General features: G+C 37.6%; 1 protein-coding gene across 3 annotated transcripts; it reads right to left on the bottom strand.

The window, feature by feature from the left end:
- Nucleotides 1-1,347: 1,347 nt before the first annotated feature.
- Nucleotides 1,348-239,405, bottom strand: LOC150076169 (protein lin-37 homolog). 3 transcript variants are annotated; one of them, XM_090387566.1, is made up of 9 exons: nt 239,178-239,405; nt 185,952-186,024; nt 159,098-159,154; nt 127,221-127,318; nt 72,837-73,060; nt 51,338-51,472; nt 36,225-36,298; nt 27,804-27,878; nt 1,348-1,562 (listed from the first exon to the last, which is right to left on the bottom strand). In XM_090387566.1, exons 1-9 carry the CDS (start codon nt 239,209-239,211, stop codon nt 1,499-1,501), a joined length of 834 nt encoding a protein of 277 aa, XP_090243692.1. In that variant the 5' UTR covers nt 239,212-239,405; the 3' UTR covers nt 1,348-1,498. The 3 variants fall into 3 exon arrangements, with proteins under 3 accessions (XP_090243692.1, XP_090243693.1, XP_090243694.1); XM_090387567.1 differs by having other exon boundaries at nt 1,348-1,550; XM_090387568.1 differs by having other exon boundaries at nt 1,350-1,562; nt 239,342-239,400.
- Between the last annotated feature and the right edge of the window lie 4,388 nt (nt 239,406-243,793).

Genomic DNA, 243,793 nt, shown 5'->3' with positions numbered 1-243,793 from the left:
TCACCCAATCACAGAATTTGATTGTACAATCAATCCCTTCTATGACAACACACACACTGCACGGAGAAAAGTGTTACCCAAATAATGGAGTTTAGCCTTTAAGTATTATTAAGATTATTATAATACTTTTGATATATGTTTGATTATAATTTTTATGATTTTTTTTTAATCAGTGATTTTGATATAATTAAATTGTGATTATATCATAATAATAATTAGAATATGGGATTTTAACGGGGATATTTTTACCAGAGATTTTATACCTGTTACCAGTGCCGCCAAAGATATTTTCACATAAAATAAAACATCTTTTGTGTGTACAGAGTACACACGCTGCTTTTTTTTTTTGTCTGTACAGAACCTGATGTAACTTCCTCAGTGTCACTATTTACCATCTGTTAAATCATTTTCAATAAAGCAGAATACATGATGCTAAGATTTTCTCACTATCATCTTTATCAGCCTGCTGCACATGTCGGAAATGGGGGGGGATGATGTCATCTGAATCTACTACTCGAGAAATCTTCAGATAATCTTTGGTCAGAGATTCTACTGACACTATATCACAGCAAAATGAATCTCTCCTACTCCTGGCAAAAAAGTGGAACAAAATAAAAAAAATTTATTTTTTATAACAATCTAGCAACTTTGGTGATTATAGGCATTTCTTTCATGTTTAACTCTTTAGTTAGTATGCCAAATTCAAATGCATCAGTAGGTGCTTATGAAATTAATAAACAATTTTTTTGGGGGGAATAAGCATGTAATAGTTTAAAATGTTATTCTTAATTCTGACATTATGATCAAAGAACATTATTAGAAAAAATCATCTTTCTATCAAAAAAAAAAAAAAATCCCTAACTACCTTTACAGCCAAATCTTGGGATAGTGAACTGGGCAAATAAAACTCACCAGAAAATTAACATAGATATAAGTGTTTTTGGCATCATAAAGAATTCTTTTTTTATGGCTATACTTTCCCAATTAAAAATAATTATGCAGATTGGAAGTAAATACCGCACACTACAGAAATACTAAAATTTGCACTGATGTAATTCAATAGACATTTAAATATTTAAGGTTATATGGATTATAGTATATATAATATACTATAATCCATAAGATACTTATATGGTTGTAAACGTAGTGTATGATTTCATTCATTCTGCTATTAAACTCAACAGTAATGCTATTAAAAATAACAGTACAACAAACAATGGATCAAATATTTTTATATCGAACAACTATATAAAGTACAATAATTTACAATACATGGCATGAGTCATGACATATTTACTAACATTACTAGTTAAAATGATAACAGATTCAAGAATTAACACCGAGCATAGATAAAACATGAAATATTACATACATACATACGTACATACATAGGTTCAGTTTTGTAACATGTATCCAAAACTGTAATCTTTATTTTATTTACACACATTCTATAATATTTGTGGAAAAAAATGACAAGATTCCAAATAAGATGAGTCCATCACGAAACACTACTCACTGTCTCCCATGGCTCAGGACCTGCACTGTCTTCTCTGCAAAATGTTCTAGTCATAAATAATAGCAGTAAACAAATATGAAAAAATATTTCCATATACTTTAAGTTTTAAAGATTCTAGGTGTGCTAAATTTTATCTAACGAACTGCAACAAAGAAACAAGTGCTGAGAAGTTTTACATAAGTTTTTATGTATAAAAAAAAACAAGTACTAATATACTCTCCAAGGTTTTCTTAATAAATTGGTCACTGTGTGCACTCACACACTCACATGGCCACAATTTATCAGGAACATTGTGGAGAATATTGCACAGGATTATCTCTAAAACAACAGATATTGACAGACTCCACGAATAATGGAGTCTATGTCAATCATCCATGATGACTGGATAGCTTCTCTTCATTTTGGGAAAGTGGATGGTTAGCTAGCTATTTAGAATAACTGCTACAGTAATTAAAGATATAGGATGTTGGTACATTGCATCTAATCTGTATGACTTCAAGGTCTGTTTGCATGTTTTATGGGGTGATAAATTAAAATTTCCAGGAGGGAAATACCATAAAATCCTCTGGGATTGTTTGTTCTCAAAGGATAGAAGAAATCAAAGGCCTGTGGCACCAGAAACGTATTATAAATTGTAATGTTGTAAACTATATTATATACAACAAATATTAAAATGCTCAATTCTATTCAGTTTATGAGAAAAACCATAGAGATAGAAGAAATTAAAGGCTGTGGAACCAGAAATGAATACCATGTTATCTTGATGCATGGTGACCAGAACTGAAAACTAGATTTAATTTATAATAAATAAATAAATAAATACAAAGAAAAATTAAAATCCAGAGTAAACAGTGATAAGATATCATGTAAACCAATAAAATGTATTTATGAAGATTAAAAAAATAAAATGACTAGCTGGAACTTTCAAATAAATTACCTTATTCTTCTTCACTGCTTATACACAAAAGATGCGAAACATGATTAAGCTGTTGCTGGTCGTGTTGGAGTCATTTTGATACTGTGTATTTTTTGCTATTTCTTCTTCTTCTTCTTCAAGAGGAGTGTTTCCATTTACAATGGATTTCCTCAGTCTACGAGTTATTTTTTGGTAGGAATTTTTTCTGGCCATAAAGTGCGGTACAAGGTGTCTAGGTCAGTTAAACCTCGGGCTATCATGCACTCCCGTACTCCATCCAATGATGTCCTCCTAGGTCTTCCTCTTCTCCTTTTTTCTGGAGGTATCCATTCCAGGATAGCCTTTGGATATCTGGTTTTTTTACATGTCCATACCATGTTAAATGCAGTTCTTTGATAGCATCAATAATATTCTTTTTCACTTCCATTTTCTCTCATGTCTTCATTCAGTTCTGTCTCTTCTAGAATTTCTTGCTGAGTATCTCCAAAAATCCATTTCTGTGGAGAGCAATTTGTTTTCCCCTTACCTATTCAACATCAAGGTTTCTGCTCCATACAATAAAAGACTTTGTACAATCATTTGAAATATAAGTTTCTTTGTTTTATTTAGAATATTTCTGCTCCACAGAACAGAATTTAACATGCCAATAGCCTTTCTGCCATCTGCAATTCTCTTATTGATCTATGCTTGAGATGATCCGTCATTTTGTAAGATTGATCCCAAATATTTGAATTTATCAACCTGTTTGATTTTGAAACCTTCAATATTTAGAAAGTGTTCTGTTCCTGAAGACAACATTTCAGACTTGCTAAAATTGATTTTAAACCCCATTGTTTATATTCCTCAAACAATTTACAACATGCATAGTCTGCATCTTGTAAGTCTTGTACTATCAACCACCTGATCATCTACAAAAAGTTCTTATTGATTGGCAATCCCATTTTATTGAATTTTTTGACCAGGATCGTAGGCATATGTTGATATAAATTTTGAAAAGTGTTAATAACATGCAACAGTCTTGTAATAAGCCTTTTGAAGTGTGGTGAATTCAGGTGACAAAGCTAATCCCACTTTAATTCTGCATCTACTATTCCTGTAAATTGTCTTAATAATGTTAATCAATTGTCCACCAATATTTGCCTCTTTCAGTGCTTCCCATAAGAGATTTCTTGGAACACTGTCATATGCCTTTTCAAGGTCAATGAAAATCATAAAGATTTCTTTTCCTTTCGATTGACATTGTTCAAGGATCTGTCATACTGTTGAGATATCTCAACAGTATCTCAACAGTATATACATGACCTCCCGGCTGAAAAACCACTTTGTTCTTCTGACACCTCGATTCGGGCTTCTAAATGGTTCCTGATCTGTTTTCCAAGAATTTTTAACAGTGGGTTCAGGACACACATTCCTCTGTAATTTGAACAGCTTTTCCAGCCACCCTTCTTATAAATTGATGTAATATATCCTGTTGTCATTTCTTTTAGTATTTCTTTTCTAAGTATACCATTTAACAGTTTTTGTATCAAAACAGCCATCCCTCTTCCTCCGTATTTCTGAAGTTACATATAAACTGTCATTCCTTCCCTCCTTTAGTAAGAGTTCCACTTCCCTAACAGAAACTTTTGAGCCCAAGTGTTCCACACCAAAATTCTCCACCATCTCGAATTCTTCCCAGTCTTCTTTTAAAAGTCCTTCATAGTACTTCATCCAATCTTTCAAAGGTATTAATTGCAAACCAGCACTGTGTTCATTCTGTTTTCTCAAGTCTTTAAGGACCTTCCACGATTCTGATGACCGCGTGAAGCCCAATTTGCTATTAATAGTAGTGCACTTCCTTTCCCATTCTTCATTTTTTGCTTCTACTACCAACCAATTAGTTATTTTCTTCTTTTCAATATAAATGTTCCTATATGCATCAATCCTTTTACCCAACTATTTCTGATATGCAAGTTTCTTTTCCTCTACAGCAACTCTTACTTTCTCTGTAATCCAGGTCTTTTTTGGTCCTTGGCCTTTCTTTTTTACCTAGGATTTCATGAGCTATTTTTTTAATTGCAGCATCCAATCTCTGGGCGAAGTTGTTTCTAATGCTGTCGTCCTGAAGTAGTTCAATGTTAAATTGATCCACTTGTAGCAATTTCTCCTTCCCTGCATAATTGGCTGTCCACTCTTATTTTCTTAATCCAGTTCCATCTCAGTGTTGTGTTGTTTTAACAAGAAAATGGTCAGATCCATATTCAGTTCCTCTGTAAACTCTGACATCTTTCAATACGTATGTCCCTGAATGTTTTGAAATAATGTAATATATAACTGATCTAATTTGTCATGTCTCCTGCAACCAAGTATATTTATGGATATCCATGTGTTGGAAAAATGTATCGTTTATTCTCAAGTCGAACTGTTCACAAAGACTGAATTGTCTATCTCTGTTGTCATTCCTCTCTTTCTCTCCGAATCTTCCAATAACTTTGCTATTTTGCTCAGTTCCTAGTACTCTTGCACTGAACTCCCCAATTAAAAATATCTCTTTGTTCTTAGAGATTTTTTTCTATTAGTTCTCTCGGATCCTCCCAAAATTCATCCTTTAAGGTATCAGTGGTGTCATTAGTCGGGGCATATATTCCCAAAATACATATTTCTCTCCCAAACATTGTCAAATCCAGTGAGATCATTCTTTCATTAATAAATTGCCAGTTATTGATGTTATGTCTCAATTTCTTTTTAACTGCAATAGAAACTCCCACTCTTGCTCTTTCAACTCCACTCCAAAAATGGTAGTATTCTCCCATTATTTCCTCTCCACATCCCTTTTTCTTTGTCTCCGATAACGCAGCGATGTCTAAATTGAATTTTTGCAGTTCATCCAGAAGAAACTTTCTTTTAGTTGAAAGACCTTGAATATTCCAGCATTCGAAAATCATTGTCCTTTTCCGTTTGTCTAGTCATTTCTGAAAGTGCAGTCTGTTTTCATTTCCACTTGTAGGTCATTTAGCTAGCAACCCCCAACTTGGAGGACCAGGGTATCTCTCTTAGTCTGGCCCCTACCCTTTGACCTGTCTGGCTTGGGAGGCCCTACCAGTAGCTAAGCTACTGCCGACTTAGCTCTCTGGGTCATTGGGACACGCAAGCCTCCCCCCACCGGGAAAAGGTGGAGTATACCATCACGGGAGCTCTTGTCTTATCTCCTGCGACCAAGCATATTTATGGATATCCCTGTGTTGGAAAAATGTGTTTATTCTCAAGTGAGTCTCAAGCAAATGAGGCTTATGCTATTTCACACTCAAAATAATTTTTTATCATTCAAGAGAGAGAAAGATTATAACTCAATGTTTTCCAAGATGATATTTTTTCCAACAGTTTCTCTGTTTTATAACAGAGAAACTATTCATATCATACTAACTGAACCATTTAAAGTAGACAGTTCCTTCTGAGGTTTCCTTCAGGATAACTGATGTGTGAGGGGAATCAGTGTATCTAGTAAAGCAAATGAGGCCTTTGAACTGAAAAAAACCTAAATCTGCTCCCAAACTTTATATGGGTGAGAAATGCAGCAAACGTGACCAAGCCCAAATGAAAGAATGAGAATGTCCGCTGAGCTATTTTTGGTGAGCAGAAAGTCTGGAGCTGTGGAATAAACCAAAAGCAACGTTATGGTGCCCAATGCAAGGTATTCGTGAAACCTCAATGAAGGGTATTATGATTATACTATGAAATCATGACATTATATATGATTTCCTATGACCACTTGTAGTTAAATATAGCAAAGTCAACTCATTCATCAGTATTGTCATGTCTTGCTTATAGGTAGTAATTATACAGAATCTTAAGAAATTTTAATGTGATTCTCAAGCAGTAAATGAATATGAATTCCCTCATTTCTATTACAGATATCCCCTTTTCTTTCCCAATGTCAATGCCTCGGGTCAAGTGTCTTTCCAACCAACTAACAGTGTTATCTACTAAGTAGGATCTTCAGGGTCAATATCTTAAGTCGCCCAGAAACTGACAGGCAACTCGCCTTATCTTTCAAATGCTGCAATAGCTCACCAATATAACAAATATATCACAGCAAACAAACACTACAGACCATTTCATTCTGCTTGTAGTTGAAATGGAGAGAGAAGGAGGTTCCTTCCCAACACTGTACAGAATTTTCTCCCACCCTAGCATCTTGTGACAGGTTTCAAAAAAACATTAAGGTTACTGGAGAAAATGAACACTGCAAAACTAAAAAATTCTATCAGTACATCCAGAACAGAACAAAAAGAAATATACCTGCATATACTTGTTTATAGGCATATATATATTTTATTTGTATTTATATTATTTTGCATCTACATTTACACGAGGAAAATTTTCTACATATGACATAGCTTGGCAACTACTAAAAGATAACTACCGTCAAGGGTAAAAGGAAGGGATTTTACTTTAAATTAAAACTGACTACAAGGTCTTCAGGCAGATTTTAAATTCTTAAACTGCAAATTCTAAATGAAGGAGGAATCACAGACGCCAACTAAAAGAGTGGGGTTTTTTTTTTTTTTTTTTTTTTTGGAATTCTCTATATAATGCAAGGAAGCTACAGGCTTTTGCTGCACTGGCAAAAAAAACAAGTAGATAAGAAAATACAAATTATGTGCATCCTTCCTCACATAAGTAACTATTGAGTTAACCTTTAAATTTATTCAAACTGTTAGCTTCAACTACCTGCAAAGGTAACTAATTCCAGCGATCAACAACTCGCTGGCTAAACCTCTTTTCCGCTGTAATTTGAATTTATGGCCCCCTAGTTCTAGAATTCTTTATAATAGTAAAAGTTCCACCTTTATTTATTTTACTTACCCCTCTCTGAGCCTTATAAACCTCGATCAGGTCACCTCTGAGGTATCTGGTTGCCAAGTTCTGTAGCCCGCATAATCAGATGGTTGAGTACCAGGACACGCAGTTGTTCTTAATGGATGCTGGTTTTTATGTTCTAGTGGTGTCTCTCAAGGTTAAGCTCTTTACTGAGTTAACTCCCAGATCCCTTTCTTCCTCTGCTTTTTTTTTTCTCTTTTGAAAACAGTAATAGTAATACTATTACTGTTTTCAAAAGAGAAAAAAAAAAAAAAGCAGAGGAAGAAAGAAATCTGGGAGTTATGATATGGGCAAATATCAAGTATTTTGAGCAGTGTAAACAGGCAGACAGGAAAGCCCATAGTGTCCTATTGATGGTTTATCCAACATTATCCTGCAAAAATGAGGAGTCATAATCCCACTCTATAAGATAATTATAAGAGACCATAATTGAAATACGGTGTTCAAATATGAAAATCCCATCTGAAAAAAAGACTGAGCTTTTTGAAAAGGTCCAAAGATGGGCAACTCACACAGTGAGATTGGCAGAAGAGCAACCATAAGAGGAAAGACTGAGAGTTCAAGGTTCAGACCTAAATGGATGTCAGATAAACTGATGACAATAGTGCAAAGAAGAAAAATGCTTGAGATTATTAAAAATTAGCAGGACACCCAGAAACCTACAGTAAATTTGAACTAGTTTGTAATCAAGTCACTAAATGGGCTGGGCAAGTTAAGACAGATGAGAAATCTGTGGATAAAAATGCAAAGAAAAGTAACAAAGAATTCTTTGCTGTTAACACTAGAAGAAAAAAGGTGAACCACATTGGTCTAGAAAGCTAAATGATTTTTCAACAATCGAAAGGAAAGTGGAAGATAAACTGCTGATGGAATCTGTTCAATTATATTAAAAGCATAGCAAAAGAGGTAAGTAAATCTTTAGCAAATAATTATGAGAGGATCCTTGAATTCAGGGGAATTTTCTACAGATGACATGAGCAAATGTCTCTCATTCAAAAAGGGAGGGGGGAGAGGGAGGGGGGGATCAAAAGATAATATGAGTACAGACCTGTTAGCTTGACCCCTTCTAGGAAAAATAATGGAGTCAATAGTAAAATAAATAATTCAGGACCATCAAGACAGGAACGTAAGCAATCACAGCATAGATTTGTTAAGGGGAGATGTATCTGACCAATCCGATTGGATACTATGGCTAAAGTTACAAAGGAACTGGATGCAAAAAATAATTTTGAAATCATATTCTTAGATTACAGAGACACGGTTCCACATGATAAGGTGCTGTACAAATTGGAACCAAGTGACATTAGGGAAAATGTTAACTACTATGGATAAAGGGATGGTTGAGTACCAGGACACAGAATTATTCTTAATAGACACTGGTCTTTATGTTCTAGTGGTATTAGTGAAGTCTCTAAGGGCTAAGCTCCTTATTGTTTTCAATATTTACTGATATTAAGACATATCAAGTTTAATATGTACGTTTGTTGATGTTAAAAAAGGTTGGCAGGATGATAAATGATAGGAATCAGGATACTGTTACAATTGTTAGAGAAAATAGACAGATGGGCTAAGAAGTGGTAAGTGAGGTTCAACATTTTGAAATGCAAGGTGCTCTATGGATGGCACAAAATGGATTTGAGCAAGAGTAGCTCCAGAGTGACATACCAAGTGGATGATAACACACTCAAGACAGTAGAGAAAGAAAGAGACCTAGTGGCAATTTTATAGTCATTCAGCTACTAGGAGAGCTGAATACCTAGGCAATGTTTGCAATGATGTGGTCACAAAGGAACTGGATGCAAAAAATAATTTTGATATCATACACTTGGATCTTAGAAAAGCTTTTGATACTGTTGCACATGGAAGACTACTGTACAAATTGGAGAAGTATGGCATTAAGGGCAAATTGCTGCTATGGAAAAAGGGATGGTTGGGTGGAAGAATACAGAGAGTGTAATCAGTGGACACCGTTCTTCGTGGGCTAATGTTATTAGTGGAGTCCCCCCAGGGTTCGGTGTTGGGCCCATTGTAGTTTTCTGTATTTATTAATGATATTGATGAAGGTATATCAGGCTTAACATCTAAGTTTGCAGACAATACGAAGGTCAGAAGGTTAATGACAATAACAGCGCACTACTGCAAAAGGATCTAGAAAAATTGAGCAGATGGGCTGAGAGGTGGCAATTGAAGTTTAACATTGACAAATGTAAAGTACTGTATATGGGTAGCAGTAACCTGAGAGTAATGTACCAACTAAGCGGTACTACACACATGGTAGTGGAGAATGAAGAAGACCTGGGGGTAATTGTGCAATCAGATATGAAGTTTTCTAAGCAGTGCAGACAATCTGCAAGAGTAGCTCATGGTCTCTTGTCAATGATAAGGAATTTTTCTAGCAGGAATAAGAAGGTGATTATCCCCTTGTATAAAGCAATGGTCAGGCCACACCTTGAGTACTGTATGCAGGTCTGGAGGCCTTATTTGAGGAAGGATGTAGTGCTGCTGGAATGAGTACAGAGAAGGGAAACAAGATTGGTGAATGGAACAAAGGGTTGCTCTTACAAAGAATGAGCTTAAGTTCTGCAAATTGCAGTGTCTGGAGACTAGGCTCCTGTGAGGTGACCTGATTGAAGTGTATAAGGCCTTGAATGGTTTGAGCAAGCTCAATGCTGATGGGATTCTTCCTCTTGCCCAGATTAGTTGCCTCAGGGGACACAAATTCAAATTGAGGAAAGACTGTTGTAGAACATATGTGCGGAAATTTGCTTTTAGCTAGTGGGTGGTTGATTGCCAGAACAAACTTCCATCTGTTGTTGTGGAAGTTGACAGTTTAAATAAATTCAAGGCAGAACTAGACAAACATTTGGAGAGAATGGATGGGTGAAATGAGAAGGTTTCCCCCCCCAGCTTATGCTGTATAAGCTTGCTTTTTTGCATTAATGCTAATGTTAAGAGAAGAAGTTCTTGTAGCATTCCTGACAGGCCTAGGACAGCTTATGGTATTCTATAAAATAATATACAGGAACTTTGCCAGCAAGGACAATGAGGTGATTATCCTGCTGTATAAGGCAGTGGTCTCCGAACTTTTTTGGTTGCACACCCTTATTTTACTTAAAAGGACTAGTGAGAACCCCAGGAAAAAAAAAAAAAAATTAAATATATAAGTTTAATATTTTTTTTATTTATAAATCATTTACATGAAAGGCATATCTAAAATCACATTTATAAAATCACATATAATTTTAAAAGATCACAAATAAAAAAACATGGAAAACAAAATTAAATTGAAGTTCAAGTACAAAATGATAAGAAATCATTAATGTAACAAGTGTAGGCTTTTTTTTTTTTTTTTATAAAAACCCCAAACACGAGAGGTATTAGAACCTATAGTACACCTAAACCTCTTTTTACGCGATAGATACGTTCCTAAAAATTACGCGTAAAAAGAACTACTGATTCCATAGAAAAAGTGAAGATTGGTTCCAAACCTGAAATATAAGCAAAATAATGAAAAAAACAAACATTAAATTTGTTAGGATCATAAGATTTTTATTTACATTTCATGGAGAACACACAGATATAATGAATTTTAATAACTTAAAAAAAAAAAAAAAAAACTCATTTCAGTTGTTTGCTAAGTTGTTGTTGTTGTTGTGGGGGTTTCATGGCGCATAAGCAACTTTGGCTATAATGCGCCTTTGTTTGCTAAGGATTCTATAAAAAAATTATCTTATTCGCTATCATATTTTGACAATAAACGTGAAAGCTTTCGTTTTCGTGAGACTCTAATATCACTTGAACTACTAGATATGGTATTATCGTCATCAACTTCCACCTCAACTTGTGGAATTCTTCTTGTCATGTCTTGAACAAAAGTACCACTGGTTATTTCAGTAGTTTTAGGGCATGAGCTCAGTTATTAATCGCTGTGTTGATGCTTTAGATAAGTTGTAATATAATTCTCTGCAGGAAGACATTAACAACTTAAGCTCACGTGAAAACTTAATTATAATTATGAGAGCATCCTTGGACTCGGGGGAGGTCCCCACGGACTGGAAATGTGCAAATGTATCCCCAATTCACAAAGGGTGACACGAGTAATTACAGACCAGTTAGTTTAACTTCTGTTCCAGGTAAAATAATGGAGTCACTGGTTAAAAATTCATTGCAGGATCATCTAGACAAGCCTACAGCAATAATTCAGACAGCATGGGTTTGTTAAGGGAAAGTCTTGTCTGACAAATTTGATAGGATATTATGATGTGGTTACAAAGGAACTGGATGCAAAAAATAATTTTGATATCATATATTTGGATTTCAGGAAAGCTTTTGACTGTTGCACATGGAAGACTATTATAAAAATTGGAGCAGAATAGTATTAAGGGTAAATTGCTACAATGGATAAAAGGATGGTTGAGTGGGAGAAGACAGAGGGTGGTAATTAATGGGTGCTGCTCTTCGTGGACTAATGTTATTAGTGGAGTCCCACAGCATTCGGTGTTGGGTCCTCTGTTGTTTTGTATATTTATCAATGACATTGATGAAGGTATATCAGGCTTAGTGTCGAAGTTTGCAGATAATACAAAGGTTGGCAGGATTGTTAATGACAGTAATGGGAGTGTGCTACTGCAACACGATCTAGATAATTTGAGCAGATGGGCTAAGAAGTGGCAAATGAAGTTTAACCTTGACAAATGCAAAGTACAGTAAACCCCCGCTATTCGCGGTATCTGTATTCGCAGTCGCTGATTTAATATAAAATGAAACCTAAAAAAATGTGAATTTTGAAGCGCTGTGAACATTTTCCGCCTGAAAAAACATTGGTGTGGCTAAAATTATCTTTCCAGGTCAAAACAGAGCTCAGTGGGGGTGGGGGTGGGGGGGTTGACAAAATCGTGAGCGTGGATGTTTCTCGCTAATCCTTGTTCAGTATGTGTTATGTGCTTGTCTTGAAAGGTTTCGTCATGTGCTTTTAATTTATATGTGCTTGTCTTGAAAGGTTTCGTCATGTGCTTTTAATTTATATGCTTATAAATTGAATAAATTTATCAATTTATAAATTGATATGCTTACAAAAGTGATAAATCTACTGTTTTGCAGTGTAAAACAGACTTTTTTGAGTGTGTTAACAGAAGAAAGTGACTTTATTGTGGACAAATTCTTTCTAACCCGTACAAAAATATGGCTACGAATAACAAGGGAAATGTGAAAAGATAAAAGAAGGTGATGACATTAGCGAATAAAATTGGGTTATTAGACAAAATTTCTAATGGTGAAAATGTCTCCTCAGTGGCAAAACATTATAAAATCAATGAGTCAACGGTACAATCAATCAAGAAATCAGAAGGAAAAAATCCACCATAGTGTCCGTGAAAACGCGCTAATTGCTTAAAAAATTTGCTCTGTAACTCGTGATGTTAAATTAGAAAAAATGGAAAAGCTTTAAATCTGTGGATAGAAGACTGAACTCAAAATAAAATTCCGTTAACCATATTCCCGTTCACTCATCATTCGCGAAAAGGCAAAACTCCTTTATCAACACTTTAGCGAAGCAGGTGATAGCACTGACGGGACAAGTTTTTTAGTTAGCAAAGGCACTGGTTCGAAAGACTTGTTTGAAATTTCTAATAAATATTACATTTAATATTAAATTGTTTCTTATTTTCGGTTTGATGCCATATGCTTCCATTTCACTATGTACTGTCTATGTACATAGTCATTATGAAGGTACATATAATACATACATAGACAAAATTTTAGACTAGTTTTTCTTATATATTTCATACTTTGGAACAGAATCCCTTTATTACTATGGGAGCCATAACTCAGTATTCACGGCATTTCTCAGGAATGTAACCCCCGCGAATAGTGGGGGGGTTTACTGTACTGCATATGAGTAGAAGTAACCCCAGAGAAACGTACCAACTGTGTGGTACTACACTTAAGGTGGTAGAAAATGAAAAATACCTGGGAGTAATTGTGCAGTCAGATATGAAGTTTTCTGAGCAATGCAGGCAGGCTGCCAGGGCAGGTCATGGGGTTTTGTCAATGATATATAGGAATTTTGCTAGCAGGGAAAAGGAGGTGATTGTCCCTCTGTATAAGGCAATGGTCAGGCCATGGCTTGAGTACTGCATACAGGTCTGAAGGCCTCATTTTAGGAAGGATGTAGATTTGCTTGAGCATGTACAGAGAAGGGCAATAAGATTGGTGAGGGGAATGAAGGGATCCTCTTACCAAGAGAGGCTTAAGTTCTGAAAATTGCAGTGGCTGGAGACTAGGCACCTGCGCAGTGATCTGAATGAGGTGTATGTATGCCTTGAATGGGTTGAGCAAGCTGAATTCTGATGGGATCCTTCCACTTGTTCAGATTACGAACCTAAGGAGGCATAAATTCAAATTAAGAAAAGAGAGATGTAGAATAGATGTGCGAAATTTACCTTTAGCCAGCGGGGGGTTAATTGCTGGAACAAACTTCCATCTGTCGTTGTGGAAGTTGATAAGTTAAATAAATTTAAAGAGGAACTGGACAGGCATTTGGAGGGAATGGTGTGATTTTTTTTTTTTTTTTTTTTTTTTGGCTGATGCTGCATAAGCTCATACACTTGCTTTCTTGCATCACATGCCACTACTACTACACATCACATGCCACTACTACTTCCCAGCACGTTCTTCATTTGGATCATGTCGGGCAAAATAATTGCCTAAATTACTGGCCAGTTTAAGACCTTCTTTAATTATAACAGCAGTAAAAGTAGGATTATCTTGATCATTATCATTAACTTCTTCACTTTCAGGAGTCTCAGAAACAATATCCACTATTTCGTCTTCGCTAAGAGGTTTATCAATTAACAATTCTTCGATATCTGCCGATGTAAGATCATCGAATCCTTCTCCGCCAATTTCGCATGCCAAACTTATTATATTGAGGAATTCTGCAGTATGATTGAAGGGAACAGGAGCATTCTCTTTAACACAATTCATAGTTTCTGGTCTCAAATCAGATAACAAAAATCGAACCTGATCAATACAATCCATAATTGAAAATTTTTTCCAAACATCCATAACTGACAATGTTTAATCATCATTTAGCTTGTTCAAAACAAACTGAAATGTTCATCTGACATAATGTTTTAAAAGTCGCAATTATACTCTGATGTAGAGGTTGTAGCAATTATGTGGTATTGGGCGGCAGAAAACAAAATTGCACATTTGGATGTTCTATGGCAGGATGACCAGGTGCATTATCAAGAATCAAAAGTACTTTAAATTCGAGATACTTGTCATTTAAATAGCGTCTAACTTCTGGCACAAAATGTTTGTGGAACCACTCAGTGAAAATATCAATGGTCACTCGAGCTTTTTTGTTGGCCATCCAATGAACTGGCAATTTTTGAAAATCTACGATCAATTTATGAGCAGTGGTTTTAACATCCAGTCTCCTAAAGTGTTCGAACAAAATAGAAGTGTTATGTGATCCTTTGCTGCTTTGAACCCACAAACAGTTTTTTGCATTTTTGACATGTAAGTTCTGTTTGGCATTTTTTTCCAGAAAAGGCCAGTTTCATCCATATTCCAAACTTGTTCACAAGTGTAACCTCATTCTTCAATTATTTTAGCAAGTTTTTGTGGAAATGCTGTAGCAGCTGTTTCATCAGCAGAAGCCATTTCACCTTTAATTTTTATATTATGAAGAGCATGTCTTTTAATAAACTTAGCCAGCCAACCATTGCTTGCATGAAATTCATATTTTTTCCTCAAATGAGATGAAGTATCTGGCTGCAGTTTTTTAATCTGTTCATAAAATCTCAATGCTGATTGCTTGATGGAATTTCCGTCAACTGGCATTCTTTTTTGTACATTATCTTCTATTCACATCACTAAAGCTTTTTCGGCCTTTTCTAGAACAACATCTCTTGTGTATGATGATAATTTCACCCTCGATTTTGTACCAGAACATACCGCTTTTCTAACAGCCTCTTCATTTTTCTTTATAGATCTAATAGTTGATTCACGGACTCCAAAATGCTTACCCACAGCTGTCGCACCTTCCCCAGTTTGAAGACTATCTAAAATTTGAATTTTTATATCCAAGGAAACGGCTTTCCTTATTTTTTTGGTTATCGGCAACATCATGTGAGGGCTGGATTAAAATATTTGGTTAATGAAATGAAATTTTGAAAATTACATACAATGTAGCTTACCATTTATTATTTCTTGGCAAAATTATTAATTTTATAACACGATTTTTATTTTGATTTCACTTAAAAAATGCAAATGCAAAAAATGCAGAACTGTGTTGTCTACTCAAACACCAAATTCAAACTGCTAAGAACTGCTTTTTTATGTGCAGTCAGTTATGTAATTCGGGGAATTCCCAATAAATGAAATTCGTAAAAATTTTCTAAGTTGATATGAGAAACCAAATTCAAACTGGAAACAACTGCTGTTTTTTTTTGTTTATGCGCAGTCAGTTATGTAATTCGGGAAATTTAGAATTTAGAATTTTCTTAATTGAAACGAGAATGCAATTCTACAAAATTCTCAGAATTTTCTTGAATTACAGATTTTTTCCTAAGACTTTAGGTTGGTCGCGTAAAAGTGAATAAAAATCGCATAAAAAAAATTATTTTTGATATCTGAATTAGTGTAACTCTGAATTCGCGTAAAAAAAAATTCGCATAAAAAGAGGTTTAGGTGTACTTGGTACCGTGCTTGGGTTGGAGGTTGAGAAGACGAAAGATATTTGTTGGCATTTAGTAAATGTAATGCAGTAGTAAATGTAATGCAATACTATTTGTTTTATTTATAAATAATTTACATGGTATGCATTATATCTAGATTTTATTATTTTATTATCTAGATATAATACATTATATCTAGATTATATATCAAGTGTGGAAAACAGCCCTCACGATTTTATTGAGGATTATCTCGTGCACCCCACTTTGGAGACTACTGGAATAAGGCAATAGTTAGGCCACATCTTGACTAATATCCGGAACAGGTCTGGAAGCCTTGTTTTAGTAAAAATGGGGATCTGTTGAAACATGTCAAGAGAGGAGAAACAAGATTATCCAAAGAAACAAAATGGTACTGTTACAATGAAAGACTTCATTTCTGCAAGTTACAGCATCTGAAAACTAGGCACCTGCAAGGAGACTTCATTAACATGTTGAAGGCTTTAAATGGATTGAGTAAAGAAATGATTGAGTAAAGTGATGAAATGATCTCTCTCAGACAATGCACATCTTATATGCTGTCTGAGAAAGGAGGCATAAATTTAAATTGAAAAAGGATAGTTGCTGGAAAGATGTGTCAGAAGCTGCTTACCAGTGAGTAATTTGAATAAATTTTAAGAAGGATTAGACAAATTATTAGAGAGGATGGACAAATATTATGGGTAGATCACTTCCAGCCAATGCTGTATAAACTTGCTTCCTTGCATCATATACCATTAATAATACTACTAATTCGAATTTTTGATTTCCCTGTGCAGACATTTTACTTATTTATGAAACCTTTGTATGTGCTCAATATGAGAGAGAATGACAACGAATGTATGCACCAGAGGGGGGAAAAATACTTTCACACTGGAGAAGCAAAAATTAAATTTCACTATTATTCTTAAGGAGTAATTTTCAATAAAGTATGCACAAGTTTTATAAACTTCCACAACACTTTGCTTTTAATTATGTACAACTTATCTTTTCTTTGTATTGGCTAAATATGTCTACCAATATAAAACTAAACAATTTGCATGTTAAAATTAAAAAAAACCAGCGCGTGTACTCTGTACGCACAAAAGATATTTTATTTTATGTGAAAACATGCTTGGCTCAGATGAGGTTAAAGGGTTGGGCCTTCACAGTCATTATGTCTGCAGTCGGAAATTCTAAGAGAAATAATGGATAACTTTCTGGAGTGCACAATTTTAGGTCATTTTCATACCATAATCAATCACAGATATCACAAACAGCTCCAAATGTATTTTTCATAAATTATCATTCTTTATAGGAGTTATGGTCATGTTCGATGTTCTTGTAAATGATTTCATGCTCAACTATTGTTGAAACTTGTGGAGGTTTTACAACAAGCAGTTGAGCTGAAATATGATTTTGTTTCTTTTTGGATGATGCTGGTTGTTGCCATATACTCTGTCTAGCAGGTTCAGAAATCAACTGAAAATCCTCAGGTAATTCATTTGAACTCAAATTTTCTGGATCAAAATCTTCAAGAAGTTCTTGAATGTAATTTCGTGATGTTGATGGTCCAGCTTCTTGATGAGAAGTCGATGTAGAAGGTTGATCTTGATCAAAATCTTGAGAAACAAATTTTATTTAATTCTGCATTTTTTTTTTCTTGTCCTCTATGTTTAGAACTCATTCTTTTGTCAACATGGGAGGCTTCTTCAGTGGCTTTGAAGCTTTTATTCTTGCATAATATTACTACCCACTACTTACTCTACCAAATCAACGTTAGTGCATGCCTCCGTAGCCAGGTGGGAAGGAGCAGCAGTGCGTAGCACACGCTTCTTGATTAGACCGGAGTTCGAGCCCGTCACCACCAAATACAGAGAATGCAGAAAGGTCAGGGAATGACCACCACATATCCCGGAGCAATACGGCCTTAGTTGCTAATGCTCCTAAAAAGCAAATAACAAACAAACATCAACGTTAGTGAGTGAGTTAGCATCGTTAGTACCATTTAGGAAGTGATGTCATTTCCATCTGAAAATTTCGCCGCCAATTCGTTTTGCTTCAGTCCAAAAATGTAGTAGGTGCTGCCAAAGAAAAAAAGTGGAGTACAACTCATGGGAAGCAGCCATCAAAAAAAAAAAAGATCGGAGTACAGAGAGGAGAGTCATGTGGTCGCGCAGAGCGTGGGAAGCAGATAGTGCCCCTGGTGGTGAAAAAAATGTCACAGTCCAGAGAGGAGGTCATGCAAGGTATCTTGCCTTACTTACTCTACTGAATCAACATTAGTGACTGAGTTAGCATCGTTAGTGCCATTTAGGAAGTGACCTCATTTGCATCAATTCCGTAAGAAAATTTTGTTAACAATTGGTTCTGCTTTGGTCTGAAAATGTAGTAGGTGCCACAAAAGATGTTTTCACATCAAAAATTATGGAACTTCTCTAGAGTATTAATACATATCCAATTTTATCTACTGTCAGAAGTGGCACCTTATCTGACAGACCCCTCAGCAAAATATCTTTGCACTTTAATTACTTGTTCAATATTAATGACTCTCTCTACTTTTCTAAGTATATATGGGTCATTCAAGGAGTCATGTACCTCAGCAACAAAGAAACATGCCTAATTTTTTTTTCTCAATATATATTCAGTACATGTAAAAAATGTTCAATATATGTAAAGAGTTCAAAAAGAGTTCAATACACTAATGTAAATTGAAGTAATCATTATCACTTGAATCGATGTCCTCACCGATTTCTTCAAAGGAGATAACCACTGTGGTCAGGTGTACAGACTGTAGGGCAGACGGTTTAATTTCTAGACTCTAAAATCTCTCAGAGCAGCAGTTGCTTTACAGGACTTATGTAAAGATAGACTGTACATAAGTTCGAATCTTGCAGCCATTGTTTTTGTATATAGTGGTAGGGAATTCAAATTTTTAATTGAGGTAGTTAGGTAGCTCTAACGTATAATTTATAGAGAAATACGCTTCATTGTTTCTATTAGATAGCATAGTATTGACATTTAATTAATTTAATTCATTGATTTTATTAATTTAAAGTATCATGCCCCAAACTAGAGCAGCAAAGCAGCGGGCACAAAGTGGCAGGAGTACTGTGACTCGGGGGAGAACTGAGGGGGCAATTCTCCAACGCATCACAGCCTAAAAAAATGTGCGACTTGTGAAATGTTTGCCGAACTCTCTGGAACGGAACATGACATTGCAATGGGGGATGTCTTTGTGTGTGCACGATGTAAGGAAATCAGGCAACAACTCAGCGTTGTTATGGGCCTATATGAGAGTTTGAAGGACAAGATGGATGCCCTCGAAAGATCTAAATTGAGGGGCCTATCAGGCTCTCAGCTGCCCACATCAACGCCAGAGCTTGCACTTGGTCATCACGCAACACATCGGCAACCCCCAAGACAGAATGCGCTGGTCCCACAGGGACTAGTAGTTGTTGGTGACTCTATTGTCAGGGAAACGGGAAACATGCTTTGTAAGAAGGATAGGCGGAACAGGACCAGGGTATGTCTGCCAGGGGCAAAGGTTGATGACATTGTAGAGCGGATATCATCTTTTAAGGGCACAAAAGGTGATATAGTTGTACACGTTGGCACTAATGATATTAGGAGTAGGAGACCGGCAGAATTACTTAACAAGTACAGGTCACTGTTGAACAAAAGCCGAGAATTAGGGTTGAATTTGAAAGTGTCTGCAATTCTGCCCAGACACGATAGAAGGGAGTATATGATGACAGCCTTGTCGATCAATGAATGTGCAGGAGAGACTGCTTCTATAGGGATGGGATACACTTAAATAGGAAGGGTGCAAGAATATTTGCTGATGCTATCGAGGCAGTGTTAGGTGGGTCGGAAAACTGATAGCTTGGGGGGATACAAGGACTAATAGTTTAACGGTAGCCGTAGGAAGAGGTGAAGGTGACTCTTGCATAACTTCTATTAGAATAAGTAGAGAACTGGAGCGTGGGGTGTTGGGGGTTTCAGGGACGGATGGCAGTCATCGTGAAATAGGTGGGTATATGGGATGTGTTAGGTAACTAAGAATAGGAGCAGGAGCATGTATGCTTGCATGTATACCAATGCTAGAAGTATAGTAAATAAATTTGATGAATTTGAAGTGTTGGTCAAGACATCAAAGGCGGATATTGTTGGGATAGCAGAGACGTGGTGTAACACAGATATAAGGAATGCTGAACTGGAATTTGGGGAGTACAATGTGTACAGAAAGGATAGACAGGATAGAAAGGGAGGAGGTGTTATGCTGTTAATTAAGAAAAACATAAAATCAAAAGAAGTGCATCCAGTTGATATAGATGAACAGTGCACTGTTGAGTCAGTTTGGTGTGACATAAGCACTGCGAAAGCAAAAATAAGAGTAGGAGTATGTTATAGGCCTAATGACTCGAATGAGTACAATGAACAATTGTACAGAGAAATAGAGTGGGCTAGTAAATCGGAATGTCTTATAATGGGGGATTTTAACTTCCCAGATATTGACTGGAACTTGTGGGTTGCTCACTCACACACTAGTCAGGCTTTTGTGGATTTATTGGATGATTGTTTTCTGCAGCAGCATGTTCGAGAGGCAACCAGAGAAAGTAATACTCTTGATCTGGTTATCAGCAGTGATCATTCGTGTATTAAGAATTTGCAGATAAAGGAACCACTAGGGGGCAGTGATCACAGTGTACTCATGTGGGATTTACTTAAAGATTTAATTATCATCAGGGGTAAAGGAAAGGGTTTTTGCTTCCGTAAAGCTGAGTACAGTGGTCTCTGACAGTTTTTAAATTCTGTACAGTGGGACCAACTGACGATGTTACCAACAGTAAATTCTAAGTGGGAAGCATTCAAGGAATTAATCGTGGAAGCTACTAAAAGTTTCATACCTATTAAGAAATATTGTTCAAGGTTTAGGCCTAAATGGTTATCTAATGAACTAATGAGACATGTAACAGAGAAGAAAAATGCATGGGATGCATATAAATTATCAAGCGACTCAGAAGCCCCTATGGCAAATATAAGCTAGTCTGTAATCAGGTGACAAGGGAGGTTAGGCAGGCGAAGGCAGATTACGAGAAATCCTTGGCAAAAGATGCTAAGAAAAACAGCAAGGATTTCTTTACTTATATAAACTGTAAAAGGAAGGGGATGAATCTGATTGGTCCACTTGACATCGATGGTTTGACTGTTGATGATCCTGCTCAGATAGCAAACAAACTGAATGAGTATTTTGCATCTACATTCACACATGAGGAATTATTAAGGTTTGAAAATGGCAGAAGGTTATCAAATTGTAGCAGGATACTTAATGATTTTGGAATAACTGAAAGCAAAGTGGAGGAGAAATTGTTGAAGTTAAACATAAGAGAAGTACCTGGGGTGGATGGGATCTATCCAGTTATATTAAAGGAGGCGGCAAAGCAACTAAGCAAACCCTTAGCCACAATTATGAGAGCGTCCTTGGACTCAGGAGAGGTTCCCACGGACTGGAGATGTGCAAATGTATCCCCAATTCACAAAGGGGGATCGAAGGGTGACACGAGTAATTACAGACCAGTTGGTTTAACTTCAGTTCTGGGTAAAATAATGGAGTCACTGGTTAAAGATGCATTGCAGGATCATCTAGACAAGACTGCAGCAATAATTCAGACACAGCATGGGTTTGTTAAGGGAAAGTCTTGTCTGACAAATTTGATAAGATATTATGATGTGGTTACAAACGAACTGGATGCAAAAAATAATTTTGATATCATATATTTGGATTTCAGGAAAGCTTTTGACACTGTTGTGCATGGAAGACTATTGTACAAATTGGAACAGAATGGTATTAAGGGTAAGTTGCTACAATGGATAAAAGGATGGTTAAGTGGGAGAAGATAGAGGGTGGTAATCAATGGGTGCTGCTCTTCTTGGACTAACATTATTAGTGGAGTCCCACAGGGTTCGGTGTTAGGTCCACTGTTGTTTTGTATATTTATCAATGATATTGATGAAGGTATATCAGGCTTAATATCGAAGTTTGCAGATGATACAAAGGTTGGCAGGGTTGTTAATGACAGTAATGGCAGTGTGCTAGTGCAACAGGATCTAGATAATTTGGGCAGATGGGCTAAGAAGTGGCAACTGAAGTTTAACCTTGACAAATGCAAAGTACTGCATATGGTTAAAAGTAACCCCAGAGAAACGTACCAACTGTGTGGTACTACACTTAAGGTGGTAGAAAATGAAAAAGACCTGGGAGTAATTGTCAATGATATATAGGAATTTTGCTAGCAGGGAAAAGGAGGTGATTATCCCTCTGTATAAGGCAATGGTCAGGCCACGCCTTGAGTACTGCGTACAGGTCTGGAGGCCTCATTTTAGGAAGAATGTAGATTTACTTGAGCGTGTACAGCGAAGGGCAACAAGATTGGTGAGGGGAATGAAGGGATCCTCTTACCAAGAGAGGCTTAAGTTCTGCAAATTGTAGTGGCTGGAGACTAGGCACCTGCGCTGTGATCTGAATGGGGTGTATAGGGCTTTGAATGGGTTGAGCATGCTGAATTCTGGTGGGATCCTTCCACTTGTTCAGATTACTAACCTAAGGGGGCATAAATTCAAATTAAGAAAAGACAGATGTAGAATAGATGTGCGGAAATTTGCCTTTAGCCAGCAGGTGGTTAATTGCTGGAACAAACTTCCATCTGTCGTTGTGGAAGTTGATAGGTTGAATAAATTTAAGGAGGAACTGGACAGGCATTTGGAGGGAATGGTGTGATTTTTTTTTTTTTTTTTTGGGCTGATGCTGCATAAGCTCATACACTTGCTTTCTTGCATCACATGCCACTACTACTACTGTAATGAAGAATCAAGACATCTTGGGTCAATTTCATCTTCTCTGTTCCTTTATGGCTACCTCTTAAATTTTTTAAACAGTAACCTAGGCATCTCTAGTGGTAGTTTTTAGCATGCAGTCCATCAAAAGTACAGTAAACTCCCGCTATTCGCGGGGGTTATGTTCCTGAGAAATGTCGCGAATACTGAGTTATGGTTCCCATAGTAATGAAGTGGTTCCATTCCAAAGTATGAAATATATAAGAAAAACTAGTCTAAAATTTTGTCTATGTATGTATTATATGTACCTTCATAATATGACTAAGTACATAGTGAAATGCAAGCATATGACATCGAAATGAAAACAAGAAACAATTTAATATTAAATGTAATATTTATTAGAAATTTCAAACAAATCTTTCAAACCAGCGCCTTTGCTAGCTACAAAACGTATCCCGCCAGTGCTATCACCAGTTTCGCTAAAGTGTTGATAAAGAAGTTTTGCCTTTTCACGAATAATGAGTGAACTTAACGGAATTTTATTTTGAGTTCGGTCTTCTATCCACAGATTTAAAGCCTTTTCCGTTTTTTCTAATTTAACATCACGAGTTACAGAGCAAATTTTTGAAGCAATTATCGCGTTTTCACGGAAACTACGGCGGATTTTTTCTTCCGATTTCTTGATTGATCGTACCGTTGACTCATTGATTTTATAATGTTTTGCCACTGAGGAGACACTTTCACCATTAGAAATTTTATCTAATAACTCAATTTTATTCGCTAATGTCATCACCTTCTTTGATATGTTCACATTTCTCTTGTTATTCGTAGCCATATTTTTGTAGGGGTTAGAAAGAACTTGTCCACAATAAAGTCCCTTTCTTCCGTTAAAACACTCGAAAAAGTCTGTTTTACACTGTAAAATGGTAGATTTATCATTTTATAAATTGATAAATTTATAAGCATATAAATTAAAAGCAAACGATGAAACCTTTCATGACAAGCGCATAACACATACTGAACAAGGATTAGCGAGAAACATCCACGCTCCCGATTTTGTCACCCCTCTCCCCCAACCCACTGAGCGCTGTTTTGACCGGGAAAGATAATTTTAGCCACACCCATGTTTTTTTATGGCGGAAAATATTCAAGGGGCTTTTAAATTCACATTTTTTTAGGTTTCATTTTATATTAAATCGGCAATCGTGAATACGTGAAACCGATAAGCGGGGGTTTACTGTATTTCCTTCCACATCCCAAAAAATGGTTGTGGCCATGATCATCCCAGCAGAAGATTGAATCCTGAATTTTTGATGTGAAAACATTTTGGCAGTACTGGAGTAAAACCTGTTGGTAACGAAATTTTACGGAAATGATGCAAATGACTTCATTTTATATTAGGTGACTGTTAGATTTTAAACGACACAAATGATGTCACTTCCTAAAGAACCCCAGTCACTGAACACTGATTCAGTAGAGTAAATAGCGAGCATGAGAATAAAACGTTGCATTTTTCACACTAAGATATGGAAATGATGTCACTTCCTAAATGACACTAACTCAGTCACAGTAACGTTGATTCAGTAGAGTAAGCAGCAGGTAGTAATATTATGCAAGAATAAAAGTTTCAAAGCCACTGAAGAAGCCTCTCATGTTGAAAAGGAACAAGTTCAAAAACATAGAGAATGAAAAAATGCGACTTTAATAAAATTTGCTTCTCGAGATTTTGATCTTCTAAGTAGCATAAGTAAGTTTTGATTAAACTGTTTACAAATTTAAATGGTTTTGATTCAAGAACGCAATAATAAAACAATCACTTCAACAAACAACAATCACTTACAAGAACGTTGTACATGACCGTAACTCCTATAAAAAATTTAAACAACAATTTCTGAAAAATACATTTGGAGCTTTTTGTGGTATCTGTGATCGATTATGGTATGAAAATTATGTAAAATTGTGCACTCCAGGAAGTTACCCATTACTTCTCCTAGAATTTCTAACTGCAGACTTAACGACTATGAAGGCTTGTAATACTTGCCAAGCATCTGTCAAAAATGATTTCATTCCAACATTTTTGAAGAGCAACAGTTTCATTTATCCTGTTATTCAACCTCATCTGCCTCGATTGGATTTAGTAACAGAGCAACTCTTTTTCTCCTCGTATACCATTCATGCAAATTAGAAGATTAAGACATGGTTTCAGCCAATAAGGAATTTTGGGCCAAATTATAAATGTTCCTGTAAATGTTAATTCAATGGACAATTTGCCTTGGAGAACAGATGACAATTATTGCATTAACATTCATATCAAATGTAAAAAATACACAAATCGAGTTATTTAATGGGCTTGGTTTGTAAAAAAGATTTAAGGGTTTGGTTAAAGTATCTACTTATGACTCCTTTGTATCGTCTGTATGATATCGGGATTGACGAAGCATTCTTCAATGAAGACATGGAACACGATGATGCTCCTGCACATGATGAAATGAGTGAAGCTATACCTACTGAAGAAGGTTTAATCGCTCAACAACAAACTCTTTTGTGGAGGGATGACAAATATTTACGAATAGCTCCTATTGAATGAAATGTTTCACAACATTTACTTTTTTGACAAACATGACAAAGAATTGTGCTTTCCTAGCATTTACCTTGGTCAGTATTGAGAGTTAAAGATAATTTAAAAGTTACACCATTTATGATGGCATCGAGTGAACTTCATCATTCAAATTGGCGTGAAGTGATGCCTTATCTTCTTTATATGACCACGAAAATAATGAGACTAAGAACTCAAGATTCATTAACAGTTGCTTTTAAATATGTCGGAAAATACACTACGTTCACCAAAGAAGAAATCCAATCTTGAAAATACACCAATAACTGCATTGAAAACAATTTAGTGTTTTTGAAATCGATTCCTAATTCAACTTATTACTGGACACAATGTAAAAGAGATCTGTTTACGATGATCAAACAATTGGGTAAACCTAAGTTCTTAACTTTGAGTGCAAAAGAAATCGGTTGGCCTAAAATGCCACTGAATACCAATGATACTTAGTGGAGATTTCAACATTGATTTTGAAGCTACTCAATCCTCTTTGACTGATTTTTAAGAAAATAAATTTGAACTAGTGTTAAATACTTCTAGATCTGTATCGACATGTAACTATGGAACTATAATTGATGGTGTGCTTCAAAGACATTTACTCTCTTTACAATCTCAAGTGTACATATAATATTTTAGTTATCACAAACCCATTGTAAGTAAATTACCTATTGAACATGTATTGCAACCTCAAATTCATGAAATTGTTGAAAAAAAATAAATGCTTTAAAATGTTAAAGGTGTTTGGATTCTTTCCATACTAAACCCCTTTAATCTTGTCCAAGCCAAGGATGTTTTCACATAAAATAAAACATCTTTTGTGTGCAAAGGGTACACACATGCTGCTTTTTTTTTTTTTTTTTTTTGAGTAAGTGACCATTTGGTCACCCACTCAAAGCATGGACTGTTTTGTTTCCAGACTTCAGTAATGAATCCACATTTCATTACCGGTTACAATTTTTGAAAGAAATCTTTGTGGATCTGCATCATGCTTGTGTAAATTTTCCTCACGAATTTGAATCCCACACTGATTTTTTTCTGAAGGGGTGTAAGCATCCTTGGCACCCACCAAGAACTTACCTTTAATGTAGAGCCAAACATTCACTGAGAGTGATCGGTACTGACCTCTCAGAAACATTACAACCTCTAGCGATCAAATACTTTAATGTCTATCCTCTGCATAGTCAGATCTTCTGTCATATTTCTGAAGGTGTCACTTCCATTCATTGTCCTGAGTGGAGGATCATCCACAGATTCTCAACCCCATTTAAGCTGCTTAGTAGATTAAAATGTTATCTGATATTTAAAAGGGGCAGTATCACCATATATATCTTTCATGTGTTCATGAATAACTTTTGGTCCTTCCCTTCTTTTGTGTAAAATCTGATGACAGCCAGATGCTCCATTGTATTGACATTGTTTTTCTTTGGGTTGGCTATTTTGAATCTCTTCTCTACTTCACTGAATTAGGCTATACCTGTGCAATAAAGGTTTAAAAAATTATTCATGTTTCTTCTAAATATGTTTTTTTTTATAAATACCAAGCATATTTACTCTCATGAATATGAATGATAATTTATTGAATGCATACTAGAGTAAAATAATAACTCTAGTAAAATAATAATTTTACTAGAGTTGTAATTATTTTACTAGAGAGTTGTTTCAGAAGTAAGAGGCTACCTATGTACTTGAAATTATTAATAAGATCTCATAGACCAGACGCCTCCATTTCTGCTCCTATTTTTGTTTTCAGCTTTGTGTAAACAAGTACATTTCTCATTGTTGAAGCTATTGTTAAAAAAAAGACGCTATTCATTTTATGTTTAAATTATTATAAAAAATGATTTCTTGTTTTGATTATTATTATTTATTTATTTGTTTGTTTGTTTGTTTGTTTGTTTGTATTTTTATTTATTTGGTATACTCCAAATAGAATTCTAAGTGGAAATATACACACATGTATAACATCGAATTTATAAATACTTATTTATAAACTTGCAAATGACATTTTTATCTTATTTGGATACTTCAAATCCAATCCCCACAGGATTAAAACTTCAAATATGTATTTTCTTTTTTTTTTTTGTTTCTAATTTAGCAATTTTAAACTAAGAATATAATCTCTTCAAGTAAGTAGACTGTGTATTTAGCGAAATGAATAGAGAATGGGTGGGTTACAATTAAGATTTGTTTCTAAGGCCATTAAAAAGATTTCCTATATCAAATTACCAAATTTTAATACTAATATAATCCTCACAGAAATTACAGACAATTCACAGTAGTTGGTATCTCTGCAGTCATACACAAATGGTTTTAATTCATTATACTTATAAAATAAGTCAATCTCATGGAGAATTTAAAATTTCTCACCTCTCAAAAATAGCCTTTAAAATTGCACCACTTTCTTTATATCTCTCTTCATTTGCCATTGCAGCATGTTTCCACCTAAAAATACAAAATTTAAATTTTATGAAATTTAATGTATTATTAGCGTGCGTGCACACGTGTGAGTGAGAGAGAGAGAGAAATGATGATGTTGAGCAGAAATCATATTCAGAAGATAATGCTCTCTCAACAGCACTTTAAAAGACCCAAGTAGAGATTTCTTCATTTTGATATAAACATATTCTTGGCATATCAATGTAAAAGGATAAAATAACTTAGCCAAAAAAAATCTCTCTTAGCCTAAAAATTTCTATTAAATAATAAAAAATCTGAATTCAACCTTACATCACTTACAGAATGAATCAATTATTCTTACTCTAAAAAGGATGTCTACTGAAAAAAAAAAAAAAAAATTTCTCAAAAGAATAGCAAAATTCAACATTCTCAAGTAATTAAAAAAAACTCAGCTTTATTTTGCAAATTTAAATGGGAAGACCAAGAAAATTTTGCACAACAGAACAACAGCATTCTACAGAAAATGGTATTCCTACAGTATAATGTCAATAATATAGTAGTAGTAATAGCAATGGCAAATTATGCAAGAAAGCAAGCTTATAAGCATCGGCAAAAAAAAAAAAAAAGCTTCACCCATCCGTACCCTCCAAGAATTTTAGTTCTCCCTTGAATTTATTCAATTCATCCATTTCCACATATCTATCCTGCAACCATCCTTCCCCAACTGGAATTTATACCCCCTCATGTGTGTAGTCTCAGCAAGTGGAAGAATACCATTAACATTCAGCTTACTTACAATCCAGTCAAGGCTTTAAATACCTCAATCAGATCTCTCCACAGGTGCCTGGTCTCAAGTTGCTACAATTCGCAGAACTGAAGCTTTCCAGGTAAGAGCACCCTTTTGTACCCCTCAACAATCTGGCTGCCCTACTCTGCATGCATTCTAAGCAGATCTAGATCTTCCCTAATATGAGTCATCCAGACAAGTATACAGTACTCAAGATGCAGCCTAACCATGGCCTTATACAAAGGAATAATCACCTCCTTATCCGTAATAGAAAAGTATCTGACAAAACTCCATGAACTGTCCTGGGGGTATGTCTGCACTGATCAGAGAATTTCCTGACTGACTGCACGATTACCCCAGGTCTTTTTCATTCACCACTACCACACAGTTGATAAGTTATTCTGGGGTTACTGCTGAGGTTACTGTTGAATTGACAAATACCCTGCATTTGTCAATTCAACTGCAATTTCTCAGCCCATCGACCCAATTTTTCCCAAATCTTGTTGCACTCAGAAATGAATTCTCTGAAAATTGGCCCAATGTGATTCAATCCTGTAATATAAGCACAGAAGTCTTTGCGCTGTTTTTCTTCAATGACTGTTGTTAATCACCCTGCCAACCTTTGTATCATCTGCAAACTTAGACATTAAGCCTGATATACCTTCATCAATATCATTGATAAATATTTAAAACAACAATGGATCAAGCACTGAATCCTGAGGATATCCACTAATAACATTAGTCCACGAAGAGCAGTGCCCATTGATAAATGCACTGTCTCTCCTTCCACTTAACCATCCCTTTATCCATAGCAGTAACTTGCCCTTAATGCCACATTGCTCCAGTTTGTACAGTAGACTTTTATGTGCAACAGTATCAAAAGCCTTCCCAAAATCTAAGTATATGAAGTCAGAATAATTTTTTGCATCCAGTTCCTCAGTTACTGCATGATAGTAACCTATTAGATTGGTTAGACAAGAATACCCCTTGACAAATCCATGCTGTGATTGCAGTATGCCTGCCCAAATGGTCCTGCATTACTTCTTAACCAGTGATTTTCCCTGGAAAAGAAGTTAAGCTAACAGATCCCCTTTGTGAATTGGAGATATGTTTGCACATCTCCAGTCCATGAGGACATCCCCTGGATCCAAAGATGCTGTCCTAATTGCTAAGAGTTTGCTTACCTCTTTTGCTTATCCAGATGAATAGATTCCATCCACCCCAGGTGCCTTTCTTACATTTAACTTTAGCAATTTCTCTTCCACTTTCCTCTCAGTTATTAAAAAATCATTCAGCTTCACAGTAGAGTTTGATAAACTTCTGGCATTCACTGCCCTAAGAATTCATCACATGCAAATGTAGATGCATATTACTTATTCAGCTTCTCAGCAACCTGAGCAGAATCATCAACAGTTGAACCATCGATATGAAGTGGACCTATGTGTTACCAAAGGTTTCTCATAATCTGGCTTAGCTTGCCTAACCTCCTTAGGGACTTGATTGCAGTCTGGTTTATATCTACCATAGGCTTCTGTATCACCTGATAAATTATATGCGTTCCATGCATTTTTTTTCTGCTACATATCTCAATAGTTCATGTGACATCCATTCAGCCTTGTATGGTATTGCTTAGTATGAAAAGCCTAGTAGCTTCTATGATTATTTCCTTGAATGTTTCCCACTTAGAATTTACTGATGGTAACATCATCAGTTGGTACCACTGCATAGAATTTAAAAACTGTGTAAGACCACTTCTTTTCCAGTTAATGCATTGCAGAGCAGTGCTTTTACTCGGACATTTGGCAAATACGTGACCACCAAGGGCACAATGGCCACTTGATACTGTTTCTTGAGAAAGTACTGTGCCGAGTGCCCATACCCTAAGCAACAAAAGCACTTATTTACGATTGTGAACTTTCGAAACCTATGCAAAGAATATCCTAAATAAATTCTATATGGTCAAATAAATTTTTCATCATCTTAACAGGGAACTCAGTTAGTATTGTTACTTCTTGACTTAGCGCTAAACCAAAAGTTAGTAGCATTCTTGACCTCATCAAGCGTATACCCATAATCTTTGAAATTCTTGTAGAATAGATCGTCAACAATATCATCTTTAGTGATATCATATATTAGTATTGTTGGATTATTCATCCTTTGCTGTTCTACTGAAATATCCTGTTTAGTTAATATCTCAGAGAGAAGCAACTTATCAAAGTCTTTTTTTAGAGTTTGTTTCCACCACAATACCCTTGTTTCTGATTGTACATAGCGATTTGACTTTGACAGACTTAAAGTCCTGTTTCAAGGTCTATGCAACAGCCTTTTTTAACTGCAGTACTTGTTTCCATTGTACCGTCAGTAGCTGCTCCTAAAATAAGGATGTGTTGACTAAGAACAGGTTGTGGATTGGTATTTTTCTCGAAAACCTACCTTGAACTTTCAAAACTATCAGTTATCTCAGGATGCACGAATCCTCTAACAGAGGCACAAACTTTCTGGATATTGGTTACCCCTAATAGTATGCGCATAAGGCCTCGCAGATTTGGAGATATGATCCAAAAGAATATTGACATAACGATTAGACACCTTGATTCTCTTGTGTAGCTCATCTGATCTAACTAAGTTTCTCATTTTCAATGAGAAGGGACACAGTGATTGTTTCCATCTCAGACCACTTCTCTAGCACAAAACTCATTGCAGCCTTCATTACCTCATGGGAATCCTGTGTGAGGTACATGATTAATTCTCGTTTCAAATTAGAGGCAATGTCATATATAGAAGAGAAATCTGAAAGATCTTCTGCAGGGATCTTTCCTGTAGAAGATTCCATGTGATGGAGAGATTCTCTGCAGGGATCTTCCCCAATTAAACTATTGCAGTCTTTTGGTAAAGAGCAACAGGGGGTTGCCTGAACTTGTATCTTGCCAGGTGGTTGCTTTCTTTTTCTATCCAGTGTAACAACCTTTTACAGAGATTCAAGAACATCATCCTTTTCCTCATCATCCCCTAGAAGCCTATTGGTCCATCCAGTAATCTTTTCTTCATGTTTGATCCTAGTACTGTGTCTCATTCGAAAGAAGGTCTCAGGTGTGTTGCTTTTAGAAGCAGCAGTAAGACTGTCTTCTTCTAAGTCATCTTCTAATGCTTTTAAGGCGACAACCTCAGACCAATCGGTGCAACTCCCATCAATAGACTCTGTGAGTAAGGGCAAGTGATCCTTGATAGGAGTTTGAACTTTACTGCCTCCGATTTTTTTCCTTTTCTTTTTCTGGGTTAGGCAATCAAATTCATCAGGTTCAGGGTTTCCCTTTCCAATATCCAAAGAGCTAGAACTATTAATTGTAGTCGCTTACATTCCATATCCAATTCAGTATTCACTGTAAGACGTAACAGGAGCTCCCCCAAATTGAATAGGGGGATTTCTTATGAATCATGTACTCACCTCCTTCCTTCATTTCCATCTACATTCATTGTTTATGTGCAATCGAGGAGAGAAGTCAGCCTTAAAGCCAAGTCAAATAGTAGATTATATGGTCTTGAAAGCTGAATAGCAACAAGTTAATTTAAAAGACAATAGCCTGATGGGAATCCCAAATTGTCTTAAATATTATAAATCCTGTATAATATATTATATCTTCGAATCATTACAAAAATAAATACTAGCAGTTACTATTTAAAGCACTAGTATGGCTTCCAAGCCTTATGTAAGGAAACTGAAATCTGTTTAAGAATTAAAATCAGACTATTCCTACCTGAATGTAGTCTATAAACACAATAAATGTCATCAGCATCACAACCCTTATATGGAGCACTATATCACCTTTTTGAAGAATCACACCAGTTCAAATTATGAAGAATCAATCCTATCCAACTCACTACTCATGCTCTAGCATAGGCAGCCACTACCAGTAAAACCTCCCACTGACAGAACTGTAAAGGATTACCAAGGTAGATGTTCAGTGTATTGTACAGACACAATGGTAGGTCACTGTGTGACAGATGACATCGCAATATAATAAGGGGAATACAAGAATATTCAAAATGACAACGTACCACACCCTTAGATGTATGGGATTCCGCAGCAGAAAATCCAAGAGACACCCTCTCCTCATTGCTGATCATTGTTGATGGTTAGACACTGGAGAACTGGAAATAAGTGTGCTAGTCTCATGAGTCCAAATACCTTGTGCAAGCAATACAAGTCCATAGACCACTATTGTGCATGGTGCTTATGTTCAGACAAGTGGCAGTGGTTGCTTAATGGGGCATGTTTTGCTGGCAAGAACTAGGACTTCTGGTGTATATGGATCAACATTTCACTGGTGAGCTCTACCAGCAGCTCTTAGGAGACCATGTGCACCCTGCCATATTGTATTTTTACCCAGACAGAAATGGGATCTTCCAAGATGATAATGTGCCATGTCAGGCCCACACTGTGCACAAACAGTTCAAGGAACTCAGTGAAGATAACATCCATCCTGATTGGCCTCCAAATTCTTCTGACCTCAAGCTGACTGAACACCTGTGGGATGTTTTAGAAAGGGAAGTGAGCCATATGGCCATGTGACCATTGTCTATTCCAATACTGTTGAAAGCCTTGCAAGCAGCATGGCTGCAAATCCCTACAGACATCTTCAGACATATAGTGGGGTCAATTCCTAGGCAAATAGTGGCTGTTATCTGTACGAACAGTGGCCCAACATGGTATTAGGTCATAATTCAATGTTCACTGAGTGTATAAGCACACATAAACAAAGCAATAAGTTCTTAACAGATTTTATTTATACACTGTAATATTTTTTATTAATTATAATGTAAAACTGAAAATGTGATGAAATTTTAACTTCTTTTTTGTCATAATAGCAAAATAAAACTTTGATTGCAGTCCTGGGTTAATGTATGTAACCCTTATTAAGTGTAGTATTGGTAAATCAACTGTATTAAGAATTTACAGTGAAATCAAGACATCTGGCAACAGATGGCCATACTAATTAAAGAAAATTATTTACCTATATTCTAAAAATAATGAACACTTGATTCCACGTTTTTAAGCAAGCTTTCATTTGTTGGATTTATATAAAACTGATTGTAGTCCTGGTTACACCCACAACAAATTCAAATTAAATTTTAAAAAATAAAAAAAAACTTGCTCATCTAATGATGTTTCAACTATCTTTTGGAATTTATTAATAAGTCTATAAGGAGAAGATAAGGAAAAAGAAAAAAAATTACATTGTTATTGCTATGATATAGCACATTAGCATTTAAGACTACAATGTGCATTCACAGGATAACTTACATGTTGTACAAGCTGAAAAATCCAGAATAACTTACAAGGAAAACTATACTCCCCTGCCTGAGATAGCAAACTACAGTCCTTACTGAAGAGTCATTTAAGTATTCCTCCAGTCTAGGGATTCAAAACCGAATGAATGATAAGTCACAAAACCACTATACTATCATGGAGAACTTTTTTTTTGCTGAAAGTATTTTTCCAAAAACAATTTCATTTCAAACTCAAGATGCTCTCTTGGAAGCAGGGAAACAAAACACTAGTGAAAAATCCTACCTCGCTTTAAAACAGTAAACATTCCATTGCATTTGCAGAGAGGAAAATATATGTTTAAATGCATTAGAGGAAAATATATGTTTAAATAGCTCCAACAATAGCATATACAACTTGTATGGCTCTCTGTAATGCTGTTTAAAGCCTTGATATATTAACTGCATTTTCCCCTCTAAATACAAACTCCTCTGTCCGAGCTGGTGGAACACAATCTGGTATGTGAATCAGTAGCTTCGGCATCATTTACTGGATCTAGATTTGCAAGTTGCGCAGGCTGAAAAAAAAAAAAAAAAGAATAAATCATGAAGAAAACCCCCACTCCTTCTACCTCAGACTGGTTAATCATTTTCCCAAATGAATAGATTTTTAAGAACTCCTCATAGTCGCTGATAGCCTTCAATCTTAACCTCTCCAAACAAGTATTGACACACACCACTATATGTAGAAATGGTCACTGGGTGTCATAACGAGAGATGCTATGTATATACAGCCAATGCCCATTTCCACATTATGCATTACCTTACTAGAGAATTCCAAAGGAAAATATAAACAAAAAATTTAAGACAACATTTCAAAATCATCTAGTAAAGAATTTTATTTAAAGCCTTTACTAATATAGTTTCTCTCACAAAATATACAGCAATGACAAAAAATAAAAGCACATCATAATATTAGTGGTGGCAAATGCAACAAGCTTATGCAAAAAAATAAAAAAATAAATATATACTATCCACCTCATCTTCTAACCATCCCCTCTACTAATTTGTCTAATTGCTCCTTAAATTTATTCAAACAACCTACTTCTACAACACCAGATGGAAGTTTGTTCCAATAATCGATTACTCTCTTATAATGCTCTTGAAATCCACACTCCGAGCAAATTTTCATATATCTATCACGCAGCCATATTTTTTCAATTTAAGTTTATCTCCTATAATGCATGTTGTCCAAAAAAAAGTAGTAAGGATGCTATCAGCATTTATTTAAATGCCTTAAACACTTAATTCAGGTCTTCTTGCAGATACCTAGTTGCAGACATTGCAACTAGGTATCTGCAAGAAGACTACCACCTGCACCTAGTTGCAGGCATTGCAGCTAGGTGCAGGTGGTAGGTGACATGTAGGTGGTAGATGACTTTCATCAACCGGTGAAATACCACCACTTTGCTTATTGGAGGCTTGAAGTGGTGAAATCCATGTTTAGTCTCTAGAGCAAAGTTTCCGGCATCCCCCTTCCCCCATACTTCTCCTTCAACCCATGCACGGTACTAAGTACTATAGGTTTTGATACCTTTTGCGTTTGGGGTTTCCATAAAAAAAAAAAAAAAAAAAAAAAAAAACACTTGCAGAATTAAAAGTTTTCCTTGGTAAGCATATCCTTTGGGGTCTCTAATTAATCTTGTTGCTCTTCTCTGCATCCATTCTAGCAGATCCACATCTTTCCTAAAATGAGGTTTCCAAACCAGTATGCAGTACTCAAGATACAACCTAACCATTGCCTTATATAACAATGGAATAATCACATTGTCCCTGCTGGAAAAATTTCTGTATATCACTGACAGAATCCTCTGAACTGCCCTAACAGCCTGGAACTGCTCACAGAACTTTATGTCAAACTGTACTGTAGAATTATCCCTAAGTCTCTTTCTTACTCCACCATCTTGAGTGTGTGGTACACCCAAATGGTATATTATTCTGGGATTAGTGCTATCCACATGCCATACCTTGCATTTATCAATGCTAAATTTAATTGCCACTTCTCAAGCTCATCTGGCTAATTTTTCTACATTTTGCTGCTGTAGTATGCCTTGATCCCTGTCATTATCCACCATGCCAACCTTTGTGTCATAATTAAAATGTATACATGACAGTGTGCTACAACTGCACACCTAGATTTTCTCCACTAGAAATGTTTTAAAATATATTAAAAATCATTGAAATGAAATTAAATGCACTAACAATAAACACTATCTACACAATAAATTTAAAACAATGAGATTTTATGAGTAGAAAGAAATTTTATGATAAATGCTTACTTTTGTCTCACTGCTCTCCATCTTTCCATATGTTTTGCCATTAACGATTCTTTGGAAGGTGCATGTTGTCCATTCTAAATGAAAGATAATTTTATAAATCTTTAATGATTTAGAAAAATGATTATATGAGTTACCTTTAGGGGTTGCACCTATCTAGAAATAACAAAAATAAATAAATAGAATAAAAAACTAAACACAATTTATGCCCTAACAATCACATTTCACTAGTATTGCATTACAAAACTTATGCCCACTTATTTTTATTTTTTTTTTTGTCACTTGCAATCCATGTGGAAACAAGTCCTGGTTGCTACTATATATATATATATGCTCGTATATAAATACAAAACATTATTTCTTGATGCCGTACTCAAAGCAAACCACTAACTCAGTATGATAAACTAACACTGGTGAGAAGAAATCTGTTGACAAGAGCTCCAGACTGAGAAATTTCTTGCTGTTTTAGTTAAAATTCATACTACAATAAAAGCACAAGTCTCGCATGTGATGGTCCAGAAAATTCAGTAATCTGAACAAAGCCACTTTTATTTCACAATATACATCACCTCTTTACCAGTCTACTATCTGCTGAAGTTATTTTGATAGGCCAGACTGCACTGTTGGAAAATATTTTGCAGCCCTAGCAAACGGTAAGTTCTTGATAAACTTTTACAGTTTTATTCACTTAATTGTCATATTAATTTATTTTCTAGAAGTACCTTTATAGTCCTAGTCAGATGCCTTAGTTTATTTTGAATTTAGATAGAGATTTTGTAGGATACTATTTAGTATCCATAAAATCTTGTACCATTCGAAACTTGCCGCATATTAGATAGTATATTAGATCAATATAGAATAGCGTAACATATCTCGAACTTGATAGTGTAAGGTATAATGTAAAACTAAATAACGTAATATGTATCACTGTATTAGGAATCTGTTAGCTTAGTTTAGTATTGTCAATTATTAATTAAATTTATTAATTTTATTAATTTTCATTGTTAATTAAATTGTATTTAAATGGAAATCATGTGCCCCAAACTAGAGCAGCAAAGCAACAAGCACAAAGTAGTGGAAGCGATGTGGCTTGGGGGAGAACAGAAGGGGGAAATTTTCCGAGTCACAGTCTAAAAAAAAAGGGTGCAAAATATGAAATGATTGTGGACTTTTCTGGAAGAGGACATGATCTAGCCAAGGAGGATGTCCTTGTGTGCTAGGTGCAGAGATTATGAAGAAATTAGATGCAATCTCAGCATTCTGATAGGAGTCTATGAGAGTTTGAGGTGTAGGCTAGATGCCCTCAAAGGAATTAAAATGGGGGACCCATCAAGCTCTCAGCTGCACAACTCAATGCCAGAGCTCACTCTTGTGAATCAGGCAACAAAGCAGCAATCTTCAGGGCAGAATGTGATGATCCACAGGAGCTAGTTATTGTTGGTGACTCAATTGACAGGGAAACGAGAAATATATTGTGAAAAAGTATAAGTGGAATAGGAACAGGGTAAGTCTGCAGAGGTATAAGTTCATGACATTGTAGAGCAGATATCTTTTAAGGACACAAAAGGTGATATTGTTATACACATTGGCATATATAGGCATATAGGTCAATGTTGAAAAAAAAGTCGTGAGTTAGGGTTAAATTTGAAAGTTTGTGCAATTCTGCTCAGACACTATAGAAGGGAGTATATGATGAGATCCTTGTGAGCAAATTTGGCACTGGAGAGATTGTGCAAGGCTCATGGGATAGACTTTTTCTCAGTGTGGTCTGCACTTGTTAACAGGAGACACACATCTACAGGGATGGGTTACACTTAAATAGAAAAGGTGCAAATATATTTGCAGATGCTATCGAGGCAATGTTAGGTGGGTGAGAAAACTGCTCGCTTGGAGTGATTCACAGACTAACAGATTAATAGTAGCCGCAGGCAGAGGCGAAAGTGATTCTTGCACTGCTTCTATAGGAATGTGCAACAGCTTGGAAAGTAAGTTGCTGGGGATTTCAAGAACTGCTGGAAGTCATCATGAAACAAGTAAATACATGAGCTGTGTTAGGGTAACTAAGAGTAAGAACAGTTGCATGTACACCAATGCTAGGAGTATAGTAAATAAATTTGATGAATTTGAAGTGCTAGTCAAGACATCAAAGGTGGATATTATTGGGATATCAGACACATGGTGTCATACAGATATAAGGAATGCCGAATTGGAATTTGAGGAGTAGAATGGGTACAGAAAGGATACACAGGATAGGAAGGGAGGAGAGGTTATGCTGTTAATTAAGAAACACATAAAATCTAAGGCAGTGCATCCAGTTGACATTGGTGGGCCGTGCAATGTCGAATCAGTTTTGTGCAAAATAAGCACTGGGAAAACAAAACTGAGGGTAGGAGTGTGTTATATGATTAATGATTCTGATGAGTACAATGAACAACTGTAAAGAGAAATAGAGTGGGCCAGTAAATCAGAATGTCTTATAATGGGGGATTTTAACTTCCCAGATATTGAATGGAACTTGTGGGTGACCAGCTGCACACTAGCAAGACATTTGTGGATTTACTGGATGACTGTTTTCTACAGCAGCATGTTCAAGAGGCAACCAGAGGGAGTAATACTCTTGATCTGATTATTAGCAGTGATTATTTATGCATTAAGAATTTGCAGATAAAGGAACCCCTAGATGGCTGTGATCATAGTGTACTGATGTGGGATTTCAAGTGATCATAGTGTACTGATGTGGGATTTACTTAAAGATGTAACTACCATCAGGGGTAAAGGGAAAGATTTTTGCTTTTGTAAAGGTGACTAAAATAGTCTCAGACAGTTTTTAAATTCTGTACAGTGGGACCAACTGATGATGTTACCAAAAGCAAATTCTAAATGGGAAGCATTCAAGGAATTAATTTTTGAAGCTACTAAGCTTTTCGTGCCAATTAAGAAATGCTGTTCATGGTTGAGGCCTAAATTAATGTCAGATGTACTAATGAGACTCGTGGCAGAGAAGAAAAATATATGGGATGCATATAAATTATCAAGCAATGCAGAAGCCTATAGTAAATATAAACTAGTCTGCAATCAAATAACAAAGGAGGTTAGACGAGCGAAGGCAGATTATGAGAAACCTTTGGCGTAGGATGCAAAAAACAGCAATAACTTCTTTATTTATATAAACTCTAGAAAGAAGAGGATGAATCAGTTGGGTCCACGGTATCGATCGTTCGAACGTTGATGATAGCTAACAAAATGAATACAGTCAGTCTTTGTATAGCACGATAGTTGTGTTCTTAGAAACCCTTGTGCAATATAAATAACAGGCCCTATGGGAAAAATAGGGTTAGGTGCCGATCACCCAAGATTGAACACATACATCTGTAACCAAAACATTACCAAACACAATAAATAATCATAATAAAAAGCTGTAATAAAATATTGCTAATGCTTTTGCTTCTATCATAAGCAAACTTGTTCTTTGTTTGATTTTCTATCCAAACAAATGACAACAATTCCATCTCTTTCAATTCTTTGTGTCTTGATCTAATGGATTTTATTACACTTTGAGTTGTCCCTGTTATGAAAGTTGTTTTTATTTTCTCTGCATTCTTTCTAATTCTTGGCATTGCCTCATTTAGGCCTGTAGCATGTGCAATATCACATGGCCTTTTATTTCACTCAAAGTGTTTCACAATTTCATATTTTGTCCCTATAGTATATATAACAGAGGCAGACTTACCATAAGTCTTACCGGGGAAACCCCTTTGGGCCAGAGGCCAGTGTGATTTTGGCCATAAACGCTAGTATGACGCCACTACAAATTTTCCCGGGTAAGAATTTTTGACCCAGTCCACCTCTGTCTATCAATATTGCTTTTCTTTTCTCTCTGAATGTGTGCTGTCTTCACCAGGATGCTTCCTTTTCACACCTTTTAAGTATTTTATTCATTTTTAGAGAATAAAGCACAATTACAAAATGAGGAGGCACGCTTGATACACATAAACAAAGCTGCACGCATGTAGCAACTAAATAAACAACACCGTAAAGGCAGAGACGCACTATTAACATCTCATAGCTCACATTTTACTAAAGCACATTTCTGGGGATTACTACCATAAAACAATAAAAACAATTTCCAGTTGCATTTCTGCTAGTGGAATCTGTTATAAACTGGTAGTATACTCAATCTAATTGCATTTGCGATAATCCTGATAGCTGGAATTGTGTGGGATTTTACGTTATTTTGGTGAAACATGTTTCCCCTTCACTGATATAAAAACATATATACATTTTCCAAATCTTCTCTTCATTCCTATCATGTTGTGTTCCGTTGGAGTGATTCCGCGTTAGACTGCCATTTCTTGTAAACACAGGCAAATCATACATAAACGAATTCGGTTTGTGTTATATACGATATTGTTCCCCTATTTATAAATAGTGTATGATCGAATTCGTGTAGTGTAAACACGTGTTATACAAGGACTGACTGTAAATATTTTGCATCTACAGTCACAAATGAGGTATTCTGTAGGGAAGTGGAGGACCGAAGCTTATTAAACTGTAACAGGAAGATAAATAATTTTGTAATAATTGAGAGCAAAGTGGAGGAGAAATTGTTGAAGTTAAACATAAGAAAAGCACCTGGGGTGGATGGGTTCTATCCAGTTATATTGAAAGAGGCAGCAAAGGAAGTGAGCAAACCCATAGCCATAATTATGAGAGCATCCTTGGACTCATGGTAGGTTCCCGTGGTCTGGAGATGTACAAATGTATCCCCAATTCAAAAAGCAGAATCGAAGGGTGACACGAGTAATTACAGACCAGAAATTTTGACCAAGTCAGATCACAAACCATTATATTTCATCCAAAATAGGAATAAACAATCAGATGATATTAAAATTGTGTCCAAGAATCTAGCATTCAAGTTGAATGCATGCCAGGAAAAGGAATGTGGTAGCTAGCCATCTTTCAAGAAGGTACACTGCATATGAAGATGGCATGCAATATGAGAATGTTATCCATACTTTTAGGCTGTCTGGAATTTTTTTACAGAACAGACACTTGCCGTATTGCATTTATTAGTGCTATGAATAATGATACTTTTTCATAGTAGTAATCTATACTATATGTCACAGAACTGTCCTATTAATTTTAGAAAAGAAAAGAGCTTGTCAATGTTAGAGTGGCCACCTATGATTCAATAGATCAGAGTGTAGTAGAGTCATGTGATACAAGAAAGCAAGCTTATGTAGCATCATCCAAAAAAAAAAAAAAAACAAAAAAACATTTCACATATCCATTCCCTCAAAGTTTGTCCAGTTCTTCCTTGAATTTATTTAAGCTATCAACTCCCACAACAATAGATGGAAGTTTGTTCCAGCAATCAACTGGCTAAAGACAAATTTCTGCACATCTGTTCTACAACTCTTTCCTCAATTTGAATTTATGCCCCCTCGGGTTCGTAATCTGAGCAAGAGGAAGGATCCCATTACAATTGAGCCTGCTCAACCATGTCGAAAACTTTTTCTATATCAAACCATATCATAATTATATGCTCATTCCCTAGAAGAGCATTTCAAAAATTTGTCTCTGTTTTACCATAAGGTCCAGAGAGGATATATTTTTACAAAAATATACTGATTTATGTTCAGCACATGCTAGGTTTCCAAGAACCAGGTTAGTTGATTATTCACCATTTTCATCTAGTTTTCCCTAGGCAGGTTGTTAGGATTGTGGGATGATAATTTGTCAGATTCACATGATCTTTTCCCAGTTTGGAGAAAACAATTACTTTAGAGTACAGAGTGCACTATAGAGTACAAAGAGTTACTATACAGTACAGCCATTGATTGGTATTAAAGTTTGAGTTATACTTTTCAGCTAGAGCTTTCATTTCTTGAAAGGTTTGTATGCTGATACATATGCAAAGGTAGACAGGGTAGTTGATTACAGAATAACATATCAACTGTGTGGTATCTCACTCAGGGTAGTGGATACAATGACAAGGATGAGGGGGGGGGATTGCAAAGATATGAAGATTGAGCAGTATAGATGGGCTGCTAGGACAGTTCAGAGGATTTCGTTAATGATATACAGTGGTACCTTGGATTGCAAGTAACTTGGTCTGCGAGTGTTTTGCAAGACGAGCAAAAATAAATTTTAACTTGATAAACGAGCGAGATCTTGCAATACAAATACAGTCAGTCCTCGTATAACACGTGTTTACACTACACAAATTCGATCATACACAATTTATAAATAGGGGAATTATATCTTATATAACACAAACCGAATTCGCTTATGCACGATTCGTCTTTGTGTTTACAAGAAATGGCAGTCAAATGCAGAATCACCCCAACCGAATGCAACACAATAGGAATGAAGAGAAGATTCTGAAAATGTATTTATGTTTTTTATATCAGTTAAGGGGAAACACATTTCACCATAATAACATAAAAACCAACACAATTCCAGCTATTGGTATTATCGCAAATGCAATTAGATCGAGTTTACTATCAGTTTATAACAGATTCCACTAGCAGGAACGCAACTGGAAATTGTTTTTATTGTTTTATGGTAGTAACCCCTAGAAATGTGCTTTAGTAAAATGTGAGGTGTTAATAGTGTATCTCTACCTTTACAGTGTTGCTTATTCAGTTGCTACACGCACGCAGCTTTGTTTATGTGTATCAAGCGTGCCTCCTCATTTTGTAATAGTGCGAGCGATGAATCTGTTTAACAACAATGCAATGTCATATTTCCGTGAAATCCTCAAAAGGAGGCAAAAGCAAGTATCATTGGATAGGTTCCTTGTTAAAGTCACAAAAAAGAAAAAGTCAACAGATAGCAGTGATTCCGTTAGTGACAGTGAAAGTAGGATGACTTATCCTACCCAATAATTAATACATTCGATTGCTTTATGTATATTAAATTTAAATATTAAAAATATAAAAACGTATGTAGGTATTTTGTATTAATCATTTTAACAGTATATGAATATTTTTGAGTTTTGGAACAAATCATCTGGGTTTTCATTATTTCTTATTGCTTTGATATACGAGTGCTTTGGATTATGAGCACGTTTCCGGAACGAATTATGCTCGCAAACCAAGGTACCACTGTACACGAATTTTGCCAGCAGGGATAAGAGAATGATTATCCTATTGTATAAGGCAATGGTTCGGCCACATCATGAATACTGCATAGAGCTCGGGAGATCTCAGTTCAGGAATAATATGGATCTGTTGGAATGGGTGCAAAGAAGAGCAAAGAGACCGATGAAAGGAAAGAGGGTGCCCTTATCAGGAGAGGCTTCAGTTCTGCAAACTGCAGTGTCTAGAAACTAGGCACCTGCAAGGAGATTGGATTGAGGCAATTATGGTTTTGAATGGATTGGGTAAGCTCGATGCTGATGGAATCCTTTCTCTTGCTCAGACTATGCACATGAGGAGATATAAATTCAAACTGGGGAAGGGTGGTTGCATGTTAGATGTGCAGAAATTTATCTTCACCTAGTGAGTGGTTGATTGCTGGAACAAGCTTCTATCTGATGTTGTAGAGGCAGATAGTTTGAATAAAATCAAGAAAGAACTAGACAAACTATTAAAAGGAATGGATAAGTGATTTGGGAAGTTCTTTTTTTTTTTTTTTTTTTGTGGGGTGGGGGGGCTGATTCTGTATAAATGCTTGCACCATTTACCACTATTAATATCAGCAACAGTGGAAAATAGTGTTCTGTAAAAATTCTGGCGTATAATAGTGGTAAAATACCTAGATATTTTTCACTACTAAGTTGCTGAAACACTGGAATTGTAATGGACAACATATCTTGTAGCATTCTTTCTCGACTTAACCAGAGGTTTTTTTTTTTTTTTTTTTTTTCAATTTTTTCTATTATAAAAAAAAGCACTGATTCGCAATTCCCTCACATTCAGCAATATTCTCTCAATTCTAGTTTATTAGTAGAATTTATTAGGATTCATTTATTAGGATTCGTTTACCACTATTAATATCAGCAACAGTGGAAAATAGTGTTCTGTAAAAATTCTAGCGTATAATAGTGGTAAAATACCTAGATATTTTTCACTACTAAGTTGCTGAAACACTGGAATTGTAATGGACAACATATCTTGTAGCATTCTTTCTCGACTTAACCAGAGTTTTTTTTTTTTTTTTTTTTTCTATTATAAAAAAAGCACTGATTCGCAATTCCCTCACATTCAGCAATATTCTCTCAATTCTAGTTTATTAGTAGAATTTATTACATATAATGACTATCTGCATTTCTACTGATCATGGAGCCAAAATACATTGTAATTCATTTCTACTTTTAAACAATATATTTGGCTTTATCTCTGGCTTTTTTCAAAAATTTATGAGTTTGCTGAGTAGTGCGAGATACTTCTAGAAGAGATTCCAAGCCTTAATTTTTTTCTTTTTTTGACAATATTGCATTCGTTCTTCCACCAGCTAGTGGCAGCTTATGCTATTTTCCAGGGAAATGAGACATTAAACTTTGGCTGTCATTAATACCTGATTTGTGATGTGAACTATACAATGTCTGCAGATTTAGTAGTGATTATTTATTCATCTATTATTGCAAGAGTACTATATTTTGTACAGTCGGTTTTATGGGATTTCCACCTTTTTTCCTATCGTAACGTATAACATCATTGTTAATATTTTGCAAACCACAGGAATGTAATCACTATAAGTAGATTATTTAAGATTGTCCATTCAATGAGTGAGTAAGAAAGAACTGGTGAATGTAGGGAAATGCCAATGACAGAGGCTGTTCCTGTGGATAAATGGATGCATATTTTAGCTCCAGTATTGAGAAATGAAAGATTTTGCTCATCCAATAATTTTTTAATCAATTTTTCTTGTTTGTCATGAAAGTGAGATCCCACACACAATGATGATAATGCCTATTTACATTTCCCATAATACAGACATGGAGTGGTAGCTGAGTCACTAATTCAAGATCTGCACACGCATACTGCTGATTTGGAAGCAGTTGCAGTGCATATTTCAATCTAGTGTTAACATAAACTGGATTGAGAGTCACACTTAAACTGCTTCCAAAGATGTTTTGCAAGTGATGCATTTAAACTGAGGATCCTGGAGTCAAAATAGCCACTCTGCCATGAGAACCAGTGGAGGGGAATCAATCCTGTCTATATACCGTAGTGGTTTACTGTTATATTTACTTGTGGAGAGTTAGATTTTTCTTGGTGATAGAAGCCTCTGGGATTACATTTATTGATGTGAAGTCATAAATGCCATTGATGTTACTGTGGTAATCTCAACAATTCCATTGTATTTGTAACTATCTGTTTCCAAGAAGAGTCTGCTTGTGTCATTCAGGTTTTTTCTCTTTTTTAGAGAAAATATGGACAACTGTCCATATATCCCTCAGCCTGCATCACTAGGAGTGGTTCATCCTGGTTTTTTTTCTCATGTATATCCAAGTGATGGAGAGATATTCTCTTGCCTTTTGTTTCTGGAGTGTTAGGTTATGATTGGTTGTGAAGTAGAAGACATGTCTGGCAGAATCGTGACTGGTGTATTGGCGGCTTGATTGGAAGTTGCCAGTGGAGACTTATGCTAAAGCTAGTATAAAAATCTCCACTCAGTTCAAACTAATGTTTTAGTTCCCATCAACAACTCCCAGAGATGTCAGATGGGAACTGAAACATTAGTTGAACTGCAGTAGAAGTTTTCTCTTTGTGTTATTGGATGGTTGCTGAATATCTGAATGATATTGTAATTGGTGATATTTCTATTAATAATTGGTGTAATTGGTAATTAGTGATATTGTATTTAGTTTCTCTGCTTCAGGTATGTATCTTTATTCTCAGTTGAGTTTTGTATTTCTGAATCTTTTTTCCTCTTTTCCATGATTCACAATCTTTGGAATAGTTGGAGAAATTACAGTTTGGACAAGATAAAGACTGTGCAGAACATCAATAGTATGAGTGCATTCCTTGGACCAACAGGAAGCACATATTACTGTCCTATTATATACTGCCTGTGATTACCTAGGATTCGGTATATATGATGGGACAAGACGGTTCATGTAACTTTTACAGAATTTGGTGGATTTGGCAGGTTAAACAATAATATGACATTTCTGATTGCAAATAATGAGCCATTTGTTTTAATGAGAATTACCTTGGCCTGAATGACATTTTTATCTGTGATTTCTTGCACAATTTCTTCAAAGACATGCAGAAAGACCTATGCTGTTATCACTACTTTCAAGGAGTTTGATGTGGCATGAAGGGACAGTTGTGTGAGTTCTTCCAAATGTTGTCAATTTAATAGTTCAGAGTGCCTGCCTATGTTGTATTGTTTCAACAAAGCAGATCACCTGATTTAAGTCAGCAAACCATTTTTGATGGGCCATCATTCTCTAATATTTCTAGATCAGAAAGGAAGAAAACTTGCTAACTAGTGAATTAGGAAATGAAGCTAGACACTCTAGTCTGTATCCTTTTGACGTAGGAGGAGTTATGATCTTGTTCTCTACAGTATGATGGGTCTATTGGCCCACAACATGAAGTGCTTGTGTAGTTCATATTTTCTCCATTAGCAGCCCTAAGAAGATTCACTTTACTGCCAAGGTTTCTAGTCCCACTACACGTGGAACATTGTTTTTGATGAATTCCTGGCACTCCACTTGGGTGATGTCAACGCACAATCTTTCATGGATGATCTCGTCCTAAAGGTGGCAAATGAGCTCTAGATCACAGTTAGAAGCCTGTGCGAACCACGCACTGTAAGTACTCCAGGACTGGGCAAACCTGCATACACTGGAGATTTCTCCAACCAAAACAAACTCAATTCTGCTGAGAGGAGCGCTCAACATCAGACGACCACCCCAGATAAAAGTAAGGGTAAGCACAATCAAACTCGCAAAACAGATGAAATACCTAGACATTATCCTCGATTCCAACCTGTCCTTTAAACAACACCTCTTATATCTGAAGGAGAAGCTGAGAAAATACACAGCGCAAGTGGTCAGAGTAACACACAGAGACTGGGGACCAAACAAAAGAACATTATCCCTCTACTATAAAGTAATTTTCATCCCAGCAATTACTTAGAGCCCCAATATGGTACTCCAAAGCAAGAACAGTGGTAAATAAAAGAATCCTTGAAACGATACAGCAAAACATACTCCTCACCACCACTAAGGTGTGTAATATGGTGAGTACCTGCACGCTGCAGGTCCTGGCAGGAACTCTCCCTCTGGACCTGGAGGTGGTGAAATGTGGGTTGATTGAACATTTAACACTTTTATACTGGACCGGAAAAACAGTAAATCACGGAACACCTGAAAGAAACTTGGCAGAGGAGATGGCAAGAGGCGACCAAGGGTGAAGTCACACGGAAATTTATACCCCACGTAGACAAGACCTATCCAAAGGCTCCCAAATGGTTCTACCCGGGATTGAACACTACCTTCCTCCTGATGGGCCATCGACCCTTTAACGCAAAACTGAATGCACTCGGATTGACCGAGGACCCAACTTGCACCTGTGGCAATATGGAGACCTGGCAACATATGCACAAATGTGAATACTATGAGGAACAAAGATCACTACTCATCACCAGAATAAAGTTTGTACCAAAAGACGTTGTCTTTTGGTACGAACCGTCTGGATTTGGAATATGAGTACACTGCGCCCAGGACAACTTTAATAGACGAAGAATGATGCAGAAACATCCGAATAGAAGAACTCCATTGAAACTAACCAAGGAGGAGACACTCAAGACTACAGCATTAAAAATGGACATACCGCATGGCTACAACCGATCAGAGGAAATGACCAACAAAAACACCTCTCCATCTATGACCTGGAGCAAAAGGCCAGTACTGATGCTCTCAACGAATACAACTACCTGAAATGACGTCAAAGTAGTACTACAAGCTGACCAGAGTCATTACTGACCACATGAGATGAACACTAAACTAGTGAGACACTCAACCAAGACTGTGACCTACCTGAAGTGACACTGAAATGGACATCCCCAAAAGCCACGACTGTTTCCACAGTAACCCACCTGAAACGACACTGAACTGGACAAACAAAAATGACCGTGACTGCAGCTACACTGCCACCTTGCCTTTTGGCGATCTGGGTTGGATACCTAGCCCACTGTCTCCCAATCCTGGTGGGGAAAGGGGATGGTCCTGTCCCTTCTCCTCCCCCCATGTTTACTTTTCCTGGTGACATTTGGGTTGTCTTCCCTATTGCCCCCATACTTCTGTATTCCCCCCAGACATCAGACTCTCTCTATACATCACACACAACAAAAACTTAAATAAACTTCCAAATTCTAACAGCCAAATCGCGCATCAATTCCGATGTTTAACCTCATTAGTGAACCACCCCTTAAAATCATATTTTATTTTTAGGTCCTAGCCACTGAAATCTCAGGAAATTAGGTGGCAGGGCCTGCCAGACTAAACAATATAATCTACTTGGTACTTGGTCTGCCGCCACAGGGCTGAGTGCGGGCAACGTTGCGCCCCAGCTGTGGTCTAGCAGCATAATGACCAGAGGAACAATGATACACAACACAATATTTCCAAACCCCATACATATATTTAAATCTCTAGTCTTAACAGTGATCTGTTACACCCACAAAGAAAACCACATGGATATGGGGAGAAACCTTGGTGCCGTTTGACAAGAATACACTTTACACTTTTACATGGAGGAACTTGTGCCACTGCTTTGGGATATGATATTCAATATCATGTATGATTAATGGACAACAAAACATGGGCAATTTTGAGAATGATCAGCAGACTGATACAAGAGAAATGTCTAAGCACATTGGTCCAAGGAGTAAAATCAGTGTGGAAGACCAACAGACAAAATCAACCTCAGGCTGAAACTGCAGTTCATATAAATCATGATAAATAATGCAACACCCATTCTTATTATGCTTTAAAAAAAACAAAAAAAAAGTGCCCATGTCAGCACTGACAAGAACTGAATTATAGTATTTATTTATTTTATTTTTGAGTAATTTTATTCTAGTAATTTTATTGTATAAGTGATGTATGTGCATAGTAGTTTTGTGTATATATATATAAAATCCAATACCAAAAATGTCAGTAAAAAAACCAACAAGGTTTTGGAAGTTATTGCAGTTTTATTCAATTATTGTACAATATCACTGGATATATCTGATTTATCTGTGACTTGATTTTTTTTAACACTAATAGCAACAAAAATTTACCTTTGAGAAGTGTAAGTCACACATGTCAGCAAACGTTCTAATACAGACAACATGTCACTTACACTTTTCAGGGTAAATATTTTCTGCTGTTTTAGAAGACTAGAGGATAGCCACTTTTATTTTCTCAAAAGGTAGTGTAATTAAACAGATTTTAAAGATTAAGAGATAATAAATCTTTAAAAAATGAATTTGTTTTTGAAACTGTCTTCTGTTTAATTCAAAAAGTGGTAGCTCATTGTAAAGGAGATGTTTTTATGTGCTAAAACATCTTTCTTTCATGATTTTGAGATTTAAGCTTTATGATATCAATATGGCTTTGCATTTGAACAGATCGATTGAGATTGGCACAAAGATTAAAAAATCTGTTAATTTGTTTAAAAAAAAAAAAAAAAAGCAAGAGATATAATTTTAATTGGAAAGCCTTTCTCTCAACAATGCATACATGCTTTTCCCTTGCAGGCTAAGTTATATAGAGTATGATACTTCATGCTTGTTTGTTGTTCTGCTAATTTACTTTCCTTTGAAAAATAACCTTACTTATAAAACTATTTGTCGTAAATAAATTTTATTTGTTTTATGAAAGTTAATTTCTTGATTTTGGGTTATACTAAAAATTACAGAATTCATTAATAAGTCAAACTTTAAATGAACCTGGTGATCTTAGGGAAATGTTTAAATCTAGAGATAATTAACATTATCATATGGTAGTATATACTAACAAAAGAATATATAATCTTTATCAAAACCAAATTATTTAAAATTGAAATTTCAGCTAAAATTCTCTGAAATCTCTGTTTTCCTTCTAAGATAATACACTATTTGGGAATCAAGAACATAAATAATTAAATTAAATAATTTTCTTATTTTCACTGAATTTTTGTTAGGAAATTTTGGAGCAAAAAAAATGCATGTTATAAAATAAGAATATATAAAAAACTTATTTTTATAACAAGTGATTTTTAACAGTTCTTTTTAGATGCAGATTGTTTTTGATTTTTTTTTTTTATAAAAATTAACTTGAGGAGTAAAGTTTGTGAATATCATGTTTTGCACATTCAATAAAAAATACCATAGATATTCAAGCATAAGCCAGGCATTAGCCAGCGGGTAGTTGATTGGTGGAACAGACTTCCATCTTTTGTTGTGGAAGTTGATAGTCTAAATAAATTTAAGGCTGAGCTGGACAGATATTTGGAACAAACAGAGGGGTGAAATGGGAGCAGTTTTTTTTTTTTGGCTGATGCATCATATGCCTCTACTAATGCTAATAAGTCAAGAAATTCTGCACATCTTCAAAATCAAAAAGGACAGAATCCCCTTATATACAGGTTACATCAAGTTCTCTATATGGAGAACAATTTATATTAATAACTTAAAATAATATTTAATATTACTGTGAAAAATTCAACTTGTTCTCCATTCTTTGTAGAGTGAGTACAATTACATACGATGCACAGATTATTCCATAACTAGTTGCTACAAATTTTTGCTGTGCAGCTTTCCAACCAGTCGTTTAATCACATTTTATATTAAGATCAATGATAACCAACATCTTTAATAAAATACATTAATATAAATATTCCATTTATTTACTATCACAAAAGGTTTTGGATCAAAGAGTTTTGCACACTTCACCTCTTTATGCAGAAATATAAAAGCTTGGGCAGCATGGGCTCCCTCAAAGCATATTTTCTAATATCGACACTTATACATGGGTCAATACATTTTCTGACTTCCCTAGGCCAAAACTATGGTGGTTAATTTATACTTGAAGTTCACTTGCACTTGAGTATCTGTGGTAAAAACCAGTCATTTTTAAAACCAAATGCAAAATATATTCACAGTACATTACTAATATGATCACTTACTGAACAAATACTGAATTCCTCTTGAGGATGAGGAACAGGTGATGGTATTCGAAGATCTTTGTGTTCGCCATTTGGATCAAGAGGTCGTGGCATTGGAGGAGGAAGGCAGTATACATGCTTCAGTTTTTGGTCCTCCTGTAAAGTATTCTTTTAATCACTCATAACATTTCTTTCAGAGATTAAAAAAATAATAATAATAACTGTTCAGCATTTTAATTGCATCATAAAACTAAACCAGTTACACTAAGAAAAGTACAACTACTAATAGTATTAACTATTTTATAATTTAAAAGTTCTAAACCATTTAAAACTCATGTCTATATGAGTTTGAATTCTGGAGCTTAAGAAAATTACTGAGATTTAAAAAACTCACTTGAAATATCGGTAACTAATAAAATAACAATGAATCTGATTTATCAACTTTTCTTTTTAAACCTGTGAAGTGCACTGTAATATTATATCAATGAAAAAGAAAAAATTAAAGTGATGCATGCTAAGGTGCTGTACCTATATTAATTTTTCAGAGAGTTTTGGCTTTGATTCTGCCTACTTCACAATTCCAGAATTGCATGTAGAAAAGTCAGGAATTTATTTTTTTGAATAAAAAGGCTACCAACACTAAACACATTTGTTCTTATTATGTAACAAAGCGTCAAAATTAAGGATAAAATTTTAAAGTGCACAATTTTAAACTACTTCTGGTCTTTCTGCCAAAAAGCTTATTGGTGACCAGTGTACAAAGTGTATGAGAGCATAACGTTTTCAATGTACCTGCTGGAGAATGAAACATAAGTACTGTCATTAGCATTTTCTGATAAAAGATTAACTAGTTATTTTTGGAAGATAAGCATGCTGAAAGTTAATATTAAAAGAAATCACCAGGTAAACTAATTTTAAATTAAAAATTAACTGGTTTATGCTGCATATTGCCATGCAGAAGGACATAACATTTTCAGTCTATTTAATTAGTATAGGGGGCTCTAATTAGCCTTAATCTGGTTCTCATCAAGGATCCAAATTGCATCAAAAATTACACAAGAAGCAATGACAGGTAGTGCCCACAATATCAAAAAAAAAATGGTGTCCAACGGAAAAAGTCTGGGCTTCAATTTAAGGTGGGGGGGAAGAGAGAGACTGTAGTGGTTTAAGGTGTTTATTTGGTTCTAACTAGAGAAACAACTATACTCTACTGGATGCAGGCTCATTATGAGAAGTATTTAAAGGATTTATTTTGAACGTCACAAACAAGTTTGTTTAAGTGAAGTTCCATAAAAGAAAGACACCAGAATGAATGACAAGAGGGGTTATAGATTTAAATGAGCGAAAGCAAAAAAGATAGCGCAGTTACAAACTATTGCAAGATACCAATTTATATAAGTATTCAAAAATAAAAAATAAATAAACACTGAATGGGGGTAAGGCAAGCAAAAGCTGACCATGAGAAATCACAAGCAAAGAGATCTAAGAATGGAAAGAAACGAGGAGTTCTACCTATATGTGAATAGAAAAAAAGAGTGAATCAGACAGGCCGCTTATCAAATTGAAACAGAAGAAAGCCCAACAGAAGGTTGATGAGTTCAATAGGCACCCTACAATACTATTTAGGGCTGAAAACCCATTAGAACCACAATGTAACAGTGACAAGAAGTCAAACTGCTGTAAAATAAGTGACGTAGTGATCTTTAGAAGAGTCTGCTTATTTTCCCTCAGCCTCAGAAAAACTATTGAGGCTTAGAGAAAATAAGGCTCCAGGAATAGAGAGTATACATCTTGATATACTAAAAAAAGCTGCATAAGAGTGCATCAGCCTATGGAGAATGTTAATGAGATCATTAGACTCCAGGACATCCCCCTGACACCAAAGTCTCTCCCAACATATGAAGGAGATGTGAAGATATAGACCGAGTTTGATTTCAAAGGTGGGTAAAATTATGTATTCTGTGGTTAATTAAGGATAGAATATAGGATCATCTTGACAGAAATGATATACTAAATGGATCACAGCATGGATTTGTGAAGGGGGGAGACATGCTTGACCAATCTGGTTAATTATTATATTTACAAAGTGATAAAACTGTAGTAAAATTTAATTTCCTAGGATTAGTTAAAGTATGTAAACTCTTTTTATGTATCACGTTTTTGCCTTAATGCTCATTGTCAAGATAATACAAATCAATGTTACAGCATAACTTTGGCATTTGGACATAGATATATTGTAATACTTATTACACTGGTTCATTGTTAATTATAAATATGTTGCCTGTTTGATTTCATCAAGCAAACTTCCAACCTGTTGTTGAGAAATACACTGTTGACCACCACAGCATTACCCTAACAGCAGCAAAAACATTATGATACTATCTGTTGCGTGGCACAATAGTCGGGAGAAGGGCTTTGTGTAACAGTGCTAAGTTTGAAGTATACAATCATTTTTAGTAGCTGAGAAATGGTTAAAGGTGTCTTAATGACTTCATTCTGGCTTATAACAAATAAGGATAGGCAAGAGGATCAAAGGTAAGTTGTAAGATAATTTGCCCAGTTTGAAATGATCTTTACTGATTTTGAAGCACTAATATTTTGAAACCATAATTTCCAGCAGATGAAAACTGTAACCAAAAGCAGATTTTAATAGCACCTAAATGTATTTATTAATGTTTTACAACAAATACCTGAATTTACAAAGTTTGATCTGTTAAAAGATAAAGCTAAACATGTTATTCTCTTTCCTTTCTTTAAACAAACAGTTTTCTACTGAAGTGGAGCCCATTAGATGAAGAAGGCATTTAATTTAGGATTACATGTTTAATTTGGACAGGAGCTGATAATTCAAGTAAATATTTATGTACTGTTTATAAGAGAAGATAACTAACAGAAAATGTTTTAGTTGTATGAAAAAAGAGTTGTTTGATTCGATACTTTTTGGAAATCAGCACATTTGTGAACTTAACAGTATAATATAAAAAAAAAAAGTAAATTGCAGCCATTATCAACCCACTGCAGGATGGAAGCCTCCTCAACAATTCATGCTGAGGGAAATGGACCATAATCTGCCACGCTGGTCCAGTGCGAGTTGGCAGATCGACCGTATTTAGCAGTCAGGGGTTGAACCCCGGTCTACTCAAAGAGCGTGTGCCACTGCACTCCTGCTCCTGACCACTTGGCTACGGAGGCCATTACTGAAAGATAACTGAGAAAAAAACTAGAACTTGATTATGACTGTACAGAGAATAACATATTTAGCTTTATCTTTTAAGAGATCAAACATATTAGTTTGATCTGTTAAAAGACAGAATTGGTGAAAAGATAGAAAAAGATAGATAAAAGGTTAAATATAAAGAACTGGTGAAGTTAGATTTTTCATTCATTTATTTATTTATTTATTTTTTTTTTTTTTGGGAACCAGGACACATTTAGTCTTTAACTTAACTTGAACATAAAAGATTAACAAAACAGTTGGATGTGATGCAAGAAATAACTGCAATATTACTTACTCGTATTTTCACTTCACTAAAACGTTTTTTAAACTTGGCTCCACATGAAAGCTTACTGTATCAAGTCAAGCAAACCTGGATTACCGGTAAGATCCTCTTGACCAAATAGAGAGGGTAGTCATAAATGGACATTCTTCAGAGAGTAGTGATCAGTGTAGCAAGTGAAGTTCCTTACAGATTAATTGGGCACCCTTCTTCGTTAAACCTCTAATAAATGTTCAAAAATCATAAATACAAGGGCGGTTCAATAAAGAATAGTCAATTTTTTTTTTTTTTTTCCCACAACATACCTTTATTAATCATCCTTATTTTGACGGACCTTTTCAAAGTAGTTCCCATTTGATGAAATGCACTTGAACTCCAATGTTTCTGCCATTCAAAAACATGATGGAGACCATTTTTTGACGTGTTTGAGAATCGCCTATGATGCCTTTACAACTTCTTCTGACAACTCGATATGTTTTCCTTAGAGCTCCTCCTTTAACTTTGGAAATAAAAATAAAAAACTGCAGGGGGCAAGGTCAAGACAAATGAAAAATACATTTGGCATTAATGCTGACTAAGTACTTGATGACAGTATGAGCAATATGTTGCATTATCGTGATGCAACATCCACCCAACCAAGTACAGATGTAGTCATTTGTGACAAATGTGATCCAGCAAAGTGTGCAGTACAGGTCTATAGTAAGGTCCAAAAATAGTCATGTGACATGGCACAATATACTGGTAAACCATTCCTTGAATGTCAACAAAGGAGATGGCTATAACCTTTTCCTGCAGAAGCCCGACTTTTGCTTTTTATAGCGTTAGCAACGACACAGACTTCCAAACAGAACTTTGTTGCTTACTCACTGAGTTAAAATGATAAGGTCATGTCTCATCTGCCATTATCATCTTGTGCAAACTTAACCATCCACTGCAGCTCCTGATATACCTCCATGCAAACTTGCTGCTGCTCGGGTGAGTAGTCTTGGAACCCCACGTGCACAAACGTGTCAAACACAAATGGTCATAGAGAATACCATGCATGCTTCCTAATATTATTCTCAACGTCTCTGCCAGTTGTCTTACTGTTAAACGACAACCTTCTCTCGTGATTACAGAAGCAGTGTTTATGATTTCTGTGGTGACAGCAGTGGTTAAAACTCCAGGACCACAGATTTTTGTGATTGAATCACAAAATCCATCTTTAAACATTCTAACCACCTATGAGCTGTGCTATATGGAGGTGTAGAATCACCATAAGCCTCTTTTAACATTACATACACTTCACTTGATGTTTTCTTGAGAGAAGCATACTGTTCCTCACATATGTCACATCCATTGTTACGTAGGAGAAATTGAACAGGCATAAACTTGATCAACAACAAAGTCACACTGTGTGCACGAGTCAATTGCACAATTGCTATGTGATGCAGCTTGGTTTGGTCTTAAATTCCGCATCACAGCTAGAAATATCAAGCAGTATGGTTGTTTGTAAAAAATTATAATCATTCTTTATTGAACAGCCCTCATAGTAGTTGCATAGTGCTTTTGCTTCACCAATAAGCTTTTGTGGGGAGGGGGGGCAAGAAATATACTGGTGTCCAAAACTTGAGGACCAACACTATTTCTAAAGGTTACAACCACAAAATCTTTACTTAAGATACTCTTTACTGATCAGCAGCAATTCTGGACATCAGCTAATCTGGCAAGAGGCTGGCACATGGTATCACCCTGCAAACATCACTGAAAGGTATCGATATGGCGGTTGAGGTGTTCTCGTCTGGGGAGGCATTATCTTGGATCGACGTACACAACTCCAGATACTGGAAGACGGTACTGTAACCAGTGCACCTTACTGTATCGAGGTAATCCTTCCCCATGTGCATCTGTTCCAAGGTGCCATTGGCTCTGAGTTCATGTTTATGGATGATAATGGTACATCCCATTGCACTGCAGCTGTTGATATGTTTTTTGAAAGTGAGAACATTGTTCATATGGATTGGCCTGCCTGTTCCGCTGATCTAAATCCCACCGAACACATGTGGGACGCTCTGGGGAGACGCCTAGCGGCATGTACACACCCACCAGAAAATATTCGCCAGCTGAAGACTGCGCCGACAGAGGAATGGATGATGTTAGGGCAAGAACTTAACAACAACGTTGTTCTAAGTATGGACAGGCAGTGCAAATCCTGCACTGACATTAGGGGTGGCCCTATCTCCTACTGAAGACCACCTCTTCCCTTTGTTCCATCTATGGCAGTGATGCATCTGTATCATGGCAGCCAGTGCTACGTTACCGTTTTTCAATAAAGTCCCTCTGTACTGTTTTGTTTCCATTGTTGTGTCGGTATTGTTTTCTTCATCATTTCTGTACCTCAAGAGGTTCCTCTGGTATGCTTTTCCCATATCCAGGCCACTCCTATGAGAAGCTACAGGTGAAAACCTGACTGGTCCTTAAATTTTGCACACCAGTGTAGTATAAGTCTGGGACACTTGCATAAGGCCTAAGAGATCCTGGTGGTTTTTAAGGAAGAAAAAATTATTAGAAGGAATGTTCAAAACACTGGATCAAATTTATACAATTTTTACCAAAAATACCAAAATTGTTTCTACCATGTCTCCAGTGAAAGATACACTGCCCTACCATTAATATCCAGATGCTTGCATATCTACAAAAACTACTTTACTTACAATAAAACTAATAAGTTGTACTGAAACCTTGAGCCTGTATAATAGCCCCTAGTCTCCACAGAACACTCCCCAACAATTTTTTTGTAAATGTTCTCTGTTATTCTCTGCCACTTACTTGAAAGTGGCAACCATTTCAGCTCGGCTTTGTTTCAAAACATCACCTTTGAAGGGTTTCTTCATTTGATGCCCAATGAAAATTCCTTCTTTCAGAGAGAGAGAGAGAGAGAGAGAGAGAGACAGAGTTGAATGAGAAGAGTTCAGCATTATTATTATTATAATTATTATTATTAATATTAGCTATATGGTGCAAGGAAGCCTAAGGCTTATGCTGCACCAGCCAAAAAAAAAAAAAAAAAAAAAAAATTCCTGAATTACCCTGAGAGAGAGAAAAATAGAAGGGAATCACCAAGAAAGAGAAGAATGATGATATCCAGCTCAGAACCCTGGGTGATTATTTTACAAGGCACATTCCAGAAGTATATGCTTTACTGTGGGTGGTATGCGACAGTGCATACACTGTGGAGAATCAATTCCAGAAGAAAAAGATGGGTTAGACTAGGATTACTTATCTATTTGTATAGATACAGGAGATCCATAATTGTGGTACAGATTTAAACTGAAAGAATTTATGTGTTTAACATATTAGAATCCATCGTTCTTTACATATTCTCTGCATATTGGATTTATAATCAGCAGATTGTACCAGAGAATTCGTTTGGCTAATGTTGGATGCACGTTTGGTAGCTGATTATAAAATAAAGAATGTGCATGTCGGCAAAATTTAGTTTGGACTACTCAATTACAGCTATAGTCATTTGAAATCATTTATTATATGAAGAAAAGGAAATTCAGGAAATACACCTAGAGCATTTGCTACCATTGATGGAGTAGAGAGTTCTGTCCATTCCAGTTAAGCAGTGGGGTTACTAATGGAAGAAATTTACCATTTAATTGCTTTATTTTTCTCCATGTTATTCTGGAGTGTTTTTATTGGTTAAGGAAGTAAATTTAATCCAAGAGTCTTTTTTGGCTTTTCTTCTGGTACTCTGGGCTTCTGCTTTAAGTCACTTAAAGTTTATAAGGTTGTAAGTGGTTGAATGTTTATGGAACAGGTTCCATGCTTTGTTTTTCTCTTTTTTAATGTCGTTACAATCTTCATTTCATCAATAATTTATGTAATTATGCCTTTTTTTTAGAAGATAATGTGGAATGGCAGCCATTGCAACTGTTAACATTTGTGATTGATCAGTAATGCTGTCACTAAGGCATGGATGAATGATATGGTCATCAAAAAAAAAGACAGGAGTACTACTTTTTATCCAGTCAGCCTTTGAAAATTTCCAATTTACTAAGCTTTTGTCACAAGGAGAAGGATGCTTGAATTCTACATATTCGTGGGTAACATTTGCTATTGAGAGGGTTATTAAGAAATGCCCAGTCTACACTTGGAAAAAGGATCAGGGAGCAAATAGAGAGGCCTATTGCAGAGGTAGATCATGTAGGGAAATGGATATAAGTAGGAGAAACAGCATTCAATAATGTTAGAGTCTGTCTATCTATTAGCATTTCCATGAACTGTCCTCACCTGTCTGAGAGAATCTCAATGGATGGTGTGCACTGAAGTCACCTAATACGCAAAATGGATATGGTACTTGCAGTAAAAAGCCTTAGAATTCCTGAATGATACATGGATGATTGGGTGGAAGATGGACTCAAGTGCAAAAGTAATAACAATTAATAGACATGTAGCAACGTTTGTAGTAATTAAATTGAATATGTATCAATTTGAATCCAAGCGTATAGGTACTCCTCCATGAGCACTATTATCAGATCTATCATGCCTAAAGAGAGTATAATTTTTAATTGAAGGTGAAACTTGGTGTCAAACTTGTTTCTTATAAGCAGATGCCAACAGGACTATAGTGGTGGATAGATGTCAACAATGTCATTGAAAAAGCTCTATAATTCCATTGAATGATGTTAGGCTGGTTTTAAACTGAGAAGCTGAAAGAGCTGAATCTGCTTGTGGTGATCAATTTTGACTGCATCTTTTTTTGAGATGGGCTGTGTATCCATGTCATCTATGTGGATCTTCAGAATAGTTTCATCAGCTAGAATTAACAGCGGTTCATAACAGAGATTTCAGTTATTTTCTGCTTTACATTATCTGTGCTTTCTATTTGGACTGATGTACAGAGGCTGCATGCACAGTAGGTGTTTTTTTTTTTTTTTTTATGTAAACCCCAAACACGAGAGGTATTAGAACTTAGTACCGTGCTTGGGTTGGAGTTTGAGACGATGAAAGAAGATATTTGTTGACATTGGACTTGAACTTCTGTAGACTGTGATTTACAGGAAATATGTATGAAGGAAGGTTGCTCCATAAAACGGCAGTTCAATGAATAAACGAGCAAGATGAAAAGATTTTTCTGTGAGTTTGGAGTTAGACAGTAAATGGATGTTGGCTGGTGGTGGCACATGTTCAGACTTTTAAAAGAGAGAGTGGGAATTATAGAAGTCATTTCAGAAGAACAGTGCCCGTGGAAATATCTGTAAAAGAGGCATGCAGCAGAAACAGTACGTCTATGAGACAGTGAGTGGAGAGACTCTGTTAGTGATGAATCAATAATTAACCTAACTGCCCTCTTCTAAACAGAATCAAGAAGCCTGAGAGAGGTTTTGGGGACAGCAGATGTGGGAACCAGATGAACCCCAGATGTGGGAACAGTATTCCATAGTAGGGTGGATTTGCGATTTGTAAAGAGTGAACAGCTGTTTGGAAGAAAAGTAACGCCTTGAAAAAAAGAGAAAACCAAGTTTTTTAGATACTGAGGAAGCAATATTTGTGATGTGCTTGTGCCATGAGATATTAGAAGTCAGGGTAATCCCTAAAAGAGATATATTTTTGCCGAGAAAGCGGAGTGTCACCAAAGATAAGCATAGGAGCAGAACAATCCTTTTTGCGAGAAATAAGACAAGACTGAGTTTTAGAAGTATTGAAATCAACTAAGTTGTCTTTGCCCCACTGGAGAATTAACTGGAGATCGGCATTTAAGGAATTGGTAGCAGATATTCGAGAAATTGACACTGATTGAGCAGGGCAACGTTTCTCAAAATGGAAAGTGGAATGCAATGTGCTATCATCGGCAAAACTATGGATAGGATTTCCAGACAATGGCAAAAGGTCATTAATATACAAGAGGAAAAGAGTGAGGGAAAGATCTGAACCTTGGGGAACACTGGCATTAGTGGAGAAGTTAGAAGAAAGACAGCCATCTACCATCACCTTCAGTGAGCGATCAGAGAGAAAACTGGATAACCAATTATAAAAAACAGTTGGCAGACCATAAGATGGAAGCTTGTTTAGAATACCTTTATGCCAAACACGATCGAAAGCCTTTGAGATGTCAAGAGCAACTGCATGTGTTTCTCCGAAATTTTCCATTAAATTAGTCCATAAATGGGTAACATCAGCCAGAATATTACGAGTGGATCGACACCGACGGAATCCATACTGGCGATCGTTGATCAGATGGAAAGTTTCTAGATAGTTTAAGAGTTAGCAGTTAATTGATTTCTCCATTACTTTAGAAAGAGTAGAAGTAATTGCAATGGGAGGGATTTGTCACTCTTGTTAGGAACTGGCTGGATATGAGCAAATTTCCAAGCAGAAGGAAAAACACCTTTGGAATAAGAAGTGAAAAAAGGCGGCAAAGAACAGGAGTAAGTTCAGGAGCACAGGTTTTGAGGACAAGTGGAGAAATGCCATCGGGACCAGGAGCAAGAAAAATTCATCAAAATCCTTCTGACATCCTTTTGACGGAAGACCACAGCAGGCATTGAATGGAGCGTGTTGGGAATGGTGGGAGGTGTTTTACCGAGATCAGTAATACGTGATTTGGAAGAAAAATGGAATACTAGCATGTCAGCTTTATCCTTGGCTGAAGTGACAACAGAACCATCTGGTTTGGACAGAGGTGGGAGCAGAGATGGGCAAAAGTTGCAGCCAATAGCTTTGGCAAGAGAACGGAATGCTCAGCTACTATTAGGGCAAGAAGCAAGTTTCTACTCTTAGCCTGTTCAAACTCTAGTTTGGACTGATTAATAAATGCTTTACAATTGTTGCGAGATTTGGTGTAGGCAGAAAATGAAACTGAAGAATTAGAAATAAGTCAATTACAATATGCGACATTCTTCTCTTGAACAGCCTTAGCACATTTATTGGATGGTTAGTTGCTTGGGTTTTATTGACGCAGTAGCAACATTTATTGGAAAACCAAGGTTTAGATAAAGGATGAGATTTTAAAGTGGAGTGTGGGACAAAGGATTCCATTCCTTCAAGAATGATTTCACTGACACGATCTGAGCAAACATCGACATCAGAAGTTTGAGAAACAGTAATCTGACCAAAGAAAAGAAAAAAAGAAATCTTACAGGTCATCCCATTTTGCATTCTGGTAATGCCAAACAATACGAGGTAGGGAATGGCCATGAGATAAAGACTCCATAGGAGAAGAGGCAATCACCAAGTTGTGATCTGAGGTGCCAAAAGGACCTCTCACTTCGACCGTGTACTTAGAAAAGTTGTTTGTGGGAAAAAGATAAAGCGTGTAGGCTGTATGGTTAGGATTGTCTGGTATTCTTGTAGGTAAATGAATAATCTGTGCAAGGTCATTAGTAATTGCAAAAGCCTCAGCATCTCAACCAGCTGGGTCGGTGTGACTAAAAAACAGAATCCAGTTGGAGTTGTGAACATTAAAATCTCCAAGTAAAATTACCTCACTGTTAGGAAAGTTGGACTGGAGAAAGTCAAGTTGCAAAGAGAGGAAGTAGTAGTAGTGGCATGTGATGCAAGAAAGCAAGTGTATGAGCTTATGCAGCATCAGACAAAACAAAAAATAAATAAATCACACCATTCCCTCCAAATGCCTGTCCAGTTCCTCTTTAAATTAATTTAACCTATCAATTTCTACAACAGATAGAAGTTTGTTCCAGCAATTAACCACCGGCCTGGCTAAAGGCAAATTTCCACACATCTATTCTACATCTGTCTTTTCTTAATTTGAATTTATGCCCCCTTAGGTTGGTAATCTTAAAAATTGGAAGGATCCCATCAGACTTCAGTGTGCTCAATCCATTCAAGCCCTTATACACCTCAATCAGATCACTGTGCAGGTGACTAGTCTCCAGCCACTGCAATTTGCAGAACTTAAACCTCTCTCGGTAAGAGGATTCCTTCATTCCCTTGACCAATCTCATTGCCATTCTCTGTACACGTTCAAGCAAATCTACATCCTTCCTAAAATGAGGCCTCCAGACCTGTACGCAGTACTTAAGGCGTGGCCTGACCATTGCCTTATACAGAGGGACATTCACCTCCTTTTCCCCTACTAGCAAAATTCCTATATCATTTGGTACGTTTCTCTGGGGTTACTTCGAGCCATATGCAGTACTTTGCCTTTGTCAAGGTTAAACTTCAATTGCCACTTCTTAGCCCATCTGCCCAAATTATCTAGATCCTGTTGCAGTAGCACACTGCCATTACTGTCATTAACAACCCTGTCATCCTTTGTATCATCTGCAAACTTCAATACTAAGCCTGATATACCTTCATCTATATCATTGATAAATACACAAAACAACAGAGGACCCAACACCGAACCCAGTGGGACTCCACTAATAACATTAGTCCAAGAAGAGCAGCACCCATTAATTACGACCCTCTGTCTTCTCCCACTCAACCATCCTTTTATCCATTGTAGCAACTTACCCTTAAAACCATTCTGCTCCAATTTGTACAATAGTCTTCCATGCACAACAGTGTCAAAAGCTTTCCTGAAATCCAAATATATGATATCAAAATTATTTTTTGCATCCAGTTCGTTTGTAACCACATCATAATATCTTATCAAATTTGTCAGACAAGACTTTCCCTTAACAAACCCATGCTGTGTCTGAATTATTGCTGCAGTCTTGTCTAGATGGTCCTACAATGCATCTTTAACCAGTGACTCCATTATTTTACCCAGAACAGAAGTTAAACTAACTGGTCTGTAATTACAAATGTAATTACTGTAATTACATTTGCACATCTCCAGTCTGTGGGGACCTCCCCTGAGTCCAAGGATGTTCTCATAATTATGGCTAAGGGTTTGCTTAGTTGCTTTGCCGCCTCGTTTAATATAACTGGATAGATCCCATCCACCCCAGATGTCTTTCTTGCGTTTAACTTCAACAATTTCTCCTCCACTTTGCTCTCAGTTATTACAAAATCATTAAGCACCCTGCTACAATTTGATAACCTGCCATTTTCCAACCTTAATAACTCCTCAATGCGTGAATGTAGATGCAAAATACTTATTCAGTTTGTTTGCTATCTGAGCAGGATCATCAACAGTCAAACCATCGATGTCAAGTGGACCAATCAGATTCATCCCCTTCCTTTTAGAGTTTATATAAGAAAAGAAATCCTTGCTGTTTTTCTTAGCATCTTTTGCCAAGGATTTCTCGTAATCTGCCTTCGCCTGCCTAACCTCCTTTGTGACCTGATTACAGACTAATTAATTTATATGCATCTGCATCCTGATTATCAGATGCATATGCATCCTGATTAATTTATATGCATCCCATGCATTTTTTTCTCTGTCATGAGTCTCATTAGTTCATTTAATAACCATTTAGGCCTAAACCTTGAACAATATTTCTTAATAGGTATGAAACTTTTAGTAACATCCACGCTTAATTCCTTGAATGCTTCCCACTTACGATGGGAAGCATTCAAGGCGATCAATTGACGATGTTAGTAACATCGTCAGTTGATCCCACTGTACAGAATTTAAAAACTGTCTGAGACAACTGTACTCACCTTTACGGAAGCAAAAACCCTTTCCTTTACCACTGATTGTAATTATATCTTTAAGTAAATCCCACATCAGTACAGTGTGATCACTGCCACCTAGTGGTTCCTTTATCTGCAAATTCTAAATTCACGAATGATCACTGCTGATAACCAGATCAAGAGTATTACCCTTTCTGGTTGCCTCTCGAACATGCTGCTGCAGAAAACAATCATCCAATAAATCCACAAAAGTCTTACTAGTGTGTGAGTGAGCAACCCACAAGTTCCAGTCAATATCTGGGAAGTTAAAATCCCTTATTATAAAGAGCTTGAAGTGATTAGTGTAGCTGGGAGAGTGGTAGAGACAACAGTGAATTTAACACAATGAGGTAGAGAGATTTTAAGCCAGAGAAAAAATCAAAAAGAGGAGATTCCAAATTACCAAGTCTCTGACAAGGAATATCGGAACAGATTACCCCAGGTGCTCGCATCTGGTGAGTATGGGCTTGGCACACCCAGGACCCTGGGTGTGCCAAGCCCATATTCACCTTTCAAATCTTCTGAAAGCTTCCTTCAGGAAGCTTTCAGAAGATTAGACTGGCCGCAGAAAGCAGTCAATGTGAATGGAGAGTACGTAAAGCATTTATGATTTGCAGATGACATTGTGGTCATAAGCCATAATCCCAGAGAATTAGAGGAAAATCTTAATCAGTTATGTAGAGTTAGTAAGGATTCTGGACTAAAGATGAATATGGCTAAAACAAAAGTAATGATGAACAAGTATGCCACAGAAAGGAATATAATGATTGAAGGAGGAGTAATTGAAAAGGTGAAGTCATATACTTATCTGGGACAAGTCATTAGCTGTAATAATGATAAATGGAACGAAGTCAAGAGAAGAATAAATTTTGTATGGATAGCATTCATGAAATAGTCACATACACTTGTTAACAGGTTGTTAACAGAAGAGACTACTTCTACAGGGATGGGATACACTTAAATAGAAAGGGTGCAAGAATATTTGCTGATGCTATCGAGGCAGTGTTAGGTGGGTCGGAAAACTGCTAGCTTGGGGGGAGACAAAGACTAATAGATTAACAGTAGCCACTGGCAGAGGTGAAATAGATTCTTGCACTGCTTCTATTGGAATGAGCAGAAGCCTGAAAAACAAGATGCAGGATATTTCAGAGACTGCTGGAAGTCATTGCGGTACAAGTAAACACATGGGTTGTGTTAGGGTAGCTAAGAATAGAAATAGGTGCATGTATACTTGCGTGTACACCAATGCTAGGAGTTTAGTAAATAAATTTGATGAATTTGAGGTATTGCTCAAAACATCAAAGGCAGATATTGTTGGGATATCAGAGACGTGGTGTCACACAGATATAAGGAATGCAGAACTGGAATTTGGGGAGTACAACGTCTACAGAAAGGATAGACAGGATAGGAAGGGAGGAGGGGTTATGCTATTAGTTAAAAAACACATAAAATCCAAGGAAGTGAAGCCAGTCGACATCGATGGACAGGGCAGTGTCGAGTCGGTTTGGTGTGACATAAGCATAGGTAAATCAAAATTGAGTGTAGGAGTGTGCTATAGGCCTAATGACTCTGATGAGTATAATAAGATACTGCACAGGGGAATAGAATGGGCCAGTAAATTAGAGAGTCTTATAACGGGGGATTTTAATTTCCCAGATATTGACTGGAATTTGTGGGTTGGTCACTCACACACTAGCAAGGCTTTTGTGGATTTATTGGATGACTGTTTTCTACACCAGCATGTTCGGGGGGCAACTAGAGGGAGTAATACTCTTGATCTGATTATCAGTAGTGATTATTCATGCATTAAGAATCTGCAGATAAAGGAACCACTAGGTAGCAGTGATCACAGTGTGCTGAAGTGGGATTTACTCAAGGAGGTAACTACCATCAGAGGTAAAGGGAAGGGTTTTTTGCTTTCGTAAAGGCAACTATGATGGTCTGAGACAGTATTTAAATTCTATACAGTGGGACCAACTGATGATGTTACCAACAGCAAATTCAAAATGGGAAGCATTCAAGGAACTAATCTTGGAAGCCACCAGGCTTTACATACCAACCAAGAAATATTATTCAAGGTTCAGGCCTAAATGGTTGTCAGATGAACTAATGAGACATATGGCAGAGAAGAAAAATGCATGGAATACATACAAATTAATTGGTGACATGGAAGCCTATGATAGATATAAGTTGGTCTGTAACCAAGTCACAAAGGAGATTAGGCAGGCAAAGGCAGATTATGAGAAATCCTTGGCAAAGGATGCAAAGAAAAACAGAAAAGAGTTCTTTACCTATTAAAACTCAAGAAGGAAAGGGATGAATCAGATTGGACCACTGGATGTTGATGGTTCAACAGTTGAGGATCCTGCTCAGGTGGCTAACAATCTAAACAAGTATTTTGCATCTACATTCACACATGAGGAGTTATTCAGGAAGGGGAATGTCGTAGGTGAAGAAAACATTGGCAGTGAGCTAGATGATTTTCTAATAACTGAGAGGAAAGTGGAGGAGAAATTGTTGAGGATAAACATAAAAAAGGCACCCGGGGTGGATGGGATCTATCCAGTTATATTAAAGGAGGCAGCAAAGGAAGTAAACAAACCCCTAGCCATAATTATGAGAGCTTCTTTGGACTCAGGGGAGGTACCCATAGACTGGAGATGTGCAAATGTAACCCCAATTCACAAAGGAGGATCAAAGGCTGACACAAGTAATTATAGACCTGTTAGTTTAACTTCTGTTCCAGGTAAATTAATGGAGGCACTGGTTAAAGAAGCACTGCAGGATCATCTGGACAAGAATTCAGTTATAGCTCAGACACAGCATGGTTTTGTTAAGGGCAGGTCTTGTCTGACCAATTTGATTGGATACTATGATGTAGTCACAAAAGAACTGGATGCAGGGAATAACTTTGATATTATATACTTGGATCTTAGAAAGGCTTTTGATACTGTTGCACATGGAAGACTGCTCCACAAATTGGAGCAGTGTGGCATTGGAGGCTTGTTTGTTATTTGTTATTTGGTTTTTAGGAGCATTAGCAACTAAGGCCATATTGCTCCGGGATATGCGGTGGTCATTCCCTGACCTTTCCGCATCCTCCGTATTTGGTGGTGACGGGTTCGAACCCCGGTCTAATCAAGAAGCCTGTGCTACGCACTGCTGCTCCTTCCCACCTGGCTACGGAGGCGCCGCATTGGAGGCAAACTGCTGCTATGGATAAAGGGGTGGTTGAGGGGGAGAAGACAGAGAGTGGTAATCAATGGACACTGCTCATCGTGGACTAATGTTATTAGTGGAGTCGCTCAGGGTTCAGTGTTGGGTCCATTATTGTTTTCTGTATTTATAAATAATATTGATGATGGTATATCAAGTTTAATGTCCAAGTTTGCAGACGATACAAAGGTTGGCATGGTTGTTAAGGAAGCCACTGAAGCTATGCTGCTGCAACAGGATCTGGAAAGGTTGAGCAGATGGGCTGAGATGTGGCAAATGAAGTTTAACATTGACAAACGTAAAGTACTACATATGGGAAACAGCAACCCCAGAGCAACATATCAACTCTGTGGTACTACACTGACAGTAGTAGAGAATGAAAAGGACCTGGGGGTAATTGTGCAGGCAGATATGAAGTTCTCTGAGCAGTGCAGACGGGCTGCAAGAGTAGCTCATGGTGTCCCATCAATGATATACAGGAATTTTTCTAGCAGGGATAGGGAGGTGATTATTCCCTTGTATAAGGCAATGGTCAGGCTGCACCTTTAGTACTGTATACAGGTCTGGAGGCCTCATTTCAAGAAGGATGTAGAGCTGCTGGAACGAGTACAGAGAAGGGCAACAAGGTTAGTGAACGGAACGAAGGGTTGCTCTTATGAAGAAAATCTTAAGTTTTGCAAATTAGTGTCTGGAGACTAATCACAAGCGAGGTGATCTGATAGAGGTGTACAAAGCCTTGAATGGTTTGGGCATGCTCAATGCTGATGGGATACTGCCTCTTGCTCAGAATAATCCACCTGAGAGGGCATAAATTCAAATTGAGGAAAGACAGATGTAGGATAGATGTGCAGAAATTTGCCTTTAGCCAGCGGGTAGTTGGTTGGTGGAACACACTTCCATCCCTTGTTGTGGATGTTGATAGCCTAAATAAATTTAAGGCTCAGCTGGACAGTTATTTTGAACAAACGGAGGGGTGAAGTGGAAGGGTTTTTTTTTTTTTTTTTTTGGCTGATGCTGCATAAGCTTGCTTTCTTGCATTGTATGCCTCTACTAATGCTAAACACTTCCTAGTTCATTTCACAAATATCATGGTCTCAATTCTAACCTCAACGATGTCCATTGCCAATTGCAGTCTGCCAAAGCCCATGTACATTATCTGACAGAATCTCAGTTATCAGTTGATTCAACTGTTGCTCATCTCAGTTGCCCAAATTAATCGTTGTACGATTCCTTTCACCTCAAAGGTGGTACTTGTGCATATATCCGTTACAATTTTCCCTGTCAGAGACTTGGTAATTCGGAATCTTCTTTTCGATCTTCTCTGGCTTAAAATCTCTCTACCTCATTCATCTGTTGTCTCTACCATTCTCCCAATTCCACTAATCACTTGGAACACTTTTAATTCCTCTCTTTGCAACTTGAGTTTCTCCAGTCCAACTTTCCTAACAGTGAGTTAATATTCCTTAGTGATTTTAATGTTCACAACTCCAGCTAGCTTCCATTTTCTAGTCACACCGACCCAGCCTGTCAAGAAGCTGAGGCGTTTGCAATTACTAATTTACCAAGAAGAATACTGGATAATCCTAACCATACAGCCAATACACTTGACCTTTTTCTCACAAACAACTCTTCTAAATACACAGTCAAAGTGAGTGGTCCTTTAGGTACCTCAGATCACAACTTGGTGATTGTCTCTTCTCTAATAGGGCCTTTATCTCATGCTATTTCCCAACCTCGTATTGTTTGGCATTACAAGAATGCAAAATGGGATGACCTCAAGATTTCTTTTCTCCTTTTCCTTGGTCGGATTACTGTTTCAAAACTTCTGATGTCAACGTCTGCTCAGATCATGTCAGTGAAATTATTCATGCAGGAATAGAATCCTTTGTCCCACACTCCACTTTAAAATCTTGTCCTTTACCTAAACCTTGGTTTTCCAATAAATGTGCTAAAGCTGTTCAAGAGAGGAACGTCGCATATCGTAATTGGCTTGTTTCCAATTCTTCAGTTTCGTTTTCTGCCTACACCAAAGCTCGCAACAATTGTAAAGCAGTTATTAATCAGTCGAAACTAGATTTTGAACAGGCTAAGAGTAGAAAACTTGCTTCTTGCCCTAATGGTAGCCGAGCATTCTGGTCTCTTGCCAAAGCTATTGGCCGCAACTTTTGCCCATCTCTGCTCCCACCTCTGTCAATACCAGATGGTTCTGTTGTCACTTCAGCCAAGGATAAAGCTGACCTGCTAACATCCCATTTTTCTTCCAACTCATATATTAATGAACTTGGTAAAACACCTCCAACCATTACGAACACGCTCCATTCAATGCCTCCTGTGGTCTTCCATCAAAAGGATGTCAGAAAAATTTTGACAAATCTTGATACTAAGAAAGCTCCATGTTCTGATGGTATTGATCCACTTGTTCTCAAAACCTGTGCTCCTGAACTTACTCCTGTCCTTTGCTGCCTTTTTTCACATTCTTATTCCAAAGGTTTTTTCCTTCTGCTTGGAAATTTGCTCATATCCAGCCAGTTACTAAAAAGGGTGTCAAATCCATTCCCATCCAATTATCTTCCCATTGAAATTACAAATCAATTAACCTCCAACTCTTAAACTACCTAGAAACCTTCCATCTGATCAAAGATCACCAGTATGGATTCCGTCAGTGTCGATCCACTGGTGATAATCTGACTTATGTTACCCATTTTTGTACAAATTGAATGGAAAAGTTTGGTGAAACACAAGCAGTTGCTCTCGATATCTCAAAGGCATTCGATCATGTTTGGCCTAAAGGTCTTCTAAACAAGCGTCCATCTTATGGTTTGCCAAAATTTTTTGTAATTGGTTATCCAGTTTTCTCTCTGATCGCTCACTGAGGGTGATGGTAGATGGCTCTCTGTCTTCTAGCTTCTCCACTACTGCTGGTGTTCCTCAAGGTTCAGTTCTTTCCTCCACTCTTTTCCTCTTGTATATTCTTCTTCCATTGACTGGAAATCCTATCCATAGTTTTGCCGATGATAGCACATTGCATTCCACTTTATATTTTGAGAAACCTTGCCCTGCTCAGTCAGCTTCAACTTCTCGAATATCCGCTACCAATTCTTTAAATGCCGATCTCCAGGTATTCCAGTGGGACAAAGACAACTTAGTTGATTTCAATCCTTCTAAAACTCAGTCTTGTCTTATATTTCACAAAAAAGGATTCTTCTGCTTCTATGCTTATCTTTGGTGACACTCCAATTTCTAGGCAAAATGATATATCTCTTTTGGGGATTACCCTGACTTCTAATCTATCTTGGCACAAGCACATTACAAATATTGCTTCCTCTGCATCTAAAAAAACTTGGTTTTCTCTTTCACTTGTGACGTTACTTTTCTTCCAAACAGCTGTTCACTCTGTACAAATCGCAAATCTGCCCTACCATAGAATACTGTTTCCACATCTGGGACTGTGCCCTCAAAACCTCTTTCACACTTCTAGATTAGGCTCAAAACCTCTCTCACGCTTCTAGTTAGGTTAATTAATGACTCCTCTCTAACAGAATGTTATTTGGTTTTTAGGAGCATTAGCAACTAAGGCCATATTGCTCCGGGATATGCGGTGGTCATTCCCTGACCTTTCCGCATTCTCCGTATTTGGTGGTGACGGACTCGAACGCCAGTTTAATCAAGAAGCGTGTGCTGCGCACTGCTGCTCCTTCCCACCTGGCTACGGAGGCGCCCCTCTCTAACAGAGTCTCGGCACTCGCTGTCTCATAGATGTACTGTTTCTGCTGCATGCCTTTTCTTCAGATACTTCAGATACTCGCTGTCTCATAGACGTACTGTTTCTGCTGCATGCCTTTTCTTCAGATACTTCCATGGGCACTCTTCTTCTGAATTGGTTTCTATAATTCCCGCTCTCTCTTTCAAAACAGTCCAAACACGTGCTGCCATCAGCCAAAATCCATTTACTGTCCAACTCCAAACTCACAGAACCAACTTTTCATCTTCCTCGTTTATTCATTCAACTGCCGTTTTCTGGAACAACCTTCCTTCATACATATTTCCTGAAAATTACAGTCTAGAGAAGTTCAAGTCTAATGTCAACAAATATCTTCTTTCGTCTCCTCAACCTCCAACCCAAACACGGTACTAAGTACTATACTAAGTTGAAGAAATAGGGCTGACAGGTTCTACTACCTCTTGTGTTCGGGTTTTCATAAAAAAAAATAATAAAAAATACAAAGGGTTTTCATAAAAAAAAAAAAAATAGCCCCTCCTCCCTTCCTGTCCTGTCTATCCTTTTTGTACATATTGTACTCCCCAAATTCTAATTCTGCCCTGCTTATATCTGTGTGACACCATGTCTCTGATATAGTGTCACACAGTTCACATGATTGGAAGCTTCATTTTAGAAAGGATGCAGATCTGTTGGGACACATGCAGAGAGGAGAATAAGATTGGTCAGGGGGCAAAAAAAGGTAATCTTAACCAGAAAGACTTCAGTTCTGTAAACTAGGCACCACTAAGGAGACCTGATAAAAATGTTTAAGGATTTAAATGTGTTGAGTAAACTAAATGCTAGTGCCATCCTCTCTCTCTCTCGCTCACGCATGCACGCACGAGGGAACAAATTTAAATTGGAAAACGTTTGCTTGAAAACGATGAGTGGAAAACAATTTGCTTTCAGCTACAGAACTCATTGTTAGAACAATCTTTTATCTGGTATTGTGGAAGAAGGGAAATTTGAATAAATTTAAAGTAGGATCAGACCAAAGTGTTTTCGTTTTTTGTTGTTGATGATGTATAAACATACTTCCTTGCATCATTTTGAAACCACTAATACAAGGTTGCTGGGAATTTGCTTGTTGCTCCTTTATATCATGTTGCTTCAATGGAATAATCATAATGTTAATTATTTCATCACATAACGTAATGGTCAGGCTATATCTTGAAAATTACATACAGGTTTTTGAAAAACCTTATTTTAGGTAAAAAATTAGGTCTTCCAATAATCTGACAAGTTTAGAGCTAGTCTGGTATATGATACTGCATTTTAATACCATTAATGATGAATCCTTTATTAAAGAAAGTACAGCATTTTCTATTCATTAGGATTATGTGAATTGAAAGTGTTTTCTATTCACATAATCCTCTTTATATCTTAACAAGCTATATTTAAAATAAGAAGCCTGACGTAGTGTGATTAATTACTTTTAAATATAAACAAGAATGTGGACGTGCCTTCGAGACTTTACCTTGTCATCTTGTATCTCTGCAGGAGTAGGAATAGGAGGTGGTGGCGGGGGAGGTGGTGGTGGTGGAGTTGAAGAAATAGGGCTAACAGGTTCCTCTCTCACTTGTATCTCACTTCCATGTGGCTGGTTATGGATCCATGCCCTACAGACAGGATATAGTGGGGTCTCTTCTGAGAACTGTGCCAGGTCAACACTCCGATCATATAATTTCATGATGTAAGAATCTGTAAGGTTTTTAAAACATTCAAAAATTTATAGGATAAAAAAAATTAGCTGCTTCATAAATTGTCAATTAAAATAATATATTTTAAAACTATATAAATTAATTAAAAAGTTATATACAAAGAATCTCTGGAGAAGCAATATTATCAAAAAAAAAGTGTCCATTGCTCATAGCAAATTTGGTCAAGATTTTCTGAATAACCAATATTATTGATTAATGTTTGTTTGTTTGTTATTTGGTTTTTAGGAGTATTAGCAACTAAGGCCATATTTCTCCAGGGATATGCGGTGGTCATTCCCTGACCTTTCCGCATCCTCCGTATTTGGTGGTGACGGGTTTAGAACCCCAGTCTAATCAAGAAGCGTGTCCTACGCACTGCTGTTGCTACCCACCTGGCTACGGAGGCACCGTCTGATAAATGCTTCAAGTTCTAATTGCTTCAGGACACATGGCCCTAGGGAAGAATGCCTATAAAATTCATTATCCATTATTAATAATTAATTCAAATCAAAAGGAGCTATGAAGTCCAATACATACTATTATTACAATAGTCTTAAATTATAGGTGAAAACCTCATACTTTTTTAGTAGGACTGTTAATCTCTCAACACTCAATCGCTAATGATTATAATATGAACTTACCCCCTTTGCATAGTCATAAATAAATCAAGTTAAAATAGCTATTAATTAAAATAATCATTCCTTCAATTCTCATATCACATCAAGGGAATCGGAAAGAATTATGAAAAGACGGCGGCCACCAACCTCTAAAGAACCAACCAACAATTGTCACAAAACCAACAATTGTCACAAAATTCTAACAATGATGAAACAAATAAATTAATTCACACATAAATTAAACTTTAAAACTGTTAAAAATGGTTTTAAAGTTTAATTTACGTGTGAATTAATTTATTTGTTTTGTCATTTTTAGAATTTTGCAACAATTGTTTAAAAGCGGTTTTAAATTAATTAACATATAAATTAAACTTTAAAACCATTAAAAATGCTTTTAAAGTTTAATTTATGTGTGAATTAATTTATTTGTTTCGTCGTTTTTATAATTTTGCAACAATTGTATTTCAGTTCTCATGATGGCTTGTGATGTTGGTTGGTGGCCGCAGTCTTTCCGTAATTCTTTGATTCCCTTGATGTGATATGAGAGTTGAAGGCATGATTATTTTAATTAATAGCTAATTTAACTTGATTTATTTATGACTATGCACAGGGGGTAAGTTCATATTATAATCATTCACAATTGAGTATTGAGAGATTAACAGTCCTACTAAAAAGGTACGAGGTTTCACCTATAATTTAAGATTATTAATTATATATTAAAATTCATGATAGATGGAACAGGACCAGGGTATGTCTGCCAGGGGCAAACGTTGATGATGTTGTAGAGCAGATATCATCTTTTAAGGGCACAAAACGTGATTTGTTGTATATGTTGGAACTAATGACATTAAGAGTAAAAGATCTACAGATTTACTCAACAAGTACAGGTTAAATTTTTAAAAAAAGTCACAAGTTAGGGTTGAATTTGAAAGTGTCTGCAATTCTGCCCAGCCACATTAGGAGGGAGTATATGATCAATTGTCGATCAATTCGGCCCTAGAGAGATTGTGCAAGGATCAAGGGGTAGAATTTTTCTCAGCCTGGTCTGTGCTTGTTAACAGGAGAGACTGCTTCTACAGGGATGGGATACACTTAAATAGAAAGGGTGCAAGAATATTGGCTGTTGCTATCGAGGCAGAGTTAAGTGAGAGGCAGAGTTTGGAAAACAGCGAGCTTGTGGGGGGGGATACACGGACTAATAGATTAAAAGTAGCCGCTGGGAGAGGTGAAAGTGATTCTTGCACCGACTGCTTCTATTTTAAATGCAATTGAGCAGCAGCCTGGAAAACAAGGCAATGGGGATTTCCAGGACTGCTGGGAATCATAGTGGAACAAATAAATACACAGGCTGTGTTAGGGCAACTAAGAATAGAAATAGGCACATATATACTTGCATGTACACCAATGCTAGGAGTATAGTTAATAAATTTGATGAGCTTGAAGTGCTAGTCAAGACATCAAAGGCATGGTGTCACACAGACATAAGCAGTGCAGAATTGGAATTTGGGGAGTACAATGTGTACAGAAAGGATAGCCAAAACTGAAAGGGAGAAGGGGGTTATGATATTAGATAAGAAACAAATAAAATCAAAGGAAGTGCATCCAATTAATGTTGGTGTAAAATGCAATGTTGAGTTCGTTTGGTGTAACATAAACACTGGGAAAGGAAAAATGAGAGTAGGTGTTTGTTATAGGCCTAATGAATCTGATGAATATAATGAGCAATTGTGCAGACAAATAGAGTGGGCCAGTAAATCAGAATGTCTTGTAATGGGGGATTTTAACTTTCCAGATATCGACTGGAACTTGTGGTTGGTCATTCGCACACTAGCAAGACTTTTGTGGATTTATTGGATGATTGTTTTTTTACAGCAACATGTTCAAGAGGCAACCAGAGGGAGTAATACTTGTGATCTGATTACAGCAGTGATTATTCATGCATTAAGAATTTGTAGATAAAGGAAACACTGATTGACAGTGATCACAATGTACTGATGTAGAAATTACTTAAAGATGTAACTACCATCAAGGCTAAAGGGAAGGGCTATTGCTTTCGTAAAGGTGACGACAAGGATCTCAGACAGTTTATAATTTCTGTACAGTGTTATCAACTGATGATGTTACCAACATTGAATTCTAAATGGGAAGCCTTCAGGGACTTCATTTTGGAGGCTACAAGGTTTTCATTCCAATAAGAAATACTGTTCAAGGTTTAGGCCTAAATGGATGTCAGATGAGACTCGTGGCAGAGAAGAAAAATGTATGGGAAGCCTATGGCAGATATAAACTATTCTGTAATCAAGTCACAAAGGAGGCTAGGCAGGTGAAGGCAGATTACGAGAAATCCTTGGCAAAGGATGCAAAGAAAAACAGCAAAGAGTTCTCTACTTATGAAAACTCTAGAAGGAAAGAGATTAATCAAATTGGACCACTTAAAACATAGTGTGTGTTGACTATTGATGATCATACTCAGGTAGCTCATAAACTGAATGAGTATTTTGCATCTACATTCACACACAAGGAGTTATTTAATGAGGGAAGTGCCAGAAGTTTATCTCAAACTCTAACAGGGAGCTAAGGGATTTTGTAATAACAGAGAGCAAAGTGAAGGAGAAATTGTTGAAGTTAAACATAAAAAAGGCACCTGGGGTGGATGGGGAGGTCCCCATGGACTGGAGGTGTGCAAATGTATCTCCAATTCACAAAGGGGGTTCAAAAGGTGACACAAGTAACTACAGACCTGTTAGTTTAACTTGTGATCCAGGGAAAATAATGGAATTACTGGTTAAAGAAGCATTGCAGGATCATCTAGAGAAGACTGCAGTAATAGTTAAGACACAGCAAGGGTTTGTTATAAAGGGAGGTCTTATCTAACGAATTTGATTGGATACTTTTTTTTTTTTTTTTTTTTATGAAAACCCCAAACACGAAAGGTATCAAAACTTATAGTACTTAGTACCGTGCATGGGTTGAAGGAGAAGTATGGGGGGAGGGGGATGCCGGAAACTTTGCTCTAGAGACTAAACATGGGTTTCACCACTTCAAGCCTCCAATAAGCAAAGTGGTGGTATTTCACTGGTTGATGAAAGTCATCTACCTACTATGATGTGGTCACAAAGGAACTGAATGCAAAAATAATTCTGATATCATATACTTGAATTTCAGGAAAGCTTTTGATACTGTTGCACATGGAAGATTGCTATACAAATTGGAGAGAGATGGCATTAAGGGTAAGTTGCTACAATGGATAAAGGGATTGTTGAGTGTAAGATGACAGAGAGTGGTAATCAATGGACACTGCTCTCCGTGGACAAATGTTATTAGTGGAGTTCCCCAGGGTTCGGTGTTGGGGCCCATTGTTGTTTTGTATATTTATCAATGATACTGATGAAGGTATATAAGATTTAATGTCCAAGTTTGCAGATGATACAAAAGTTGGCAGGGTTGTTAATGACAGTAAAGACAGTATGCTACTCCAACTGGATCTAGATAAGTTGGGCAAATGGGCTGAGAAGTGGCAAACGAAGTTTAACATTGACAAATGCAAAGTATTGCATATGGGTAGCAATAACCAAAGAGAAGTGTACCCACTGTGTGGTACTACATCAGGAAAGTAGAAAGTGAAAAAGACCTGGGGGTAATTGTGCAGTCGAATATGAAGTTCACTGAGCAGTGCAGACGGGCTACCAGGGCAGGTCATGGAATCTTGTCAATGATATATATAGGAATTTTGCTAGTAGGGACAGGGAGGTGATTATCCTGTTATATAGAAGGCAATGGTCAGGCCACACCTAGAGTACTGTGTACAGATCTGGAAGCCTCAATTTAGGAAGGATGTAGAGTTGCTAGAATGAATACAAAGGGGTGCTCTTACCAAGAAAGGCTTAAGTTCTGCAAATTGCTGTGCCTGGAGAGTAGGCACTGTGAGGTGATCTTATTAAGGTGTATAAGGCCTTGAATGGCTAGAGCCATTCAAGGCCTTATACACCTTAATCTTAATCTCAGCAAGAGGAAGAATCCCATCAGCTGAATGCTGATGGGATTCTTCCTCTTGCTGAGATTAAGAACCTGAGGGGACAAAGATTCAAATAGAGGAAAGACAGTTGGAGAATATATATGCAGAAATTTGCTTTTAGCCAGCAGGTAGTTGATTGGTGGAACAGACTGTCTTCTTTTGTTGTGGAAGTTGAATGCCTAAATAAATCTAAGGCTGAGCTGGACAGGCATTTGGAACAAATGGAGAGGTGAAATGGGAGTTTTTTTTTTTTTTTTGGCTGATGCTGCATAAGCTTGCTTTCTTACATCATATGCCTGATGCTAAAGCTAATAATAATCCTTTCCAAGCATATAAAACTCAGAAAACAATGTTAAAACAAAGTTTTTAGAGATTTCTTAACAGTCATACTCTCATTCCTGGATTGGATCCCCCTCTACCAACACATCTGGTTGGGAAGGGAAATAAAGACTAACAAACCTGCATAGAATAGCATAATGCACAGTAACTTATGGAGAAAAAATGTCTGCACTGATTCTCCATGTCAAAGACAATTGAGTGGACAACACTACCACTTGCATGAAAAGCAGTCACATCACTGAAACAATCAGTCACAAAATGTTTGCCCATGTTATAGAAAATTTTATTTGGAAAATTAAATGCACTAGGCATAATCCTTATGGGTTTTGATAATTAACTATATAATATCAGTGTAAATACACCATAGTTAACCCATAGATTTGAGCTACGATTGTAGCGTAGAAGGCATCGTTTTAATTGTATCTCATAATGTGGTTGCCTTCACAACAAGATAGCTACTATTGAATTACTTCAATTAAATAACGCTTCTCTAGTAGAGAAGCCTACTGTTATTTATTTTCAGCGTACCACCACCGAGACGATCGTTTGTGAAGGCAACCACATTATGAGATACAATTAAAACGATGCCTTCTACACTACAATCGTAGCTCAAATCTATGGGTTAACTATGGTGTATTTACACTGATATTATATAGTTAATTATCAAAACCCATAAGGATTATGCCTAGTGCATTTAATTTTCCAAATACATTACCACCACACCCTTCTGGCATCTCTCATAATGTGGATATAACTTCGCAACTGAGATGGCTTGTTGTATTACCTACCCGCCCACTGATGATGAAGCCAAAAAGCTTCGAAACGATTGTCTGGGTGGTGGTATGCTGAAAATAAATAACAGTAGTCTTCTCTACTAGAGAAGCGTTATTTATTTGAAGTAATTCAATAGTAGCTATCTTGTTGTGAAGGCAACCACATTATGAGATACAATTAAAACGATGCCTTCTATGCTACGATCGTAGCTCAAATCTATGGGTTAACTATGGTGTATTTACACTGATATTATATAGAAAATTTTATAAACGTTCTGCATATAACTGACTGTCTCTGTCATTTAGAGCCTGGATAATTCATAAAAGAAAAAAAATTCGTACCAACTTCTTTGCTTCAGGATGAAAATAGAGTAGCTTGAATTCTATAATAAGTTTCATAGATCACAGAAACTGATCACCATTTCTTACATAATCAATGGGGATAATCCAATGCATGCACAAGAATTTAAGATGAATTTGTTTAATCATCAGTGTATCTGAAGTGTCTGAGCCACAGAATACGAATTATAAATATCAAATCATGAAGTTTGAACTTTCTTTTCAGTTCTATATAAATCTGAAACAGAAGAAAAACTGACTGTGTAATAATGACAAATAAGATAATCAAGAGAAAACCAAACAATCAAAAATAAATGTAATTATATAGTCATGAAAATGAATAATTAAGTGTCTCTAATATTTTTAAAACTAAACAGTCAAATTTTGAGATGCATATTTTTAACAATTCATAACAAAATAAAAGTACCTTATTCCTCTGGAACTTTCATTAGACAATGATTATTGATTGAGTGAATCAGCAAAAATTCAATTTCATTCAATGAGTGAAAGCAGCAAAAATTACACTGCTCAGTGTAATTTTTAATTTGATGATATCATATGGATGACACTCAACTGAGTTTGAAAAATTATTACCTGAATTACTAGCATTACTTGGAAACACATAATAGATGGCAACTGAAAGATTAAAACATTTCATACATAGACATCTTATTTGATATAACCTTGAAATATACATAAGTACCATATAAGATCCACACATGAAAAGTATACATATACTGCTGAAAGGATTAAGGCCATGCCACATGTTCCTCCTTTTTAAAAGGTTTTTGAGCATCATATAGTCACTATCATAAAAGGATAGTCTTGAGTATATTTCATGTATTTTACAACCCAAATGATGTGTTCTCAACTTTGGAGAAGATAAAATGTGATTTCACATTCCACACCAGATCAAGGGCCATTGTTATCTATTTTGTTACACAAAATACTGGGTTAGAAAAACATCCCAAATGGCTTGGACAACACAAATCTTAGATTTTGTGTGGCATAAATCAACTCTACTGTTATTCAAAGGCCTCCTATATGGTGGATAAATCAACTTCAACTGGCATAGTGAATAGTTTGTGTTAGGTCATGCATTACACTGGAAATTGCCACTGTCTTCATAGATGTGCAGGGTTGCTCAATACATGGCACGCCAGTTGATTCAAATTCCACAAATATATATGAAGGTATATAAAGTTAAGAAACACAAATAAATAAAAACAAGTCAAAATAAAAAACAGCATTAAATGAAATCAACAAAATAATTTTAAAATAATTTTTAGAAAAATAAATGAACGAAGAAAAAGGGAGGAAGAATCTATTTTACACTTAGGAGTATTTTTTGAGTGTACTGGGTTCCAGCAAAACGTTGTTTCTGAATAATTTCAGTGACAGCAATTGATTACATTAAAATATTCTTGTAGGAAATGATGACAAGAGGAGTGAGCTGGTGCTAACAGTCAGAATAAATTATTGCAGAAAGTGATGACTGATGATATATTTCATTTAAAGTGAGTTGGATAGCATGTGGTTTTGCAGAAATTATGCAACATTCATTTGGGGCAGTGCCTGCTGGGGGAAACAGCTGCTGTATTCACATGTAAGCAGGACTTAGAACCATCTGTATGGATTATTGCCGACCGGGCTAGCCAGGTAGGTAAAGTGCATGCCTGGCAACCCAAAAGGTCTCGGGCTTGGATCACAGTAAAATGCAAAAACTTTGGGAGGTGCATTATAGCCATAGAAGCTGATGTGGCAACAACTAACAAGAAAAAAAAAAAAAAGTATGGTTTATCAGTGTTGCGGTATTTTCTGTAGCATGATTTGCATGTAGCATTTATACAAGGTGATGAAATGATACTTTTCGAAGACCAAGAAACTAAAGGTCAACTTCTAGCTTGTGTATATCCCAAGAAGTTATTATATACAGTAAACCCCCGCTATTCGCGGTTGCTGATTTAACATAAAATAAAACCTAAAAAAATGTGAATTTTAAAGCGCCGTGAACATTTTCTGCCATAAAAAAACATGGGTGTGGCTAAAATTATCTTTCCCGGTCAAAACAGCGCTCAGTGAGTGGCGGGGGAGAGAGGGGTGACAAAATCGCGAGCGTGGATGTTTCTTGCTAATCCTTGTTCAGTTGTGTTATGCGCTTGTCATGGAAGGTTTTGTCATTTGCTTTTAATTTATATGCTTATAAATTGAATAAATTTATCAATTTATAAATTGATATGCTTACAAAAGTGATAAATCTACCGTTTTGCAGTGTAAAACAGACTTTTCCGAGTGTGTTAACGGAAGAAAGTGACCTTATTTGGACAAGTTCTTTCTAATCCGTACAAAAATATGGTTACGAATAACAAGGGAAATGTGAAAAGATCAAAGGTGATGACATTAGCGTATAAAATTGAGTTATTAGATAAAATTTCTAATGGTGAAAGTGTCTCCTCAGTGGCAAAATATTATAAAATCAAGGAGTCAACGGTACGATCAATCAAGAAATCGGGAAAAAAAAAAAAAATCGCCGTAGTGTCCGTGAAAACGTGCTAATTGCTTCAAAAATTTGCTCTGTAACTCGTGATGTTAAATTTAAAAAAATGGAAAACGCTTTAAATCTGTGGATAGAAGACCGAACTCAAAATAAAATTCCATTAAGTTCACTCATTATTCGTGAAAAGGCAAAACACCTTTATCAACACTTTAGCGAAACTGGTGATACTGCCGGGATAAGTTTTTTTAGTTAGCAAAGACGCTGGTTTAAAATTTCTAATAAATATTACATTTAATATTAAATTGTTTCTTATTTTCATTTCGATGCCATATGCTTGCATTTCACTATGTACTGTCTATGTACATAGTCATATTATGAAGGTACATATAATACAAACATAGACAAAATTTTAGACTAGTAGTTTTTCTTATATATTTCATACTTTGGAACGGAACACCTTTATTACCATGGGAGCCATAACTCAGTATTCGCGTTTTCGGTATTCACGGCATTTCTCAGGAACGTAACCCCCGCGAATAGCGGGCATTTTACTGTATTCCCTTGAATTTTATTGAGGTCAAGGTTCCATTTACGTGCTATTTCTTGGTGGTGTATTCCAGCATAATTACATTTACTGGACTTAGCACTGTAAAGTACCATTCAAAGAGACTAGTTTGGATATTCCCAACAAGGGTGGCATGGAAGACTATATTTTGACAATGTATGGGAAGAGCAACATTTGCCTTTTTATTATACATTTTTACACATTAACTGGGCAGTAGTGGTGGATAACCTGAAAAGTGATAATCAAAAATAACATTCCCACATTAATCATTAATCAGTGATTAAAAATCTGAAATGTTTTCTACCTTCCTAAATATTGTCAAACTTCTAATGAAATATTTTCTGAAGTAATTTTTTTATGGTTTTCATACAGAAATTTCACATGAGAACCTGTCAGGTTACCCATCACCGTATTTGCAACTATTTGACATTTTGCTTGAAGAGTAGCTTGATAACAGACAAGTGCTGATGCAGTTTGTTTAAAGTTTCAGGTAACTTGTTTTTATAATCCCATTGGTCAATTTAAGATCTATGTTCTTATCCTAGTTGTTTTTCAAATATTTATTATTATTTTCACAGAGTAAAGACAATTATACAAATATTGTTATTTGTATAATTGTCTTTACTCTGTGAAACTGTGAATTTCACAAAGTGTAGTTTCACAGAGTTGTGAGTACTCTGTCAGTAATTGTCTTTACTCTTTTGGAGCTCTTTTGGAGCAGTGTGGCATTAAGGGCAAGTTGCTGCAATGGATGGTTGAGTGGGAGAAGACAGAGTGGTAATCAATGAACACTGCTCTTCATGGAGTAAAATTATTAGTGGTGTTCCCTAGGGATCCATATTGGGCCCATTGTTGTTTTCTGTATTTATCAATGATACTGATAAAGGTATCAGGCTTATTGTCCAAGTTTGCAGATGATATGAAGGTTGGTAGGTTGTTAACGACAGTAAGGACAGTATTTAAAACATCAATTGGATGCACTTCCTTAGATCTAATGTGTTTCTTAACTAACAACATAACCCCTCCTCCCTTCCTGTCCTGTCTATCCTTTCTGTACACACTGTACTCCCTAAATTCCAATTTTTTTTTTTTTTTTTTATGTGAACCCCAAACACGAGAGGTATTAGAACCTATAGTACTTAGTACCGTGCTGGGATTGGAGGTTGAGAAGACGAAAGAAGATATTTGTTGACATTGGACTTGAACTTCTGTAGATTGTAATTTTCAGGAAATACGTATGAAGGAAGGTTGTTCCAGAAAACGGCAGTTGAATGAATAAATGAGAAAGATGAAAAAGTTGGTTCTGTGGGTTTGAAGTTGGACAGTAAATATATGTTGACTGGTGGCGGCACATGTTCGGACTGTTTTGAAAGAGAGAGCGGGAATTATAGAAGCCAATTCAGAAGAACAGTGCCCATGGAAGTATCTGTAGAAGAGGCATGCAGCAGAAACAGTACGTCTATGAGAAAGCGAGTGGAGAGACTCTGTTAGAGATGAATCATTAATTAACCTAACTGCCCTCTTCTGAATGGAATCAAGAAGCCTGAGAGAAGTTTTGGGGGCACCACCCCAGATGTGGGAACAATATTCCATGACAGGGCGGATTTGCGATTTATACAGAGTGAGCAGCTGTTTGGAAGAAAAGTAACGCCGAGAGCAAAAGAGAAAACCAAGTTTTTTAGATGCAGAGGAGGCAATATTTGTAATGTGCTTGTGCCAAGAGAGATTAGAAATCAGGGTAATCCCCAAAAGAGATATATCATTTTGCCTAGAAATCGGAGTGTCACTAAAGATAAGCATAGGAGCAGAAGAATCCTTTTTGCCAGATATAAAACAAGACTGAGTTTTAGAAGGGTTGAAATCAACTAAGTTGTCTTTGCCCCACTGGAGAATTACCTGAAGATCGGCATTTAAGGAATTGGTAGCAGATTTTCGAGAAGTTGAAGCTGAGGTTTCTCAAAATGGAAAGTTGAATGCAATGTGCTATCATCGGCAAAACTATGGATAGGATTTCCAGTCAATGGAAGAAGGTCATTAATATACAAGAGGAAAAGAGTGGGGGGGGGGAAATAACTGAACCTTGGGGGACACCGGCATTAGTGGAGAAGTTAGAAGACAGAGAGCCATCTACCATCACCCTCAGTGAGCAATCAGAGAGAAAACTGGATAACCAATTACTAAAAACAGTTGGCAAACCATAAGATGGAAGCTTGTTTAGAAGACCTTTATGCCAAACACGATCAAAAGCCTTTGAGATGTCAAGAGCAACTACTTGTGTTTCACCGAACCTTTCCATTGAATTAGTCCATAAATGGGTAACATAAGCCAGAATATCACCAGTGGATCGACACTGACGGAATCCATACTGGCGATCGTTGATCAGATGGAAGGTTTCTAGGTAGTTTAAGAGTTGGCGGTTAATTGATTTCTCCATTACTTTAGAAAGAGTAGAAGTGATTGCAATGGGACGATAATTGGATGGGAGAGATTTGTCACCCTTTTTAAGAACCGGCTGGATATGAGCAAATTTCCAAGCAGAAGGAAAAATGCTTTTGGAATAAGAAAGTGAAAAAAGGCGGCAAAGAATAGGAGTAAGTTCAGGAGCACAGGTTTTGAGAACAAGTGGAGAAATACCATCAGGGCCTGGAGCTTTCTTAGCATCAAGATTCATCAAAATCCTGCTGATATCCATTTGACGGAAGACCACAGGAGGCATTGAATGGAGCGTGTTGGGAATGGTGGGAGGTGTTTTACCAAGATCATTAATACATGAGCTGGAAGAAAAATGGGATGCTAGCAGATCAGCTTTATCCTAGGCTGAAGTGACAACAGAACCATCTGGTTTGGACAGAGGTGGGAGCAGAGATGGGCAAAAGTTGCGGCCAATAGCTTTGGCAAATTGGTAATTTGGCAAGCCAATTACCAATTACAAAGCCGATTACGATATCCCAGAATAGCATACCAACTGTGCAGTACTACACTCAAGGTAGTGGAGAATGAAAAAGACCTGGGGGTAATTGTGCAGTCAGATATGAATGCCCACATTTTGCTTCTGTCTCAAAAAAACATCAGTTAAAGCATATGAAATGTTAAGAGGCTTATGGTGAATCTATGCTTCCATATAGCACAGCTTGCTTATGGTTTAAAATAGTGGTTCCCAAATGACAGCTCTACGGACCCTTTCAAAATTCAAAAAGTTTACAAACCCCTTCAAAAATCAAAAAATGTTTGCGGTCCCCTATACATAGCATATGCATATTTATATATGATGCGGGGGTCTGCAAACTTTATATATTAACAAATGCAAAGTACGGCACATGGGCACCACACACATATATATATATATATATATATATATATATACACACACACACACACACACACACACAGTCGACCACCGTTTCGTGAACTCCCTGGAATTGGTCCGCAAACCCCAGTTTGGGAAATGCTGGTTTAGAATGTTTAAAGATGTACATAGGGCTTACAATACCAAGAGTCTGATATCCTAAATACCGGTCATTTTTTTCGGTATTCAAATGCTGGTATTGATACAAAAATGTTTATCCAAAATAATTATCCATGATTTATTCTCATAAAGGTTATAAAATCGACAACAATAAATCATTAATACTGCTAAATTTTCAAATGAGGGATTATTATACACAGTACAAATGCAACGGAAACTTGAAAACGCCATGAAATTGTAAGACATAAAATTTTACGAATATATTTCTCTTGTAAGTATAGTGTGTGAGTGAAAGTAAAGCACTTAAGGAATAACAAAAACATCATTATGGAAATATTTCCATTAGTGGCAGTAGACCTGGTAGTGCAATTAAGGAATATGGTGAACAATGGTATGACAGGTGCGGAAGGGTTAAAATTAAAAGCTTCTGAACAATAGTTTAATCCCTCTATTACTTGAGGATGCAACATTTAGTGCATTTTGGGAAAGGGTGTCGGTATGGAGCAGTTCAAAGATATTGTGAACAGGTTACCCAGAGGTAAAAGATGAAAGCGTTTCATTGTATGGGGAAAATATTTTGTTTTTCCCACAAAAGGAAGAAGAGTGAGTTTAAAGAATAACACCGTAGTAGTGGCATGTGATGCAAGAAAGCAAGTGTATGAGCTTATGCAGCATCAGCCAAAAAAAAAAAAAAAAAAAAAAACCGTGATTGGGTCAGGTTTAAATTAGATAGGAGGAGATAAGTAAATGTGTGCAAACCGCTCTGGGGTTTGCACATAAGCTTACGTATAAAAAAGTAGTACAAGGGGTGATTGTAACTTGCAATCAATTCAATACATAAATAAATGAGAAGGAAATAAATAAGGTGCTCGCACCAAAAGGGTGGTTTGTGGTTGGTGTTTGGAGGGGTTGCAGACTTCCAGCGGTAGTTCTGGGTTCAGTTCGGGTCCAGTTCTGGGAGTGTCCAGCTATATAGTGAACGGTTCCACCGGGCATGTTCCTGTGCTAGAAGTTAAACCGGAAGTTGCATAACAAGCCAGTCAGATAGTGCCCTGGCTTCTACTACTGCTGTGGTAATTTCCTTCAGTATTAACAGAGAACTGTTCTCACAATCCCTGAATAAAACAGTACTGGAAGAGCAGAGATGCAGAGTTCAACTAAGAAGAGGCAGAGAGAGACATCACCATACTCTGTGGAAGGAACCCGCACAAAGGAATCCCACTGTGAAAGAGAAGGAAGGCAAGTCCTCCGAACTGTGTTGTTTTGGAAATGATACTTAGATAAAGTGGGAGATTATTTTAGAGTAAGGTTGAAGTTGAAGAAACATGAGAATTAAGGAAATGTTTAGTGTTGAGTTGGTTGAAGTTGTAAAGAAAATTGATATTGCTAAATTAAAAGAGAGATTACATGGAATTGTTAGCATTAAGTTAGCGACTTATGGGTTGTAAAGAGAATTGATATTGGTGATTAAGAGAAATATGAGGAAGTGATTAAGATTGAATTAGTTTAGTGTTTGAAGCTGTTGAGATTGTTAATTGAGAGAAATTTTATGGAAATGATAGCATGTATTAACAGATTAAATGAGAAAAATGAATAGATTAGATGTAAATGAACACCAGTTATATATTGTAAGTAGATTTTCATGATAAATGACTTGTTTTATATTTGTGTCATTGCTCTTAAAAAACTGACACCTCACATATAATATATATACTCGTGGGGGGAGGAATATCCCTCAGCTCGTGGAAATTCTCATTTTAACAGTCAGGTAGCTTGTGCTTGAGGGGAGCTGCTGTACGAAAATCATAACAATGGCCATTGACAGCAATACTAAGGTACAGGGAAATAAAAATTAATAAATAAATAACCCCCCCCCCCCACAACTTAGATTTGGTTTCTAACCAAGCTTAACCATCAGTCCCTTTCTTTCGTTAATACGGATATAGTGCCATAAAAAGTCAAAAAGGAAATTTTTTTTTTGATAAAAAGGAAATAAGATTTTTTGAAGATGAGGGAATAAGGGGGAGTGTTAAACTGCAACTCATCTACAACTATCTCAGTACAAAGAAGCACCAACCAGCACAGAATCCAAAAGGACATTTTCTGCCACTAATTAAATATGTACCAAAATTAGATTCAGTTTAAACGACAATGCTATTGAGTTTCCTAAGAGCTCAATTTAATCGGACCGGTAGTGTGGATGCTTATTTTTTGTTTTTAGAATAACTGTACGTTTAATAAATTTTTGCTAGAATATTTATTATTGTAATAAAAGTTTAATTTAAAACGTGAATTCATGTAATTACTTGTTTTTTTCCTTACTTTATTGCACCTAATTGTCATCATCAAAATTTATTGCAAAAATTTTTTTTTGTTGTAATACCGGTATTAATACCGATATCCTGGTTTCATAAATTAAAAATACCAAAATACTGGTATTAAGATTTTGACTGGTATTGTGAGCCCTAGATGTACATGATTCAATTACAAAAATCAGCAGTCCTGGATCTCCAATGACTGCTGTTACCACAGAAATCATAAACACTGCTTCTGTAAACATAAGGGAAGGCCGTCGTATAACAGTAAGACAACTGGCAAAGATGTTGAGAATATCAGTAGGAAGCACACATGCTATTGTCCATGATCATTTGCATATGACACGTTTCTGCATTGGTTCCAAGATTACTCACAACCTGAGCAACTAAGTTTGCATGGTGATTTGTCAGGAGCAATTGTCATTTATCAGGAGTATTTGTCTGTAGTGGATGGTTAGGTTCTGCAGAAGGTGATAACAACAAATGACACATGACCTCATCATTTCGACTCAGAGAGTAAGCAACAAAGCTTTGTTTGGAAGTTATGTTAATAGCCAAAAAACACAAAAGTTGTGGCTTGTGGAGGAAATGCTATGTTCATCTTTTTTTTTTTTTTGACATTCAAGGAATGGTTCACGAGCAAGGTGTATCACACCCTACAACTGTTACGGGGTCTTACTATAGACCCATACTGCACACTTTGCAGGATTACATTCACTGCAAATGACCACAGATGCATCATGATAACGTAAGACCTCACATTGCTCATACTGTCATCGAGTACCTAGCCAGCATTAATGTCAAATGTGTTCCTCATCCACCATACAGCACTGACCTTGCACCCTGTGATTTTTTTTTCCCCTAAGGTTACAGAAAGAGCTAAAAGAAAATGCATAAGTTGTAAAGACACTAGATCAGATTCTCAAATGCATGTTAAAAAAAAAAATTGCTTCCACCATGTTTTCGAAGAATGCCATAAATGAGTAAGTGCATTTCATAATAATATATATACATAAAAGGACCATCAAAATATGGATAATTAATAAAGGTTGTGAGAAGAAAAAAATTCTTTTTTTTTTTTTTTTTTTTATTGAACAGCCCTCATATACAGGGTGATTCACTACCAGTGCGACAAACTTGCAGGAGGTGTAGGGGGCACAAAGACGAATCGGAATCACATAGCATTGCAGGGTCCGAAATGCCTTCGTCATGCGGGAGGTCGCGTGAGCAAAGAAAAAGAACAGGAACAGAAACAGCAACTCGTTAGTGTAACAGAAATCATTTTAATGACAAGTTTTACACTGGCAAAAGGACATGCTACAGAAGGTGTTCGAAAGTTCGACCAGAAGCAGTCACACAGGCTTCACAGCGCCGCCGCATGGAATCCCTAACGTTCTGGAAGATTCCTGGTGTGTCTTGAATCTCCCCAGAAGCTACAGAGATGTGAGCGACAAGGTCTTCAACTGAATCAACAGGGGTCTAGTACACCAATGTCTTCATTTGACCCCAGCAGAAGAAGTCCAGGCATGATAGGTCCGGCGACCTAGCAGGCCAATGAACCAGACCACCACGACCTATCCAATGCTGTCCAAATGTAATGTTTAGGTGTTGGCGGACGTCACTGGTGTAATGTGGGGGAGCCCCATCATGCTAGAACCACATTGAGCGGCGCAACGACTGAGGAACATGTGCTTCTTCAATAAGTTCGGGCAGGACTTGCTGTAGAAAGATCAAGTATGCCCTACCGTCCAGACGAGGGGGCAGAAGGTACGGTCCAATGAGGTGGTCTCCAACAATGCCGGCCCAAACATTGACAGGGAAACGGCGTTGAGTTGCACGTGTTCGCGTACCAAGGGGGTTCTCCAAAGCCCACAAATGGGCGTTATGTTGATTGAAGGTTCCCTCTCTTGTGAAACTTGCCTCATTCGTGAACAATACGGACACGGCAAATGCGCTGTCTGCCGCACTCTGTTGAAGAAACCAAGTAGCAAAAGTCCTCCGGAGTGGATAATCCGCAGGCTCCAATGATTGGACGTGTTGCAGATGGTATGAATTCATTTGGTTTGTTGACAGTATCCTCCATACAGTGGATTGGGAAATATCCAATCATTGGCCTATCGCTCGAGTACTCGTACTGCCTTCTGCAAGACGTAGGACATTCTCCTCATTGTCTGGCATCCTCGTCGTTCGCTCTCGATTCGTGGTACCTCTCGTGAAACAACCAGTGCATATCAAAATCGTATGGAGCACGCCTGTACGGGAAACGTTCCTGGTACAAGCGCAGAGCGGTGCGCCCGTTACAGTCCGCAGCTCCATATGCGAGGTGCATGTCAGCCAGTTCAACGTTTGAATACTCATCCATCCTACTGCCTCGGGAACCGGTTCGCAAATGCTGACTTCCAGCGTGTTCACGCGACCTCCTGTTCAATGTCCTCTACCACATGATGAAGGCATTTGAGACCCTGGAATGCTATGTGATTCCGATTTGTCTTTGTGCCCCCTACACCTCCTGCAAGTTTGTCGCACTGGTAGTGAATCACACTGTATACTAAACTCTTATCAGCTGCTTTCACTGCTATCCATCTCATACAGTTAACTTTCTCTATATTTCTCTTTCTTTCTACTATATATAGAATGTTTCATAACATGTGGCCTGTACTTTCACAATAAATTCATGACCTGAAAGTAATGAAGAACATTCATATAAACATATGTCTGATTCTGATAAGTCATAGTGCTATGGCTTGTTTGAATTTTAAAAAATAATTGGGATTTTCAATAGTAGAAAATAAAAAATAAATAAGAATAAGCAAAGATGCACCTAGTGAATAAACATTTTACTAGGTGTGTTTGATTATTCTTCATTATTTGATTATTTCTAATCCTGAAAAACTCAAGTTTTTTTTTTTTTTAATTCAAACACAACTTCAAAATCATAATATTTATACATTTATTTAAACATAATATTTATCAGGCATAATATGCATTTTTTTATATATATAAAAAAAATTTTAATTTGATTATGGGCATAATCAAGTGATTAGTAATCAAGAGATTTCAATTGAAATAACTGAATGATCAGTAATTGCTAACTACTAATCATTCAATTATATCATCATTCAAACGAAATAATCAAATGATTTTCCACAGTCTAATCATTGGATATAATCAAAATAATCAATTATGCCTATCACTAGTTTATTTGCATAAAATATCTGTGTAAACATAAGGCATTAGTACTGTTACAACTATAGCACCAAATGAAGCAGGTCGGTCAAAAAAAAAAAGTCAGAATTAAGTGCTCCATAACATATATACATAATATAGGACAATTTACAATATAGGATAAATTTCTTCTTCTTCTTTAATGCTGCCGAATGGCGTTTGCGACTTCGTTTTGATATTGTTCTCTGTCTAGCGCTGCGTGTAGAATTTGTGCTGTTGTCATGTGAAGCCAGGTGTTGATGTTATCTAGCCATGCCATTTTCGGTTTGCCTGGGCGTTTCTTGCCTTCGATCTTTCCCTCCAGGATGAGTGGTAGTAGGTGATATTTTTGTTGGTTCCTAGCGATGTGACCTAGGTATTTACATTTCCTGCTGATGATGGTTTTGAGCAGGTCCCGTTCCGTGTGTATGTCCTGCAGGACCTGTACGTTGGTTATCTTGGCTGTCCACGGGATTTTCAGCATTCTTCGGTAGAGCCACATTTCGAAGGCCTGGAGCTTTTTTGTAGTGGCTGATGTTAGAGTCCAGGTTTCTGCACCGTAGAGCAGTATTGGCCAGATGTAGCATTTCAATGTGCGTAATTTGAGCATGATGTTCAAGCTTCTGTCGGTGAGGAGGGTTTTCCACTTGGTGAATGCCTGCCTGGCTTGTTCAATTCTGCTTTTGATTTCGGCCTCATGGTTCAGCTGGTCATCAATGAGTACTCCGAGATACTTGAAGCGGTGTATTTGCTCTAATTTTTCATTGTTTAGTTTGATCGTGATTTTGCTTGCAGTCCTGCTGACCATCATCACCTTTGTTTTCTTTTTGTTGATTCGTAGCCCCCATGCTTGGCTTTCTATGTCCACTTCGTTCAAGATGGTCTGTAAATCTTGTTCTGAATCCGCTATTAGTGCTGTGTCATCGGCATATCTTAAGTTATTGATGTAGTGTCCGTTAACTTTTATGCCGATGTTCTTGTCAGCCAGTGTTTGGTCGAAGATCATTTCCGAATAGATGTTAAAAAGAATGGGAGATAATGGGCAGCCTTGCCAGACACCTTTTTTTATTGGAATTGGGTCTGTCAGGTCGTTGTCATAGCGAAGCTGGGCTGTTTGATTCCAGTAGAGAGTTGTAATAAAGTTGATATCGTTGTTTTCAAGCCCAAGTTCTCTCAGTCGGTGAATTAGACGGTCGTGGTCTACTGAATCGAAGGCTTTCTCGTAATCAATAAAACATATATACACGTCTTTTTGATGTTCATAGCACCTTTGTAGCAATATTTGTAAACAGAAAATTGCTTCTCTGGTGCCTAGTCCCCTGCAGAATCCGAACTGTGTGTTTCCTAGTGCACTTTCGCACTTACATCTTATCCTTTGCTGAATCACCTTGAGGAAGACTTTTAGCACCTGGCTCATTAGACTGATCAGCCTGAAGTCTTCACATTTCCGGCTGGTAGCCTTTTTTGGTAGGGCCACGAAGATGGATTGGAGCCATTCGGATGGAATGTCGTTGTTGTTGTAGATTTGATTGAACCATTTAAGAATAGTAAAAATTAATAAAGTGAAACTAGACAGTTAAGTACCATATTTTATATACATAATATTACATAGTTTTCTAAAATGAAAAATATGGGATAACACAAAAGTCAGGACATACAGGTTCATTTAATTTAACAAATATTCAAAATAATTTTCTTTAAAATAAATGCAATTTCAATAAGCTTTAGAAATGAATGCTGGACTTAGCATTAGCATTAGTAGAGGCATATGATGCAAGAAAGCAAGCTTATTCAGCGTCAGCCAAAAAAAAAAAACAAAAAAAAAAACACACCACTCCCATTTCACCCCTCCGTTTGCTCGAAATACCTGTCCAGTTGAGCCTTAAATTTGTTTAGGCTATCAACTTCAACAACAAGTGATGGAAGTCGGTTCCACCAACCAACCACCCACTGGCCAAAGGCAAATTTCCGCACATCTATCCGACATCCGTCCTTCCTCAATTTGAATTTATGCCCTCTGAGCTGATTATTCTGAGCAAGATGAAGAATCCCATTGGCATTGAGCATGCTCAAACCATTCAAAGCCTTATACACCTCTATCAGATCACCTCGCCGGTGCCTAGTCTCCAGACTCTGTAATTTGCAAAACTTAAGCCTTTCTTCGTAAAAGCAACCCTTTGTTCCATTCACTAATCTTGTTGCCCTTCTCTGTACCCGTTCCAGCAGCTCTACATCCTTCTTGAAATGAGGCCTCCAGACCTGTATACAGTACTCAAGATGTGGCCTAACCATTGCCTTATACAAGGGAATAATCACCTCCTTATCCCTGCTAGAAAAATTCCTGTATATCATTGACAAGACACCATGAGCTACTCTTGCAGCTCGTCTGCACTGCTCAGAGAACTTCATATCTGCCTGCACAATTACCCCCAGGTCCTTTTCATTCTCCACCACTGTCAGTGTAGTACCGCAGAGTTGATACGTTGCTCTGGGGTTACTGTTTCCCATATGTAGTACTTTACATTTGTCAATGTTAAACTTCATTTGCCATCTCTCAGCCCATCTGTTCAACCTTTCCAGATCCTGTTGCAGCAGCATAGCGTCAGTGGCGTCCTTAACAACCCTGCCAACCTTTGTATCATCTGCAAATTTGGACATTAAACTTGATATCCCATCATCAATATCATTCATAAACACCGAAAACAACAATGGACCCAACACTGAACCCTGAGGAACTCCACTAGTAACATTAGTCCACGTTGAGCAGTGTCCATTGATTACCACTCTGTCTTCTGCCACTCAACCATCCCCTTATCCATAGCAGCAATTTGCCTCCAATGCCACACTGCTCCAATTTGTGCAGCAGTCTTCCATGTGCAACAGTATCAAAAGCCTTTCTAAGATCCAAATATATAATATCAAAGTTATTCCCTGCATCCAGTTCTTTTGTGACTACATCACAGTATCCAATCAAATTGGTCAGGCAAGACCTGCCCTTAACAAACCCATGCTGCGTCTGAGCTATAACTGAATTCTTGTCTAGATGATCCTGCAGTGCTTCTTTAACCAGTGCCTCCATTAATTTACCTGGAACAGAAGTTAAACTAACAGGTCTATAATTACTTGTGTCAGCCTTTGATCCTCCTTTGTGAATTGGGGTTACATTTGCACATCTCCAGTCTATGGGTACCTCCCCTGAGTCCAAAGAAGCTCTCATAATTATGGCTAGGGGTTTGCTTACCTCCTTTGCTGCCTCCTTTAATATAACTGGATAGATCCCATCCACCCCAAGTGCCTTTTTTTATGTTTATCCTCAACAATCTCTCCTCCACTTTCCTCTCAGTTATTACAAAATCATCCAGCTCACTGCCAATGTTTACTTTACCTACATCATTCTCCTTCCTGAATAACTCCTCATGCGTGAATTTTGATGCAAAACACTCGTTTAGATTGTTAGCCACCTGAGCAGGATCCTCAACTGTTGAACCATCAATATCCAGTGGACCAATCTGATTCATCCCTTTCCTTCTTGAGTTTAAATAGGTAAAGAACTCTTTTCTGTTTTTCTTTGCATCCTTTGCCAAGGATTTTTCGTAGTCTGCCTTTGCCTGCCTAATCTCCTTTGTGACTTGGTTACAGGCTTCCATGTCACCCATTAATTTGTATGTATCCCATGCATTTTTCTTCTCTGCCACATGTCTCATTAGTTCATCTGACAACCATTTAGGCCTAAACCTTGAACAATATTTCTTAGTTGGTATGTAAAGCCTGGTAGCCTCCAAGATTAGTTCCTTGAATGCTTCCCATTTTGAGTTTGCTGTTGGTAACATCATCAGTTGGTCCCACTGTATAGAATTTAAATACTGTCTCAGACCATCATAGTCACCTTTATGAAAACAAAAACCCTTCCCTTTACCTCTGATGGTAGTTACCTCCTTGAGTAAATCCCACTTCAATACACTGTGATCACTGCCACCTAGTGGTTCCTTTATCTGCAGATTCTTAATGCATGAATAATCACTACTGATAATCAGATCAAGAGTATTGCTCCCTCTTGTTGCCTCACGAACATGCTGATGTAGAAAACAATCATCCAATAAATCCACAAAAGCCTTGCTAGTGTGTGAGTGACCAAACCACAAATTCCAGTCAATATCTGGGAAATTAAAATCGCCCATTATAAGACTCTCTGATTTACTGGCCCACTCTATTTCCCTGTACAATATCTTATTATACTCATCAGAGTCATTAGGCCTATAGCACACTCCTACTCTCAATTTTTATTTCCCTATGCTTATGTCACACCAAACTGACTCGACACTGCCCTGTCCATCGATGTCGACTGGCTTCACTTCCTTGGACTTTATGTGTTTCTTAACTAATAGCATAACCCCTCCTGTCCTGTCTATCCTTTCTATACACATTGTATTCCCCAAATTCCAGTTCCGCATTCCTTATATCTGTGTGACACCACGTCTCTGATATCCCAACAATATCTGCCTTTGATGTTTTGAGCAATACCTCAAATTCATCAAATTTATTTACCACACTCCTAGCATTGGTGTACACATAGGTATACATGCACCTGTTTCTATTCTTGGCTACCCTAACACAACCCATGTGTTTACTTGTACCGCAATGACTCCCAGCAGTCTCTGAAATATCCTGCATCTTGTTTTTCAGGCTTCTGCTCATTTCAATAGAAGCAGTGCAAGAATCACTTCCACCTCTGCCAGTGGCTACTGTTAATCTATTAGTCCTTGTATCCCCACCGACTAGCAGTTTTCCGACCCACCTAACACTGCCTCGACAGCATCAGCAAAAATTCTTGCACCCTTTCTATTTAAGTGTATCCCATCCCTGTAGAAGCATCTCTCCTGTTAACAAGTACAGTCCAGGCTGAAAAAAATTTTACCCCTTGAGCCTTGCACAATCCCTCCAGGGCCGAATTGATCGACAAGGCTCTCATCATATACTCCCTCCTATCGTGTCTGGGCAGAATTGCAGACACTTTCAAATTCAAACCTAATTCACGGCTTTGTTTCAACAGTGACCTGTACTTGCTAAGTAATTCCGCCGGTCTCCTACTCTTAATATCATTAGTGCCAACGTGTACAACTATATCACCTTTCGTGCCCTTAAAAGATGATATCTGCTCTACAACATCATCAACCTTTGCCCCTGGCAGACATACCCTGGTCCTATTCCACCTATCCTTTTTGCAAAGCATGTTCCCCGCTTCCCTGACAATAGAGTCACCAACAACTACTAGTTCCTGTGGGACCAGCGCATTCTGCCTAGGGGGCTGCCTCTGTGTTGCCTGATGACCAAGTGCAAGCTCTGGCGTTGATGTGGGCGGCTGAGAGCTTGATGGGCCCCTCAATTTATTTCCTTCGAGGGCATCCACCCTCTCCTTCAAGCTCTCATAAAGGCCCATAACAACGCTGAGTTGTCGCCTGATTTCCTTGTACTCCTTACATCGTGCACACACAAAGACATCCCCCTTGGCAGTATCATGTCCCGTACCTGACTGCTCCGCAAACATCAAGCAAACAGTGCATTTTAAAAGACTGTGATTCAGAGGGCAACTGCCCCCCTCAGTTCTCCCCTGAACCACAGCACTCCCATTAGCTTGAGCCTTTTGCTTTGCTGCTCTGGTCTGAGTCATGATTCCGATTTAATTTAATAAAATTTCAAAACAAAATTAAATCCTTAAGTTATATCCCAAAACAGTTATATGTATTAATTATTTGTTACGATTAAGTCGTTATATATATATATATAGAGAGAGTTAAAAGTACAATTTAATTGTTTTAATTTAATTTACTTGTTTAAGGATGAACTACTCCACATTTTTAAAAAAATTCACTGACATTTTCTCAGAAAAATATCAGTGAATTTTTTAATCATTTTTTAATGCTGATTTCAAAAATGACCTCCATTTGTTTCCATCATGTCAGGTTTCTTCAAAAACCACAAAAGAAAATTAGGTTTTTCACAAATTTTTATTAATTTTAGCAGAATTTGTGCACTGAAATTATAAAGAAATAAATTATACTTTTACTAGACTTATATTTAAATACATGTAAATAACACTTTATTAAAAAGGCCAGTGTGTAAAAGTCCACTAAACATTCATCTCTCACTTTAAAAACTGTTCTATGATGGGTCAAATTTTCGTTTCTTTGATTTTCTTGCACTTTTCAATCCCTCTTCCGCATCCAGCAATAGTCAACCATTATGTTGACATTCAGCCTCTCCTTGTACTTCATTTTCATGTATTTAATGTCCTGATGAAACCTCTCAACCCTGTTCTTCACTAACACTTCCTAGATTTTTCGCGATGCAGTCGACGTGGGAGTGTAAAAAAATTTACCTTGACACTAATTGTCCAGCTTCTCGAATTTTGCAACATATTTTCAACTATATTCTTGTATTCTGGACCCTTTTTGTTCCCTATGTTTTCAACAACAGACCTGAAGCTAATCTATGCCTGTTTTTCTCTTTATTCATAGTTCCTTCAAAATCTTGGTCCCTCATCAGTTTGTGAATTTGAGATCCAACAAAAATACCTTGTTTTAGCATCTCTTGGATAATCGATGGAATTTAGTACAAAGGTAACTGAAGCAGAGACCTTCCTGAGGTTAAACTTTCACAAACTGTTTCATTAAACTAAGTTTGATGTGCAAGGTTTGTGGTCTAAGTTTGATGTGCAAGGTTTATGAACCACTGGTAGATCTATGATCCTGATTCTTTGATCCAGGCAACAGACTGTGGTTAAACTTCAGCAAGAGACCCTTACCCACGGATCTTTGCAACAGCAAATGGTAGCCAGATATAGTTCCACCCACTGCTTCATGCTGATTGGCTGCTAATTTGTAATGTTTAGTATGCACCATTTTTTTTGCTTGAATCCAGCCCAAATTAGTGGCATCTAACCTGATCAATTAAACTTCAGAAACTAAGAAAAATTAAACTAAGAAAGGTTAGGTTACATAACCAAAATCAGGATGGAATCTGTCCCTAATTTAGCGGCATAATCTAACCCGACCTTTTCTTACTAGTGGAAATGAAAACTACTACAAACGAAGGTAAGGTTTACTAGTCTGTCTATTGTATTCCTTCGTGCTCTACTCACTTACAGAATAGCATTTGCTCTAACTCAAAGTCATGGCAATTAGCTGCCAATCAACACAAAGCAGTGGGTGGAATTACATCTGGTCATCAATTGCTGTTGCAGCGATCCATGATGAGTCTCTTACTGAATTTTAACCCAAACTGCCCCTCTTTGGCCAGATCTTGACATCCCAGTGCTTACTTCTTGCCCAACTGTCCCACTCACACAAAAATCATTTTTGTGTAGCCAGACTGCTATCCAAGTTATATGCCTATTAATTTAAAGTCAGCACAGGCCAACTAACCATGTTCTTCATACTTAATATTTGTCAATAACTTCTTCGAAGTTCTTACATGTTTCTTTCAAATGCACAGAGTAGCTACTGGAATTGACCCATATTTATTTCCATTGTGGAGCAACACACCTTTGAGACTCCTCTTTTATGAGTCAATAAAAAGTCTCCACTGTGTAGGATTGTACCAAATTCTTAAATAGTTCATTAAGTCATTTATATTACTGCAAAAAAAAAAAAAAAAAAGAATCGTCCTTAGAAAAGTAGGGACTAGTTCTCATTCTCTATGCCTGTAGCATGATAAAAACATCCCATGTGCGAGAAAATTTTTTGAATTAAGTCTAGAACAGCAGATTCCTTTGGTAAATTTAATCTCTTACCAGATCATTGAGTTCAAGCTGTGAAAACAGTTGAGGGTTGGACTTGATGTCTTGTCTCCAGGCATATAGACTTCAGTTTCATCTTCAGAAGCTTTGCTTTCAGCACTCTCTACTCCTACATTCTCCAATATAAGTGGAGGACAAGGAATCAGCAGGTTATCTCCATGTGAGACTGGTCTAATGGCAGATGGAATATTAGGATACACAATACCCTTCTTACTCTTTGCACTGTATCCCTGTACATTAACTAAGCAAAAGTAACAGTCATCAGTGGTTTGTAGGGTCCCACCAAATCAAGGGAATTTTTCCAGGATCTCAATGCTTCATATCATCCAAGTTTCTTGCAATGACCGACTAACTGGTTAAAATAAATTTATTAAAATAAAAACGATATATATAAAAGATAAAACAGAAATAAAATAAAATAAAAGCGTTAAAATACAATAATATAAAAGTGTTAAAATATACCGTATTTCCCCATGCATAAAATGCACCTTTTTTCGAAAAATTTGGGGTCTAAAAACGGGGTGCGTCTTATACACTGGTTGTAGATTTTTTTTTTTTTTACTTGCATTTCCCGCTTTTTCGCGCTTATTGTCTTTGCGCTCATTGTTTCGCACTTGTTACCGGTATATTAGGTTACATTTTGCCACGTTCTGCCCAGAAATGGCTCAGAAAAGATTTTCGTACAGTGCTGAATTCAATTTAAAAGTGATCCAGTTTGCAAAAGTGAATGGAAATCGTGCTGCTGAACGTAAGTTTGGTCCTCCTCCAACTGAGAAAACAATCAGAGACTGACTACGGGAAGAAGAAACCCTACTGAAAATGCCACGACAGAAGAAGGCCATTAGAGGCAAGTCAGCAAAATGGCCTGGTTTAGAGAGGGAATTGAAGATATGGATTGAAGAGCAAAGAGCAATTGGAATTCCTGTGTCCACAAAGATGGTTCAGTATGAGGCAAGAAGAATTGCTGATGAAAAAGAAGTTACTGATTTCAAAGGAGGACACAATTTGTGCTTCAGGTTCATGAAACGAAATGGACTAAGCATGCGTACATGCACCAGACTTGCCCAAAAGATGCCTGAAAGCTATGAGCAGAAGGTCCTTGAATTTCATCGTTTTGTCATTCAATGTTGGAAGACACATCAGTTTGAGTTGGGCCAGATTGCAAATATGGACAAAGTCCCCCTTCAATTTGATGTCCCAAGTAACAGAACTGTTGATAAGAAGGGGGTGAAAACTGTAACTGTGAAGATAAGTGGACATGAGAGCCATTATACAGTTGTTCTAGCTTGTTGTGCCAACGGAACCAAGCTGCCTCCTATGCTGATTTTCAAACGCAAAACAATGCCAAAAGAAGACATTCCTCGAGGAGTGATTGTCCACGTTCATGACAAGGGTTGGATGGATCAGGATGGGATGAAGATCTGGTTTGAGAAAGTTTGGAGCAGGAGACCAGGTGGGCTCTTACACAAACCTGCCCTATTGGTGATTGATCAGTTCAGGGCACACATAACAAAAAATACAAAGAAGATTGCTGCAGAGCAAAAAACAAAACTTGCCGTCATACCTGGAGGCTTGACATCCCAGCTCCAACCACTTGATGTCAGCATTAAAAACCCTTCAAAGCTGCCATGAGAGACGAATGGAACCAATGGATGAAGTCTTCTGGGGACAATTTGACACCAGCAGGAAGAGTGAAGACACCAACTATAGGAGAAGTTTGTACCTGGATGAAAAGATCCTGAGATAATATCAAGATTGAGATCGTTGTCAAGTCATTTTAGAAGTGTGGCATTTCGAATGCCATAGATGGAACTGAGGACGAGGCAATATATGAAGACAGTGATTCGTCATCAGACACAGATGAGGACAAGCTAATGGATGGGAGTTTTGACAGTGATGAGTTGTATGAATTTTATGATGAATAAAACTTGAGTTCAATAACTTTATGTAATACATTTTTTTTCAAATTTCGGGCCCCAAAATTAAGGTACGTCTTATACATGGGAGCATCTTATACATGGGGAAATACGGTAATATAATAAAAACATTAAAATATATAGTAGCTTTCGAAGCGAAGTGCCTCTTCATCAGCTAATATGTGAATGGTGTACTTCAGTATATATTGATGGTTACAATAGCACAACTCAGCTGGGCATGATCACGTATCACGAGTCTGGTGTCGGTACAGCAGAATTACGTATGCGTGATGATCGCCAGCACTCATAGCACTGCAATATAGTACATTCTATAATAGGATGTAAGTGTACTCCCTTCGTGCAATTTATAATACTATTATTGGTGGCTAGCCATGAGTGCTGGTAGTAATCACGTGAATAGTCGACGATTTCAATATCCTGTTGGCGATCAAGATTGTGCTGCTCAACCCAATAATGCTCGGCGACTGCGGAGCGTTCAAAATTAGTGGTTCACAGAGCCACCTCATGTTCAGAAATCCTATCTTTCAATCTTCTACCAGACTCACCTACATAACACCCCCCACAATCTGGACACATAATATGGTATATGAAACCACTTTGTAGGAAGGGAGGAACATGTGTTTTCACCTTAGAAATAATAGATTGTAATTTCCTCCCCAGAAGTTGCACACATCATATATAATGGAAACACAAAATCCTAACAAGACATTCCGATATGCCTGGATAATAGGGGATGTAGGCAGTAGAGATAAATTTATTGACGCGAGGCGGATTAGATTTCATAACAAATTCATAAGCCTGAAGCTCACATCTATCTAGAACATGAGGTGGATAGCCGCAATTTAAAAGCTCTGCCCTAATTTTAGAAATGTCCAATTGCCTGAAACCAGTCGAACTAGAATGCGTCCAAGCGCGGGAGAATAAAGTACAAGCAGTGCTACGTAAATGACCAGGGGTGAGTGCAGAGCCATAATTGGTAAATTGGCCTACACACATTGGCTTCCTAAAAACAGAAGTTACTAAACGCGAATCCATGCCTCGGACTAACACATCCAAAAAAGAAGAGTATTATCAACCTCCAGTTCAATCGTAAACTGAATGACGGGCAACAGGGAATTGAGATATTGCAGCAGCCCAGATTCTGATCCCTGGGGTACAATTGCAAAAATATCATCAACATAACGACACCAGAGAGTGATAGGAATAGGTAAGTTCAAGAAAATCTGACTCTCAAGTTCCTCCATGGTGATATTGGCCATGATAGGACTAACAGAGAGTCAATGAACATGATCGCGCCCCCGTTAAACACAGATTGAGAGCGGTACAAATATCATCTGTAGAGAGCGAGGTTCTATCTCCCAATGTGGTATCCCTGCTCAAAAGACGTCTCGCACAGGCAATAGCCTGTTGTACAGGAACAGAAGTGAGCAAAAAAACCACATCAAAGGAGACCATAACCTTGCTCTCAGAAATAGTAAAATCTTTAATAATACACAGAAAATGCGTACTACTGAAAACAGTGTAAATAGTTTTCCCAACAAAGGATGCTAATAATTTGGCAACATGTTTAGAAAGTTCATATGTAGGTGTATAACAACAAGAAACAATGGGCCACAAAGGAATATCCAAAAACCTGATATTCATGATCACCAGTTGTAGGTAATTCTGCTCTACTGACACCAGACTTGTGATACATGATCATGCCCAGCTGACTTGTGCTATTATAACCATCATTATATACTGAAGTACACCATTCACAGACTAGCTGATGAAGAGGCACTTCGCTTCGAAAGTTACTATGTATTTTAACGCTTTTATTATATTATATTTTAACACTTATCTTATTGTATTTTAATGCTTTTATCTTATTTTATTTCTGTTTTATCTTATGTATATATCATTTTTATTTTTATTTTAATAAATTTATTTTAACCAGTTAGTCGGTTGTCGCAAGAAACTTGGATGTTATAATGCAACCCAATGCACAAGGCCTGTTTTCTAACTCAATGCTTCAAACACGGGTTTGGCAAACTTTATGTGGAGCCCATTGTTTATCTTGGTCACAGAGTTTCACTCCAAAATAAGCACAATACACATTTTTTACAAATTCTGTAATATCTTTTCTTTGCTTGAAGACTACATAATTTCCAAAAATATAACAAAATAAGTTTAGATTGTTCAAACACTTGCATGAAGACAATTTTACTCACTTTTCAGCAAAAGATTGACACGATAACCTCAAAAATAAAAACTGCACTCACACTGATAAATGCTGCTGAATGGAGATCTCAAAGTCAAGAAACAAATGACTGAAGGCAGTGTTGCCAACAAGAAGATTTAGTTTACAAATTTCCAGCATTTACTCCTAACTTAATATATTCAATAATACAACTCATGACATCAACTTAAGTGATTTGTGAAAAAAATGGTATTGATAGAAAAAAATGGATAACATTTCTGAAATCAGCATAAAAAAACTGAGTTAAAAACAGGTATTAGTTAACAAGTGTTGAAAATCATGCAGAATGGTGCAATTCATTTTGCTTCAAATCAAAGTGAAATCACAGTTGAGATCTGTGAACAATGGAGACAGTCCACTGAAAAACAACCCAAAGCAGTGAAATCCAGGTGCCTGAGACAACAGCAAATTAAATGAAATTTATAGTAATTTTTTAAAGCTGTTTATTTAAATTCATTTTGATAATTAAACATGCATTAACAATGCTTCAATAAATTTGAAAATTGTCTAACACGTGAGAAAGTTATTTATAAAGATAACCCTTTGCGGGAGCACTGAAGAGCATACAAGGTTCAGTTTTTTTTTTTTTTATGCTGAAGGAGTAAATCCTTCAGAACTCTACTGAAGAATGAAGCAATGTTATGGAAAAGCATGTACAGGCAGTTCTCATTTTACGAGTTCCCAGGTTACGAGTTTTTTTTCAAAGTATCAAGTGTCAACAAAATCGAAAATATGAACATTAATTGCAAAAAATTAATATTAAATACTGCATTTCAAATGACGTGCGTAGCTATACAATACAGTGTACCCCGCTTTATGATATTAATCCATTACCATCGTATCGGGAAAATATCGTAATGTGAACCCGATAACACTGTTTTTCATGTAATTCATTCCATGACCTCAGAAGTTCAAATTTTCACTATATAACTCCCTAAAAGGTCGTTTTTATAGTGTAAATTGTATTAGTTACCAATTCAAATCATTAAACGCACTACACGTTCAACGTTATCATATGTTATAAGAACCAATTTTGAATGCCTTTGTGACATTTTTCTAAAGCACATTTCTGGAGGTCACGACCATAAAACAATTTGCACTTTCCAGTTTATTGGGCTTTTCTGTTACTGCAATAAATTATAAACAGGTAATAAACTCGATGTTATTGCATTTGCAAAAATACCGATAGCTGGAATTGTGTGGTTTTTTGTGTTATTATGGTGAAATGTGTTTTTCCTTTACTGAAATCTTCAATCGTATAAAAAACATAAATAAATTTTCAGAATCTTCTCTTCATTCCTACTTTTTTTTTTTTTTTTGCTTCGTAAACTTGTGCAAATCATGTTAGTTGCAATTTGTGCATTCTGTTAAAAAATGCTTATGCATGTTATTGAAATTTATAAAGAAAAGAGAAGATTACCTTGGAAATAAATGATAAATGCCTCTTGAAGCATTTCTGAAGAAGACTACTCTTGTGCAACAAACCGACGAGTGCTGAGCCAATAATGAGTGATCAACGAGCGTGCATTTAGTCAATGAAGAATAAATAAACATTCTTAAACATTTGTAAGTCATAAATAATTTCTCTAGTATTATAATTTGCTTCATTTTACAGGCTACATTTCCATTTCTTTGGATAAATCAATCATTGTTTAAACAAACTAATTAGCTAACTAATTTCATTGTTGATAGCGTAACCCCTATTTTTAACATTATGTCTATCGGAAATAAATTCCCGCTTTACGAGTTTTCGCTTTACAAGTGCGAGTTAGGAACAAATTAACTTGCAAAGTCGAGAACTACCTGTACTGTTGAAAGTAAAATTTATTAGAATAAAGACATGGTACTGAATAAAGGAGTTTTGTTGCCAAATACAATGGTGGGTCAAATAGGTACCATAAAACTACTATGGCCACTGCAAATCTTAGATATGAAATATTAGAAAATTCCCCTTATACTCCAATGAGGAGTGGCCTTTAGTCAATACATTAATGTATTAGTCAATAAACATTCACTGTTCAACTCCAAAATTATAACTAACTTTTTCCTCCTCTTCATTTATCTACTCTATTTCTGTTCTTTGGGAAAACCTTCCTTCACTTGTATTTCTTGAAAAGTACAACCTACAGAAATTTCCTCCCCCCCCCTTTATTTCCTGTTCTTTGGAAAACCTTCCTTCACAAGTATTTCCTGAAAATTACAACCTACAAAAATCAAAATCCAGTGTCAACAAGCATCTTTTGCCATATGAACCTTCAATCCAAACGTCAGACTAAAGAACAAAAGGTTCTAATACCCTTCATATTTGGGGCACCATAAAAATAAAAATATCACTCTTGTAATTATATAATTAAAAAAATAAGATTAAAAACAGATCTTTAGGCATTAGAATGGCAAGCTTGAAAAATTTGACTCTGTATCCCCATATTTAGTTTCTCTAATGTTTTTACCTTGCAGTTAATGGTCACCTGACAATAAATCGGAATCAACCCGTAAAGTGTTCAGAATATTAAGAATAACATTTAGGAAGCACCTTTTGAATGAACTTGGTCTAATGAACTTTAAGCACAGAATTTGAAGCTTCTAACATTTCTTGCTAGTATTCTCCACACAACTGTATCCTAATTGTCCATTTAATGCTGAACTGCTCATATATGCCAAAAAAGGCTTTTATTTTATAGCTTGTATCTGTGGATTGCCCACATGCAATAAGACCATCTGTTTGTCCATTTTAACATCCAAAATTCAAGCCTCCCCAAAATTTAAAAGTGTAAATTCAAAAAGTCCCCGCAATTTTACCTATAAAAGTTTATCGAGTGAACAGCTGGGAGTACTAATCTAATCACCTTACTTCTCATTTTCTTAGATGTTATCCACTATAGCAGAACAATGACCTCAAATCCCCATTTCCAGTTTCAGAAAGAAGTCATATGGTGCAAGATTGGGAGAGGGTGCTGCATGGATTGTGACTTGTTTTGCAGCCAAGAACTGCTATCACTGTGTCACTGGGCGCATTGTCATGGTGCAATGATTTTCCCTTTACAAAACCATGCTGAGTATCCTTGAGAATTTCAATTCGATCCAAATGATCCTGAATTCCACCCTTGATCATTGCCTCCATGATTTTCCCTACTACTGAAGTCAGACTGACAGGTCGTTAATTTCCAACTTCACTTTTAGAGCCACCCTTATGTATGGGAGATACATTTGCACTTTTCCAATCCAAGGGAATCTCCCCAGAGTCTAGTGATGCTCGCATAATTAGCCTCAATGGTTCAATGCACTCGCTTGCCGCCTCTCTTAAGATTATAGGGTATATTCCATCAACTCCAGGAGCCTTACTGGTCTGTAGGCTTGAAAGTTTTTTCATTAAATGATCTTGCGAAATTTCAATATCATTAATTACATATTTTTTAACTTCACTCCCACAATTTCCCATTGCCACAAAAGGCTTTTCATTTGTAAATATCGATGCAAAATAACTGTTGAGTTCATCTGCAACGGCAGCTGGTGTATTTATTACTATCCCCTTTCCCTTACGTAAAGGTCCGATCTGGTTTGTCCTGCTCTTCTTGGCATTTACATACGTGAAGAATTCTTTATCCCCCCCCCTCTTTGCTCTGTTTGCTAGTGATTTCTCATAAACTGCCTTTGCCTGTCGAACCTTTTCTGTGGCTCTATTACACATCACCTTGTAGCTGTTATAGGCTTCAGTACTTTTTATTGTTCTGTAACCTTTCCATGCCACCTTTTTCTGCTCAAGTAATGTGGCAACTTCACTATTCATCCAACTTGGAACCCTTCTCGTGGAGTATTTTTTTAATGGTATATATGCATTCAAGGCATCTGTGATTAATGTTTTAAAAGCGTACCACAGTTCAATTGTATTCATTCTCTGCGCGATATCTACCCAGTTAATAGAGGCCATGTAGTACCTTAAAGCATCATAATTTCCCATTTCTGAAATTAAAACCCATTCCTTTGCCTTTTACTTCTGCTACCTCTCTCGTCATCATCCACCATAGAACTCCGTGATCACTTCCTGCTACTGGTTCCTCTACTGTCAGCCCTGTTATGTCATCTGATGATGAGGTCTAGGATATTCTTTTCTCTAGTACTTTCCCTGACATGTTGATACAAATAACAGTCATCTAGTTGATTTAAAAATTTTGTTCCCTATGTCGAGTTTCCTTCCCATTTACTCCAATCAATTAGAGGCAAATTGAAATCACCCATAATAAGGCACTGACGCTTACTTGCCCATTCCATTTGCATGTAGAGGCTTTTGTCATAATCTTCACAATCACCTGGTCTGTAGATTACTCCTACTTGCATTATACCTTTGTTTCCAACTATCTCACACCATACAGACTCTATACTAGCATGTGAAATGTCTGAATCCAGGAAAGCTATCGTCGCACTCAGGCTGCTTCTGATAAGAAGCATTACCCCACCACCACCCCCTCTATCTAACCTATCCTTCCTAAATACATTATACAAGCCGTACTGACACATCATCCCCAATTTCCGGGTGGCACCACGTCTCTGTAAGCCCTGTTATGTCCGCGTTACTTGTTTTAACCAGCAGTTTGAATTCGCTCATTTTATTGACGACAATTCTAACGTTACTGTATAAACAATTAAGATTTACTGTTCTTGTATATTTAACAACCCTAACACAACCCTTGAAGTTTTTTAGGCTCTCTTCCCTGATATTAGCTACCCGCTCACGTGAAACGTTTCTGCCCCAGAACATCTAGATAATATGTCCAGTTGGGGTAACAGATAAGAACTCTTAAAGTATGTGCAAGAGTTACTTTGACCAATATTATCAGATAAACGCATGTCAGTATTACCCACATCCCCCCCTAACTAGCAGTTTCCCTGAACCTTTAAGGTATCCTCAATAATACTTGCAAAAACTTTTGCACCACCTTTGTTTAAGTGTATCCAGTCTCTACAAAACGAATTCCTTCTACCTACAAGTGTGGGCCATGCTGATAGAAATTTCCCCCCTAAAGCCTTGCAGATTCCTTCAAGTCTTGAGTTAATCCACAAGGCTCTTAACGTATAATCCCTCCTATCGTGTCTGTGCAGAATTGCAGACACTTCAGTTACCTTTATGTTAAACTTCAGTTGCCATTATGGCCTAGCTCGCGACATTTCCTCAGCATGGTCCCGTATTTTTCCAACAAATTGTCAGGTCGTGTACGTTTAATATCATTAGTCCCCACATGAATAATAATATTCTCTTTACCCCCTTTAAAATCTGACAATCTGTTGGTGACATCATCAATAGTTGCTCCCGGCAGACATACCCTGGTTCTACTCCACCTATCCTTATTACAAAAAATATTCCCCGTTTCCCTGACAATGGAGTCTCCTAATAAAACAATGTCCTTTTTAACCAGAGTAGTTTGCACTTGGTTTTTCTGTTTTGAGGCTCGAATCGGGTGTGCATCACTTGGTAGATTGCTGGAGTCTTGAGTCCCTGATGAGCTCCCAGATGCATTATTCTCGAGGGCAAGCATCAGTGCACCAAATCGCAATTTAAGATCGGTGCACTCCTTACATCGATCACAAAGAAAAGAATCCCCAAGTGAGGTAGGATTAGTCACCAGGTCGACCTTGGAAAACATTCCACAGGTTTCACAACGGATTAAATCATTACTTGCCCGTAAATCGCCATCGGCTATTTCCGTGTGAGTCACGATACCCTGTGACGTGTTTAAGGCAGATCTCGTAACTACCATTATAAAATTAAATAAATATCAATGAAAGTTAACTTTACACAATTATATCTATAATATTATTAAAATCAAACTGTTACAGGAAAACCTATAACAAAATAACCGAACAATATCTAAATAAATCAAATATTTAAAAGCACTATCCAAAAGTAAAACTTAACCACTTAACTGAGGAGCCCTGACTAAGCGCGTCCACTCACCTCGAATGCCAACACTGAACCACAAAATTATGTTTTGTGGTTCAGTGTTGTTCACTCAAAAACATAATTTTTAATTATGTTTTTGAGTGAACAAATTGTGATCTTTTATAGACAAATTGGAGTCTAGATTATTATAAAGCCAAGAAATAAAACAGATCTGGTAAGTAAGTTCAATTTGTCTTCTGAAACATAAGGTTGCAGTTAGGTGGATGCTGATGTAGATCCAGAAATTTTCAGTGAGAAAGTGGACTTTGTTGGGTTGATAATAAGCCAAAAGAGCTCAGCATACTTATGAAAATCAGCATTAGTTGAGGCTTATGATCCAACAAAGCTTATACAGAATCGGCCATAAAAAAAAAAAAAACCCCTTTCCATTCCACCCATCCGGTCACTCCAAATGTTTGTCTAGTTCAGCCTTAAATTTATTTAAGTTATCAACTTCCACAATAACAGATGAAAGTCTCACATCTAGTGAGTATGGGCCTGACACACCCAGGATCCTCAGCTGGATATCATCATTCTTCTCTTTCTTGGCGATTCTCCCCCCCCCCCCCTCCTCTCTCTCTCTCTGGGTAACCATGATTTTTTTTTTTTTTTTTTTGGCTGGTGCAGCAAGAACCTGAGGGGGCACAGTTTCAAATTGAGGAAAGATAGTTGTAGAATAGATGTGCAGAAATTTGCCTTTAGCCAGCAGGTAGTTGATTGGTGGAAGAGGCTTCCATCTTTTGTTGTGGAAGCTATTAGCCTAAATAAATTTAAAGCTGAGCTCAACAGGCATTTGGAACAAATAGAGGATTTTTTTTTTTTTTTGGCTGATGCTGCATAAGCTTGCTTTCTTGCATCGTATGCCTCTACTAATGCTAATAAGCCTCAGGCTTCCTTGCACCACATAGCTAATGATAATAATAAGTCTGTTCCAGCAATCAACTACCTACTGGTTAGAGTTAAACTTCTGCACATCTATTCTACAACTGTATTTCCACAATTTGAATCTGCACCCCTCAAGTTCTTATTCTGAGCAAGCGGAAGTATCCTATAAGCATTGAGCCTGCTCAAACCATTCAAGATCTTATACACCTCAATCCGCAGATGCCTAGTGACCAAAAGTTGCAATTTGCAGAACTTAAAGTTTCTTAATAAGAGCACCGTTTGTTCCATTCACCAGTCTTGTTGCCCGTTGCCTGTACTCGTTCTAGCAACCCTACATCTTTCCTAAAATGAGGCTGTTATTGTTTGTTATTTGGTTTTTAGGAGCATTAGCAACTAAGGCCATATTGCTCCGGGGATATGCGGTGGTCATTCCCTGACCTTTCTGCATCCTCTGTATTTGGTGGTCATGGGTTCGAACCCTGGTCTAATCAAGAAGTGTGTGCTACGCACTGCCGCTCCTGCCTGCTCCTGTTTGAGCCTGCTCAAACCATTCAAGATCTTATACACCTCAATCCGCAGATGCCTAGTGACCAAAAGTTGCAATTTGCAGAACTTAAAGTTTCTTAATAAGAGCACCGTTTGTTCCATTCACCAGTCTTGTTGCCCGTTGCCTGTACTCGTTCTAGCAACCCTACATCTTTCCTAAAATGAGGCTGTTATTGTTTGTTATTTGGTTTTTAGGAGCATTAGCAACTAAGGCCATATTGCTCCGGGGATATGCGGTGGTCATTCCCTGACCTTTCTGCATCCTCTGTATTTGGTGGTCATGGGTTCGAACCCTGGTCTAATCAAGAAGTGTGTGCTACGCACTGCCGCTCCTGCCCACCTGCCTACAGAGATGCCCCCTAAAATGAGGCTTCCAGACCTGTATGCAGTACTCAAGGTGTGGCCTGACCATTGCCTTATACAAGAGGATAATCACCTCCTTATCCCTGCTTGCAAAATTCCAGTATATCACTGGCAAAACTCCATGACCTGCTCTGACAGCCCATCTGCACTGCTCGGAAAACTTCGTATCTGACTGAGCAATTGCCCCCAGGGTCTTTTTCATTCTACACCTCCATGAGTGTAGTACCACACAGTTGGTATGTTTCTCTTGGGTTACTGCTACCCATATGCAGTACTTTGCATTTGTCAATGTTAAACTTCAGTTGCCATTTCTCAGCCCATCTACCTAACTTTTCTAGATCCTGTTGCAGTAGCATACTGCAACAGAAAATAGAAAATACTGCAACAGGATCTGCCAATCTTTGTATCATCTGCAAACTTGGACATTAAGCCTGATATACCTTCATCAATATCATTGATAAATACACAAAACAACAATGGGCCCAGCACCAAACCCTAAGGAACTCCTAATAACATTAATCCACATATAGCATTGTCCATTTATTAGCACTCTCTGCTGTCTCCCACTCAACCATCCCTTTATCCATTGCAGCAACTTGCCCTTAATACCATATCGCCCCAATTTGTACAGCGGCCTTCCACGTGCAACAGTATCAAAAGCTTTCCTGAAATCCAAGTATACGACATCAAAATTATTTTGCATCCAGTTCCTTTGTGACTACATCATAGTATCCAGTCAAATTGATCAGATGTTGTTGTTATTTTGTTTTTAGGAGCATTAGCAACTAAGGCCATATTGCTCCAGGGATATGCCATATTGCCCCTGACCTTTCCACATCCGCCATATTTGGTGGTCACAGGCTTGAACCCCGGTCTAATCAGAAAGCGTGTGTTACGCACTGCCGCTCCTGCCCACCTGGTTATGGAGGTGCCAAATTGATCAGACAAGACTTCACCTTAACAAACCCATGCTCTCTGAACTATTACAGCAGCATTGTCTAGGTGATCCTGCATCACTTCTTTAAACAGTGACTCCATTATTTTTCCAGGAACAGAAGTTAAACTAACAGGTCTATAATTATTTGTGTCACCCTTTGAACCCCCCCCCCTTTGTAAATAGGGGATACATTTGCACATCTCCAGTCCATGGGGACCTCCTCTGAATCTAAGGATGCTTTCATAATATCATCATTCTTCTCTTTCTTGGTGATTCCCCTTCTACTTCTGACTCTTGTATTCTCTCTCTCAGGATAATTCAGAAATTTTTTTTTGGCTAGTGCAGCATAAGCCTCAGGCTTCCTTGCACAGTACAGCTAATAATAATGACTACGGGTTTGCTTACTTCCTTTGCTGCCTCCTTCAAATATAACTGGATAGATTCCACCTGCCCCAGGTGCCTTTTTTATGTTTAACTTCAACAATTTCTCCTCCACTTTGCTCTCTGTTATTAGAAAATCATTTAGCTTCCAATTAGAGTTTAGTAAACTTCTGTCCTCTCCTTCCTCACAGAATTCCTCGTGTGAATATAGATGCAAAATACTCATTCAGTTTGTCAGCTATCTGACCAGGACCATCAACAGTCGAACCACCAAAATCAAGTGAACCAATCTGATTCATCCCTTTCCTTCTAGAGTTTAGATAAGTAAAGAAGTTTTTGTTGTTTTTATTTGCATCCTTTGCCAAGAATATCTCGTAATCAGCTTTCGCTTGCCTAACCTCCTTTGTGGATTGATTACAGACTAGCTTATCTCTGCTTCTGTATCACCTGATAATTTGTATGCATCCCATGCATTTTTCTTGTCTGCCATGAGCCTCATTAGTTCATCAGATATCCATTTAGGTCTAAATCTTGAATAGTATTTCTTAGTTGGTACGAAAACCTAGTAGCTTTCAAGATTAAAAGCTTAAAAATTCCCATTTAGAATTCCTTAAAAGCTTCCCATTTAGAATTCGCTGTTTTTAACATCATCAGCTAATCCCACTGAACAGAATTTAAAAATTGTCTGAGACCACTGTAATCATCTTTAAGAAAAGAAAAACCTTTCCCTTTACCCTTGATGGTAGTTACATTTTTGAGTAAATCCCAAAATGACAAAACTCCATAAAACTACTCTGGCACCTGTCTGCACTGCTCAGAAAACTTCATATCTGACTGCACAATTACCCCCAGGTCTCTTTCATTCTCCACTAACCTGAGTGTAACACTACCCATTTGGTACATTTCTCTGGGGTTACTGCTACCCATATGCAGTACTTTGCATTTGTCAATGTTAAAGTTCAGTTACCACTTCTCAGCCCATCTCCCCAACTTTTCCAGATCCTGTTGCAGCAGTATACTGTTATTACTGTTTTTAGCAACCCTGCCAACCTTTGTATCATATGCAAACTTTGACATTAAGCTTGATATGCCTACATCGATATCATTGATAAATATACAAAACAACAATGGGTCCAACAACGAACCGTGGGGGACACCAATAATAACATTAGTCCACGTAGAGCAGTATCCACTGATTACCACTCTGTCTTCTCCCACTCAACCATCCTATTTCCATTGTAGCAACTTGCCCTTAATGCCATACTGTTCCAATTTGTACAGTAGTCTTCGATGTGGAACAGTATCAAAAGCTTTCCTGAAATCCAAGAATATGATATCAAAATTATTTTTTGCATTCAGTTTCTTTGTGACCACATTATAGCGTCCAATCAAATTGGTCAGACAAGGCTACCCCTTGACAAACCCATTAAGTGTCTAAATTACTACTGCTGTCTTGTCTAGATGATCCTGCAATGCTTCTTTAACCAGTGACTCCATTATTTTCTCTGGAACAGAAGTCAAACTGACAGGTCTGTAATTACTCTTGTCACCCTTTGTGAATTTGTGATACATTTGCACACCTCCAGTCTGTTGGGAATTCCCCTGAGTCCAAGGATGCTCTCATAATTATGGCTAAGGGTTTGCTTACTTCCTTTGCCACCTCTAATATAACTGGACAGATACCAACTACCCAAGGTGCCTTTCTTATGTTTAACTTCAACAGTTTCTCCTCCACTTTGCTCTCAGTTATTATAAAATCATTTAACTCCCTGTTAGAATTTGATAAACATCTAGCCCTCTCCTCCTTGAATAACTCCTCATATGTAGATGCAAAATACTCATTTAGTTTGGCAGCTATCTGAGAATGATCATCTACAGTCAAACCATTGATATCAAGTGGACCAATCTGATTCATCCCCTTCCTTTTAGAGTTTATATAAATAAAGAAGTCTTTGCTGTTTTTCTTTGCATCCTTTGTCAAAGATTTTTCATAATCTGCCTTCACTTGCCTAAACTGCTTTGTGACTTGATTATAGACTAGCTTGTAGACATGCTGGGTGAAAGTAAACGTCATGAGATCTGGCCTTCTCTTACTACTTAAAATTTTGTATTTGTGCCTCCTGGCTCATCTCCCTTCTACTAGTGAATACATACCTCCCTTGTTTGTTTTACTGATCCCTTCAGGGCCTTCCTTATGTGTATGTACACACCTCTATCAAGTCCCCTCCAAAATGTCTAACCGCCACACTTAACAATCCCCACCTTCTAAGTTATTCTTCATATGTGCACTGACTGGCACCCCTCACCAATCTGGTTGCCTTTCTTTGAACCCTTTCTTGAAGTTGTCTATTTTTTTTAACTGTGGCTTCCAGACTTGAACACAATATTGGTAGGTTTCAAAATTAAAAAAAAAAAAGGAATGGGGCACAAAAGCTTATTTTGCATACAGGGTGCCAAAGTATTTTTGCACCTGAGTGATAAAGTATGATAGGACAATGTCATCAGCGCAGGCTGTGAATCATGGAAGAGCATTTGGAGGGATAAATAATCACTGAATATGGAATCTGAAGCGAAGATCATTGAAACAGGCTCTCCTTGAGAAAAATTCAAACTCTTTCTGCCAATTCCAAGTCTCTAACTTCTATTGTTTAGTAACTCAGCTAGAAACCTAAAATATGATTCTGACATTCCAAAACAGCCTTTTTTTTTAAAATGCAGAGCAACAGTACAGTGCTATCTGCATAAAGTAAAACACCAATTTTAGATCAAGGAGAAAGCTTTTAAAAGGATACTCTTTCATTATGTTCAGTTCCTTGTTAAATGCCAGGTGATAGTCTGTCTAGTTATGGTCATCATCTGTCATGAGGGGCAACAACTGTCATAATTTATATATCTATTTTGATAAACAGTACCTCATTACTCAATAATAATGACGACTGACCAAATGTTTCCATTCAAAAGTTCACTGTCAGAATTCTAATCAGTTGTCACTGCCACCTGCAAAAATTCCACTGAGATGAATGCAACTTTGGAAGAATGAAATCAATCCTATTTCACTGTGCACTGGCAGGATTTTCTCAACATACTTGTTTCATCTGACAATTTTCTAATCATGTTCTAGCACCAAAACTGAATTTTCTTCACAAGTGCCACTTTAGTTTACCACTGCAAGTTTGGTGGCACACACATCTAGCAACTTTAAAATGATTGATCGCTTTTCTGGTGGTTAAAAATCCAATATTTCTGTCAAGGTTGAATAAATTAAATCCAGCAGCAACTGACTAGTATGTGCTGCTTTCCCTTATTATACATAAAAACTAATTGAACTTGCTCACCTATAGTCAATTTTCTTTCCATTTTTTTACCTTTCACCTGAAATAGAAAAAAATAACGGTAACAGATAAAATATTAGTAAAATAGAAACTAAAATGTTTTAATGCCTGAGATCAATAAATTTTATTAGTTTGTGTCCTGACCTTTGCAATATCTTTGGTAATATTTCGAAGAATTATACTTGGTTTGATTTAATTCTATTTATACTTTATGATTTGAATGTTTGATTATAGTATATTGTATGTGAACAATTTAACACAATAACAATAATCTGAATTTATTAGTGTGTTTCTTTCATGAGAAGGGGAAAAAAAATGCAGTTCTTTTAATGAACTAAAAGTACCAAGCAAAGTTCTTTCACTGGGTATTATCATTTCGATTTGCATAATTTCATTTTTGCCTTTCTCTTATCACAGACAGTTATATTTTGACTAATGTATATGTTTGACTATTGTATTTACTACATGTGAAGCTGGGGCTACATGTGAAGCATGATTATTAACAGGAGAGATTGCTTCTACAGGGATGGGATGCACTTAAATAGAAGGGTCCAAGGATATTTGCTGATGCTATCGAGGCAGTGTTAGGTTGGTTGGAAAACTACTAGATTTCACAGACTAAAAGATTAACAGTAGCCGCAGGTAGAGGTGAAAGTGATTCTTGCACTGCTTCTATTAGAATGAGTAGCAGCCTAGAGAACAAGTTGCTGGGGGCTTCAAGAATTGCTGGGAGTCATCATGGAACAAGTAAATACATGGGCTGTGTTAGGGTAACTAAGAGTAAGAACAGGTGCATGTATACTAATGCTAGAAGTACAGTAAATAAATTTGATGAATTTGAAGTGCTGATCAAGGCATCAAAGGCAGATATTATTGGTATAGCAGAGACATGGTGTCTCACAGATATAAGCAGTGCACAATTGGAATATGAAGAGTAAAATGTGTACAGAAAGGATAGAAAGGGAGGAGAGATTATGCCGTTAGTTAAGAAACACAAAATCTACGGAAGTGCATCCAGTTTATGGATCCTTCTGAAAGATTCTGCCTTTGGATAACCCTCCCCCCCAAAACAGACATAAAAATCACATGGGTTTAAATCAGATGACACTGAAGGCCAAGCAAGTCCTTTGCCAGATATCACAAGTAGAAACCACCTTGTTGTTAAAAATTTCATCCAGAAACTCCAAAACACCACCTGCAATGGGGCCTAACTCACCTTGTAATTACACTGAGGCAGACATCACTTATGCTTCACTGACAAACACCAGCCCAAAAATGCCAACACTGAGAATGTTGGCATAAAGGATTCACACAGTACCCTTTATGCATGTAATGGATTGTCAACAATATCATGTGGATTCTCCAGAGCCCAAAATTGTGCATTTTGCTTATTCACATACCAAGCTAAATGAAAGTTTCTTTTCAAACAACCAAACTTTGTTCTTTATGTCAAGTTCTCACTCTAAGGGCTGTACTAGACAAGTGCTTGAAGCGCGAGCATAAGCTGGCATTGCGAATGCCTCCAAAACAGCAAACAACACGTAGCACTCCTAATATCTGATTGTTTCAAACTAGATAGAGCACTCCTAATGTTTCATTGGATATCATCAGCAACTCACTTTTTCTATTGCCAGTTTCAATATGGATGTTATTCAAGTTGGATGCATTTATGTATAGTGTTGATTGCGAGTAGAAAGAGAAAACGACAATGGTGGCATCATTCAGAAAATTCATACCGACAGGACAACTCCCACTAATTGAAATATTTCTGAAATGTTTTCTTTGTTTGTAAAATTATTTTATTTCTACCCGCTATTCTTATTCGGAGATTAAGGTATTTGTAAGACTTGGTGTCTTACAGAATTACTTTTGGTAACATAAAGGGTAACTTCTTGTTTGATTTTACCACATGGGACTTCTCAGAATAAAACACCTCTCGTTATTGTCTTTCCATCACTCGACATTATTTCCAGATGGAATATTGACGAGTACTTTCCATCCTTTTGAAGCAAAAACATTTTCGACTACCTACACTGTAACGGAGTACTTTTTGTGCAATAAAGGATTAGTGTTGTTTAATTTAAGAATGTTCATGAGATACAGATACTTCCATGGGCACTGTTCTTCTGAATTGGCTTCTATAATTCCTGCTCTCTCTTTCAAAATGGTCCAAACATGTGCAGCCAACATTCATTTACTATCCAATTTAAAACTCACAGAATCAACTTTTCATCTTCCTGATTTATTCATTCAACTGCCATTTTCTGGAACAACCTTCCTTCATACGTATTTCTTGTAAATTACAGTCTACAGAAGTTCAAGTCTAATGTCAACAAATATCTTCTTTCATCTTCTCAACCTCCAACCCAAACACAATACTAAGTACTATAGATTCTAATACCTCTCGTGTTAGGGGTTTTCGTAAAAAAAAAAAAAAAAAAAAAAGAAGACACCAGTTTTCGAAGTTTGTAACGCAGCTATCAATAAAAATATTTTCTTGAAATTTTGTTATAACATCAAATATATATCCAGAAAAGGTGCTGTACCGATATTGATCGCTAAAAACAATTACAATAAAGCAAACTTTTTTTTTTTTTTATCAAATGCGCATTGCAGTGTTATCAGTTTTACACCAGTTTTTCTCGTTTCCGAAGTGGCTTGGCTTACAATGGATGAATTTCCTCGACTTTGTGTTGGTAGATGCAATACACATTGAAGGGAAGTACGACCTTTTCATTTTTCAAAAACAAAATTCTTTCAGACATGTTTTTTTATGCCAAGAAACAGTTGCGTGCATTATTTTTTTTCCCCCTGTATCCCACTGACAACGATTCTGTACTTTGCGGCTTACTGCGTGCTTTCATTGCTTTCACAATACTTTTCAAAAAAGAAAGACACCGAAATTATGTTTGAAATGAAAGGTTTTCAAAATTCGTTTCGGAAAAAGACAGAGACCACATGTGATTCTCATTTGTAAACACCGACATTAGTTGTACTGTTGAAGTGGATATTCCTCAGCAATTTTCCAATTACTGTTTTCATCTTATTTAATAAGGTTCTTTATTAACTTAAATTATATACATTCGTGATTCCATACACAGACAATCAGAGGAATCTACCAATAAATTGTCTCTGCATGTGAACAAACATTTATTTCATTAACTAATGAAGCAGTACTAAAATAGAAGTAATATTAACAATAAATATAAGGTTCAGAACTGAGCTTCTGATTCTGCTCATCATTACATAGTTCATCCCAGTTTGGAAACATTTGTTTTTCAATTTCAATACAACACTTTGCCTTTATTTCTTTACTGGAGTAGTCTTTTGTACAAGGGACGCCTCCTTCCCACCTCGCAAATAAACTCCTCTGCATCAAACGTAGTCTTCCCAAAAGTATAATATACAAACCAATTAAGGCCAAGCACTCCATGCACGAGGAGAATATCCCTCAGGCTATGCAAATGCTAAGGCGTACATGCTTGTAACACGTCAGCAGGCATTTTATGCTAGCTTACATCATCCTACGTGCCGTTCAAAGTGCCCGTATAGTTTGCATACCTTTACCCTCTTCTTCCTGTAAATCTGGGTGTTGGAAGGCATCACCTATGCTGCGCTTGTCTATCATAGCCCTAAGAGTACAATGAAGTCCACCAGAAACTGAACATACCATTCTTTTGCATTTGGTGTTAGTGTCTCCAAGGGCTAAATTTTTAAAGGATATACATACAAGTCACTTCAATAAATCACCTTTAATGTACTGAAAGACATCCTCACTTGTTGTGAGAGTTGAAGCAAATTCTTCCTTAGTCCTTGCACCAAGATTTACCAAGCTTCATCAACCCTCTCTGATGTCTTTAGTGATGGCTATCCTGCATGACTTTTCCTTTTTCCTAAAACATTGCCTGCTTTCTCTCAAATTCATCCATTAACCTCAATACTGTTTGGTTTTGAGCCGTCATGCACACGAAGTGTTGCCAGTATCCTCTTTTGCAAAGAAACAATTTAATTCTCACTTCTGTATCCTTAACAATAAACCCTCTTTGCTCAATGCTGCATGCAATCATTTTCTTCATATCAGGCAGAGAGAGTTTCAAGAAACAAGACTGCAAAGAAAAAAAAATAGCATGTTCTTGTTCTTCAGGTTGTGTTCAATTTGAACATCAAAAACCAATCTGTATATATGAATGTCTGTGTTTTAAAGAACATTTCAAATAAATGTCCATTAATGTATTGAAAATGTGGCTACACATGCTGCTATTTCTTATCAATTTTCCAACTAACAGCACATGCAGTTTTATTAAATGGAAGTAGTAGTAGTAGTACTGACTTGATGTTTGCCGACGATAGTGCTATCTTTGCGGAAACGACGCTGAAGCCACGGACATCCTCTACGACACTGCCCGCATTGCCCGGCCATACAGGTTGAAGATCAATGCTGATAAGACAAAGGCCCTGACAACAGATGGGTCGCAAGCCATCATCTATCTCGAAGGCATCCAGATCGAGCAAGTGCAGAACTTTAAATACCTTGGGTCGCTGGTCCAGGAGAAGAAAGTTGCATCCACCGTAGAGATCCACAGCAGAATTGGACAGGCGGCCACTGCGTTCGCCTCGCTCAAATGGTGTCTATGGAAGAGGACCAACATTTCCTCAAAGACTAAAATCCGACTGTTCCGGACTTTGATCCTGCTCATTCTCTATGGATCGGAAACATAGATTTGTCTCAAGCTAGATTTAAACAAACTTGAGGTATTCCAAATGCGATGCCTGCGGCAGATCCTGGGCATCTCACTTCGCGACCGCATCACTAATGATACCATCCACGCCAGATGCCAACAGCAACCAACCATCGCCGACCAAATCCAGAAGCAAAGGCTTAGATGGTTTGGCCACATATGTAGAATGGGTGCAAATAGAATACCATCCACACTCCTTTGGAAACGACCCATCCAATGGAGCATTCAACGGACCATGCCTAGGAAAACGTGGGCCAAGCAAGTGGAAAATGACCTGAAGAGCCGACATCTCGACCTTAATCAGGCCAAGAATGATGCCATGGATCGTAAAGCATGAAAGAACATTACAGAGCAAGTCCAAAACCCTGCGGCACCTACAGCAGCGTACTGGTTGCGTGGCCAACCGCTTCCTTCAGCCGCCAGCTAAGGACCAAAGAAGAAGAAGTAGTAGTAGTGCCATGTGATGCAAGAAAGTGTATGAGCTTATGCAGCATCAGCCAAAAAAAAATTAAAAAACAATCCCCTCTAATTGTTTGTCCAGTTCCTCCTTAAATTTATTTAACCACCCGCTGGCTAAAGTCAAATTTCCACACATCTATTCTACATCTGTCCTTCCTCAATTTATGCCCCCTTAGGTTCGTAATCTCAACAAGTGGAAGGATCTCAACAGAATTCAGCGTGCTCAACCCATTCAAGGCCTTATACACCTCAATCAGATCACCTCACAGGTGCCTAGTCTCAAGATGCTGCAATTTGCAGAACTTAAGCCTCTCCTGGTAAGAGGATCTCTTCGTTTCCCTCACCAATCTTGTTGCCCTTCTCTGTACATGCTCAAGCAAATCTACATCCTTCCTAAAATGAGGCCTCCAGACCTGCATGCAGTACTCAAGGCGTGACCTGACTATTGCCTTATACAGATGGATAATCACCTCCTTTTCCCTGCTAGCAAAATTCCTGTATATCATTGACAACACCCTGTGACCTGCCCTGGCAGCCTGTCAGCATTGCTCAGAAAACTTTATATCTGACTGCAAAATTACTCCCAGGTCTTTTTCATTTTCTACCACCTTAAGTGTAGTACCATACAGTTAGTATGTGTCTCTGGGGCTACTTCTATCCATATGCAGTATTTTGCATTTTTCAATGTAAAACTTCAGTTGCCACTTCTCAGCCCATCTGCCCAAATTTTCTAGATCCTGTTGCAGTCACTGCCATTACTGTCATTAACAACCCTGTCAACCTTTGTATCATCTGCAAACTTCAATACTAAGCCTGATATACCTTCATCAATATCACTGATAAATATAAAAAACAACAGTGCACCCAACACCGAACCCTGTGGAACTCCACTAATAACATTAACCCACGAAGAGCAGCACCCACTGATTGCCACCCTCTGTCTTCTCCCACACAACCACCCTTTTATTCATTGTAGCAGCTTACCCTTAAAACCATTCTACTCCAATTTGTACAGTAGTTTTCCATACGCAACAGTGTCAAAAGCTTTCCTAAAATCCAAATATATGATATCAAAATTATTTTTTGCATCCAGTTCCTTTGTATCCACATCATAATAACAAATCAAATTTGTCATACAAGACTTTCCCTTAACAAACCTATGCTGTGTCTGAATTATTAGTGCAGTCTTGTCTAGATGATCCTGCAAAGCATATTTAACCAGTGACTCCATTATTTTACACAGAACAGAAGTTAAACTAACTGGTCTGTAATTATTCGTGTCACCCCCTTCGATTCCCGTTTGTGAATTGGGGACACATTTGCACATCTCTATTTTCATACTTTGCACAAGTACGAAAATAGAGTAGAAAAATCAGAGAAGAAACCAAAGCCATTAGCATTAGTTGAGGCATATGATGCAAGAAAGCATGCTTATACAGCCACTAGCGTAGCTACCCTTTTTCGGGCCCGGAGGCAGAGAACATGTTTAGGCCCCTACTTAATTAATGAAAATTGCAAAAACAGGAAACAGACAAAGACACCAGGCCCCTAAAGGACCCAGGCCCAGAGGCAATTGCCTTGCCTGCCTACATGGCAGCTACGCCACTGTATACAGCATCAGCCAAAAAAAAAATAAATCTTCCCATTTCCCCCATCCGGTCACTCCAAACGTTTGTCTAGTTCAACCTTAAATTTATTTGTTATTTAAAGGCAAACTTCCGCACATCGATTCAACAACTGTCTTTCCTCAATTTGAATCTACACCCCCTCAGATCCTTGATCTAAGCAAGCGGAATTATCAAATCAGCATAGAGCCTGCTCAAACAATTCAAGGTCTTGTACACCTCAATCATATCACCTCGCAAATGCCTAGTCTCCAGATGCTGCAACTTGCAGAATTTTTAGCCTCTCTTGGTAAGAGAATCCCTTTGTTCCTCTCACCAATCTTGTTGCCCTTCTCTGTACTCATTCTAGCAACTCTACATCCTTCCTAAAATGAGGCCTCCGGACCTATATGCAGTACTCAAGGTGTGGCCTGAGCCTGAACATTGCCTTATACAAAAGGATAATCATTTCCTTGTCTCTGCTAGAAAAATTCTTATATATCATCGACAAAACTCCATGACCTCCTCTGGCAACTTCATATCCGACTGCACAATTACTACCAGGTCTTTTTCATTCTCCACCACCCCGAGTGCAGTACCACACAGTTGGTAAGTTTCTCTTGGGTTACTGCTACCCATATGCAATACTTTGCATTTGTCAATATTGAACTTAAGTTGCCACTTCTCAGGGCCTAAAAAAGTAAATTGCAGCCATTATCAACCCACTGCAGGATGGAAGCCTCCTCAACAATTCATGCTGAGGGAAATGGACCATAATCTGCCACACTGGTCTAATACGGGTTGGCAGATCGACCGTATTTAGAAGTCAGGGGCTTGAACCCCGGTCTACTCAAAGAGCATGTGCTGCTGAACTCCCGCTCCTGACCACTCGGCTACGGAGGCTCAGGGCCTACTGGGTAACATTTCTAGATCCTGTTGCAATAGAATACTGTCTTTACTGTCATTAACAGCCCTATCAACCTTTGTATCATGGTTGAGTGGGTGGTGACATAGAGCAGTATCCATTTATTACCACTCTCTGTCATCTCCCACTCAACCATCCTTTTATCCATCGCAGCAAGTTGTACTTCATGACATACAGCTGCAATTTGTACAGCAGTCTTTCTTGTGCAACAGTATCAAAAGCTTTCCTGAAATCCAAGTATATGATATCAAAATTATTTTTTGCATCCAGTTCCTCTGTGACCACATCACAACATCCAATCAAATTGGTCAGACAGAGTTTCCCCTTAGCAAAACCATGCTGTGCTGAACTATTACTGCAGTCTTGTCTAGGTGATCCTGCATCACTTCTTTAACCAGTGACTCCATTATTTTCCGCAGAACAGAAGTAAACTAACACATCTATAATTAATTGTGTCAACCGTTGAACCCCCTTTGTGAATTGGGGATATATTTGCACATCTCCAGCCCATGGGTACCTCCCCTGAATCTAAGGATGCTCTCATAATTATGGCTAAGGGTTGCTAACTTCTTTTGCTGCCTCCTTTAATATTACTAGATTGATTCCATCTGCCCCAACTGTCTTTATGTTTAACCTCAACAATTTCTCCTCCACTTTGCTATCCATTTTACAAAATCATTTAGCTCCCTGTTAGATTTCAGTAAACGTATGTCCTCCCCTCCTGCACAGAATTCCTCATGAGTGAATGTAGATGCAAAATACTCATTCAGTTTGTCAGCTATCTGAGCAGGATCATCAACAGTCAAACCACCAACATCAAGTGGACAAATCTGATTCAACCCCTTCTTTCTAAAGTTTACATATGTAAATAAGTCTTTGTTTTTCTTTGTATCCTTTGCCAAGGATTTCTTGTAATCAGCCTTTGCTTGCCTAACCTCCTTTGTGACTTGATTACAGACTAGCTTATATCTGCTATAGGCTTCTGTGTCACCTGATAATTTATATTCATCCCACGCATTTTTCTTCTCTGTCACAAGTCTGAAAATGGTCAAGCAACGACCAGACGGCAAAATTGCAAGGGTCAGTGAAAGGTTGATGATGTTAGAGTTGAGCGCCGAGTCCAACGACTCGTACAGGCACAGCACTGTTGAAGAGTTGACTACCCAATACAACATGGGCCAACCAGGAACAATATCTGGCATGAATATGAGTCGCATGTATGGGCTATACCAGCAGATGACCCCTACGGCATCCTCTCCTAACCAAGGTTCATCAGCGTAAAAGACTTGCCTGGTGCAAAGAGCATGCAAGTTGGATGTTAGAAGAATGGAAGGTGTGCTGGTCAGATGTGTCACATTATTTACTCCACACCATGGATGGTCGTTTACGGATTTGGCGTCAACAACATGAGGCTCTTGATCCATCATGCATGGTATCAAAAGTGCAGGCCAGGAGGCAGTTATATGGTGTGAGGCACGTTTCACTGGCAGGAACTTGGACCCCTGGTGCATGTGGAACAACATATCAGTGGTCTCTGCTATCATCAACTGCTTGCTGACTGTGTACACCCTGCTATACGTTTCTCCGAATGGTGATGTTTCTTCCAAGATGACAAAGCGCCGAGCCATCGGGCACTTGTTGTAGGAATGGTTTGAGGAATGCAGTTCCGACTTCCAGCATATCAATTGGCCTCCAAATCTCCCCCGATATCAATCACATAGAGCACTTGTGGAACACTATGGAAAGGCATATCAGGCATCTGGATACACCAATCACCTCCATACCTGCATTGCTGACCGCATTACACACAGCTTGGGTGGCCATACCTCCCGAACACTTCCAACATCTAGTTGAATTAATGCCACGTTGGATAGCTGCTGTAATGAGGGTTAAAGGAGGATCTACAAAGTATTAGGTAGGTAGTCATAATTCAGTGATCACTCAGTATACGGCCGCTGTAGCCAAGTGGTCAGGCACGCGGGTGCATAAGTACATGTGTCTTGAGTGACCAGGGTTAAAGCCCATGACTGCTAAATATGGTGCTGTTTCTTGTATTATCATTATCATTCATTCTTTATAATTATCATTCATTCTTTTCTTTCTTGTTGATTCCTTTCTACCTCTCTCTCTCTCTCTCAGGGTAACTTGGGAATTTTTTTTTTTGGCTAGTGCAGCATAAGCCTCAGGCTTCCTTGCACCATATGGCTAATAATAACAATAATTTAAACCCATGTCCCTACAACAAGAGGCGAAGGTTCATAGTGGTATAAACTATGGTTTATATTCTTTTTCATGTCAGGGAGGCAGTCTGAATATACATTCTTTTGTCTGAACTGTTCAGAATAGTTTATAGAGGGATCATGTGGAAGTTGCTATAAGCTTTAATCCACAGATCATGACACCAATGTCTGTTATCTAAAGTTTGCAAAAATGATGAATAAGGAATTCAGAATTCTAAGCCTAATATGATTATCCAGGTAATTTCCTAAGAAGTAGAGGTTTACTTATACTTTTACCATTAATAGTAAGAGTACATGTAAATTTTCATACTGGGTAATCCTAAATTATCCAGTATGAACATAATAATGGTACCATGTTAACGGTAGGGAACATTTTTGTTATAACTTCATTGGAAAATGGATGATATTTCAATATCTGTGCTTGAGAGATTTTGATTTGATTTGATTTGATTTTTTATGGCGCATTGGCAGCTAAAGCCATAATGCGCCAAGTCAATTGCTGGAGAGAGAAGGAGACTCATTCTACCAATGAACTAATGCTGTTAAAGATAATCCAATCATGATTGAGGTTTATAATATCAAGTGTTATAGTATTCCTGATAGTAGCATCAGTTTTATCCTGGTAGAATATGTGTGCAGTTAAGGCTTCCAATCATAAAATCACCTTTACGTTTCATCCATGACAATACAGTGGATTCACCACTTAACACTCCCCTGGAGAAGTTTGGGTTTGAATCCTGTTAAAGACTGGAGGAATTCTTAAGCCCCTCTTCAACAGGAACTGTAGTTAGCCGATCTCAAATGAAGGGATTAAGTTATTCTGGGGCTTTTTCAGCACGTACAACATGTAAACCAGCACACGAACTCACATTTTTACAGATGTAATATACACCATAAAGAGCACAGGTCAAATTATATAAATGTAAAATATTACAGGAAATCCCAAGAACAAGTTTTATGTTGCCTAATTTATAAAGAATAAGATGCCAGTGTTTTTCTTGTCTTGTTCTACTCATGCAAAGCAAATAACTCGATAATCAGCTGGGCATTGAATAATGCCATTATATCTGAATGTTTAGAGTTTTTTCCAGATATTTAGAGGTTTGTTTGGATTAACAACTACCAACGAGTGTAAGTGTAGCTGACTTCTGTTGAATTATATTACTATATTAGAAACCATATTTTAGTTATTTGCCAAAACAAATCAGTAAGAATCTCACACTCAGATTTTGAAGAGCCAGTTTAGGTGGAGCTCTGCATGTTTCGTGTTCATATATTTCATTATATTCTAAAAAAAAAATATCTTGCATATCTTTTATAGAATACAATTTTGTTTACATTTTAAATTGTGCCGTGTGAATTATTCAAAACTGAATAATGCCATTATTCAATTTTATGAATAATTCATTACATTTACATTACATAAAATTAAAGGTGCATCTTGGCCGTTTAAAGATATTTTGAGTTATGGCTGGTTGAAAAGAACAATTTTGGAAAGAAAAAGACCTAAACAATATGAGGGTAAAAATGAGCTATTGGTAAGGCATGTTAAGATTAAATGAATTGCAGTTCCTTAAGATTCACATATAAAGTTTTATACATGGATGAAATTATTCAGTAAGAAACAAAAGCTTTGTTCTGGTTCACAGAACCCCTTAATTCTCCTTTGCAGAGCTGTCTCTCTCTCAATGTTATACAACTGTATAACACTCACTTGCATTTCTAGTAGCTACATCATCTTTACGTCTCCTCTTTCTCTGAGTTCTTTGAGTCTGTTTCTTTGTTGGTGATGATATAGGAGATGGTTCTTCTCTGTAAATAAATAAGTGAAATTTTAAAGTTATTCCAATAGCAGTAATGTTTAATATAAATTTTTAAATTAAATCTATTTAAATGGAACAAAATATAGTGGATCATTCTTCAATATGAAAAAAATACAGAGAAATAGAAGTAAAGAGAAAAAATATTTCATTTAATACCATTAGGACTTAATTAGGATTTAATACCTTCTCAAGAAATGTACATTGAAACTGAGTCTTCTAAATGAACAGAAAACTCACTACACTATCATTATGGGGAACTTCAATGCTAAGGTTGGAAAGAGACAAAACAGCACGGAAAGGGGAACTATAGGAAATTTTGAAATTGGTGAAAGAAATGAAAGAGGTGAGACTTGTGGAATTTGCAGAATCTAGAGGAATGTCAGTAATGAACACTTTTTTCAAGAAAAGGGTGAACAGAAAGTGGACATGGAAGAGCCCAAATGGATTAACAACTAATGAAATCGACTTCATCCTCACTAACAGAAGATAAATCGTGGATGATGTTACTGTCCTGAACAAGGAAAATGTTGGAAGTGATCATAGAATGATAAGATGCACGCTTGATATAGATATACGAAAAGAAAGGAAAAAACTGACTCGAGTAAATAATACAAAGGTCTTTGAGATAACAGAAGAGGAGAAAAAGCAGTATGTACTGGAACTTAACAAGTTTGAGCTTCTGCAGATGGCTCAGGACCAAGATATCGACGAGGAATATTACAACTTTCTGAAAGCGATAAAGCCCAAGAAACCTATTGGTAAAAAGAAATCCAAAGAAGAAAAAAAAATCCGTCAAGAAACACTTCTCAAGATGAACCAAAGACGACAAATGAAGAGCAAGAAAAACACCCACAGGAAGAAAATTGAGTATACTGAGTTATGCAAAGCCATTAGAACAAGACTCAGAGAGGGCATAAGAAAATTTAATACAAGAAAAGTAGAACAAGCATTAAGGGAAAACAAAGGATTTAAATCAGCAGACATGAGAAGTAATACAGAAAGACAAATGATACTGAAACTGAAGAATAGCGATGGTGTACTTATAAATAGCAGAGAAGGCATAATTCAAATTAGTAACACATACAACATGTTTGTTTGTTTGTTTGTTTTTTGGTTTTTAGGAGCATTAGCAACTAAGGCCATATTGCTCCGGGATATGCTGTGGTCATTTCCTGACCTTTCTGCATCCTCCGTATTTGGTGGTGACGGGCTCGAACCCCGGTCTAATCAAGAAGCGTGTGCTACGCACTGCTGCTCCTTCCCACCTGGCTACGGAGGCGCCTAACACATACAACATACCTGATATCCTTCCTGATGAGGTAGAACATGTGTTGAAGAAAATGAAGAATCAGAAAGCTCCGGGGGAAGATGAAGTTACTGTAGAGTTGTTAAAATTGGGAGGAAGAGACATGACAAAAAAAAAACTGGCAAGACTCTTCACAAAATACATTAGAAAAGGTGTGGCACCTAAGGAGTGGAATAATGCAATCATAGTTTTGCTGCATAAAGAAAGGAGATAAGTCAGAAATTGGAAATTATAGACCAATTAGCTTGTTATCCCACATCTACAAGTTGTTCACAAGGGTCATTACTAACAGATTAGAAAGAATACTTGACGAGAATCAACCGAAAGAGAAGCTGGCTTTAGGACAGGATTCTCAACTATGGATCACCCTTCACGTAATGTCACAGCTAATGGAGAAGGCAAATGAATATAAAACTCCATTATGCCTGGCATTTGTGGATTATGAAAAGGCATTTGACTACATACACCATAAGGAAATGTTTTGGGCACTGGAAAGACAAGGCATAGATACCCCATATATTATGATTTTGAAGAAAATATATGAGAATGCTACTTCCTTTATTAGACTAGACAAAGACAGTAATAAATTTAAAATTGAGAAAGGAGTTCAACAAGGAAACACAATATCTCTGAAGTTTTTTACTGCTGCCCTTGAGGAAGCTTTCAGAAGATTAGACTGGTCGCAGAAAGGAGTCAATGTGAATGGAGAGTACCTAAACCATTTACGATTTGCAGATGACATTATGGTCATAAGCCACGATCACAAAGAATTCGAGGAAAATCTTAAGTTATGTAGAGTTAGTAAGGATTTTGGACTAAAGATGAATATGGCTAAAACAAAAGTAATGATGAACAAGTATAGATAATGATTGAAGGAGCAGTAATTGAAAATGTGGAGTCATATACTTATCTGGGACAAGTCATTAGCTGTAATAATGATAAATGGTAAAAAGTCAAGAGAAGAATAAATTTTGGATGGTAGCATTCAGGAAATATAGTCACATACTGAGGAGCAATATCCCAATTTGTCGGAAACGTAAAATAATGAACCAATGTATACTCACCACCATGACATGGAAGTGAAACTTGGGCACTCACCAAAAGAATGGAAGAGAAGCTGAGAACTACACAGCGAAGAATGGAACAAATTATATTGGTAATCAGACTGTTAGATAAGAAGAGAAACACATGGATTAGGCAGAAAACTCAAGTAAAGGACATTCTTATCAAAACTAAATCAAAACAAATCTTATCAAAACAAACTTTGCTGTCTGGTTTAGTAGTCAGTTCCAGTCAAGATATAAAGATTCGACCACCAACCGGCCTGCGCAACTTTTCTACATCCTGCTGCGGCAGCGTGCTGTCATTGTTGATGACACTAGTGACGGTGCACTGCTGCAGCAGGGTCTGGAGAAGTTAAGTAGATGGGCTGAGAGGTGGCAAATGAAGTTGAACATTGACAAATGTAAAGTATTACATATGGGAAGCAGTAATCCCTGAGTAACATATCAACTCTGTGGTACCACACTGACAGTGGTAGAAAATGAAAAGGACCTGGGGGTAATTGTACAGGCAGATATGAAGTTTTCTGAGCAGTACAGACGGTCTGCAAGAGTTTGTTTGTTTGTTATTTGGTTTTTTAGGAGCATTAGCAACTAAGGCCATATTGCTCCGGGAATATGCGGTGGTCATTCCCTGACCTTTCCGCATTCTCCGTATCTGGTGGTGACGGGATCGAACCCCGGTCTAATCAAGAAGCGTATGTTACGCACTGCTACTGCTCCTTCCCACCTGGCTACGGAGGCGCCCCTCTGCAAGAGTAGGTCATGGTGTCTTGTCAATGATATAGGTCTGGAGGCCTCACTTTAAGAAGTGATGTAGAGCTGTTGGAACGAGTACAGAGAAGGGCAACAAGATTAGTGAATGGAACAAAGAGTTGCACTTACAAAGAAAGGCTTAAGTTTTGCAAATTACAGTGTCTGGAGACTAGGCACCTGCGAGGTGATTTGATTGAGGTGTATAATGCCTTCAATGGTCCTCTTGCTCAGAATCAGAATAAGCGCCTGAGAGGGCATAAATTCAAATTGAGGAAAGATGGTTGTATGATAGTTTGCCTTTAGACAGCGGGTAGATGATTGCTGGAACAAACTTCCATCTATCATTGTAGAAGTTGATAGCTTAAATGGATTCAAGGCAGAACTTGACAAACATTTGGAGCGAGTGGATGGGTGAAATAAGGGTTTTTTTTTTTTTTTTTTTTTTTTTTGGCTGATGCTATATACGCTTGCTTTCTTGCATCATGTGCCTTTGCTAATGCTAAAGAAATAAAATGGTCTTGAGTAGGACACATAGCTCGAAGACATGATTACAGATGGACTAAGAAAATAACAGAATGGTACCCAGGAGGAGCTAAGAGAAAACCTGGAAGACAACAACGGAGATGGGCAGATGAAATTCGGGGGTTGGTGGGTAGTAAATGGATGGCCATTGCACAAAACAGAAGGAACTGGAAAGTTGCTGGAGAGGCCTTCATCCTGCAGTGGATTGAAAATGGCTGATGATGATGATGCGCTTCTCAAAGTTTCTTTATTAAACAATTTTATTTCCGAATAGCAGGTAAAGTCTTTGGCCAGGATTCTTAAATTTATAAAATTTATCTTATCCCCATATCAAATTTTTCTATGTTATCTTGTGTCAATATGATACAGGAAAAAATATGAATATATACACTGGTGTTCAAAGAAAGTGCATCACCCCTTAAAATTGTAATTGTCAACAGAATAACGTAAATATATGGCAATATTTCTTAGAGATTGCATCAGATAAGATTGACACAGTAGGTTATGACATAATATTGCATCAGCTGTTACTTTCAGCTATATAAGCACGCTCTGCAAGAGTTGCAGTCATTCCTTGCTTGTGTCAGGATGGCGAGTCATGTGCAGTTGACAGCACGAAGAAAGTGTGCTATTGTTGCTTTATGTGAAGAAGGATGTTCTTCTCGTCATATTGCTTATAGAGTGTCTTGTAATCAGTCGACAGTGAGTAGATTTCTTTCCAAACTGGTTCTGCTGATAGGAAAAAATGAACCAGATGCAAATGAGTCTACACCAAAACAGGACCCCATTTTGAAGTGCTTATGCCTTAAAAACCGTAAAGCTTCCTCATCAGTGAAAAGAGAATGGGAAGAACATACAGGAGTGGTAGCAAGTGAAGTAACAGTCAAAAGACACCTCTTCAAAAATGGAGTTGTAGCCCATCGTCCTAAGAAGAAGCCCCTCCTTGCACAAAAAATGAAAAAGGCCCAATTAATTTGGTGTAAGGAGCATGTCAAATGGACCCCCAAGCAGTGGAAGTGAAAAAGTGGATGAGAAGAAATTCAACCTGCATGGCTCTGATGGGAGACAAATGATTCGCCATAGACATGGTGAAGAATACCATCAAAACTGTATGATGTGGTGGTGGTGGTGTAGTAGAGGTTTTGCGGCACAAAGGCAACTGAGGCCAAAATGTGCCTATTCAAATATTTGGAAAGGTACCAGAGTTTGCCTTATTTGATATTAGATATATTCATAAAGTCTAATTTGTTTCAGATAAGCAAAAAGCTCATCCAGATTGGCATTGTTTCCCAATAGGTGGGTTAGTGATAAAGGTTCTTGCATTTGAGTCAGAGAGAGAAAGAGAGAGAGGAAGGTAGTATTTCTGATATGGGAATAATACAAACAGTCTAATAGAATACGTCGAACTGTAAGTTGTGATGAACAATGTGTGCATATATCACCCATGAGCAGGAACAAGTGGGTCAGGTGTGTGTGTGTGCCCTATGCACAGTCTTGCCAGTATTACTTCTTCATGCCTGTTTTTCCTCAAGCTGGAGCTCCATATTTGTGGTTCATGTTTAATTTCAAATAATTTATTGTTTGCATGTGTCTTCCAAATATTTAACCATTGGTCCCTACAGATACGTTGGATATGTTTTAGGAAATCTATATAGGATACTTGGTAATGTGGAGGTGCACTGCTCTTTGGGTGCTGGCCTGCCTAGTCTGCTGTTTCGTTACCTGTGATGCCTGCATGCCCTGGAATCCAACAGAAACTTACAGTATGATTCAGATTCCTCCTCAAATGATTTAGACGAGACCGGATTTCTTTTTCTATGGGATGTGGGGTTGAGAAATTGTTACTTATTGCGGAAAGCGCACTCATGGAGTCTGTATATATTAAACTATTAGTGTTTAGACAGATATTGTCTATAGCTAGATGAATTGTATACAGTTCTGCAGTATAACTGCTACATTCAGCCGGGAGAGATATAGATACTGCAAATGAGGGAAAGACTGCTGCGGCACCTACGGCAGCATCTGATTTCGAGCTATCAGTATATATTAAGCAGCTCTGTGCAGTTGCTTGATGTAACAGTTTTCCAGGGACTTTTTCCCCCCATTGTTGGAAATAGGTGTCAGAGTAAGGTGGGCTTGAGGACCAAGGAAGATTAGATGTTCTTTTGGTTTCTTTCAGCATGTTTTCAAAATGAACAATCCAGCAATGCATCAACTCTTGTAGTCTAATACCAGTTGGTCTATTTTCGGTGGATTTATTGTTATCCTTTCAGGATTGAAAAGTAGCGGTTGATTCAGATGACCTGGAAAGCTTTTAAGCCTGGCTGCATAGGTGAGGAGTAACGTTTTCCTTCTGAGGTGGAGTGGTGGTGGTGGTTCGTTTGCCGCTATATAGAGACTTTGGACCGGGGATGTTCGAAAAGCCCCAAGAGCAGTTTGTTATTGTTATTTGGTTTTTAGAAGCATTAGCAACTAAGGCCATATTGCTCCGGGATATGCGGTGGTCATTCCCTGACCCTTCCGCATCCTCCGTATTTGGTGGTGACGGGCTCGAACCCCAGTTTAATCAAGAAGCGTGTTCTATGCACTGCTGCTCCTTCCCACCTGGCTACGGAGGCGCCCCCCAAGAGCAGAGCGAAGAGCACTGTGCTGTATGGTATTCAGTCTTGTAAGTACAATTTTCCTAGCTGAGTTGTATACTATTGAACCATAATCTAGACGTGACCTGATTAGCGAACAATACAAATGCAGGAGAGTATCTATCTGCATCCCATGCCATGGCAGAGATGGCTCTGAGTATACTGAGATTTTTCAAGCAGAGAGTTCTGAGATAAGTTATGTGCATGGCAAAATTGAGTTTAGTATCTAATATTAAACCTAAAAAGCGGATATTGCTGGCAAGAAGGATTGGCTGGTTTTTTAATTTAAGTTCAGGCTCTGGATGTAGTAGTAGTGGCATGTGATGCAAGAAAGCAAGTGTATGAGCTTATGCAGCATCAGCCAAAAAAAAAAAAAAAAAAAAAAAAATATCACACCATTCCCCCCAAATGCCTGTCCAATTCCTTCTTAAATTTATTCAATCTATCAACTTCCACAATGACAGATGGAAGTTTGTTCCAGCAATTAACCACCCGCTGGCTAAAGGCAAATTTCCGCACATTTATTCTATATCTGTCTTTCCTCAATTTATGCCCCCTTAGGTTCGTAATCTGAACAAGTGGAAGGATCCCATCAGAATTCAGCGTGCTCAACCCATTCAAGGCCTTATACACCTCAATCAGATCACCTCACAGGTGCCTAGTCTCCAGCCACTGCAATTTGCAGAACTTAAGCCTCTCTTGGTAAGAGGATCCCCTCATTCCCCTCAACAATTTTGTTGCCCTTCTACGTACATGCTCAAGAAAATCTACATCCTTCCTAAAATGAGGCCTCCAGATCTGTACGCACTACTCAAGACATGACCTGTCCATTGCCTTATACAGAGGGATAATCACCTCCTTTTCCCTGCTAGCAAAATTCCTGTATATCATTGACAACACCTGCCCTGGCAGCCTGTCTGCATTGCTCAGAAAACTTCATATCTGACTGCACAATTACTCCCAGGTCTTTTTAATTTTCTACCACCTTAAGTGTAGTACCTTACAGTTGGTACATATCTCTGGGGTTACTTCTATCCATATGCAGTACTTTACATTTTTCAATGTTAAACTTCAATTGCCACGTCTCAGCCCATCTGCCCAAGTTTTCTAGATCCTGTTGCAGTAACACACACTGCCATTACTATCATTAACAACCCTGCCAACCTTTGTATCATCTGCAAACGTCAATACTAAGCCTGATATACCTTCATCAATATCACTGATAAATATAAAAAACAACAGTGCACCCAACACCGAACCCTGTGGAACTCCACTAATAACATTATCCCACGAAGAGCAGCACCCATTGATTACCACCCTCTGTCTTCTCCCACTTAACCATCCTTTTATCCATTGTAGCAACTTACAATTAATACCATTCTGCTCCAATTTGTACAATAGTCTTCCATGCGCAACAGTGTCAAAAGCTTTCCTGAAATCAAAATATATGATATCAAAATTATTTTTTGCATCCAAAATGTAATCTGCACTTTTTACAGAAATGAACTGCAACTGTCTTTTACTTTGACAGGCGATAACCATTTTGTACAGGCCATGTCTCTAACTTATTTATGGAAAGTTGTAACTGTCTCTCTATGCTGCTAATGGTTGGTGAATGGCATGATATAGCAAGATCGTCGGCATACATATATATTTCTATGGTTTTGGGAATATTCTGCATCATGGCATTTAGCCTAATTGCGAAGAGAATAGGACTAAGTAATGACCCTAGGGGCACCCCTTCTTCTTGAATAAAATATTGTGAAAGTACATTCTGGTAACGAACTTGAAAAGTTCTGCACTTAAAGTTCTGGATGAATTGATGTACGTGTCCTCTCAACCCTAGAGCATACAGCTCTCGAAGAATGCCATGCCTCCATGTGGTATTGAATGCCTTTTCAATATCTAGACTCACCATTACCAGATGTTCATTTTTAACATATGCATTGTGAATGTTAGTTTCGGCTCTTACCATAAGGTCCAAGCAGGATCTGTTTTGTGAGAAACCATATTGGTTGATATTTAGCAGCATTTTACTTTCTAGGATCCATTTTAATCTCCTATGCATCATTTTTTCTAGTTTTACTTAAACAGCTGGTTAGGGAAATTGGTCGGTAGTTTTGTGGAAGCAATCGATCCTTTCCTGGTTTTGGAAAGGCAAGAATTACGGAATGATGCCACGAGGAAGGATAAACACATTCAAGAAATATCCGGTTGTAGAAAATTCATAGTAATAATTAAAGCTGTATTATTTGGATGTTTAAGCATTATATAGTAAATTCCGTCCGGTTCTGCTGCCCTGTTTGTTGATCTGTTCAGAGCTTCTTGGAGTTCAGCTAGGATGAATGGCTAATTATAAGAAAGGGATTGGGTGGTGTTGAAATTTATTTATATTTTTCTGCAGAGGTTTTGATTTTCAGGAAAGAATTGTCATACGCAAATGATGCTGATATTTGACTGAAAGTCTCTCCAAGAAAATCGCCTATTTCCTTTGGGAAAGACCGTTCTCATCCATTCTTAATCAAGATTGGAGCAGAAAAAGGAATGCATTTATTATTTAATTGTTGGATTTTCTTCCATATTAGCTGACTGCTGGTGTCCTTCGTGATGGTACTGGCAAATCTTATCCAGGATTCTTTTTTGGCTTGTCTTCTGATTAGCTGTGCCCTTGCCTTTTGTTTTTTATATAAAATGAGGTTGGCTGTTGTAGGAAACCTACGAAATAGGTTCCAAACTTTATTTTTTTTTCTCATTTTGCACTGTTACAGTGTTCTACCAGTGTTTTGCATGTCTTTTTTTGTTTGCAGAGGATTGAGGAATTGCCTCAGAAGCTGCCGCCAAAATTTGTGTGGTAATGTACTTGGTGACTTCATCTATTGGTTTGATTTAATAAATTGATCATCAAAATAAACACAGACTGAATATTTTGTCCAATTTATTTTGTGAATTTCCATTTTACTCTGTAATCTGGACAGTGAGATTGTTCTGTTTGTATTTTACATATAATTGGAAAACGATCACTGTTGTGTGGATCATATAAGGTTGCCCACTCCATTGACAGATTGACAGATCAATTGCTGAAGTGGAGCCTGTGGGTAGATGGACATAAGTGTGATGGCCAGAATTTAGTAAGGTTAACTACTGTTGATTCAGTAATGTCTCAATCAGATGTCCTCTTTTATCCACGTGTGAAGATCTCCACAATGGGTGATGCCCATTGAAATCTCCAAAAAGACAGAAATGTGGTGGCAATTGTGCTATAAGATCTTCTAGTTCTTTTAGCATGAAAAGTCTATTTGGTGGGAGGAATAACACTAAACAAGAGTTAGTGTTATTCCAAGTGCAATATGCACAGCAACAGCTTCTAAGTCAGTCTGTAGAGAGATAGGTCGAGCTGGGATTTTAGAGTTAACTAGTATTGCTACTCCTCCACATGCGGATTTTGCAGTATTCCTGTCTTTTCTGTACATTGTGAAGTTTCTAATTCAGAGAGTTACCTGTGGTGTTAAATTAGTTTCTTGCAGACAAACACTCACTAGATTGTACCTATTGATCAGGTCATATATATCATCAGTATTGGCTCGTATGCTTCTGCAATTCCATTGAAGCATGTGCTGCATTACTTGGTTTTAGGAGTTATGTTTTGATCTGTCTGTTTTTTTGGAGCAGTTTGTTTGTAACGATCTGTTTAATTTCTGTCTTTTTTGGGGGAAACCGGTCTCTGCATCCATGTGTTCTTCTGCATGAAGTTCTAATATAGTTTCTTCTAGGTTATTTTTGTTGTCAACATCCATATGCAGTGCTTTTTTTTGGGACGGTACGCAACAGTATGGTGTACCGACACCTTTATTAACAGTGACGTGTGACATTTGGATACAGTACACTTCGAAATTTGTAATACAGGTGACCCCCGCTTAACGCTGATAATTCGTTCCGTAAAAACAGGGCGCTAAGTGAATCCGCGCTAAGCGAGCGCCGCATTCCCATAACGTAACATATGATTTTCGGTCGGTGCCATAGGATATTTCCTAATCAATAATAAATGGTAGTGAAAAGATGCACAAATGTCAGTCAGAATATTTAATATTCAAATATTTGTACATATAAAATATTCTGTATTACATAAGTATATAATTATGTGGTAACTACTTACGTATCAAAATTAAACTTACAATTCCAATTAAAATCATGAATTTAACTGATCTAAATTGATTTAATTTAAATTGATGAATTTAATCATGAAAACTGTGTCGATTTTGGGTTGAACTTTGGCCCTCTTCCAAATAAACTAAAAGGGATATTAATTTTAAATCCCCCGCAGCGTTACCACCCAACAATAAAGTCAACCGATCCTTTGCCGCTTTGAAACCTTACATGCTTTTTTCTTCTTTCAATATGAAACTTCTTTTAGGCATTCGTTTCCACAAAAGTCCTGCTTCATCTATGTTAAAAACTTGTTGAGAAGTATAACACATACTATCCCTCTTCAATAATTTTAACAAGCTCTTTTTTGAAAGTTTCGGATCCTTCTGCACTTCTCCCTGGATTTTAAATCTATTCAACCAGCCCTTACTAGTTTTAAATGGTTCCACATTTTTTTTTTTTTTTAGGTGAGTTTTCTTCAGATCATCATATTGGCTAATCTCTCTCTCTCTTTTTTTAATAATATTTAACTTAACTGAATTCTGCATTGGATATTATCTTCAATAAAATTAGTTAGTCTTTCCATTTCAATCCTAATAGCCGGCCTAGCCCTAGTTTGCTTGCAGTGGAACAGTTATCTTTCCCGCTGCTAAAATTAATTCTTTATTTTTTTTTATAATTGTTCTTACAGTTAAACTTGCAAGTCCTAAATTATGGCACACATCCGCTTGTCTTTGACCGGAATTGATTCTCTTCAAAATGTCTAATTTAATTTTAAAATTCAGTCTTTTTCTTACATTTATAGTCTTCGTACTGCACTCAGGCATTGTTGCTTTTTCATTCTTATCCGCCATTAACTCTTCGAAAATGTAACTGCGTTGGTTGCATTAATTATGATACAATGTTCAAGTAAGCTGTCCGTTTCGCACGATGTCTAATACGGTACTGAGTGATGACTAGACTTCGGATAAATGCATATAACACAAATATTACAAACTTGATCATTTTTTAAAATGTTGATCTTGGAACTACGTAACAAGTTACTGTACTGCAATTAATTTATCGTGCAAGAAAATTTCACTGAGCGTGGGAAAATTTCTTAAGTCAGCATGGGAAATGTTTTAATGCTGTTTTGCTATTCATTTTCAAGCTATCGACTCCATCAAATGAAACGATTTCGTTAAATATGCCAAAAATGCAATCTGTAAAAGAGCGTTATAGTGATCTGTGACAGCGTTATAGTCAGATATGGGTTATAATATAAGAAGTGTTATAGCGAATCAGCGTAAAGCGAACCGCGTTATAACGAGAGCCTGCTGTATTCTGTAAATTATTTTCACATGTTTACCTACTATTGAAATAAGCTTAAAATTATTTAACTAAATTTGCATTTTTTACTGTCTATTGTTAAGATATTTCTATATAAAACTGTATAACCATTTTTATAATTCTAAATTACTCAGTCGGACCTCTGTTTAACGAAGTCCTTTTATAGCGAATTACTTTGACTTCCCCTTGGAAGTTACATTTAAAATACTTTCCGCTGAGCGAAGAAAATTTTCATATAGCAAACGGATTAGGAGAGAATTTCTCAGTATGCACTGTAGCTTTTTTTTTTTTTTTTCTTGGTAGTTGTTGGCGCATCAGCTTCTGTGGCCACCTCCCAAGGTTTTTGCAGTACTTTGATCCAAGCCCGAGGCGGGATTCAAACCCGCAACCTTTGGGTTGCCAGGCAGGCACTTTACCCACCTGGCTAGCCCGGTCGGCATTAAGAGAGCTAACGCATTCTACAACTCAGTGGTACCTGGTAAAACCTATCCGACCACCTGTCCCACATACGGAGGAGTCTCACTAGTCAAGGGTGAGCAGATCAAGGTGTATTCCCAATGGGCTCTGGCCCATCTTCTACTGCAGTGATGTCCAACCTTTTCCCGTACAGGGGCCATATTCAAAAAAATTCAGAGTTATATTTCTTTCGCAGACTGCACTGAGTGATTAGAGAAAAAATAGTGTGCCACATTTTCCATATCTTGTTGCACGTAAAAGTAAAATTGAAAATATTTGAAAATTTTATTAAGTACAATACACAATTACATTTAGTGAACATTTACATTTACATTTAATGAGAATTTTTTTGATAATTAACAAAATTTAAAATGCTGTTTTAGTTCACTTTCCTCGCAGGCTGTAGGTTGGACACCTCTGTGAATCAACTGTAAGTGTCCCGTTCGAGAATTAGAAAAGTGATTTTCTTTTACCTCTGACAAATAATCATCTGTTGTTTCGCGGAAGTGCTTTATCCACTTTTTCAATAAATTTTCCCTATCTCTGTTAACTTGGTCACAGTACCTGAATATCCAAATGACACCGACATTTTGGACAGTTTCGAAAAAAGAAAAGAAAAAATTTAAATTTAAGAATTAGTGACAATACTGATGACGAGAGATGGAAAATGAGGACAATGAAGGTATTAATCCTTCTAAACATGAATTGTTGGCATTTGGTTAAAGCGAAGTTAGAAAATTGTCAATTTTACATTTAAAAGAAAGAGATGCAATTTGTGGATTTCAGGGATACCTATTTGATAAGGTTTCCAAAGAATTTAAGAACGCTCTGAGTACAATACCAATTTTACCGAGTGAATGTGAATGAGGATTTTTACAAATGAATCTGATCGCCAGCCCAACCAGCACTTCGTTGATAACTACATGTTTCTTAAAATTGTAGGCCCGCCACTGACCCGTTTTGATCCAGCAAAATATGTCGATTCATGGCTGCGTCGGAAACGTCATTCAGCAACCGACACACAAAAAGGAAGAAAAGAAGTCAGCATAGGACAGGGTCACCAACCTGCAGCTCTTTTAACACGTAACTGCGGTTCTTTAACTTTACAGCTCACATGAAGCACAATTTGAAACGGGGTTAGAGGACTTAAAAATCAAGTACATATGGAGTGCAAGACTAAAATGCCTTAAAACTGAAATTGAGGATTTGGAGAGGCAAAAGGCTGCCCTTTTTCTACACAAATGGACGGAGATAGATGAGTTTAAAATGCAGACTAAATTGTGTTTGATTCGTGGAGTAGCTTACCAGACTCATATATAAATTTGAAAATATTTGCGTTTGGACTTCAGTTTTTGGTTCGACATATTTCTGTGAGCAAATATTTTTGAACATGAACTATATTAAAAATAAATCAAGAAACCGTCGTCTGAACATTGCGAGCATGTTTAAAGCTCAGCATGTTTAATTACAACATATTCGCATGATGTTGATGCTCATGAAGTTCATCAAAAAAAGTCATTAATTTGTACCTAATTGGGGCGCCTCCATAGACAAGGTGGGCAGGAGCAGCAATGCGCAGCACACGCTTCTTGATTAGACTGGGGTTTGAGCCCGTGACCACCAAATACGGAGGATGTGGAAATGTCAGGGAATAACAGTTTTTTGAATATGCCGGATGGTTACCTTTGCAATTGGGACAGGTGAAGGAGGTTACAGTACAATCACAGCTTGCGTGTGTTATGTTGAACCACAGTTTGGGCAAATCATAGTACCACGGCATGCTACCTGGGAGTGTCCATATTTCTGGCATTTATAACACCTGATGGGATTCAGTATATATGAATGTATACAACAATTCAGATACCCTGCTTTAACCACTGTTGGTAAGTTTGGGGTATTAAAGGTCAGTATTATGTTCCGTGTTGGCTTTAATTCTCCATTTTTCCGGATTAATATTCTTTTTGCGTGTATTACTCTTTGATCTGTCAATTCTTGCACAATTTTATCCTCTGAGATGTTAATGAGGTCCAACTCTGCTATAACTCCTTTGGATGTATTCAGAGTGGCATGGGGCATTATTTTCATGGGAATTCCACCAAATGTAGTTAGTTTCAATAATATTTCTGTGTGTTTTGGCTTCATTGTCTCTACCAGCAGATCTCCAGACTGTAACCGCTTTACCATCTTCCGTGATCCTGCAGCATTTTCCAAGCATTTCTGGATTAGAAATGGGGATAATTTGCTCACAGGAAAATCTGATACAGAATGAATAAGGAGAAAGGCTGGGTGATCTTGTTGACATAGATCTGTTTTTTGTGTTTTATTTTGATAGGAGTCATGATTGGGTTGGTCTTTATCAGTAGGTGATCGCAATGATCAAGTATGGTTTCTTTGTTCATTTTGTACTCCTTTTGGCCCTGAGGGCTGGTTTTCCCACTCAGGTTACTGGCCCCACCACAGGGAGGCAAGAGTAATTCCATGAGTGGCCAAGAGGTTGTTATGTTAGTTGGGTTAGTAACTCTAATAAAAATAAAAGGAAAGGTGTCTTTTCTTTCCTAACCTAACTTACAACTTGTAAGATGAAGTCTACTGTGCTTTTTAAAAGAACTAAAGAGAAACTAATGGGAAATTTAAAGAGAAGAGTGATTCCTTTAAAGGAGAATGCTTTGAATCACTTTATAGAGCTCAGAAAATTGCTTGGCCACAAACGCTTGGCACCAGGGACCGCTGTATGATGTCTATAGTGAATTCCCTACCAGCCAAATGATATGGGGATGCATTTCATATTGTGGAGTAGATCACCTGCAGTTTATAAAAGGTTCCATAAAGGCCAATTGATACCTGGCTATATTGGAAGGTAAATTGCTGCCAACCATTAGAGACCATTTCAAACTGCCAAGTAACTGCATCTTTCAGGACAACTCTGCTCCTTGTCATCGGGCAAAAAGTGTAAGTAGGCACTTCTGTAATTACTTTAGCTTCATATCTGCATTAGAGGTTTGACAGTAATGTGTTTACATTTGTTACAGGTAAAACAAAATGTTGGAAGATTGGTCCATTACAACTCTTAGCTGGCCAGGAAACACAGCCCAGACCTGAATCCTATAGAGAACTCTTGGTATGTGTGGACTCTGCAGTTGCCAGAAAGAAACCAAAGACCCTTGGTGAACTTCAGGAAGCCATAATTCGTGATTGGAACCACGAACTATCAGTTGATTATCTCCAGAAATTGATCTTGTCAATGTCTCGATGGTGTGCTACTGTCATCAGGGTCAGAGGCAGTTCAACTAAATATTAGTTTGCACCTGGTGAACTTTTCATTTTGTTTTCCATTTAAAATGATAAACTGAAGCAAATTAAGGACTTCTGATAACATTTCAGCCATATTTGTCGTATTTACCAAAACTGTTGTATAAAGGTTGCAAATGCTCATTTTGGAATATTTTGAGAGCACCTGTCAAATATTACTTAGCTTTGCCTTAGCTATTAATAAATATCTTTTGTTTATATTTCTATTTGTGATGCTAGTCATTAATGTAACATACCATCACAAAAAAGGGTTAGAAAATGTGAAATTCCTAAGCGATTCACTTTCTTTGAGCATCAGTGTATGTACAGGGAAATTATAAAGTATTCCCCTGTACTTAAAACGTTTTTAACAAATTTATTTCTCACATGAAAGGAAAACAATGGACCCAAGGCCATAAAAAGAGTCAAGTTTGGTTTCCATCAATTTGTAATTATGTCTGTGGCCACCAGAGGCACTGCTTTAGGAAAAACAAGAATTCACTCATTTGGAGTGAAAAAAAGTGGCAAAAACCACTACACTATCACTAAGAACTCTTGTCTTACTTCATGATGTTAGCACTTACAAAGCTCAAACATCTAAAGCTATCTGACAGCCCTAAAGTTAATGTTTTTCCATAAGTTGAGTTCAAGAAAAGACAACTTGTTGCCACAAATCAACAATGATCCAGAAGGAAGGCTTAGCATTAGCATTAGTAGAGGCATATGATGCAAGAAAGCAAGCTTATTCAGCATCAGCCAAAAAAAAAAAAAAAAAAACTCCACTCCCATTTCACCCCTCCGTTCGTTCGAAATACCTGTCCAGTTGAGCTTTAAATTTGTTTAGGCTATCAACTTCAACAACAAGTGATGGAAGTCGGTTCCATCAACCAACCACCCGCTGGCCAAAGGCAAATTTCCGCACATCTATCCGACATCCGTCCTTCCTCAATTTGAATTTATGCCCACTGAGGTGATTATTCTGGGCAAGATGAAGAATCCCATTGGCACTGAGCATGCTCAAACCATTCAAAGCCTTATACACCTCTATCAGATCACCTCGCCGATGCCTAGTCTCCAGACTCTGCAATTTGCAAAACTTAAGCCTTTCTTCGTAAGAGCAACCCTTTGTTCCATTCACTAATCTTGTTGCCCTTCTCTGTACCCGTTCTCTCTACATCCTTCTTGAAATGAAGCCTCCAGACCTGTATACAGTACTCAAGATGTGGCCTAACCATTGCCTTGCTCATGGTGTCTTGTCAATGATATACAGGAATTTTTCTAGCAGGGATAAGGAGGTGATTATTCCCTTGTATAATTATTATTATTATTAATAATAATAATAATAATAATTATACAAGGGAATAATCACCTCCTTATCCCTGCTAGAAAAATTCCTGTATATCATTGACAAGACACCATGAGCTACTCTTGCAGCTCGTCTGCACTGCTCAGAGAACTTCATATCTGCCTGCACAATTACCTCCAGGTCCTTTTCATTCTCCACCACTGTCAGTGTAGTACCGCAGAGTTGATACGTTGCTCTGGGGTTACTGTTTCCCACATGTAGTACTTTACATTTGTCAATGTTAAACTTCATTTGCCACCTCTCAGCCCATCTGTTCAACCTTTCCAGATCCTGTTGCAGCAGCATAGCGTCAGTAGTGTCCTTAACGACCCTGCCAACCTTTGTATCATCTGCAAACTTGGACATTAAACTTGATATCCCATCATCAATATCATTCATAAACACCGAAAACAACAACGGACCCAACACTGAACCTTAAGGAACTCCACTAATAACATTAGTCCACGTTGAGCAGTGTCCATTGATTACCACTCTCTGTCTTCTGCCACTCAACCATCCCCTTATCCATAGCAGCAATTTGCCTCCAATGCCACACTGCTCCAATTTGTGCAGCAGTCTTCCATGTGCAACAGTATCAAAAGCCTTTCTAAGATCCAAATATATAATATCAAAGTTATTCCCTGCATCCAGTTCTTTTGTGACTACATCATAGTATCCAATCAAATTGGTCAGGCAAGACCTGCCCTTAACAAAACCATGCTGCGTCTGAGCTATAACTGAATTCTTGTCTAGATGTTCCTGCAGTGCTTCTTTAACCAGTGCCTCCATTAATTTACCTGGAACAGAAGTTAAACTAACAGGTCTATAATTACTTGTGTCAGCCTTTGATCCTCCTTTGTGAATTGGGGTTACATTTGCACATCTCCAGTCTATGGGTACCTCCCCTGAGTCCAAAGAAGCTCTCATAATTATGGCTAGGGGTTTGCATACTTCCTTTGCTGCCTCCTTTAATATAACTGGATAGATCCCATCCACCCCAGGTGCCTTTTTTATGTTTATCCTCAACAATCTCTCCTCCACTTTCCTCTCAGTTATTACAAAATCATCCAGCTCACTGCCAATGTTTACTTTACCTACATCATTCTCCTTCCTGAATAACTCCTCATGCGTGAATGTAGATGCAAAATACTCATTTAGATTGTTAGCCACCTGAGCAGGATCCTCAACTGTTTATCACACGTCTAAATCTAATTCCCAAGCCACTAAACTAGTTATGGAATTCCCTTAAGTGACCTCCTCTTAAGTGTATTACAACTGATATAAAATTGCATTAAAGGTATAATGCATTGAAGATGCAGTTTGTCACGATCCATTACAATGTTCTAACAATGAACTGAAATGATTATTATTGCTATCACCTAAGTAGTTCCTGATATGCCCCATAAAGTTGAGAGGAAACTGAATTTCTCTGAGATGTTTGTCACACCACCTAGCACCCATGGCAAACATCTGCAAAGTTACTTTGTCATTACCCCAACTTTATCCTGTTCTTCCTATTCCTGTTGTGTTTGCTATTCTTACATTGATTGTTTTATCTATCATTTATTTCTCATTCCATTATCCACTGTTTACCCAATAATGATTTCTTTAGATTCTCTTTAAGTGGCATGGTGTATGGGTATATTGGAAATCCAATTGAAGGAAGTGAAGCATTTCTCCCTGCATAAGTTAGAATCTAACTTTAGTGCTCAAAGAAAAAACTCAACAGATTGGTACATTCAGATATTTCATGATACACTTCTATATCACTTTATCCGTGACTATTTGCTGTATTGTTCTTACTGTCACAAAACTTACTGCTACATATGACTAAATCTTTGCCATACTGTTTAGAGCAGCAATTTCCAAAATTTACATAATAGCACCCAGGGGCGCACCCAGGGTGTTTGCTGCCTGGGTGCGAGAAATAATTTGCCACCCTTTAGGCATTTTACATCAACTGTTTTCTCGTCAGTCACTGAAAAGTTAATGAAGACAAGTTCGATTTGTATGTATATGTCTTATTTTTAAGGCTAAATGCACAAGTCATAATATGTTATGGGTTGAAATTAACTATATAATACTGGTGTAAATACATTATAGTTTACCCATAAGTTTAACTACATGTAGTAGTGTAAAGGCATCATTTGATTTTATCTGATATTGTGGCTACCTTCACAACGAGATATCAATGTTCTACCAAACTACAACAGAACATATAAATTTGTACAACTTAATTTTTGTTAGTAAAGTTTTATTTGGCAGAATTTCGAGTATTACTATCCCGAGATCGATCATTATACAAAGTAAATGCATCATATATTGCATCCAATTTGTACTTGAGTGCTTTTATTGCCTCAACCCTGCTTTCCCACCTGGTCTCACACGCCAGTTTAACTAATGTGGGGCACTCTTCCATTAAAATTTTCTACTGATATATATAGATGCCAAAAAGTAAATATATATTTCCTGAACAATGCCAAAAAAATTTTCAATTTCTAGAGAAACTTTTGCGGCATCATTTATTACTACATTTAAACTATGTGCTGTGCATGGCACATAAAATGCTCTCGGGTTGATATCTAAAATTCGTTTCTCAACACCACTATTTTTACTCTTCATGTTAGCCCTGTTGTCATAAGATTGGCCACGCATGTCATTAACATTGTTTTCTTGCTTTAAAAAAATAAGTACAAAATTAGTAAGACCCTCACCTGTTGTATCTGAAATTGAACAAAAGCCTAATAAATGTTCTTTTACTTCAATTTTTTTTGTTTCATTATTTAAGTTAACAAATCTTACAATTATCGTTATTTGTTCTTTGTGATTAGCATCTGGCGTACAATCTAATATAATCGAATAATATTTACTTTGTTTTAACATATCTAAAATAGTATTTTTCACTTTCTGACCAATGACAAATATTATATCATTCTGAATTTTATCCCCTAGATAATGAGGCATTTTTTTACTATCATTTTGAATGTGTGTTAAATGTTCTGAAATAATAATATCAAACTGTGCAAATGTTTCTATTAATTTTAGAAAATTTCCGTTTCTTACAATTTATTATTATGGCCTCTTAAAGCTAAATTTTGCGCTGCCCAAAATTGAACTGCGTAAATAATTCTTTCTATTACTGTTTTCCATCTCTGTTTTTCCAATTTTATAAAATTCTCACTGAATGCATCAATCGTGTTTTCATGTTTAATAGATTTTTTGAGATAAATTCACGATTTAAAACTGTCAGTGTGTGCTTTACTTTTTTTCGTGTTTATCTAAAGCTCTCGATAATTGTTGCCAATCAAAAAAACCAATATCATCTTTAAAACCTGTAGTTTTATTATGAAATAGTTTGCAACAAAGGCAGAATACAGAATTTTACTTTGAATATAATAACCAGCTTCTAAGTATTTTTTCCCCATTACTTAATTGTTTATAATAACATTCTGCAGAAAATGACCAATTCTTATCATCTAAAGGAAAGTTGTAACGTTGAACTTGTTCTAGATCGAGATCTACTAAAAACATTCTAATACTGTTCATTAACAATTTTGGCCATAACCCTGGATTGTGCATATCATTTTCGAAACATTTACTGGTCAAATCTGAAATATCACCAGTAGAGGTTCCTGTCATACATTCAACTTTTGATGAAATTTCTTCAATAGGCGGTTGATTTTCCAAAAAGCAATCTTCTACTGAATTTTGAGTGATGTTTTCTTCTTCACTGATTTTGTCATCATATAAAGTTTCTAACTGTGATTGCGATGATTCTTCAGTTTTTTTTTACGTTTTGAGATGTTGGTTCAAAAAAATCGTGAAATTGAAGGAGTAACTTTTTTTTATACTCTCCTCTTTTTCTAGTTTTCTTTTTTTGGTGGCTGCGCCAGAAAGTTTATTTTTCTGTCAGCCATCTAAAAAGAATGATTCAACAAACTGTTATTTAAATAAATAATATTTAACAAAAAAAAAAAAAAAAAAAAAGAGTAATTATAATTATAAATCATCAAAAATTATTTAATTTCATCCAAAATTATTAAAAATTTAATTTTAATTTTCCGCCCCATTACTTATAATTATTAAAATAATAATTAACAATTATTATTTAAAGTCGGGGCTTAGAGGGGAACAGGTATCCTGTGTGTTATCAGACACTCAGTCTAAAACACTGTCGATGGATCCAATATCTTTCTATTACAGAAGATTTAGGAGAAGTCCAGTTGGCCTACCACCCTAAAATCCACTCATGCATACCTTCTCGATGGTAAGCCCTGTTACATCACTTAGGTGGCAACAAACATGTAGAGTGGTTCTCTTCAAGACGCCTGGTCAGCGTGAAGAGGAAAAGACCAAACCCTCCAGCATATGACAGCATGACAAAACAAATGGCCCTCAGTTCCCAGCGGCTTTCACTCCCCCTCTTACGGCAACGAGAGGATCAGAGTGGAAGCAGAGGGTGCTAAGAATCTCTGGGTACGACCAGGCTGCCATGCACGGAAACTGAACTTGGCCTGTTACAATGTAAGATCACTCATCGGTGAAGACAGGATATTAGAACTGGAAAAGGAATTAGAAAATGTGAATTGGAATATCATCGGTTTGGCTGAAACAAGAAGTAATGAATCACTTATAAGTTTATCAAGTTTGTTATTGTTATTTGCGGCCATATTGCTCGGGATATGCGGTAGTCATTCCCTGACCTTCCCGCATCCTCCGTAATTGGTGGTGATGGGCTCGAACCCCGGTCTAATCAAGAAGCGTGTGCTACAGTTTATCAAGTGGAAATCTGCTGTACACCAATGGAAAGAGTGAAAGGAGTGAAGGTGGAGTTGGGTGGTTTCTGGTCCATAAAGATTTAAAAAACAACATTTTGGAATTCAAAAGTACATAACCACCAAGGGTGTCAAGACTAATACTCAAGATTTCTAAGAGGTACAAGCTATAAGCTTGTACCTCTTAGAAATAAGGCAATGTTTCGGGCACTGGAAAGACAAGGCATAGATACTCCACATATTATGATTTTGAAGAAAATATATGAGAATGCTACCTCCTTTATTAGACTAGACAAAGACAGCAGGAAATTTAAAATCGAGAAAGGAGTTCGACAAGGAGACACAATATCTCCGAAGCTGTTTACTTCTGCCCTTGAGGAAGCTTTCAGAAGATTAGACTGGTTGCAGAAAGGAGTCAATGTGAACGGAGAGTACCTAAACCATTTACGATTTGCAGATGTACATTGTGGTCATAAGCCACGATCCCAAAGAATTAGAGGAAAATCTTAATCAGTTATGCACAGTTAGTAAGGATTTTGGACTAAAGATGAATATGGCTAAAACAAAAGTAATGATGAACAAGTATGTCACAGAAAGATAAATAATGATTGAAGGAGCAGTAATTGAAAAGGTGGAGTCATATACTTATCTGGTATAAGTTATTAGCTGTAATAATGATAAATGGCTGGAAGTCAAGAGAAGAATAATTTTTGGATGGATAGCATTCAGGAAATATAGTCACATACTGAAGAGCAATATCCCAGTTTGTCTGAAACGTAAAATAATGAACCAATGTATACTCCCCACCATGACTTATGGAAGTGAAACTTGGGCACTCACCAAAAGAATGGAAGAGAAGCTGAAAACTACACAGCGAAGAATGGAACGAATTATATTGGCAATCAGACTGTTAGATAAGAAGAGATAACACGGATTAGGCAGCAAACTCAAGTAAAGGATATTCTTATCAAACCTAAAGAACTAAAATGGTCTTGGGCAGGACACATAGCTCGAAGACATGACGACAGATGGACTAAGAAAATAACAGAATGGTACCCAAGAGGAGCTAGAAGAAAACCTGGAAGAGAAAGGCGGTGATGGATAGGTGAAATTCATGAGTTTGTGGATAGTAAATGGTTGGCCAGTACTTAAAACAGAAGGAACTGGAAAGTTGCTGGAGAGGCCTTCATCCTGCAGTGGATTGAAAATGGCTGATGATGATGATTTTAAGTCACTTATTATTAATTTATTGTTGAGATTTGTAATATAAGAATTATATAATTTAATGGCCTTCAGCATCGGCACCCCTAAATATTCGACGCTCAGGTACAATGCACCCTTTGCACCCCTGGTCGGCACGCCCCTGATGGCACCCCATGTCAAGATTTTGCATAAACCCCTTGATTCTCACACAGCTCTCCTTAACTTTGTGATACTGTCATGATAAGCCTTTATTTCTTTCCACATGTTAATTAAACTTCTGGGTGCCTTCTTTGGCTGCTTTAAATAATAATGAGAGCAACCTTGTATTCAGAGAAAGTCCCTACATATGTCTCTCACATATTACAAGGCCAATTCAAAGGGTGAGGTAAATAATTACAAACCTGTAAGTATCGCTTATGTGCCAAGGAAAATAATGGAGACAGTATTTAATAAAGTAATGCAAAATCGTCTTGATAGGAATACACTTGGTCGTCGACTTACGACCGGCCACACTTACGACCACCAAAAAAATATATATAATAAATAATGAATAAATTAATAATAAATCAGGAAATCACTACTGAGGACACCCATAACCCAGGTGAGGAGGCACGTCGATAACGGGAGGCCTGAGGACAGCACCAGGCACATACACTCAGTCGCTCTCTCTCTCTCACATACACCCAGTCGCTATTAAGCATCTGTTGCGTGTGGTGTATTAATTGAAATTCCACTGAAATACGCATAATATGTTTAGTAAAAGGAAAATGTCTTCATCTACATATACGTCAGCTAAGAAGTCAAGGAAAACTATTGATTCAGAGTGTAAAACGAAAATTATCCAGCAGTATGAAAGCTTGTTTGTTTGTTTGTTTGTTTTGGTTTTTAGGAGCATTAGCAACTAAGGCCATATTGCTCCCAGAATATGCGGTGGTCATTCCCTGACCTTTTCCGCATCCTCCGTATTTGGTGGTGACGGGCTCGAACCCCGGTCTAATCAAGAAGCGTGTGCTATGCACTGCTGCTCCTTCCCACCTGGCTACGGAGGCGCCAGTATGAAAGCGGAAAGAAAGTGAATACGATAGCACGTGACTTGAAATTATCACATTCCATGGCATCGACGATACTGCACCTATTATGTCTACAATTTTAACCAAACAACGACAGGAACCCATTCATGAAATGGAGAAATTGTTGTTTATGTGGATGGAAGATTTAATACAAAAAAAATACACCCATGAGCCTTCACACAGTGCAAGCAAAGGCTAGAAGTTTGTTTTTCAGAGTTTAAAATCACGCCCCGGAGACGATTACGCTGAAGATTTTCAGGCTAGTACTGGGTGGTTTAAGCGTTTTAAAAAAAAGATTTGCTTTGCATAATGTCTCTATAAATAAATATCTCCTACCTCAACCCAAGAACATGACCCTGACGATGCACAACCCAGCACGAGCAAAGATTAAAAATTGATTTTGTAAATTTCATTTGTATTAATTTTTACATTAATTTTAGTGTTTACAGTACATTATGCACAGTATTATTTTTCACATTATGTACAATATAATTATAGATTGTAGTTTTTTTTTTTTTATAAACAGTACGAATAATAAACCAATTAAAATGTAGAGAACGTTTGAATTTAAGCTCATAGAGAGAGATACCTTCGTTTCTACGCCTAGTACAGTATCGCTAAGTAAAAGATAAAAACATTGCTGTATTTAAAATTAAAAATAAAAGATGATAAAAATTTAAAAGATTATAAAAATAATTTATAAAGATGATAAAAAGATCAGAAAGGTTAAAAAATACTGTTAATAAATATATGGCCGACATACGACCAGATCGACTTACGACCGGTCAGTCAGAACAGAAGTCGGTCGTAAGTCGACGACCAACTGTAGAACTACAAGGCAATCAAAGATTTGTTATAAGATAGCATGCCTGACCAGTTTGATTTGGTATTATGATACTTCATAAAGAATTATTTTGACATTGTATATTTATATTTCAGCAAACTTTCTGATATTGTTTCACATAAACAATTGTTGTATAAGTTGGAACAATGTGGTATCAAGACAAGTTGCTATCATAAATAAAGGAATGCTTAAGAAGGCTGAGACAGAGTGTGGTTATTAATGGCCACTGCTCTTCATGTAATGTTTTGAGTAAAGTCCCACAGGGTTTGGTGTTGAGCCCATTGCTGTTTTTAATTCTATAACAATATAAATAAGTATTACAAGTAATGTAAGCATTATAAGTGTAAGTATTTCAAGTTTAAATGTCAAAGTCTGCTGATGATACAAAGGTGGGCAAAGTGCTGACTGACATTAATCATGCATTTTTGCATGGTATGCAAAAAGAACTACGTAAATAAGGCATAATGGCTGAAAAATGTATTCATTTTGGTATTAATAATCCCAAAATAAATACCATTTGAGTGGTACCAAATTCAAGGCAGTGGAGAATGAAAAAAAATCAGGTTAACTGTACAGTCCAACATGAAGCTCTACACAGTGCAGACAGGCTGCTAGGACAGCTGCTCAGGATTAATGATATGTAGGAATTGTTTCAGCAGGAAAAAGCTCCTGTATCCTACTGAACAAAGCAATAGTCAGGCCACACCTTAAATAGTGCATACGAGTTTAGAAACCTACTTTTAGGAAGGATGCAGATCTGTTGGAATGGACATAAAGAAGAGCAACAAGATTAGTTGGAGAAACAATAGGATATTTTTGGAAAGTAAGAGTGGATTTCTAAAAATTGCAACATCTAGAGACTGGACATCTGCATGATTTTATAACTAAAGTGTTTAAAGCTATAAAAGGATTCAATACACTAAATGTTTTTGACATTATTTCTCCTTTTCAGATAGCACACACACAAGGAGACAAATTTAAGATTTTTTTTATTTTCAAGCTGAAAATTTTAAAGTTATTAAAAAACTTGAGTGTTGCAAACCATGCAAAAATCGTAAGAGATCTAGGATACAGTGAGTCTATCATATCAACTATCTTGAGCCATAAGGACAAATATAAAGAGAAAGGTGAAATTTCATCAACTTCTTTCATTTTACAAAATACCAGAAAAAGAACTCCAATAATGATTGAAATGGAAAGCTTTTTATCAATTTGGAAAGAATTTATCAATTTGGATAGATTGCAATCAAAAAAGAATTCCATTATCTAAGGAAAATATTCAGAGCAAAGCTATTAACATTTTTACTAAGTTCAAAGAAACAAAATATTAAGGGAAGACTGAAACGTTTGTTGCTAGTTCAGGGTGGTTTGAACGTTTCAAAAATCAAGCAGAACTGCATAATGTTAAAGTAACAGAGGAAGTTGCTAGTGCCGATGAAGATGCTGCAGCCAAATTTCCTGCAGAATTGCAAAAAATTATTCAGGATGGGTGAATACAATGACTGGCAAATATTTAATGTAGACGAAACGGGCTTATTTTGGAAAGGGATGCCAACTAAAACTTATTTGGCTGCAAATGAAGCATCACAACCTGGGTATAAAGTGTCAAAAGATCGACTAACACTTATTAGGAGGTAACTCTGAAGGCAATTTTAAATTGAAGCCTATGCTTGTGTACCATACACAAAATCCTAGGACTTTAAAAGGATACAGCCATCGAACTCTTCCAGTCATTCTGCGTTCAAATAAAAAAGCATGGATGACTAAAGCTCTATTCGAAGACTGGTTTATGTCTTATTTCTGTTCAATAGTTGAAGCCTATTGCAAGAAAAATAATCTTACTTTTAAAGCTCTGTTGCTTTTAGATAATGCACCTGGACATCTTTCTACACTTGGTGACTTAAATGAAAATGTGAAAGTTTTTTACCGGCTAATACGACTTTGTTATTGCAACCTATGGACCAAGGAATGATTGCAACTTTCAAGGCTTACTATCTCCACAGAACATTTGCACAGGCATTTGAAGCAACAACAGGAGACAATGCAATTTCTGTACCAGAATTTTTGAAAAAATATAACATATGAGTGGCCATTGAAAACATTCATGCAACATGAGAACAGTTTGGAAGCATCTTTTACCCCCCTCTTTTACCTTTTACATCTTTTACTGGCTTCAAAGATGCGGTTCAAAAAGTTATTGAACCATAACTAATATTGATAATGACCTTGGTTTCAAAGGCTTGGATATGGCTAACGTTCGAGAATCACTGAATTCGCATTCAGAACAGTGTGCGTATGAAGAAGCTGAAGAAAAAGAGTGCGAGCCAGATGAAAATGTTACCACAAAGGAGATAATGGTAAAAAAACTAGGTGAAATCTTTCGTATCACAAAGAACCTTAAACAAAAGGTAATGAATGTTGATCCTAACATCAAAAGAAGCATGTTATTTCGCCAGGGCCTAGAGAAGCTGGTTGTCAGCTATCGAAAATTGTATGATGAAAAAAAGAAAGCCAAAACTGTTCAAACGACTGTGTTCAAATATTTCCATAGCAAATAGTTAGTTCTTCATTAAGTATTTTATGCAATAAACATTTAATTCTATAATTATTTTAATTATCTTTTACATGGTATACAAAATTTTGGATGGATAGCATTCAGGAAATATAGTCACATACTGAAGAGCAATATCCCAGTTTGTCTGAAACGTAAAATAATGGACCAATGTATACTCCCCATCATGACATGGAAGTGAAACTTGGGCACTCACCAAAAGAATGGAAGAGAAGCTGAGAACTACACAGCGAAGAATGGAACGAATCATATTGGGAATAAGACTGTTAGATAAGAAGAGAAACACATGGATTAGGCAACAAACTCAAGTAAAGGACATTCTTATCAAAACTAAAGAACTAAAATGGTCTTGGGCAGGACACATAGCTCGAAGACATGACAGATGGACTAAGAAAATAACAGAATGGTATCCAAGAGGAGCTAGAAGAAAACCTGGAAGACAAAGGCGGAGATGGATAGATGAAATTCATGAGTTTGTGGGTAGTAAATGGATGTCCAGTGCTCAAAACAGAAGGAACTGGAAAGTTGCTGGAGAGGCCTTCATCCTGCAGTGGATTGAAAATGGCTGATGATGATGATGGTATACAATTAAAAAGTTTATTTAAAAGATATTTTTAAAATTCTTTATGGACATTCCTGAAGGTCATAGACCAATTATAATTTTTCCTATTGATTATTATATTCCATTAATGTGTTTCTATTTTGCGCAATGCGCTTGCAGGAAGAATTAATTGTGTTAATCGAGGCCAGCCTGTACCGAATATGGGTAAAAGTAACCCCAGAGAAACATACCAACTGTGTAGTACTACACTTAAGGTGGTAGAAAATGAAAAAGACCTGGTAGTAATTGTGCAGTCAGATATGAAGTTTTCTGAACAATGCAGACAGGCTGCAAGAGCAGGTCATGGGGTATTGTCAATGACATACAGGAATTTTGCTAGTAGGGAAAAGGAGGTGATTATCCCTTTTATATAAGGCAATGGTCGGGCCACACCTTGAGTACTGCGTACAAGTCTGGAGGCCTGATTTTAGGAAGGATGTAGAGTTGCTTGAGCATGTACAGAGAAGGGCAACAAGATTGGTGAGAGGAATGAAGGGGGGCTCCTCTTACCAAGAAATGCTTAAGTTCTGCAAATTGCAGTGGCTGGAGACTAGGCACCAGCAAGGTGATCTCACTGAGGTGTATAAGGCCTTGACTGGGTTGAGTACACTGAATTCTGATGGGATTCTTCTGCTTGCTCAGATTACGAACCTGGGGGGGGGGGCATAAATTCAAATTGGGGAAAGACAGTTGTAGAACAGATGTGTGGAAATTTGCCTTTAGCCAGCAGGTGGTTAATTGCTGGAACAAACTTCCATCTGTCATTGTGGGATAGCTTAAATAAATTCAAGGAGGAATTGGACAAACGTTTAGAGGGAATGGATGTGTGAAACTGTTTTTTTTTTTTGTTTTTTTTTTTTTTGCCGATGCTACATAAGCTCATATGCTTGCTTTCTTGCATCACATTCAGACAGGAGTTAAAAATTGGTAATAAATCTGAAACATACCAACTGTGGTATGTTTCTGGGCAAACTAACTGATACTATACAAAAATGAGTCTTATTCAGAATCAGCATACCCAAATTCATAAAGAAACACCAAGGAATGCAGGTAAAGAGAACTTTTTTTGAAAATTTTCTACAAAGTGTTATTAAATGTAATGGGCAGATGAAGTGGGTAAAACAATCTTTTTAAATGACACAGTACTCTGAGCTCACTGCACCATATGAGCTGAATTTATTGTCCTAAATACGTACAAGAAAGGCTGAACAGAAGCACAACATTAAATATAGTGCTTGGTGTAAAGGTAATTGGAGATGAATGATAATTATTAAAATAAATTTACAAAAGATTGACAAAGAGATAAATTTGGGGGTGGGGAAAAATAACTACTGTACATTATAGCCATCAAAAGTAGAGTTGATGTAGTTTAAAATTGAAAAAGAAAGGCAAGGATTGTAACAATTTACATAACCAAACTGATGTGGCAGTAGTGGCTTATTTGCAAGCACTGATTTGCCTCGGTTCTATATCCTGGACTTCACGGAGAGCTGTATGCTAAGAACATCCCAGTTCCGAATTGCTAGACACAAAAGGAAGCTGACAAAGACAATGGTTGTGGCCTGTATTTAGAACTTGTGCTGGGACTTTCCATACCAGTGGTAGAAGTGCTCATTTTAATGGACATCTGGCTGTTGCTTGCCTAATTAGTTTGCCTAGCTTTCTCATCCTTGAATTCACTATCTTCTCCTAGTGGGGGGAGATTTCTAGACATAGGAGGAATCCAAGAGAGGTGGTGGGACAGTAAATCTGATGTCTATTGACATTGGAGCCTAGGTTGCTTTAGACATCTGGTTGGCCCCTGTGTTCTACTAAGTGTGTGTGTGTGTGCCCAGTCTAAGGTATGGCTGCCCAATGCAATATTTACAACACTGGCAGTCAACCCTTTAAACCAGTGTCTCAAACTTTAGTGGCCCCTCTAGCTTGAAGAACTTTCACAAAATCCCTTAATTTTTTTTTTTACAAACTCCCACTCCATTTAGAACATAGAAAATTCTTTTTTCTATGCTCTAAATTTTTTCAGTTTTTAAATATCAATAAAAAATTTTGGACCCTTAAGTATCTCTATGGACCGCTGGAGGGGGGGCGTGATCTGGTGACCACCCTGAGAAATTCTGCTTTAGACTATCTTGAATCTCTATGTTGAGGAAGAGAAGGATATCCTTTACCTTCTCAAGCTTAGGAGCTACAATTATTCAAGGCCCTCAGGATCAGACCCATTATTGTCACTGCCTTAATGCTGGGAGAAGTGATTGAATGGGAAATCCAGAATGGAATGGTTGTCAGTGCATTTTCAATAAACCCCAAAGTGAAGTGAGGTATCATAACTCATAATGAGATTATCTAGAAAGGGTATGATGTTATGTTGTTCTGGTTACAGAGTAAAAGAAATATCAGTGTGATATTTGTTAATATGGGATAGGAATTATTAAGTTATCTCTGCTGTGGCTCCATAAAAAAACCATTGATGAACCTGGCCAATAGCTTAGGCATCTGAATGCCAGCAGAAATGGAAGTTTGGTTGAGGTCTGTCATGAACACCTAAACAAGTATGGGTAATGGGGAGGGGGAAACACAGACCCTTGATTTGGAGGAAGAACTCACCCTGAAGCAAACATGACCAACCATAAGGTCAATCAAACCTAAAATTCCATCTTTGGAAAGGGGCAAAGCGAAGGTCATATGTATCAAGACGAGGTATGACACTGAGACAGGCTTGGTGCCACACTTTTCTGAATGTGGACTCAACACTGGTGCCACACTCTGGTGGCACACTTGGTGCCACACTCGGTGCCATATTTGTGAATATAGACTCGACACTGGTGTTCACCAAAATATATGCTCTGAGTATAAAAGGGAACTTGCTGTTGTTTGGTTTTTAGGAGCATTAGCAATTAAGGCCATATTGCTCTGGGATACGCGGTGGTCATTCTCTGACCTTTCTGCATCCTCCGTATTTGGTGGTGATGGGCTCGAACCCCGGTCTAATCAAGAAGCTGCTGCTCCTTCCCACCTGGCTACGGAGGCGCCTGGGGGAACTTGCTGAAATCCCTGAAAGAGCCCTGAAGTTCTTAGGGGGGGAGAATTGCTACAAAGAGGATAGGAACTAGCCATTCCAACTTACACACTGCCAGAGATGATGAGGTAATTCAGAATTATTCAGGTTAAAGTACTTGAAGGTGAATTATCCAAGGATTTGGTGAGACCTGATTTAATTTTCTTGTAGAAGCTGAAGTCCTGTACGAGGTTTGAAATTTTCTGATGGTACACTTGTGTCAAAAATAACAACCCCCCCTACCTTTGTCTGCCTTGCTGACATGTATTGAGTTGTTTTTCCTTAGGAAATGAAGAGCTTTGGATTCTCTGGTGGTGAAGTTCAAACAGTTCTTGTTCAGAGGCTAGCAAGGGAACTGATCGGTTATGAAATGACTGAACGATAAAAAGGCACAAGTCATTTCAAAAGATGTTTTGTCCATAACTTTTGAAATTGTTTACAATTGTTACAATTTCTCAGGCTATTCACTGAATTAATAAATAATCATTAATTCAAAACAAGTTTGAATTAATGATTATTTTAACAATTTCATTACATTTTATATAAGATTAAACACCTAGAGAATTAAATTTTAGAGAATTAAGAAGAGAATTATAAAATGCAAATTGATTGCATTTTTTAATTCTCTTGTTACACTAATAAAATTTCATATCATTAATCAAAATGAATCATAATTAGATGCATAAAAAAATTTTCTCCAACAATATTTGTAATTAAAAAATAAATTTAGAACTTTATATATGCATACATTCATATATAAATTCAATAACATTATTAATTTATTAACATGCATATTAACTTACTTCTTAACTATAGTTTCAGGTGAAACTTTACAGTTTTCATCTTCTGAGGAACTTGGACTGCAAATAAATGAATTCAATGAATGAAATATCAATTTTCTAGAGACAAATTATTACTTAAATATATTTATTTAAGACTATTATTCTACTGTGTTGCTTTCATACCAAAACCCAAAGAGGAAGTACAGGACAAAGAGCAAGTTGTGCCAAATATGCTATGTTTCAATGGCACAAATAACTACTTGCCATACCATGAAAGAAGTTAAGAATTAAATGTTCATAAGGCATAAACTAACATCAACCTATATTAAATGAAATTTATGTTTTGCATTACATTAATAAAAATAAGATTTATTTTATTTTTTTCAAAAAGTATAATTATATTAAGACCAACATACCATGACAGATGCAAAACAATTTTTAAAGTAAACCAAAATCATATTTAGGTCTGTTAGCCCAACTAGATTCAATTTACATTAAAGAATATGCTATTTGTGATGCTACAGTAGATCTGCAATGTGTGAACTATAACATAAATGCTGTCACACAGCTAATGCTTAAAAAGACAGATGCTATCTAACGGCAATTAACATGTTAACCTGGTACAGGCCATGTTTCACTACAGTAATGTGAATCACTAACTAATAGGTAGCCAATGGAACAAGCACTGCTTGTTCAATCCATTACCCTGTGTAGATCACTACGTATTCAAAACAGGCAGGCCAGAGCCAGTCAGAATAATGTACCTTCTCTTGAGGCTGAGACAGAACTGCAGTCTGTCCAACCCTAGGGGCTCACATCTAGTGAGTATGGGCTTGGCATACCCAGGGTCCTTAGCTGGATGTCATCATTCTTCTCTTTCTTGGTGATTTCCCCCCCCCCCTCTCTCAGGGTAACTCAAACTTTTTTTTTTTTTTTTGGTTGGTGCAGCACAAGCCTCAGGCTTCCTTGTACTATGTGGCTAATAATAATAATAACTCCAGGAAACAAACTATTAAGCATATACAGCTACCACAAATGTCTGACATGGACTAGTCACAACCTTCCTCTACCATTGTCACCACTATCAATTCACTCTGTGGAGATGATTACATCCTGTGCAGTTTTGCCCCCAATTTAAAAAAAAACTACCAAAAGCCACTGTTGAAAACCAGGATTCAGAAATCAGCTAAAATGTACAGTAATCCCCCCCCCAAAAGCAAAAGGCTCAAGCTAATGGGAGTGCTGTGGCTCAGGGGAGAACTGGGGGGGGGGGGGCTGTTGCCCTCTGAATCACAGCCTATTAAATTGCACTACTTACTTGATGTTTGTGGAGCAGTCGGGTACGGGACACGATACTGCCATGGGGGATATCTTTGTGTGTGTGTGTGTGTGTGTGTGCGCGATGCAAGGAGTGTAAGGAAATCAGGAGACAACTCAGCGTTGTTATGGGCCTATATGAGAGCTTGAAGGACAGGGTGGATGCCCTCGAATGATTAAAAGTGAGGGGCCAATCAAGCTCTCAGCTGCCCACACCAATGACAGAGCTTGCACTTGGTCATCACGCAACACAGCGGCAGGCCCCAAGGCAGAATGCACTGGTCCCAAAGGAACTAGTAGTTGTTGGTGACTCTATTACAGGAAACATGCTTTGTAAAAAGGATAGGTGGAACAGGACCAGGGTATGTCTGCCAGGGGCTAAGGTTGATGACGTTGTACAGCGGATATCATCTTTTAAGAGCACAAAAGGTGATATAGTTGTACACGTTGGCACTAATGATATTAAGAGTAGGAGACCGGCGGAATTACTTAACAAGTACATGTCACTGTTGAAAAAAAGCTGTGAATTAGGGTTGAATTTGAAAGTGTCTGCAATTCTGCCCAGACACGATAGGAGGGAGTATATGATGAGAGCCCTGTTGATCAATTCGGCCCTGGAAAGATTGTGCAAGGCTCAAGGGGTAGAATTTTTTTCAGCCTGGTCTGTACTTGTTAACAGGAGAGACTGCTTCTACAGGGATGGCATACACTTAAATAGAAAGGGTGCAAGAATGTTTTCTGATGCTATCGAGGCAGTGTTAGGTGGGTTGGAAAACTGCTAGATTGGGGTGATACAAGCACTAATAGATTAACAGTAGCCACTGGCAGAGTTGAAAGTGATTCTTGCACTGCTTCTATTGGAATGAGCCGCAGCCCGGAAAATAAGATGCAGGATATTTCAGAGACTGCTGGGAATCATTGGGGTACAAATAAACACATGGGTTGTGTTAGTGTAGCTAAGAAAAAGAACAGGTGCATGTATACTTGCGTGTACACCAATGCTAGGAGTTTAGTAAATAAATTTGATGAATTTGAGGTATTGCTCAAAACATTAAAGGCAGATATTGTGGGGATTTCAGAGACGTGGTGTCACATAGATATAAGGAATGCAGAACTGGAATTTGGGGAGTACAATTATTTACAGAAAGGATAGACAGGATAGGAAGGGAGGAGGGGTTATGCTATTAGTTAAGAAATACATAAAATCCAAGGAAGTGAAGCCAGTCGACATTGCTGGACAGTCCAGTGTCGAGTCAGTCTGGTGTGACATAAGCATTGGGAGATCAAAATTGAGAGTAGGAGTGTGCTATAGGCCTAATGACTCTGATGAGTATAATAAGAAACTCTACAGGGAAATAGAGTGGGCAAGTAAATCAGAGTCTTATAATGGGGGATTTTAATTTCCCAGATATTGACTGGAATTTGGGGGCTGGTCACTCACACACTAGCAAGGCTTTTGTGGATTTATTGGATGATTGTTTTCTACATCAGCATGTTCGGGAGGCAACTAGAGGGAGTAATACTCTTGATTTGATTATCAGTACTGATTCTTCATGCATTAAGAATCTACAGGTAAATGAACCACTACGTGGCACTGATCACAGTGTGCTGAAGTGGGATTTACTCAAGGAGGTAACTACCATCAGGGGTAAAGGGAAGGGTTATTGCTTTCATAAAGGCGACTACGATGGACTGAGACAGTATTTAAAATCTATACAGTGGGACCAATTGATGATGTTACCAACAGCAAATTCAAAATGGGAAGCACTCAAAGAACTTATCTTGGAAGCTACTAGGCTTTACATACCAACTAAGAAATATTGTTCAAGGTTTAGGACTAAGTGGATGTCAGATGAACTAACGAGACATATGGCAGAGTAGAAAATTGCATGGGATACATACAAATTAACACATGACACAGAAGCCTATGATAGATACAAGTTGATCTGTAACCAAGTTACAAAGGAGGTTAGGCAGGCGAAGGCAGACTACAAGAAATCTTTGGCAAGGGATGCAAAGAAAAACAGCAAAGAGTTCTTTACTTATGTAAACTCTAGAAGGAAGGGGATGAATCAGATTGGTCCACTTGATATCGATGGGTCAACTATTGATGATCCTGCTCAGGTAGCTAACAAACTAAATGAATATTTTGTATCGACATTCACACATGAGGAGTTATTCAACGAGAGGAATGCCAGAAGTGTATTCAACTCTGGTAGTAAGCTAGATTTTTTTTTTTTTTTTTTTTTTGGTAGTTGTTGGTGCATCGGCTTCTGTGGCCATAATGCACCTCCCAAGGTTTTTGCATTACTTTGATCCAAGCCCGAGGCGGGATTCGAACCCACGACCTTTGGGTTGCCAGGCAGGCACTTTACCCACCTGACTAGCCCGGTCGGCGCAGTAAGCTAGAGAATCTTGTAATAACTGAGAGTAAAGTGGAGGAGAAATTGTTGAAGATAAATACAAGGAAGACACTTGGGGTGGATAGGATCTATCCAGTTATATTAAAGGAGGCAGCAAAGGAAGTAAGCAAACCCTTAGCCATAATTATGAGAGCTTCCTTGGACTCAGGGGAAGTACCCATGGACTGGAGATGTGCAAATGTGACCCCAATTCACAAAGGAGGATTAAAGGGCGATCCAAGTAATTATAGACCTGTTAGTTTAACTTCTGTTCGCAGAAAATTAATGGAGGCACTGGTTAAAGAAACACTGCAGGATCATCTAGACAAGACTTCAGTTATAGCTCAGACACAGCATGGTTTTGTTAAGGGGAAGTCTTGCCTGACCAATCTGATTGGATACTATGATGCAGTCACAAAAAAACTGGATGCAAGGAATAACTTTGATATTATATAATATCAAAGTTATTTGATATATAATATCAAATAACTTTGATATTATATACTTGGATCTTAGAAAGGCTTTTGATACTCTTGCACATGGAAGACTGCTCCACAAATTGGAGCAGTGTGGCATTGGAAGCAAATTGCTGCTATGGATAAAGGGGTGGTTGAGGGGGAGAAGACAGAGTGGCAATCAATGGACACTCCTCATTGTGGACTAATGTTATTAGTGGAATCCCTCAGGGTTCAGTATTGGGTCCATTATTGTTTCTGTATTTATAAATGATATTGATGATGGTATATCAAGCTTAATGTCCAAGTTTGCAAATGATACGAAGGTTGGCAGGGTTGTCAAGGACACTACTGACACTATGCTACTGCAACAGGATCTGGAAAGGTTGAGCAGATGGGCTGAGAGGTGGCAAATGAAGTTGAACATTGACAAATGTAAAGTACTACATATGGGAAACAACAACCCTAGAGCAACGTATCAATTCTGTGGTACTACACTGACAGTGGTAGAGAATGAAAGGGACCTGGGGGTGGTTGTGCAGGCAGATATGAAGTTTTCTGAGCAGTGCAGACGGGCTGCACAAGTAGCTCATGGTGTATTGTCGATGTTATATAGGAATTTTTCTAGCAGGGATAAGGAGGTGATTATTCCCTTGTATAAGGCGATGGTCAGGCCACACCTAGAGTACTGTATACAGGTCTGGAGGCCTCATTTCAAGAAGGATGTAGCGATGCTGGAACGAGTACAGAGAAGGGCAACAAGATTAGTGAATGGAACAAAGGGGTGCTCTTACGAAGAAAGGCTTAAGTTTTGAAAATTACAGTGTCTGGAGACTAGGCACCAGCGAGGTGATCTGATAGAGGTGTATAAAACCTTGAATGGTTTCAGCATGCTCAAAGCTGATGGGATTCTTCTCTTGCTCAGAATAATCACATGAGAGGGCATAAATTCAAATTGAGGAAGGACAGATGTAGGATAGACGTGAGGAAATTTGCCTTTAGCCAGCAGGTGGTTGGTTGGTGGAACAGACTTCCATCCCTTGTCGTGGAAGTTGATAGCCTAAATAAGTTTAAGGCTCAGCTGGACAGGTATTTCGAACGAACAGAGGGGTGAAGTGGAAGTGGTTATTTTTTATTTATTTATTTTATTTTTTTTTTTTTTTTTGGCTAATGCTGCATAAGCTTGCTTTCTTGCATCAAATCCCTCTACTAATGCTAATGTTCTAGCTTCCTTGTTCACCTATCAGTTCCCAAACCAAGGACTACTGTAAATAATTTTTTTTCTCACCTCTCATAATAACAACTGGTAGGCTTACACTGAAATTGACAGAACAGATACTACAAAATATCTGTCTTTATCCTCAATGATAGTGAGAAGTACTGGAAACTTTTTTTTTTAATTTATTCATTTTAATTTGGTTCAAGAACTTGTTCAATGTACAGGTCTATTAAATGACAAATTCTGACTATTTTTACAGGGATGCAATACACTTAAATGGAAGGGGAGTAAGAATATTTGCTGATGCTATCAAAACAGTGTCAGGTGGGGTAAAAAACTGCTAGCTTGGAAGGATACACAGAATAATGGACTAATAGCAGCTGCGGGCAGAGGTGTAAATTATTCTTGCACTGCTTCTATTGGGATGCATAGTAATTTCTATAAAGCAAAGTGTTTGTGATTACAAGGTCTACTAGGGTGGTTCTAGGGGAACAAGCATACACACGGCCTGTGTTATGGTTAATTAAAGTAAAAAGATGCATATATAGTGATGCCAGGATGACATTAGGAGGAGTTCAAATTCATCGACAAATCTGATGAATTTGAAATACTGGTTGGGTCATCAAACAAAGACATTGTAGGGATATTAGAAATATTCTGCTACTCAGACAGCTGCCCAGAAAGTAATGCAGAATAAGAATGCAGAGAACAATGCATACAGATGGGACAGAAGGGAGTGGAGGAGTTATGCATGGGTGGTCAGAACAATGTTTAATCAGTATGGAGAGACATAAGCACTGGAGGAAAACAAAAATGCAAGTAGGATTGTTTACAGGCCTAATGACTATGACAAGTACAATAAACAATTGTATAAGAAACAGAGTAGGCCAGTAAATCAGAATGTCTTATCATGGGGGATTTTAACTCTCCAAATATTGAATGGAACTTGTTGATTGGTCACTCACACAGTAGCAGGATTTTCGTGGATTTACTGGATGACTGTTTTCTTCACCAGCATCTTAAAAAGTCAACAATGGAAAGCAATGCTCTTCATTTCATTATCAGCAGTGACTTTTCATACATTAGGAATCCACAGATAAAGGAACCACTAGATAGTAGTGATAACAATGTGTTGATAGGGATTGACAGTGTCACTACTGTCAAGGGCAAAAACTTTTGATTTTGTAAAGGTGACTACAATGGTCTCAGATGGTTTTTAAACCATACTGGTAACATCATCAAGACCAACTGATGATGATACCAACAGAAAATTCTAAATGGGAAGCATTAAGGGTAGTAAATGTATAAGCTACTGGGCATTTTATACTAACAAAAAATACTGTTCAAGGTTTAGATCGAAATGGAATTTAGATGAAATAAGACTAGTGGCAGAGAAGAAAAATAAATAGGATAGTTATAAATTACCAGGAGATAAAGCCAACGGTGGGTATAAACTAGTCTGAAATCAAGTCACAAAATGGATAAGACAAGCTATAAGAGATTGTCAGAATCCATCAAATTACATGGAACTAAATGATTTTATAATAAACATGATGAAGATAGAAGAGAGGTTGCTGAAGATAAATGTGAATAAGGCACTTGGGTGGATGGGATCTATTCAGTTAGATTAAGAGAGACAAAAAATCTTCAGCCATAATTCTGAGAACATCCTTGAAGATTAGGCACCTGCGAGGTGATCTGATTGAGATGTATAAGGCCTTGAATGGTTTGAGCAGGTTTAACGCTGATGGGATTCTTCCTCAGCTTACAAACCTGAGAGGTTTGTAAGCTGAGGCTAAGCTTACAAACTCAAATTGAGGAAAGACAGTTGTAGACTAGATGTGCAAAAATTTGCCTTTATCCAACAAGTAGTTGATTGCTAGAACAAACTTCCATTGTCATTGTGGAATTAATAAATTCAAGGAAGAAGTGGACAAACTTTTTAAATGAATGGATGAGTGAAATGGGAAGGGTTTTTTTTTTTTTTTTTTGGCTGACGCTGTATAAACCTGCTTTCTTGCATCATATGCCTCTGCTAATGCTAATTTAAGGAAGGTCCGTATGGACTGCAGATGTGTGAATATGTCCAAATTCACAAAAGGGGCCAAATGGTGAAGTGAGTAATTACAGATCTGTAAGTATGGTTTCTTTTCCAGGGAAAATAATAAAGTCATCAGTTTAAGAAGTAATGCTGAACCATCTAGACGGGAATGCAGTTACAGGGCAGTCACAGCATGGATTTGTTGAGGCAACTGTCTGACTGATCTGAATGGATATCATTACACAGTAACAAATGAACTAGATGCAAAATAAAATTTTGACAACAAATACTTATATTTCAGAAAAGCTTTTAATACTATTCCACATTCACTGCTGTACAATTGAGATAGTGTGGCATTAAGGGAAAATTATGTATAAAGGGTGAGAGGTTCAGTCCTGGGCCCATTGTTATTTTTAATATTTATATTGATATTTTAATATTTAATGATATTGATGAAGGCTCAGGCTTAATCACTAAGTTTGCAGATGATAAAAATGTTGGCAGGGTGGTTAATAATGGTAATCAATGTACACTACTACAACAGTATCTCAAAAAATTAGGCAGATGAATTTAAATATTGAAAAATTGCTCTGAGCAGTGCAGACAGGCTGCAGAACAGCCCAAGCTCTTGTATGTCAATGACATACAAGAATTTTGGTAGCAGGGATATAGAAGTGTTTACCCTATTGTATAAAGCAACGGTTAGGCCACATCTTCGGCACTGCTTACATGATCTGGAAGCCTCATTTTAGGAAGGACTTGATCAGTTGGAACAAGTGGGGAAAAGGGCAACAAGATTGGTGAGAGGGAACAAAATAGGTGTTCTTACCAAAAAAGTTTCAGTTGTGCAAATTGCAATATCTGGAAACTAGGCACTTGTCAGGTGAACTGATTAAGGTGTTTAAGGCTTTGAATGGATTGAATAAGCTCAATGCTCATGGCACTCTTCCATTTGCTCAGACTACATACATAGGGGAGTATAAATTCAAACTGAGGAAGGATGGTTGCTGGAGAGATGTGTAGATGTTTGCATTCAGCCAGTGGTAGCTGATTGCTGGAACAAACTTCCAACTGTTGTGAATGTTGGTAGTTTGAAAACTAGACTTTGTTTTGTATAAGCTTGCTTTCTTGCATAATTTGCCACTACTAATATAAACAGAAGGCACTGCAATAAATAGAAGGTAGAAGTAATCTGAGAATAAAATATCAATTGTGTGGTACCACAGTCAATGCAGTGGAGAAAAGAAAAAAGACCTGGGGGGGGGGGGGAGGTGATATGAAGTTCTCTGACCAGGACAGACAGGATGCTAGGCCAGCTCACGAGTTTTGCCAAAGATATGGGAATTTTTTCCAGAACGGATAAGTACAGTGGATTCCGGTGATTTGGGCCACCGGTTAATCGGGGCAGCCATTTATTTGGGGAAAATCTTAAAAAACAGAAACCAATTGAGAAAATAGCCAGGGTTTACTTTGCTTAATTGGGACAAAATGCCGTTTAATCGGGGCAGGAGACCGCAGCACTGAAGATTACCCTACGATTGTCTCCGACCGTACCACGTACAGTAGTTCGGTCGGATTTCTGGAGGTCACAACCATAAAACACCATAAAGCAGTCACCTGTTTATTGGGCTTTTGTGTTAGTGAAATCTATCAGAAACTAATAGTAAACTCGATCTTACTGAATTTGCGATAATACCGACAGCTGGAATTCTGTAGGTTATTATGGTAAAATGTGTTTACACTTCTTTGGAATCTTCAATCATATAAAAAAATAATTTTCAGAAATCTTCTCTTCATTCCTATTTTTAAAGCTTCGTAATTTGTTACTCCGTTCTCACTTGCGCGTATTGTGTTACTTGCAATTTGTGTGTGTCGTGTTCTTTGTTATTGATTGCTTATCTTTGTACTGTTTTAAATTTTATACCCCACCCACAAATGACAGTGAACAGAAATGTCAACTAGTTTAGTTAGTATGCACATATTACAGTACGTATTAATTCTTCTGATTATCACGTATATTCTTCAAAATTTCATGTATCATTATATTTTTTAATTGGTAAGGTAATAAAGGGTAAATTTGTACTTAATATATCTTTACTTTTATAGCCTGTGGATAATATTCCTCCTATTTTCGATAATTAGAATCGCTGTTTAATTGAATTAAAATTCAATTCACAAACGTGATCACAATGACCGGCACTTATTACATATCGTACAGTGAACGGTACTTTACAATGGTGACTTCATCGTAACGTGATCTGATTGTACAGTGAACCAATTGTAAGGGGGGGGCATTGTATTTTTAACTATTTATGTGAAACTTCGGATAATTGGGGCAGCCGCTTAATCGGGCCAAAATGCACTAGTCCCGATGTGTCCCAAATAACCGGAATCGACTGTATTTGATTATCCCATTGTATAAGGCAATGGTTATACCATATCTTAAGTACTACATAGAGCTCTACAAGTCCCATTTTAGGAAGAATGTTCATAGGTTGGAATAGGTACAAAGAAGAGCAATGAGATTAGTGAGGGGAACAATGTCCTTGAGGCTGTCACAGACAGTCTCAGGTATGTCAAGCTAGGCTTACTACCTGGGAGTCTAGAACATTGACAGAACTAATATTTAGGTGACCCTTGAGTCAAGTGGAGCAAATTTTTGCAGTCTGGACATTCTGCAACAACCAAATCCTCTGCTTGCACCTTCATAATGGTGGGACTGTTAGTAACCACCCTGGGTATAACCACCATGTGAAAGTTGTGAAATACAGCATCTAGTATACTGGAGGCATCCAGGTTGAACAAACATAAGGGATCAAGGTGTGGCATAAATATTACACAGAGGAATGCTGCCCCTCTATGTTACTAGACAATAATAGAGGGTAAATGACTCTCAATAAGACTTGAAGTGGTGAAATCCACATTTAATCTCCACAGTAAAGCACTGACAACCTCCATCTCTTTCATCATGCAGTACAACTGATGTCTTTACGGTTATGATGGACATCATGGCAAGATCCAAGCTTCCCTATATGTCAAGCATATAGCTCTAAAACAGTCCACCAGACCAAGCCTACAGGTAACTCTCCAGGAGGCATCTGGATCAGCTAGAGCATAATCTTTAGAATTCAATGTTGGTACATCATCAGTTGATCCCACTGTAAAGAATTTAAAAACTGTCTGAGATCCCTGTAATCACCTTTACAAAAGCAAAAGCCCTTCTCTTTAGCCTTGATGGTAGTTACATCTTTAAGTAATTCCCACATCAGTACATTGTGATAGTGGAACATTCCATGGTGGAACAAGTAAATACATGGGCTGTGTTAGGGTGACTAAGAGTAGAAACAGGTGCATGTATATTTTCATGTGCACCAATGCTAGTAGTATAGTTAATAAATTTGATGAGCTTGAAGTGCTAGTCAAGATATTGTTGGGATATCAGAGACATAGTGTCACACGTATGCAGTGCAGAATTGGAATTTGGGGAGTAACAATGTGTACAGAAAAGATGGACAGGACAGGAAGGGAGGAGTGGTTATGCTCTTATTTAAGAAACACATAAAATCAAAGGAAGTTGTTGAAAAAGAAAACCAATGATGTTGGTGGACAATGCAATGTTGAGTCTGTTTGGTGTGACATAAGCACTGGGAAATGAAAAATGAGAGTAGGTGTGTGTTATAGGCCTAATGAATCTGATGAGTATAATGAGCAATTGTGCAGAGAAATAGAGTGGGCCAGTAAATCAGAATGTCATAATGGGGGATTTGAACTTTCCAAATATTGACTGGAACTTGTGGATTGGTCACTCACATGCTAGCAGGACTTTTGTGGATTTATTGGATGACTTTTCTACAGAAACATGTTAGAGAGGCAACCAGAGGGAGTAATACTCTTGATCTGATTATCAGCAGTGATTATTCATGCATTAAGAATTTACAGATAAAGGAACCACTGGGTGACAGTGATCACAATGTACTGATGTGGGAATTACTTAAAGATTTAACTACCATCAAGGCTAAAGGGAAGGGCTTTTGCTTTCGTAAAGGTGACTACAGGGGTCTCGGACAGTTTTTTTTAAGTTCTGTACAGTGGGATCAACTGATGACGTTACAACATTGAATTCTAAATGGGAAGCCTTCAGGGACTTAATTTTGGAGGCTAAGGCTTTTCATTCGAACTAAGAAATACTGTTCCAGGTTTAAGCCTAAATGGATGTCAGATGAATTAATCAGGTTCGTGGCAGAGAAGAAAAATGTATGGGATGCATATAAAGTATCAGGTGACACAGAAGCCTATGGCAGATATAAGGTAGTCTGTAATCAAGCCACAAAGGAGCTTAGGCAGATTACGAGAAATCTCTGGCAAAGGATGCAAAGAAAAACAGCAAAGAGTTCTTTACTTGTGTAAACTCTAGAAGGAAAGGGATGAATCAGATTGGACCACTTAACATAGATGGGTTGACTATTGATGATCATGCTCAGGTAGTTGATAAACTAAATAAGTATTTTGCATCTAAATTCACACATGAGGAGTTATTCAATGAGGAGAGTGCCAGACGTTTATCAAACTCTAACAGGGGGCTAAGTGATTTTGTAATAACTGAGAGAAAAATTGGAGGAGAAATTGTTGAAGTTAAACATAAAAAAGGTACCTGGGGTGGATGGTATCTATCCAGTTATATTAAAGGAGGCAGCAAAGGAAGTAAACAAACCCTTAGCCATAATTATGAGAGCTTCCTTGGATTCAGGGGAGGTCCCCATGGACTGAAGTTATGCAAATGTATCACCAATTCACAAAGGGTGGATGGGATCTATCCAGTTATATTAAAGGAGGCAGCAAAGGAAGTAAACAAACCCTTAGCCATAATTATGAGAGCTTCCTTGGATTCAGGGGAGGTCCCCATGGACTGAAGTTATGCAAATGTATCACCAATTCACAAAGGGGGGTTCAAAAGGTGACTGCTGTTTGGTTTTTAAGAGCATTAGCAACTAAGGCCATATTGCTCCAGGATATGCGGTGGTCATTCCTTAACCTTTCCGCATCCTCCGTATTTGGTGGTGACGGGCTCAAACCCCGGTCTAATCAAGAAGCGTGTGCTACGCACTGCTGCTCCTGCCCACCTGGCTACGGAGGCGCCTCAAAAGGTGACACAAGTAACTATAGACCTGTTAGTTTAACTTGTGTTCAGGGAAAATAATGGAATCACTGGTTAAAAAAGGCATTGCAGGATCATCTAGACAAGATTGCAGGATCATCTAGACAATACTGCAGTCTTGTCTAGATGATCCTGCAATGTCAGACAAGACTTGTCTAGATGATCAGACAAGTCTTGTCTGACCAATTTGATTGGATACTATGATGTGGTCACAAAGGAACTGAATGCCAAAAATAATTTCGATATCATATACTTGGATTTCAGGAAAACTTTTGATATTGTTGCACATGGAAGACTGCTATACAAATTGGTGAGGTATGGCATTAAGGGTAAGTTACTACAATGAATAAAAGGATAGTTGAGTGGGAACGATAGAGAGTGGTAATCAATGGACACTGCTCTTTGTGGTCAAATGTAATTAGTAGAGTTCCCCAGGGTTCAGTGTTGGACCCATTGTTGTTTAGTATATTTATGAATGATATTGATGAAGGTTATCAGGTTCAATGTCCAAGTTTGCAGATGATACAAAGGTTGGCAGGGTTGTTAATGACAGTAAAGACAGTATGCTACTGCAACAAGATCTAGAAATGTTATGCAGATGGGCCGTGAGAAGTGGCAACTTAAGTTTAATACTGACAAATGCAAAGTACTGCACATGGGTAGCAGTAACCCAAGAGAAACGTACCAACTGTGTGGTACTACACTCAGGGAAGTAGAAAGTGAAAAAGACCTGGGGATAATTGTGCAGTCAAATATGAAGGTCACTGAGCAGTGCAGATGGGCTGCCAAGGCTGCTATGATTTTCATGTCGGTTGCACAAAAATCCGACAAGACCAAAATACATTTCATCACCATTCCATATGTCGAGTACTGGTGCAATAAACTTAATCAAATATGCAAGGGAACCGACATGAAAATCATAGCAAAACCCATGAACAAATTATACACATTCTTCAGAAATCGACCTTCAAACACCACATTCCAATCACAGCATGACCTAGTATACAGCATCCCATACTAAAATTTCGACGCTGTTCGTGTAGGATCTACCATGGGAGTGGCACAGCTTCGAGCAAAACAACACCAAGCTTCGGTGCGGGCAGGTCGTTCAAATGCATCGGAACTTTCGTTCCACGCAATAAATGAACGACATTCATTCGGCTTTAATGAAACAAAAATTATAAATATTCAACACAACTACCACAAACCACTTATTGCAAAAACCTTAGAGATTAAACTACATGAAACTTCAATCAATATCCGTAGACCATTCCTATTGTCCAACAATTGGTCACTTATATGCATGCGTGAAGAACAAACACTACAACATAAGACAAAAATTTCGGATTAATTGTGAGTTGCTCTATTCCTGTGAACATGACGGGCCGAAAAGTTCTAGTCAGACTTAAGGAATGTAGAGAATAATCCCCCCCCCATATCCATTAAACTTTTTTTAGACCCCTAAATTTAACTCTAATGTCAAGCTACTGGACCGAAGAAAATAATCGGTCCATATTTATTAAGCGGTTTAGACCTTCAAAATTTAATTTTATGTCAATCCACGTAATGGTTTCCTTGCTGGTGTTTGAAGACAGAAGTCTTAAGCGCTCAAGGTTGAGATTGAGGGGTCTGAACACTACAGTTCTGACAGTGGGGAAGATGTCCCACATGTTTTGTAAAATTGATATTGCCTTCCCAAACAATTATTAGCGTGTTGGACCAGGAGAGTTGGTTGGAAAAGAAGCTTCCTATATCTAAAATAAATGTAATCCCTGTTGTTTCATAATAACAGGCAATGAAAGGAATATTAGGAAATCCAGAAACACTAGATGTTACCCCAACCTCTTCTGGTTCTATGATCATTTATAACAGCAAAACAATTATATTCTTTATGATGAGCCATTTATTACAATGTTATCCCCGCCTCCATTCCATACTCTAGTATTGGAGAAGGAAGAAATGTCATGGGATGAATTTTAGTACCTTTATTTCCATCAACCATTCTGTTGTATATATACGGATTTTAACCAGTGTTGATGTTAGATGAACTATCAATAATTTGGAATACCAAATTATTGCAAATATCAAAAAATTACTTTTTTTAAAATGCCTCTAAGTATGCTAGTTTGAAGAGAACTGTTTGAACCACAGTAACATTTTATGTTTGTTTGTGGGAAAACTCCATTACAGAGAAAGTTGTTTTACTTAACAGAAAATGAACAGTAACAACTGGATACCAAAACTGGGACTCAGTTCTGAAACTTGTCACTTAAAAAACAAAAATATAGGCAGATTTCTTAGAATAATTCCCCCCCCTCCTTTTTTTTAGAATACAGGCTGATAGCTATAGCAATTAATTGCAACATAGAAACTGGAACTGGATGATTCACACCTACGATGATTATCATCAGCAGTTTACGATCAGTGTTGCAATCGCTGCTTGCTATATTCAATCATAGATTACACGTGCAAAAAATGGAAAATTTGACAGAGAAACTTGAATGTGTCAAGAATTATCCAATTTTATATGATTTATCAAACTCTTAACAAACATTTAATTTCACAGAAACAAACAAATTTTAATTTACATTAACATTAAATCTCACAATTAAACTTTTTAATTTCATGTTTATGTTTCGGTGTTAAAATAATTTATAAAATAAGTTACTAGTGGTCAGCAATAATCAGAGCAATAAACCCAAAGCAATTCACCGGATACTGTAAAAAGACATAATTTGAGTTTAATGTAATTTAATTTTTAAGTTTATTAATCAAAATTAATTTTATTGATTTTTTACCAACTATGGTCTTAAATTCAAAAGCAGTTCTACACAATGAATGTATAAGACATTCCAATGGATGATTTAGATGTCAATAATAGCAACAATCCACATTATTTAAAAAAAGTTCAGCAAATCCATAGAGTACTCTCAAAAACATGTCCCTAACCTTGCAACCAGCTCCCCTTCCAGTTATAGCCATAGATTATAAGTTTTTTTTTTTAAAGTAACAATCGAAATAACTTAGAGAATTACTTATTCAAACCAATGTTCTAACCCCATAGATCTGAAGACTGCTTTCTCTATTCAATCACAGATTGTGTGTATACAAAATGGCAAATTTGAAAGAGAAATTGGGTGTGTCAAGAATTATCCGATTTTATATGATTTATCAAAATCTGAATACAAAAATATTAAAAAGAATGACAAAATTTGGGCAGAAATTGGAACACAATTAGGTAAACAAAAATATAATTTCATACAAACAAACTTTCATTAATATACATTAACTTTTAACTTTAGTTGAAAATCCGATGCGAGCTATTGCCAATGTTATGTAACAATTGGCAACAATTATAGAACAGAGATTACAGATCTTCCTACTATCACCAGTAGCTGTAAAAAAATGTTATAAAAATTAAATTACTCAGTTGTACATTTCACTATAAGCTCTACATTTTTTAATTACACCTTTTAATATTTCAGGTAATGTTTTAAAAAATAAATGAAAAAATCTGAGATTTTTTGTTGAAATCTGCAAAAACTGCATCCAATGTTACATATAGTGTCGGTGCACCATCTTCAAATTTGGATGACACAAATGAAATTTCAGACCATATGGAAACTGAAGAAAACCAAATGGAGAACAATGAACTTATTGAACTAAATGAAAATAACAAAAGTAAAAAAAAAAGTCGAAAAAGTTCCCAGGAGAAAAAAGGCCAAAAAAGGAAGTGCATGAGTAAACAGTTTTTGGTTTATGAAGTAATATCATACTTCCAAAATATTAGCAGCGATAAGAAAGTAATTACCCCTTTGTACAAGGCCATCATTAGACTGAGTACAGTACTGTATACAGGTCTGGAGGCTTCAATTTAGGGAGGATGTAGATCTGCTTGAATGGGTGCATAGAAGGTCAAACAGATTAGCGAAGGAAACAAAAAGGTGCTCTTACCCAGAAAGTCTTCAGTTCTGCAAATTGCAGCATCTGGAGACTAAGAACCTGCTGGCAGATATGATAGAGGTGCTTAAGGCCTTGAATGGATTGAGTAAGTTAAATGTTGATAGTATTCTTGCTCTTGCTGAGCCGACACACAAGTGGGCATATTTTCAAGTTGAAGAAGGATGATTGCAGGATAAATGTAAGTTTGTCTTCAGCCAGCAAGCAAACTTGATTGTCAGAACAAACTTCCATCCATTGTTGTGGAAGTGAATGGTTTAAATAAATTCAAGGAAGAACTAGATAAATTCTTGGTGGGTGGGTTTGTTTTTTTTGGTTGATGATTTATAAGCTTGCTTTCTTACATAATTTGCCACTACTAATACTAAGTTATTACTATTGCATTTGCAGCCAGTTATAATTATGGAGAAAGGACATCACATACACCTATAACTCCCAGTTCAGTTGAATCTTGTTCAAGTAATTTCAGTACCACTGTAGATTCAAACTTTCTACATGTTCATACGAAACAACCATTAACAGAGGAAAGCAATGCAGCAGCATCCCTGTATACACAATTTTCCAACACAAGAATTATAATTGTTCAAATTGATGTTTGTACTTTTTACAGTTATGTATACAATTTGCAATAATAAACCCTCTGTAAGTTTGAAAACTGTGTATAAATTACTGGAATAAGTTACCTACATGGTTGGTTGAGGCTGGCAGTTTGGTGAAATTCAAAGGTCAGCTGGATAGTTACCTATGGGAGGAGTGAATTGCACAGGTTGTGTATTTCCTTTTATTTGATTTAATTTTATTATTATTTTACTCATTGTTTTTTTTTTTTTTTTTTTTTTTTTGGCTGGTACAGCATAGGACTTAGGCTTCCTTTATTAATACTCTCCTTTAATTCCATGATCTACACTAATAACATTTGTTCATTTTTTTCTGGTTCTAAAAATCAATAAAGATTATTCAATTTATTATAAAAATAGGATAATCAAGACATTCAATTTATTATAAAAATAGGATAATCTACTTATAGTTCATAAATACAAAATAAACTATTTATCTTATCTAAATATGTACATATCTCTTTTCTTCATCTTTGCATAATGTCAATAATAAGAGTTTTTTCAAAAAGCAAAATTAAGGCATACTTCAAATTCACGCAACTAAACTACCATCCAAAAAGAAAACAAAAAAAAAAAAAGCCTGTGTGTACAACACAAAAGATATTTTATGTGAAAACATCTTTGACGAAAATGTGAAACTGAAATTACGTGAATTATGTCACTTCCTAAATGACGCCAATGCAGTCACACTACCATTGATTTGGCAGGGTAAGTAGAGGGCGTGAGCCCACTACTTACTGGTGGAAGGTCAAAGTTGTCATTACCAATTCAGGCCTGTTTGAACTTGTTCCTCATCATCCTTTTCTCAAATTTATCAAGCCGATTCTCTTTCCAAATGTGAGTAGAATCGTCACCCATGTTTTCTTGTTCCATTTTTTTCATTCAATTTTCAATTATACTGTCGCTCGATAGGCCACACGGTAGATATATAAGTTACAACAACTGAAATCTCAGACAACGGTTGATGAAGCAAATATCAAGCAGCCTCCTTACTAGTAATTTTGACAGAGTTGAGCATGTCAATGTTTAATTTCCTTGTAATTTCAATGATGTCAAACCCAGGATACTCGTTCATAATTTCGATAATTTTAAGTTGTAAACTGTTAATCCAGCAATTGGTCTTATTTATGTATTTGACAACATAGGCAGCACAAGAATATTCTTCTGTGATGAATTGAATGTCCATTAGACAGTAAAACACTAAACACAAAAGGATTGAAGGGGTTATGCTATTTTTGATGAGGTTCTCGATTCAGAAAGATTTTTGGCAGAGTAATACCAGCTCAAAGTAAATCAATATAATATGATTCCGAATGAATGCGATTTTCTTTAAAGAAGTAATCAATGCTAGCAATTTGTTGTGCTCTAGACTCTTCACACGATATCTTCTATTCGGCATAATATTTGACTCAAGTATCTGCTTTTGGCATGGGTATTAAAATCATTGTAATATGCGATGGCATAAATGAAGCTTCAAAACTCCAAACTCATAAACAAGTAAAACTATGTTTATGAGTTTGGAGTTAGCATTAGCAAAGGCATATGATGCAAGAAAGCAAGCTTATATAGCATCAACCAAAAAAAAAAAAATTTTTGGAATTCACCAATCCACTCGCTCCAAATGTTTGTCTAGTTCTGCCTTGAATCTATTTAAGCTATCAACTTCTACAACGACAGATGGAAGTTTGTTCAAGCAATCAACCACCCGCTGGTTAAAGGCAAACTTTTGCACATCTATCTCAGAACTGTCTTTCATCAATTTGAATTTATGCCCTCTCAGGCAATTATTCTGAGCAAGAGGAAGAATCCTATCAACATTGAGCATGCTCAAACTATTCAAGGCTTTATACACCTCAATCAGATCACCTCGCAGGTGCCTAGTCTCCAGACACTGTAATTTGCAAAACTGAAGCCTTTCTTTATAAAAGCAACACTTTGTTCCAATCACTAATCTTTTTGCCCTTCTCTGTACTCGTTCAAACAGCTCTATATCCTTCTTAAAATGAGGCCTCCAGACACCTGTATACAGTACTCAAGGTGTGGCCTGACCACTGCCTTATACAAGGGTATAATCACCTCCTTATCCTTACTAAAAAAATTCCTGTATATCAACAAGACACCATGAACTACTCTTGCAGACCATCTGCACTGCTCAGAAAACTTCATATCTGCCTGCACAATTACCCCCAGGTCCTTTTCACTCTCTACCACTGTTAGTGTAGTACCACACAGTTGATATGTTAGTCTGGGGTTACTGCTTCCCATATGCAGTACTTTACATTTGTCAATGTTAAACTTCAGTTGCCAACTCTCAGCCCATCTTCTCAACTTTCCTGGATCCTGTTACAGCAGCATACTGTCATTAGTTTCATTAAAAACCCTGCCGACCTTCGTATCGTCTGCAAACTTGGACATTAGGCCTGATATACTATCATCAATATCATTAATGAATAAAGAAAACAACAATGGCCCCAATACTGAACCTTGGGGGACTCCACTAATAACATTAGTCCATGAAAAGCAGTGTCCATTGATTACTACTCTCTGTCTTCTCCCACTCAACCATCCCTTTATCAATAGCAGCAATTTGCCTCCAATGCCACACTGTTCCAATTTCTGCAACAGTATCAAAAGCCTTTCTAAGATCCAAATATATAATATCAAAATTATTCTTTGCATCCAGTTCCTTTGTGACTATATCATAGTAACCAATGAAATTGGTAAGACAAAACTTCCCCTTAACAAACCCATGCTGTGTCCGAGATATAACTGAAGTCTTGTCTAGATGATCCTGCAATGCATCTTTAACCAGTGCCTCCATTAATTTCCTTGGAACAGAAGTTAAAAGAACAGGTCTGTAATTACCTGTCTCCCTTTGATCCTCCTTTGTGGATTGGGGTCACATTTGCACTTCTCCAGTCCATGGGTACCTCCCCTGAGTCCAAGGAAGCGGTCATAATTATGGCTAAGAGTTTGTTTACTTCCTTAGCTGCCTCCTTTAATATAACTGGATAGATCCCATCCACCCCGGGTGCCGTTCTTGTGTTTATCTTCAACAATTTCTCCTCCACTTTACTCTCAGTTATTACAAGATTATCTAGCTTACTGCCAGAGTTGAACGCACCTCTGGTATTCCCCTCCCTGAACAACTCCTCATGTGTGAATGTAGATGCAAAATATTCGTTTAGTTTGTTAGCTGCATGAGCAGGATCATCAACAGATGAACCATCAATATCAAGTGGACCAAACTGATTCATCCCCTTCCTTCTAGAGTTTACATAAGTAAAGAACTCTTTGCTGTTTTTCTTTGCATCCTTTGCCAAAGATTTCTCTTAATCTGCCTAACTTCTTTTGTGAATTGGTTACAGACCAGGTTATATCTATCATAGGCTTCTGTATCACCTGTTATTAGCATTAGCATTAGTAGAGGCATTTGATGCAAGAAAGCAAGCTTATGCAGCATCAGCAAAAAAAAAAAAAAAAAACCCACTTCCACTTCACCCCTCTGTTCGTTCAAAATACCTGTCCAGCTGAGCCTTAAACTTATTTAGGCTATCAACCTCCACCACAAGGGATGGCAGTCTGTTCCACCAACCAACCAACCACCCGCTGGCTAAAGGCAAATTTCCGCACGTCTATCCTACATCTGTCTTTCCTCAATTTGAATTTATGCCCTCTCAGGTGATTTTTCTGAGCTAGAGGAAGAATCCCATCAGCATTGAGCATGCTTAAACCATTCAAGGCTTTATACACCTCTATCAGATCACCTCGCTGGTGCCTAATCTCCAGACACTGTAATTTGCAAAACTTAAGCCTTTCTTCGTAAGAGCACCCCTTTGTTCCATTCACTAATCTTGTTGCCCTTCTCTGTACTCGTTCCAGCAACTCTACATCCTTCTTGAAATGAGGCCTCCAGACCTGTATACAGTACTCTAGGTGTGGCCTGACCATTGCCTTATACAATGGAATAATCACCTCCTTATCCCTGCTGGAAAAATTCCTGTATATCATTGACAATACTCCATGAGCTACTCTTGCAGCCCGTCTGCACTGCTCAGAGAACTTCATATCTGCCTGCACAATCACCCCCAAGTCCCTTTCATTCTCTACCACTGTCAGTGTAGTACCACAGAGTTGATACGTTGCTCTGAGGTTGCTGTTTCCCATGTGTAGTACTTTACATTTGTCAATGTTAAACTTCATTTGCCACCTCTCAGCCCATCTGCTCAACCTTTCCAGATCCTGTTGCAGCAGCATAGTGTCAGTAGTGTCCTTGACAACCCTGCCAACCTTTGTATCATCTGCAAACTTGGACATTAAGCTTGATATACCATCATCAATATCATTTATAAATACAGAAAACAACAATGGACCCAACACTGAGCCCTGAGGGACTCCACTAATAACATCAGTCCACGATGAGCAGTGTCCATTGATTACCACTCTCTGTCTTCTCCCCCTCAACCACCCCTTTATCCATAGCAGCAATTTGCCTCCAATGTCACACTGCTCCAATTTGTGTAGCAGTCTTCCATGTGCAACAGTATCAAAAGCCTTTCTAAGATCCAAGTATATAATATCAAAGTAATTCCCTGCATCCAGCTCTTTTGTGACTGCATCATAGTATCCAATCAAGTTGGTCAGGCAAGACTTCCCCTTAACAAAACCATGCTGTGTCTGAGCTATAACTGAAGTCTTGTCTAAATGATCCTGCAGTGCTTCTTTAACCAGTGCCTCCATTAATTTTCCTGGAACAGAAGTTAAGCTCACAGGTCTATAATTACTTGTTTCAGCCTTTGATCCTCCTTTGTGAATTGGGGTCACATTTGCACATTTCCAGTCCATGGGTACCTCCCCTGAGTCCAAGGAAGCTCTCATAACTATGGCTAAGGGTTTGCTTACTTCCTTTGCTGCCTCCTTTAATATAACTGGATAGATCCCATCCACCCCGGGTGCCTTTCTTGTGTTTATCTTCAACAGTTTCTCCTCCACTTTACTCCCAGTTATTTCAAGATTCTGTAGCTTACTGCTAGAGTTGAATACACCTCTGGCATTCCCCTTGCTGAATAACTCCTCATGTGTGAATGTCGATGCAAAATATTCATTTAGTTTGTTAGCTACCTGAGCAGGATCATCAACAGCTGACCCATCAATATCAAGTGGACCAATCTGATTCATCCCCTTCCTTCTAGAGTTTACATAAGTAAAGAACTCTTTGCTGTTTTTCTTTGCATCCCTTGCCAAGGATTTCTCGTAATCTGCCTTCGCCTGCCTAACCTCCTTTGTAACTTGGTTGCATATCAACTTGTATCTATCATAGGCTTCTGTGTCATGTGTTAATTTGTAAGTATCCCATGCATTTTTCTTCTCTGCCATATGCCTCATTAGTTCATCTGACATCCATTTTGGCCTAAACCTTGAACAATATTTCTTAGTTGGTATGTAAAGCCTAGTAGCTTCCAAGATAAGTTCTTTGAATGCTTCCCATTTTGAATTTGCTGTTGGTAACATCATCAGTTGGTCCCACTGTATAGAATTTAAATACTGTCTCAGTCCATCGTAGTCGCCTTTACGGAAGCAATAACCCTTCCCTTTACCCCTAATGGTAGTTACCTCTTTCAGTAAATCCCACTTCAGCACACTGTGATCACTGCCACCTAGTGGTTCATTTATCTGCAGATTCTTAATGCATAATGCATCTTATTTTATATGTATCCCATGCATTTTTCTTCTACATGTCTAATTAGTTCATCTGATACCCATTTAGCCCTAAATCTTGAACAATATTTCTTGGTTGGTATGAAAAGCCTACTAGCGTCCAAGATTATTTCTTTGAATGCTTCCCATTTTGAATTTGCTGTTGGTAACATGATCAGTTCGTCCCACCGTATAGAATTTAAATGCTGTCTCAGACCACCATTACTAAAGTCGCCTTTACTAAAGCAAAAACCTTTCCCTTTAGACCTTGATGGTAGTCACCTCTTTGAGTAAATCCCACTTCAGCACACTATCATCACTGTCACCTAGTGGTTCCTTTATCTGCAGATTCTTAATGCATGAATAATCACTATTAATAATCAAGATCAAGAGTATTACTCCCGAACATGCTGCTGTAGAAAACAATCATCCAATAAATCCACAAAAGCCTTGCTAGTGTGTGAGTGACCAACCCGCAAATTCCACTCAATCTCTAGGAAATTAAAATCCCCCATTATTAAACACTCTGATTTACTGGTCCCCTCTATTTCTCTGCACAACTGTTTATTATACTGATCAGCTTCTTTAGGCCTATAACACACACCCACTCTCATTTTTCCTTTCCCAGTGCTCATGTCACACCAAACAGACTCAACATTGCATTGTTCACCAACTTAAATTGGATGCACTTCCTTAAATTTTATGTGTTTCTTAACTAACAGCATAACCCCTCCTCCCTTCCTGTCCTTTCTAGCCTTACTGTACACATTGTACTCCCCAAATTCCAATTCTGCACTGTTTACGTCTGTGTGACACCACGTCTCTGATATCCCAACAATATCTACATTTGATGTCTTGACTAGCACTTCAAGCTCATCAAATTTATTAACTATACTCCTAGCATTGGTGTACATGCAAGCCTATATGCACCTGTTCCTACTCTTAGTTACCCTAACACAGCCCATGTATTTACTTGTTCTACTATGACTCCCAACAGTACTGGAAATCCCCATTGCCTTGCTTTCCAGACTGCTGCTCAATTGCATTAACAGAAGCAGTGCAAGAATCACTTTCACCTCTGCCAGCGGCTACTGTTAACCTATTAGTCCGTGTATTCCCCCCAAGCTAGCAGTTTTCCGACGCACCTAACTCTGCCTCGATAGCATCAGCAAATATTCTTGCACCCTTTCTATTTAAGTGTATCCCATCCCTGTAGAAGCAGTATCTCCTGTTAACAAGCACAGACCAGGCTGAGAAAAATTCTACCCCGTGAGCCTTGCACAATCTCTCCAGGGACAAATTGATATCAACAAGGCTCTCATCATATACTCCCTCCTATTGTCTGGTCAGAATTGCAGACACTTTCAAATTCAACCCTAACTCACAGCTTTTTTTTTCAGCATTGATCTGTACTTGTTAAGTAATTCCACCGGTCTCCTACTCTTTATATCATTAGTGCCAACATGTACAACAATATCCCCCTTTGTGCAGATGTTGTAGAGCAGATAAAAGATATCTGCTCTACAACATCATCAACCTTTGCCCTGGGCAGACAAAGACAGACAGACAGTTTGATATTACCAGAAGCTTTTGCAGTGGAAACGGATAAGAGCTGATTTATTTTAGGTATTGTTGTGTTCATATCATTTCCCATAGGTTCTTTAGGAGCATTATTAAGACACAAAAGAATATGAGCATGTGGACTGCTATGACGTTGAAATCTGATCTGTTGAAAATAATCGACGGCGTAATATTTTGTCGAAATGGACTGAAAAGCTTAGACTGAAGTAAAGTTAAAATACAATCCAAAAGTTTATTAAAATGAACTGCACACGTTACGGCATCTTTGTTAACTAGTGTCACCTTTTCCACAAAACGAAGAGCTTCTGCTTGCTCGTCAAGGATATCCAAACTGCTGTGTGTTAATTTGTATAAAATTCTTTAAGCCAACCAATTTCGTTTGCACTCCAAGTTAAGAATCTCGCGTTCTTAGTCTCATTATTTTCATGGCCATATAAAGAAGATATGGCATCACTCCACGACGATGTGAACGAAAAAAGTTCACTCGATGCCATCATAAACAGTAACTTTTAAATTATCTGTAAACTCTTGTTACTGACCAAGGTAAATGCTAGGAAAGGACAATTCTTCAGCATGTTCGTCAAAACGTAAACTTCGTGGAACATTTCATTCAATAGGAGCTATTCGTAAATATTTGTCATTGCTCCACAAAAGAGTTTGTTGTTGTTGAGCGACTAAACTTTCTTCAATAGGTATAGCTTCACACATTTCGTTACATGCTCTGCCAAGTGTATAAGTTATTTTGGAGTTACGGTTCCCCAGGTGCAATACTTTACACTTTGCTGAATTAAAGCATAGCTGCCATTTTTCTGACCATCTCTGAAGTCTATCTAGGTTTGTTTGTTTGTTTGTTATTTGGTTTTTAGGAGCATTAGCAACTAAGGCCACATTGCTCCGGGGATATGCGGTGGTCATTCCCTGACTTTTCCGCATCCTCTATATTTGGTGGTCACGGGCTCGAATCCCGGTTCTAATCAAGAAGCATGTGCTCCGCACTGCTGCTCCTGCCTACCTGGCTACGGAGGCGCCAGTTTTACTCTAGTGCCACCATATATTTTTTCACATCAATAGTAGCATCACTGTCATTGCAATTGCACTGGTATGAATGGACTAATCATAATCACTATCAAGATTGTGAATTAGCCTTAGAAGGCAGAATTGGCAGTTATAAATATATATCTATCTTTTCTTATAACCATGTGAAGATAGTCCCAAAAAAAAACAGTCACATGGGTAGGTGTGTAAGGCACTTTGCACACCATACTGGACTTTGTAATCTAATTTATTTTAACTCTATAAGGGGCACGCACAATATTTGTTTTTTAAATTGCAAAAATGTAACAGTGTGCCAAAAGTGGCAGCCACTTTTATTGCGTGCACTCCTGTATGCTGACAAAATTATTACTCAAGCAGACATATTTTGTAGGCCATTTTTTGAAATAATGATATCAGAAATAAAGGCAATTATACATTTTATAATGTCATTTATTATTTTAAAATTTTACTTTTTTAATAAAGGTAGGTGCCCTGAAAAGTTATGCAAACAGCATAACTTCTATACCCAATAGCAAGAAAATATTTTTTCCACCAATTCTCCAATCCTAAAAATCAGTTCTGTGTGGAAAAAAAAAGAAATAATTTTTGAAATCACTCTGAAAGTAAACGATGCTGCTGAGATTAGCTTGACCCCTTTAATGCATGTGCTTTCTTACTGCTGGATTTATGAACTAAAAGGCCAAACGATAAATATAAATTATTAAAATATACAATAGCATAAAGAAGAATTTCATCTGCTGAAATCCCATTTCATCAGAAACCACAGAGCACCACTATGTAAAATAACCATTGTTCATTCTGCCACTCCCACTTTAGGGAGGGTGCTATGTCAGGGAGATTACCAAAAAATAATTCTACCATGCTTCCTTTTTTTTTGTCATCTGACTCCATAGGGTAAGTACTTGTAAACACTTGCATAGCATAGGATCACAGCCTTTATCAGGTTTAGGGCTATTAAAATGCTATGTCCTTTGATTTTTTTCAGATGCCTTATGCTTCCTGATATGTGGGGAAGATCAAATAAATCCTTCTTTATTCTATCTTTTGGCCTTTTAACTCACAAATCCAGAAACACAAAAAAGCTTGTGCATCAAAGGAAACAAAGTCATCTCAGGCACTGTGTACTTTGCAGTTATTCCAAAATCATTTATTTCTATTTTGATGCAGAGCAGTGTTTCAGTGGATAGTTTGTAATTCCTCATTTCCATTGCTCACACACTTTTTAAAACACTAAAATTCATACTGACATAACATACAAATTTCTTTTAAATTAAATTTTTGTGGTATGATTTATACTCAAACACACCCACTCTGGGGTTCTTTAAAAAATAACACACACTAATATAAAATATTAAAATATTTATTACTTGCTTACCTTTCATCTGTTTTTTCCATTAAGTGTTGAAGAACTCCATCAAGTTTAGATCTAGCACCATCTAAATCACCAACTAAAACAAAATAAAATTAACAGAAACAATTTAATCTTTAAATAGGTTTGGCAACAGTCTGCACAATATTTTTGTAAATAATATACATTTTTTTTTTTTTTTTTTTTTTATGTGAACCCCAAACACGAGGGGTATTAGAACCTATAGTACTTAGTACCATGCTTGGGTTGGAGGTAGAGAACACGAAAGAAGATATTTGTTGACATTGGACTTGTGCTATGCATATTATGACTTTATCTTAAGAAAAATACATACAGTAATCACTTATTTCCTTCTTCCGGCTGATAATTTTGTTTTCAACATTTGTTTGGAGTGAAGAAACCATCGAAAGTCCTTCAGTATCTTCTTCAGCAGCAAAAAACATTTTTAAACGATTGATTTGTATGAGCGCTTCTTCTATTTTCATCTTCATCGGTGGTTCGTCGTTAATGTTCTTCGACAGAATGACCTACTTCCATTTCTTCATCCTCGCGAGGAACTTCTTGAAAAATATCGATGATAATGTCGTTGATATCTAGAGCCATCTTCTGTAGTGAGGTTCGAGTCTATATCTTTGTAGCCAGAGTCACTTGTAGCGGAAGTATCGTACATTATCAATAGATGTTGAAGTTCTTGTTCTTCTTGGTGCTCCACATTGCTGTTCACAACTTCAATTTTTTGCGTTTGAGAAGCCACACTTTACAATCGCATCTAGGATGCTGAGTTTCTTTGCAAGGTCACTCGCACATGTTACATCGTTCATGTTTGCAATGAGATGTTTTAAAACACATTTTCTGTAGTAAAGTTTAAAATTTTTTTATTATCCCTTGATCCAAGGGCTGACACTCTGCAGATGTGTTGGGTGGCAGAAAAACGATTTGAATGATACAATTCAATGTACGGGTGAGATGCAGCATTATCCATGAAAAGAATAATTTTTCTGTTTTGACGAATCATGTTTTCGTTAAAGTGACTTATCCATTCACTCATGATATCTCATGTCATCCACGCTTTTTTATTAGACTTCCAGTCAACGTTCAAAAGATTCAACTTTATGCCCTTGAAACAACAAGGATTTTGTGGTTTTCCTATAACAAGAGGTTGTTCAAAGTCTCCCAGCATATTTGTACACAATAGTACAGTCAAGCGTTCCTTAGAAATTTTTCCCCCCTGGTACTTTTCGTTTTTTAGAATCATTGTTTTTTCAGGAAGAGCTTTAAAAAACAACCCTGTTTCATCACAGTTGTAAATATCCTTAGCTTTAAAATCACAACATAAATCTAGCCAACTTGTCTAGCCATGCCACAGAAGCTTTGAACTCATTTACTCCCATAGATTTCGCAACCTCCAAAGCCTTTTCCCTAATAATAGGCCCATTAATGGGAATTTTTTTAGCACGTGCGCGACAAAACCACTCATACGTAATATTGTCAATTTGAAGTCCAACAGTTTTCGGGAATGATTTTGAACCTGATCATTTACGTGTTGCCAAAATTGTTTGAGCAGTTCATTTTTTTTTCTTTAGGATGTCGCTTACCTGCATCTTAACAATTTTGAATTTTGTAGCAAGATTGCGAACACTATTTTTTTGCCGATCATACGCATTAATGAGTTAGACTATCTTTTAAAGTTAAATGTTTACGAGACAGCATTGTGCACTTCACACGACACTGAACAAAACTGAAAACTGAAACTCAAAAGACGAAAGGCCAACTGATGATGTTACCAACAGCAAACTCAAAATGGGAAGCATTCAAAGAACTTATCTTGGAAGCTACTAGGCTTTACATACCAACTAAGAAATATTGTTCAAGGTTTAGACCTAAATGGATGTCATATGAACTAATGAGACATAAGGCAGAGAAGAAAAATGCATGGGATACATATAAATTAACATGTGACACAAAAGCCTATGATAGATATAAGTTGATCTGTAACCAAGTTACAAAGGAGGTTAGGCAGGTGAAGGCAGATTACGAGAAATCTTTGGCAAGGGATGCAAAGAAAAACAGCAAGGAGTTCTTTACTTCTGTAAACTCTAGAAGGAAGGGATTAATCAGATTGGTCCACTTGATATCGATGGTTCAACTGTTCATGATCCTGCTCAGGTAGCTAACAAACTAAATCAATATTTTGCATCTACATTCACACATGAGGAGTTATTCAGGAAGGGGAATGCCACAGATGAAGTAAACACTGGCAGTGAGCTAGATGATCTTGTAATAATTGAGAGTAAAGTGAAGGAGAAATTGTTGAAGATAAATACAAGAAAAGCACCTGGGGTGGGTGGTATCTATCCAGTTATATTAGAGGAGGCAGCAAAGGAAGTAAGCAACCCGTTAGCCATAATTATGAGAGTTTCCTTGGACTCAAGGGAGGTACCCACATAATGGAGATGTGCAAATGTAACCCCAAATCACAAAGGAAGATCAAAGGCTGACACAAGTAATTATAGACCTGTGAGTTTAACTTCTGTTCCAGGAATATTAATGGAATCACTGGTTAAAGAAGCACTGCAGGATCACCTTGACAAGAATTCAGTTATAGCTCAGACACAGCATGGTTTTGTTAACGGAAGGTCTTGCCTGACCAATTTGATTGGATGCTATGATGTAGTCACAAAAGAATTGGATTCAGGGAATAACTTTGATATTATATATTTGGATCTTAGAAAGGCTTTTGATACTGTTGCACATGGAAGACTGCTACACAAATTGGAGTAGTGTGGCATTGGTGGCAAATTGTTGCTATGGATAAAGGGATGGTTGAGTGGCAGAAGACAAAGTGGTAATTAATGGACACTGCTCATGTTATCAGTGGAGTCCCTCAGGGTTCAGTGTTGGATCCATTATTGTTTTCTGTATTTATAAATAATACTGATGATGGTATATCAAGCTTAATGTCCAAGTTTGCAGATGATACAAAGGTTGGCAGGGTTGTTAAGGACACTATGCTGCTGCAACAGGATCTGGAAAGGTTGAGCAGATGGGCTGAGAGGTGGCAAATGAAGTTTAACATTGACAAATGTAAAGTACTACATATGGGAAACAGCAACCCCAGAGCAACATATCAACTCTGCGGTACTACACTGACAGTGGTAGAGAATGAAAAGGACCTGGGGGTAATTGTGCAGGCAGATATGAAGTTCTCTGAGCAGTGCAGACGGGCTGCAAGAGTAGCTCATGGTGTCCTATCAATGATATACAGGAATTTTTCTAGCAGGGATAGGGAGGTGATTATTCCCTTGTATAAGGCAATGGTCAGGCCGCACCTTGAGTACTGTATACAGGTCTGGAGGCCTCATTTCAAGAAGGATGTAGAGCTGCTGGAACGAGTACAGAGAAGGGCAACAATATTAGTGAACGGAACGAAGGGTCGCTCTTATGAAGAAAGGCTTAAGTTTTGCAAATTACAGTGTCTGGAGACTAGGCACCAGCGAGGTGATCTGATAGAGGTGTAAAAAGCCTTGAATGGTTTGAGCATGCTCAATGCTGATGGGATACTGCCTCTCTCTCAGAATAATCACCTGAGAGGGCATAAATTCAAATTGAGGAAAGACAGATGTAGGATAGATGTGCGGAAATTTGCCTTTAGCCAGCGGGTAGTTGGTTGGTGGAACAGACTTCCATCCCTTGTTGTGGAAGTTGATAGCCTAAATAAATTTAAGGCTCAGCTGGACAGGTATTTCGAACGAATGGAGGGGTGAAGTGGAAGGGTTTTTTTTTTTTTTTTGGCTGATTCTGCATAAGCTTGCTTTCTTGCATCATATGCCTCTACTAATGCTAATATTGTATAGTATAGTAAATTAATCGATTAAATTTATTAACCTTATTAATTTTCATTGTTAATTAACTAAATCTTATTTAAAAGGAAATCATGCCTCAGACTAGAGCATCAAAGCAACATGAACAAAATAGCGGGAGTGCTTGGTTTGGGGGAGAACCGAAGCGGTGATTCTCCAAACATCACAGCCAAAAAAAATGTGCAATGTGTAAAAAATCACCCCAGGGGCTCACATCTGGTGAGTATGGGCATGGCACACCCAGGGTCCTGAGCTGGATATCATCATTCTTCTCTTTCTTGGTGATTTCCTTTTCTTTCTTTCTTTCTTTCTTTCTTTCTTCTCTCTCTCTCTCTCTCTCTCTCTCTCTCTCTCTCTCTCTCTCTCTCTCTCTCTCAGGGTGGCTCAGGAATTTTTTTTTTTTTTTTGGCTGGTGCAGTATAAGTCTCAGGCTTCCTTGCACCATATAGCTAATAATAATAATAAAAAAAAAAATTGTGGATCTTTCAGGAACAGGACATGATATTGCCAGGGGGATGCCTTTGCGTATGATCGATGTAAACAGTGTGAAGTTAGGTGCCAACTCAGTGTTGTTATGGGCCTTTATGAGAGCTTGAAGAACAGGGTAGATTCCCTCAAAGGACTTAAATTAGGGGACACATCAAGCTCTCAGCTGCCCACATCAGTGCGAGAGCTTGCACTTGATCATCAGGCAGCAGACCAACAACCATCAGGGCAGAATGCATTAGTCCCACAGGAGCTAGTTATTGTTGGTGACTCTACTGTCAGAGAGATGGGAAATATATTGTGCAAAAAGGATAGGTGGAATAGGACCAGGGTATGTCTGCCAGGGGCAAAAGTTGATGATATAGAGCAGATATCACTTTTTAAAGGCACAAAAGGTGATACTGTTGTACACATTGGCAATAATGACATTAAGTGTAGAAGATCTGTGGACTTACTTTTTAACAAGTACAGGTCAATGTTGAAAAAAAGTCGGCAGTTAGAGTTAAATTTGAAAGTGTCTGCAATTCTGTCCAGACACGATAGGAGGGAGTATATGGTGAGAGCCTTATCAATCATTTTGGCCCTGGATAGACTGTACAAGGATCATAGTTTAAAATTATTCACAGCATGGTCTGTGCTTGTTAACAGGAGAGATTGTTTCTACAGGGATAGGATACACTTAAATAGAAAGGGTGCAAGAATATTTGCTGATGCTATCAAGGCAGTGTTAGGTGGTTCGGAAAACTGCTAGCTTGGTGGGATTCACAGACTAATAGATTAACAAACTCTAACAGGGAATTAAATGATTTTGTAATAACTGAGAGCAAAGTGGAGGAGAAATTGTTGAAGTTAAACATAAGAAAGGCACCTGGGGTAGATGGGATCTATCCAGTTATATTAAAGGAGGTGGCAAAGGAAGTAAGCAAACCCTTAGCCATAATTATGAGAGCATCCTTGGACTTGGGGGAAGTCCCCACAGACTGGAGATGTGCAAATGTATCTCCAATTCACAAATGGGAATCAAAGGGTAACACAAGTAATTACAGACCTGTTAGTTTGACTTCTATTCCAGGGAAAATAATGGAGTCAGTGGTTAAAGAAGCATTGCAGGGTCATCTAGACAAGACAGCAGTAATAATTCGGACACAGCATGGGTTTGGCAAGCGGAAGCCTTGTCTAATCAGTCTGACTGGATACTATGATGTGGTCACAAGGGAACTAGAGGCAAAAAATAATTTTGATATCATATACCTGGATTTCAGGAAAGCTTTTGATACTGTTGCACTTTAGTATTAGTATTTAGTATTACTAATGCCCACATGTCGAAGGAGGCCGATTGCTCATGCTGTACCAGGCAAAAAGATAAATAAATAAATAATAATAAATAAAAAAAAATAAATAAATAAATAATAATAAAATAACAAAAAATAAAATAAAATAATAAGAATAAAAACAAATCAATAATAATAAGAAAATTTTAAAAAAATAATAATAACAATTAATAAGAGGGAAAAATATGGACAACCTATGCATTTCCCTCCTCCCTTAGGTAATTATCCAGCTGACCTTTGAATGTCCCCAGACTGTCAGACTATGTAGGTAACTTATAACTCGCTGGCTAAAATAAAACTTCCTGCAATCCAGTCTAAACAAATCCACCCCCCCCCCAGGTAACCTGAAATTATGAACCCTGGTTCTAGAATCATTTATAACTGTGAAAATTTCATCCTTATTCATTTTGCTTATACCTCTCAGATCCTTAATAAATACCTCAATCAAGTTTCCTCTAAAGTACCTAGTTTCCAAGCTCTGCAACCCACATATTTGAAGTCTTTCCTCATATGGACACCCTTTTGCCGATCTTACCGGGAAAGTTATCCGTCTTTGGACCCTTTCAAGAAGAACAATATCTTTCTTTAGGTGCAGTCTCCATACTTGAACACAGTATTCCAAGTGTGGTCTAACAATAGCCTTATATAATGGGATTGTGACATCCTTATTTCTACTAATGATCATTCGATAAATCATCGATAGGACACCATAAGCCCTCCTTGCAACCAGTCTACAATGCCCAGAGAACTTCATATCTGACCGTATAATAATACCCAAGTCCCTTTCCTCCACTACCGGCTTTAGTTGAACTCCACCAAGTGTATAAGTTATTTTGGAGTTACTGTTCCCCAGGTGCAATACTTTACATTTTGCCGAATGAAAGCATAGCTGCCATTTTTCTGACCATCTCTGAAGTCTATCTAGGTTTGTTTGTTTGTTTGTTATTTGGTTTTTAGGAGCATTAGCAACTAAGACCATATTACTCCGGGGATATGCGGTGGTCATTCCCTGACCTTTCCGCATCCTCCGTATTTGGTGGGCACGGGCTCGAACCCCGATCTATTCAAGAAGCGTGTGATACGCATTGCTGCTCCTGCCCACCTGGCTATGGAGGCGCCTGTCTATCTAGGTCATTATGAAAAAACTCTGCCTGGTGGCAATCATTAACTATTCTGCCAATCTTTTTTACATCATCTGCAAATTTAGACATCACGCCCTCTATCCCTTCATCGATGTCATTTATGAAAATCAAAAACAACAGTGGTACTAATACTGATCCTTGGGGAACCCCACTTCTTAATCAACCCAATCTGAGGAATAACCATTCATCACAACCCTCTGTCTCCTGCCCTGAAGCCATCCATCTAAGGACTTTCACTGCGATTCCAACCAGTTTCAGCTTATAAAGTAACTGCTCATGGGGGACTTATGGGGAAATCCAAATAAACAATGTCGAAATTATTGATTTTCCCTTTACAAAACAATGCAGAGTATCCTTCAGAATTCCATTTCTATCTAAGTGGTCCTGAATTCCACCTCTGATCATAGTCTCCGTGATTTTCCCTACTACTGAAGTTAGACTAACCAGCAAGTAATATCCCACTTCACTCTTAGAACTGCCCTTATGTGTTGGAGATACATTAACACTTTTCCAATCCAATGGAATCACTCCCAATTCCAGTTATGCTCTCATAATTAGCCTCATTGGTTCAATGCACTCACTTGTCACCTTCCTTAAGATTATAGGGTAAATGCCATCAACCCAGGAGCCTTATACTAGCCTGTAGGCTCGAAAGTTTTTTCATTAAATAAACATGTGAAATTTCAACATCATTAATTACATTTTTTTTCAACTTCACTCCCATAATTTCTCATTGACATGAAGAGTGTCTTCTGGGGAATTTAATACTATCCCACGTCCATCACATAAGGGTCCAATGGCTTTGTCCTTCCCTTCTTTATCCATATATGCAAAGAATTCCTTATCCCCACTCTTTGCTCTCTTTGCCAGAGATTTCTCATAATCTGCCTTTGCCAGCCTAATCCTTTCAGTGCCATTATTACATATCAATTTGTAGCTGTTATAGGCTTCAGTACTTTTTACTGCTCTATAACGTTTCCATGCCGTCTTTTTTTGATCAAGTATTTTGGCAACTTCATTATTCATCCAACTTGGAATCCTCCTCGTAGATTCCAAGTTTTTTTTTAAATGGTATATAAGCATTCAAGGCTTCTGCGTACCATAATTCAATTGTATTTGCTCTGTGAGATATCTACCCAGTTAATAGAGGCCATGTAGCACCTTAAGGCATCATAATTTCCTTTCCTGAAATTATAATCCATTCCTTTGCCTTTAACTACTGCTACCTCTCTTCATCATCCACTGTAGAGCTCCGTGATCAGTTCCTGCTACTGGTTCCTGTACTGTCAGCCCAATTATGTCATCCGGTTCATGGGTGATGATGAGGTCTAGAGTTACTTTCCCTAGTACTTTCCCTGACATGTTGATACAAATAGCAATCATCTAGTTGATGTTGATTTAAATATTTTGTTCCCCATGTGGAGTTTCCTTCCCATTTTCTCCAATCAATTAGAGGCAAATTGAAATCACCCATAATAAGACAGTCACACTTGCCCATTCCATTTGCATGTAGAGGCTCTCATCATAATCTTCACAATCACCTGGCCTGTAGATTACTCCCACTCCATTATACCTTTGCTTTCAACTATTTCACACCATACAGATTCTATACTAACATGTGAAACCAGGAAAGCTTTCACTGCGCTCAGGTAACTTTGATAAGAAGCATATTCCTTACATTTCAAGGGTACAGCTCTAAAACGGTGTTCGCAGGCCGGCCACTAGTTAGTACACTGGACCGAACCTATTGGTAACTCTCTAGGAGGCTTCAGGATCAGCTACTATATAATCTTGCTACCTCTACTCTGCCAGATAGTGACTGGAGGGAGTCCGAGTAGTGTGTATGCAGGGAGCACTGTCGATGCCACGTTATGTCAAGGATCTGGGTATATTCTTATCACGTGTACGCCATATCCAAAAATTTCATTACTTCATACAGCATGTCCCACCCACTTTTTCTTACTATTGAATACACCATGAATTGTCAAACTAATAGAGCAAGCTTATTTGCAAGAAGATCTAAACCTCCCAAGCACTTCCTAATTCATTTCACAAATATACATGGTCTCAATTCTAATCTCAACGATGTCCATTTCCACTTGCAGTCTGCCAAACCCCCATGTACTTTTTCTGACAGAATCTCAGTTATCGGTTGATTCAACTACTGCTCATCTCAGATGCCCAAATTATTCGCTGTATGATTCCTTTTGCCTCAAAGGTGGTACTTGTGCATACGTCCGTTCTGATATTCCCTGTCAGAGACTTGGCAATTTGGAATCTCCTCTCTTCAATCTTCACTGGCTTAAAATCTCTCCACCTCATTGTGTCAAATTCATCTGTTGTCTCTACCATTATCCCAACTCCACTAATCACTTGGAACTCTTTGACTTCCTCTCTTTGCAACTTGACTTTCTCCAGTCCAACTTTCCTAACAGTGAGGTAATTTTCCTTGGTGATTTTAATGTTCACAACTCCAGCTGGCTTCCGTTTTCTAGTCACACCGACCCAGCAGGTCAAGATGCTGAGGCTTTTGCAATTACCAATGACCTAGCACAGATTGTTCGTTTACCTACAAGAATACCGGACAATCCTAATCATACAGCCAATACGCTTGATCTTTTTCTCACAAACAACCCTTCTAAGTACACGGTCGAAGTGAGAGGTCCTTTAGGCACTTCAGATCACAACTTGGTGATTGCCTCTTCTCCAATGGAACCTTTATCTCATGGCTATTCCCAACCTCTTGTTGTTCGGCATTACAAGAATGCAAAATGGGATGACCTGCGAGACTTCTTTTCTTCTTTTCCTTGGTCGGATTACTGTTTCAAAACTTCTGATGTCAACGTTTGCTCAGATCATGTCAGTGAAATTATTCTGCAGGAATGGAATCCTTTATCCAACACTCCACTTTAAAATCTCGTCCTTTATCTAAACCTTGGTTTTCCAATAAATGTGCTAAAGCTGTTCAAGAGAAGAATGTTGAATATCATAATTGGCTTCTTTCTAATTCTTCAGTCTCATTTTCTGCCTACACCAAAGCTTGCAACAATTGTAAAGCAGTTATTAATCAGTCCCATCTTGAGTTTGAACAGGCTAAGAGTAGAAAACTTGCTTCTTGCCCTGATGGTAGACGAGCATTCTGGTCTCTTGCCAAAGCTATTGGCTGCAACTTTTGTCCATTTCTGCTCTCACCTCTGTCGAAACCAGATGGTTCTGTTGTCACTTCAGCCAAGGATAAAGCTGACCTGCTAGCATCCCATTTTTCTTCCGACTCATGTATTAATGATCTTTGTAAAACACCTCCCAACATTCCCAACACGCTCCATTCAATGCCTCCTGTAGTCTTCCGTCAAAAGGATATCAGAAGGATTTTGACGAATCTTGATGCTAAGAAAGCTCCAGGTCCTGATGGTATTTCTCCACTTGTTCTCAAAACCTGTGTTGTGAAATTACTCCTATTCTTTGCCGCTTTTTTCCCTTTCTTATTCCAAAGGTGTTTTTCCTTCTGCTTGGAAATTTGCTCATATCCAGCCAGTTCCTAAAAAGGGTGACAAATCCCTCCCATCCAATTATCGTCCCATTGCAATTACTTCTACTCTTTCTAAAGTAATAGAAAAATCAATTAACCGCCAACTCTTAAACTACCTAGAAACCTTCCATCTGATCAACAATCGCCAGTATGGATTCCGTCAGTGTCGATCCACTGGTGATATTCTGGCTTATGTTGCCCATCTATGCACTAATTCAATGGAAAGGTTTGGTGAAACACAAGTAGTTGCTCTTGACATCTCAAAGGCTTTTCATCGTGTTTGGCATAAAGGTCTTCTAAACAAGCTTCCATCTTATGGTTTGCCAACTGTTTTTAGTAATTGGTTATCCAGTTTTCTCTCTGATCGCTCACTGAGGGTGATGGTAGATCTCTCTGTCTGGAAGGCTCTCTGTCTTCTAACTTCTCCACTAATGCCGGTGTCCCCCAAGGTTCAGTTATTTCCCCCACTCTTTTCCTCTTGTATATTAATGACCTTCTTTCATTGACTGGAAATCCTATCCATAGTTTTGCCGATGATAGCACATTGCATTCCACTTTCCATTTTGAGAAACCTTGTCCTGCTCAATCAGCTTCAACTTCTCGAAAATCTGCTACCAATTGCTTAAATGCCGATCTTCAGGTAATTCTCCAGTGGGGCAAAGACAACTTAGTTGATTTCAACCCTTCTAAAACTCAGTCTTGTTTTATATCTAGCAAAAAGGATTCTTCTGCTCCTATGCTTATCTTTAGTGACACTCCGATTTCTAGGCAAAATGATACATCTCTTTTAGGAATTACTCTGACTTCTAATCTCTCTTGGCACAAGCACATTACAAATATTGCCTCCTCTGCATCTAAAAAACTTGATTTTCTCTTTTGTTCTCGGCGTTACTTTTCTTCCAAACATCTGCTCACTTTGTATAAATCGCAAAACCGCCCTGCCATGGAATATTGTTCCCACATCTGGGGTGGTGCCCCCAAAACCTCTCTCAGCCTTCTTGATTCCATTCAGAAGAGGGCAGTTACGTTAATTAATGATTCATCTCTAACAGAGTCTCTCCACTAGCTTTCTCATAGACGTACTGTTTCTGCTGCATGCCTCTTCTACAGATACTTCCATGGGCACTGTTCTTCTGAATTGGCTTCTATAATTCCCACTCTCTCTTTCAAAAGAGTCCGAACACGTGCTGCCACGAGCCAACATCCATTTACCGTCCAACTTGAAACCCACAGAACCAACTTTTCATCTTCCTTGTTTATTCATTCAACTGCCGTTTTCTGGAACAACCTTCCTTCATATGTATTTCCTGAAAATTACAATCTATAGAAGTTCAAGTCCAATGTCAACAAATATCTTCTTTCGTCTTCTCAACCGCCAACCTATAGTACTAAGTACTATAGGTTCTAATACCTCTCGTGTTTGGGGTTCACATAAAAAAAAAAAAAGACCCCACCACCCCTTCTATCTTCCCTGTCCTTCCTAAATACATTATACATACCATACTGAAACTCATCATCCCTTATCTCCGGGTGGCACCACATTTCTGTAAGCGCTATTATGTCAACCTTACTTGTCCTAACTAGCAGTTTGAATTCAATCATTTTATTGACGATGCTTCTGACATTACTCTATAAACAAATAAGACTTGTTCTTGTACATTTAACTACCTTGACACACCCCTTAAATTTATTTAAAATCGCTTTCCTGGCATTTGCTACCCACTCATTTGAAAGGCTTTTGCCCTCAGAACATCTTGCTACTATGTTCTGTTGCGGTAACAAACAAATACTCTTGAGGTGTGTACAAGAGTTAATTTGACCAATACTATCAGATAAACATGTATCTATATTACCCTTGTCACTCACCCAAACTAGCAGTTTCCCTGAACCTTTAAAGTATCCTCAATAATAGTGGCAAAAACGTTTGCACCACCTTTAAATGTACTCAGTCTCTACAAAACAGATGATTCCTTCTACCTAAAAGTGCGGGCCAAGCTAATAGAAATTGCTCCCCAAAAGCCTTGCAGATTCCTTCAAGTCTTGAGTTAATTCACAAGGCTTTCAAGCAAATAATCCCTCCTATCGTGCCTGGGCAGAATTGCTGACAGACATTTTGAACTAACTCGTGACATTTCTATAGCATGGTCCTATATTTGTCTAACAAATCATCAGATCGTGTATGCTTAATGTCATTAGTCCCCACATGAATATTAATATTCTCATTTCCCCCCCTTAAAATCTGACAGTCTGTTGGTGACATCATTAATAGTTGCTCCTGGCAGACAGGCTGCCGTAGCCTAGTGGTCAGGTGCACGGGTGCATAAGTACACGTGCCTTGAGTGACCGGAGTTCAAGCCCGTGACTACTGAATACGGTGCTGTTTCTTGTATTCTATCTATCTTGTGAACTCCTCTGACTGTTTGGTCGTCCCGGAGAATAAACAGAAAGTTTATTCATTTATTTATTTATACCCTGGTTCTAGTACACCTATCTTTATTACAAAAATATTTCCCGTTTCCCTGATAATGGAGTCTCCTAATAAGAAGTCTTCCACATGGAAGACTACTGTACAAACTGGAGCAGTATAGCATTAAGGGAAAGTTGCTACAACAAATAAAAGGATGGTTGAGTAGAAGAAGACAGAGTGGTAATCAATGGACGCGTTGCAGATGTCTGCAACGCGTCCAATCATTGGAGCCTGCGGATTATCCACTCCGGAGGACTTTTGCTACTTGGTTTTTTCAACAGAAACGGTTCGCAAATGCTGACTTCCAGCGGGATCGCTGTTCACGCAACCTCCCGTTCAACATCCTCTACCGCATGACGAAGGCATTTCAGACCCTGCAATGCTATGTGATTCTGATTCGTCTTTATGCCCCCTACACCTCCTGCAAGTTTTTCGCACTGGTAGTGAATCACCCTGTATATATATAAATATTTCCATAGTATTACGCCTGGCTTCATTTATTTACACCACGCGCACGCGCATTTTAAAAAATTCGAAATATGTGATAATATCGTATTTTACGTTATATACATATATATATATATACAGTGAAACTTCTCCTAACGGACACCTCTCATTAATGGACATCTCTCTACAACGGACATTTTCAAATTCCCCAACTCACCTCCATTGGTTTTAACGTGTTTGCAGCTTCTGTCTAGCGGACATTCTCTGTAACGGACGCGGACAGGCAATCTGCACTGTTTTGTTTAAATTAGCACTTAATTTGATCTCCCCGTAACGGACTGCGGGAGATCTCACGGCCCTTTTTCTAGGAACTTTTCTTCCACGTATTGCCTCAATCATGTGTTTATTTTCTATTTCCGATTCTCTGATTTTTTTATCAAGGTTTACGTCGCGGTTCTAAAACCTTTTTCAAGAATTTTAAGGCACGTGTAAAACTTCTGATGAATTTGGTGTGTGCAGGTGGGGGGGAATATGGTCGGCCTTTCGTCTTTTCAGTTTCAGTTTTGTTCAGTGTCGTGTGAAGTGCACAATGTCTTCTCGTAAACATTTAACTTTAAAAGATAAAGTCGAACTCATTAATGCGTATGATCGGCAAAAAAAGTGTTGGCACTCTCGCTGCAAAATTCAAAATCGGGAAGATGCAGGTAAGTGACATCCTAAAGAAAAAAAATGAACTGCTCAAACAATTTTGGCAACACGGAAATGATCACGTTCAAAAATCATTCCCGAAAACTGTTGGACTTCAAATTGACAATGTTACGTATGAGTGGTTTTGTCGCGAATGTGCTAAAAAAATTCCCATTAATGGCCCTATTATTAGGGAAAAGGCTTTGGAGGTTGCAAAATCTATGGGAGTAAATGAGTTCAAAGCTTCTGTGGGATGGCTAGACAAGTTCAAAACTCGGCATAAAATTTCTTGGAAAACCGTAAGTGGTGAAGGTGGATCTGTTGATACTGGGGTTGTAACAGAGTGGACCATCAAATTGGAAGATTTATGTCGTGATTTTGAAGCTAAGGATATTTACAACTGTGATGAAACAGGGTTATTTTTTAAAGCTCTTCCTGAAAAAACAATGAGTCGAAAAAACGAAAAGTGCCAGGGCGGAAAACTTTCTAAGGAACGCTTGACTGTACTATTGTGTACAAATATGCTGGGAGACTTTGAACAACCTCTTGTTATAGGAAAACCACAAAATCCTCATTGTTTCAAGGGCATAAAGTTGAATCTTTTGAATGTTGACTGGAAGTCTAATAAAAAAGTGTGGATGACACGAGATATCATGAGCGAATGGATAAGTCACTTTAACCAAAACATGATTCGTCAAAACAGAAAAATTATTCTTTTGTCATGGATAATGCTGCATCTCACCCGCACATTGAATTGTCCAACATTCAAATCGTTTTTCTGCCACCAAACACATCTGCAGAGTGTCAGCCCTTGGATCAAGGGATAATTAAAAAAATTTAAACTTCACTAAAGAAAACGTGTTTTAAGACATCTCATTGCAAACATGAACGATGTAACATGGCCTATTATTAGGGAAAAGGCTTTGGAGGTTGCGAAATCTATGGGAGTAAATGAGTTCAAAGCTTCTGTGGCATGGCTAGACAAGTTCAAAACTCGGCATAAAATTTCTTGGAAAACCGTAAGTGGTGAAGGTGGATCTGTTGATACTGGGGTTGTAACAGAGTGGACCGTCAAATTGGAAGATTTATGTCGTGATTTTGAAGCTAAGGATATTTACAACTGTGATGAAACAGGGTTGTTTTTTAAAGCTCTTCCTGAAAAAACGAGTCGAAAAAACGAAAAGTGCCAGGGCGGAAAACTTTCTAAGGAACGCTTGACTGTACTATTGTGTACAAATATGCTGGGAGACTTTGAACAACCTCTTGTTATAGGAAAACCACAAAATCCTCGTTGTTTCAAGGGCATAAAGTTGAATCTTTTGAATGTTGACTGGAAGTCTAATAAAAAAGTGTGGATGACACGAGATATCATGAGCGAATGGATAAGTCACTTTAACCAAAACATGATTTGTCAAAACAGAAAAATTATTCTTTTGTCATGGATAATGCTGCATCTCACCCGCACATTGAATTGTCCAACATTCAAATCGGTTTTCTGCCACCAAACACATCTGCAGAGTGTCAGCCCTTGGATCAAGGGATAATTAAAAAAATTTAAACTTCACTAAAGAAAACGTGTTTTAAGACATCTCATTGCAAACATGAACGATGTAACATGTGCGAGTGACCTTGCAAAGAAACTCAGCATCCTAGATGCGATTCAATGGATTTCCTCTTCAGTAAATGCAATTAGAAAACAAACTGTCGTGAACTGTTTTGTAAAGTGTGGCTTCTCAAACGCAAAAATTGAAGTTGTGAACAGCAATGTGGAGCACCAAGAAGAACAAGAACTTCAACATCTATTGATAATGTACGACACTTCAGCTATAAGTGACACTGGCTACAAAGATATAGACTCGAACCTCACTACAGAAGATGGTGCTCTAGATATCAACTACATTATCATCGATATTTTTCAAGAAGTTCCTCATGAGGATGAAGAAATGGAAGGAGATCATTCTGTCGAAGAACATATTAACAACGAACCACCGATGAAAATGGAAGAAGCGCTCATACAAATCCATCGTTTAAAAATGTTTTTGCCGTTGAAGAAGATACTGAAGGACTTTCGATGGTTTCTTCACTCCAAACAAATGTTGAAAACAAAATTATCAGCCGGAAGAAGGTGCAGAAGAAAATACGTGATTACTGTATGTATTTTTCTTAAGATAAAGTCATAATATGCATAGCACAATTGTATGTATATTATTTACAAAAATATTGTGCAAAATCTGTATATAATTTAATTTAATTTTACATTAAATGTTTAACGATTTTTCTTTCTTTCTTTTTTTTTTTTCTCCCTCAGACTTCTTGTTAGCAGACACTTCTCTCTAACGGACACATTTTCGTTTCCCATGGCTGTCCGTTAAAGGGAAGTTTCACTGTGTGTGTATATATATATATATATATATATATATATATAAATAAATACACACACATTTTTTTTTTTATGAAAACCCCAAACATGAGAGGTAGGAGAACCTATAGTACTTAGTACTGTGCATGGGTTGGAGGTTGAGAAGATGAAAGAAGATATTTGTTGACATTAGACTTGAACTTCTGTAGACTATAATTTTCAAGAAATATGTACGAAGGAAGGTTGTTCCATAAAACGGCAGTTGAATGAATAAACGAGGAAGATGAAAAGTTGATTCTGTGAGTTTGAAGTTGGACAGTAAACGGATGTTGGCTGCACGTGTTCAGACCATTTTGAAAGAGAGAGCAGGAATTATAGAAGCCAATTCTGAAGAACAGTACCTGTGGAAGTATCTATATAAAAGGCAGGCAGCAGAAACCAAATGTCTATGAGACAGTGGAGAGACTGTTAGAGATGAGTCATTAATTAATCCAACTGCCCTCTTCTGAACGGAATCTAGAAGCCTGAGAGAGGTTTTGGGGGCACTGCCCCAGATGTGTGGGAACAATTATTTCAAAGTAGGGCAGATTTGTTTTTTGTACAGAGTGAACAGCTGTTTAGAAGAAAAGTAATGCCAAGAGCAAAAGAGAAAATCAAGTTTTTCAGATGAAGAAGAAGCAACATTTGTAATGTGCTTGTACCAAGAGAGATTAGAAGTCAGGGTAATCTCCAAAAGAGATATATCATCTTGCCTAGAAATCAGAGTGTCACCAAAGATAAGTGGGAGCAGAAGAATCTTTTTTGCAAAATATAAGACAGCACTGAGTTTTAGAAAGATTGAAATCAACTAAGTTGTCTTTGCCCCACTGGAGAATTACCTGGAGATCGGCATTTAAGGAATTGGTAGTGGATATTCGAGAAGTTGAAGCTGATTGAGCAGGGCAAGGTTTCTCAAACTGGAAAGTGAAATGCAATGTGCGATTTTCAGCAAAACTATGGATAGGATTTCCAGTCAATGGAAGGAGGTCATTAACATATGAAAAAGAGTGGGGGAAAGAACTGAATCTTGGGGGACACCAGCATTAGTGAAGAAGTTAGAAGAGGGAGAGCCATCTACCATTACCCTCCGAGCGGTCAGAGAGAAAACTGGATAACCAATTACAAAAAAACAGTTGGCAAACCATAAGATGGAAGTTTGTTTAGAAGAAGACCTTTTATGCAAACACGATCGAAAGCCTTTGAGATGTCAAGAGCAAATGCTTGTGTTTCATGGAACCTTTCTACTGAACTTGTCGATAAATGGATAACATAAGCCAGAATGTCACCAGTGGAACGAAACTGAAAGAATCCATACTAGCAATCGTTGATCAGACAGAAGGTTTCTAGATAGTTTAAGAGTTGGCGATTAATTGATTTCTACATTACTTTAGAAAGAGTAGAAAAATTGCAATGGGACAATATAATTGGATGGAAGGGATTGTCACTCTTTTTAGGAACTAGCTAGATGTGAGCAAATTTCCAAGCGGAAGGAAAAACACCTTTGGAATAAGAAAGTGAAAAAAGACGGCAAAGACCAGGAGTAAGTTCAGGAACGCATGTTTGGAGAACAAGTCAAGAAATACCATCAGGGCCTGGAGATTTCTTAGTACCAAGATTGGTCAAAATCTTTCTGACGTCCTTTTGACGGGAGACCACAGGAGGCATTGAATGGTGGGAGGTGTTTTACCAAAATCCTTAATACATGAGCTGGAAGAAAAATGGGATGCTAGCAGGTCAGCTTTATGCTTGGCTGAAGTGACAATAGAACCATCTGGTTTTGATGGTGGAGGGAGCAGAGATGGGCAAAAGTTGTGGCCAATAGCTTTGGCAAGAGACCAAAATTCTCTGCCACCATTAGGGCAAGAAGCAAGTTTTCAACTCTTAGCCTGTTCAAAATCTAGTTTGGACTGATTAATACCCGTTTTACAATTGTTGCGAGCTTTGGTGTAGGCAGAAAATGAAACAGAAGAATTGGAAACAAGCCAATTACGATATGCAACATTCTTCTCTTGAATAGCCTTAGCACATTTATTGGAAACAACGGTTTAGATAAAGGACAAGATTGTAAAGGGGAGTGTGGAATAAAGGATTCCATTCCTACAAGAATAATTTCACTGACACGATCTGAGCAAATATTTACATAAGAAGTTTTGAAATAGTAATCCAACCAAGGAAAAGAAGAAAAGAAATAATGCAGGTCATCCTTGCATTCTTGTAATGCCAAACAACACAAGGTTGGGAATAGCCATGGGATAAAGGCCCCATTGGAGAAGAAACAATCACCAAATTATGATCTGAGGTGCCTACTTAGAAGGGTTGTTTGTGAGAAAAAGATCAAGTATGTTAGCTGTACGCTTAGGATTGTCCTGTATTCTGGTAGGTAAATGAACAATCTGTGCGAGGTCATTAGTAATCGCAAAAGCCTCAGCTTCTCGGCAAGCAGGGTCTGATTGACTAGAAAACAAAAGGCAGCTAGAGTTGTGAACATTAAAATTACCAAGGAAAATTACCTGACTGTTAGGAAAGTTGGACTGTAGAAAGTCAAGCTGAAAAGAGAGGAAGTCAAAGAGTTTCAAGTGATTAGTGGAGTTGGGAGAATGGTAAATACAACCGATGAATTTGACAGAATGAGGTAGAGAGATTTTAAGCCAGAGAAGATCGAAAAGAGGAAATTCCAAATTACCAAGTCTATAACAGGAAATATCAGATGGACATATGCACAAGTACCACCTTTGAGGAGAAAGGAATCATACAACAAATAAACTGAGATGAGCAGTGGTTGAATCAACCAATAACTGAGATTCTGTTAGAAAAAGTACATGGGGTTTGGCAGACTAAGTGGAAATAGACATCATTAAGATTAGAACTGACACGTATATTTGTGAAATGAAGTAGGAAGTGTTTGGGAGGTTTAGATCTTTTCGCAGATAAATTTGCTCTATTAGTTTGACATTTCATGGTGTATTCAAAGTAAGAAAAGGTTTTGGGGGGGGGGGACATGCTGTATGAAGTAATGAAAATTTTGGATATGCCATACACATGGTAAGAATATATCCAGATCCTTAACATGACGTGGCCTCAACAATTCTCCCGCATATATACTACTTCGACTCCATCCCGTCACCATCTGGCAGAGTAGAGGCAGCAAGATTACACACTAGCTGATTTGGAAGCCTCCTAGAGAGTTACTAATAGGTTCGATCTGGTGTACTAACTAGCGGCCAGCCTGCGAACACCGTTTTAGAGCTGTATCCTCGAAATGTAAGGAAGTTTGGATCCTGTCATGGTGTCGTAACCTCAAAAGACATCAATCATACTGCAAGATGGAAGAGATGGAGGAGGGTTGACCGGAACTTTGCTCTGGAGACTAAACATGTGTTCTACCACTTCAAGCCTCCAATAAGCAAAGCGGTGGTATTGTTGATGAGAGTCATCTACCACCTAGTATTGCCTGGTAACACAGAGGAGCAGCATTCTTCCATGTGGTGTTGGTGCCACACCTCAACCCCTGCTTACATTGGTTCACACCTAGGTGGTCACTCACAGTGTGCTTGTGCATGGGGGTTATACTCAGGATTACTGACTGTCCCACCATCATGAAGGTGCAAGCAGAGGATCTGGCTGTCACACCGTCCGGACTTCACTGAAATTAGGTCCACTTGACTTGAGTGTCACCCGAATATCAATTCCATCAGAGTTTTAGACATCCAGGTAGCAAGCACAGCTTGTCTGGCATATCTGAGAGAATGTGTGCGACAGCCTCAAGGACCATAGCAGCCTATATTTATCTTTCATAGGTATAAGCTAAATGGCAATGAAAGTTGCATCACCAGAGTAGTGACATTACAACTCACAGCAAGTACCAGATAGTTTTTCTCCAGGAATGAAAACAGGTCACATACGGATTGAACTTTTTTCCGTGGTAGAGAGTTGTGCACTATCACTTAACTATGTTATCATAATTAAGATCTCAATTTAATAGTAAATCTTTCAGATGGATGCTGGCGAATCAATTAATCTGTGGATGGACCTAGTATGTTTTCTCAATTTGAAAACAGGTGTAATTAGATGAGCTGGGGCAGATTCCACTATAGCTTAGACAACAGACTTCGTTGTCTAGGCTATAGTGGAGGTTCATGAGCTTCTGCATGTAGGCTTTGAACAAATGAAATGCAGAAAGTCCATAGTGCCGTATGCAGTGTGCAATACCACATGTGATCTAATTGTCTCACTGAATTTGGTTTCAATGAGCCAAAAATATGAGCTCCACAATCTAGCCAGAACCAAATTATTACTCAATAAAGTACAAGAGGTGTACATCAATCTTCTCCTGCTCATGTTATTTCAGAAAGAATTTTAAGTATAAATAGTAACAATACAGCATATCTAGTGACAAAATTGTTAATAACTAAGTATGGAGCTTGGCGGGTAAATGAACCCCTTCTTATTTGAATTCTAACCCCACATCTATATTTCGTTAGCATTTTGTATACATCTTTTGCTGAAGAAGGGATTCGTTTACCCAGAAAGCTCCATACTTAATTATGGAATCCAGTACCACAGGCCCATTTGCTTTCAACTTTAAGTATGTTCAATTTCTTGAGGTATGGAAGTTTGAGATGTTCAACATGTTCAACTTCTTATTTAACAAGGGACCTAAGGATCTTATGCTTTGTACTTTAAGGGTCATATGTCTATCAAGTTGCAGTGCAGGATTGTTATACATTTTATTATCTAAAAAAAATGTGTGTGTGTGTGTGTGTGTGTGTGTGTGTGTGTGTGTGTGTGTGTGTGTGTGTGTGTGTGTGTGTGTGTGTGTAAAGAACTGGAAACCATTTGTAGCCATTTCCTTACTTTGTTTATTGCTCCTCGTAGTTGTAATTATATAATTAAAATAATATGAGAAAGATAGGAAATACTGAGTCACTCAGACATTTAGCTACTATGACATCATTATCGATTCCTAAAAATTCATCAAGAACAATTTCTCCACTGATCAAACCTCTAGCTTGGAGTTCTTCCCAAGGTTGCTCAATGTCTTGTAGTAGTTCATCCCTCTCTCATCACTGTTAATTGGCATTTTAGCAAAACCTGCTTTTGCAAAACAATTCTTAATCACTGTTTCCATCACATCTTGATCAGCAAATCTATAACAGAATCTATAGATTGGTTGGTTTCTATTATCAGTATAATTTTTTTCGGTACGCACCTTTGGTTGTGCATTTTCAAATTCTTGTAATGGCTTGGGCCATTGGCTGCAATTTAGGTGAGCTTTTCGGAGGGAAGAAAACAAGCTTCACACTTGTAGTGTCAAGATTGCCAAGTGAAGGTAGGCCGGGCAGTTGTCGACAATGAACACAATTTTTCTGTTTTCTTTTGTCATCTTTCTATAGAAATTTAAAATCCACTGTTCAAAAATTTCACTTGTCATCCAAGCTTTTTTGTTGTAGTCCAACTCTAATGACTTTACTCCTCTGAAACATTGGGGTTATTAACTTTTGCCTATTACTAAAAGCTTCAGTTTTTCATTACCAGCCATATTTTCACCAACCAAGACTGTAAAAAATAGACCTGTTTCATCAACGTCAAATATGTCTTTGGGCTTGTAGTTCTCCATATTTTTTTTCAAAATTGTTTCTTTCCAATGGATACAGTATTCTTCGATTACAACCCTACTTTTATCTGAAATAACTTTTTCAAGTGAGCCATGGTGCTTTTTAAATTTGTCCAACCAACCAACCAACCAGAACTGGCTTAGAATGTTCTATGCCCCAGAAAAGATGCATACTCCATAGCCTTTTTTTTTGCTTTTGGTCTCGAATCAACTTCGCCTACTTAAAAATGGCTTCATCTACATCTTCATACAGGCACAATTCCACAAGCTTCTGACTGGGTCCTGTATTCTCAAACAGTTTGAGAATCGAAACATGTTTTTTTCAGAATGGTTGACACACTACTGGCAGGGATACCAAATTTTAATGCGATTTCTGTTTTTTTTTTTAAATGCTCCTATCTACACTATTAAACACTTCCACTTTTTCCACTAAACTCAAGGATTTCCTCTTAGACATTGTAAGGTTACTTGCACAGCAACAAAAACAAAACTTATTTAGGGAACAATTGTACATACCATGTAAACAGAGACATGAAATTTAGTGAAAGTGTGGATGACTCATTTTCTGCAAAACAGCAGCTGAATTTCTGGGATAAAAGATAATGACTCTCCTAATTCTCTAATAGGGTGCTTACAGTAGAAAACAGGTTGACCAGAGCCGTCTGCATTACGAATATGCCTTAATCTTTGCCAATGGCTCCGAACACATAGCTAGCAGTTAACAGTGCAAATTCTCAGTACAGTAGACGCAGTTGTACAGATCTTATTAAATTGTGGAATGTTTTAGCAGCTCTTAATTCATGCTTTCGACACCAACAGCTCTATTGCCTAAAGGCCAGAGGTGCGAACAATGCGTACCTAGGTCTCTCAAAATCAGTTCGTTATATAGTAATTTTCTTCATTATACGGAAACTATTTTCAATGTAATGACCAAGGGGAAATCAAAAAAATTCGCTATATCGTTAAAGAGAGGTCTGAACTGTGATTCAAAATTTTTCACTTTTTGATGACACCTTTACTTTCAATCTATTATGAACACAACTATGAGTAATCCGATATAGTTAGGGAAGGATGTTATATAGAAGATTATTACTAAATATAAATTAGTGTTTTATATTTAGGAATATAAATATTACTAAATATACAGACCTCTTGCATGTATGCACATCAGGTTTCTGGGAGCATCAGCAAGAGGAATCTGTCAGCAGGTAAGAATTTAATCTCTTTGTATTTACTTATTTTAATATCTGGTTCTATTGTAACAATAATCCATACTTAGAATTGTTTATTTGTAAATTGTAATTGTAATATTCATAATATTGGTAATTGTAATCACAATATTGGTAATTGTAATCATAATATTGATAATTGTATTCAAAATTGTAACCCTTTCTATTTTTGTTTCCCACAACAGTATGGTCTGATAATGGGTATCGGTAAGATACCTGAAACATTACCTTAACATACAGTAGTTTAGGCAAATAGCTTAATAAACTATATTAAAAAATGAATAGCAAATGCTTAGAAAAATAAACTATATTATTAATTTCACATGGTATAAGTGGTATTATATTTAGTAATAATCTTATGAGTAATCCATTTTCTACATTAAAACATTTTTAATTAATTTTTGAAAATAAAAACACCCGCTTTAGCCTTGATCACCTGTCTTTTTGAAATAGTTCTGAATATTATTTCCCTTATCTTGGCTTACAGCAGGCAAAATGTCAATTGTCAACTGAAAAATCCACATGCTTCAACAAATGGATGTTCTTCCATGAACAGAAGCAGAGTGTGACAATTAGACACTGCCATAAAATGTTAAGAGCACATACTTCAATAATTGGACATGAGTGACAGGAATCCTGAATTAGATGGATAGAAAGAAGTCCCGGAGTTCAGCAATGGAACAAGCTACTACCACGAAATGACAAATGCTACGTTCCTCCACATCCCACAAATGCTTGATGGGACTGATGATGGGTAAACTGCTGACCAGGGAATCATATAATATGCTTGGACATGATCCTTGAACCACTCCTGCATGATGCATGCCCTCGTAGCATGAGTCACTGTGTTGTTGAAAGAGTCCTGTGCCACATAGTACACAGTCACCATGTAGTACAAAACTTGTTTCGAAACAATGCAGAGATAGGATCTGGTGGTGAGGGAGTGTTCAATGGGGAAGAGGATGTCATGAAAACATTCCCCCAAACCATGATAGATACTATCACCGCCAGCCTGTTTTCATCCCTGGGCAGTATGGTTAGAGCTGTTCACTTGCTCGCTGTCTAATATGCACCAATCAATCAGCATGATGGAGCTGGAACCTTGATTCATCAGACCACCAATTTTAAACACACACACCAACCGTTTATGACTGATTGAATAATGAAATAAAATAAAATAAAATGATAAAAAAGACTGTAAAATAATATTTGCAAAAAACTTTTAATTATTTACAAAAAACTAAACTATAACAAAAGTAAAAAAGTTAAAATGCATTAAAATATAAATATAAAAGCGATAAAAAACACTACTAGAGCTTTCGGAGGTGTCTTCCTCCTTCCTCAGTAATAGTGAGACTTAAACGACACATCCTTAAATACCAGGTTCACGGCACACGTGGATGACCAGGCGCATACTCAGCATTCCTTTCACTTGTACCAGAACCGGAAGTGGTCTGGACACGTGGAAAATTAAAACGTTTATCTCTTGTCAAAACCACCGCCTCAAAAAGGGGGTGAAGCCTAACTCCCCTGTCTCTGTTTATACTATTGTTACCAGAGGATCCAATCCGCAGACTTTCCAGCCACTTGCGGTCCCAGAATCTATGCGCCCGGTCAATCTCCCCCGACAACGCTGTCATCCTTGACCGGGCGCATAGATTCTGGGACCGCAAGTGGCTGGAAAGTCTGTGGATTGGATCCTCTGGTAACAATAGTATAAACAGAGACAGGGGAGTTAGGCTTCACCCCCTTTTTGAGGCGGTGGTTTTGACAAGAGATAAACGTTTTAATTTTCCACGTGTCCAGACCACTTCCGGTTCTGGTACAAGTGAAAGGAATGCTGAGTATGCGCCTGGTCATCCACGTGTGCCGTGAACCTGGTATTTAAGGATGTGTCGTTTAAGTCTCACTATTACTGAGGAAGGAGGAAGACACCTCCGAAAGCTCTAGTAGTGTTTTTTTATCGCTTTTATATTTATATTTTAATGCATTTTAACTTTTTTACTTTTGTTATAGTTTAGTTTTTTGTAAATAATTAAGTTTTTTGCAAATATTATTTTACAGTCTTTTTTATCATTTTATTTTATTTTATTTCATTATTCAATCAGTCATAAACGGTTGGTGTGTGTGTTTAAAATTGGTGGTATGAATAATCCCAACCTCAGAGGCCTTATTGCAGATATTGATTCATCAGACCAGGCAACTCTTTCCCAGTTTTCTAATGTCCAGAAACAGTGCTCCCATGCCCACTGCAGGCAGAGGTATCGATGACAGGCACATGAACAAGTTGCCTACAGAGTAGGCAACTTGTTCGCGCGTGTGTGTTCATTATCAAAAGTGTTAGGAGCTCTGATGGGCTTATGTAAGAGTTTGAAGAACAGAGTTCATGCCAAGGAAATGAAATGAGGGACCAATCATGCATTTGGCTGCCTAGTTCAATGCTTGAGCCCACACTCAAGCATCAGAAAATATAATGAAATCCTCAAGAGTAGAATTCTGTGGTCTCACAAGATATCTCTATTGTTATCAACTCTAGTGTCGGGGAAATGGGAAATATAGGGGGTCCTTGTTATTCGAGGATAATTGGTTCCAGAAAATTCCACTTAAAATGAATCCATTTAAAACGGGGACCAAATTTTTGTAATGTGTATTGTGTACTTGTACATAGCAAAAAATGGATTGAAGAAACTGAAAAATGAGACCATTATTTTATTAGACAGACATTTTTTATTATATGTTTAAATATGTAAGGTTAAGTAAAGTTTATTGAAGTTACGCTATTTTTCAGTTTTACGAATAAAGAATGATCCAAAGTTGCTTGCTTTTTTTAGCTGTATGTTTTTCAGATAAAATTGTATCATAGCATTTATGTCTTTAACCTCAAGCTTAACTTTTATTGCATTAGCAAAGGCACATGATGCAAGAAATCAAGCTTATATAGAATCAGCCAAAAACACAAACCCCCTTCTCATTTCACCCATCCACTCACTCCAAATGTTTGTCTAGTTCTGCCTTGAATCTATTTAAGTTCTCAACTTCTACAATGACAGAAGGACATTTATCAACCACCCGCTGGCTAAAGGCAAAACTTCCGCACATCTGTCCTACAACTGTCTTAACTCAATTTGAATTGAGGCCCTCTCAGGCAATTATTCTGATCAAGAGGAAGAATCCCATTAGCATTGAGCATGCCCAAACCATTCAAGGATCACCTTGCAGGTGCCTAGTCTCCAGACACTGTAATTTGCAAAACCTAAGCGTTTTTTTGTAAGAGCAACCCTTTGTTCCATTCACTAATCTTGTTGCCCTTCTCTGTACTTGTTCCAGCAGCTCTACACCTTCCTTAAAATGAGGCCTCCAGATCTGTATCCAGTACTCAAGGTGTGGCCTGACCATTGCCTTATACAAGAGGATAATCACCTCCTTATCCCTGCTAGAAACGTTCCTGTATATCATTGGCAAGACACCATGAGCTACTCTTGCAGACCATCTGCGCTGCTCAGTAAACTTCACATCTGCCTGCACAATTACCCCCAGGTCCTTTTCATTCTCTACCACTGTCAGTGTATTACCACAGAGTTGATATGTTACTCTGGTGTTACTGTTTCCCATATGTAATACTTTAAATTTGTCAATATTAAACTTCAGTTGCCACCTCTCAGCCCATCTGCTCGACTTTTCTAGATCCTGTTGCAGTAGTGTACTGTCATGAGTGTCATTAACATTTCTGCCGACCTTCGTATCGTCTGCAAACTTGGATATTAAGTCTTATATACCATCATCAATATCATTAATAAATACAGAAAACAACAATGGACCCAACACTGAACCCTGGGGGACTCCACTAATAACATTAGTCCACAAAGAGTAGTGTCCATTGATTACCACTCTGTCTTCTGCCACTCAACAATCCCTTTATCCATAGCAGTAATTTGCCTCCAATGCCACACTGCTCCAATTTGTGCAGCAGTCTTCGATATGCAACAGTATCAAAAGACTTTCTAAGATCCAAATATATGATATCAAAATTATCCTTTGCATCCAGTTCCTTTGTGACCACATCATAGTATCCAAAGTCAGACAAGACTTCCCCTTAACAAACCCATGCTGTGTCCGAGCTATAACTGAAGTCTTGTCTAGATGATCCTGCAGTGCTTCTTTAACCAGTGCCTCCATTAATTTCCCTGGAACAGAAGTTAAACTAACAGGTCTGTAATTAGTTGTGTTGCCCTTTGATCCTCCTTTGTGAATTGGGGTCACATCTGCATATTTCCAGTTCATGGATATCTCCCCTGAGTCCAAGGAAGCTCTCATAATTGTGGCTAAGGGTTTGCTTATTTCCTTCGCTGCCTCCTTTAATATCACAGATAGATCCCATCCACCCCAGGTGCCTTTCTTATGTTTATCTCTAACAATTTCTCCTTGTTGAACTTGTTGAAAATAAACATCACTGAAGCTCCATTTGTATGTTCCATTTGTTTCAATAATCGATATATTCAGTAGACAAGATAAAAGCAGAAGGAGGGGGTATGTTATATGAAGTAATGAAATTTTTGGACTTTGAATTGATGTAGTAGGAATACTAGGGTTTTAATTGTGATAAATGAGTAACTCAAAGATTCTAATCACTTGTTGGACATATTTTTTTGTATTTGCTAAGGAATTTTTACTTTTTAGCAAAGATATAACTAATTTAACATTGCAATCGTTACAGAATAGTGTAACATATATCATGAACTTGATAGAGTGAGGTATAATATTGATAGCATAATACGTATCACTGCATTTAGGAATCTATCATATTACTTTAGTATCATTAATTAATCAAATTTATTAATCTTATTAATTTTCATTGTTAATCAGTTAAGTTGTATTTAAACGAAAATCATGCCCCAGACTAGAGCAGCAGCAGTAGTGCTGTGGCTCAGGGAAGAACTGAAGAGGATGATTCTCCTACACATCACAGCCTAAAATATGTGCAAATTGTGAAGTGTTTGCTGACCTTTCTAGAACAAAACATGATCCGGCCAAGGAGAATGTCTTTGTGTGTGTGTGTGGTGCAAAGAGAATGTGAAGAAATAAGGTGTCATCTTAGCATTTTGACAGGCATTTATGAGAGTTTGAAGAATAGGATACATGCCCTCAACAAAAATTAAAATTAGGTGGCCCATCATGCTCTCTGCTGCCCAACTCAAAGTCAGAGCTAACTCTTGTGCATCAGACAACACAGCAGCAACCTTCAAGGCAGAATGCACTCGTCCCACAGGAGCAAGTTATTGTCGGTGACTGTACTGTCAAGGATAGGGAAAATATATTGCGCAAGGATAGACGGAATAGGACCAAGCTGTGTCTGCCAGGAACAAAAGTAGATGACATTATAGAGCAGATATCATCTTTTAAGTGCACAAAACGTGATATTGTTCTACACACTAGCACTAATGATATTAAGAGTAAGAGAACTGAGGACTTATCAAGTACAGGGCAATGTTGGGAAAAAGTCACGAGTCAGGTTTGAATTTGAAAGTATCTGCAATACAGCCCAGACACGACAGGAGGGAGTATACATTTAGCTGCTACAAAAAGCTACTACTAAAAGCTACTACAAAAAAAAGCTACTAAAAGTTTCATATCTATTAAGAAATATGGTTCAAGGTTTAGGCCAAAATGGTTATCAAATGAACTAATGAGACTCGTAACACAGAAGAAAAATGCATGAAATGCATATAAATTATCAAGCGACTCAGAAGCCTATGGCAGATATAAGCTAGTCTGTAATCAGGTCACAAAGGAGGTTAGGCAGGCGAAGGCAGATTACGAGAAATCCTTGGCAAAAGATGCTAAGAAAAACAGCAAGGATTTCTTTACTTATATAAACTCTAAAAGAAAGGGGATGAATCTGATTGGTCCACTTGACATCGATGGTTCGACTGTTGATGATCCTGCTCAGATAGCAAACAAACTGAATGAGTATTTTGCATCTACATTCACGCATTGAGGAGTTATTAAGGTTTGAAAATGGCAGGTTATCAAATTATAGCAGGGTGCTTAATGATTTTGTAATAACTGAGAGCAAAGTGGAGGAGAAATTGTTGAAGTTAAACGCAAGAAAGGCATCTGGGGTGGCTGGGATCTATCCAGTTATATTAAACGAGGCGGCAAAGCAACTAAGCAAACCCTTAGCCATAATTATGAGAGCATCCTTGGACTCAGAGGAGGTCCCCATGGAATGGAGATGTGCAAATGTATCCCCAATTCACAAAGGGGGATCGAAGGGTGACACGAGTAATTACAGACCAGTTAGTTTAACTTCTGTTCTGGGTAAAATAATGGAGTCATTGGTTAAAGATGCATTGCAGGATCATCTAGACAAGACTGCAGCAATAATTCAGACACAGCATGGGTTTGTTAAGGGAAAGTCTTGTCTGACAAATTTGATAGGATATTATGATGTGGTTACAAAGGAACTGGATACAAAAAATAATTTTGATATCATATATTTGGATTTCAGGAAAGCTTTTGACACTGTTGCACATGGAAGACTATTGTACAAATTGGAGCAGAATGGTTTTAAGGGTAAGTTGCTACAATGGATAAAAGAATGGTTAAGTGGGAGAAGACAGAGGGTGGTAATCAATAGGTGCTGCTCTTCGTGGACTAATGTTATTAGTGGTGTCCCACAGAGTTCGGTGTTAGGTCCACTGTTGTTTTGTATATTTATTAATGATATTGATGAAGGTATATCAGGCTTAATGTCGAAGTTACCAGATGATACAAAGGTTGGCAGGGTTGTTAATGACAGTAATGGCAGTGTGCTACTGCAACAGGATCTAGATAATTTGGGCAGATGGGCTAAGAAGCGGCAACTGAAGTTTAACCTTGACAAATGCAAAGTACTGCATATGGGTAGAAGTAACCCCAGAGAAACGTACCAACTGTGTGGTACTACACTTAAGGTGGTAGAAAATGAAAAAGACCTGGGAGTAATTGTGCAGCCAGATATGAAGTGTTCTGAGCAATGCAGACAGGCTGCCAGTGCAGGTCATGGGGTTTTGTAAATGATATATAGGAATTTTGCTAACAGGGAGAAAAAGGTGATTGTCACTCTGTATAAGGCAATGGTCAGGCCACGTCTTGAGTACTGTGTACAGGTCTGGAGGCCTCATTTTAGGAAGGATGTAGATTTACTTGAGCATGTACAGAGAAGGGCAACAAGATTGGTGAGGGAAGTGAAGGGATCTTCTTACTAAGAGAGGCTTAAGTTCTGCAAATTGCAGTGGCTGGAGACTAGGCATTAGCATTAGTAGAGGCATTTGATGCAAGAAAGCAAGCTTATGCAGCATCAGCCAAAAAAAAAAAAAAAAAAAACCACTTCCACTTCACCCCTTTGTTCGTTCAAAATACCTGTCCAGCTGAGCCTTAAACTTATTTAGGCTATCAACTTCCACGGCAAGGGATGGAAGTCTGTTCCACCAACCAACCACCCGCTGGCTAAAGGCAAATTTCCGCACGTCTATCCTACATCTGTCTTTCCTCAATTTGAATTTATGCCCTCTCAGGTGATTATTCTGAGAGAGAGGAAGAATCCCATCAGCATTGAGCATGCTCAAACCATTCAAGGCTTTATACACCTCTATCAGATCACCTCGCTGGTGCCTAGTCTCCAGACACTGTAATTTGCAAAACTTAAGCCTTTCTTCGTAATAGCACCCCTTTGTTCCATTCACTAATCTTGTTGCCCTTCTCTGTACTCGTTCCAGCAGCTCTACATCCTTCTTGAAATGAGGCCTCCAGACCTGTATACAGTACTCTAGGTGTGGCCTGACCATTGCCTTATACAAGGGAATAATCACCTCCTTATCCCTGCTAGAAAAATCCTATATATCATTGACAATACACCATGAGCTACTCTTGCAGCCCGTCTGCACTGCTCAGAGAACTTCATATCTTCCTGCATGACCACCACCAGGTCCCTTTCATTCTCTACCACTGTCAGTGTAGTACCACAGAGTTGATACGTTGCTCTGGGGTTGCTGTTTCCCATGTGTAGTACTTTACATTTGTCAATGTTAAACTTCATTTGCCACCTCTCAGCCCATCTGCTCAACCTTTCCAGATCCTGTTGCAGCAGCATAGTGTCAGTAGTGTCCTTGACAACCCTGCCTACCTTTGTATCGTCTGCAAACTTCGACATTAAGCTTGATATACCATCATCGGCCTCCGTAGCCGAGTGGGCAGGAGCGGGAGTGCAGTAGCACACGCTCTTTGAGTAGACCGGGGTTCAAGCCCCTGCCTGCTGAATACGGTCGATCTGCCAACCCGCACTGGACTAGCGTGGCAGATTATGGTCCATTTCCCTCAGCATGAATTGTTGGGGAGGCTTCCACCCTGCAGTGGGTTGATAATGGCTGCACTTTACTTTTTTACTTTTATACCATCATCAATATCATTTATGAATACAGAAAACAATAATGGACCCAACACTGAGCCCTGAGGGACTCCACTAATAACATTAGTCCACGACGAGCAGTGTCCATTGATTACCACACTCAGTCTTCTCCCCCTCAGCCACCCCTTTATCCATAACAGCAATTTGCCTCCAATGTCACACTGCTCCAATTTGTGCAGCAGTCTTCCATGTGCAACAGTATCAAAAGCCTTTCTAAGATCCAAGTATATAATATCAAAGTTATTCCCTGCATCCAGTTCCTTTGTGACTGCATCATAGTATCCAATCAAATTGGTCGGGCAAGACTTCTCCTTAACAAAACCATGCTGTGTCCGAGCTATAACTGAAGTCTTGTCTAAATGATCCTGCAGTGCTTCTTTAACTAGCGCCTCCATTAATTTTCCTGGAACAGAAGTTAAACTCACAGGTCTATAATTACTTGTGTCAGCCTTTGATCCTCCTTTGTCAATTGGGGTCCATTTGCACATCTCCAGTCTGTGGGTACCTCCCCTGAGTCCAAGGAAGCTCTCATAATTATGGCTAAGGGTTTTCTTACTTACTCTGCTGCCTCCTTTAATATAACTGGATAGATCCCATCCACCCCGGGTGCCTTTCTTGTGTTTATCTTCAACAATTTCTCCTCCACTTTACTCTCAGTTATTACAAGATTCTCTAGCTTACTGCTAGAGTTGAATACACCTCTGGCTTTCCCCTCGCTAAATAACTCCTCATGTGTGAATGTCGATGCAAAATATTCATTTAGTTTGTTAGCAGGATCATCAACAGTTGACCCATCGATATCAAGTGGACCAATCTGATTCATCCCCTTCCTTCTAGGGTTTACATAAGTAAAGAACTCTTTGCTGTTTTTCTTTGCATCCCTTGCCAAATATTTCTCGTAATCTGTCTTCGCCTGCCTAACCTCCTTTGTAACTTGGTTACAGATCAATTTGTATCTATCATAGGCTTCTGTGTCGTGTTAATTTGTAAGTATCCCATGCATTTTTCTTCTCTGCCATATGCCTCATCAGTTCATCTGACATCAATTTAGGCCTAAACCTTGAACAATATTTCTTAGTTGGTATGTAAAGCCTAGTAGCTTTCAAGATAAGTTCTTTGAATGCTTCCCATTTTGCATTTGCTGTTGGTAACATCATCAGTTGGTCCCACTGTATAGAATTTAAATACTGTCTCAGTCCATCGTAGTCAACTTTACGAAAGCAATAACCCTTCCCTTTACCCCAATGGTAGTTACGTCTTTGAGTAAATCCCACTTCAGCACACTGTGATCACTGCCACCTAGTGGGTCATTTATCTGCAGATTCTTAATGCATGAAGGATCACTGCTGATAATCAAATCAAGAGTATTCTTCCCTCTATTTGCCTCCCGAACATGCTGATGTAGAAAACAATCATCCAATAAATCCACAAAAGCCTTGCTAGTGTGTATGAGTGACCAGCCCCCAAATTGCAGTCAATATCCGGGAAATTAAAATCTCCCATTATAAGACTCTCTGATTTACTGGCCCACTCTATTTCCCTGTACAGTTTCTTATTATACTCATCAGAGTCATTAGGCCTATAGCACACTCCTGCTCTCAATTTTGATCTCCCAGTGCTTATGTCACACCAAACTGACTCGACACTGCACTGTTCAGCGATGTCCACTGGCTTCACTTCCTTGGATTTTATGTATTTCTTAACTAATAGCATAACTCCTCCTCCCTTCCTATCCAGTCTATCCTTTCTGCAGACGTTGTACTCCCCAAATTCCAGTTCTGCATTACTTATATCTGTGTGACACCACGTCTCTGATATCCCAACAATATCTGCCTTTGATGTTTTGAGCAATACCTCAAATTCATCAAATTTATTTACTAAACTCCTAGCATTGGTATACACGCAAGTATACATGCACCTATTTCTATTCTTAGCTACCCTAACACAACCCATGTGTTTACTTGTACTGCAATGACTCCCAGCAGTCTCTGAAATATCCTGCATCTTGTTTTTCAGGCTTCTGCTCATTCCAATAGAAGCAGTGCAAGAATCTCTTTCACCTCTGCCAGAGGCTACTGTTAATCTATTCTTCTTTGTCTCCCCCCAAGCTAGCAGTTTTCCGACCCACCTAACACTGCCTCGTTAGCATCAGCATAGGCACCTGCGCGGTGATCTGATTGAGGTGTATAAGGCCTTGAATGGGTTGAGCACGCTGAATTCTGATGGAATCCTTCCACTTGTTCAGATTACGAACCTAAGGAGGCATAAATTCAAATTAAGAAAAGACAGATGTAGAAATTGTGCGGAAATTTGCCTTTAGCCAGCGGGTGGTTAATTGCTGGAACAAACTTCCATCTGTCGTAGTGGAAGTTGATAGGTTGAATAAATTTAAGGAGGAACTGGACAGGCATTTGGATAGAATGGTGTGATTTTTTTTTTTTTTTTTTTGGCTGATGCTGCATAAGCTCATACACTTGCTTTCTTGCATCACATGCCACTACTACTACTACTATTCTTCTGATTATCACTTATATTCTTCTGATTTTCACATATTTAATTTTTTAATTGGTAAAGTAATAAATGGTAAATTTATGCTTAATATATCTTTACTTTTATAGCCTGTGGATAATATTCCTGCTATTATCCACAGGTTACCGGTTACTACTCATCCTACAGGGAACGGTACTTTACTATGGTGAATCCATCATAGCATGATTTGATTGTACAGTGAACCAATTGTAAAGCGGGGATCCATTGCATTTTTAACTTTTTTTACATGAAACTTCGGATAATTGGGGCAGCTGTTTAATTGGGTCAAAATGTACTAGTCCCGATGTGTCCCAAATAACTGGAATCAACTGTATTTTAATTAAATAAATTTGTTTTGTTTGGCACACTATTTAAAGTCTTTTTCTTTTACCTTAATACAGCGTTTCCCAAACTGGGGTCTGTATGGTCACCCATATATATATATATATATATATATATATAAAATATATGCATATGTTATATATAGGGGTCTGCAAACTTTTTTTTTTTTTTTTTTGAAGGGATCCGTGCATAAGGCAGTGGTTCCCAAACTACGTCAGTAGTATGGGAACCACTGCCTTAATACATTATAAGAATTTATTTAATTTTACCTTATGTTCAATTATCCGGAAAAGGTCTGACAAATTATTCCGGTTAACTGACACTCTACTGTACTGATTAAGTCGTCAAATGTAGACATCGTAGGAATAGCACAGACGTGGTGTCACTCAGACATATGTGATGCTGAATTTGAATATGGGGAGTACAATGTATACAAGAAGGGCAGACAGGACAGGAGACGTGGAGGGGTTATGCTCTTAATTAAAAAATATTAAATCTAAGGCTGGTTGTTGGTTGGTTGTTGAGTTTTATTGGCGCATTAGCAACTAAGGCTATAATGCGCCAAAAATCTAAGGCAGTGCATCCAGTTGACATGGGTAACGAGTGCAATGTTCAGTCAGTTTAGTGTGATATAAGCGCTGAAATTAAGAGTAGGAGTGAATAACAGACCTAATGTCTGTGATGAGTGTACCAAACAGTTATACAGTCGGTCCTCGTATAACACGATAGTTGCGTTCCTAGAAATCCTCGTGCAATGCAAAATCGTGCAATATAAACAACAGGCCCTATGGAAAATATAGGGTTAGGTGCCGACCACCCAAGATTGGACACACATTTTTAACCAAAACATTACCAAACACAATAAATAATCGTAATAAAACAGTTACAGATGAAAAATGCAAAATTAATAATTTAATCATTTGAATTTAGATTCTTACCTTAAAAGTAAATGAAGACAGCTTGAGGGAAAGGGCTTGAGAAAGGGTTGAAGCAGCGTAATTATGGGGAAAGTGGTGGCAGGTTGTCATCATTATCGGAATTGGGAGGTGGAGGAGATGCCGATGAAGACTTTGGACGAAATGTGGTCACACCAGAACTAGAGGGCTGCGGCTCATTTTCTGTATTTTTCTTGGGTGTTTTCATAAAAAAGACATCTAGTTTCTGTTGTTTCGCAGTCTTCCTCCTTTCACAAAGCAGCTGCTTATATGGCTCCAAAGCAGACCGAATTGTATAAAGTGCTCTTCTGCTTCTTTCTGCATTATAATCATTATCTTCTAGCCATTGCATACTTTTCTCAAATGAATTTAAAACTGAAGATAACTCTGAAGTACAAAGCGGTTTTATGGTGGTGTTCAGGCATTCAACTTCGTCGTCTTTCTCATCTTCCACCTGCCCTCCAGCAACAAGTTGTTGCAGTTCTTCAGTTGAAAGTTCTTCTTCATGAGACTGAAGCAACTCTTCTAAATCATCTTCCTCCAATTCTTCAAAGTCAACCTGCTTTGCGAGGGCAACACAATGTGCTTTTAATTTAGGAAGCTCATTTACAGGATCAAAGCCTTTAAAATCACGAATAAAATCTGGTAAAAGTGGCCGCCAAACACCATGTAAGCATTCTTTTGTCACTTCGTTCCAAGCCTCCACAATTATGTAAATTGCATTCTTAATGTTGAATCGCTTCCAGAAGTCTTTAACTGTTGGTGCATTTTCGCCCTCTGTTTCTGCTATCAGCATCTTAAATGTCCATCTTGTGTAATAGTGCTCAAAAACAGCAATTACTCCTTGGTCAAGTGGCTGGATAAGAGATGTTGTGTTAGGTGGTAAAAACAGGATTTTGATGTTTGGTGACAGTTCAGCAAGGGTTGGAGGGTGACTTGGTGCATTGTCCAAAATAATTAAAATCTTAAAATTCAAATTTTTCTTTTTGCAGTAGCTTCGAAACACATCCTCAAACACATGTAGTAGAAGTTCAGTGAAGATCTGCCCTGTCATCCATCCTCTTTTGCTGTTCCTAAAGTAAACACCCAGGGTAGTCCTTGTGATCCCTTTTAACGCTCGTGGATTAGCTGCATGATAAACAATAACAGGCTTCAGTTTCAAGTCGCCACTTGCATTTTGCTCCTAACATAACGGTAAACCTATCCTTAGCAGCCTTGAACTCGTGCTTCCTCTCTTGAGATATATGTTCGTGATGGCATTTTTTTCCAATACAGTCCAGTTTCATCAAAGTTGAAAATTTGGTCCCGTGTATAGCCCTCTTCCTCAATTAGTTTTTTCAGTATCGGCGGAAATGCCTTTGCTGCTGCTTCATCTGCACTCACAGCTTCACCTGATAATTTCACATTATGGAAAGCGTGACGTTTCCTGAAATTGTTGAACCAGTGACTACTGGCAGTAAAGGGAGGCACTTCTTGAGGGTTTTCAGCTTCATTTCTGAGGTCTTCAAATATTGCCAATGCCTTTACTTTTATCGTAAGCAAACTTGTTCCTGATCTCTTCTTTGTTTGATCTTCTATCCAAACAGATAAAAGACGTTCCATCTCTTCCAGTTCTTTGTGTCTTGATCTAACTGATTTTGTTACACTTTGTGTTGTTCCTGCTATGAAAGTTGCTTTTATTTTTTCTGCATTCTTTCTAATTGTTCTCAGCCTTCCCTCATTTAGGCCTGTAGCACGCACAATATCGCATGTTCTTTCATTCCGGTCAAAACGTTTCACAATTTCATATTTTTCTTCTATTGATAATTGCTTTTCTTTTTCTCTCTGAAGTATTTTCACCAGAACGCTTCCTTTTCACACTTTTTTCAAGTATTTTACTCTTTTTTGAGAATAGAGCACAATTATAAAATGAACAAAAATGAGGAGGCAAGCTTCGTATACATAAACGCACAGCAAACAAGTAGCAACTGAATAAACGATGCAACGCCCGTGTACAACTGAATAAATGCAGTAAAGGCGTAAACACACTATTCTCACATATTACATGCTTATGTTTTACTAAAGCACATTTCTGGAAGTCACTACCATAAAACAATAAAAACAATTTGCAGTTTCCTTTTATTGGTGGTTCCTGCTAGTGGAGTCGTTATAAACGGGCAGTAAAAGTCGATCTAATTACATTTGCAATAATACCGATACAGTAGCTAAAATTCTGTTGATTTTTACGTTATTATGTTAAATATGTTTCCCCTTCCACGAAATCATAAAAACAAATTTTCAGAATCCTCTCTTCATTCCTACTGTGTTGTTTTCAGTTGTGGTGATTTCGCCGCGTTCGACTGTCATTTATTGTAAACACAAAGGCGAATCGTGCATAAGCGAATTACGTGTTTTGTGGATTACTTCAATGACGGTTTTCAACAGCAGCATGTTAGAGAAGCAAAAAGAGGAAGTAATACCCTTGATCTTGCAATCAGCAATGATTTTTCAAGCATTAAGAATCTGCAGATAAAAGACCACTCAATGGCAGCAATCACAGTGTAGTAATGTGGAATTTAATTAAAGCATTAGCAAAGCACATGATGCAAGAAAGCAAGATTATATGGCATCAGCAAAAAAAAAAAAACACCCCTTCTCATTTCACCCATCCACTCACTCCAAATGTTTGTCTAATTCTGCCTTCAATCTGTTTAAGCTATCAACTTCTACGTCAGATGGAAGTTTGTCCAGCAATCAACCACCCGCTGGCTAAAGGCAAACTTCTACACATCTATCCTACAACTTTCTTTCCTCAATTTGAATTTATGCCCTCTCAGGCTATTATTCTAAGCAAGAGGTAGAATCCCATTAGCATTGAGCATGCTGAAACCATTGTTGGCTTTATACACCTCAATCAGATCAATTCGCAAAGGTACATAGTATCCAGACACTGTAATTTGCAAAACTTAAGCCTTTCTTCGTAAGAGCAACCCTTTGTTCCATTCACTAATCTTGCTACCCTTCTCTGTACTCGTTCCAACAGCTCTATATCCTTCTTAAAATGAGGCCTCCATACATCTGTATACAGTACTCAAGGCGTGGCCTGACCATTGCCTTATACAAGGGGATAACACCACCTTATTTTTTCTAGAAAAATTTCTGTATATCATTGACAAAATACCATGAGCAATTCTTGCAGACTGTCTGCACAATTACCCCAGGTCTTTTTCACTCTATACAACTATCAGTGTAGTACCACACGATACGTTACTCTGGGGTTACTGCTTCCCATATGTAGTACTTTACATTTGTCAATGTTAAACTTCTGTTGCCACCTCTCAGACCATCTGCTCAACGTTTCTAGATCCTGTTGCAGCAGCATACTGTCATTAACAACCTTGCTAACTTTCGTATCGTCTGCAAACTTGGACATTAAGCCTGATATAACATCATCAATATCATTAATGAATACAGAAAACAACAATGGACCCAACACTTAACCCTGGGGGACTCCACTAATAACATTAGTCCACGAAGAGCAGTATTCATTGATTACCACTCTCTGTCTTCTGCCACTCAACCATCGCTTTATCCATAGCAGCAAATTGTCTCCAATGCCCAACTGCTCCAAATTGTGCAGCAGTGTTCCATGTACAACAGTATCAAAAGACTTTCTAAGATCCAAATATATGATATCAAAATTATTCTTTGCATCCAGTTCCTTTGTGACTACATCATAGTATCCAATCAAATTGGTCAGGCAAGACTTTCACTTAAGAAAACCACGCTGTGTCTGAGCTATAACTGATTCTTGTCAAGATGATCCTGCAGTGCTTCTTTAACCAGTGCTTCCATTAATTTTTTCTGGAACAGAAGTTAAACTCACAGGTCTATAATTACTTGTGTCAGCCTTTGATCCCCCTTTGTGAATTGCGGTTACATTTGCACATCTCCAGTCTGTGGGTACCTCCCCTGAGTCCAAGGAAGCTCTCATAATTATGGCTAACGGATTGCTTACTTCTTTGCTGCCTCCTTTAATATAACTAGATAGATCCCATCCACCCCAGGTGCCTTCCTTGTATTTATCTTCAACAATTTCTCCTCCACTTTACTCTCAGTTATTACAAGATTCTCTAGCTTACTGCCAGAGTTGAATACACCTCTGGCATTCCCCTCGCTGAATAACCCCTCATGTGTGAATGTCAATGCAAAATATTCATTCAGTTTGTTAGCTACCTGAGCAGGATCATCAACAGTTGACCCATCGACATCAAGTGGACCAATCTGATTCATCCCCTTCCTTCTAGAGTTTACATAAGTAAAGAACTCCTTGCTGTTTTTCTTTGCATCCCTTGCCAAAGATTTCTCATAATCTACCTTCGCCTGCCTAACCTCCTCTGTAACTTGGTTACAGATCAACTTGTATCTATCATAGGCTTCTGTGTCATGTGTTAATTTGTATGTATTCCATGCAATTTTCTTCTCTGCCATATGTCTCATTAGTTCATCTGACATCCATTTAGGCCTGAACCTTGAACAATATTTCTTAGTTGGTATGTAAAGCCTAGTAGCTTCCAAGATAAGTTCTTTGAATGCTTCCCATTTTGCATTTGCTGTTGGTAACATCATCAGTTGGTCCCACTGTATAGAATTTAAATACTGTCTCAGACCATCGTAGTCGCCTTTACGAAAGCAATAACCCTTCCCTTTACCCCTGATGGTAGTTACCTTCTTGAGTAAATCCCACTTCAGCACACTGTGATCACTGCCACCTAGTGGTTCCTGTATCTTCAGATTCTTAATGCATGAAGAATCACTACTGATAATCAAATCAAGAGTATTGCTCCCTCTAGTTGCTTCCCAAACATGCTGATTTAGAAAACAATCATCCAATAAATTCACAAAAGCCTTGCTAGTGTGTGAGTGACCAACCCACAAATTCCAGTCAATATCTGGGAAATTAAAATCCCCCACTATAAGACTCTCTGGTTTACTGGCCCACTCTATTTCCCTGTACAGTTTCTTATTATACTCATCAGAGTCATTAGACCTATAGCACACTCCTACTCTCACTTTTGATCTCCCAATGCTTATGTCACACCAAACTGACTCGACACTGCACTGTCCAGCGATGTTGACTGGCTTCACTTCCTTGGATTTTATGTGTTTCTTAACTAATAGCATAACCCCTCCTCCCTTCCTATCCTTTCTGTAGACATTGTACTCCCCAAATTCCAGTTCTGCATTACTTATATCTGTGTGACACCACGTCTCTGATATCCCAACAATATCCGCCTTTGATGCTTTGAGCAATGCCTGAAATTCATCAAATTTATTTACCAAACTCCTAGCATTGGTGTACACACAAGTATACATGCACCTGTTCTTTTTCTTAGCTACCCTAACACAACCCATGTGTTTACTCGTACCCCAATGACTCCCAGCAGTCTCTGAAATATCCTGCATCTTATTTTCCAAGCTGCTGCTCATTCCAATAGAAGCAGTGCAAGAATCACTTTCACCTCTGCCAGTGGCTACTGTTAATCTATTAGTCCTTGTGTCCCCCCAATCTAGTAGTTTTCCGACCCACCTAACACTGCCTCGATAGCATCAGCAAACATTCTTGCACCCTTTCTATTTAAGTGTGTCCCATCCCTGTAGAAGCAGTCTCTCCTGTTAACAGTTAGATTAATCAACGCCTCATCTCTAACAGTCTCTCCACTCTGTCTCATAGACATTCTGTTTCTGCTGCATGCCTTTTATATAGATACTTCCATGGGCACTGTTCTTCTGAATTGGCTTCTATAATTACTGTTCTCTCTTCCAAGTCTGAAGATGTGCTGCAACAAGTCAACATTCTTTTACTGTCCAACTTGAAACTCACAGAACCACTTTTGTTCTTCCTCATTTATTCATTCAACTTCCGTTTTTTGGAACAACCTTTCTTCATAAGTATTTAAAATTACAATCTACAGAAGTTCAAGTCTAGTGTCAACAAATATCGTTTTTGACCTTCTCACCCTCCAACCCATGCACAGTACTTAGTAATATAGGTTCAAATACCTCTTGTTTGGGGTTTTCATAAAAAAAAAAAAGCTAAAAGCAAATAAGGCACCTAGTGCTGATGGGATCTATCCTGTTATATTAAAAGAGGTGACAAAAAAGGCAAACGAAGTATATATTTCTAGACTATCTTGTGAATAAACCAACCCTATGTAAATTTTAATAGACTTTTAAACAAGAGAGAGAATTTAAATTCTCTCTCTGCATCAAAAACAATCATTTTTCACTCTCAATATTACTTTTCTTCTTATCAACTACTCACTCCATACAAATCTCAAAAACTCTGCTCAACAATGGTGGAATATTGTTCCCACATCTCAGATGGTGCCCCCAAAACCCCTCTCTCCCTCTTAATCTTCTAGACCAGTGGTATCCAACCTTTGTCCATACAGGGGCCATATTCAAAGTTAGATCTGTTTCACTGGCCATACTGAGTGATTTGAGAAAAATTAGTGTGTTACATCTTCCATATCTTGTTACCTGTAAAAGGAAGTTACTATTTTCATCATATTACAGTTTTTTTTTATTTTCAGGCTATATATAAAAATGCAAATTCCCATACTTTCATGTGCAACAAATCTATGGCAGTGATTTATTTTTTAAATTTTAATAAAATTATAAAAATATGACTTACTTTTGTTTTTAAAAAAATACTTTACTTTTGTTTTTAACTGCTCACTTTAGAAAATTTACAAACTGAAAAGGATCAGTGCTTTTCAATGTTAAGGTGAATAAATAAATATAGTGATACACCTAAAATTGAATATATTCAAAAACTAAGTACGATACACAATAAGATTTAGTGAACAAAACTTATCATTTAATGAGAAAATTTTGGTTGATAATTTACAAATTTTAAAATGCCGTTTTAGTTCACTTTCCACACGGGCTATATAAAAATTATTCTTGGGCCATATTCCGCCTGCAGGTTGGACACCACTGTTCTAGACTATTCAAAAGGGAACATTTAAGTTAATTAATGACTCATCTCTTACAAAGTCTCTCTCTCTCTCTCTCTTACAGATGTTATATTTCTGTTACATGCCTTTTCTATAAATACTTCTGTGGGCACTGTTCTCTGAATTGGCATCTATAATTCCCCTACTTTCTTCTAAACCAGTCCAAACATATTCCAGAAACATGTCATAACCATTCACTATCCAACTCCAAACTTGCAAAACCAACTCACTCTTTTAACCCTTCTGTTTTCTGGAAAAACCTTCCTTCCCATGTATTTCCTGAATTCCGCAGTCTACAAAATTCAATTCTAATAATGTCAACAAGTATCTTCTGCTTCTCAGCCTTCAACCCACACATGCTACCATGGATAAGATTCCAATAAAGATACAGATAGGATGTAATACCTTTTGTGTGATTGCAATTTTCATTAAAAACAAGTAATATAAAAAAAAATGTTTTAAAATCAATTCCTACTTAGGCCAACAAAGAAAAATTTTATTTTAGTTACTTTTTATTAAATAATTACAATTAATGTAAATATGTATATACATATGACAGAATCACAATATTAAGTGGCAAAATAGAAAGCAAATTTCCTTGCAATTTTCCATTTTCCTTTCTATATATGGTGTTGGACTTATTTTTATTCACATGTTTCATTTTCCATTTTGTTCCCTCCTTGACTCAGACTAGAACCCAGAATGAGAAAAGAATCTGAAAAAGAAATTTTTTTCCAGCGATCTACACGCTTCGCCACTGACGGTATTTATTCCTAAATTTATATCCTGCTAAATATCTTATATAAGAGAAATTTTTTTCTCCCATATAAAACTAAAATTAATTAATTAAATTTAATTAATGAATTAATATTTGAAAAAACTGTATTAACATCAAGTGTCATCCACTACAAGTTTAAAAAAAATTATTTGAACTTGAGTGGATGAATAAAAAGTATTTTATTAACGACTGAAAATTTGAAAAAGATATATAAATATATATATATAGGGAGAGTGTGAACTAACAGTAGGAATTGAAAAATCCATCTTCAATGCTCATTTTTCTAAAGATCACATATCACTACTTCTCATCAATTTTTTGGTAAAATTAGAAGATGAACTTTAAAATGAGATCCTGTCCCTTAATTTGATTTTTAATTCAGATAAAAAAAATAACTTTAGTCTTGTTGTCCAAAAATAAATATATATATATATATTTCTAGACTATCTTGTAAACAAACCAAACCTATGTAAATTTTAATAGACATGGGTTCACATCCGCTTGCAAAATTACAAATTCTCCATCCCCTCCTTGTGAGATTCATAAATAGTCCCAAACACCTTACTATACCAAACCAACCATCTGGGCCCATGAACAACCCCCCCCTGCACTGTGGAGGATCAAGTGGTATGGTAGTTGTGCCACTATGCATAGCCCACTTTGTTCAAGAACATAATCACAGAATATGTTACAGGTACACCTTCCAATTAAACAAGAGTGAATACCATAATGGTGTAGAATACTGAAATTCTCACTGACATAATTCTAAAAAATATTGAAATTTCTAGATTTCTCTATTTCTAAGAGTGAGGTTGAACAACCCAGATCAGACCCTTATGTAATGGACATGGGATAGTATTAGATAACTCAGCTGAAGTTGCAGATGAACTCAACAGTTACTTGCATCGATATTTACAGAAGAAAAACCCTTCACGTCAATGAGAAATTATGGGAGTGAAGTTGAAAAAAAACCACGAAAAAGCAGTGTGTTTAGTTTCCCAACACGGAGGACTGTGTGAGTTTTTAAAGAATATAATTTAAAACGACACTGATTCCTATCATAAATCTTATGATCAACATAAAGGAGTGCTGCGAAAAGAAAAGTGTGCAAAGTTACAAAACGAATTAAGAAAACAACAAAACGTACTGAAAACGTATCAGTCAAGAAATTTATCTGCTGTCCATGCCAGTTATCAAGTTGCACATTCGATCGCTTTTGAAAGTAAACCGTTCAATGATGGTGAATTTGTTAAGCATTGTTTGTTAAAAGTTGTGGAAGAATTTGTTCGGAGGAACGAATACGAGACATTAGTTTGTCTTGACAAACAATTATACGAAGGGTAGAAAATATTGAAAAGAATTTGTTCAAACAACATTTGGAAAACATAAAACAAATGAAATATTTTATTGTGGTCCTGGGTGACAGTACAGATATAAATGAAACAGCCCAACTCCTCATCTTCATACGTGGAATTAATAATAATGTTGTACCAGTTGAAGATTTAGCCGATCTACAGCGTATGCACGAAACAACTACAAGTGAAAATCTTTTTGAAAATTTTTGCCAATCTATCGAAAAGTTAGGATTAAAAACCTGGTAGGGGTCACAATTGGCAGTGCAAAAAATGTTATTGGTAAAAATATTGGGCTTATGGATAGAATAACCAAGAAAATTATAGAAATGAGAGTTGAAACTTCGATTGGAATTCACTGCATTGTGCATCAAGAAGTTCTTTATGGAAAAGTATTGGATCTAACATGTTATAAATGTGGTTATTTCAAATGAAAATTTTACAAGATCACATGGCCTTAATGTGGTTGTTGAAACAATACCAAATGTTTCAACACAGAAAACGGGAAACCAATAAAACAACTATCAAATATGGAGTGGCTGTTTGATCTTGCAATTCATACATACATTTCTAGCCATTTAAATGCTCTCGATTTAAAACAAGGGAAAGGAAAATTGGTCTGATTTGTTTGATGACGTCAAAGCATCTCAGAATAAGTTATTTAAATCCCAGTTTAGCAAGACAATTTAGTTCACTTTGAATGTTGTACTGAGCTAAAAGAGAAACACATTTCCAAAGAATCAGTGCATTTCGTTATTACAATTACTTTTTGACAAATTTGAAAGTCGATTTTCTGATATAAAATCCCATGAAGAAAACATAAGCATTTGTTTGAGAACTCATTTACTTCTATGGCTGAAAACTACAATCCCAGATTGGAATTTGAAATTATTGATCTTCAAGCCAAAATATGATTCAAAAATGAGTATATAGACTGAAAAATAAACTAATTGAATTCTACAAGGCTTTCCCATCTGAATATTTTCCGCTAATAAAAGAAAATGCCATGAAAATGGCTACTTTGTTCAAATCAACGTATGTTTCAAGAAGATTTTTTTCACTCGTAAAATCCAATAAATATTTAAAAAGAAACAGAATAATGCGCATTTTTTTTTTTTTTTTTATGAAAACCCCAAACACAAGAAGTATTAGAAACTATAATACTTAGTACTGTGCCTGGGTTGGAAGTTGAAAAGACAAGAGAAGATATTTGTTGATATTATGAAGGAAGGTTGTTCCAAAAAACAGAAGTTGAATGAATAAACGAGGAAGATGAAAAGTTGGTTCTGTGAGTTTGAAGTTGGACAGTAAATGGATGTTGGTTGGTGGTGGCACGTGTTCGGACTGTTTTGAAAGAGAGAGCGGGAATTATAGAAGTCAATTCAGAAGAACAGTGATCATGAAAATATCTGTAGAAAAGGCATGCAGCATTAATGACTCATCTCTAACTCTGTTAGAGATGAATCATTAATTAATCTAACTGCTCTCTTCCGAATATAATCTAGAAGCCTGAGAGAGGTTTTGGGGGCACCACCCCAGATGTGGGAACAAAATTCCATGGTAGGGCAGATTTGCAATTTGTACAGAGTGAACAGCTGTTTGGAAGAAAAGTAACGCCGAGAGCAGAAGAGAAAACCAAGTTTTTTTAGATGCAGAGGAAGCAATGTTTGTAATGTGCTTGTGCCAAGAGGGATTAGAAGTTAGGGTAATCCACAAAAGAGATATATCATCTTGCCTAGAAATCTTAGAAAGATAAGCATAGGAGCAGAAGAATCCTTTTTTGTGAGATATAAAACAGGACTGAGTTTTAGAAGGATTGAAATCAACTAAGTCGTCTTTGCCCCACTGGAGAATTACCTGGAGATCGACATTTAAGGAATTGGTAGCAGATATTCGAGAAGTTGAAGCTGATTGAGCAGGGCAAAGTTTCTCAAAGCAGAAAGTAGAATGCAATGTGCTATCATCAGCAAAACTATGGATAGGATTTCCAGTCAGTGGAAGAAGGTCATTAATATACAAGAGGAAAAGAGTGTGGGAAAGAACTGAATCTTGGGGAACACCAGCATTAGTGGAGAAGTTAGAAGACAGAGAGCCATCTACCATTACCCTCAGTGAGCGATTAGGGAGAAAACTGGATAACCAATTACAAAAAACAGTTGGCAAACCATAAGATGGAAGCTTGTTTAGAAGGCTTTTATGCCAAACATGATCAAAAGCCTTTGAGATGTCAAGAGCAACTGCTTGTGTTTCACTAAACTTTTCCATTGAATTTGTCCATAAATGGGTAATACAAGCCAGAATATCACCAGTGGATCGACACAGATAGAATCCATACTGGCTATCGTTGATCAGACAGACGGTTTCAAGGTAGTTTAAGAGTTGCCGGTTAATTGATTTTTCCATTACTTTAGGAAGAGTAGAAGTAATTGGATGGGAGGGATTTGTCACCCTTTTTAGGAACTGGCTGGATATGAGCAAATTTCCAAGTAGAAGGAAAAACACCTTTGGAAACAGGAGTGAAACAGCATGAAACAGGAGTAAGTTCAGGAGTGCAGGTTTTGAGAACAAGTGGAGAAATACTATCAGGACCTGGAACTTCATCGAGAAATACCATCAGGACACAATCTTCATTATGTATTGAGATTGGCATCACAAATTTGCAACCAAATTTTGAACAATTATTTAAAAATATCCAGCCTCAATCATCTTATTAAATGTTAAGTTCTGTCCAGTAAATGTTATTTTGTATTGTACTTAATAAAATTTTCGAATATTTCAATTTTAGGTTTATCATTATATTTATTTATTCACCTTAATTTTGAAAAGCAGTGATATTTTTCAGGTTGTAAATTTTCTAAAATGAGCATTTAAGAGCAAAAGTAAAGTATTTTTTTTAAAAACAAAAGTGAAGTATTTAAAAAAAAAAAAAAAAAAAAAAAAGAGTCATATTTTTATAATATTAATAAAATCTAAAAAAATAAAGTGCTGGGAATTTGCATTTTCTAAAATATAGCTTGAAAAGAAAAAACGGTAATATAAAAATAGAAGCTTCCTTTTACGAGTAACAAGATATAGAAAATGTGACAATTTATTTTTCGAATCACTATGTGCGGCCCGCGAAACAAATCTAACTTTGAATACGGCCCCCTTATGGGAAAAGGTTGGACACCACTGACTTAGAAATGGAATTCTGAAGGATACCCAGCATGGTTTTGTAAAGGGAAAATCATGTTTAACTAATCTGGTTAGTTATTTTGACAGGGTCACTCAAGAGCTGGACTTGGGGAATAATTTCAACATTGTTTATTTGGATTTCAGCAAAGCATTTGACTCAGTCCCACGTGAGCAGTTACTTTATAAGCTGGAACAGGTTGGAATCACAGGGAAAACCTGTGATTTAAAACCTTAGATGCCGGGTGGCATCAGGGCAGGAGGCAGAGAGTTGTGATAAATGGTTATTCCTCAGATTGGGTTGATATAAGAATTGGGGTTCCCCAAGGATCAATATTAGGAACATTGTTGTTTTTGATTTTCACAAATGACATCGATGAAGGGATAGAGAGCGTGATGTCTAAATTTGCAGATGATGTAAAGATTGGCAGAGTAGTTAATGATTGCCACCAAGCAGAGCTTCTTCAGAATGACCTAGATAGACTTCAGAGATGGTCAGAAAAATGACAGATATGCTTTAATTCAGCAAAGTGTAGGTAAAGTATTGCACCTGGGGAACAGTAATCCCAAAATAACTTATACACTTGGCGGAGTTGAACTAAAGCTGGTAGGGGTGGAAAGGGACTAGGATATTATTATACGGTCAGATATGAAGTTCTCTGGGCATTGTAGACTGGTTGCAAGGAGGGCCCATGATGTCCTATCGATGTTTTATCGAACAATCATTAGTAGAGATAAGGATATCATAATCCCATTATATAAGGCTATTGTTAGACCACACTTGGAATACAGTGTTCAAGTATGAAGACCTAAAGAAAGACATTGTTCTTCTTGAAAGGGTCCAAAGTTTGTTTGTTTTTTTTTATGAAAACCCCAAACACGAAAGGTATCAAAACCTATAGTACTTAGTACCGTGCATGGGTTGAAGGAGAAGTATGGGGGAGAGGGATGCCGGAAACTTTGCTCTAGAGACTAAACATGGGTTTCACCACTTCAAGCCTCCAATAAGCAAAGTGGTGGTATTTCACCGGTTGAAAAGAGATAACTTGCCTGGTGAGATCGGCAAAAGGGCATCCATATGAGGAGAGACTTCGAATGTGAGTTGCAGAGCTTGGAAACTAGGCACCTTAGAGGAGACTTTATTGAGGTATTTAAGGCTCTGAGAGACATAAGCAAAATGAATAAGGACGAAATTTTCACAGTTATAAATTATTCTAGAACTAGGGACCATAATTTCAAGTTACAGGTGGAGTTGTTTAGACTGGATTGCGGAGTTTTTTTTTTAGCTAGCGAGTTATAAATTACTGGAATAAGTTACCTACACGAGTGGTAGAGGCTGACAGTCTGGGGAAATTCAAAGGTCATCTGGATAATTACCTAAGGGAGGAGGGAAATGTATAGGTTGTCCATTTCCTTTTCTCTTATTAATTTTTATTTTTTTATTTTTGGGTTTGGAGAGCAATATGCCGGAATCTTTGAGTAAATCAAAATAGCTACACCACCACAAGCAGAATCGGATGTATTCCAATCTCATCTATAGATTGAGTAGTTTTTTATGGAAAGAGAAAATAAAAGGCATTACTTGAATTTAGAAGAAGCTGTACCTGACGTGACTATCTTATGGCGTTCAGGCTTCAGTTTGTCTCTTTTTGGAAAGGTAGGGCAACCGGTGTCCATCTCTTCTTCTGCAAATATTTCTAGAATCAGATCTTCCTGTTTGGATGAGTACTCTACATCCATCGATGTGTCCTAAATAATCTGTTTTTAAATTCGAACTATGATTATTTGAAGTAGTAGCAATCACTGGCAGAGGAGGAGATTTCACTGGTATTGTAAGGGGCGTACTACTTGCTTGGTCTGAGTGCTTAAGGGAATTGGACTGTTGCTGAGAGAGGACAGCCCGAGCCCAGTCGGAAATTGATATGTTTGTTTGTTTGTTATTTGGTTTTTAGGAGCATTAGCAACTAAGGCCATATTGCTCCGGGGATATGCGGTGGTCATTTCCTGACCTTTCCGCATCCTCCATATTTGGTGGGCACGGGCTCGAACCCCGGTCTAATCAAGAAGCGTGTGCTACGCACTGCTGCTCCTTCCGACCTGGCTACGGAGGCGCCAGGAGATTGATATGTTTGATGGAACGGTAACATCAGCTTGAGTGGCTATTGTTTGATATTTTTTTTACAATATTGGCATAGGAATGGTTAGGTATACTGGGTACAATTAATTTTCATGCTTCCTGACAACTAACTTTGTTTTCAACTTCATATCTCGATTTTTTTCTCCGTTTTCCATCTCTCACATGTTTTAGAGTAGGCAGGATGGTTGCCTTTGCAGTTGGAACAGATCATTTCTTTTGCCACACAATCACTTTGAATGTGATCGGAGGATCCACAGTCAGGACAAACTGGGTTCCCTCTGCATGTCATTTGAGAGTGGCCATACTTTTGGCATTTATAACATCTCAATGGATTAGGAATGAAAGGATGAGTGTGGCAAAGTAGATATCCTGCTTTTAGGTATCCTCTTTTAACAATCAAAATCTACTACTGAGTAGATTTGGACTGTTAAAGGTGAGAATGATATTTCTGGTAGGTGTGAGTATATTGTCTCCTTTGATCAAAATTCTTTTTATGGCAATTACATTTTGTTCCTGAAGCTGTCCTTTGACTTCTTCCTCCTTCACATTCATCAGGTCCCAACTAGATATTACACCCTTTGATGTATTTAGTGTTGCACAGGGAGTTACTTTCACTGGAATTCCAGCAAAATTTGTCATTCTTAGCAGTTTTCAGAAAGCCTGCGGTTTAGAGTTTCACTAAGTAAGTCCCCTGATTGCAGTCTCTTAACCGTCTTGGAAGACCCTGCAATACTTTCCAGATATTTTTGGATTAGAAAGGGGGATAGCTTACTGAGAGGCTGTTCTGATAGTGGGGCATTATTAAAAATGCAGGTAAGTCTGTCACCAAGGGATTGGTTTTCAACCTCTTTGGTTGAGACAAATCATGGTCATTTTCTGTCTCTGGCCGACAGCTTGTTGGCTCTAAGGATGGAAACAGTGTGTTCCATGTTGGCTCCTTTTAGCCCTGGGCAGATGAACTTTTCGGCCAAGGTTACTGGCCCCTGACACAGGGGGGGGAAGGGGCAGTGCCTGGTGTGACCAAGTGAAATTAGTAGGCGTTAGTCTATTAAATATGAAAAATAAAGAAAGGTTACTTTCCTTCCTTGCTCTCTACCAATACTTTTTATAAAAGAGCTGCTATTAAATAAAAGGATTTATTAAGGAGAGGAACGAAAAAGAGAACTAGAATTCACCTTTTTGAAAATTGCAGTGAAAGCACAGAGAAATCGCTCGGTCACAAATGCTTGGCACCCGGGGTTGCGATATTGATAGTAATGATAATACACCACTGCAACTGGATCTAGAAAAGTTGCGCATAAGCTCAGAGGTGGCAATTGAATTTTAACATCGACAAATGTAAAGTACTGTATATGGGTAGCAGTAACCCTCAAATAATATACCAACTGGGTGGTACTACGATCAGGGTTGTGTAGAATGAAAAGGACCTGAGGTAATTGTGCAGTCAGATGAAATTTTCTGAGCAGTACAGGCAGGCTACAAGAGTAGCTCATGGTATCTTGTCAGTAGTGTACATGAATTTTGCTAGCAGGGATAAGGAGATTGTGCCCTTGTATAAGGCAATGGTCAGGCCAGACCTTGGGTACTGTATACAAGTCTGGAGGCTTCATTTTTGATGTAGAGCTGCTGGAATGAGTACACAGAAGAGAAATGGTGAATGGAACAAAGGGGTGCTCTTACCAAGAAAGGCTTAAGTTCTGAAAATTGCAGCATCTGAAAACTAGGCACCTGCGAGGTGATCTGATTGAGGTGTATAAGGCATTGAATGGCTTGAGCAAGCTCAATGCTAATGGGATTCTTCCTCTTGCTCAGATTACTCACCTGAAGGGGCATAAATTTAAATTGAGGAAAGGCAAATGTAGAATAGATGTGTGGAAATTTGCCTTAAAGCCAGCAGGTGGTTGATAGTTGAAACAAACTTTCATCTGTTGTAGCGAAGGTCAACAACTTAAGTTCAAGGCTGAACTAGACAAATATTTGGAGTGAATGGATGGGCGAAATGGGAAGGATTTTTTTTTTTTTTTTTTTTTTTTTGATGCTATATAAACTTGCTTTCTTGCATCATATGCCTCTACTAATGCTAACATTAAACAGTTTGTGTTATATTCAAGTTCAGAATAGGTTTCACAATTTTTAATTTCTCATATTTCTTTCACAAAATACACTGGAAATGGCTTTGTCAATGAATCTTAAGGCTGAACAAATTATTATTATAGATATATTTTTTTAATTTAACACTAAAGAATATTCATAAATTTGCTATAATTACATAATTCTGCACTTGTCTCATCCATGCAAAAGTACAATAAAATGCAAGCATCTACCACAGCATTCACTGAACTACTAAGCTGTATACATTCAGCTGCACTGTAGTTCTGATGATGATGGACTCCTGTGTGTATATAGAAATGCCTTGTTACGTGGGTTTGCATGTAACAAGCTACACAAGTGTGAGACTAAAATTAAATTATGTGCACTACATAAACATGTGGTATTTGAAGTGTGCAAGTAAATAATACTGCTTTATATCAGATTACAAGAACACAGCAATTCACATAATGTATAATTATATGCCAAAGTTATTCAATTAAAAAATAACTTTTGGTTGCTAAAGGCTGAAACATGGCTAGGAGCAAATGTTCATCTGTTCTCCTTCTATTCTTTGTAACAGCCTCCTTTCATACGTACTTACTGAAAATTACAATCCATGGAAATTCAAGTCCAATATCAACAGTACTTCCTGTGTAAGGTACTTTTGATATTGGCCTTGAAACAGTTACATGCTGCTGTAGAAAACAGTCATCCAGTAAATACAACCTATATACAATATTAAAGGTTCTAATATCTTTTGTGCTTGTGTTCACCATAAAAATAAATAAATAAAAAACTGTAGATCATACATAAATTTCAAGTTGGATTGGGCAAATACCTATATGAAATCAGGTGATAGGAGCCGATTTTATTTTTTCGAAAAATAATCACACCTTCAAACAAATTAATTACTATATATATCTAAGAACTAAAAAATGACAAATTTCAGTCCAGTTACAGAGGTTTATGAGAATTCATTAGTGACCACGTAAAGGTTTTTCTGCTAATATTTATTTTAAAAATGGAACTTCAAATAGTGCCAGGGCCATAATTCGATTCCACTTTATAAAAGAAACAGTAATGTTAAATATCACTAAACTTCGTGCATCACACTTCTCTTATTTCATTGTTAACGTATAAACGCATATTTGAGTTTACAAAATATAACACCACCATATGAAATTTTATTGCAAAGAAAGAGAATGAGCTTCAGATACTTGAAAAACCAAAAAATTGCTCTTACGAAAAGGCAGCACCCACCTATTTTTTCTTGTTTAATTTTGGTTAGAGACATGACACTTTAATCTGAAAGCGAAAATGTTTCCAACGATTTTAAACTTTTGAAATTTTAATAAAGGTATAAAATATAAACTGAAGGAAACTCGGCGTTTATTTCGACACTAGTGCTGAATGCAAAAGTCTACCATTTTAAACACCCTATCCTCTCAGCTTGCATCGATCACGATGTAGAAAGGATGCTGTATTGATATTTACGTGACTCGCTCTGTATAAGAGATGTTCAAATCAGGTCTCAAATCGCGCACCTACTGACAGGCCCTCTATTTTTCTAGAAAGTGGTCATTGTGTTTTAAATAAATGTTGAGTTTAATAGCTCGATACTTCTTTTCTAATACATACTAATACGATATACGGTCCTTACATTTCCTAGACTGTTTTTTTTTAATAATATTAAAATTGAAAATTCGAGAAATTTAAATATCATATTAAAATGAGCATCAGTTTAACGTTCGTATGTTCTGTTTATGTGAAAAATAATGTCGCTAAACGTAGTTAGTGATATATTTTTTTTCTTTTTTTAAAAACTGCCGAATTTAGCTTTCTCTAATTCAATGTCTAGAAACTTCTACCATCGCTTTCAAAACCCCGTATTTTTTATTTGAGATCAAAATGCTGCAATCACCCTGCAGTGGAATTACCCTATGCAGTGCGGTGCCATCTATTGGCATCCAATGAATACATATTGTATTTTACATACAGTTTACAATATACAGTATATACAGTACATGTATCTATGAAATATGTACAATAATGGGTTGAAAAGTGAAGTGGTGACGGAGAGATAAAAATAAAAATAATCATAAAGATTATATGACATTTATTAATTCTACCTCATATATATAAGTTTGTAGATAGAGAATACAATATATATTCTATATGTTATATTCAACAGATATATATAATATATAGAGAATATAATATACATATATACGCTGGAATACCATTAATATCCGGACACCTCTCCAGGGATGGGGAAACAGGTCTTATCCATGCAATACGTCACAGAACCTGCTATAAATATGCACACTGAGCTTCGAACAGACATTTACAAAAGTGGGCATGCTAGATGACACGTTCAACGGAATTACCTCAACGGTTCAACAGAATTGATCACCTCAATAAATGCTAGACGCCAATTAACATGTTGTAAGCAGCGCAAAACCTGGACTGTAGAGAGTGGAAAACAGTCCTATGAACAGACGAGTCGAGGTTCGCACTCTACCAGTCTGATGGCCACCACCGGGAGAAGTCTTCCTACAACTCCTGAGAAAGGGGTACCCCGCCATGATACCACTAATCCTGTTCAGTCCTTCTCTTTAAAGTGTCAACCGCCTTTAGATATTCAGGACAAGTTCGATTGTTAACACCATGTGCAGAGGGCACCTTCCTCCTCCAGCAATTTACAAATTTTGGAGCATCCGCTCTTTGTGTACAGGACTTAAAGGTATGACCACTCCCGGCACAGTGACTGCAGAACTCGCCCGCATCACAGTACCGGGCCACATGGCCATACGCCATACATTTATAACATTGTGTCGGAGTCCACAACTCCCGAACACGGTGTGAGCTCCAATTCAAAAACACTCTTGAATATTTTAAAAGGTATCTCCATACACGTGGGGAAACCTCCACCACTACATTATACCCAGGAGAATTCCTTGCCTTATTTTTAGCGAGTATTTTTATCTCGGAAAGAACTTGGTCTTTATTGACAAATCCGTCAACCAAATTCCTTTCCCACAATTCAGTTTTTAGGGACTCTCGATCTACATCTGAATCAACATCAAAAATTACTAGTCTTGGTAATCGACGAAGGGGCCTTTCAACCTCCATCCCAAGCTTTTGTACCTCCGTAGACTCTTCGATTTTCTTAGCGTCGACTTCAGAAGCAGTTTCGATCATCACCCTTTTATTCCTTATAGGTCGAACTGATACTATCTTGACGTCAGTTAAGACAGGGGCAACTTGTCCCATCAACTCACTCTTAACTTGGTCACTAGTACTATATTTGTGCGCCTTTGCCTTCACAATAATCATTTTATTCTTGGACTTTACCTCACTGGAACTAACAGTCTCTGCATATGATCTTTGAACAGCCACTTCCCGGTTATTCCGGGGCAGAGAAAGGTGATGTATGAACGTCACCGTCGACGTCTGTCTTTTATTGTTTCAGCCAACTGGAGAGCGACAGTGACACAAATCACCGCCGACTTCAACGTGGGAGATGCCAGAAATATCTCCACCAAGAACATCACGGAATCATTAGCCGCAATAAGTAATGGGAGCCGCCCACCCACCAGAGTTCCATTGCTAACACCAGTAACGGGACTCTACTCCTCATGAGCCAAAGAACATCGGAACTGGACTTTGGATGACTGGATAAGGGTCTGCTGATCTGATGAGTCCCGTTTCCAGTTATTTCTAACGGACGGCAGGATGCATATCTGGCGAAAACCGTACGAAGACATGTACCCGTCATGCCAACAAGGAACTTTTCAGGCAGGCGGACGGTCGGTAATGGTCTGCTGCATGTTGAACTGGCACACTCTGGGACCTCTTGTACGTCTGGATACATATTTGAATGGCCCAGGTGATGTTTTCATTCTTGCAGACCATCCTCATTCTTTCATGGTCATCGTCCACCGACAGGGCAATGAACTTTTCTAGAAGGAGAATGCGCCTCCCCACAAACCCATGGTGACTAGAATATGTTTAAAAGAGCATTCTACAGATTTTACCACCAAGAAAGGGCCTCCCCATTCCCCAGATATAGACCCTGTGGATGCCGACCGGGTTAGCCAGGTGGGTAAAGTGCCTGCCTGGCAACCCAAAGGTCGCGGGTTCGAATCCCGCCTCGGGCTTGGATCAAAGTACTGCAAAAACCTTGGGAGGTGCATTATGGCCACAGAAGCCGATGCGCCAACAACTACCAAAAAAAAAAAAAAAAAAAAAAAAAAGTTCCCCAGATATAGACCCTGTGGATCATTGGGATGCTTTGGAAAGGTCCGTTCAACTTTTCAATCCTCCACCAACGAATACGACGGAATTATGGACAGCAGTGCAGCAAGCATGGATGGAAATATTGCGAAACGCTTTCGTGAACTAGTGCACTTAATGCCTCGTCGGTGACTGCCCTTATCTGGGAGAAAGGTGTGCCTACCGGTTACTAGGTAGGCATCCCATGATTAACGTCCACTCAGTGTACAATTCAGTTATAAGGCGAATATCCTGATAAAGATCTGCCTGTTAAAGATTTATTTTGGAAATTCTTGGAACATTTCAACAGTTTCGTTATTCGCAATTATATTGTGTTCATTTCCAGGAGCAAAGCGATGAGGTGCAGTTGAGATCTGTTGACAAACGTCTTAGTAAATTGGGAAAAAAAATAACTTGTTGCCAGTTTCGATGCCACCATAGAAGCAAGTATCTGAAGAGATGAGGATACACTGTAGGAGCTTCCAATTCAATGATCCGTGACCTGATAATAAGTATAATGTGCAGAGACTGAAGAAAACCATTTCTGTACAATGTTTGAACAGCAAAATGAAATGTCAATTGTAAACAACTCAGTAACGATACATTTAATAGACAAGGATCACCTAGATTTCCAACAGTTGCTAAGAAGTTTCCAGCATTTCTATTTTTTTCTCTCTTTGGGTTAGCAGTTGGATTGATAGTCATATTCAGGAAGCTAATAAAAATCAAAAATTAAAATTATTACATATGGGACATCCGTAATTACTTACATAAACCCGTATATACATATTGTCTGTAAATTGCGTGTGTTCTCTGTTCGATCTGACTGGTTTTCTGGACAAAAGAAAACCCAGTTTCAGAGGATGGGGGAAATTTTTGCTTTCTACTCTTGATACCGACTAATTTTTTCACGGAGTGAAAAAGCCAAATTAAAGTTCCTCGCATCATGGATGGGATTCGAACCAGAGCTTTTTCCATCCCGTGTGGAAAGGACGGTACCACTCTGCTGCCTGCGCAGCCTTATTAGCATTAGTGGAGGCATACAATGCAAAAAAGCAAGATCATGAAGCATCACCCAAAATAAAAGAAAAATCTCTCCCATTTAACCCCTCCATTCGTTCCAAATGCCTGTCCAGCTTCGCCTTAAATTTATTTAGGCTATCAACTTCCACGACAAAATATGGAAGTCTGTTCCACACAGCAACTACCCGCTGGCTAAAATCAAATTTCCGCATCTCTGTTCTACAACTGTCTTTCCTCAATTTCAACCTGTGTCCCCTCAGGTTCTTTATCTGAACAAGAGGAAGAATCCCATCAGCATTGAGGTTGCTCAACCCATTCAACGATTTATCCACCTCAATTAGGTCACCTCGCAGTTGCCTAATATCCAGGGGCTGCATTTTGCAGAACATAAGCCTTTCTTGCTAAGAGCACAACTTCCCCCCCCACTAATCTTTTTGCCCTTCTTTGTACACATTTAGAAATAATACATCCCTCTTAAAATGAGGCCTCCAGACGTGTACATAGTAATCTATGTGTGGCTTAACCATTGACTTGTATAACGGGATAATAAACTCCCTTTCCCTGATAGCAAAATTCCT

This window comes from Mastigoproctus giganteus, chromosome 13 (genome assembly GCF_048544385.1).
Source record: "Mastigoproctus giganteus isolate SK-2022 chromosome 13, ASM4854438v1, whole genome shotgun sequence".
NCBI classification, from domain to species: domain Eukaryota; kingdom Metazoa; phylum Arthropoda; class Arachnida; order Uropygi; family Thelyphonidae; genus Mastigoproctus; species Mastigoproctus giganteus.
Note: the sequence above shows the minus strand (reverse complement) of the source record. Positions and strands in the feature narration are given on the sequence as shown.

Bases quoted from the DNA above. Each gene is read 5' to 3' on its own strand.
- LOC150076169 (XM_090387566.1), bottom strand. From the start codon at position 239,211: ATGTCTCTAACCAAAATTAAACAAGAAAAAATAG. The intron at 51,473-72,836 runs GTAAAGTCTCGA...AATACTTTACAG, and splicing joins CAGAGATACAAGATGACAAG to GAGGACCAAAAACTGAAGCA. The intron at 36,299-51,337 runs GTAAGTGATCAT...TCTTTCATTTAG, and splicing joins AGGAATTCAGTATTTGTTCA to AATGGACAACATGCACCTTC.